General features: G+C 37.6%; 3 protein-coding genes and 1 non-coding gene across 5 annotated transcripts; 3 read left to right on the top strand and 1 right to left on the bottom strand.

Annotated features, from left to right (window-relative positions):
• Positions 1-34629: 34629 nt before the first annotated feature.
• On the bottom strand, positions 34630-111169 carry MINDY2 (MINDY lysine 48 deubiquitinase 2). 2 transcript variants are annotated; one of them, XM_005889901.3, is made up of 9 exons: positions 110165-111163; positions 92406-92463; positions 81353-81417; positions 74673-74831; positions 64367-64469; positions 57946-58088; positions 46027-46200; positions 42746-42946; positions 34630-41196 (listed from the first exon to the last, which is right to left on the bottom strand). In XM_005889901.3, exons 1-9 carry the CDS (start codon positions 111005-111007, stop codon positions 41068-41070), a joined length of 1875 nt encoding a protein of 624 aa, XP_005889963.2. In that variant the 5' UTR covers positions 111008-111163; the 3' UTR covers positions 34630-41067. The 2 variants fall into 2 exon arrangements, with proteins under 2 accessions (XP_005889963.2, XP_070234092.1); XM_070377991.1 differs by lacking the exons at positions 57946-58088; positions 64367-64469 and having other exon boundaries at positions 110165-111169.
• LOC138989672 (U6 spliceosomal RNA) lies at positions 45517-45623 on the top strand. The gene has a single exon (XR_011465917.1). It is a non-coding gene; the product is annotated as a U6 spliceosomal RNA (small nuclear RNA).
• Positions 111170-131808: 20639 nt separating the features above from the next.
• On the top strand, positions 131809-132689 carry LOC102285691 (iron-sulfur cluster assembly enzyme ISCU). The gene has a single exon (XM_005889912.3). The coding sequence runs from the start codon at positions 131816-131818 to the stop codon at positions 132317-132319; it is 504 nt and encodes a 167-aa protein (XP_005889974.2). The 5' UTR covers positions 131809-131815; the 3' UTR covers positions 132320-132689.
• A 5296-nt stretch (positions 132690-137985) lies between these two features.
• On the top strand, positions 137986-281390 carry ADAM10 (ADAM metallopeptidase domain 10). Its single transcript, XM_070377989.1, has 16 exons — positions 137986-138297; positions 176081-176231; positions 201670-201788; positions 204158-204316; positions 225828-225928; positions 236278-236427; positions 240247-240339; positions 243121-243304; positions 250868-251031; positions 254546-254729; positions 261991-262141; positions 264181-264364; positions 265048-265156; positions 265609-265829; positions 277172-277298; positions 279140-281390. Exons 1-16 carry the CDS (start codon positions 138243-138245, stop codon positions 279232-279234), a joined length of 2247 nt encoding a protein of 748 aa, XP_070234090.1. The 5' UTR covers positions 137986-138242; the 3' UTR covers positions 279235-281390.
• The last annotated feature ends 2118 nt before the right edge of the window (positions 281391-283508 follow it).

The following is a 283508-nucleotide window of genomic DNA, read 5'->3' as shown; positions in this document are numbered from 1 at the left end:
GAGTATGTCAAGGCTGTATATTGTCACCCTGCTTATTTAACTTCTATGCAGAGTACATCATGAGAAACACTGGGCTGGAAGAAACACAAGCTGGAATCAAGACTGCCAGGAGAAATATCAATCACCTCAGATATGCAGATGACACCACCCTTATGGCAGAAAGTGAAGAAGATCTAAAGAGCCTCTTGATGAAAGTGAAAGGGGAGAGTGAAAAAGTTGGCTTCAAGCTCAACATTCAGAAAACGAAGATCATGGCATCTGGTCCCATCCCTTCATGGCAAATAGATGGGCAAACAGTGGAAACAATGTCAGACTTTATTTGGGCTCCAAAATCACTGAAGATGGTGATTGCAGCCATGAAATTAAGAGATGCTTACTCCTTGAAAGGAAAGTTATAACCAATCTAGATAGCATATTCAAAAGCAGAGACATTCCTTTGCCAACAAAGGTCCGTCTAGTCAAGGCTATGGTTTTTCCAGTGGTCATGTATGGATGTGAGAGTTTGACTGTGAAGAAAGCTGAGCGTCAAAGAATTGATGCTTTTGAACTGTGGTGTTGAGAAGACTCTTGAGAGTCCCTTGGACTGCAAGGAGGTCCAACAAGTCCATCCTAAAGGAGATCAGTCCTGGGTGTTCATTGGAAGGACTGATGCTAAAGCTGAAACTCCAATACTTTGGCCACCTCATGCGGAGAGCTGACTCATTGGAAAAGACCCTGATGCTGGGAGGGATTGGGGGCAGGAGGAGAAGGGGATGACAGAGGATGAGATGGCTGGATGGCATCACCGACTTGATGCACAAGAGTTTGAGTGAACTCCGGGAGCTGGTGATGGACAGGGAGGCCTGGCATGCTGCGATTCATGGGGTCACAAAGAGTTGGACATGACTGAGTGACTGAACTGAACTGAACTGAATAATAACACCTTAGAATTAAGGAAATCCCTTATTTTCCTGTTTTATATGTTAAAATAATGGATTTTTTATATGTTTTGAGTAAATTGTAATTGACTTATTTTTATTGCTAATAACTTCCCTTCATGTGTTGGCTAATTCTCTCAAATATTATGTTTTGCTTCTGAATTTGTTGTTCCCTATCCATCTTATAAGGGTTTTTAAAGTAATTATAATTAGGGCACAACCAGCAGGGAAGCATAAAATATTGGAAGATTCTTCATAATAGTGTTAACTTAGGAGATGTCATCTTTGTCTTAACTTAGGTAATTGCTAGTGTACATAGAAGGGCAAAGGCAGCTTGGATTGTGTTGAAATACCAAACAACTGAGCTTTAACATGATACTACTCACTAGAAAGTGAAATCTGGAATAAAGGAAAATTTATCTAAAGAACTTATGGACAGAAGCTCTAGAACAATTCTATAATTAAACTGATTCATCCCAAACTCACTTCAGTGACAAAGGGAGTCCTTGTAGAAAATTCCATTGCAAGGACTTCCCTGGTAGTCCAGTGGTTAAGAATCTGCCCTGCCAGTGGAGACACAGAGAATAGATTTATGGACACTGGGGCCAGCGGGGAGGTGGAGAGTGACGAGTAGGGAGGAGAGGGTGGCACAAATGGAGAAAGTAGCATAGCAACATATACACTAACACATGTCAAATAGATAGCCAGTGGGAATTTGCTGTGTGACTCAGGGAACTCAAATTGGGGCTCTCTGATAACCTAGGGGGGTGGGATGTGGTGGGAGGTGGGAGGGATGCTCAAGAATGAGGGGACATATATATACCTATGGCTGACTCATGTTGAATGTATGGCAGAAACCAATACAATATTGTAATTATCCTTCAATTAAAAATAAAGAAATAAAATAAACAAACAGAATCTACCCTGCAGTAGAGGAGACACAGGTTCAATCCCTGGTCAGGGAACTAAGATCTCATGTGCTAGGAAGCACCTGAGCCCACACACTACAACTACTGAGCCTGGGTGCCACAACTAGAGAGTTCGTGCACCACAACAAAAAAATCCAGCATGACGCAGTGAAGATCCCACAAGCCACAGCTAAGACCTGATGCAGCCCGATAAATAAATGAATCAGTTAGGTTCAGTCTCTCAGTCATGTCTGACTCTGCGGCCTCATGGACTGCAGCACGCCAGGCCTCCCTGTCCACCAGTTCCCAGAGCTTGCTCAAACTCCTGTCCATCGAGTCGGTGATGCCATCCAACCATCTCATCCTCTGCCAGCCCTTTCTCCTCCTGCGTTCAATCTTTCCCAGCATCAGGGTCTTTTCCAATGAGTCAGTTCTTCACATCAGGTGGCCAAAGTATTGGAGTTTCAGCTTCAGCATCAGTCCTTCCAATAAATATTCAGGACTGATTTCCTTTAGGATGGACTGATCTCCTTGCAGTCCAAGGGACTCTCAAGAGTCTTCTCCAATCAGTCAGAATGGCTGGATCCAAAAGTCTACAAATAATAAATGCTGGAGAGGGTGTGGAGAAAAGGGAACCCTCTTACACTGTTGGTGGGAATGCAAACTAGTACAGCCACTATGGAGAACAGTGTGGAGATTCCTTAAAAAACTGGAAATAGAACTGCCTTATGATCCAGCAACCCCACTGCTGGGCATACACACTGAGGAAACCAGAAGGGAAAGAGACACGTGTACCCCAATGTTCATCACAGCACTGTTTATAATAGCCAAGACATGGAAGCAACCTAGATGTCCATCAGCAGATGAATGGATAAGAAAGCTGTGGTACATATACACAATGGAGTATTACTCAGCCATTAAAAAGAATACATTTGAATCAGTTCTAATGAGGTGGATGAAACTGGAGCCTATTATACAGAGTGAAGTAAGCCAGAAGGAAAAACATAAATACAGTATACTAACGCTATATGGAATTTAGAAAGATGGTAACAATAACCCGATGTAAAGAGACAGCAAAAGAGACACTGATGTATAGAACAGTCTTATGGACTCTGTGGGAGAGGGAGAGGGTGGGAAGATTTGGGAGAATGGCAATGAAACATGTAAAATATCATGTAGGAAACGAGTTGCCAGTCCAGGTTCGATGCATGATGCTGGATGCTTGGGGCTGGTGCACTGGGACGGCCCAGAGGGATGGTATGGGGAGGGAGGAGGGAGGAGGGTTCTCACATGTATACCTGTATGGATTCATTTTGATATTTGGCAAAACTAATACAATTATGTAAAGTTTAAAAATAAAATAAAATTGGAAGAATAAAAAAAAAAAAAAAAAAAAAAAAAAAAAAAAAAAATAATAAATGAATGGATCTCATACTTAAAAATATATGCATAATATATGGAATTCAGAATAAAAAAAAAAAAAAAGAGTCTTCTCCAATACCACAGTTCAGAAGCATCAATTCTTCGGCACTCAGCTTTCTTTATGATCCAACTCTCACATCCCTACATAACTACTGGAAAAACCATAGCTTTGACTAGACAGACCTTTGTTGGCAAAGTACTGTCTCTGCTTTTTAATATGCTGTATAGGTTGCCCAGAGCTTTTCTTCCAACGAGCAAACATCTTTAAATTTCATGGCTGCAGTCACAATCTGCAGTGATTTTAGAGCCCAAGAAAATCAAGTCTCTCACTGTTTCCATTGTTTCCCCATCTATTTGCCATGAAGTGATGGGACCGGATGCCATGATCTTCGTTTTTTGAATGTCCAGTTTTAAGCCAGCTTTTTCACTCTTCTCTTTCACCTTCATCAAGAGGCTCTTTAGTTCCTCTTTGCTTTCTGCCATAAGGGTGGTGTCATCTGCATATCTGAGGTTATTGGTATTTCTCCTGGCAATCTTGATTCCAGCTTGTGCTTCATCCAGCCTGGCATTTCACATGATGTACTCTGCATAGAAGTTAAATAAGCAGGGTGACAATATACAGCACCTTGATGTACTCCTTTCCCATGGGAGGGGGGTTCAGGATGGGAGGACACATGCATATCTATGGCCAATTCATGTTGATGTATGCCAAAAGCCATCACAATATTGTAAGTAATTATCCTCCAATTAAACGAACTTTAAAAAAAATAAAATTTAACAAAGAAAAGTCCATTGCACATTGATTTTGAAAAGGTTTTCCTTAAAGTAATTTTCAGAAAATAGACATATATATATATATGTATATTATACACTGTATAATCTTTAAGCTTTCCTGAAGTTTCATGTCACAATGGTTCAGTTTAGTATAGCTGAGCAAACATGTTTGTTTACTGTGTATTAACCAGTCAGGACAGCACAGTTTAGAAAATGGAACCCCACATAAGCTGACACCCTTGTTTCAGCTTCTGTGTCAAGTAGTACATTACTAGACAGTGATCCTCACAGGTAGGAGAATTAAGAGACAGTTTTCAGTTCTGTTCAACAACAAAAAAGAAATGACAATACCTACTACATAACAATGCACACCACACACATGATATATTATACAGTACCATGCTAAGCCACATTGAAGTGAGGCAAAGAAAAATCAAGACTACCAAAAAATAAAAAATAAAAATCAAGACTACCAATCCTGTAGTTGTTGAAATTTTTGATATTTTGTTCATCACTGATTTTTGGTGTTAATTGTCAATTTTCAAAATATTACATTAAAATTATATTTATCTTCATTACTGAGTGTTTGGGGCACCCCCTTAAATTTCACACTTAAGTGCTTTACCTCACATGGGCCCTATCTAGCTCTGATGCTATAATAGCCAGTGTTTATGTATCAGGCTCTAGGCTAAATGCTTTACCTATAGTATTTTATTTATTCCTTGCAACAATCCATGAATAAAACTGAGACTTAAAGACATTACTAAGTCTTGTCCAAGTCCCAAAGCTGTTTAGCACTAGAAGAACAAATACACAGATAAAGAATATGGAGGCTCTGTTTGCATGTAAGTTTCAAATAATTTATCTGTAGCTCATGGGCAGATAGGAGTCGTGGCTGAAAAGGTAGTTACTGTGTCTGATGTAGAGTATAACTAGAAAGACTCCTGCTGGGATTTGCAATGTTAGGCAGATTTCTAACAGTGGGAATTTCATCATGATAAGATATTTGACAGGGCTTGTAGATCAATAAATTAATTGGCAATAATCTTGATTCATGGGTGGGATTTTCAGAGGTTGGTATTTGATGTTTCTGTATTTGAAATATAATGACAATTTTTCATGTTATTGGCCCTAGTCAGATTTCATGTAAAAATAGTAATAGAGAAAACGAAATAGATACAGTATAAATTTTAAGTACTATTTGTGTGGAATTTGAAGTACTATATGGTGGAATTTGAACCTGGGCACTTCTGATGCCATGGCCTGTTTTTTAACCAGATGATGCTGGATGGCCTTCCGATGACCACATCAGTCTGGGAGGGAACAATGCATCACAAACTTCAGTACATAGAGCGTGTGGAAACATGAATTGTGAATAAATGCTGTTTTTGTTCCCCTTTTCTTCCCCCAAGGATTGCACCTATCAGAGAATATGAAGAGTAACATATAAAAAATTTTATTTGGGGGAGAGCAAATTAATTTTAACACTTGATTTTTTAACACTCTGATTTCTTACCCCTTCACCCAGGTCTACACTGGAAAAGAATGAAGATTTAGTGTCATTTTCCAAATGAACCTGATAAAAGCATCTTTAGTTTGATATACAAAGAACCAAAAGCATTTTGGGATTTGAGCACCTTCTTAAATAATGAAACTGAACCAAGAGCTTTATGAGTGCATGCTTGCTAGCAAAACGTACACAGAGTGATTTTTTAAGTCCTAATTGATAGACAGTACACATTCTGTACTTTAATATTATCTGATTGCTCTTAAAAGAGAAATATCAAGTATAATCCTCTTTGTTTCCTCTCTAGCATTTAGATACTTTGTTTTCATGTACATATAGTAGATTTCCCAAGGTAATATAAATGAGTTTTAGGATTTTCTAGCAGAAGCTGTGGTTCCCCCACCCCACATAGTCATGTAGCAGGTTTTCATCACTACAGACTCAGGAAGCAACTTTTTCTTCCCCTTAGAATCATAAATTGTAAACTTGACACTTTTTTTTTTTTTAGGAGGATTAATGCTGTGAACTTCCTGAACACTATTGGTATGTGTTTAGACTAGTTATTTAACCTCTTTTTGACTCAGTTGCATCATCTGTAAAATGGGGGTAATGCAGTGCTTACTTCATTGGGTTCTAATTGAGAACAAAAGCACTAATTCATGTAAAAAAAATTAGAACATTTAAGTTACTATTTTAATGTTGTTTTTTATAAATATCCGGAGAAGGCAACATTTAAGTACTACTGGAAAATTTTGCAATGGGATCACTGAGTTTATTAACTAACTTACTTTTCATGCATTGGAGAAGGAAATATGTGTTTTGCCTATTAGGGACGGGGAGCCTGGTTTTTCCAAGGTCAGACAGTGACAATCAGAAGACTGGATATCATATATGTTTTATTATTACTATTTTTTCCAAGGCCCCAATCAGAAGAGTGGAAGTCTAATTAATATTGGCTCAACTATTTTATCTTACATATGCAGACAGAAGTTGGTAATTAATCTGGTTGACTCACACCCCACACTGTTTTCTGATGTTGCTTGTCTTGGAACAATTCTAAGTTTTCCTTCTGGTGTCAGCCACATCCCAAACCATCTCTTTCCCTTGCATGAAACTATCAAGTCCTAGTCAGTGGATGTACAGTTCCAACATCCTAGATCATTTTTGGCTGCACCTAATACAAATGCCAAGGTCTCCTCTAAGAACAATGAGTGAGATTGTCACAGTACAGCTTCTGCCTTGTTTATCTGAGTCCTTCCTGTCCCACCTATATGATTCAACCAAATTAAGCACACACCCAGGCCCTTGAAAACGGAAAGAGGCCTATGTATCTGAAAAAGTGTCAATGACATCACTATTTTTCCTCCCTCTGCAAAATCATTCTGCAGATGGACATCTATGACTGCATGCCATGAATTGAAAGACGCAAATTTCTTGGAATTCATTATAAGTTTAAAACACAAGCATACATAGTATCTAATCTTTTTTTTTTTTTTAGTTCTCCCAGTTTATTGCTACCAACCCATCTCCCTCCACCCCCATGCACATGTGTTCAGTCATGTAACCCCATGGACTGCAGCCCACCAGGCTCCTCTGTCCATGGACTTTTCCAGGCAAGAATACTGGAGTGGGTTGCCATTTCCTTCTCAACATATTATCTAATCTTAATATAATAAGTTTGACATTTCTTTTTGCAAAGAAGAGCTTACTCTCTTTCAAGCAATAATAATGAATCTGATGAAAATTTTTCTTTATCAACTGTCCTTTTATTAAATTGAAGACTCTTATAAGTCCCCTTGAAAAAAACTTCAACACAGGCATTTTATGACCAGTATTGGATGACAGGCCAACCAATCAGATATCCCAAAGCAAGCCCTTTAAAGTTGCAGAAATTAAACAAGAAAATGTCTTATAACTGAAAGACATGATCATCTAGATTGAAAAGAGTCACCAAGTCCCTTCAAGGGCTTCCCTTGTGGCTCAGCTAGTAAGGAATCCGCCTTACTAGTTGATCTAGGTTCAATCTGTGGGTTAGGAAAATCCCCTGGAGAAGGAAAGGAGACTCCAGTATTCTGGGATGACAGGACTGTATATAGTCCATGGGATGGATTGGCATAACTGAGCAACTTTCACTTTCACCAAGTCCCTGGGACAGTGAATGAAAAAAGACTCATATCAAGGCAATTCATTTTGAAATATCAGGCCACCAAAGATAAAGAGAAGATCCTAAAATCTTCCAGGCTGTAAGAACCACATACAAAGAATCAGACGTCAGAAGCACATCTTGGTAGTAATATTATCAAGCCCAAGCTCATTCTGCTCACCACACGACAGGCCAATAAACTGAGAGACTCTGTTATTGGAACAAGGAATAACGACTGTAATTAGAAAGCTAGCAGATGGAGAAGATGGCAGACAGCAGCTCAAAAAACCAGTTTCCCTCAGTCTGAATTCAGGCAAATTTTACATACAAGAGGGAAGGGGCGGGGCCCACTATGGCACCAACCAATGACTGAGCAGGACCGCTAATGGCACCAACCAGTTGCTGAGTGCCTCTGCAGGACAAGCAAAAGGTGCAACTCCAGAAAGCGGCTGGTCTGAAGGACCCTGCTGCTGCAGAACGTCCTCATCCACCCTCCGTGTAGAGAGGAATGCAAGCGGCAGAGACCACAGTGGCCATGCAGAGGCAGTGGACATGCTTGTTAACCAGGATCACTGTCTGAGGCTGCGGGCGCCGTGGGATCAGCTCACCAGTGGCCCCAGCAGTCCAGTTGTGCCAGCGAGGAGGCCTGGAAGCTGGTGCCCTGGAGCAGAGCTCCCACCTGCCCGCTTGCCTAGTGGGTGGATGGTGGGAGCAGGTTGGCCTAGTGGGCTAGGTGGAGCCTAGGGTCAGCAGTTCCTGCCTCAACAGAGCACTGAGACTGGCACCAGGGAGGGAGCAGGGAAGGGCCATCACATCTGGGTTCAGGCTGAAGAAGCCACCACTTTAGTAACACTGGAAGCAAGATCAGTACCTGTGAAATTCTGAGAGATGCATATTTCCACTCTAAAATTCTACATCCAGATAAACTATCCATTGAGTCTGAGGGCAAAACAAAGACATTGTCATATATGCTTCTTCCCACAAATGTACCCCATCTGCACACTTCCTAAGGAATTTACTTAGAAATGTAAACCATGTGAGAAGTAAACCAAAAAGTCACACTAAGTATAAAATAGATAAACAACAAGAATTTACTATACAGCACATAGAACTGTATTCAATATTTTATAATAACTTATATGGGAAAGGAATCTAAAATATATATATACATATATACACACACATATATGTATCTGTAACTGAATCCCTTCATTGTACACCTAAAAATTAAATAAATCAAAATAATTTTAAAAGAAAGTGAACCAAAAATAAATAGACATGGGTCCAAGAAGTGGAAAATCCACTCCAAAAGAAAATTTTTGGATTATGACAAAAGTCATCCCAGGACTGATATCCAGCAGGTCTTATGGAGAGCAATTAGTGCAGACAGAAGCAAGAAGTGGAACACCACAGGGAAGATATTCCCAAGAAAATGAAAGAGAGCTAGAGAGAATGTGTGAGAGAAAGACAAAACAGCTTACCTAGTATGTTTGTACCACAGTGAAAGGAGTTCTATCAAAAAGTTTATAGATGAATTAGTGAGAAGTGCAAAAGAACTATCCATGGGATTTTCCAGGCAAGAGTATGGGTGTGGGTGCCATTGCCTTCTCCAGGGGATCTTCCTGAAGGGATCAATTATTAATATGAAGAATAAAAGAACTAAAGCAATGAAAAAAGAAGGCAATAGTTGTTGTAAACCATACATAGCTCAGCTGTGAACAACAGACATAATGTAAATGTTGATTACCAGTTTAATCAAAAGCTGGTACATTGCCAAATTGGGAAGATTGGAGGAAAAGCATATGTGGCAGAAAGTCCATAGGCAACTGTGAAAGACCAAGAAACATAAGCAACTTTTAAAAATTCTTTTTATTGGAGTATAGTTGATTTACAATGTTGTGGTAGTTTCAGGTGTCCAGCAAAGTGAATCAGATGCATCTACATATATCCCCTCTGCTTTAGATTCTTCTCCTGTGTATATCATTATAGAGTATTGAGTAGAGTTCCCTGTGGTGTACAGTAGGTCCTTATTATATATTTATATACAGTAGTGTGTATACACCAATCCCAATCTCCCAGTTTATCCCTCTCTGACACAAGTCTTTCCCTCCTGGTAACATTGGAAAAGATTGTTTTCCTAGAAAATCCCATCTGTGACTCTGTTCTGGGATTCACACGACTAAATAAGTTCATTTGTACCATTTTCTGTTAAAATCCCAGTATTTGTATTTTTAAAGAACCCATTTAATATCATCCAGCCTGACAATCTCTAGGTCCATTTATGTTGCTGAAGCATCTTTGACTTTATAAACTAAGTACATATATTTGTTTGATGCAAAAAGTTAAAGGAAAAAATCCAGAGTTATGAGGAGAAAATTATAGAGTATTTTAAAAATACATGTACCTATTATTTTGAAAATCCTCAGGTTATTTATTTGTCTTATTACCGCCTTTCTTCCTAGGACATAATTTCTGTATTTCTATTTCAGACACTTTCAAAATGTGTGGTTAGCAAACCACAATTCTCCCCTTTGAGAATGGCATTATGAAACCTTTTTCAGAGGACATAAGACACTAATTTAAAAGCCAATTTTGTTCAAAAGAACATAAACCCATTGACTGCATAGTAAATTGTTCCAAATTTGTTTTAATAACTTTCTGACAAATCAGTATATGGCTTTTCCTATCAGTTTTAGCCCATTAAAAATAGGATAGTCAAGATAAGGCCTATTTTATTAACACAAAAACATTTTCCAGATACATAAGAGTATTCATTTAAAGGTGTGTGTGTGTGAATATAATAATGTTTTACATCAAGGAAAAATAAGAAAATTATTTTAGTTAGCTTTTTATAAGCTATACAAATAACAAAAAGGCAGGGGACTTTTTTAGATTACTCAGATAATGAAAATAATTGCATTCTGAATGTATATTACATGCATTATCATGTAATAGAAGGGCCAGAATTCAATGTGAAAGACTTAGGTTCAAATTTTGGCTTCATCTCTTACTCACTCACTGGATGATTTTGTACACATCATTTAATTTTTTTGATTCTTAATTGCTTCATCTGTTGAGAACCTAGACTGTAATAGGCACTATTTTAAGCATGGGGGTACAGTAGTCATGCGTAGTTTATGACCTCATGAAATTCATATTTTAAAAGGGGAAGACACTAAGCAAGCAAAGCAATTTTAGAGTAATGAGGCTCCTGGAGAAAACTAAAAGAGCCATAGGGGAACTTCCCTGGAAGTCCAGTGTCTAAAACTCTGCACTCCCAAAGTAGGTCAGGGAACTAGATCCCACATACCTCAACTGAAAAAAAAAAAGGATTCCACATGCCACAATTAAAAATCCCACATACTGCAACTAAGACCTTGCGCACCCAAATATATAGATATATATTTTTAAAGACCCATAAGATGGTGACCAATGTGGAGCAATGTCGGTCAACTTTAAAAGGAGAGCTAGCATGGACTTCCGGAGGAGGCAATGGCACCCCACTCCAGTACTCTTGCCTGGAAAATCCCATGGATGGAGGAGCCTGGTGAGCTGCAGTCCATGGGGTCGCTGGAGTTGGACATGACTGAGTGATTTCACTTTTCACTTTCATGCATTGGAGAAGGAAATGGCAACCCACTCCAGTGTTCTTGCCTGGAGAATCCCAGGGACGGGGGAGCCTGGTGGGCTGCCGTCTATGGGGTCGCACAGAGTCGGACATGACTGAAGCGACTTAGCAGCAGCAGCATGGACTTCTCTGACAAACTGGCATTTGACACCTGGATGATCCAAAGTCGGCTATGTGAAGATCTAGGGGAAGAGAATTCCAGGCAGAAGGAATAGCCAGTCAAGAAGGGGCTTGGCGTGCTTGGGGCTAAGAGAAAGCTGCTGCTGCTACTGCTGCTAAGTCGCTTCAGTCGTGTCCGATTCTGTGTGACCCCATAGAGGGCAGCCCACCAGCTCCATGTCCCTGGGATTCTCCAGGCAAGAAAAGAGAAAGCTGGTGCGGCTTAAATGCAGAATGGGGGCAGGGACAGGGAGGGCTGTTTACTGAATGAATTCAGAGGGCATTGTGTGCAGGAGCTTGAAAGCCACAGGAAAGAGTTTGAGTTTTATCTGAGAAGAGAAACAAAGGACTGTTTTAAGTAGGGGAATAACCTGATCTGATTTGCTGTGATGGCTGTTCTGAAAATGAATTACAGGAGGGCATAAGAGAAAGCAGAGACTAGTTTTAAGCTGTTGTGTGTATTGTAATGAGGTATGGATGGGTGGATTACAATGGTTGCAGGGGAGATGGATTGTACTGATTTGGAATATAATGTAAAGACAGATTTAAACTTATCAAGAATTTGTTAGGGATGAAGGAAAGAAAAATTCAGTTCAGTCATTCAGTCATGTCCGACTCTTTGCGACCCCATGGACTGCAGCACGCCAGGCCTCCCTGTCCATCACCAACTCCCAGGGCTTGCTCAAATTCATGTCCATCAAGTCAGTGATGCCATCCAACCATCTCATCCTCTGTCGGCCCCTTCTCCTCCTGAATTCAATCTTTCCCAGCATCAGGGTCTTTTCCAATGAGTCAGTTCTTCACATCAGGTGGCCAAAGTATTGGAGTTTCAGCTTCAGCATCAGTCCTCCCAATGAATATTTAGGACTGATTTCCTTTAGGATGGGTCTGGTTCGATCTCCTCGCAGTCCAAGGGACTCTCAAGAGTCTTCTCCAACATCACAGTTCAAAAGCATCAATTCTTCAGTGCTCAGCTTTCTTTATGGTCCAACTCTCACATCCATACATGACATCCATACATGGAAAAACCATAGGTTTTACTAGACAGACCTTTGTTGGCAAAGTAATGTCTCTGCTTTTTAATAGGTTGGTCATAGCTTTTCTTCCAAAGAGCAAGCATCTTTTAATTCTGAAGGAAAAAAAAATTAAGGTTTTTTTTTTTTTTTTCCAAATCTGAGCAGATGGGTAAATTTTGATGCCATTTATAAGATGGATATGTATCTCTGGGAGGATCGAGTTTAGGGGTAGAAATCAAGAGTTCAGTTTTAATCATGTTAAGTATGATGTGCTTATTAGACCTCCAAGAAAGAACTATGCTGGAACTATGAGTTTGAACTCTTGGGGAGAGTTTGAGCAGAAGATATAACTGGATTAGCATTAGCATATGGGAGGTACTTCCAGTCAAGGGACCAGATAAGATCATATAGGGAATACTGACAGGCAGATGAGGAATAGTCTGTGTCCTGGAACCAAGCCCTGAGACAGAGAAAAACAAACTATATGCTGGAATCCACAACCAAGAATCAGAAAGGAGACTGAGAAGGAGGAGCCTGTGTAGATGAAAGAGAGTCAAGGAAGTATGGTGATGCAGAAGGCAAAGAGGAGTTTCAAGGAGGGTGTTGACCCTGCAATCAGCAGGGGCAAAGGCTGCCAAAAAGTTTCAGAAGGCGCCAAAAGAGAATGATGGATTTAGCAACATGGAGGTCAAAGGAGACCTTGATGAGGGCTGTTTCAATGGAGTCGTGGGGATGGAATCTATTTGAGCAGGTTGACGAAAAGATGGGAGATGATTGAAGGAGTGACCACAGACAATCTTTCAAGGAGGCCTGCAGTGAAGAGGAGCAGAAAAACAGGAAAGTAATCAGAATGACTTTTTATTTTGTTTTTTAAAACAGAAGACATTAGAACAAGTTTCCTTTCTGATAGTGGTGAAAAAAAAGATCAAAAAGAAATGATTTTAAAATCCTGACAGGACTTGAATAATTAAATCAATCCCTGGTTGGGGAATTAAGATCCATTAAATTAACCAAAAAAAAAAGTTAAAAAAAAAAAGATTCCTGACAGTTGAATAATTAAATAGAAGTCCATTAAATTATATGAAAAACTTGCAGCAAACTCCCTAACTTTGAATAGTTCTATGAAGATGTCTGGGGCTTCCCTGATGTCTCACTGGGTAAAGAATCCACCTGCAATGCAGGAAACACAGGAAACTCAGGTTTGATCTCTGGATTGGGAAGATCTCCTGGAGGAGGATATGGAAAACCACTCCAGTATTCTTGCCTGAAAATTCCCATGGACAGAAGAGCCTGGAGGGCTATAGTCCAAAAGGGTGGCAAAGAGTCAGACATGACTGAGTAATCACATGCACGCATGATTTCTGGTGTTTTGTTAGCTTTTTCTCATTCCTTGTTTTTAAGCATTTAAACTTGAGTTTACACGTATCTAGTTTTTTTTGCTTTCTGAGAGTTTAACTTTCTTTATAATCCATACTTGTCACAGATAATAAGTCTGTGTCCACATGAGGTATTATTTTGTTGTGATTAAGAGATCTAGTCCTGGAGTCAGATTGGCTTGGATTAAGCCTCAGCTCTGCCACTTGGTAGAAAGAGGAGCCTGCCCGGCTACAGTGCCTTGGGTCACAAAGAGTCGGACACAACTGAGCAACTACGCACCACACAGCACTGCCACTTGGTAGCTGAGTGGCCTTGACATGCGTTAACTAAACTCTGAGCTTCAGGGGTATTTTCTATCGTTCATGAAAATACCTAGTTCATTAGGCTATTCTGAGCTTAAATAAGAAGCTATATGAAAAGTGTCTGGCATGTAGTAGGCATTCCATAAATAACAGCTAATATTATCATTACCATCAAAGCAAATAAAAAACAAAATGAAAAAATATTCATGCAGTTAAAATATTTACAATTTTCAGTTAATAATTTGCCTAATGAATTCAATAAATGACAGAAATTTCTTCTGAATTACCCAAGTAATCTTTACTTTCATACAGCTTTCAAAAGGTAAGTGTTAATTGTTTTGGGGACTAGACAGAGGTGGTTGCACCAGGCATGAGTGTATACTGTACACTTTAATACATGAATCACACACTTGCAAATGCTTGATTTTATTTTCATGAATTTTATCTCAATTTTTTAAAAAGTGTGCAATGAATACCTGCTATGTGCAAAGCACATACTCTGTGCCTCTATCTTATTTTGTTTATGAAAATATAGCCACAATGTGGGCTTCCCTGGTGGTGCCTCAGATGTAAAGAATCTGCCTGCAATGAGGAGACCCAGGTTTGATCCCTGGGTTGGGAGGATCCCCTGGAGAAGCTACAAAGAACTTTCTTTTCCTTTCTTGGTCAAGAACATCAAATTAAAGCAGAGATGGATGATACATAGATGGATGGATGGATGGGATAAGTAGAAGATAGATAGACAAGAGACAGACAAATGATCAGGGTTTCATGGTTTAGGGAGTCTATCCCCAAGGAAAGAGCTTAAAGACATCAATATTTTTTCCCAGGCAGGACCAAAGGCTCCAGATGTTAGCTAGAAATAAACACGAGGGGTAGTCAAGCATCAAAGTCCAAGAAGGGCACATTTGCAAACAAGGATTTAGATTGATGTTTTGGATAAGAGCTAAAATTCAGGAGGGGATCCTGCAAGGAAAGGAGACTTGGGAGAAGTCTCAAGCAGCACCAGGGAGAGCTCCCAGCCAGTAGGCATTTCTGCCTAAAGAACAAGCTACCCATTTTCCTTTGGAAACTCAGGTCATCCTCAGCTTGTTCTGCTTTCAGTACAGGGCTATCCTTAAATGGGAAGGAAATCCACAGAAGAGGGAATATATGTATAAGTATGACTGATTTACTTTGCTGTATAGCAGAAAGTGACACAGCAGTGTAAAACACCTATACTCCCATTTTTTTTTAAATGGCAATTAAAAAAAAAGAAAAAACTGGGCCATCTAAAACTTAAGGACCTTTCTGACCTCCAATCATAGGGACCACATCTTCTTGCACACAAGAAACTTCAGTCAAGCTTTCAAGGACCTGCCTCTCCACAGAGACCTAACTCTATTTAGACATTGCTACCCAAAGTGTGGTCTGTGCACCAGGAGCACCAGCACCATTTCTGTGTTATAATGGAAATCCACAAGCCTGTGAAACTGAATCTGCATCTTAACAATATTTCCCAGTTGACTCACATGTATCTCAAACACTGAGAAGCATTTGTCTGGCAACATGACTCCATCAGAATCAGATTCTTGAAGACCTTTGTTTTTTTCCCTGGATAAGAAACAGTGGTTCAAGAGGCAGGAACCCTGGTCATTGGAACCACTGGAAAAAATCTAGAATTTTGTGTTCAAAAAGAATCCTACTGATGTCTTGACATTTGGAATTTATAAGAAATATCTATTTGATTATATAACAACTCATATAAACAACCAGGAAGACATGTGATTAAAAGGAAGAAACAAATGGGAAAATTCTCTCTAGGCTGATATTCAGCAGGCAAATATGCGACAGATATTCAGTACGAAACATGTTTATTTTTCCATTAAACTCAGCTGTACTAATTTAAGAGACTCTCCAAAAATATCAGTTGCTATTTAGCCTCCCTTGGTTAAGAGTTGTTTAATTTTTCTATAGACAATGGAGTTGATTCTCATCACCACAGAAGGGAGAACAGAGTGTCATAAAGTCACAGAAGGATGTCCCCACTTACACACGGTCACAGTGCTATGACTAGGGGACACTGTGACTAAAGGCATGTTCTGGTCATATAAACTTAGAGGGATATGAAGGGAATTGCCAGAATCAGAATCAGAAGTTGTATAAAGTGATGCGTTTGCTGCTTGTGTTTGCTTTTTGCATTTCAGTTTCCCAGCAGGAGCATTTTTGTCCTGTTTCTTAGATGCCAGTCCCCAAGGAGTGATTCTCCATTTTTATCTTGCAATGGATTTTCTAGGTCATCATTTCAGGGAAATTCTCTGTGAATCAATCAAATATGCACCAGGCACTTGCTCTGAGTCCAGTTCCAGGCTGAGGAGTGTGAAGGGGTGAGGGGAAGGGAATTGGGCAGTGAGACCCAAAGTGTATTTAAGTTCCACGATTCCTAGCCTTGACAGGTTTCTTGTCTTGCTGGCCTGAATTAAAATTAAAAAGATACACACACACACACACACACACAATGACACAAACAACAACAACAAAAAAAACAGAAACCATTGGGAAGAAATGAAAGAGAGTAAAACAGTGCCTCTATCACCAGTCCCATCCACAACTGGGTGTTGTTTTCACTTTGGCTCCATCCCTTCATTCTTTCTGGAGTTATTTCTCCACTGATCTCCAGTAGCATATTGGGCACCTAACGTGGGGAGTTCTTTTTCAGTATGCTATCATTTTGCCTTTTCATACTGTTCATGGGGTTCTCAAGGCAAGAATACTGACGTGGTTTACCATTCCCTTCTCCAGTGGACCACATTCTGTCAGACCTCTCCACCATGACCTGCCCAACATGGCATGGCTTAGTTTCATTGAATTAGACAAAGCTGTGATAGAAGCAAGGTCCGATGCTATAAAGAGCAATATTGCATAGGAACCTGGAATGTTAGGTCCATGAATCAAGGCAAATTGGAAGTGGTCAAACAGGAGATGGCAAGAGTGAACGTCGACATTCTAGGAATCAGAGAACTCAAATGGACTGGAATGGGTGAATTTAACTCAGATGACCATTATATCTACTACTGTGGGCAGGAATCCCTTAGAAGAAATGGAGTAGCCATCATGGCAAACAAAAGAGTCCAAAATGCAGTACTTGGATGCAATCTCAAAAACGACAGAATGATCTCTGTTCGTTTCCAAGGCAAACCATTCAATATCACAGTAATCCAAGTCTATGCCCCAACCAGTAACGCTGAAGACTGAAGTTGAATGGTTCTATGAAGACCTATAAGACCTTTTAGAACTAACACCCAAAAAAGATGTCCTTTTCATTATAGGGGACTGGAATGCAAAAGTAGGAAGTCAAGAAACACCTGGAGTAACAGGCAAATTTGGCCTTGGAATATGGAATGAAGCAGGGCAAAGGCTAATAAGAGTTTTGGCAAGAGAATGCACTGGTCATAGCAAACACCCTCTTCCAACAACACAAGAGAAGACTCTACACATGGACATCACCAGATGGTCAACACCAAAATCAGATTGATTATATTCTTTGCAGCCAAAAATGGAGAATCTCTATACAGTCAGCAAAAACAAGACCAGGGGCTGACTCTGGCTCAGATCATGAATTCCTTATTTCCAAATTCAGACTTAAATTGAAGAAAGTAGGGAAAACCACTAGACCATTCAGGTATGACCTAAATCAAATCCCTTATGATTATACAGTGGAAGTGAGAAATAGATTTAAGGGACTAAATCTGATAGATAGAGTGCCTGATGAACTATTGACAGAGGTTCATGACATTGTACAGGAGACAGGGATCAAGACAATCCCCATGGGAAAAAAATGCAAAAAACCAAATGGCTGGCTGAAGAGGCCTTACAAATAGCTGTGGAAAGAAGAGAAGCGAAAGCAAAGGAGAAAAGGAAAGATATAAGCATCTGAATGCAGAGTTCCAAAGAATAGCAAGAAGAGATAAGAAAGCCTTCCTCAGCGATCAATGCAAAGAAACAGAGAAAAACAACAGAATGGGAAAGACGAGAAATCTGTTCGTGACTTCCCTGGTGGCTCAGATGGGAAAGCGTCTGCCTACAATGAGGGAAACCCGGGTTCAATCCCTGGGTCAGGAAGATCTCCTGGAGAAGGGAATGGCAACTCACTCCAGTATTCTTGCCTGGAAAATCCCATGGACGGAGGAAACTGGTAGGCTACAGTCCATGGGGTCGCCAAGAGTCGGACATGACTGAGCGGCTTCACTTTCAAGAGATCTCTTCAAGAAAATTAGAGATACGAAGGGAACATTTCATGCAAAGATGGCTCAATAAAAGACAGAAATGTTATGGACCTAACAGAAGCAGAAGATGTTAAGAACAGGTGGCAAGAATACACAGAAGAACTGTACAAAGATCTTCATGACCCAGATAATCATGATGGTGTGATCACTCACCTAGAGTCAGACATCCTGGAATGTGAAGTCAAGTGGTCCTTAGAAAGCATCACTACGAACAAAGCTAGTGGAGGTGATGGAATTCCAGTGGAGCTATTTCAAATTCTGAAAGATGATGTTGTGAAAGTGCTGCACTCAATAGTCCAGCAAATTTGGAAAACTCAGCAGTGGCCACAGGACTGGAAAAGGTCAGTTTTCATTCCAATCCCAAAGAAAGGCAATGCCAAAGAATGCTCAAAGTACCACACAATTGCACTCATCTCACACGCTAGTAAAGTAATGCTCAAATGCTCCAAGCCAGGCTTTAGCAATATGTGAACCGTGAACTTCCAGATGTTCAAGCTGGTTTTAGAAAAGGCAGAAGAACCAGAGATCAAATTGCCAACATCCACTGGATCATCAAAAAAGCAAGAGTTCCAGAAAAAACGTCTATTTCTGCTTTATTGACTATGCCAAAGCCTTTGACTGTGTGGATCACCACAAACTGTGGAAAATTCTGAAAGAGATGGGAATACCAGACCACCTGACCTGCCTCTTGAGAAACCTATATGCAGGTCAGGAAGCAACAGTTAGAACTGGACATGGAACAACAGACTGGTTCCAAATAGGAAAAGGAGTGCGTCAAGGCTGTATATTGTCACCCTGCTTATATAACTTATATGCAGAGTACATCATGAGAAATGCTGGGCTGGAAGAAGGACAAACTGGAATCAAGATTGCCGGGAGAAATATCAATCACCTCAGATATGCAGATGACACCACCCTTATGGCAGAAAGTGAAGAGGAACTCAAAAGCCTCTTGATGAAGGTGAAAGAGGAGAGTGAAAAAGTTGTCTTAAAGCTAACATTCAGAAAATGAAGATCATGGCATCTGGTCCCATCACTTCATGGGAAATAGATGGGGAAACAGTGTCAGACTTTATTTTGGGGGGCTTCAAAATCACTGCAGATGGTGATTGCAGCCATGAAATTAAAAGACGCTTACTCCTTGGAAGGAAAGTTATGACCAACCTAGATAGCATATTCAAAAGCAGAGACATTTCTTTGCCAACAAAGGTCCGTCTAGTCAAGGCTATGGTTTTTCCAGTGGTCATGTATGGATGTGAGATTTTGACTGTGAAGAAAGCTGAGCACCGAAGAATTGATGTTTTTGAACTATGGTGTTGGAGAAGACTCTTGAGAGTCCCTTGGACTGCAAGGAGATCCAACCAGTCCATTCTAAAGGAGATCAGTCCTGGATGTTCTTTGGAAGGACTGATGCTAAAGCTGAAACTCCAGTACTTTGGCCACCTCTTGCAAAGAGTTGACTCATTGGAAAAGACTCTGATGTTGGAGGGATTGGGGGCAGGAGGAGAAGGGGACGACAAAGGATGAGATGGCTGGATGGCATCACGGACTGATGGACATGAGTTTGGGTGACCCCCGGGAGTTGGTGATGGATAGGGAGGCCTGGCATGCTGCAATTCATGGGGTCACAGAGTCGGACACCACTGAGCGACTGAACTGAACTGAACTGAATACAGTGCTAAATTATATGGTTCACCCTTTGAGTGCTAGAGAAGGTCAGAAAAGATGGAGTTCTTTTTCTGAAAAGGGGAAAGGAAAGCTTAAAATGGGCTGCATGAATGCATGGCATTTTAGTGTATAGAAGTGGGATTAGAGCACTTAGTTTCTAGAGAGAAAAATGGAAAGTAAAAATGAGCTATTTAATATCTCTCCATGCGCCTTTTCACTTCCCTAAATGGGAAAAAAATTAATAGTATTCGTTTTGATTGATTTGTAGGTTTTTATGTGAATTAAATGAGATTATGCTTATAAATGTTTTACATTCAAATAGTTAATCAAACAGATGAAATGACTTCAGTAACTAAATTGTCAGTAGTGATTTGAAACCAGAATATCAATTTCTCATGACTAACTAAAGAAAAAGTAACCCAAAGACTTGTATCAGTCTTCTACATAAGGTTTTTTCCTGAAGTCAGTCTATCTAGAAATCGAATTACAAATCAAAAGGAGAGTGATGATCCTGATAATACTGACCACCATTTACTGTGCCCCATTGTCCTGGGCTCTTTGTCCTCATGACCTTGCTGATTCTTCACAGCGGTTCTGTGAGGAGGAAGTGTCAGCACTACTCCCGCACTGGCCAAGCTTCACAGCTTGTAAGTGATGGTCCAGTGGTTAAGGCTCTGCACTCCCAAGGCAGGGGGCCTGGGTTCAATTCCTGGTCATTGAACTAGATTCCACGTGCCACAACTAAGAGTTCATATGCCACAACTAAAGCCCGGCACAGCCAAATAAGTAAATAAACTAATTTTGGGAGGAATCATTGCAAGAAATGGGCTTTCCTGGTAGCTCTGCTGGTGAATCCACCTGCAATGTAGGAGACCCTAGATCAATTCCTGGGTCAGGAAGATCCCCTAGAGAAGGGATAGCTACCCACTCAAGTATTCTTGGGCTTCCCTGGTGGCTCAGCTGGTAAAGAATCTGCCTGCAAGGCAGGAGACCTGGATTTGATCCCAGGGTTGGGAAGATCCCCTGGAGAAGGGAACGGTTACTGACTCCAGCATTCTGACCTGGAGAATTCCATGGACTGTTTATTCCATGGGGTCGCAAAGAGCTGGACATAACTGAGTGACTTTCATCATATTTCATAGAGGAAGAAACATTATTTATTAAAGTTTTCCCTACCTTGCCTCTTATTAGCATAAACAACATTTGGAGGGAAAAATAGCTGAAAAAGTGAAGTGGTCCTTACACCAATCTTGAGAAGCACTTTTACAACTTAAGAGCTATCAATCAGACTACATTCTAACACCCTGTTTCAGCTTTCTTAACTCACTCTTGGCAAGACTAGATTCCAGAGAGATCACAGAACTACTGTGCTTATCCCTGTGAAGTAGAGAATATTGTTTTCTAAGAGGAAACATTAAGCTACAGCTCATGAGTTTGATGGATTGTGAAAATCAGTTTGGGTAAGTTACCAAGCACCTTTTTCCTGCATCAGGTAGGTTTTCTGTTGCCACTGTTCACTGCCTCACCTCTGCAACTAGTCCATCAGCCCAGTCTTAGAACTACCTCCCAGCTCGTATTGTATCCTCAATGTACCATGAAGCTTATACTAGAATGTTCATGTGGTTCCCTAGAAGAGAAAGGCTCAATGCCTTCCTGGTAAAGCAGAATGAGTTTTTGGCTTTTTTTTTTCCCCTACAGCTATGTTGATCCCAGAGTAAATCTAACACTTAGAACTTGAGATGATATTTAGAAAACCAAGTAAATATGAAAGGGGAGATGAGAGAATTCCCTAGTGGTCCATCAGTCGGGACTCCAAGCTTCCACTGCAGCAGGCACAGGTGTGGTTCCTGGGTCGGGGGACTAAGAGCCTGCATGCTGCACTGCTTGGCCAAAAAAAAAGTGCAGAGGGAGAAGACAAGTTGAGATGGCAATGGAGCCACTGACTCGGCATCCACAGACTCTGGGGGGTGGGAAACTACTGAATCAAGAAGCTGGAGATCTCAGCATTCATCCGTTTGGAAATGCAGAGAGCTCCACCTATGTTTTTAACCTATAAAGTCTCCAGTTCTGATTTTTCTTTAAGTTATTTCCCAAGATTCTTCAGGGTAATGACAGAAGCTGCTCTAGCTGCTTCACTACACACTCCCCACCCCACGCCCCATCAACTCTTTCAGTAGTTCTGGGCATATCACTCGGGAAGACACACATGCAGAAGTCTAGGACAGTGGTTTACAGACTCTTCAACTGCTTACAAAGGATTTTGAAAAACTACAAACCCCCACATGCATTTTAAAGTTGACATCTCAAAATGTTCACCATAAATTTAAATAGTTGCAAAAGATGTAATTTCTGGCACAATAACATTTTAGAACTGGTATGGACCTAATTAACATGCATTAATTCACTTAGTTTCAGAAACAGGCTTATGAGTTAGATGTCGGTACTAATATTATTCCCATTTTAATGTGTGGAAGCTAAGGAACAGTTTTTCCAAGATAGCAAGTGGTAGAACCAAGATTCAAACATAGGCACGTACTTAAAAGAAGATCAGTTCCAGTTTTTTAAGGAATCTCCACACTGTTCTCCATAGTGGCTGTATTAGTTTGCATTCCCACCAACAGTGTAAGAGGGTTCCCTTTTCTCCACACCCTCTCCAGCATTTATTGCTTGTAGACTTTTGGATCGCAGCCATTCTGACTGGTGTGAAATGGTACCTCACAGTGGTTTTGATTTGCATTTCTCTGATAATGAGTGATGTTGAGCATCTTTTCATGTGTTTGTTAGCCATCTGTATGTCTTCTTTGGAGAAATGTCTATTTAGTTCTTTGGCCCATTTTTTGATTGGGTCATTTATTTTTCTGGAGTTGAGCTGTAGGAGTTGCTTGTATATTTTTGAGATTAGTTGTTTGTCAGTTGCTTCATTTGCTATTATTTTCTCCCATTCTGAAGGCTGTCTTTTCACCTTGCTAATAGTTTCCTTTGATGTGCAGAAGCTTTTAAGGTTAATTAGGTCCCATTTGTTTATTTTTGCTTTTATTTCCAATATTCCGGGAGGTGGGTTATAGAGGATCCTGCTGTGATAGTACAGCCACTATGGAGAACAGTGTGGAGATTCCTTAAAAAACTGGAAATAGAACTGCCTTATGATCCAGCAATCCCACTGCTGGGCATACACACTGAGGAAACCAGAAGGGAAAGAGACACGTGTACCCCAATGTTCATCGCAGCACTGTTTATAATAGCCAGGACATGGAAGCAACCTAGATGTCCATCAGCAGATGAATGGATAATTAAGCTATGGTACGTATACACAATGGAGTATTACTCAGCCATTAAAAATAATACATTTGAATCAGTTCTAATGAGGTGGATGAAACTGGAGCCTATTATACAGAGTGAAGTAAGCCAGAAGGAAAAACACCAATTCAGTATACAAACGCATATATATGGAATTTAGAAAGATGGTAACAATAACCCTGTGTACGAGACAGCAAAAGAGACACTGATGTATAGAACAGTCTTATGGACTCTGTGGGAGAGGGAGAAGGTGGGAAGATTTGGGAGAATGGCATTGAAACATGTAAAATATCATGTATGAAATGAGATGCCAGTCCAGGTTCGATGCACGATACTGGATGCTTGGGGCTAGTGCACTGGGACGACCCAGAGGGATGGTATGGGGAGGGAGGAGGGAGGAGGGTTCAGGATGGGGAACACATGTATACCTGTGGCGGATTCATTTTGATACTTGGCAAAACTAATACAATTATGTAAAGTTTAAAAATAAAAAAAAATAAAAAAAAAAGATCAGTTCAAGTCATTTCATCCATGTAGGGGAGATAAGACTTAATATGTAATATATATGATACCACAAAGCAAATAATTTCTAAACACTTCCTTCTCTGTATGACAAAATTATTCTCTGTAATAAGCATTTCCTTTATTCTTTAGTTTTTAAAGTGATTAAAAATGAATTAATTTATATTACTACAGTTCAATATTTTTTGCAGTAACTAAAATTTGTACTTAAGAAACAAAAATATTACACTTTACAATTCTCACTCTGTGTAACTAACTTTAAAACTTTAAATGTAAAATCTCAAGGTGGACATGGACAAAGACAGAAATGAGGTAACTCAAGGTTATGTTTTCAGTGAATAGGTCTTATACATATTTTGTCAAATTTATATTTAGTATGTTTGATATATTATAAATGGAATTTTAAAATTTCAATATTCAGTCATTTGTTGCTAGTACATAGAAATATTTTTTTTTAATTTTAAAGTAAAATTTAGAAATAATACTATGCATACATTTTAAGTGTACAGTATAATGAGTTTTGACATATTATACACCCAAGTAACCACTACCATGGTCAAGATGCAGAATATTTTCATCACCAAAGGTCTTCCTTGTGCCCTTTTCTGGTCATCACAAGTCACATCTTCAGCCCTACGCAGTCATTGATCTTCCTGTCACCTGGAGATTTTGCTTCCTAGAGTTTCATATAAACAATCACACAATAATGTCTAATTTTGTATCTGGCTCCTTTTGTTCAGTGTAATGTTTCTGCTATTCATCCATGTTGTTTTGTAGTTCCTTATTGTTGCTGTATAGTATTGCACTGTATGGATGTACTATAATTTTTTATGCATCCACCTATTGATGAAAATTTGAGTTGAGATTTTTGCTACTATGAATAAAACTGGTATGAATATTTGTGTACAATTCTCTGTGCACGTTTTCATTTCTCTGGAGTAAATATGTAGAAGTGGAATTGGTGGGAACATATATATTTGTTGTTGTTTGGTCACTAAGTTGTGTCCAATTCTTTTGCAACTCCACAGACTGCAGCCCATGAGGTTCCTCTGTGCATGAGATTTTCAAGGCAAGAAAGCTGGAATGGGATGCCAATTCCTTCTCCAGGGATATAATATTTACACTTTTATTACATAAGGCATGCCTCATTTTATCATGCTTCATAGATACTGCTTTTTTACAGGTTAAAGGTTCGTGGCAACTGTGCATTGAGCAAGTCTGTTGCTGCTATTTTTCCAACAGCATTTGCTTACTTTGTCTCCATCACATTTTGGTAATTCTTACAATATTTCAGACTTTTTCATTATTATATTTGTTATGGTTATCTGTGATGAATGATCTTTGATGTTGCTGTTGCTAAGTCACTTCAGTTGTGTCTGACTCTGTGCGACCCCATAGATGGCAGCCCACCAGGCTCCTCTGTCCCTGGGATTCTCCAGGCAAGAACACTGGAGTGGGTTGCCATTTCCTTCTCCAATGCATGAAAGTGAAAAGTGAAATTGATGTTGCTACTACAACTCAATGAAGGCTCAGATGGTGGTTAGGACTTTGCAGCAGTTAAATATTTTTATTTCTTTGTTTAAAAGATCAGCAGGAACTTAATCATTAAGTAAAGTTTGATATTTAACATGATACAAGGCTTTGAAAAAAATGGACTTTATTACTTTAGTACATAAGACAATAAAACGAAAATAACATCATTTATTGAGTTGGACAGAAAGTTCACTTTTTTCCATTAAGATGGCTCCAGTAGCACTCAGTTGTCTTTAACTTCATTTGAAACAATTTTGTTAGATTGTATTGTGACAGCTGTCATATCTGTGCAGTTTAAAAAGCTTATCAAAATTGGTGATTTTTGTGTAGCCATTTTAATATAGAAGATGGAAGGAAAAAGTAACATTTTGGGCATATTATACTTTATTACTTCAAGAAAGGAAAAAACACAACTGAAATGCAAAAAAAGATTTGCGTGGTGTATGGCAAAGGTGCTGTGACTGATTGCATGTGTCAAAAGTGGTTTGCGAAGTTTCATGCTAGAGATTCCTCGCTGGATGATGCTCCACAGCTGGGTAGACAAGTTGAAGTTGATAGTGATCAAACTGAGACATTAATTGAGAACAATCAACATTATACCACACAAGAGATAGCCACCATACTCAAAATATCCCAATCAAGCATTAAAAGTCATTTGTACCAGCTTGGTTATGTGAATCATTTTGATGTTTGGGTTCCATTTAAGTTAAGCAAAACAAAATAAGCGTTGACTGTATTCCCACATGTAATTCTCCACTGAAATGTTAACAAAAATGTCCCATTTTTAAAACAAACTGTGATAAGTAATGAAGAGTGGATACTGTACAATAATTTCGAACAGAAGACATCATGGGGCAAGTGAAATGAACCAACCACAGCAAAGGCCATTCTTCATCCAAAGAAGGTGATGTGTATATAGAAGGATTGGAATGGAGTCTTCTATTATGAGCCCCTTCTGGAAAACCAAATGATTAATTCCAACAAGTCTTGCTCTCAGTTAGACCAAGTGAAAGCATGAAAAGCGTCTGGAATTAGTCAACAGAAAATGCACAGTCTTCCATCAGGGTAACAGGAGACTGCATGTTTCTTTGATGACCTGGCAAAAACTTATAGCTTGGCTGGGAAGTTCTGATTCCTCCATCATCCTCACCAAACACTGCACCTTTGGATTTCCATTTATTTTAGTCTTTACAAAATTCTCTTAATGTAAAAAAAATTTCAATTCCCTGGAAGACTATAAAAGACACCTGCAATAGTTCTTTGCTCAATAAGACTACAAATGTTTATAAAAATGTGCAGATGGGGCAACTGGCTGACTAGGGCATTTGGTGCTAAGATAACTACCCGCAGTTTGGCCAATTTTGCTGACCCCTGTGTATCATCCTTCATCAAGGACATCTCAGACAAAACAGCAACACTGCCCTGAGCTCCTTCACTTATGATGGTGGCAATGCCGTAAACTCTATGAGCTCCCCTACTGCCCAAATGGCTCCTCAGGGGGTCAAGGGATCTGGAGGGGTCGTGACATCTGGCAAGGAACTAAGAGCAAAGGAGGCCAATTCTCTTTGAGGCAGAACATACCCTTCGGCCCAGGTTTGGCTCCACCCTGCATCAAGGAGGCCTCAGTAGCAGTGCCAGGCTTGTGCCATGCTGCTTCCATAGGCTCAAGGCATAATTGGCAGATGGGTACAGACGGTCACAGGCTTGGGGTCTGTGACAGCCAGTATTTCCAGGATATCCCAGTATGTGACCAGCAATTTCTGCTCTAATGATATATAGCATGGATCTGAGGTTAGTCTGTTGGTAATTTATGGTCATCATAGGTGGTCCAGAGACTCCAGGGTGCATGTAGGGAGCTGTCAAAGCCCCTACAGTAAATGAGTCTCTAAAAGCACTGACGGAAGTGCCCTTGATTTTAGTTTGGACAGATTTTAGGGACTTTTGTTGAAGGGAGCCCCATTTAAGATGGCCTGATTTATAAATAGTGGCATCAGTGAGATTAAGTAAAATTTGTAATTAAGTAATACATTGTCTTTAGAGCTCTCTAAAGGGACTAAAAGATGTTGGACTTGTGTGTCCTTAATGAATCTATCAAGTGAAACTCCTGAAAGGAGGACCTCATCAATGTGTTTAATACTGATGCTCCTGGGGAAAGGTGAATGCAGTTAAGATGTTGTTTGAAAAGATTTTGTATGATGGCAAAGATGTTGAGAGACCTCATGGGTAGCCTAGTAAAGGTGTATTATGTTTCTTCAAAGGTGAAGGTGAATTGTGGTTGAGAAGCTGTGTAAAAAGGCACCAAATAGAACATGCTAGTCAAATCTTTAGTAGCTAAATTACCAGTCTCTGGATGGCTGCTATTGCTACTGCTGCTAAGTCGCTTCAGTCATGTCTGACTGTGCGACCCCATAGACGGCAGCCCATCAGGCTCCCCCGTCCCTGGGACTGTCCAGGCAAGAACACTGGAGTGGGTTGCCATTTCCTTCTCCAAAGCATGAAAGTGAAAAGTGAAAGTGAAGTTGCTCAGTCGTGTCCGACTCTTAGTGACCCCATGGACTGCAGCCTACCAGGCTTCACCCATGGGATTTTCCAGGCAAGAGTACTGGAGTGTGTTGCCATTGCCTTCTCACTCTGGATGGCATTAGTAATTTAAGTAATATTCGGTACTGGGTATGCAGGCCTTAATGGATGGGATCACAAGAATTAAGACTGCTGTAAGCCACTCTGAGACATCATGATTTTTTCTAGGTTTAAGAACAAGGAAAAACTGGGCTGTCAAATGGAGAATCAGTGGGAATAAAAACTCATTCATCACTTAGGTCTAATAAGACCAAATTAGACTTTTATTTAGCTTTTTTTACTCAGCATACTTAGAGATTCATTCACATTGTTGCATGGATCAATGGTTCATTCCTTTATGGTGATGAGCAGTGCTTCATTGTATGGATGAATGACATTGTTTATGCATTCAGCTGGTAATGGGCATCTGGGTTTTTAATTTTATGCTCTTTCAAATGAAGTTATTCTGAATATCGGTGTACAAATCTTTATGTGCACATATGCTTTCACTTCTCTTTGTTAAGAGTGAAATAGGTAGGTTGCATGGTAGGTATATTTTTAATGTTTTAAGAAACTGCCGAACTTTTTTCCAATGTGATACCGTTTTATATTCATACAAGCAGTCTAAGAGTTCTAATTGTTTCACATCTTTATGAACACTTGGTATTATCAGTCTATTTAATTTGACCCATTCTAGTGGGTGTGTAGTTGTATCTCATTATGATTTAACTTGAAATTTCTTATGACTAAAGATGTTGAGTCTCTTTATGTACTTACTTGCCATCTGTTTATTTTCTTTTGTGAAGTGTCTATTCAAACTTTTGCCAACGTAAAAAATTTTTTTGCCTTCTCTTGAGTTGTAGAAGTTTATGTATTAATCCAAGTCTTTGACAGTATATCTTTGAAAATATTTTCTTTCAGTATTTCACTTGCTTTTTCTTAAGTAACCCTAGCAAACGTTTTAAATTTTGATGAAGTCTAATTTATTTACAATGATGTCTACAGACTAAGAGATTAAATATTAAGATGTCACTGCTTCAGAAATTATTCTATGGATTCAATACAATACAAATAAAAATTCTATAGAGCTTTTTTTTGTAGAAATTGGCAGATTGATTTTAAATGATTTTTAAAATTATATAAAAATGCAACTATATACAATCTATAAAGGTCAGAACAACCTGAAAATGGCAGAGAAAAATTCAATTACACCTGCTACCTGATTTCAAGACTTTTTGTATAGCCAAATCAAGATGTTATGATATTTAAATAAAGATAGAATAATAGATTAATGGGATCAATAAAATAAAACTTCAAACATTCATGGTTAATGATTTTGACAAAGGTACCGATACAAGAAAATGGGGAAAGGATAATCTTTTCCACAAGAAAGGCTGAAATAACGGAATGGTTGTATGCAAAAAATAACTTGATTTTTACTTCACACCACATAGAAAAATTAACTTGAGGGAAGTCAGCCTCATGGCAGTGTGAGTTGTTCCCTTTTTCCTTCCCTTTTGAAGTGAAGTTGCTCAGTCGTGTGTGATTTCTACAATCCCATGGACTATAGCTTATCAGGCTCCTCCGTCCATGGAATTTTCCAGGCAAGAGTACTGCAGTGGGTTGCCATTTCCTTCTCCAGGGGATCCTCCTGACTCAAGGATTAAACCCAAGTCTCCCACACAGCAGGCAGACGCTTTACCCTCTAAACCACAAATTGGATATCCATGAAAAAAAACCACTGCATAGCAGGACATCTGAGAGATCCATCCATGTGTGTGCATGAAAGTGAGTGGACTGGAATAGAGGGGAGGCCGCAGAGTGAGGGAAGTGGTGGTGGAGCCAGCAGTGGCAGAGGTGGTTATGGCAGAGAAGGTAGAAGTTGGTTCACTGGGGACCAGAGGAGGAGGAGGTTGAAGGCAGTGAGTGGGTGAGTGGCTCTAGTGACTAGCTGCTCTCACCAAAGAGAGATCACAGCAAAAAAGAAAAAAAAGAGAAATCACAGTGACTAGAGGGAGTGGGTATGGGAGGGAACTGCACTGGTAATTTAATAGGGATTACACTGAATCTATAGATTGTCTTGAGTAGTATATTCATTTGACAATACTGATTCTTCCAATCCAAGAACTTGGTATATCTTTCCATCTCTTTGTGTTATCTTTGATTTCTTTCATCAGTGTCTTACAGTTTTCAGAGTACAGGTCTTTAGCCTCCTTAGGTAGGTTATTTTTACTATTTTTGATGCAATGGAAAATGGGATTGTTGCCTTAATTTCTGTTTCTGATCTTTTATTGTTAGTGAATAGAAATGGAAGGAATTTCTGTGTATTAATTTTGTATCCTGCAACTTTACTGAACTCATTGATGAGCTCTAGTACTTTTCTGGTAGTGTCTTTAAGATTTCCTAAAAACAGTTAGTTTTACTTCTTTTTTCGGTTTGGATTCCTTTTATTTCTTTTTCTTCTCTGAATGTTGTGGCTAGGACTTCCAAAACTATGTTGGGTAAAAGTAGAGAGAGGACATCCTTGCCTTGTTTCTGATTTTAGAGGAAATGCTTTGAGCTTTTTACCATTGAATATGTTAGCTGTTGGTTTGTCATATATGTCCGTTATTGTGTTAAGGTAGGTTACACTTTCCAGTGAGTTTTTATTATAAATGATAGTGAATTTTATCAAAAGCTTTATCTGTACCTATTGAGCTTGAGCTTTTTCTGGTGAAAAATCAGCTGATAACCTTATCAAGAGTCCCTTTGATGTTATTTGTTGCTTTTCTATTGTTGCTTTTAATATTTTAAAAAAATTTTTGTCAATTTGATTGATATGTATCTCAGCATATAAATAAAATCTCAGAGCTAGAGTGATAATGTAACTATATACTAAGCAACTAAATTATAAATGGCATTAAAATTTACCCTGAAGTTGGAAATTCAGATTATCATTAGCAAATACAGATTATCATTAGCAGAAAAGTTTGACTGCACAGAGACCATAATAAATGAACTGGTTGCAGACTCATATCAAAATCCTATCAGAAAGTGACAAGTGACAATTAAATTATATCTGGTAGGCAGGCTTTATAGTGGCAACTGAGTTGATGTACTTCAACTGTACAGCTGCATCTGGTGACAGGCAGATGATGATCCTGACTTGAAATCAGATCCAACAATTATTTTAGTCCATGCATGGCCCTCCCATTATTCTGTTTGCCACTTCAGCCTGTGCCTCTTTCCTGCACTGCATACTTGTCTCAGCCACAGTATTGCTATGTCCAAAAGCTGTGCGAGTGTGTTAGTCACTCAGTCGTCTCTGACTCTTTGCAACCCCATGGATTGTAGCCCACCAGGCTCCTCTGTCCATGGAATTCTCCAGGCAACGATACTGGAGTAGGTTGCCATGACCTTCCCAACCCAGGGAGCAAACCCAGGTCCTCCGTACTGCAGGCAGATTCTTTACCATTTGAGCTACCTGGGAAATCGAAGCCCACAAGCTAACCCTAGCCAAAATGAATGAAAAACTAATGTTGCTGAAGAGCTTCTTTGAAAAGGTGGAAAGACCCAATGATGAGACAGCAGAAGACTCTAAGACTGCCAACAAAAAGAAAGCTACATTTAAAAGAAAATACTAAGAGTCCTACTTAAATTATGGGCTCACTGCAACAGGTGATTCACTTCTCCAAGTCTGCTTTGTATAATCTGTGGTGACCAGCTATTGAACAAAGCCATGAAACCTTTAAAACTGCTTCACCACATGGAGACCAAGCACTCTCCATCAAAAGACAAGCCCTTGGAGTTTTCCAAAAGAAAAAAAACTGTGAACACAAAGAATGGAAGCAATTATTGAAGGCCACCACTTCATCAAATGTGTCTGCCAAAAGCATCCTTCTTAGTGGCTAACCGCATTGGTAAAGCTAAGAAGCCCTTTACTATTGAAGAGTTGATCCTGCCTGCTGCTAAGGACATTTGTTATGAATTTTTAGAAGAGGTTGCAGTTGAAACGGTGGCACATGTTCCTCTTTTGGCCAGCACAGTAACTAGACAAACTGATAAAACAGCAGAGGATATTGAGGCACAATAGTTAGAAAGACTAATGAGTCACTGTGGTGTGCAATCCAGGTTGATGAGTGTCTCAATGTTGACAAGGAGGCAACAAGGCTGGTTTTTGTGTGATCTATTTTCAGAAGGATGTGCATGAGAATAGGTGTGTGCACTTCTGTTGCCAACCAACATCACAGTTGTAGAACTATTCTAGTCTTTGAATGACTACATATCAGGAAAATTGAATTGGTCATTTTGTATCGGTATATGCACAGATGGAGCGGCTGCCATGACTGGATGGCTTTCTGGTTTCACTACTTCAGAATGTGAATCTACACACTGTGTCATCCACAGAGAAATGCTAGCAAGCTGAAAAATGTCACCTGAACGTAACAGTGTTTTTCAGGATGTGATTAAAATTGTCAACCATATGAAAGTACATGCCTTTAACCCATGTCTGTTTGCACAGCTCTAAAAGGAGATGGACACATATATCTCTTATACACAGCAGTGAGATGGCTTTCTAAAGGTAGATCACTGGCCAGAGTTTTTGAGTTACGAGAGCCTCTCCAGAGATTTCTTCTAGAAAACCAGTTACCACTGACAGCACATTTCAGTGACATATAATAGGTCACAAAACCTGCTTACTTGTATGACATATTCAACCTGCTCAACAAACTCAATCTGTCACTTTAGGGGAGAGCAACAACTTTTTTCAAGGTACATTCAAAGCCAAACTGGTACTGTGGAGGAGACAAATGAACATTGGAATTTTTGACATTTCAAACATTACCAGAGATTTAGAAAGAGACTGAGCCAGGGCCTTCTTTCTCCCAGCTGGTGCATGATCACCCATCTCAGCTTTCAAAAGAGTTTGAGCATTACTTTCCAACTACAAAAGACCCCCAAACTGGGAAAGACTGGATCTGTGGCCCATTTTTTATTAAGCCAGGTGAATCAACTTTGTGCTAGAAGAGGATCCACTGCTTGAGAATGCAAATGACCGTGGCCTTAAAATTACATTTGTGACAACTTCAGCTCTCCATACATTTTGGATTAAAGTCAAGGCGGAATATCCTGATATTGCCACAAAAGCACTGAAAATCCTTCCATTTCCGCACATCCCATCTTTATAAAGCAGGGTTTTCTGTAGTGACAGTGACCAAATGAGATTACAGAGTAGACTGGACATAAGCAATATAATTTAGGTGTCACTGTCTCCCATCACTCCCACAGGGAACTGTCTAGTTGCAGAAAAACAAGCTCAGGGCTCCCATTGATTCTGCATTATGGTGATTTGTATAATTATTTCATTGTATATCACAGTGTAATAATAGAAATAAAGTACACAATAAATGTAATGTGCTTTCATCATCTGGCAACCATCCTCCCCCACACTGGACCATGAAAAAGCCTGTATTCCATGAAACTGGTCCCTGGTGCCAAAAAGATTTAGGACCTCTGTAACACATGACACCAATAAAATGAAAGGTAAAAATCACCTGCTCATCTCAATAGATGCAGAAAAAGCATTTGATAAAAGCATTTTTATCATTTTATGATACTGCATACTGGATATAGAAGGAACATGCCTCAACATAATAAAGGCCATATACAACAAACCCACAGCTAATATTATACAGAATGGAGAGAAAGTGAAAATGTTTCCCTAAGATCAGGAATAAGCCAAAGATGCCCAGTTTCATCACACCTTTTCAATACAGTTCTGGAAATCCTCACTAGAGCAACTAGTCAAGATAAAGAAATAAAAGGCATCCAAATCAGAAAGAAAGAAGTTAAAATGTCATATAGGATTATGATCCTATATATAGAAAATCTCAAGAATTCAAAATTCCCAACTAATTAAAAAATCTTGGAATTAGTCAATAATTTCAGTAAAGTGGCAGGATATATAAATCAATATACAGTGCAGCACTGGTATATAGTAATGAGCATGGCTGCCTTGCTATGCTAAATATCAACATACAAAATCAATGAAGTATTTGAGGAAGAAATGAACTTATCTCATTTAAAATGGCATCAAAACCAGTAAAGTACTTAGGAATAAATTTAACCAAGTAAGTGAAATATCTGTATAATGAAAACTATAAAACTTCACAGAAAAAAAAAAACAAAACTTCACAGAAATTGAAGAAGACAAACAAATGAAATGATAACCCATGCTTACAGATTGGAAGAATTAATACTGTTAAAATGGCCATACTACCCAAAGCCATTCACAGATTCAATGCATTACCCACCAATATGCCAATGACATTCTTCACAGAAACAGGAAAACAATCCTAACACCCTGATTAACCAAAGCAATCCAGAGAAAAAAGAACAAGGTGGAGGTATTCCCCTTCCAGATTTCAAACTATACTACAAAACCATAGTAAGCAACACAGTATGGTACTGGCACAAAAAGAGACACATTGGAAAAGATTTTAAAAAAAAAGTTTAAAAAAAAGAGTTGGTCCAAGTATGTTAAGAGGTAACAATCCTAGGTAAATGTGAATTAATGTTAATTCCCCATTTTCCCACTTATTTTAAGTTTATAAGAAGTAGCTTAATGAGATGAATATACATAGCAGAAATACTTTTGGGTCTAAATATCAAAGTTTATTGAAATAAAATATAATCTATAATAAAAAATACTAATAGTGTTACCACTGGTTACAGATTTAAGTGTATTAACAAAAATCTAGCATTTTAATCCAAAAATGACACTATCTTTGTGGTACAATAACAAACATGAAATTAAAAGTTGAATAATACTGAATAATTCCTTCAGAAATATTTTATACTTTCTCATCTTTGTTCAATATGCCCCTTATAGGAGTATCCTCCAAAAGTGAAACTTCTGAAACTTAAGACTTAGTTTTTAAATTCAAATAGTTTTAGCATAATTAGCATATAAAACAATAATTTTCTTAAAAGTTCAGTTCAACCCTAAGCTGGGGAGATGCTTTTAGGTGTTTTCATTCAAAAACTGTATTTCAATGCTCTTTTCTATCAACCTCTAGGGCTGCTATTATTCTACAAATGGAATTCAAGCTGGTCATAAAGTAAAACTGATAAATTATTTCAGAAGCAGAAAGGGCATTAAGATAGTAAAGGAAAGAAGGAGAAAAAAATAGGCACTCATACACAGTCTATGTATTTAAACTTTTTGAGAACTCTATTTCAGTTGGCCAGTCTTGGCCTGGTACAGAGATCTATCATAGCAACCTCCAGACCCAAATAGCTGGACAATAAAGTGGAAGAAGAAGAAAACCTTTTTTCTTGTTGTATTTCAAGATCACTTTCTCTGTGGTCGTTACACCATTTCACTTGCTAGGCCCCCAAATACGTGCGACATTCCAATTATTCTGCACAATTCAAGGAAAAAAGACACACGCACTAACTTTAGGAAATGACTTTCAGGGTACCTCTGAAGTTTCACAAGTGATGATTATCCCTTTTGCTGATTGTTGGGTAGCAAGCACACATCAATCTCCGATCATATTATCCTATTTGTAATGTGCAGATCTGTGAAAATAATAGTTATCATTTTATTAAGAAAATAGCATTTTAACAAAAACCACTGGAAGCTTTTCAAATTCTCATCTTTAAAAATCTGCAAAGCTCTAGGATATCCTATATACCCTGGAAAAAAATGGCTATTTCATTCAACTACCATGTAAAAAACAACAAAAACAGACAAAATTGAGAAACATATAGGACAGATTAAATGCCAATCTTAGTCTTAAAACGCATTTCATTAGTTAGAACTGTTCTGCAGGGTATTTCAGTTATAATGCTCATTCGGACAGGTCTTTGATTTGAGAATTTAAATAGGTATTTCAGTTTCCTGAATTCTTATTTAAAGCTATAAGTACATTAGCGCTGAAGAAGCCAGGATCACCTTCAGAAAAATTTTGCTTTGTCTACCATCTAATCTAGGAGGTGCCTCTGCCTGTCAGGATATTGCAGTGAGGATAGATACAAAATCCTTAAAGTTAATTGTGACAAATTATTAAGTGGTTTGAAGGAATTCTTAGAATTAATATCAGACTAAGTAGAGACATTGTAACATAGTACTACAACTTTTTGATCTTTAAATCTACAGTGGTTTAAAGCTTAGGTTTTATGTTTCTGCCATGGTATTTTAACACCTTTTCTGGGACAGTACTATGCTGTAAAAAAATTTTTATAGGTAGACAAGTCTAAATCTCACTCTTTCTCAGGTCAACAGTATAAAGCTAAGCTTGAGGGAACAGTTGAACACTTTTGCCCTGCATTATGAGTTGAATTTTTTTTTTTGAGATCAGAAAAGGAAAGTTAGACATTAGAATCCATCATGTAAAATACATATATGCATATCACAATTTACTAAACTCTAATTTCTAACAGTAGAAACAATGGGATTAAGAAAGAGACATGCATGAGCTAAAATTTAGATAAATCTTCAAAATAAATTAACAGGGTCCTGCAATTTGTCCCTTTAGACTGCATTATCTCTGTATTACAGTATATTTTAATCAAGAAGCCTTTGATTATAATTTTAGTTTTAAAGTGTCACTCCAAAAGAGTAACCACAATTTTTCATGTTTTCTCAAGAGTGTCGGACATCTGTAAAAATGACACTCAATAACTAGAGGACCTAAGAACTGAACTCTGGTTCCAGTTAGTTCTTTTACTATTTTTGGTTACTTTCTAATAGAAATTTAACTGTATATTATCAAATAACATTTTATAGTTAAAAAAAAATAAATAATCCTAAAAAGGACAGCACATAAGAGATCTAAATGAATTTCATCCAGCAAAAAAGTTTACATATATGTATCAGTAATCTGATCCCACTGTACTTTATTCCATGAAGGAACAGAATCTAAATATTTAGATATATTAAAGATACTGGAAAAAATAGATTTTCAATCCTTTTATACTCCTAAGTACTCTTGGTTTTGATTCTGTAGCCCTACAGAACACAAAAGCAACTGTAAAATTCTACATTTGTGGAAGAGGGAATTCCCTGGCATCCAGTGGTTAAGATTCAGCACTTGCACTGCAGGGGGCACGGGTGTGATCCCTGGTTTGGGAATTAAGATCCCACATACTGTGCAGTGCAGCAAAACAATACACACACTTGGGGAGGAGATGATACCATACTTAAACACAAGACGACTCTCCACACTTTAACAGCATTCAGAAAAAGACTGGCTGTAGAAATATTGCCATTGGGGAAAAAAATCTACATATTCAAGAGCAAAAGATGTGTAATATTTATAATTATTTCAATAATACCCTGTGCTTATACTATGCCCTATATTCGAAGGTGCAAAGCACTAAAAACGAGCACTCTTTAGATACTTAAACTGAGGCACAGTAAATTTGCTGAAGGCAGGATAAAAGCCAGGTTTTCAGACAAAATGCTTCAGAATTTCACATTTCCCATTCCTTAAAATACAAATTATATGCTATCTTTAATGCCATCTTATTTTAATCAAATTTTAGTAAATTTATTATTAGGGTTTAAGTTGTATGTCCAAATATTTTGTGATAGGTAAAAGCCTTTCCATCATGTTTTACTATAACTTCATTTAATAGGAAAGTTAAATGAAATGCCATCAATTTGCTTTTTTAAAAAAAACAAATGATTTGTTTTAAGACAGCTCTAGAAATTCTTGCCTTGATTTTTGTCCAGTAGAATTTTATAAGTATCTGCTTGAAAGGCCAACATTAATATAGTTCTCTTCTTAAATATATATTTGACTTCTAGTCCTCTTTCCTCTTGAGATGTTTTGCTCAGTGAACTGAGCTGGTTATTCATTGAAAACAAAATGTTACGGTTTTGTGAAAGTATAAAATGGTTAATGTTGGATTCAATCAATCTGATAGTAAACTGCTTGTTAATTAAGCTAAGATCAAGAAGTATGGGGAAGAATTCAAAACATAATGTGGGATAAGTAGTCAAATACTAGAGACGTAAGACAGAAAATATATTCCAAAGCCTAATTCTAATACTTAAATCTATGTCTCATTCAACTACTTACTGGACACCTTGAAACATGAAGTAAGTTACTTTACCTATGCACACTGAACTAGCATTTTACAGGAAGCAGCCAAATCCCAGTTTTAACTGTCTCAAATAGCTTGGTATGTGTATGCTTACAATGATGATTCTTAAATTTGAGGAACGTTCCCAGATTCCCTTGAGAATCTATTAGAAGTCATAGATCCTCGCTTCAGAAACACACACACACACATACACACACAAAACAATTTTTAAGTGTTGATAACACTGTAAATCACAGCACTGTTGATTCAATGGGATTGGTATGAGAACATTTTTGATTCAATGGGATTGGCATGAGAAAATTTTCATACTGTTAATAAAGACTAATCACTAACATTAAGGAATAGTCTTTGAAAGTACGAGAAAGTTCAATGACCATATCCATTCATTCATCTGCCTCTTTTGCTAGCTCTAATGGTGACTGGTTGATGCAAATGTGCCTCTAATCTAGCCTATAAATCTTAAAAACAAAAATGTTTAAGTTCTAATTTCTGCTAGTCTTATACATGTAACAATTTTCAAGCATTACAAAATACTGTGAAGGAAAGACTAATACACCACTATCAAATTCCAATATACCCAAACCAACAATGAAACGTCTGAATATGTAATTTGTTGACTTGAGCAAAATAAAAACATAATTGCTCTAAATTCTTTTTTACTTTCAAGGATGCAAAACCAGATCTCTAAGAAATTTTTTTAACAGAACATTTAATTTTCCCCCACAGTATTCAAAGTAAACATTTTATCATTATTACTCTTGGTATACCAAACTGAATTCCAGGAATGTAAGAAAGCCCAACTGGGAAATATTACATAGAAAAAGGCTGAATTAACAAACACATTATATTTCTTACTTATTTCTTATAAGTATACATTGACATTTACTTATCTGATAGCAGTACTGCTGGTTTTGAGTAAATTTTTTTTCCTTCAATGGGAATGCAGAATGGCAGTGTTGTCTTTGGAATAAATTAAGAAGACAGTAACAACTAACAGAGGAATAACTTCTACACATATGTTTTTCAAGGGCAATGAATAGTTAAGAATATAATTATGGAAAAGTATGCCTCAAATACATTTTTAAAAATTTCTCAGGATTTATTGTTTTGTTTCCTAATAAAATATAATGCACCGACACTGTGTTTCCTCCTTTAACCAACAGAGTGATATGAAGAATAAACTTGGCCTAAAACTCAACTTGTTTGAGCTAACAGAGAACTGTGTAGCACATCTTATATCTGATTACTTGAGCAATATTTGCATATTTTGGGTAACGTTCAAGAGGCTCACCAAATATTTTGTATGAAAGTTTTATAAGCCAAATAGGTTCTCTGATGACTTATCATGCTAGCATGTGAAATTTGAAGGAATAACAAATGGTATAACATAAAGAAACATGCGATACAGGCAGACACAAAAGATACAGCTTGACCCTGAATATTTCTTAGAATAACTTCATCCATAAATAAGACTTTACTTTTTATATATAGATTTATCCTACAACTGGTCTTGGATCACAGAGAATGTGAAGGACATAGCTTAAGAAATCAAGACGACGGGTTTTTTTGTAGTCTTTCGTCCCCCCAGACCACAAAAAGCATTCTCTAAGTGGATGCTCAGGTTAAATTAAGATGCTCTTGAACAGACAAATTTACTGAGGCTTAGAATGTAAATCATGTAACTACTTACAGCAGCAATAGTCTTTTCAAAAATGACTAAAACAAACTTTTAAATATAAAGCATATAAAAAGGACTATCAAGGATAGTTTTCCAAACTATAGAAATACAGGAAAATATGTGTTGCCTCATAATAAAGTTCAATAAATATTCTTTCTGAATCCTAGAAACACTATAAGATGTTATAGGTTATTTGGTTCTTATAAGTTAGAAAAATCTGATTGTTTCTACACAAATTCCTCCAAATTCTTATCTATCATCAAACAGATTTTTAATAATGCTTTTCTACTAGACTCAGAGATTATCTCTGTCTAACATCCCTTCAGAAATGTGCTTTTTTTTGATTTAATAAGTATACTTAATTTTCTACAAAATAAACATGATTTAAATTTTAAGGTTCAAGGTAATTATAGAAAAAGGTAGACACTGAACTATCTCTTTTTGTACATCCCTATATTTACAAGGGCTAGCATCCACTGTGGTTTCCTCTTTATACTCATTTGTCACACTGAATAAATAGTAACTGTGGTCCAAGTAACCTATATTAAAGATTTTAAAACTCCTCAAAATTTTACAACACTACAAAGTTATTAAGATCTGATTTTGATGAGTATTAGTGTTACATAATTTTGCTACTGGAAAAGAAATGCAAATCTTTATTTTTTTTCCTATCTAAATTAAATCCAAGTTCCATTATCAGTTTCTCAAGGTATATCTAAAATGTACATACCTAAACAAAGGTAAAGCTGTTCAAGGGCTGAACTAGTCCAATATACAACTGAGGGTTATTTATTCTTATTACTTTTGTCTTTTTTTTTCTTTTTAAATCTATATTAAACCCCTGGTTTCTCATGGATCAGATCATAATTTAACATTGTAAAAATTAATTTCAGAAACTATTGTGCTAATATTTAGATTTGAGGAAGGAATCAGACAAAATCAATTATCTCTATTCATTGTTAGAACAGAAGATGAAATAGCTTACTAACTGATATGAGTTATGAATGTCACTATGACACAAAATTTGCTGTTATTTACTTATTTGGCTACAAGTGCATTATTTTTCATGAATAACAACACAGCATTTCCAACTTGTAACATGAAACTCCAGCTCATAAAGAGTGTACTCTGTGATTTTTAAAAGTCTGATTGTAATTAAGTAACAACCTTTCCCCTGATAAACATGAACAAAATCCATTGGTAAATCAGGCACAGACGGTATTTATCGGTTTTTCTTCCTTTCCTCCTATGGTTGTTTTTGAAGACATACAGATGGCTCCAACAGAACCCACACTTGTTATAAAATGACACAACTATTTTTCTCCTTTTCCTTTTCTTTATCTTTTTCTCGTGGTTCCTTTCGTTTACGTTCACTGTTTCCAGATTGTCTGCCACTTGATGGAGAAGCTTGCACTGGCTGGCTTTGCTTTAAGGAAAATAAACAGGAAGAAATTATCACAATTTTTCTAAGATGCTTAAGCAGAGTTACCTAAAAAGAAAAACCATGAGAGTGAAAGGAATCATTAATGGAAAAATGACTGCTGCTGCTAAGTCGCTTCAGTCATGTCCAACTCTGTGCAACCCCATAGACGGCAGCCCACCAGGCTCCCCTGTCCCTGGGATTCTCCACACAAGAATACTGGAGTGGGTTGCCATTTCCTCCTCCAATGTATGAAAGTGAAAAGTGAAAGTGAGGTCGCTCAGTTGTGTCCGACTCTTAGCGACCCTATGGACTACAGCCCACCAGGCTCCTCCGTCCATGGGATTTTCCAGGCAAGAGTACTGGAGTGGGGTGCCATTGCCTTCTCCAGGAAAAAAGGCTACTGGTATATAAATTTTTAATGTTATATGGTACCTGCATAATTGCCTCTATCATTCAGAATAGATATAATTAATGTATCCATTATTGTAAGTAAATAAACAATAAATAACATGTAGCATTATACTGCCTGAAGACTCAAATTGAAGACAATTTATGTTAAAGTTTGGGAAAGTTAAAGAAAGTGACACCTTTTAGGCAAACTATAGTAGTTATCCAAGATTTTATTACACATACTATAACAAACAGATTTTAAAAGGAGGGAAAAAGAACCTGAGGACTCGGTGTGAAATGTGTATTCTGTGAAATGAGAGAACTTCAGTGAAAAGCTAACCATAACATGGTAGGTTTCAACTTTTAAGCTTGGAGTTATCAACATTTGAGCTAGAAATAGAAATGTTATACCTATGTTAATAGAGACCTCTATATTTAAAGTTTCATCATAACTTAAAAGACATCATGCTTCCTAGTACACCTAAATCAAAGGAACAGTTATAACATGGTACTGTTAAACATAAAAGAAGGAGAATATTTTTCTCATTTAATGAGATTTAACTAATAGAAACACTCTAGTCACATTTCCAGTGCTTACAACATTTAACTGGGAAAAGGGAAAAGTGGGAAGGTGCTAATAACCTTTGTTGAATACTCAGCACATGTTAGACACTGGATTAAGTGCTAACATTATTTGCTGTTAACCACAAACCTAAGAGTTAGGTATTATCTTCTACTTTACAAATAGGGAAAACGAGGCTAAGAGAGGTAGAGGACTTTGTCCATGGTGTACCTAGTAAGGGGAGACAGAAGCAGAAAATGCAAATCCACATTTATCTGGCTCCAAAGTCCACATTCTTTCCAGCAGTACCTCATACTGCCTTCTAATTGATAGGAAAGATTTGTTCAAATTGGTTTATATTGTATGAAGCTATTAAGAATTTAATTTAGAAAATCTTGCCATCAAAACCTCAGAAAAAAATAAATTTAACTAAATTAGAAATATATTAAGATAATCACAAACTTAGGACTGTGTCATAAAACCCATGGATGCTAAAATGCTAACAGAGTCAATACCTAACTTAAAAGTTTTAATCTCAGCACACATTTCTTTATTGCTAAAATGATCCGTATATTTAAGAGTCAGAACACTAGTCTTTACCGGGGCCTGTGTAGAAGCAGAAGCAGAAGCAGCAGCTGCTGCAGCTTGTTCCTGTTCCTGGTAATATTGAGAAGCTCGTCGATCCTCTTCTTCTTGGAGTTTCTTTGCTAGTTCCAAATCACTGATTCCTTCAGGTATTTGTTCCCAATTGATCTCTTGGCTCTGCTGTTCTTGTTGTAAAGATAAAGCCATAAGATAGTCCTAAGAAATTAAATGACAACCATCTTTAGCTGTGAGATTTTACCCAAGAACTAATGTGTATAAATACAGAGATTATATCTACAAATCTATGAAAACGGATTTTTAAAAACATACTAGATGTTAAATATAAAAATAAAAGTTTACTATTTCTGTTTGAGAAATAGTGTAATTTCAGCAATACTGCCATTGTTACCAATATTTTAAAAATTCATTCAAAATTCTCTCTAGCAGCAGTATATAAGGCATTCAAGAAAGTTTATAAAAGAGAGAAGCACATGTCTATAGAAAATTGATACAAAATAAAAAAGCATAAATAGGAAAGTTAAGATTACCATATCATCATCACAGAGTCAACTACTGTTAACAATTAATATATAATTCATCTTGGTTTTCTCTATATTCACATACGGATTCAAACACATCTTCCAATTCCTGAAACTATCATAATCTGTTTTCTTTTCTATTTAATGTCATAAGAGTCTTCTGTTTTAAAAAAATCATAAACACAGACCCAAATTATTAAATAGTCTTCCAAAGACAATTTTTAAAGCCAACGTAGCTATCCATCAAACAATCATATTCAATTACTTAATCATGCTCTTCCTCCTCCTATACACATACTCAGATTATTTCCTATGAGATAAAGTGATGCATCTTTGGTCAAAAGTTATCAGATCAGATCAGTCACTGAGTCGTGTCCGACTCTTTGCGACCCCATGAATCGCAGCACGCCAGGCCTCCCCGTCCATCACCAACTCCCAGAGTTCACTGAGACTCACGTCCATCGAGTCAGTGATGCCATCCAGCCATCTCATCCTCTGTCGTCCCCTTCTCCTCTTGCCCCCAATCCCTCCCAGCATCAGAGTCTTTTCCAATGAGTCAACTCTTCGCATGAGGTGGCCAAAGTACTGGAGTTTCAGCTTTAGCATCATTCCTTCCAAAGAAATCCCAGGGCTGATTTCCTTCAGAATGGACTGGTTGGATCTCCTTGCAGTCCAAGGGACTCTCAAGAGTCTTCTCCAACACCACAGTTCAAAACCATCAATTCTTCGGCGCTCAGCCTTCTTCACAGTCCAACTCTCACATCCATACATGACCACAGGAAAAACATAGCCTTGACTAAACAAACCTTTGTTGGCAAAGTAATGTCTCTGCTTTTGAATATGCTATCTAGGTTGGTCATAACTTTCCTTCCAAGGAGTAAGCGTCTTTTAATTTCAAAAGTTATCCACTTTTATTACAAATTAGTGCTGAATGAAACTTGACTATTCTGTGCACCTCCCCCAGCACACTCTCAAGGTAAGAGAATTATAAATAATCACAGAAGGTATGTAAAAGGTTGTTGCCTGTGAACACCTTATACTATCGATCATCTTAGAGGCATCAAGAAATTGTCCTTCAAATTTTTCTCCTCGATTCTTCAAAGTCCACTCTTTGCCAAGTCTTTGATACTTTAAAAATTATTCACTTATTTGGCTGCACTGGGTCCTAGTTGTGGCAAGGGAGATCTTTAGTTGACGCACATGGGATCTTTGATCTGACATGCAGGATCATTTTTCAGTTGTGGCATGTGAACTCTTAGTAGCAGCATGTGTGATCTAGTCCCCTAAGCAGGGATTGAACCTGGGCCCCCTGCCTTGGGACCGTGAAATCTTAGCCACTGGACCATCAGCAAAGACTCCCTTCTTTGTTACTTTGCAAACAATATCATACGTATATTCTCAAGATCTTATGACTAGATTACTGTGGCAATCTACTGCTTTACTACAATCCTTCTGTGCCAATATTTTTTATATACAGTGGTTTAAAAATCTTGTATATTTCTCTTAAATGCCCCTGTATACCTTCTGGAGGAAAATGAGTATGGATTACTATGGCTGTCAAAGCAAAGTTGAGAGTCCTAGAAAGATTAGCATTTGTTTGAATCAAGTATTCTTTTGTCCATTCACAGCTTGCTATTCAAACGGCCATTACAGAACTTATATATTAGTTGGTAAAACACCTGCCTCCCCAACTGACTGCCAAATCTCTGAGAACAGGACAGAATGATTTATCTTTGTGTCCCCAGGACCTAGTTACAGTGTTCAATACAACTGCTCAGTGAATACTGGCTAAATGAACACAGTCTCTATGCACTTAAATTGTTATCAGCAAAACATGTGCCAACTGTTTAACATAATCATATTTCCGCCTAAGTTAAAGAAAATGTCACATCACTCTTAGACTTCTAGTAATAAACACAATTGTGGCTCTAAGCCTACCCACCAACAAGCAAAAATTTCACCTATCTCAGTTCTAAATAAGAATTCTACCAGCAGTGCAGCTCCCGCTGTAAAAGTGTCTGTCCTCCTTACCTTGGATTCTAAGGCTTAGAACAGCCCCTACTCTTTACCCAGCGCATGGAATCTTGAAGACTCCCTCTGTTCTTTTTTCTGACTAACCAAAATAGATCTCAAATATGTACTCATCTCTTCATCTCTACCACTAAAGCTAAGCAAATTGCTACTTTGCTTATACCAGTGTCCTTCCTATGCATTTGCCACATAGCAGGTTTTTAAAAAGGTAAAGGAGTACTTCCTTCGGCAGCATATATACTAAAATTGGAATGACACAGAGAAGAATAACATGGCCCCTATGCAAGGATGACATATAAATTTGTGAAGCATTCCATATTTTTTACAGAAGTAGAAATCTACTGTTGTACATATGAAACATATAATGTTATAAACTAATGTTACCTCACTTTAAAAAAAGATAAAGTAAAAAAAAATAATAATAAAAAAAGATAAAGTAGATCATGTCACTTCCATGTTTAATATCTGGCATATCTTCCTCCTACAATTAGAATAATATTCAAACTCTTTACCATGACCTTCACAGTTAAATATAATCAGACCTTCTGAACCAAAGTGTACAATTAATGTAGAATAATCATTTCCCTATTTAGGAAGTAATAGAATTTCACAAGTATTGATATATTAATTAACAAATCTTTAGTTCAAAATTCTGAATAACTAAATTCATATTTGAAAGGAATGAGCATTTATCAATAAAACTATATGAAGATAAAACATATTTACCTGATCTATCTGATCTTGTTGTCCTCTGTATACAGTTTCAGGATCTGAAGGAGGCCGCAGATGAAATTCTGAGTCACAGAAATTTCCATCACCATCAACATTGTGTAGGCTTTCCCAAACAACTTTTTCTTCAGTGAGAAATCCTTGGTCTGTTACCAACAAATATAGTAGACCCTTAATAAGAAATAAGAAAAAGGACTGTTGATTAAAACTAGTTTAAAAAATTTATAATTTAAAAGAAATTCTATAATCTGTTTAAAATATAATTATTCCTACTAATTTCCTGTTATGTCATCCTACTGTATGACATAATAAATAGTAGACCAAGTAGATAACTTTCTCACTGAGTTATATCCACTTGACTTTGAATATAGTTTGTAATTGCTACACCATAGTATAATGAGAATTAGGAGCTCTTGGCGTCTCAACTAATTCATAACTTATAAACAGCCCCTTGGGGTTTTTTAATCTCCTTTCACAAAATACAAAAATACTAGACAATAAGTCCGTAAAAAATACATCAAATAACAAGACATAGTACAAAAAATTATATAATATTGCGTATTTCTTAAAAAAAATTAAGCCTATATCACTAATCCAATCCATATCAATTTGCTGCTCTTAATTTATACACCAATGGTATTTTGTACTTTTCTTATTGTAGCACCGAATCATGCTATGCAATGATTATGTTTTCCTCCTTGTTCTCCAGACTATATAGTCTATCTCTTGGCCTACTGTAGGCTGTATCATAAAGCTGGAGTCTAATATTTATTGAATCAATGTATTCATAATGTATTTATAGTCATTATCATAGAATTTAGCATTGATCTCTAACTGTTCATATGCATCAGTTCTAATTCCAATCATATGTAAAGGGTCCCTAGTATAATGCTTGTAAGCAATTTTTTCTTCAGATTTGCCAAGGACAAGACTTTCAATTACTTAGAATTCCCACTGGTTAATATAGTGTTTATAATTGCACAAGAATCATACTTTTCAAGTTTTCACTTATACACAATCTTAATAATTAATAATAAGAAATTCCTTTAAAGACTTGTGGTACAAGTAGCAAAATTACTGAATAAATTCTGAAGCTTTAAAAAAAAACTAAATAGTTACTCTTGAACATTTACTATGTGTCCAGCACTGTGAGACACAGCTCTTCCTAGAGTACAGTCTTTCCTATTGTCTAGTAGCAGTTACATTCAAGAATCAGCTGTAGACATTGATTAATTTATAAGGTCACTGAAATGTCTACAGCAACATGAAAAGTATTTATAAAGAAAAGCATTTTGGTATAAAGTTTAAAGATAGATACTATTTTAAGCAAAAATTAAGTCCAGGATCATTTTTTTAAAAATCAGGTATGTTCCAATTTATCAAATACTAGTGCCTGCTATATACTCAGCACTATGCTAAGTGATTGAGGATTCATATCATGGATAGTAATGATCCCACCTTACTCTGGTATTAGCTTCTCCTTTTCTGTGATTCCACAGAATTCTGGACTTAACACTATTACAGCACATCATACACTGAATTATCATTGTCTGTTTACTTACTTATCTCTACTAATACATTTCAAGCTTGACCTAACATATTTTTAATACCCAGTTGGGGTCTACCTTGTTCTAGGAAAATTTAAGAGCAAAAACTTAATTTTCCACGGAACAAGTCTGACCTTTTGTTTAATACTTATCACAATGCATTTCAACATATTATACAATATATAAGTTTTACAATTTATTCTATGTAGGTCGTATACTATTAGATTGGCTGTTTGTTGGGAAGGAACTATAATCTTATCAATAATTTTTCTCCAAATGACTCTTTAGGAAAGGTAAATTCTAGGAGGGTTTTTATGAAAGCTATTACTATCCATAGCACATGAATATTTAAAAGTTTTAATTAAAAGGGTAGTCATTTCTTGCATATCTAACCTATCTTCTTATGGACACCAGCCTCAATTTCTTCCTCTTTTAGATGTTGACATTTATCAAAAAAGTCTATAATTGGTCCACTGACAATAATGCTGGTTATTACTTAACAGTTCCTTGACATAACTGCAGTGTAAAATAGCAAAGCATGTGTCCATGCTGTACTGAATACTTTAGGTTCATTTGTTCCTGACAGTCTACAATTAGATCACCACTAAGAATATTTCTTGGGAATTCCCTGGCCGTCCAGTGGTTAGGAAGCAATGTTTCACTATTGTGGCCTGAGTTCAATCCCTGGTTTGGGAACTAAGATCCTGCAAACCATGTGCTGTGGCTAAAAAGGAAAAAAAAATTTCTTGCTTTTGTATTCCAGCACTGCTGTTATATTGTCTAGCCAAAGTTTGCTTCCCTAACCTTAAATCTTTTTCCTAATCTCACTCACCAGTCTCTAAAATATTAAATTCATCAAAAATACAAAATACATATATTATTAAATTCATAGATTAATATATAAAATGTACATTTTATTATGTGAAAATATATTATTTTTTTAATGGGCAATTTTAACTATTAAAGACTCAACAAAAATCTATTCTATGTAAAATACTCTAATAATTTCATACAGAGTATATATTATTTGTATTAACAATATACATAAAGCCATCACATTTTGTAAATTGGCAAAACAGAAGAAAATCTAATAATACTGTAATACAAAAGTTAAGTAATTCCAGCCTTTAAAGTACAGAGGAAAGCACTGCTAGTCCTGGTTAACTAGGTTGGATTTGAATTACTTAAAGCCTGGTCTCTCAGATGTAAAGTGGGAATAATAATATCCACTCCTCACAGGGGAGTTGTGAAAATTAAATGAGATAATGATATGGGTACCAGAAAACATAAAAATCTTTTCTACAAATCACAGTAAAAATAAGCCCCATTAATGGAATAATACACTTACAGATACTTTTGACTGACTACCAATTTATTATAGACTGGTAGTTTATTATTATTATAGGTCCCTAGTTATAGATACCATTTATCTACACAGTGTTGAGAAAATATTCTATCCAGATATTAAATTTATTTTTTGTTGAAAGTATATCTAGAATTCCATGGAGTGAACTGTGTTTCTACTCTAGGTGTTCTAAAGAGTTTACAGAAGCAGGAAGATACAAAATAAAGTGATCATTAAATACAAATGCAAATGGCCCTAAAAATCTCAGGGTCCTTCAAACGTGAAATGTTAGAAACCTTCCTTTTCCTATTCAGTAAATGATCTTGCCTTCCACGTTATAGAAAATAGAAGTAACTTTGAAACAGTAACTTCCTCTATTTCCTGCCATCAAATCTATAAACCTACCTATAGCCATTGTTGTTATTTGTTGTTCAGTCGCTCAGTCGTATCTGACTCTTTGCAAACCCATGAACTACAGCACCATAGACTTCCCTGTCCTTCACTATCTCCCAGAGTTCACTCAAACTCAAGTGCATTAAGTTGGTGATGCCATCCAGCCATCTCATCCTCTGTCGCCCCCTTCTCTTCCTGCCTTCAATTTTTCCCAGCTTCAGGGTCTTTTCCAATGCATCAGCTCTTCGCATTCAGGTGGCCAAATATTGGAGCTTCAACTTCAGCATCAGTGCTTCCAATGAATATTCAGGGTTGATTTCCTTTAGGATTGACTGATTTGATCTTGTAGTCTAAGGGACTCTCAAAAGTCTTCTCCAGCACCATAGGATCAATTCTTCAGTGTGCAGCCTTCTTTACAGTTCAACTCTCACATGTATATGTGACTACTTTGACTATATGGACCTTTGTAGGCAAAGCGATGTCACTGCTTTTCTTCCAAGGAGCAAGTCTTTTAATTTCACGGCTGCAGTCACCATCCACAGTGAAACTGGAGCCCAGGAAAATAAAATGTCACTGTTTCCACTGTTTCCCCATCTACTTGCCATGAAGTGATGGGACTGGATGCCATGATCTTAAGTTTTCTGAATGTTGAGTTTTAACCCAGCTTTTTCACTCTCATCTTTCACCCTCATCAAGAGGCTTTTTAGCTCTTCGCTTTCTGTCACTAGGGTGGTAACACCTGCATATCTGATGTTGTTGATATTTCTTCCAGCAATCTTGATTCCAGCTTATGAGTCAACCAGCCTGACATTTTGCATGATGTACTTTGTATATAAGTTAAATAAGCAGGGTGACAATATACAACCTTGACATACTTCTTTTCCAGTTTTGGACAGTTGTTCCATGTAAGGTTCTAACTGTTGCTTTCTGTCCTGCATACAGGTTCTCAGGAGACAGGTAAGATGGTCTGGTATTCCCACCTCTTTAAGAATTTTTCATTTTTTTGTGTGATCCACACAGTCAAAGGCTTTAGTATAGTCAATGAAGCAGAAGTAGATGTATTTTTGGAATTCCTTTGCTTTCTCTATGATCCAATGAATGCTGGCACTTTGATCCCTCAAAGAATGTCCAAACTACCATACAACTGCACTCATGTCATATGCTAGCAAGGCAATGCTCAAAATCCTTCAAGCTAGGCTTTAGCAGTATATGAACCGAGAACTTCCAAATATACAAGCTGGATTTAGAAAAGGCAGAGGAACCTATAGTCATACTCATAGTCTATTCTTTCCCTTCTTTATGATGAAGAGGTCTCTTTTTAAATCAGAAGTCAATCCCTTTCACCTATGAAAATGTCTATCCTTTCTCATCTTCCTTATCTATTTATCTGTTGATGTACACTTACGCTGCTTCATGTCTTGGCTATTATAAATAGTGCTGCTTTGAACACAGGGGTGCATGTACCTTTTTCAACTAGGGTTTTCGTCTTTTCTGGATACACACCCAGGAGTGGAATTGTTGGATCATATGGTAATTCTATTCTTAGTTTTTTGAGGGATCTTCATACTGTTTTCCATAGTAGCTACACCAATTTACTTTCCCACCCACAGTTTACCCTTTTCTCCACACCCTCTCTAGCATTTATTATTTGTAAACTTTTTGATGATGGCCATTCTGACCAGTGTGAGTAATATCTCATTGTGGTTTTCATTTGCACTTCCCTAATAATTAGCAGTTTTGAGCATCTTTTCATATGCCTGTTGGCCATGTCTTTGTGGAGAAATGTCTATTTAGGTCTTCTGCTAATTTTTGATTGGGCTATTTTTTTTTAATTGAGTTGTATGAGTTCTCTGTATATTTTGGAAATTAACCCCTTATATGACACAACATCTGCAAATGTTTTCTCGCATTCAGTGGGTTGCCTTTTAGTTGTTGACTTCCTACACTGTGCAAAAGCTTTTAAATTTGATTAGGTTCCATTTGTTTATCTTTGCTTTTATTTCTTTTGTCTTGGGAGACTGATCTAAGAAAATACTGCTGTGATATATCACAGAATGTTTTGCCTATGTGTTCTTCTAGGTAATGGCCTCGTAGAATGAATTTGGTAATGTTCCCTCCTCTTCAGTCTTCTGGAATAGTTTGAGAAAGATTAAGTTCTTGGTATGTTTGGTGGAATTCTTCAGTAAAACTATCTAGTCTGGGCTTCTGGGGAGTTTTTTGGTGTTGTCATTGTTTAAAAAAAAATTTTTTTTTTTTAACAGATTCTGTTTTACTTCTAGTGATCAGTCTGTTCAAAATATGTTTCTTCTTACTCAGTTTTAGCAAGCAGTAGGTTTATAAAAACTTGTCCATTTTTTCAAGGTTGTCCCAATTTGGTGGCGACATGTCTAACATTTAAGTCTTTAAGTCATTTTGAGTTTATTTTTGTATATGGTATGAGGGAATGTTCTAACTTCATTGATTTACATGCCATCTGTCCGACCTTCCCAACACTGCTTCCTAAAAAAACTGCCTTTTCTCCATTGTCTATTCTTTTTTCCTTTGTTGAAGATTAATTGGCCATAGGTGTGTAAGTTTATTCGTGGGTTCTTTATCTTGTCCATATCTGGATCCATATATCTGTTTTTGTGCCATAGGTGTGTGAGTTTATTCGTGGGTTCTTTATCTTGTCCATATCTGGATCCATATATCTGTTTTTGTGCCAATTCGATGCTTCCCCCCGCCCCCCATGCTTTTTGATGACTGTAGCTTTGTGGTATTCTAAAGTCTGGGAGGATTATGCCTACAGTTCTTCTTTTTCTTCAGTGTTGCTTTGGCAATTCTGAGTCTTTTGTGGTCCTAAAGAAATTTTAGGAATGTTTGTTCTAATTCTGCAGAAAATGTCATGGGTTATTTGAAAGGGATTGCATTAAATCTGTAGATTGCCTTGGGTAGTATGTCCATTTCAATAATATGAATTCTTCCATCCAAGAGCACAGGATATCTTTCCATTTCTTTGAATTGGCTTCAATTTGCTTTACCAATGTTTTATAGTTCTCAGTATACAGGTCTTTCACTTTGTTGGTTAGGTTTATTTCTAGGTTTGTTTGTTTGGAGGGGTTTCTCCATAAAATTTTGAACAGGACTTTTAAAAAAATATTTCTGATACTTGTTGGTTTAAAGAAATTCAACACATTTCTGTATATTAATATGGTATCCTACTACCTTACTGAACTTATTTATTAGATCTAATAGTTTTTGTGTGGAGGCTTCAGGGTTTTCTGTATAAAGAATCATGTCATCTGCATAGGATGACAGTTTTACCTCTTTCCTTCCAATTTGGATACCATTTATTTACTTTTCTTATCTGTTTGCTGTGGCTAGAACTTCCAATACTATGTTGAATGGAAGTGATGAGAGCAGGCAGCCTTGCTTTGTTCCTGAATTCAGCAGGAAGGTTTTCAGCTTTTCACCATTGAGTACTATATTGGCTATGGGTTTGTCAAAAATGGCTTTTATCATGTTGAGATATGTTTCCTCTATACTCACTTTGTTGAGATTTAAAAAAAAATAATTTATTTATTTTTGGCTGTGCTAGATCTTTGTTGCTACGCAGGTTTTTCTCCAGCTGTGGCAAGCAGGGGCTACTGTTTGCTACAGTGCATGGGCTTCTCTTGTGGTGCACAGGCTCTAGCGCACACCGGCTCAGTAGCTGTGGTATGTGGGCTTGGCAGTTGTGGTTCCCAGGTTCTAGAGGACAGGCTCAACAGTTCTGTTGCTTGGGCTTAGCTGTTCCACAGCAAGTGGGATCTTCCCAGATCAGGGATCGAACCTATATTTCCTACATAGGCAGGCAGATTTTTTTACCACTGAGCCACCAGGTAAGCTCCTAGTGATAGTTTTTATCATAAATGTGTGTTGAATTTTATCAAATGCTTTCTCTGCACCTATTTAGATGATCAGGTGGCTGTCATCTCGATTGATTTGCATATCTTGAACCATCCTTGCAATTCTGGAATGAATACAACTTGATCATGGTATATGATCCTTTTTATGTATAGTTGGATACAGTTTGCTAATATTTCATTGAGAATTTCTGCAACTATATTCATCAAAAATACTGGCCTGTAATTTTCTTTTTTTGTGGTATCTTCGTCTGGTTTTGCTATCAGGGGTGGTTTCACAATATGACTTTGGTAGTGTTTCTTCCTCTTCAATATTTTGGAATACTTTGAGAGGGATAAGTTTTTCTTTGTATGTTTGGTAGAATTCTCCAGTAAAGCCATCTGGTCCTGGACTTTTGTTTGCCAGTTTTTGGTTTGGGGGTTTGTTTGTTTATTTGATTATAGATTCTATTTCATTTCTAGTGATCATTCTTTTCAAATTACCTGTTTCATTTTGACTCAGTTTTGACAAACTTGTTTACAGAAACTTATCCATTTTTTTTCCTTGGAGAAGGCAATGGCACCCCACTCCAGTACTCTTGCCTGGGAAATCCCACGGACGGAGGAGCCTGGTAGGCTGCAGTCCATGGGGTCATGAAGAGTCAGACACAACTGAGCGACTTCACTTTCACTTTTCACTTTCCTGCATTGGAGAAGGAAATGGCAACCCACTCCAGTGTTCCTGCCTGGAGAACCCCAGGGATGGGGGAGCCTAGTGGCTGCCGTCTATGGGGTCACACAGAGTTGGACACGACTGAAGTGACTTAGCAGCAACAGCAGCATCCATTTTTTTCTAGGTTTGCTGGCATATATTCACAGAATTTATGAGTTTTTAAAATTTCTACAATATTGGATGTTATTTTTCCTCCTTCATTTCTTATTTTATTTTGGTCCTCTCTCTTTTCTTCTTGGTGAGCCTGGCTAGAGGTGTCAATTTTGCTGTTTATACTTTCAAACAATCAGCTCTTGGTTTCACTGATTTTTTTTCTATTTTTTAAAATTTCTGTTTTATTTCCTCTTTGATCACTATTATTTTATTCCTTCTGCTGACTTCAGATTTTATTTGTTCTTCTTTTTCTTCTCTTAGGTGGAAGGTTCAGTAGTCTGATATTTTTCTTGTTTTTGAGGAAGCCTGTATTACTATAAAATTCCTTCTTAGAACTGCTTTTGCTGCATCCCATAGATTTTGTAAGTTGTTTTCATTGTCATTTGTCTCAAGGTGTTTTGTAATTTCCTTTTTGATTTCATTGTTACTCACTGGTTTTTTAGTAGCGTATTGTTTAGCCTCCATGTAATTTTTTCCCCTCATTTTTCTTCCTTTGGCTGATTTTTAGTTTCATACCATTGTGGTCAGAAAAAATGCTTGAAATAATTTCTATCCATCTTAATCACTAAATCTGGTTGACTATATCTCCTAAATGTCTATGGAATCTGTCTACTCTCTATTTCTTTACAATCTTAGTTTAAGTTATTACAATCTCTTACTTGCCTTCCTACAATAGTCTCCTAACTAAATAACATGTCCACTCTTGCCTTGAAGTCCAAAGCATCTCAACACATTATTGACCAGGGGATTTTTGCAGAAACTAATGCCTATGGCATTAATAGGTTTTCAGTCAATAATGTGTTAATGTTATATAAGGGGCAGGTGTATCACCACTTCTGATATACTGTTCAGCCATGAAATAAGGTTCACTGAGAAAACTTAGAAGTAGAGAAATAGCAGGATGCACACATTCCCTCAGCTACCATTATCTCACAGAAATGCATACTCAATCCAGAAACAGACCTAATGTACAATGAGTTCTAGGAGAGGGACACTTTCTCCAACCACATAGGAAAACTGCAAATACCTAGATGACATTTAAAGGACCTATAGGTCGGGGGTATGGCCTTGATTAAAAAAAAAAAAAAAGGTAACATCTAAAGTTCAATTTTGGGAAGTTGTAAAACAATCACCAACAACACCAGAGACCTTGTTTTCTCAACTGAACTATCTCACCCCTGCTAATAAGCAAAAGGAAAAAAGAGAGAGAGAAAAAACAAAAGGAATCATTAGGCCATTAGGAGACCAAGGTCTACTTCTCCTTTTCTTTTTGGATGGCATCACCGACTTGATGGACATGAGTTTGAGCAAGCTCTGGGAGTTGGTGATGGACAAGGAAGCCTAGTGAGCTGCAGTCCATGGCGTCGGCAAAGAGTCAGACATGACTGAGCAAGTGAACTGAACTGTGGCTTATAGGATCTTAGTTCCCCAACCAGGGATTGAATCCAGGCCCTGGCAGTGAAAGTGCCAAGTCCCAACCACTGGACCACCAGGGAATTCCCTATTTTTCCTTTTAACTGAGAACTCTATAAGATCTGGTATCTATTTCTTGAGCCTTACATCATGCCTCCTATTTTCTATGCTTTAGTCTTTGGCATAGGCCTTCTTTGAATTCCTTACAAAGTTAGGTTATTTCCCTCCTCAGGGCATTGCACACATGCTCTACCTGCTTAGTTAACTGCAACCCCCCTTTTTCCTGACATTCTCAAATAGGTTATAAGTCTAATAAAAGTACTCACAGCATGTCGTATGCAGCCTTTACAGAGTAAATCTCAGTAGAAATGATAACTACTTGTGCAATTATTTAACGTGCTTCCCTTGCCAAATCAGGAGCTGCCTTGCTCAGGCTGCAGTCCTGGCACTTAGCTGAGCACTCAGTCATAATCATGCCTAATAGATATTTGATTAAATGAATTAACAAAATGTGGACTTGAAGAGATAAGGTAAAATAAAGCAAGATGACCTAGCAGTATTTATTATGTAGCAATAATTCTGATTTTGTAGTTCTTTGGCCTTGGATTTCTGAGGAATATGGATAAATCTGGGTCCATACCTATCACATATCTAGCTTAAATAAGACAATAATACAAATAAACCCTTGCTATAACAAACAGCAGAGTAAGAAAGCTAGGACTATACAAGCTATTCCTATATAAGCAAACAAATAATTATTTTACACTGCTTTTTACAGTTCACTGATTAATGTGTTGAAGGAAACATGAAGTCAGATTCTTGACTTCAATAAGCCTGCATGCCTCAACTACTGAGGCTGCATGCCACAACTACTGAGCCCATGCACTACAACTACTGAAGCCTGAGCACCTAGAGCTTATGGTCTGCAACAAGAGAAACCACTGCAATGAGAAGCCCATGACCACAAGGAAGAGTAGCCACCACTCGCTACAACTAAAGAAAGCCCATGGGCAGCAATGAAGACCCAGCACAACCAAAAATAAACTTTTAAAACTTAAAAAAAAAATCACCTGGAAAGCATTTTTAAAAATACTCAACCATCTATGGGGTCGCACAGAGTCGGACATGACTGAAGCGACTTAGCAGCAGCTGCAGCACCAAGTCCCACCTCTACAGATTCTGATTTAATTGAGATCATGCTGGGATCTGGGCATTGGGACTTTTTTAAGAGTTCCCTTAAAACTGTATGCTAGGCAGTTCTAGTATACAATCTGGGTTGAGAACCACTGGTTTAAGGAGAAAAGAAGTAGCTTACCGAAGAGTTAGTATTTGAAATGCTTCTTAAACAATAGGTGAAAACTGGATAGGCAAAAACGGGTGAGAATGGGGGCTTCCTTGGTGGTTCAGTTGTAAAGAATCAACCTGTAAATGCAGGGCCATGTATTTGATCCGTGGTTTGGGAAGATCCTACATGCTGTGGAGCAACTTAAGCCCATGCACCACAACTACTGAGATGGCGCTCTGGAGCCTGTGCTCAGCAGCAAGAGAAGGCACTGCCATGAGAAGCCTGAGCACCACAACCAGAGAGTAGCCCCTGCTCGCTGTAACTAAAGAAGGCCCATGTGCAGCAACAAAGACTCAGGACAGCTAAAATAGAAATAAACAAAGTATTGAATCTTTAAAAAATCAATAAATCTTCTAAAGAAAAGAGGGGTGAGAATGTAAACAAAGGGATTAACGAGTAAGAAATGGCAATAAAAGTGCATAAATGGGAAAACATAAAGTGTATAAGGGGATGAAGGGTTATTAATGAGTAGACAGATCATTATGGCTGAAGCAAAGTGTTGGCACAAGGGGACAGTAGAAAATATCTTGCATTTTTATCCTCTAGGAACTGTGTTCTACTGAACATTTTTGCTATATTATTGACATGATCAGAGCAATATTCTGCACAGAAGTCTAGAGATAAGTTGATAAACTCCTGAATTAAGTGGCAGCTCTAAAAATGGAACAGCTGAAGAGATAACAAGAGGGATGAATCAGTAAGTTTTTTTTGGCAAAGCCATAAATGGCACAATAAAAAGAATTTAAAGTCACACTGATAACTATAATAATAGAAAACACTATCATGCAAACAAATCTTGATTCTTTCCTCTAAAGTCCTTTAGATATCAAATGTAAATATCCATCATCAGCAGTCATCCTAGTTCTATCTCTAGGGTTTATCTTCTTTTTCCTTAGAAAGAAAATACATACATTTTAATGCAATAATCTGTGCAAAGGGAATTGAGACCTACATAAATACAAAAAACTGATTTCCACTCTAAAGAATTAATAATTACCTTGTAATTTGATGGTTAAAGAATATCATGCTAATTTTTTTTTTTTTTTATTTTGAAGCAGATCATAAGACACCTCTAAATCAAGCTCCTTTAGTTCAGAATAACAATAGCTATTTCTATATCATACCTTGTATTTGGTCATGGTGCTAAAATGATTATTCCGAAAGAAAACACAAAGTTCTCCTTCCTGAACCGTTGAAGTTAGTTCACATAATCCATGGTATGTCAGTTGAGTGGCTGTGTTATTTAGAAACTGCTCAGCTACAAAGCCTAGGAACCAATGCATAATATTAAATGGAAGAATAATTTCAAAATTTTAAAGTTTTTCTATTTACACTGTGTTCCAAGTATGAAGAAAGGCCAATGAAAATAAGACTTTTCTATTATAACATGATGGTGCCAAACTGGAGATTCTTCTTTCTTATTCTGCTATGGAAGATGTATCTGACATTTCCAGGCTAAAGAAATAATTATCTGAAATTCTTTTTATTAATAAATGCATTTACTTATACCACACCTACTTTTGCAAAGAATTTCAATAAAAGAAAGAGACACAATAAAATTAAAACCCAATATAACAAATGAGAAGGCAAGGGTTAGCAATTTAAAAAGTGGGTAGGAGCAAAAGTTGTGTGTTAACAGCCACTTCCCCAAAGGACAGGTGTTTAGAAATTAAAAGCAGCTTCAAGAAATTGAGTTGCTTAAGATTTTGACAAAGATTTCAGATAATTTTCAATTCACAAACTGTTCAATTCTTGCCTTAAAACTAAAAGTAGGCATAAAACCTAACAGAAAACAGTGGGGTAACCAATGACATTTTTATCCTATTCTTCAACATATGCCACTCATTATATAGATATATTAAGATCAGAAATAGAAATAATCTCTTTTCTTTTCAAACATAATGAAATACAAAGAAGCTTTCTGGGGTTTAATTTAAAAGATATGTATGTACAGTTGATCCTCATTATTCACATGGGTTCGTATCTGCAAATTTGTCTATCTAAAATTTATAACTCCAAAAATAAATACTTATTGCATCCCTAAGTATGTACAAAATATCAAAAAAATTGAGTTACCCAATATGCACATTCCCCACTGAAGACAAAATAAGCAACACTATGCCTTCTTGTTTCAGCTCTCATACTGTGAAGAAGTGTCATTTTCATGTTCTATTTAATGCCACACTTTTCACATTTTGTGAAATTTTTGTGCTTTTTGGGGTGATTTTTAATGTGTAAAATGGTTCCTAAGTATAATGTTGAAGTTAGTGTTCCTAAGCACACAAAGGTTGTGATGTGCCTTATGAAGACAATACATATTTTTTACAGCTTCGGTCAGGCAAGAGTTACAAGGCTGTTGGCTATGAGTTTAATGTTTATGAGTCAACAGAGGTGTCTCTAAACAGAAACACACACAAAAAACAAGGTTATCTCTTGACAAGCTGATGAAAATGTGACCAGAAGCTCACAGCTACCTAATCTTCTGTTTTGTTTGAGAGTAGTGGTTTGGTATTGGCTAATTCAGTGTTCACAGCAACTTTACAGGACATAACTTTCAGTAATAATGAAAGTCAATTGTATAAATATTTTAAAAGCCTGTATTTCTCTCTTTCCTTCTTTTTCTTCCTTTCTTCTTTGCTCCCTTTCTTTAAAAAGGAATGGAGGGGAAGAGAATGCTCTAAAAAGTTTTATAAGTGAGCAGGGAAGTGCAGATACTGGGAGTAAAGATGAATCTGTGTTAAGAAACTGACACCTCAACAAAAAATTGAAAAAAAAGTTGGTAGAAACTTGGTAGGGCCAGAGGCAGCTGTATAATATAGGTTTATTCCACTCTCTTATCATCCATTACTTTTATTTACTTTTTAGAATTTTGAGTTAAGTTTTATTTGGGGCAAAATGAGGACTGCAGCCCAAGAGACAGCACCTCAGATAGCTCTGAGTGACTGGTCCAAAGAGCTAGTGGAGGAAGGTAATAAGATTTTGGTGAAGGGAGAGTTCAATGCAATCAAGCACTCATTTTACAAAAGGTTTTCTGCTAGTCACAAGGAGCTGATGTCACCATGAAGGGATTTAGTGCTTTTCTAGATATGAGGAGATGCAAAGATTGGGATCATGAAATCATTCCTGAAAATATCTTACTATCTAAAGACCTGTTACACCAGTTTCCCTGGAGCACAGAGTGCCTCACTCTCCACACTGAATTCCCTTCAGGGAGTGTCAAAGGTCAGCAGCTGCAGCAGCACAGACAGATGGCAAATGCCCTTGTTGTTGTTCTTCACTTGCTGGCAAATGCTCTCAGCAAGTGCCAATTTGTAGTTGACAGGCAAGTGTCAATTTATAGTTGACAGGGCCCGTCCCTCATTTTCAGCGTCAAACCATAGCACTTCCAGCTACAAACCGGTTGTAAAAAGTAATCAATATACCATGCTATTCCAAGGAATTGGTAAGGTAGGAGGGGAAGTGCAAAAAGTTATACAGAAAGCCACAGCCAAAGGAAACTTATAGCACATCTGCAACTTCTTGGGTTTTATACATTTAGAAATAAGATTCCCCTTAATTATTATCATTACTTTGCTAAGTACTAAGTTACTGAGTGAAACGTATTAGTCATATACTAAAGCACTTACTATTATCTAACATTTATAATGTAAGTATTATATCTCTGAGAAGTACCATTGCTGTTAGAATATCCATGTAATTAAACACTTCTTTCAGAAAGATGTTTCTAAATGTCCCTTCCATTACCACACTCACACAACATCCTCTCTATAAAACCGTTTCAAAAAGATACAAAAATTCAGTGGAGCTATAGCACAACATTACTTTCATATATGAAATTCTAAAATTTAACCCTAGAATAGTCTTTCTCAGCTATTTGTTTCTAGCGATCAGGACATGGATTCAGAGAGAAGAAGCAATTTGCTTAAGGACATAAAACTAGTTATGGCAAGGTGAAGACTGGAACTTAACTGGTATTAAGTTAAAAAATTTACTGCATTATAAATGCAAATTTATTGCATTATAAATGTAAACTGAACTTTATTTCTCCCTGAACCACAGAGCATAGCTTAATTTAGATTTAGATAAATGTTTCCTAATTCTTCTACCAACTTATAAACAGTGACATATTCAAAAGCTTAATCTAGTTTTAACTTTTCATAGCTAAACAAATTATGGAGTTTCAAAGCATAATATCAGCGATTATTTATTAATTACAAATGGCAAAGGGCATCTTTTCAATAAAAAAATCTGGTAAATATCACCTTAATTAAATTTGAACATCACCAACAATGGGATAGTCAGACATGATGTGCCACTCGATTTGAGGCACTAGGAAAGACACAATGTCACCTATGTGGTAACCCCACTGAAAATATTTAACACAAGTCTACTTAGGAGGAAACAATCAAATGAATCAAAATTGAGGACTATTTTATAAAACAATTAGGCTGGATTATAAAGAAAATTAAATACCACAAAAGACCAAAAAGAAAAATAGATAGAGATCTGTTCTAAATTACAGGAGACTAAGTTGGTATGATAATTAAATGATACCTGATTGAAGCCTATATTGAAAAATCTTAAAAGTTATAAGGGGCATTATTGGGATAACTGGGGAATTTTGAAAATAAATAGTAAGTTAGATACTGGTAGTGTATCAATGCTAAATTTCCTGAGATAACTGTATTGTGATTACAGAGGAACATTCTCTGTTCTTAGAAGACAAATACTGGGGAGCTAATGGATAGTTTTATAATATTTGCAATTAATTATTACATGATTTAGGAAAGAAATTGTGTGTGTGTGTGAATACAGAAAGAAAGTAAAACTTGAATATATTAGTAATTTGTGAATTTAGATGAAACATATATATGTATGTACATACGCACATATTCATTGTGCTCTTCCAACTTCATGGGTTGGAGTTTTTTCAAAATGAAAGAGAAAGAAAAACAAAAGGAAATCAATATTATTTAATCAAAAATAATATGAACTCAAACTATAACCTTCAGTGTTTATGGCACATAATAAGGGCTCAATAGGTACTTGGCTAAGTGAATATGCTAGAAAAATTTCCTTTAAGCTTTTTTTTTTTTAATCTAGAAACAGTTGTTAAAGAAATTATTCCTGAGAGAGCACCTGGAATTAATGACAAACTCTGTGGAGTTTGGCAGCTAGTACTGAGTTAGTTTTTTCCTTGCTGATTTTTGCTGCCATGCTACAACCCATCATTATAACTTGAATCAAAAAAATATTAACATCCAAAAGAGGCAGCAAATAACAAATATTCTATGTACACGAAAAGTTCTGAACTTTTACTTACGAGATACTGCCATCAGAAGAAAACAAATATTTTCCAAAAGAAGTTGAAAGAATGTCTAATTCTATTTGACCAATCACTAAATAATATTTCTTTTTCATCAAAAAAGAATGATAGTAAAAGCATTTCTTGTATTCTGCATCTTATGGAAATGAAACTTTTGAATTAAAAAAAAATATGCAGTTACCATCTAAGGCCAAAGTTCAATAATTTTTAATACAGAATTAGAAATAATAAAACATTTTGGGATAATTTATGATTCAGAAGGAAAGTTACAGTTGTAAGGCTAAATAGAAAAAGAAAGCAGACTTCTTCAGCTGAATAACATACCCAAGAAAATATGGTGAAGAAAATGGAAAAAAGCTAACTGCTACATTAAATAAGTAAAAAGGTCCATCGTGGTCTTTCATTTCATTACTGATGTTATAGTGCCTTTATACATGCAGCCATTGAGACTGAATACTTATTTCAATCAGACTACATATTTGTAATTTCTTATAAACAAAAACCTAGTTGAGCTTTTTAATTGTACTGAATCCCATATACAATTTTTCTTTGAAATGGAAATCTGATAAGCACAATTTCACCATTACAAAATTTATATATCAAGGAATTAATCAGGTTGGTATATATTACCTGGAAATTCTGTACTGCTAAAGAGGAAGATTCCTTCTTATTTTTACCAAGATGTTCTTCTCAAGTTATCAATATTATACAAATTAGCTACCTTTTTCAATATCCCAGAAATCAATGCTAGAGAAATAATAATATTGAATAGTTGTAAAACCACTTTAGTGATGAAGGACTGTTTTTCAGTTGCTGTTCATTCTGCAAGTGTAATAAGTGGTACCCATGTTACAATGCAGCCTCACTTGGTGAAAATGCCATTAATAGTGTTTCCTATAGTTTCTTACCTCATAAATATATTCGTCCAAATATCACTTATTGGCTATCATTGTATCTGTTAACACTTTCTAGATCCAATTGTTCTCTCAATTATTATTGAATAACATACTGAAAGTTACTGAGAAAGTAGGAATCCACAGAGAGATAATTTCTTTGTAGCCTGCTTTCTAAGAATATTTACAGAGCATGGATAAAGAATGGAATCTTCTAGTGAGTGGAATTTTGTTAACTAAGGGAAGACATTTTTTGTGACAACTTTTCTTGCTCCTCTCTCTCCTAAAATTTAAACTTTGCTGCCTTAGGCTGTAGTGAAAGAGGTGTCACACAAATCAATCATCAATATCCCTGAATATTTATGCCTAGATAATTTAGCAATAATTAGTTGGGTTCTTATTAACCAATATAGTTTGAGATTCACTTGCATATCTTCTTTCATATGTTGTTAGGTACTCTTGTAGTCACTTGGCTTTAATTTTTTAACATGTAGTGATTATAATAGATTTTTATTATACTTCATGTGAAAGAACTGTGTCTGAGACAGAAAGATGAAGCTTATCACCTACTTTTCACTATTTCTCTTTCTTCTCTTTCTTCTGTTAATCCTTCAACCCGAGAATAGGAGACTTAGTATATTTCATAAATATACATTTATGAAAAACTGAAGTGGGTGTTGGGGAAATTATACCAAATGCTATGGTTCCTGACAGCATTTTGGTTTCAAATCTGCTCTTCCCTTCACTGACTGGAACACAGTTTTTAAAAAAGAAAAAAGAAATCATTTCTATATTGATGAATTTAACAATACTTACTTTTAGTTAAGAATTAGGAAAACCGATGATCAAAAGTGTACTCTGATCCAGAACAGAACTTTAACATACTATATTGTACTGAAATATAAGGCAGAGCTCTACCAAAATGAACATGAGTACCATAACACACATCTCACTCAGTCAACTAAAGTGTTCAGGATGAATTATAAAGTTCCCTCAGTACTCCCAAATATTAACCCTTTTTTAAAAGAGCAATTATCAGTAACCCCTGGTAATTGGCCATATCAAAGATAGCCAAGTCTAATAAAAGACTTTTATTAGAATCCAGGCCTGATTTTACAAGGCAAGTAAAAAGCGTTCTAGAAAAAACCTTTCACTGGCACCTTTATGAATAATTACTTCTCTTTTTTAAATAATTACTTCTTTTAATTCCCACAGGTAGCATCACTTTTATTTTTAGAAGTTGTATTTAAGACATTTAAAAGATATTAAATTATAAGACAAGTTATTCTGCCAAGAATAAATCAGGTATTAGCAGCACTCACCCACCTTCACTAACCAGCTCACTATTTTCTGACTGCTTACAAGAGATGATCTTCTCCACTAGCTGGTTGTAGCTGCAGTTACCAACAGCTTTTACAATGTCATCAATCTAGAAAACAAATGACTGTCTCACTAATCATGATAAAGTTATTATAAAAACAGTTACAAAAAAACTTACATCACTCTTGAGAGTTTTATTCTAATACAATACTAAATTAAAAAATATTACTGATGAAAAAAAATCATCACTAAAATCAACACCCAACAGTTTTCAAATTTGTTTATAGCTCACTATAGCATAGTATGAAAAATACTGCTTAGCTATATTTCAATTATGCAAAAAATTATAAAATGGAATTATTATATACAACTTTATTTCTAAAGATTGTAAAGATGTATTTAAGTGATTAAAATTTTAAAAGTAATCTATTTCAGGAAGAGAATTAAGAAAATCTCATTTTTTTTAATTGAAAAAACAAATGTTTTGTATTTAAAGCAAGGCAAATCTAAAAGATGTTAATTTATGGGTTAATAAGGCTTTCCCATTTTATTACTTAGTTCCTAGCAAAGTATACTGGAGATACAAGTAAACATAACTAATGTTACTTCCTTAAAGGAAAGTTAATACATTCTTAAGGGAAAATATTTGCCTCATGATTCTTATTTTGTCTGTGAAGGTACAGCAGAAAAATAAATTCAAAGTTTTAAAGTACAGAACAATAAAACTGGGCATTGCTACTCTCCTTCCATTATACTTTGCTCTATTGAAGAAAAACAGATTTCTGCTGTCTAAACAACTTACTTTGATTTCACTCCCATTCCTAAAATATATTTGTAAGTTATTTACATGTACTTAATTAATATATTAACATAAATTTATATAATGAAATAAAAAATAACAGCAATATTTTCTTTCCATATCCAAATGATCTTCTTGAATATCACCAAGAACCGACAGATTTGCACAAGTAACAGTAAGAATAGTGGTTTTTAAACAGAGAGTGTTTTAAAAAGTTAAAAGATTTCGAGACTCAAGTTGTTTTTCAAGTATCTAAGTTTTCATTCCACTGCTGTATCTAAATTTTCATTCCTTTGCTGTATAGCAAAGTTTGAGAACAACTTCTTTAGGCTATAATTTATTTCCTCTATTTCTGCAAAATTTAAGGGTGGTAAAAGCCTCTTAATCATGCAAGTGTACTAATGGTTGGCTGAAGATAAGTTAATTGAATAAGTTAAAGCAGAGAACTGTGGAAAATGTTATATACATATCTTAAACATTTCACGTTAACTTAAAACACAACTGTATTCACTTGTCAACCTTCTGACGCAGAGCCAAAATAAGGCTGTTTCTTTGAAAGTGGATCTTTTGGCTATGATTCTACATAAATAACACAAGAATATGCCTTCCAGTTTTAATTTATTTAAAATGAAAACCTAGGCCCTTAAGAAGCAGTTTGAGAGTATAATCTCTTTAGATTTTCATTATTTTTTGGAACATCTTTACTAATTACAGCAAATATCTTTAGTATTCAACTTCATTAAGTCTTTCCAAAGTACTGAATTTTCAATCCTAAGAAATCCACAAAAATACACCTAGAATAATACATGATCAATATATAAAAATCAGTTGTACTTCTATAGACTAGTGATGAACAATACAAAGATTTCAACTTTTCATAGGCAGAATCTCTACATTAATTAGTATTTTATCAATTAACTCATTTGGATGTCTTTTATGTACTACTATGTACCAGGTGCTATTAGAGAAACTGAAGACTAAGCAGTGAATAAAATAGATGGTTTAGCAAATATATAATATACTAAGTAATCGTATATAGTGATAAGAAGCTGTTCTTTGTTTTCATTGTACTATAGCATTCCATAGTATGAATATAACAGTTATTCATTCATCTTTTGATGGATATTCAAGTTGCTTTCAGTTTGGGGTGATGACAAATAACACTGCTATGAACGTTCTTTGTACATTTATCCTGTTTCACAAATCTAGATTTTCTCTAGCAAATTTGCGTTGTCAAATTCCCGAGTCTTATCCTCAACTTTACTAGATAACTCCCAACTGCTTTCCAAAGGAGGTAGTCAGTTTATATTATCATTAGCATGCAATGAAAATTCTCTATATTGCATATCTTCTCCAACATTTAGTATTGTCAGACTTCTAAATGTTAGTCATTCTGATGTGTGTATTTTGATTTTAATTTGCATTTCCCTGATGACTAGTTCATATGTTCACTGGTCATTTGGGTATCCATTTTTTGAAGTGTTTCTTCAAGCCTGTTTTGAAGAATTTTAGCTTTGCTAGTCTTCTTTATTATATATTTTCTATTTTAATACTTTTGCTCTTAAGATAGATATATAGCTCATTAATTTTCAGTCTTTTACTATTCCTTAATATATGACTTTTAGGGCTTTAAAAACTGTTTTAGCTAAATCTCACAAATTCTGATAAAGATTTAGCTGCTGTGTAGTTTAAAATACACTTTGTTTCATTATGAGTTTTTGACTCAAACAGTCTCTACTGATTTTCTCTACTGATTTCTAGATTAATTACATTGTGGTCAGAGACTATTTTACATTTTGTTTATTTTAAATCCTTATAAATTTGTTGAAACTTGGCTTTATAACAGCATTAGGTCAAGTTTTATAAATTTCATTAGTACATAAAAAGAATGGATAGTCAGGTTCATAGAAAACAAGGAAAGGCTGAGAAAGCAGCATAGACAAGGGGAGACTATGAAGATACAATGATTAAAATGCAATATAATACCCTGGATTGGATTCTGGAACATAAAAAAAATTAGTGAAAAAATTAGTGAAATGTAAGAACTGTAATATAGTTAATAGTAATGTATCAACATTAAATCTCTACGTTTTGACACATGTATTATGGTCATGTAAGAGTAGGAGAAATTGGGTGAAGAATGTATGGGAATTCTGATTACTATCTTTTCAACTTTCCTGTAAACCTAGAATTAGTCAAAAATAAAAAGTTCGTTAATTCTTTGAAAAGAATATATGTTTATTAGGTTATCTTTTCTGCTTCTATCAATTACAGTAAAAAGTATTGTAAAAGCTTCCAGTATGACAAATTTATTTCTTCTTATTAAATTCTGCTTTATGTACTTGGAGCTTATGTTATTAGTTGCATACAAATTCTGTTTTCCATTGTTAAAAACTGACCTTTACTCTCTGTGGCGATTCCCACTGAGTTCAAGGAATAGTCAATCAGAGTATTTATTTTCTAGGTGTCTCCAGACACATACACATTTGAAATGATTATATCTTCTTAGCAAATTAAACATTCTGTCAATAGTAATACTTTTTGACTCAAAAGTCTATTCTTTCTGATATTACTATCGGTACATCAGTTTTCTTTAGATTAGCAATGTATGGCATCTCTTTTATCTCTTTTTTATTTGCAATTATTCTGTGTAATTTCAGACTATTTTATATATGTCTCTTGTAACAGCAAATATATATATTTTAATCTGACCTCAGAATCATTGACTTTTAACTAGAGCATTTAGTCCTATTGATATTACAATTATTCATATATTTGAATATATTAAATCTACCGTTCTCTCTTTTCCATCAGCTCTACATTTCTTTACCTCTCCTTTCTTCTTTTGGGATTAAACTTCCCCCTTTTACTAATCCAGAAGTTACGTACTATGTTTTCTATTCTTTTCATGGTTACTCTAAAGGAGTATTATCCATCAGCACATGCTGTAATAATGGAAATATTCTAAATCTTTGTTGCCCAGTAAGAAATCCACTAGTCACAGGTGGCTACTGAGCAATTTAAAGTGTGTCTAGTGAAACTTAGGAAGTAAATATTTAATTAAATTTAACTAGCCATATTTGGCTACCATATTGGACAGAGAAGTTATAAGAACTATAAATATCGACCCTTATCATATCAAACTTAGAACTTAATATTCTCTTCTTGATCAATTAATTCTAGACCTTTAGAAAACTTTACCCTTCTCCCAGCTTATATTATTATTTTTGCATATGCTAATGTTTTTAAACTGTAAAAGATGATATTATTTAATATAATCAACAATGATTTTAATTTATCATGTTATTTTCTCTCCACTCACTCTTCCATCTGGGATAACTTTCTCTCTTTTCAAAATCCTTGTTCAGAATTTCCATAAATAATGGTCTACTGGCAGGAAACTATCTTAATTCAATTAATCTAAAAATGACTTTAGGGACTTCCCGGGTGGTTCAGTGGCTAAGAATGCAACTCAACACAAGGGAGCCCAGGTTAGATCCCTGGTCAGGGAACTAGATCCCATGTGCTGCAATTAAGAGTTCGCATGATGCAACTAAAGATCCCACATCTAAGACTTGGCATAGACAAATAAATAAATAATTTTTTTAAAAAAGATGAAGCCAATCTTAAGAATGATTTTATTTCTCTCCATTCTTGAGAGATAATTTTTCTGGGAACAGGAAATAGGCTAGCATTTGCCTTCTTTCAGCACACTGAATGTATGGTTTTCACTATCATCTGGCTTCCAATGTTGCATTTAAAGAATTAATTATCAGTAATGGAGAAATACCTTCTCAGTGGCTGAATTAGTGTCCATCTGGGGCAGTGACCGAGAGCGCCAAGCTGCGACTGCACAGGAGCAACTGAGACAAGCTACCCCACGCCCAAGGTCAGGGGCAGCGGCTGAGAGGAGATACCCCTTGTCCAAGGTGAGGAGCAGCAGCTGCACTTTGCTGGAGCAGCCGTGAAGAGATACCCCACATCCAAGGTAAGAAAAACCCAAGTAAGAGGTTAGGTGTTGCGAGAGGGCATTAGAGGGCAGACACTGAAACCATAATTACAGACAACTAGCCAATCTGATCACACGGACCACAGCCTGTCTAACTCAATGAAACTAAGCCATGCCGTGTGGGGCCACCCAAGACAGTCGGGTCATGGTGGAGAGGTCTGACATAATGTGGTCCACTGGAGAAGGGAATGGCAAACCACTTCAGTATTCTTGCCTTGAGAACCCCATGAACAGTATGAGAAGGCAGAAAGATAGGACACTGAAAGATGAACTCCCCAGGTTGGCAGGTGTCAATATGCTACTGGAGATCAATGGAGAAATAACTCCAGAAAGAAGGAAGGGATGGAGCCAAAGCAAAAACAATACCCAGCTGTGGCTGTGACTGGTGACAGAAGCAAGGTCCGATGCTGTAAAGAGCAATATTGCATAGGGACCTAGAATGTTAGGTCCATGAACCAAGGCAAATTGCAAGTGGTCAAACAGGAAACAGCAAGAGTGAACATCGACATTCTAGGAATCAGGGGACTAAAATGGACTGGAATGGGTGAATTTAACTCAGATGACCATTATATCTACTATCGTGGGCAGGAATCCCTTAGAAGAAATAGAGTAGCCATCATGGTCAACAAAAGAGTCTGAAATGCAGTACCTGGATGCAATCTCAAAAACAACAGAACGATCTCTTTTCGTTTCCAAGGCAAACCATTAATATCACAGTGATCCAAGCCTATGCCCCAACCAGTAACGCTGAAGAAGCTGCACAGTTCTATGAAGACCTACAAGACCTTTTAGAACTAACACCCAAAAAAGATGTCCTTTTCATTACAAGGGACTGGAATGCAAAAGTAGGAAGTCAAGAAACACCTGGAGTAAAAGGCAAATTTGGCCTTGGAGTACGGAATGAAGCAGGGCAAACAAAGGCTAATAGAGTTTTGCCAAGAGAATGCACTGGTCATAGCAAACACCCTCTTCCAACAACACAAGAGAAGATTCTACACATAGACATCACCAGATGGTCAACACCAAAATCAGACTGATTATATTCTTTGCAGCCAAAGATGGAGAAGCTCTATACAGTCAACAAAAACAAGACCAGGAGCTGACTGTGGCTCAGATCATGAACTCCTTATTGCCAAACTCAGACTGAAATTGAAGAAAATGGAGAAAACCACTAGACCAGTCAGGTATGACCTAAATCAAATCCCTTATGATTATACAGTGGAAGTGAGAAATAGATTTAAGGGACTAGATCTGATAGACAGAGTGCCTGATGAACTATGGACGAAGGTTCATGACATTGTACAGGAGACAGGGATCAAGACCATCCCCATGGAAAAGAAATGCAAAAAAGCAAAATGGCTGTCTGAGGAGGCCTTGCAAATAGCTGTGAAAAGAAGAGAAGCGAAAAGCAAAGGAGAAAAGGAAAGATATTTCCATTCGAATGCAGAGTTCCAAAGAATAGCAAGGAGAGATAAGAAAGCCTTCCTCAGCGATCAATGCAAAGAAATAGAGGAAAACAACAGAATGGGAAAGACTAGAGATCTCTTCAAGAAAATTAAATATACCAAGGGAACATTTCATGCAAAGATGGGATCGATAAAGGACAGAAATGGTATGGACCTAACAAGCAGAAGATATTAAGAACAGGTGGCAAGAATACACAGAAGAACTGTACAAAAAAGAGCTTCATGACCCAGATAATCATGATGGTGTGATCACTCACCTAGAGCCAGACATCCTGGAATGTGAAGTCAAGTGGGCCTTAGGAAGCATCACCACGAACAAAGCTAGTGGAGGTGATGGAATTTCAGTTGAGCTATTTCAAATCCTGAAAGATGATGCTGTGAAAGTGATGCACTCAATATGCCAGCAAATTTGGAAAACTCAGCAGTGGCCACAGGACTGGAAAAGGTCAGTTTTCATTCCAATCCCAAAGAAAGGCAATGCCAAAGAATGCTCAAACTACTGCACAATTGCACTCATCTCACACGCTAGTAAAGTAGTGCTCAAAATTCTCCAAGCCAGGCTTCAGCAATACGTGAACCGTGAACTTCCAGATGTTCAAGCTGTTTTCAGAAAAGGCAGAGGAACCAGAGATGAAATTGCCAACATCCGCTGGATCATGGAAAAAGCCAGAGAGTTCCAGAAAAACATCTATTTCTGCTTTATTGACTATGCCAAAGCCTTTGACTGTGTGGATCACAAGAAACTGTGGAAAATTCTGAAAGAGATGGGAATACCAGACCACCTGACCTCCTGACAGGAAGCACCAGTTAGAACTGGACATGGAACAACAGACTGGTTCCAAATAGGAAAAGGAGTACATCAAGGCTGTATACTGTCACCCTGCTTATTTAACTTATATGCAGAGTACATCATGAGAAATGCTGGGCTGGAGGAAACACAAGCTGGAATCAAGATTTCCAGGAGAAATATCAATAACCTCAGATATGCACATGACACCACCCTTATGGCAGAAAGTGAAGAGGAACTCAAAAGCCTCTTGATGCAAGTGAAAGTGGAGAGTGAAAAAGTTGGCTTAAAGCTCAACATTCAGAAAACTAAGATCATGGCATCTGGTCCCAACACTCCATGGGAAATAGACGGGGAAACAGTGAAAGACTGTTTTGGGGGGCTTCAAAATCACTGCAGATGGTGATTACAGCCATGAAATTAAAAGACGCTTACTCCTTGGAAGGAGGGTTATGACCAACCAAAAAACAGAGACATTACTTTGCCAACAAAGGTCCATCTAGTCAAGGCTATGGTTCTTCAGTGGTCATGTATGGATGTGAGAATTGGACTGTGAAGAAAGCTGAATGCCGAAGAATTGATGCTTTTGAACTGTGGTGTTGGAGAAGACTCTTGAGAGTCCCTTGGACTGCAAGGAGGTCCAACCAGTCCATCCTAAAGGAGATCGGTCCTGGATGTTCTTTGGAAGGCCTGATGCTAAAGCTGAAACTCCAGTACTTTGGCTACCTCATGCAAAGAGTTGACTCATTGGAAAAGACCCTGATGCTGGGAGGGATTGGGGGCAGGAGGAGAAGGGGACGACAGAGGACGAGTAGGCTGGATGGCATCACCAACTCGATGCAGATGAGTTTGGGTAAACTCCGGGAGCTGGTGATGGACAGGGAAGCCTGGCGTGCTCAATTTATGCGGTCAAAAAGAGTCGGACACGGCTGAGCGACTGAACTGAACCATTCAGAGAATCACATTTATTGCAAGATAATTATTTGCAGTACACATATTCAAAGAATAGAAAGAATCAGCCAGTGCGAAGAGATATTTCACAGAAGCCTATGGATTTTACGCTTTTACCTTGTTCTTTTTTCTTTCTCAGCATTAGAATCCTTCAGTCATGAAACAAGTAAGTAAAAATAGATAAAAAGCACAGCTTTGTGCAGACCAGAAAAATCTGATGAACAATTTGTATCCTACATTAGAGTATACTTTTCTTTAAGCATATGAATTCAACTGTTTGCCAGACAATATGCAGCTATACAGTCAGAGGGATGATTTGAATCCAGTTGATTAAGTTCCTTAGGCCACAAGTTCATTTTTGTCAAGAATCTAGGCTACCTGGCACTGCCATTTGCCAGGACACAACATGATTTACCTTGGAGGAGTCAGATGCTGGACATGTTTAGACTTTTCAGTGATGTTCTCAAGAGTCAGAGTGCCAAAATAAATAAACAGATGTCTGCTTACAGCAAGCCTTTCACTACTCAGAAATACCAGTTATCTTTACCAAAGGACAGGGATGAAGAAACACTACCAAATCTTTGCTATATGATCTCTCTGTCTCTGTAGGTAGTACAAGCATGAATGTTTCATCAGTTAATATTTACTGAGAATCTACTATGTGCCAGGCACTGTTCTTAACAATAAGAGCCTAGCCTTCACAAAACATACACTCTACTGGGAGATGACAGTCAATCAAGTAAATAAACAGTTCTAGATAATGACTTGGGAAAAGGAGGGTGACTAACTTCAACAAGGGAAGGCCTCTCTAACAAGATGATATTTGATCTAAGACCTGGATAATGAGACCAGAAATGGAAAGATCTGGGAGAACAATGTGTTAGGGCAGGAAAACAGTGTTCCACAGTGGGCAATCAGCTAGTACAAAAACCTGAGCTAGAAACGACTCTGTATATCTCAAAAATAGCAAGGCAGCTGGTGTTGTTGGAGGCCAGTAAAGAGGTGAGAGAATTATATAAGAGGCGAAGTTGGACATGAGGCAGAGTTTAGATTATGCAGTGTATCATAAAAATTCTAATAAAGATTTTATATCTTATTATAAAGAATGAAATAATGCCATCTGCAGTAACATGGATGAACCCAGAGATTGCCATATTAAGTGAAGTAAGTCAGATAGAGAAAGATATATGATATCACTTATACATGGAATCTAAAAAAAATGGTGCAAATTGACTTATTTACAAAACAGAAAGAGAGTCACAGATGTAGGAAACAAACTCATGATTACCAGGGCTGGAAGGGGAAGGAGGGATAAATTGGGAGACTGAGAGACTGACATATGTACACTACTTTATATAAATAAATTAGTAATAAGGGCCTGCTGTATAGTATAAAGAACTCTATTCAGTACTCTATAATGGCCTATATGGGAAAAGAATCTAACAAGGAGCAGATATATGTATAACTGACTACACGTCCCTGTAAACCTGAAACTAACACAAGACTGTAAATCAACTATACTCTAATAAAAATTGAAAAAAAAAAGATTTTGTATCTTATTCTAGTTACAATGGAGGCTTCTGATGAAAGGAGTAGGGTGCAGGGATAAAGGGGAGGGTTTATTTCACAAAGATCATTCTGAGTGCCAAGACAATTCACTGTGGGGAAGAATAATCTTTTCAACAAATGAGACTGAGACAACTGAACATCCACATGCAAAAGAATAATGTTGGATTCCTTCCCCAAACCACATACACAAATCAACTCAAAATGTATCAAACTCCTAAATGTAAGCACTAAAAGTATATACTTTATACTTACATACTTTATATATTATAAATACAGAAAAAACTCTTAGAACCCAGTAACAAAAAGACAAATAGCCCAATTAAAAATGGCCAAGAGACTTGCAGATATTTCTCTGAAGATATACAAATGGCTAATAAGCACATGGAAAGATAATCAACAACATTAATCATTAGAGAAATGCAAACAAATCCACAAGTGAGATACAATTTACACCTACTAGGATGGCTATAATCAAAAACATAGACAATAACAGGTGTTGCTGAGGATGTGCACTCAGCTCTGTAGCTGGCCTCTAATTCCATGAAATTATAGTCAGAAGTCTTGAGCAGATTTAGCAGTCTAGAGGACTGTGCTCTTAACCTCACAATGTGGCTAATTTCATGTAAAAACACAAAAATATAAATATCAGAAAATGTAAACCTAGATTCCTTTGCCAAATTAATAAATTTTTACTATATTTGTGTTCATATAATTTAAGATTTTGTACTTACCTGAGGGTCCACTAACCATCCATGATACAAAGGAATATCAAGAAGATCAAATACTATGCATTCTGGTGTATATTCAAAGACTCGAACACCAGTGAATTTTACATTTACATCCAAGCCTGTCTGTAGTTTGTGCAACACTGCCATAGCATCACTCATATTCTGAAAACAGAAAGGGGAAGAGAAAAAAATGAGAAAAACAATGACAAAAAAAGATATTTAAATACAGGCACATTTATTTTCCACTTTATCCAATTTATTCATCTTTTCCATTTTTATTATGAAGTACCTACTATGTTTAAGGGGCTTCCCTGGTGGCTCAGATGGTAAAGAGTCTGCCCACAGTGTGGGAGACCCAGGTTTGATTCCTGGTTTGACTATGCCAAAGCCTTTGACTGTGGATCACAACAAACTGTGAAAATTTCTTAGAGAGATGAGAATACCAGACCACCTTACCTGCCTCCTGAGAAACCTGTATGCAGGTCAAGAAGAAACAGTTAGACATGGACATGGAATAACAGATTGATTCCAAATTGGCAAAGGAATACGTCAAGGATGTATACTGCCATCCTGTTTAACTCACATGCAGAGTACATCATGTGAAATGCAGGGCTGGATGAAGCACAAGCTGGAATCAAGATTGCCAGGAGAAATATCAATAACCTCAAATATGCAGATGACACCACCCTCATGGCAGAAAGTGAAGAAGAACTAGCCTCTTGACGAAAGTGAAAGAGGAGAGGGAAAAAGTTGGCTTAAAACTCAACATTCAAAAAACTAAGATTATGAGTTCACGGCAAATAGATGGGAAACAATGGCAACAGTGAGAGTCTTTATTTCCTTGGGCTTCAAAATCACTGCAGATGGTGACTGCAGCCATGAAATTAAAAGACGCTTGCTCCTTGGAAGAAAAGCTACGACCAACCCAGACAGCATATTAAAAAGCAGAGACATTGCTTTGCCGACAAAGGTCTGTGTAGCCAAAGCTATGGTTTTTCCAGTAGTCATGTATGGATGTGAGAGTTGGACTATAAAGAAAATTTGAGAGCTGAAGAATTGATGCTTTTGAACTGTGGTGTTGGAGAAGACTCTTGAGAGTCCCTTGGACTGCAAGGAGATCAAACCTGTCCATCCTAAAGGAAATCAGTCCTGAATATTCATTGGAAGGACTGATGCTGAAGCTGAAACTCCAATACTTTGGTCCCCTGATGTGAAGAGCTGACTCATTTGAAAAGCCCCTAATTCTGGGAAAGATTGAAGGCAGGAGGAGAAGAGGACAACAGAGGAGGAGATGGTTGGATAGTATCACCAACTGGATGGACATGAGTTTGAGTAAGCTCCAGAAGTTGGTGATGGACAGGGAAGCCTGGCATGCTGCAGTCCGTGGGTTGCAAAGAGTTGGACAGGACTGAGCGATTGCACTGAACTATGTTACAGGCATTAAATATGAGTTCTAAAGACAAAACAGTGGATAAAACAAAGTTCTTAATCTCATGGAACTAACAGTCTACTACTGAGAGAAAAATACATAAATTATAATATAAAGTTAAGTATTAGTAAGAAGAATTGGATAGGATAAAGATATACAGAGTGAGAGGGGAGAGGGATCTACGTTTAGACCAGGAAGTTCAAAGACAAAAGTTTCTAGTCAAAGAGAAAGGCCTCTCCTATTTCCAGGTATATTCCTAAAAGAATCAAAAGCATCATCTTAAAAAGATAGGTGTACACCTATATTCACTGCAGCAGTATTCACAAAAGTCAAGAGGTGCATGTAGCTCAAATGTCCATTAGGCAGAAAAATGGATAAAGGAAACATGTTTTATTTATACACACACACACACACACACACACACACAATGGAATAAAGAAGCAAATTTTATTACATGTTACAACATGGATGAAACTTGAGGACATTATGCTGAGTGAAATAAGCCACTGAAAAGAACAAATATTATGTGACTCCACTTAGATGAGATATCTAGAGTAGTCAAAATTATGGAAATAGAAATTTCCATAGTTGTCAGGGGCTGGAGGGAGATCTGGGGAATTGTTCAATTATTATAGAATTTTAGTTTTACAAGATGAAACTATTTTAGAGATCTGTTACACAAGAATATAAATACAGTTAACATTACACTTAATGGTTAAGAGAAAAAAAATGGTTAAGAGAGTAAATTTTATGTTTTTTTAACCACAATTTAAACAAAAGAAAGAAAAAGAAATCAGCTATCAAGCCATGAACAGACATGGAAAAAATTTAAATGTACATTACAAAGTGAAAGAAGCCAATATGAAATGTATTGTATGATTCCACATGACACAAAACAATGGGAAAAGGCAAAACGATGGAGACAGTAAAAAGATCAGTGGAAGAGGGAGGGATGTAGTGGCAAAGCACTGAGGATTTTTAGGGCAGAGAAACTATTCTGTATGATACTATAATGGTGATACACGTCATTATATATTTGTCAAAACCCAAAGAATGTATGGGAAGATCCCCTGGAGAACGGAACAGCTACCCACTCCAGTATTCTGGCCTGGAGAATTCCATGGACTATATAGTCCACTGGGGATGTAAAGAGTCGGACATGACTGAGACACTTTCAAAGAATGTATAAACACCAAGAGTGAACCCTAATGTAAACTATGGACTTTGGGTAATAATTCTGTATCAGTGTAAACGGTGGGAGGTGAAGTCTGTGAAAAAAAGGCTCAATCACAAAGGCTTATTGGTCAAATCAGAGTCATTCTGTCCACACCAGGTTTCTCATTAAACATGGTCATGTAAGTGTGTAATGAAGACTATTTTAAAACATGTTTTTCTTTTGAACTGTGGTGTTGGAGAAGACTCTTGATGGTCCCTTGGACTGCAAGGAGATCCAACCAGTCCATTCTGAAGGAGATCAGCCCTGGGATTTCTTTGGAAGGAAAGATGCTAAGGCTGAAACTCCAGTACTTTGGCCACTTCATGTGAAGAGTTGCTGCTACTGCTGCTAAGTCGCTTCAGTCGTTTCTGACTCTGTGCGACCCCATAGACGGCAGCCCACAAGGCTTCCCCGTCCCTGGGATTCTCCAGGCAAGAACACTGGAGTGGGTTGCCATTTCCTTCTCCAATGCAGGAAAGTGAAAAGTGAAAGTGAAGTTGCTGAGTCTTGTCCGACTCTTAGCGACCCCACGGACTGCGGCCCACCAGGCTCCTCCATCCATGGGATTTTCCAGGCAAGAGTGCTGGAGCGGGGTGCCATCATTGGAAAAGACTCTGATGCTGGAAGGGATTGGGGGCAGGAGGAGAAGGGGACAACAGAGGATGAGATGGCTGGATGGCATCACCGACTCGATGGACGTGAGTCTGGGTGAACTCCAGGAGCTGGTGATGGACAAGGAGGCCTGGTGTGCTGTGATTCATGGGGTCACAAAGAGTCGGACACGACTGAGCGGCTGAACTGAACTGAACTGAACTGAAACATTTTAATATATTAAATATGGACAGAAGTATAGAGGGTATATTTGATGGAACAAATAAAATTCAATATAGAAAATTTGATAAAATTTTATTAGATCTATACTGTTAATCAGATACTGTGCTACATACTAAAGATATAAAATAGGCTATAGACTATAGCCTACTGGAGGGCTTATAGTAGAATGGCTGAACATGAAATAAACCCTTTTATATTACAATTAGGGACTCTGAAATCTGGAAAGGACAAATTTAGGTCATAAGAAAAGTTTTACCAGTTAACTTACAAAATTCTATCATAAGAGACAACACAGACTAAAAACAGAAATTAATCAAATGTTTTAAATTTATGAGTGAGGAATTTACAACAGGATAGCACTATCATAGAGTTTTTGGGTTTTTTCTAACAATTGTAATACCCTGAAACACTTATTTTCTCAGTCTTCCCTAAAGTTGAACCTTTGAAAACAATCAACTCACATTTTTTTCCTTTCTGTGTTTTAAAATTTTGCCTAAAGCCATAACAATGATGAATGTGGGAAAATATGAATGAATATGAGCCACTGTAGGACTGCAGTTTTACTACTACTGATTTTTTCTGCTATTTGTTAAATTCTTGGTTGCCAATCACCCAATTTTCTTCAAGGGGGAGTATAATTTCAAGTTTACACCTATATATATCTTCTACATTTAAAATAGATTATATAATATTAAAATCACTAAATTAATATAACTAATAATCTCCATAAAGAATAAAACTGATATAAATAAATCTATAAACAAAGAGTTTGAAAGAGTATTTTGCCATTTTGTTCCTAAATTCATATTATGATAATTAACATAAAATATAAATTAGGGAAGGGTGCTGATAAAAGGATCACTACTTCTTTAAAGCCAATAGTTCAACTGCTTCTTAGAATTTTTCTTAAACGTACTGTTAATGTGGTGAAATTTTAAATTTAAACATAAGATATATTTAAAAAATATATTTGCAGTCATATAAAAATCTGTCATAAACACACAGTATTTTGTTTATATTGTAACTTCTGGTAAGGATTTTAAATCAGGAAGACTGAAGTTCTGCACTGGTCTTTTAAAATTTAGGCTTGAACATTTCTGCTCACACAAAATATACAAAAAGATTATTGTTACATCATACCTGTGGAGCTTTAAATACCAGCTTAGACTCAATTTTATCAGCTTGGCACTAACCCTGATGCTGGGAAAGATTGAGGGCGGGAGGAAAAGGGGACGACAGAGGATAAGATGGTTGGATGGCATCACTGACTCAATGGACATGGGTTTAGGTGGACTCCGGGAGGTGGCGATGGACAGGGAGGCCTGGTGTGCTGTGGTTCACGGAGTCGCAAAGAGTTGGACACGACTGAGCGACTGAACTGAACTGAACTGAACATACTATTCTCAAAATGAATGGTAATTCAATCACAATACCTTATAGTTTTAGAACTTATTTTAAACACGGTACTTTTTGTCTGACATGTTGATAAGAAATCCAAGTGGCTGTCAGTGTTTGTTTCAACTTTGAAACAAAACTTCCAGTCATTTTTCAAGAGTCCAGATCATCTCAATGGAAGCACATCCTGAGACTGCAAGACAAGACTTGAAACAAAGTGCTGGTATTATTTGCAAATACTTTGCACTCAAGATTTTCTCAAGTCTGTGCAACAGAAATGAACTAAATTTTGAGGTTGATATGAAACTGCAACTATGATCTGTAATTTCTAATTTCAAGTTTTTGTATTAATTACAATAGCCTTACCGATTTCAATAAGAACTGATACAAACTTGATAAATGATACAAGTTTAACCATATCACTTTACACTTATAAAATATTCACTGGCTTTATAAATTGAAGGTTAACATAAGATTTCATTTGAAAACAAGTTTCTACTGTGAAAAATGTTTGGAAATCCTTGCTTTAAGTAACGAATTCCAATAGAACTGAAATGACTTAGTATACCTATTTGGCTTTAACTACAGATTTCCTGGAGGAGAGCATGGCACCCCACCCCAGTAATCTTGCCTGGAGAATCCCATGGGCAGAGAAGCCTGGCAGGTTATAGTCCATGGGGTTGCACAGAGTAGGATACAACTGAGGCGACTTAACACACACACAGATTTCCTACCTTACACAGTGATTCAATGTAACATACTAGCTTTTCGATCTTATTAGAACTAGATTATCTAACATTCAAATTCAAGAAATTTTGCAATATTGAAATGAGTTTTCTTTTTGCTATCTGGACACTGGTGAAAGTATGTAATAAGGGTTACTTTGAAAGTAAACTTATATAAAGGTTCCAGTGATATGTTTCTTCCCTAGCTGATACGTCTTCCACTGTAAGAACCTGTGTTCTTCTTGCCTTCTACTGTCAAACAAAGGAAGCATACTGAAGAAAATGAAGCTCTGCTTGCTTACTTCCAGCTCCAGTAATTTTGAGCCTAGTGGTCCCCTCATGTATTACAGAATAGTATCTCCAAAGAACATGCCAAACAACTTAAACACAGTTAAACAAAAGTTCCAATGATATGTTTCTTCCCTGGCTGATACTTCTTCCACTGCAAGAACCTGTGCTCTTCTTGCCTTCTTTTGTCAAACAAAGGAAGAATACTGAAGAAAATGAAGCTCTTCTTGCTTTCTTCCAGCTCCAATAATTTTGAGCCCAGTGGTCCCCACCTATATTACAGAACAGTATCTCAAAAGAATGTGCCAAACAATGTAAACACACTGAAACTATGAAATAGAAGATTTAGTCCTAATGGCATACTCTAGACATCATTTGCTGAATGATTTCCAAAATATAACTTAATTGTAAAATATAAACAAATGAGGGAAGATGCATCAATAACAAATTCACTTGAAAGTCAATTTTTTCAAGGAAAATACTAGGTCATGATTCTTCATAGGTGTGTAGAATGGTGTCCATATTTCTTTCTTCATGTTATATGGTTTAGTCACCAAGTCGTGTTCAACTTTTGTGACCCCATGGACTGTATATAGGTTCATATAAAAGAGAGATCAGCAAAGTATGACCTGTGGGTCAAATATGGCTATGGGCTGAAAATGGTTTTTACATTTTTAAAAGTGCGTAAAAAAAAAAGAAAACAAAGAATATGCCTGAAAAGCCATTGATAGTGACCAATGAATATATGCATAAGGGAAAATTACCTATTTTAATATAACAAAAATTGGGTTGTTACCTGCTCATAGTTTAAACGCTGAATTTCTGAAATTTCTTTTGGCTTTGTATCAAGCATGTAATCTCCTGTAAGAAGAAATTGTAAAGTTGCCTTTTAAAAATATCACTTTTTTTCTAATTATAAAGGTAATGTATTTAAATTATAAACTGTAACAATAAGTAACATAAAAAAGAGCCCCCACCCAATTCTATTCAGAGAAAATTATCAGAGAAAATCAATGTTAACTGTTAGCTAAGATCTTATATTTTTCTCAGTGTACATCCTATGTTTTGAATTTATTTTTCTTCCTTCATGAGCATCTTTCCACATCACTACAATAAAACTCTAAAAGGCTTTACAAAGTTTCACGGATATCAGCAATATAATTGTTACCCCAATACCTTTCCAAGAATGGGTGTTATCAGTCTTCTGAATGTTGTTTTTCTTAGAAGTAAACAAAAACTTTTTTGCATTTAAGAAATTGATATATTAGTGATTACTAGTAGGTAGAGGGAAAGGAGAAAGGCAAGAAAGTGGTATGGAATTGAGATACAAAGTACTATGTATAAAATAGATAAGCAACAAGGATATATTGTATAGCACAGGGAATTATAGCCACTATTGTATAATTTTAAGTGGAGTATAATCTGTAAAGATACCAAATCACTAGGCTGTACATCTGAAACTGTTGTAAACCAACTATTCACCCCTCCAAATTGATATCTTTTTATATATGTATTTTTATTTGGTATCACCTTTTTAATATATAAATGACTTTTAGTATACGTGACACTTTTTAAATATATGTAGCATCATTTTAATATACGCAGTACCTTTTGATCTATGTTTTGCTTTTTAAAATATATATTAGTTATATATACTTTTCTTCAAATTGCCTGCCTATACACCAAAATCACTGTAGATGGTGCAGCCATGAAATTAAAAGACGCTTACTCCTTGGAAGGAAAGTTATGACCAACCTAGATAGCATATTCAAAAGCAGAGACATTACTTTGCCAACAAAGGTCTGTCTAGTCAAGGCTATGGTTTTTCCAGTAGTCATGTATGGATGTGAGAGTTGGACTGTGAAGAAAGCTGAGCGCCAAAAAGTTGATGCTTTTGAACTGTGGTGTTGGAGAAGACTCTTGAGAGTCCCTTGGACTGCAAGGAGATCCAACCAGTCCATTCTGAAGGAGATCAGCCCTGGGATTTCTTTGGAAGGAATGATGCTAAAGCTGAAACTCCAGTACTTTGGCCACCTCATGTGAAGAGTTGACTCATTGGAAAAGACTCTGATGCTGGGAAGGATTGGGGGCAGGAGGAGAAGGGGACGACAGAGGATGAGATGGCTGGATGGCATCACCAACTCGATGGACGTGAGTCCAGTGAACTCTGGGAGTTGGTGATGGACAGGGAGGCCTGGTGTGCTGCAATTCATGGGGCTGCAAAGAGTCGGACATGACTAAGCGACCGAACTGAACTGAACTGTTGAATTATAAAAGCTCTTTTTCAATTAGAGAAATGAGAACATTTCCTGTTAAATGTGTGGTACATTATTTTTTTCCCCATATTGGCTTCTGACTTTATGATGGTGCTTTTTTGCCTATTTTTCACTGCATAGAAATATTTAATTTTAATATAGTCACAGTCTTCTATTACAGCTTCTGAGCTTGACGTTATGTTTAGAAAGATTTTCACCTCTTCAGAGTATACGAACATTCACATATACTTTCTTCATGTAATTTTATGTGGTTTTTTTTTTATGTTTAAGTCTTTACGTTATCTGGAATTAATTTTTATATAAACAGTGATATAACCAGCTTCTCAGCCTCCCAAACCACTAACAAGTTGATAAATTGCTTTTATATAACTTTTATTTTCAAATTCAAAATAAACTTACAAAGACTGTAGCCAGTACTCTTTCAATCTCTCCAATTTTGATAATCAAAGAATTCCTATAAACATCAATATATTATTATCTGTGGGTTTATTTAAAATTTTAAGACAGCAAAATCTAATAACAATTTTATTCCACCATAGGTAAAGGAACTCCAAAAATACTAAATTCATTCATTCACAGAAATATATAAGCAAGTATATTTAACAAATATTTTTGAAACCTTACTATAACTGGCACACTGTATATTTACATGTTGAAATTTTAATATAGCACTTAACTGAAAACTACATTGAGTAAATTTTATACATTATTTACGCAAATAATTGAGACCATATTTGCTATACTTTGATCCTGTATTTCATGTAAGTTCTGTAATTATCCTGATAAAACACTGTAGTATGTGTTTTTCTAACATTTTAGCAGGGTCAGGATGCAGAATATTATATAATTCAATACTAAATGACCCTAGGTATGCTATCATAGATTAAAGCTTATGTGTAGTATAATAATTATTGGGAAAGACTCAGATAAGCAACTTCTCTTTTCCTGAGGTCAGAAAAGATTTTGACAAGAAAAGAATGGCCTCACTAAGGGAGGCAGCCTCTTTGATGGACCCTACTGCCTGGTATTCATACCTCTGTATAATCCCCTTCCCTTGACTGTGGACTGGACTCACTTCCAGTGAATAAAATACAACAGAATTAATGAAATGTCACTTACAAAATTAGAAAAGAAAATACTGTGTCTTTCATTATGGTGCTCTCTCACTTGCTCACTCTGAAAAATGCCACGTGTCATGTTCTGAGCTGCCTTATGGGAGAGGCCATGGCAAGCAACTGAAGGAGGCCTCTGGCCACAGTCAGTGAGAAACTGAGGACCTCAGTCCAACGACCTGTGAGGAACTGAATCCTGTCAACAACCAAGTAAGTAAGCTTAGAAGGAGATCCTCCTCAGCTGGGCCTGGAGATAAGACTGCAGCCCCAACTGACACACTGACTGCAACTGTGTAAGAGACCTTAAATGAGAGTCACTCAGCCACAGTCAGATTCCTGACCCACAGGTCAAAATTCCCATTCCCCATGGTTCCTCATCTGGGTACAGGAAAGTCTTCAATGTTTTCTTTTATTATATTTCTACTAGTGCTTGCTTATTAATGCAAAATGTCTCTGGTTCCTCCAGAGAACTTCAGTCATCTCAAGAGAACAAAATCCAAATAGCTTAGAAAACTAAACAGTTAGTTCTGGCAGAAATGGCCTTGAATAAATTTTATTTTTGGCAAGGCAGAGTTTCCAGAAGCTCTCGTCTCACATCACTCTTGCTCACTTCTCCCCCACCTCCCATTAGGATCATATTACTTTCATGCTATTCCTAGTAGATGAGTACCCTCACCCAGCCTCACCCAGGACTTCCAAACCTCTTCACCTACCCCAGATCTAAACATTTCTTCATCAATTTTTCTTTTCCCTATAATTTAAAAAAATCTCTATGTCCTGCTTCTTTAGGACTTTTTAAAACATAGCAGTTGGATAAATTTAAAATACCAAGATGTACTAATTATTTTCTTTCCAAGAAAAATACCATGTTAACATTTTCTCAGTGGAGTACATTTGTGCAGTTACACTGACTGTATTGTTGACAACTCCAAACAATGTGTCCATAGTACGTGATCAGTAAATATTTGCTGGGTAAGAAAAAAGAAAAAGGAAGATAGAGACAAGTACTACAAATTTAAAATACACACCTGAGTGGTAGAAAGGGAGAAGAGATACACTTTTGAGAATACTAGCCTTTCAGCATTTAAAAAATAATACTAGAAGGTGCCCAGGTAGAGAGCACATATTATTTAACCTTTCTGAGCTTTGGTTACCTCATCTATAAAATCCAGAGGTACTATAATTTATGATGCTTTTATTGCTACTTCAGTCTTATCTTTTCCTACATCCATTCATATGCCTTCTGCTTCTGCTCACGGGTCTCTGCCATTACAACTGCATTCTTTAGCTACGGGAACCAACAGCAAAAGAGCTTATTTTGTCCCAGAAGACAGAATAGAAAAAGGCAAGTAGACTGATGGTAATAACAGCAGGAACAGGTTAGGTAAACAATATCAGTCTATCGTAGCACAGAGAGCAGAGCCAGGATGAAATAAGAAGCTGTGGAGACGTATCACAGTTTAGGTTAGCACTGTCCAATAGAAATATAATGTAAGCCATATGCAACCTCAAATTTTTAGTAGCCATATTTTTAAAAAGTAAAAAGAAATAGGTAAAAAATTTTTTAAAATATTTATTTGGCTGTGCCGGGTTTTAGTTGTAGCACTTGAGATCTTTGATCTTTGTTGTGGCATACAGGATCTTTAGTTGTGACATGTGGGATCTAATTCCCTGACCAGGAATCGAACCATGGCCCCCTACATTGGGAGTGCAGAGTCTTAGTCAGTGAGCCACCAGGATAAATTAAGTAATTTTAATAATATATTTAGTGCAGTATATTAAAAATATTATCATTTAAACACATAATCATTATAAAAATTACTGATATGTTATATTCTTTTTTGAGCTAAATCTTTGAAATCCAGTATATATTTTACACTTACAGAAAATCTCAGTTCACTCTGGCAATATTTCAAGTGCTCAAAAGCCACCTGTGGCCAGTGGCTACTATGCCAGGTGGTGTAGGTTTAGGTGATTCTAGTCATGATATGAGAACAAAGAAAGTAGGACGGATAGTGGTTGGATATGGAAGAAATGGATAGGAAACTGGGCTCAAAAATACATGTTTTCTATATATATTAGGCATTCAAAAATCTATTGATATTTGACCACATCTGATTTGCTATTACTATTTCCTAATCGGTCTCAACCAGACAATCCTAAAAACTACACTTAACATGTTGTTTACTCCTCTTGAACTAAAATACATGAAGCAGCCTACCATAGTAAACTTCTCTGCCTGGCTTCCAAAACTCCTCAGTTTAGCTGTAGCCTACTAATCCAATCTCCAATCCAACTTTCTGTAACATGCAGAGTTACCAACCACAGTCAAATTGTACTCAAATCACCCTTCTTCCAAATATGTCTTACAGGGGTTTCCCTGGTGGCTCAGTGGTAAAGAATTTGCCTGCCAATGTGGGAGACAGGGGTTCGAGCCTTGATTTGGGAAGTTGCCATGCCTCAAAACTACTAAGCCTGTGCTACTGAGCCCATGTGCCACAACTACTGAAGCCTGCATGCCCCAGAGCTTATGCCCCACAAGAGAAGCCACTGCAATGAGAAGCCCACTCACCACAGCTAGAGAATAGCTTCCACTCACCACAACTAGAGAAAACCCTGCACAGCAACAAAGACACACACAGCCCCACCCCAAAAAATAAATAAAATTAAGGGAAAAAAATGCCTTACATTTTTTTACCTTGAGCTTGAGCTTAAAATAGTTTATACCTAGCCCTAAAACGATCTTCCTCCTTTTTCACAAGGGATCTAAGTATACCACCTTCTTTACAAGGATTCTAAGTATACCACAAAACCAAGATAAGTCACATGTTCTCTACTAAACCTTTTCCTACTTTTCACCTACTTCTCATACCCATCCATAGACAAACTTCTCAGAAGTTATCTGCATTTGAGTCTTCACTTACTTATCTCTTAGATGCTCCTCAACTCACTATTTCATTTCCATCCCGTCACTCTATTGACATTGTTTCTGTGAAGGTTACAATAACTTCCATGTTGCCAAATTATGTAGAGAATATTCTCCAGTATTCAATACTCTCTTATTCTCCCTCCTAGCACTCTTCTCTTCTTGGCTTCACTGAATCACCCTCTTCTGGCTTTTCTCCTTTCTTAGTGGCTACTTCTTCCCTTACCATTCTGTCCTCTAACCTATATATTTCAGTAGGGGTGATGCTGCCCCCACAAGAGGGCAAAAACTGATTCTGGGAGGGTAGGGGCAAAAATATCTTAGATATTATAAGCGCTTGTGGCCTTCAAAGGGCCATAGAGCACGAAGAGACACACAGTATGTCTGTGGTATTAAAATTTCCTGCAGTGATTAGGACAAAGATGTCTTCAAAGGCTTATGGGGACAATACTGAAAAAAAAGGTTGAGAAACACTGTTCTACCCAATTTGGGCATGCTGGGAAACTTCAGGAGACAATCCTGCATCCACTTCTCTCTTTATTCTTTCTCTCTTAATGATCTCATGTTTCCACAGATTTAAATATAATCTTTAGACTTGTGTGTGCTCATTCACTCAGTTATGTCCAACACTTTGCGACCCCATGGACTGTAGCCTACTAGGCTCTGTCATGAAATCTTCCAGGCAATAATACTGGAGTGGGTTGCCATTTCCTCCTCCAGGGGATCTTCCCATCCATGACTTCTAAATTCCTATTTTGAATTTCAACGTCTTCTGGAACTCATGGTCTCTCAACAAAGCTACTAAATGTTTTTTCTTAATGTTTCCTTCGCCTTCTGCCTAAATGAAATTTGGCTCTGCCTTGATGACACTGCAGTCCTTTTAAGTGATATCTCCTTTCTCGCTTATACTTCTTTACCAGTGAGTCTGCTGGTAGCAGATATCTACTTGTTCCTTACGATCATTCTTTCCCCCCATCCTCCCTAAAACTGTTTTAAAACCTATGCCATGATATACTACTACCCATTATTCACCCACCTGGTTATAGTTCTCTACAAACTTTTAGGTCAATCTCTCTCATTCCTAGCTCACTATCTCTCTCTGATACAAATTCTGCTGTAATTTTTGATAATTTTAATGCTCATAGAGATGACCCACCTAATATTCTGGCCTTTCTGTTCCTTGACCTCTTTTCCAACAAAAATCATATATTCCACCTTATGTCAGAAACTCATTCCCTATGATCATACAATTTTGTTACTACCAGGTTCCAAAAATTCTTTGATTGTATTAGGGCCTACAATACACTAAATCCTGTCACATTTTTCTTCAATGTATTTATATCCGCATCTCCTCTTCATGTAACTTAAATATTATGGCTCATTATTATATCACAGGTATATCTACACATAACTTCAATTCCCTAGACTCTCTTCAACATACTCACTTGGCAAAAACCCAGCTCTGGTTAAACCCTGCTCCTCCACTATTCAGGCCTATACTCATGCAGCAGAATGTGACTACAGAAATCATACCACCAATGCTGGCTGGTCTCACTAACCCCAGGGTAAAACTCAGGAATCATATTGCATCTCCTCATTCACTCTCCCACTTATCTAAGCAACTATTTTATACCTTCCTTCTCATCTTCAATAACTCCTCCTTCATTCTCACTCTCAGCTGATGACCTGATTTCCCATTTATTGAGAAAATAAAAGTACTTAAAAGACCTTCTACAAGCTACCATACCCACATCTACCCATCTACCTGTATCTTTAAAAAAAATTTTGTATTTATTTATTTTTGGCTGCGCTGAGTCTTTGCTGCTGCCTGTGGGCTTTCTTTAGTTGCAGTAAGCGAGGGCTACTCTCCAGTTGCAGTGTGTGGGCTTCGCATTGTGATGGCTTTTCTTGTTGTAGAGCTCAGGCCCTAGAGCATTCAGGCTTCAGTAGCTGTGGTGTAGGAAGGTCAATAGTTGTGGCACACATGCTCTGTGGCATGTGGGATCCTCCCAGGCCATGGAACAAACCCATGTCCCCTGCATTGGCAGGCATATTCTTAACCACTAGACCACTAAGGAATTCCAACCTGCACCTATTTTTAACAGTCTATCTTCTCTTCTATTGCTAAGGATGAACTACCTGTATACCTAAGACTAATTCTTCATTTATCTAAAGTGTATTTTTCAATTCCTTTCCTCCAACTTTCTCGTTAAAACCAGCTTTATTGAAACATAACTCACATACCATAAAATTAACCCATTTAATGTGTACAGTTCAATGTTTTTGAACTATATTAACAGGATTGTGAAATTATCATCATGATCTAATTTTGGAACATTTTGGCTCCCCCAAAAGAAGTTCTATACCCTTTAGCAGTCAATCTCTATTTCCCCCCTATATTCCCCAGTCCTAAGCAACCATGAAGCCTACTTTCTGTCTCTAAATTTGTCTATTCTGAACATTTCATATAAATGGAATCACATAATAAGTGGTCTTTCATGACTTGGCTTCTTTGACTTAGCACAACATCTTTAAGGTTTATATTACAGAATACATCAGTACATTTCCTTTTATGGCTGAATAATGTTTCATTATATAGATATACCATAGTTGGTTTATTCATCAGTTGATGGCTATCTGGATTGTTTCCAATTTTTTGGCATATATGAGTAATGCTGCTATGAATGTTCCTATACAAGTTTTTGTATGGACATATGTCTTTACTCCTCTTGGGGGAAGCTATAGGGTTATATGGTAATTCTATATTAGCTATTTAAGGAACTAACAAACTGTTTTCCACAGTGGCTGCATTATGTTCCATTCCTATTGGTTATGTCTTAGGACTTCTGATTTTCTCTTGTGCCTACTCCAGTCAGGTTTTCATCCTGTGGACTTACTGAAGTTACCAAGTACCTCTGTATGGCTTCAATCAGTGGTTAATTTTTAGTCTTAATCCTGCAAGGCCTATTAGCAACATTTGACTCAGATAGTCTCTCATTCTTTACTGAAACTCTTCATTTAGATTCTAGGAAATCAGTCTCCAGTTTTTCTTCTACATAGCTGAGTTTCTATCTATTCTTCCTCTTCTCCAGCTTCTAATCACTGGCATGTCCCACATTCAGTCCACTGATGTCTTCTCTGTCTACGGTTATATTATTTGTGACTCAGTGTAATGATCCTTTATATGATAGTTACTGTTCCCAAATGGGTATTTACAGGCTAGATATGCACTGTCCAACACAACAGCCAGTAGTGACATGTGGCTACATTAATTTAAATTAAAATTAAATATTCAATTTTCCTACAATTTAAAATGTAGCTGAATATTCGCTACATCAAGAGCCATATGTGGTTAGTGGCTAAGAAAATGGACAGCACAGATAAAGAACATTTCCATCAACACACAAAGGTTCACTGTACAGTGCTGATCTAGACCTGTCTTCTAGGCTCTAGATTTATATATCCCACTGCCTCCCTGATATCTCCACTGGAAAGTCAATCAGATCAGATCAGATCAGTCGCTCAGTCATGTCCAACTCTTTGCGACCCCATGAATTGCAGCATGCCAGGCCTCCCTGTCCATCACCAACTCCCAGAGTTCACTGAGACTCACGTCCATCGAGTCGGTGATGCCATCCAGCCATCTCATCCTCTGTCGTCCCCTTCTCCTCCTGCCCCCAATCCCTCCCAGCATCAGAGTCTTTTCCAATGAGTCAACTCTTCGCATGAGGTGGCCAAAGTACTGGAGTTTCAGCTTTAGCATCATTCCTCCCAAAGAAATCCCAGGGCTGATCTCCTTCAGAATGGACTGGTTGGATCTCCTTGCAGTCCAAGGGACTCTCAAGAGTCTTCTCCAACACCACAGTTCAAAAGCATCAGTTCTTCGGCGCTCAGCCTTCTTCACAGTCCAACTCTCACATCCATACATGACCACTGGAAAAACCATAGCCTTGACTAGACGAACCTTTGTTGGCAAAGTAATGTCTCTGCTTTTGAATATGCTATCTAGGTTGGTCATAACTTTCCTTCCAAGGAGTAATAAACATCCCCAAACCAAAATCCTGATATTCTTCCGTAAACATATTCCTTCCATTTGTTCCCGTTTCAGTTGATGTTAATGCCATCCTTCCAGTTGTTCAAGCCAAAAATCACTGGGTAACTCCTGACTTCACTCTAACTCCACATTCAACTAATCAGCAAATTCTGTCTGCTCTATACTCAGAATCTGACCATATTTTATAATCTCACTTCTGTTACTCTGTTTGAAGCCAGAGAATTCTTGTTAAAGAATCTTAAAGTCAGATTATGTCAGTCCTCGGTTCAAAATCCTTTAATGGCTTCTCAGATCACCCACAGCAAAAGTCAAAGTTGCTATAAAGGCCTAGGATACTCCATATGATATGATTCCATTGTCTCTAACCTCATCTCCTGACACTTTCCCTTTGCAGTCCTGGGCAGTCCTTCTGGCTGTTCCTCAAAAACACTAAGCATATTTCAGCCTTTTTCTATGAAATATAATTTAGAAATCACAAAGTTTAAGAATCACCAAGCTAGAGTAAAAAGAGGTATAAACAGAAACTTTATTTTCAGATATCTAGATAGTGAAGTAATCTACACTTAATGATGAGGTTCCCTAGCCAGTGAATAAGATTAAATTATATTAATTATATAAGTAAAAAGGTCTTCCAAAAGCTGTAATCTCAATTATTTCACTAAACTTACATCTCACAAAAAAATCAGTTAGCTAGTTGTCTGGAAGAGCACAGACAAACTAATCAGCTAATAAGATCTTTTTAATAGAAATTTAATCACTAAAAATAAGAATATGGATTAAGATTTCTCATTTGGTAACAGTGCAAATATATAACTTCTTATTTGTTAAGTTGTAAAAGACCTCAGTGTAATAAATAACTACCTGCTCTGTAAACAAGTTCTACTGAATGCAGCTGATCTGCAAACTGTGTATTACGCTCTGTTTTAAAAGAAGAAGCTTGCATAAGAATGCAACTCAATATGCTGCTTCCTTCATCAAGAAAAACTCGCTATAAAAATATTTCAGATGGACTAAACAGTGTGCTTCCTAAAGTAAATGTTTTATACGCTAGTACAACCCTCTATTTCACTGCAGACTGGTCTAACATTTTATTGACTGGCATAGGTTCGTGAACCATATTTTGGGTAGCACTGCTCTAAATCACTTCCTGGATTTTAATTCAAGTCTATTCAATATTTTTAAACACTCTCTACATGCAGTGTTAAGAGTTTCTGTGCCATTTCCCATTCTGTAATTTATTGGAATTAATATATACCTTGTTGTTTTCTAGATGTCACTAGTCTCTTTATTTACATTAAAAAATTTTAACGCTGGTTAGAAAGAAGTCTGTAACATCCAAGAACAGAAACACACTAATAAAATTATTTAGTTACGAGATTAAAAATAGCTTCAAAAAGGTGAAATTTGGTAATAATATTAGCTTTGAAAACTTTGTTTTATCTTGAAAGAGATATAAAAATCATTCACTTTTCAACACTAACCTAAATATTCCATCAGCTGTTCAGCAGTTATGATTTCCATCATCGGTGGAAGTTTCACCTGAAAAACAAAGTATTTTTTCTATAAAATCAAATGTTTTAGGTAATTAAAGTGTTTCTTCAGTCAGAAACACAAGTATGTATCTATATTATATGTATCTACTATATGTATACCATACTCACTTTAACTAATCTTTAATACAACAATAGCTTTGTTGTATTAAAGATTAGTTTAACACAATCCTATCACCATAAAATTCAAGATCTCACAGAGTCACTGAGAAATCTGTTTTCAAAAACAAGCACTATGCCTTTCATCACCCATCCTGATTGTCATTAGGCACATGCAACAGTGTCCTGCGTGACAGAAAATGTGGTTAAAGGGCAGGAAGTGGCACCAAACATGTTTTCACAGATCACCCATGAAGCAATTTTTCTGAAGACAGGCTGGAACACAGCTCAATATCCCATCACTTCAGTCTACCTTGACCATTTTTTATTGTTGTCGTTGAATAGCTAAAATGAATACAGTATAAAGGATTGGTCATAAACTGAAGTATTCATACTACATGAGCCCATCTGTAAAATTTTAAAAAACAGGCAAAACAAACTACACTATTTAGAGCTGCACATGTACTAAAAAAAGAAAATGGATACTATAAAAATCAGGACTGTAGTTAACCCTAGGAATAAGGGAAGGGGTTATAGTTAGAATGAGACATACAAGAGGCTTCTGGGGTGCTGGCAATGCTTTATATTTTGACTTGCATGGTAGTTCCACTGTTTGGTTTATAATTAGTCTGTTAAACTGGACATCTCTGTTTTATGTATTTTCTGTGCTACATGTCACGATAAAAAGTTTAAAAGTAGATATATATGTTATAGTCACATTTAAGTTTCAAAAGTTAATTCAGCTGCAACAAAGTCTAAATTTTTCAAATGAATTATCAGCTGAGTTATACAGATATTACAGCCAATGATTGTAAATATTTTAGCTGATTTACTAAAAAGGATACTCCTTGGTATATTTATAGAAGAAAAATAAATACTATAGGATGCAAACTCAAAGTAATTAACATATCAATGATAGAATAGCAGCATAATTCAAAAATCTTCAAGAATTAATATTTTAGCAATTATTTTCTGTTCAACCAAGGAAATCATTTAAATCAGCAATTCCTCCAACAAGTGTTGAGGAAAGTGCTCTGAGTATTTATGTTATCAAATGTAGTAACAGTATGTGACACCTCTACCTCTTTGTTTGCGTTTAAGTCTTAAAAAAATCCTTGTAAAACAGGATGTTTTTAGACCCTCTGAAAGCATACCTGACAGTTGAAACGGATGAGTTAGTCACCCGGGGGCTTTATCACTCAGTGAAAACCAACAGATGTCATGGAGGTTTTGATCATTCTAAATAATTTTTATTTTCTAGGACATTTAGAAAAATTGTAATAAACTTTTTTTTTTTTGGCTGCACCATGTGGCATGTGGGATCTTAGTTCTCTGACCAGGGATTGAACCAATGCCCCCTATAGAGGAAGTACAGAGTCTTAACCACTGGACTGCCAAGGAAGTCCCAGAAACTGTAATAGACTTTTTTTGGAGCAGTTTTAGGTTTACAGAAAAGCTGAGCAGAAAGTACTGAGAGTTCCCATAAATATTATTTTTTAAGTTGAAATTCATTGGCAAGTTAAAGTCCCCTGCTTTTCTAAATAAAGTTTTATTGGGTGTCACTCTCATTTGTTTATGTACTGTCTCTGGCTGCTTTGCACTATAATAGCAAAGTTGAATCTTTGCAGCAGAGACCAGGTACAGCCCATAAAGCCTAAAAATATTTACTATTTGGTCCTTTACAGGAGGCCTTCCCAGGTGGCACTAGTGGTAGAGAACTGGCCTGCCAATACAGCAGATGTAAGAGACGTGGTTCCGATCCCTGAGTCAGGAAAATCCCCTGGAGGAGGGCATGGCAGCCCACTCCAGTATTCTTGCTGGAGAATCCCATGGACAGAGGAGCCTGGCAAGCTACAGTCCATAGGGTCGCACAGAAGTTGGACACAACTGAAGCAACTTAGCACGCACGTACCTTTACAGGAAAAGTATACAGAATACTGCTTTAGATGATTTTAACTGCTTTTAGGTAATATTTCATCAAGGTGTTTCAGTACCACTTTGAAGGTCTGATATTTAAACTAGTAGTTTACATACACTGTGAATATTTACATTCTGAATAATTGTCAGACCAATCTGAAAGTCCCATTTACACCTAACAATGCTTTTTGAAAAAAATAAGACCTATACATTCTTTTATTCCAGACAAATCCAGTACAGAAACAGATTCACTAGAGGGCTTCCCTGGTGGTCCAGTGGTGAAGAGTCTACCTGCCAATGCAAGGGACATGGCGGGTTCAATCCCTGGTCTGGAAAGATCCCATATGCTGTGGAGCACACAGGCCTGTGAGCCACAACTATTGAGCCTGTGCTCCAGAGCCTGCAAACCACAACTACTGAAGCCCACACACTACAGAGCCTGTGCTCTGCAGTAAGAGAAGCCACCATAATGAGAAGACTGTGTACCACAACTAGAGAATGCCCCTGCAGAGCAACAAAGACCCAGAATAGCCAAAAGTAAAATAAATATATATATTTTACTAGAAAATCCCATAAACAAACAGCTTATCCTCTTTTGGTCAATGTAGTGATCTTACTATAAAATTGTCAAAATAAAAAAGCAAAGTACTAACAAGTGTATGTATTTGGGAAATACATTCTATAATCCTAGATTTCTGCAAATAGATGATTTCAGGTTTTAGTCTTGCAATTTCCAAATAATAACAACCACCTACCACATCTTGCTTCAAGTATTTGAAACAGGAAATGACAATCTTTATATAGATTTTAGACGTGCGACAACAAATATGTAAATATTTTAACTGACTATTCCCAAGTATACTCAGTAGTATATTCAGTTCCTGAATCTTAGCCAGCTAAAAATCCTGGATGTTCACTAAAGCTAGAGATTAAAGAGTACAACAGTGAAGAAATACTTGCTTCCCACCAATACTTAGGAACCATCAACAGATTTTAATTTTTTTTAACCACAAAAGGATCTTCCTGCAAGCTCCTTCTCTTTTTGCTTCCCTCTACCACCATCACCACAAAAGCAAATGCCAAAGATTTTGTTAATGATCCTAAGACTTTCTTTCCATTGTCTCTTTAGAGTTTATTAAAGGGAAAAAAAAACACACACAAAAACATGTTATGGGAAAGCTAGCCAAGAATACAGGGGGGGGAAAAAATCAATGAAACTAAGAGCTAGTTCTTTGAGAAGATATAACAAAACTGATAAACCTTTAGCCAGACTCATCAAGAAAAAAAGAGAGGTGGCCCAAATCAATAAAAATAAAAATGAAAAAGAAGGTACAATTATCACCACAGAAATACAAAGGATCATAAGAGAGTACCACCAACAATTATGCTTCTGAGGTGGCACTAGCGGTAAAGAACCTGCCTGCCCATGCAGGAGACACAAGAGACACAAGTTCAATCCCTGGGTCAGGAAGATCCCCTGGAGGAGGAAATGGCAACCCACTACAGTATTCTTGCCTGGAAAATTCCATGGACAGAGGAGACTGGTGGGCTGTAGTCCATAGGGTCACAAACAGTCAGCCACGACTGAAGTGACTAAGCACACACCAACAATTATACTCCAATAAAACAGACAACCTTAGAAGAAATGCACAAATTTCTGGAAATGTATAATGTCTCAAGACTGAACCAGGAAAAAAAATAAAATATGAACAGATTAATTACCTGTAATGAAACTGAATCAGTAATTTAAAAAACTCCCAACAAATAAAAGTCCAAGATCAGGCTCCCTAGTAGCTCAGTGGTCAAGAATCTGCCTGCAAATGCAGGAGACACAGGTTCTGTCCTTGATCCAGGAAGATCCCACATGTCACAGAGCAGTTATGCCCGTGTGCCTCAATTATTGAGCCTAAGCTGTAGAGCCTGGGAGCCACAACTACTGAGCCTACATGACATAACTATTGTGAGCCCAAGCGCTCACAGTTGTGAGCCTGTGCTTCACAAGAAAAGCCACTCCAATGAGAAGTCAGCACACTGCAACTAGAAAGTAGCCCTCGCTCTCCAAAACTGGAGAAAAGCCCACACAGCAGCGAAGACCCAACAAAACAAAACAAAAAAAACCTATTGATTAGGTAGGACATTGGTCAACCATGCATCGGTAGCAAACAATTGTGTGTGTGTTGTCTGTTGTTTTACAGCTTTGTTTCCAAGCCTATTGATGTTTAGTACAATAATAATTATTAAAAAAAATAGGATGAATTCTAACAAACATTTATAAAAGAGTTAATACCTATTCTTTTCAAACTATTTCAAATATCGCACACAAAAAAATGCTTCTGAACTCATTCTACGAGGCAAGTTATCACTTTGATACCAAAACCAAAGATATCACACAAAAATGAAAATTATAGGTCAATATCACTGATGAACATAGATGCAAAAATCCTTAGCAAAATATCAGCAAACCGAATTCAACAATACATAAAAAGGATTACACACCATGATCAAGTGGAATTTATCCCAGGGATGCAAGGATGGCTCAGTTCAATATCTGCAAATCAATCAATGTGATACATCACATTAACAAACTGATGAATAAAAATTGTATGTTCATCTCAACAGATGCACAAAAAACTTTTGACAAAATTCAGTATTAATTTATGATAAAAGTTCTCAACAAATTGGGTATAGAGAAAACACACCTCAACATAATAAAGACCACTTATGACAAGTCCACAGCTAACATCATCTCAGTGGTGAAAAGCACTTCACCATTTCATCTCAGATCAGGAAGAAGACAAGGATGCTCCCTCACACATTTTTTTTTGGCTGCACCATGTGGCTCTGGGACCTTAGTTTCCCAGCCAGGGATTGAACCTGTGTCCCCTACAGTGGAAGTACAAAGTTCTAACCTCTGGACCTCCAGGGAATTTCCGTCACTTTTATTCAACATAGTATTGGAGGTCCTAATCATAGCAACCATGCCAGAAAAAGAAATAAAAGGAATCCAAATTGGAAAAGAGGAAGTAAAACTATCAATGTTTGCAGATGACATGCTATACACAGAAAATCCTAAAAACACCAAGAAACCACCAGAACTCATCAATGAGTTTGATAAAATTGCAGGATACAAAATTAATATACAGACTTCCAAAAACAGTAACACTTTCAATGAAGTTTTATATAAAACATCATCTGAAATATATTTTAAATGAAGAATTGACAGAACTTTATGACCAATGAAAAGTGGAGGATAATGGGAAAAGAAAAATTAACTCTAAAGTTGACTCTAAGGTTTAGGAAACTCCAAAAATTAAGATCCCTACACCTATTGAAAACAAAAAATTTGGTAAGTTTGTATAAGAAATGATATCTGCTTCATAACTGTGAAATTTAGTTTGACATTCAAACAGAAAGTTGAGATGGAACTCAGGAGACAAAGATTTTTAATTTGTCCATGAATTATTTGATTCCTATGCTGCAGTCTATTTTTCATTACTTATGGTAAAATGGATCACTAAATAATACATAAATAATACAATTTCTTGGAAATTCCCTGGTGATCCAGTGGTGAGGGCGCCACACTTCAAGGACAGGGAGGCACAGGTCAGATCCCTGGTTGGGAGACTAAGATCCTGCAAGCCATGCAGCGTGGCTAAAAAAAACAAAATTTTTTTTTTTAGTTCAAGTTTCACTGATTTTGAATATGCAGTAAATCATATAGTATTGATGAGTTTTTAAGTTCAAATTGTAAAATAATTATACTGTAAGTACTGTTAACTGGAATCAAAGAGAAGAATGTAGGTTTTTTTCAAAATAAGAGCTAAAAAACTTAAGGATCCTTTCAACATGCTTTTAATTCTGGCTCCAGCAAATAAACATGTATTACAAGCTACTGTAAATCATGTTTTACATTCTAATTTCTTATAGGTAATATTCATTTATTATTAAAAATAATTACTGTACTTAAAAATACTAAATATTTAAATTTCTACTTGCCATCAGTATTTCAAATCAGGAACTTTTAATAAGAGACAAGCTTCAACTTCTAGCAATTTGCAACACTTTTACCACAGATGTTTATCATAACTCAAACCCCACAACATCAAGGCCTATTTAAAAATGCTTAACATCAGAAATTATAGATGCATCCATATGTATTAGATTTTCAAGAATGTCCTATTTAATATGCAATTCAAAGGATTATAAAACAGTGAAGAATGTTGTTCCAGAGAATTTTCCCAGTAAAAGATTCATGAGTAAAAGAAGACATCTTTAGTTCAAATTTCACTGGACTTATACTTAAGCAGCTCAGCAAGCTTACCAATGCTGAAAAACCTACTAAAGAAAAAGTAACAGTGAAATTTTTATATTAATTGTTTGCAAGATAGATGAGAATAGGATAAGGTAAGAGACCAGTTAGAAGGTACAGAAGATGGAAAGTAGCTTGAATTAGGAGAGTAGCAGGACAGAGAAAACTTACTAATTTTTGAAAATATTAAAGAATACAGTCAATAAACTTTCATGGTTAAGGCAAGCTCACTCACCACAGAACTCAAGAAAGGCTCTGAAATTGGAAGTGACAGAGAATTCACAGGACATGGGATAAAACATATGGGGCTGAAAACAGAACAAATCTGTGCAAAGAGTAGATCCCTAGGATTTGTTCTAAGGAATCATGATTCATGATGTCTGTTTCTGCTTCTCTGACTTTATCACTAGCTCTTCTTCCACCCTGGTTTGTTCCAGGCCTATTGTCCACCAGGTGTTATCTTTAACTTTCCAACCAAATAGCTGAACTAAGAGCTCAGGTTCTGGAGTGGGTATCAACTTACCTTGGGTGAGTTATTTGAACTTTATGTACCTCAATTTTCTATGTATGTAAAACAGGAACAATAACTACACAAGGATCTTATGATGTGGTTGAGAAAATTAAAACAGAAAATGCATACAATACATATAAAATACTTAGCAGAGTATCTGGACATAAAAATAATTGCGTACTTAGGGTTATTATGATACTACCTGTGTGCAAATGCTACCTGGGACTCAACATCAACAAGGACGGAAGGAAAATGGGGAAGTTTTCCACTGAAGGACTACTCATAGCAAAGGGACAAGAAAAAATGAGGACATCGCTAACAGGACAACCACCAAAGGGAGTATTCATAATATCATCTGCCCATTTCCACTTTATTTCACAAATCCAGAGATATTACACCAACCCTAATTTTTAGGACTGACTGGAAATGAAAACTTCAGAAGTGCTGCTTGCATCTTTTGTGTAAACAAACTCCACCACTGTGTGAAGTTTTTATCTCTCCTTAAAGGATCTATATTTAAGAACAAATAGGGTGGGCAGAGGCTAAAATGGAATCTTTGGCTCACCATCTGTTTTTCCATTTTTATAAGTAATAACTTGGCCAAGAGGAGCTACCCCAAGTCCGAGGTCAGGGGCAGCAGCCAGGAGGAGCTACCCACGCCCAAGGTCAGGGGCAGCAGCCGGGAGGAGCTACCCAACATCCAAGGTAAGAGAAACCCAAGTAAGAGGCAGGCACTGAGAGAGGGCATCAGAGGGCAGACAGACTGAAACCACAATCACAGACAACTAGCCAATCTGATCACATGGACCATAGCCTTGTCTAACACAATGAAACTAAGCCATACTGTGTGGGGCCACTCAGGACAGACGGGTCATGGTGGAGAGGTCTGACAGAATGTGGTCCACTGAAGAAGGGAATGGTAAACCACTTCAGTATTCTTGCCTTGAGAACCCCATGAACAGTATAAAAGGCAAAAAGATAGGACACTGAAAGATGAACTCCCCAGGTTGGTAGGTGCCCAATATACCACTGGACATCAGTGGAGAAATAACTCCAGAAAGAAGGAAGGGATGGAGCCAAAGCAAAAACAACACCCAGCTGTGGATGGGACTGGTGATAGAAGCAAGGTTCAGTATTGCATAGGAACCTGGAATGTGAGGTCCATGAATCAAGGCAAACTGGAAGTGGTCAAATAGGAGATGACAAGAGTGAACATCAATATTCTAGGAATCAGCAAACTAAGATGGACTGGAATGGGTGAATTTAACTCAGATGACCATTATATTTACTACTGTGGGCAGGACAGAGAAGGCAACGGCACCCCACTCCAGTACTCTTGCCTGGAAAATCCCATGGACAGAGGAGCCTGGTAGGCTGCAGTCCATGGGGTCGCTAAGAGTCGGACATGACTGAGCGACTTCACTTTCACTTTTCACTTTCTTGCACTGGAGAAGGAAATGGCAACCCACTCCAGTATTCTTGCCTGGAGAATCCCAGGGACAGAGGAGCCTGGTGGGCTGCCGTCTATGGGGTCGCACAGAGTTGGACACGACTGAAGTGACTTAGCAGCAGCAGCACCAGTGGGCAGGAATCTCTTAGAAGAAATGGAGTAGCCATGATAGTCAACAAGAGAGTCCGAAATGCAGTACTTGGATGCAACCTCAAAAAACGACAGAATGATCTCTGTTTGTTTTCAAGGCAAACCATTCAATATAATAGTAATCCAAGTCCATGCCCCAACCAGTAACACTGAAGAAGCTGAAGTTGAACAGTTCTATGAAGACCTACAAGACCTTTTAGAACTAACACCCAAAAAAGATGTCCTTTCATTACAGGGGACTGGAATGCAAAAGTAGGAAGTCAAGAAACACCTGGAGTAACAGGCAAATTTGGCCATGGAGTAAGAATGAAGCAGGGCAAAGGCTAATAGAGTTCTGCCAAGAGAACACACTGATCATAGCAAACACCCTCTTCCAATAACACAAGAGAAGACTCTACATACGGACACCACCAGATAGTCAACACCAAAATCAGATTGACTATATTCTTTGCAGCCAAAGATAGAGAAGCTCTATACAGTCAGCTAAAACAAGACCAGGAGCCGACTGTGGCTCAGATCATGAACTCCTTATTGCCAAATTCAGACTGAAATTGAAGAAAATGGAGAAAACCACTAGACCATTCAGGTATGACCTAAATCAAATCCCTTATGACTATACAGTGGAAGTGAGAAATAGATTTAAGGGACTAGATCTGATAGACAGAGTGCCTGATGAACTATGGACGGAAGTTTGTGACATTGTACATGAGACAGGAATCAAGACCATCCCCAAGAAAAAGAAATGCAAAAAAGCAAAATGGCTGTCTGAGGAGGCCTTTCAAATAGCTGTGAAAAGAAGGGAAGCGAAAAGCAAAGGGGAAAAGGAAAGATATACCTATTTGAATGCGGAGTTCCAAAGAATAGCAAGGAGAGACAAGAAGGCCTTCCTCAGCGATCAATGCAAAGAAATAGAGGAAGACAATAGAATGGGAAAGACTAGAGATCTCTTCAAGAAAATTAGAGATACCAAGGGAACATTTCATGCAAAGATGGCTCAATAAAGGACAGAAATAGTATGGACTTAACAGAAGCAGAAGATATTAAGAAGAGGTGGCAAGAATACACAGAACTGTACAAAAACATCTTCACGACCCAGATAATCATGATGGTGCGATCACTCACCTAGAGCCAGACATTCTGGAATGTGAAGTCAAGTGGGCCTTAGGAAGCATGACTATGAGAAAAGCTAGTGGAGGTGATGGAATTCTAGATGAGCTATTTCAAATCCTGAAAGATGATGTTGTGAAAGTACTGCACTCAATAAGCCAGCAAATTTGGAAAACTCAGCAGTGGCCATAGGACTGGAAAAGGTCAGTTTTCATTCCAATCCCAAAGAATCCTCAAACTACCGCACAATTGCACTCATCTCACATGCTAGTAATGCTTAAAATTCTCCAAGCCAGGCTTCAGCCATATGTGAACCATGAACTTATAGATGTTCAAGCCAGTTTCAGAAAAGGCAGAGGAACCAGAGATCAAATTGCCAACATCTGCTGGATCATGGAAAAAGCAAGAGAGTTTCAGAAAAACATCTATTTCTGCTTTACTGACTATGCCAAAGTCTTTGACTCTGTGGATCACAATAAACTGTGGAAAATTCTGAAAGAGACTGGAATACCAGACTACCTGACCTGCCTCCTGAGAAATCTGTATGCAGGTCAGAAAGCAAGTACTGGACATGGAACAACAGACTGGTTCCAAATAGGAAAAGGAGTACGTCAAGGCTGTATATTGTCACCCTACTTATTTTACTTATATGCAGAGTACATTATGAGAAACTCTGGGCTGGATGAAGCACAAGCTGGCATCAAGATTGCCAGGAGAAATATCAATAACCTCAGATATGCAGATGACACCACTCTTATGGCAGAAAGTGAAGAACTAAAGAGCCTCTTGATGAAAGTGAAAGAGGAGAGGGGAAAAGTTGGCTTAAAGCTCAACATTCAGAAAACTAAGATTATGGCATCTGGTCCCATCACTTCATGGCAAATAGATGGGGAAAGAGTGGAAACAGTGGCTGACTTCATTTTTCTGGGCTCCAAAATCACTGCAGATGGTTACTGCAGCATGAAATTAAAAGATGCTTACCCCTTGGAAGAAAAGTTATGACCAACCTAGACAGCATATTAAAAAGCAGAGACATTACTTTGCCAACAAAGGTCCGTCTAGTCAAGGCTATGGTTTTTTTTTTTTTTTTTTTTTTTTTTACCAACCTAAATATAAAAACATGGTAATTATAACAAGAATACTTTGACAGTTTTTACTGGGAGGGTATTTATATCTTTTTTTTTTTTTTTTTAGGTAGTCTTTATTTTTTTTATTTTTTTTTTATTTTTTAAAGGCTATGGTTTTTCCAGTAGTCATGTATGGATGTGAGAGTTGGACTATAAAGAAAGCTAAGTCCGAAGAATTGATGCTTTTGAACTGTGGTGTTGGAGAAGACTCTTGAGAGTCCCTTGGACTGCGAGGAACTCCAACCAGTCCTTCCTAAAGGAGATCAGTCCTGGGTGTTCATTTGAAGGACTGATGTTGAAGCTGAAACTCCAATAATTTGGCCACCTGATGCAAAGAGCTGACTCATTGGAAAAGACCCTGATGTTGGGAAAGATTGACAGCAGGAAGAGAAGGGGACGACAGAGGATGAGATGACTGGATGGCATCATGGACTCAATGGACATGGGTTTGGGTGGACTCCGGGAATTGGTGATGGACAGGGAGGCCTGGCGTGCTGCAGTTCATGGGGTGGCAAAGAGTTGGACACGACTGAGCGACTCAACTGAACTGAACTGAACACTTGGAAATTCTCAAAAGAGCTTTGTACCTTCTTTAGGAAAAGTGGAATATGAGAATATTTGTGTGGCTACAATATTCCTATAAGTCAGGAAGTAATAAAGAGAAAATAAAACCTAGTCAAAAGCAAGAAAAGGGTCCAAGAAAAGAAAAGTCACCAGGAGAGAAGGAGAACTAGAGCAAAAGCTTTCTGGGAAGAAGCACAGCCTCTGCAGGTGATAATGAGACAGAGGATATGTCCATTTGAACTTCACTGAATTTTCTGCCAATGGCCTTCTGCTCATTTTGCTATTGCGTTGCTCATCTTTTTCTTTCTAATTTATTTATTTTTGAATATTTATTTATTTGGCAGATTGTGGGATCTAGTTCCCTGACCAGGGATGTAACCTGTACCCACTGCATTGAAAGCATGGAGTGTTAGTTACTGGGGCACCAAGGAAGTTCCTTTTCTAATTTATGGGTTCTTTGTAAACTGAGAAATTAGCCCTTAGACACATACAGTAGTCTCGCAGATAATTCCCTCAGTTTGTAGTGTGTGTTTTGAATTAGTTCCTGGTGAAGTTTTTTGGGCGAAGGGGTATATTTTTGTCTATTTTTTAACCTTAAGCTCTTTTCTTTTTTTACTGAATCAAATACATCAATTCTTCTTTTACAGTTTCTAGATTTAATGTCTAAACCTAGAAGCAACCCGCCTAATATAAACAAACTTAAGAATCCTGGTGTTCCTCCCTTGATGTGGAGTGGGAGATCACTTCAGCTCCTGCTAAGCAAAAAGAAAAGAATTTTACACCCAAAAGGGCTAGGCAGGAGAGAATATGTGCACATCTTAAATACAAGATACTGAAGCACATCTTAAATCAGAATAGTGCATTTAGTCTTCACTAACATGTTACATACCAATTAGGTATTACAATACTATCTGTCCTCTACTACAAGTACAGTATAAGTTACATATACATATATGTCTATATGGACTTCCCTTGTGGCTCAGCTGGTAAAGAATCCACCTGTAATGCAGGAGACCTGGGTTTGATCCCTGGGTTGGGAAGATTCTCTGGAGACGGGAAAGGCTATCCACTCCAGTATTCTGGCATGGAGAATTCCATGGACAGTATAGTCCATGGGGTTGCAAAGAGTCAGACACGACTGAGTGATTTTCACTTCACTTATGTCTATATATATATATATATACACACACATACATATATATTTGAGTATGTGGGCCTTAAACCTATATTCTTTCTATAAAAAAACAAAAGTGTGACAAAGGAGGGACTCCCTCTGTTATTAAACATGTCTCATGATATAAAAATATTAATGCAGAAGCTTTTAAAAATGTTTTATAATGCAAAAGTTAAATCATATGCAAAAGTAGAAAAAAATAACAGCATAATGACAAATACCCATCACTCAGATTCAACATTTATAGTATAGGCCAGTATCATAAGAAAGTAAATTTTACATTTCTTCTGACTTGTTGATTTTTATAAACATAACTGATTCATTGGGTCATAGTCCTCAAGTAAACCTATAAATGGCATTGTTTTTGATAGATAAAATGAAAGACTAAAGAAAAATTATTTAAAAACAACCAAAACCAGTCTCTTTTAAAGAAGCAAATGAAAATATTTGTTCTAAGACATAAATTTGAGTCAATTTACCTGGTGTCAGTTAAGAGAATTAGAAAATTTGAGCTCAAATTAATGAACAGATTTCCTTCTTTCCTGATTTACTGGATTATCAAAGCTCAACTATTTTACAGATTATTAATGATCATCTATTTTCCATCAGTCCTAAACCAACACGTCTAATTAAAACTCCAACATTTCCAAATCAGTACTTATCATGTTTGATAATTTTACCTGTCATCTCTCACTCAGAAACATGGTACTTCCTTCCTCTGAATCACTCAAATCCTCCTAATGTATTCAGTTTATTGATTTCTTTCTTTCTTTTTTTTAAAGTTTCCCAACCAGGGACAGAACCTGTGCCCTCTGCAGTGGAAGTGAAGAGCCCTAACCACTGGACTGCTAGAGAATTCCCTAGCAGAAAAATTAAAAAATTGATTTTTCTCATTGCTTCATTCTCCCCCCAAAAAGATGATCAACTCTTTTACTTTCAACCCTTAACTCCACTGACTCACAATGAATCAACCCTTGAAAAACCCAATACTTGATAATCCTAAACAGCCATTCTTCCCCCTCTTGTTTCCAGAGATAAGAGAACTAATGGGGGGAGGAGCAAAACTGACATACTAGAAGTTTTCAGAGTACGCCAATTTAGCCAGGGCCACTTACAACTTTCTACTTATGCCTCAATTCCTAGGCATAATTTCCAATGAGATGAGAACTTCTTTAAAATACAACATAATATTCTCACAAAATCACACTTTGAAGCTTTGCAACCTCTCCTCTTAATTACTGGCAAGTTCAATAGTTACTACTGATGAGATCAACTGTTACTTTGCCAAAACTGAGAATGAGGCCTCAATTTTCACTTTTCTCTCCATTTTAATTAACATAACCTTGCCTTTGTATCTTCTTTCCATTACTTCAGGGCAAAAAAAAAAAAAAAAAAAAAAATTGTTGTTCTTTTCCTCTGAAGAGAATTTTACCACCTCTGAGGATTCCACAATATCCTAACTTTGTAATGCCCTATTCTCAAACCTGTCCTTTTTGGCAACAATCTTTCCTACTTCACCAGTTCCTTAACGCTGTTGCATTTGACAATAAGTCACTTAAAAAAAAAAAAAATTAAGAGTCTCTCTCCCAGACAACTGTTATGACATTGTCCCATTTCTAGTTCTCATCTACATCTCAAATTGGGCCTATACTGGTTTCTTTTATACTCTTTCATCTTTACTGCTTACATTCCCTTCTCCCCACCGCCTTTATTTATTTATTTGTCTGTGCTGGGTCTTCACTGAGGCATGCAGGACCTTTAGTTGCAGCATGCAGTATGTTTAGTTGCGACATTCAAACTCTTAGTTGCAGCATGTGGGATCTAATTCTCTGACCGGTGATGGAACTCGGGCTCCTCTGCACTGGGAGTGCAGAGTCTTAGACACTGGACAACCAGGGAAGTCCCTCCCCGAATAGCTGAGAACTACTGTTCACCATTTACTATGGAGAATTAATTTATTCTCATAGATACCATACTTAAATCTATGCAATAATTCTCCAACTCAATTTTTCCCATAATTTTGACCTCTTTTCTGAGGCCCATTCTATTCTTCTGAAGGTATAATAAACATTTATATTTTTATGACTGTTAGTAAGACAATTCCAATCTGACACAACCAAACGTTGCATCAACTTTCCCATCAAAAGCACATTCTCTATCTTTTGAATGATCCAAGCAATTCTCTATTACTCAAATTGGAAAAAGTATCACATCCTTAATTTCCTATATCCAGTTAGTAGTCAATTCATCATTTAGGCTGTGTGGCACTATCCTCTTAAAAGAAAAGGGGTAAAGAATTCCCCATCCAAAAGAGTTAATCTCATCAATTCCTGTTGCTACACTCACTACAGTCTGACTTCTAGTTTAATCTCAAATGAAAAGATCTCTTTCATTATGTCATTCCTTTATCCAATAATTTATAATAGCTTCCTATTATCAACTATATATAAAGTCTAAACAAGCCTAGTGATGGGTCCTCTGAAATCTGACAATTACCTTCATACACTGAAAGAAAGTTAAGTCACTCAGTCATGCCCGACTCTTTGTGACCAAGGACTCTAGCCCACCAGGCTCCTCTGTCCATGGAATTCTCCAGGCAAGAATACTGGAGTGGATTGCCATTTCCTTCTCCAGGGGATCTTCCCAACCCAGGGATGGAACCCAGATCTCCCGCATAGCAGGCAGACTCTTTACTGACTGAGCCACCAGGGAAAACTTTCATACTCTAATTACTATTTTTCTCTACAACTGCATTTCTCAAACTTTTTGGTCTCAAGACCCTCTTCAGTCCTAAAAAATCACTGAGGATCCTAAGAAGCTCTAGTTTAAATGGATTCTATCAACATTTACTATACTAAAAATAAAAATTGAGAAAAATTTTAAACACAAGAATGCAGAGCACACATTCCATTAACCGTCAGGGCAAGGATGTCATCACACATCATACAGCTTGGAAAATTCTATTAACACTGAAAGAATGATAGTGTAAAAGGCAAAAAACAACTAAGTACTATTCTGAACAGTACTGACCTCAGAAACCCTGGCTCACTTTTAGGACACTGCTCTATCCAACCTTGCTTCTCTTAATACATCTCCTTATCACTGATGATTACTAAGTAATTTTTGTGTGCATCAATAACCTTAAGGTAGAAAGAAAAAAAAGGTAAGAACCAAAGACTTATAAAATAATCTTAACGCTCTTTAACATGCTTTCTCATTCAGAGTCTGACCTAACATCAATTTTATTTCCTGCTACTGCCATTTCCTTCTCCTCCTCCGCCGCAGTCCAACCAAGGTTAGAATCCCCAAATAGAACAAACCTTTTTCTGCTTCAGCATCTTTGAACATACTACTCCCTCGGCCTGAAAGGAATTTCGTTTACTCACCCATCAGACCCAGTACATAGGTTACCTCTTCTATGAAGCTCTCCCTTGACACATTCCACTCTCACTTACACTTTTCTCTGTAATTCCATAGCATAATTCCACACTGCACTGGGGTTATGGTTTATATGTCTGTCTCTGAATCAATACTAAGCTACATGAGGGCACTCTTGCATCTTACTCATCTCTGTATTCTATTATCTCACACAAAGTGGGAACCCAAACGTTACGGTCATTCACTTGAAGCTGTCTTTCAAAGACCAATCCAATGCTCATCTATCCTCAAATATGTGAGACCACAGCACTTGCTCTTTCCTTTGAGCTTCTGCAGGACTATGCAGAAACTAGGAAGTGAGAAAAGCCTAAAGGAAACAGTTACTCCTTCAGACAGATTGGAGACTTTGGCTTATAGGATGAAATCTAACTTCTTAGTCTAGCATTCAAGGTCCTTCATCAAGTGGCTCTTCACCTTTTCAATCTTATTTTCTATTATCTTGCAATATGAACTTTCCACTCCTGTCATCCAAAACACATACACACATGTATTATTCATTCTGTTTTCATTCGTTTTTGTTTATATCCTTCCCTCTCTCAGGATTCCCATTTTTCTGTTATTTTAAATCCTACTTTTTCCTTAAAAGCTTCCTTCAAGATATAAAAATTTCATGAAGCTCTCTGGAACTACACCAGACTAAAGGAAAATTTCCCCTCTTGGGATGTCTAATGCATTTCAATCTGCTTCCTATAACCTAGTATTTACAGTATATTGTCTTGCATTGTTCTTTAGTAATTTCAAGGAGTCAATGCTGCAGTTCCAAATAGCTCAACAGCTCTTCAAGAGCAAGCAATCTCCACTAAAAACATTTGAGTGCCATTATGCACTTGATAGTGGTAAGATTTCTAATATTATTTCTTTTGCATTATCCCTTGCTAGACAGGAAGATGAGGGAATTTCATAAACACTATTCCCTTTACTTGATTTTCTTTCTAACTGGTCACAATAATCCAGGTTATTTTTTTCTAGGGAACATTTTATCTATAGATACAGCTCTCAATTTGACAGTAAAATATGTGCTCTAAAATGCATCTTCTCAGCACTCTAAAACTGCAAGCTTAAATAAGACACTTCATGTACAGGTAACTCACTCCTGAGTCCTCAGTACAGTTACTTTTGAAGGGTCTTTTCCTCTTTTGCTCCTTTATCTTGAATATATCTTTTCTTATTTGTTATTATAATTTTAGCTCTCTTAACACATTCTGTGTGGTTATGGGTAATAATGCTAGACTATTTAACAAGAGTCAAAGAAATGAGGCAAATAAAAACCATCCATAAAATAAAAACAATCTTTGAAAACCAAGAAGTTATGGTAATTAGGTCTCAGACCATTACTTTTCCATAAATGGAATTTGTCTAAGGGGCCACATCTTCCCTATTACCACGTCCTTAAGTATCCACACCCAAATGGAGCATAAACATAACCATCAAAACTTGCTCCCTGATATAATGGATTGATGATAACTTCTGAAGATGATTTTGTCCAGTTCTTCACGCTTTTGCATATAGGATAAAGTCAGTAAGAAGGAATAACAGAAAAATATAGTTAAAAAATAATCAAAAGATTTAGGATGCTCTAAGACCTGGCTGTTTTCAAGTGCATCAGGCACAGCTGTTGAAAGCGACAAGAGAGATCTTAGGTTGCCGGCAGTTCTTTCTGACATACACATGAGAATATTCCTTAAACAAGACAATCTCAGACTGAGTTTCGTGTAGGAAGAAACGGGGATTATTGATGAATGAGGAAAGAAAGGAAGAAGATATCAGCTGACAATGCAGCAACTCTCTCACCCCTCTTTTACCCCTCCCCAAAAGCTGTAGGAAATAGAAGCTGCGGAATGTACCTTCCAGGCCAGAAGCAAAACATTGAGGATGGCCAGTAAAGGGCAGGGGCCATTCTCATTCTGGGTGATGATAGGTGTGTTCTCTTCCTTCCACTGGATCCACTTGATATGATAGACAGACTGTCCCGGGAAGCGTTCCTTGGAGGCCGCCAGCACCTGGGCTTCCTCCTCCTCCACCTCCTCCTCTCCACACAGGGGCACAGCCCCGGGCAACACCGCCGCGCCCTCCTCCTCCTCGGGGACCCTGTTCTCAGCTCCTTCCTCACTATTAAACTCGGAGCTACTGGGGAAAGAATGTAGGTTAGAGAACGACTCCAGGGAGTCCAGGCTCGGCGATTCCCCAGGAGGGCTCGGGTCGCTGCAACTGCTGCTGAGGCCGCCGCCGCTGCTGGGCTCCGAAGAGCCCGCGGCCGCCGACTCTTCCTGGCAGGTGCCGGCGGGAACCGGCCGGGCGCCCCCATCTCCCGCTGGACCCAGCCCATGGTCAGCTCCGGCCTCGGCTGTCTCCGGGGAGGCGGTCACCTTGTGCTGTCCTCTTACAGGCTCCTTCTGGGCAGCAGGACTCTCCAAATCGCTCTCCTTCAAGTCCAAGCTCGGAAGCGAGCTGCAGGGTACCAGAACCTGAGGAGAGCCGGCGGGAGAAGCCGAGTCCGAGAGGCTCCTCCCGCCGGCCGCCGCCCCCTGCCCCTTCCCGCCGCTGCTCTCCGCCGCCCATACTCCAGGACCATCCCCAGCGGCGAGCCTGGTCTCTTGTTGCCCTTCCCGCGGAGAACCTGTCCCTGGCGCTGGCCCGGCGGCCACTCCGTGTTCTAGCGGTTGCAGGCTCTCGGGGCCGCTCTCCATACCCAGCCGCCCGCCCCTCGCTCTAAAGAGACCACGGCGGGATCTCCTCAGACAGCGCCTCAGACGCCATGACAGCGGCACTGGCAGCTACAGCGCCCTTGCGCGGCCTCGGCCAGGCACGTCACAGGGGAGGGCTCCGGGAGCGCGCGCGCGCGCCGCCGCGCTGTCCGTGGGCCCTGGGCGTGCCTGCGCGTGCCTGCGCGCCGCCGGGTGAAAGGGACACTCACAGCGACCGCCCACGGGGCTCCGCCTCGCCGGCGCGCCCGCGCGCTCTGGCCAGCGCGGGGCGTGGAGGGCGTGGCTAGGAGGGCGTGGCCAGGAGAAAAACATCCTCTCATTTTGTGGCCGGAAGTTGAACTCCGGGGCAGCTAGACCGCGCGCGGCTTCTTTAAAGGCCAGCGGGGAGGCGGTCAGCTCGGGTGTGACCATTTAGACCTGAGTCGTGTGTGGTTCAGCCTGGGGCTGACAGATGGGGAATTGGCAGCAGTTGTAGTATTTGGAAAAGAACTCGTCCCTGAAAAGCTCAGATTTGTTTCCCCAGCTTGTAATATGGAAAATTGAAGGAATTTCTTACGAAATGTAAATTTTAAAGGCTGGGATCCACTCAAGGTGCACTACACTGCACAATTTCCAGTCTTTCTCGGTTTTGGCTGAGAAACACCCTCCTCCTCATCAGCTACTGGGGAAAACGTTCGCTCTACATGAGGCGTCAGTGAGGTTGTGGATATTGGCCTGCGCGGCAAAAAAAAAAAAAAAGTGGGTGATTTGGGCCAATCATAATAAATTAACTTGTGCTTGCATTAGCCAAGTCTTTGCGGTTTTAACTTGGCCTCATTTTGCATGGAGTGGGAAGTGCCTGTGTCAGAAAAAGTCAATTTTCTATTGAGTCTACTCCTCTTAAGGACATCAGTTTTCAGAGAGGGGAAAGTAGGCTGGTGCTACTCTGATCTGTGATCTGTTCCTGACAGGGGCTTTTTTCTTTTTTTGCCTTTCAACATTCTTTAGGTAATGGGGATCCGAAAACGTCAAGACATATCTTCCTTCCTAGTCAGATGTATCAGTTCCTGGTATCTAACAGAATGTGGTCTTTCTGTATCTCTTGATTAGAGAGGATAGACAAAGTTACTAAGCAGTGTTTCATTCACTCATTTAGCATATTTCAGTACCCATTACATTGCTGAATTCTGTGGCACTAGGGATGCCTGGTAAATAAGAAGAAGGGCTCACATCTTCTTGCTGTTTACTATCTAATGTTTTTTCTTATTGCTACGTTTTTGATATTTGCTTGGGAAATACTATTTCCTGCAGAAATGATGTTCCTTCCACCTTTTTTATAGTGGCATAATATTATGATACTTATCCAACTCTTGCCAAAGAGGAAAATTAGAAGAGATAATAGAAAGCCCATTACTTCATGGGAAATAGATGGGGAAACAGTGGAAACAGTGTCAGACTTTATTTTGGGGGGCTCCAAAATCACTGCAGATGGTGATTGCAGCCATGAAATTAAAAGACGCTTACTCCTTGGAAGGAAAGTTATGACCAACCTAGATAGCATATTAAAAAGCAGAGACATTACTTTGCCAACAAAGGTCCGTCTAGTCAAGACTATGGTTTTTCCAGTCATGTATGGATGTGAGAGTTGGATTGTGAAAAAAGCTGAGCACCGAAGAATTGATGCTTTTAAACTGTGGTGTTGGAGAAGACTCCTGAGAGTCCCTTGGACTGCAAGGAGATCCAGCCAGTCCATTCTAAAGGAGATCAGTCCTGGGTGTTCTTTGGAAGGACTGATGCTAAAGCTGAAACTCCAGTACTTTGGCCACCTCATGCGAAGAGTTGACTCATTGGAAAAGACTCTGATGCTGGGAGGGATTGGGGGCAGGAGGAGGAGGGAACGACAGAAGGTGAGATGGCATCACCGACTCGATGGACGTGAGGTTGAGTGAACTTTGGGAGTTGGTAATGGACAGGGAGGCCTGGCGTGCTGCAATTCATGGGGTCGCAAAAAGTCGGACATGACTGAGCGACTGAACTGAACTGAATAGAAAGCTTCTTTAGAATGTTGAATTTAGGAGTTTTTGTGTGTTTTTGGTCTCCATGTCAGTCCATAAGCAATAAATACTATCGTTTAAATTAGAATCTTTCCCTGAAAAAGAATTGCAAATGTTAACAGATTAAGATATATGTTGCTGGATTAAGCACTTTACAGTATTTAAGATCATTAAGTACAAGTGAGAATATTACAGATTTCGGGAAATTCAGAAGTTAGCATGCTGCCTTGATTATAAAAAGGATATTTATAAAAGTGTATTACATGAAAAAATTAAATGGATGAATCATTTTTACAGGCCAGAAACCACAGTAGAGCTAAAAATCTTGAAAGTGCATCTCAAATAATGACCATTCACCATTTTTCAAAAATGCTACTTAAACCTTCTTGCTCTTGTAGTTTTTATTAGTATATGTTTCAAATGTTCACATGCATAGTTTAATAGCTTATCTATAATAAAAACAGAATCAGTTTTTATTCATAGCAATTATATAAATCAAGATGACCAAATATATATATTTATTTAAGTTTGTGAAAATGTGCATAGTATTTTCTAAGAGAGGTGGCGAGTAGCATCTAGGGAGAATTGTCAGAAGATACTAAACTGGAAAATATCCCATTCTTTTTTGCTTATTTGCATCTCTAGTTAAAATAGATCATTTAAAAAACAAACTGGTTATTAATCCATAATTTTTAATTTTTTTTTCAGGGTTACAGATGTAATAGCCTTAAAAGTCAAATGTTGTTGTTATTTAGTTATTTTAGTCTTTAAGTCCTGTCCCACATTTTATGACCCCATGGGCTGTTTTATAGCCCACCAGGTTCCTCTGTCCATGGTATTTCCCAGCAAGAATACTGGTGGTGTCATTTCCTTCTGTAGAGGATCCTCCCAACTCAGGGGTGGAACCCACATCTCCTACATTGGTGGGCAGGTTCTTTATCATTGAGCCACCAGGGAAACCCAAAAGTCAGATAGTTTATGTAAAAAATCAGTTACTGCTCTATCCCTCCACACTGATGGAGTCCCGTTCAACTCCTAGATGTCTTTAGCTCCTTATCCCCATATTTCTGAGTAACATGATTACACTCTGATGTCTTCATTTAAAAGTTGTAGATATTGTTTATTGATTTAGTCCTATAAAGATGAGGATTTAGGTTTTTTTTTTCATACCATTTTTTCCTCCTTTTGCTCCAACCTCCCAATTTTTTTCAAAACTTTGATCAAAGTACTCAAAATGTAAAGCATTAGATTTATTCACCGCAAAATCAGGTATTTTACTGTGACTCTACTTTTTTTGCTAAAGTTTTGTTTTCCCTGGAATTAACAATTGCCTTATCATTTTGTTGCTTGGCTTTAAAACTCTTCAGTTCAGTTCAGTTCAGTTCAGTCACTCAGTCGTGTCCAACTCTTTGCGACCCCATGAATCGCAGCACGCCAGGCCTCCCTGTCCATCACCAACTCCGGAGTTCACTCAGACTCACGTCCATCGAGTCAGTGATGCCATCCAGCCATCTCATCCTCTGTCATCCCCTTCTCCTCCTGCCCCCAATCCCTCCCAGCATCAGAGTCTTTTCCAGTGAGTCAACTCTTATCTCCAGTAGCATATTGGGCACCTAATGTCCTGGGGAGTTCCTCTTTCAGTATCCTATCATTTTGCCTTTTCATACTGTTCATGGGATTCTCAAGGCAAGAATACTGAAATGGTTTGCCATTCCCTCCTCCAGTGGACCACATTCTGTCAGATCTCTCCACCATGACCCGCCCGTCTTGGGTTGCCCCACGGGCATGGCTTAGTTTCATTGAGTTAGACAAAGCTGTGGTCCTAGTGTGATTAGATTGACTAGTTTTCTGTGATTATGGTTTCAGTGTGTCTGCCCTCTGATGCCCTCTTGCAACACCTACTGTCTTACTTGGGCTTACCACTAACTCAGCCAGACTTACCAGTACTGTCAACCATATCATGTTATTTCTCAGACCCATTTTAATCTTGTGTACATCTCTCCTGAACACTCACTTCTGCTCTGATCTGGACTTGTTGTTTTATAGGCCTGCTGAGCAGCTGTCATCCTGGGATTTCTTTTTTCTGTTGTTTTAGGAATTGCTTCTTCCTCTCTTCTATGTTGAGTCCTTTCTTTCTTGGATCTCCTGTCTTCCTGTTTCCTTGATTTGGTGGAATATATTCTCAGTTTCCTGAGAAAGAGTGCATAAGAAGCATATTTTTGTAGGTCATATTTGTCTGAAAATAGCTAGACCTTTATTCTACCTTTATATCATATAGTTTGGCTGGAATATAAAACTCAGCATTGGAGATACTTTTTATTCATTTTAGTTGTTGAGAAACTGTCTTCTAGCTTCCAGGTGATTATAGAGTAGTCTGATACTATTAGATTCTGAAACCTCTGTATATAATCTATTTCTTCTCTCTGACGTTTATTTGATCTCTTTCTTCTTGGTGTTCCACCATTTCAGTATTTGATATACCTCTGGGTGGGTCTTGCTTTATTCATTGCACTGGGTATTTGGTGATCACATTCAATGTAGAGACACATCCTTTAGGTCTGGGAAATGTCTTTTTCCTTTTTTTTATAAATCTTATCTTTTCTCTAATTGTATTTATCTTTTTGTTCTGCTTTCTAAGAGATTTACTCAAATTTATCTTTCAATTCTTTTTGATCCATTACTTATTGACACTATTGTATATTTAATGTCTAAGAGCTCCTTCTAGTTCATGTCTTAGAATACTGATCATAATTTTTAATATATCCTTTATATTTTTCAAAGGATGTTTGAACCATATGCTATAAAATAGTATCATTTAGTTAGTATGGAGTTATTGGTAGTGCCAGAGAGTGTGAGATATAGGGATATAGTGCCAGAGAGTGTGAGATATAGTGTAAAACATTGGTTTTATTCTTTAGGAGAGCAAAATCTACTTTGAGAAGTAAGACATTCACGTGAATTGGTCATTAAGAATACAAGTTAATTAATAGTTAATACTGAAGGAGTGGTATAAGCAGTAACTTAAAAAGATTCAGATAAGAAAAAACATCTTGTAGTGTGAGATAATGAAGGAGTAATTAAACTACACTCTCCTGATTAAAATCACAGGCTGATTATTACTTCAGCCTTAAGAAATCTAAAAAATATATCTCTTACTCTCAAAATAATAGTTTTTTTCCTTTTTAAATTAATTTTCATTGGAGTATAATTGCTTTACAATGTTGTGTTAATATCTGCTATACAGCAAAGTGAATCAGCTATACATATACATATATCCTGTCTTTTTTGGATTTCCTTCCCTATTAAGTCACCACAGAGCACTGAGTAGAGTTTCCCTGTGCTATGCAGTAGTTTCTTATTATTTATCTATTTTATACATAGTAGTATAAATATATCAATCTCAATCTCCCAATTAATCTCACCTCTCTTCCTTTCCCCCTTGGTATCCATATGTTTGTTCTCCACGTCTGTGTCTTTATTCCTGTTTGGGAAATAAATTCATCTTTATCATCAGAATGATAATTCTTTTAAAATTATCTGTTTTTCATAGTTAGATCATGGCTTTTCTAGCTACCATAACAGAAAAAATTGATGCTATATCTGGCTTTTACCCACATTTATTTACTATTATTTCATCTGTCAAGTCTTGCTGATATTGTATACCCCTTTACTAGTTCATTTATGTATAGCCACTTTCTTACTGAGTCCTTATCGTTTTTCTACTAGAATCTAGCAGCATTTTAGTTATTCCCCAGTCTATGATTCTGTCTTCCTCACCTTATCCTGCATAAACCTATCAGAGCTATAGTTTAAACATCTTGGTTTTATTTTGTGGATTCTACTAAAAATAATGCAGTGGTTCTTTATTGTTAGTTGAGTCAAAATTGGCTCTGATTACTGCACAGGTACAAGACATGTATACCTTTGCTCCTCTTAGCATTTTACACAAGACAGAGTGATAAAATTCTGAGTTAAATTCAAGGGTTTCCATGTAATTCAAATTGCCCTGGCTCTGGCCCTCAAGTGACTATGCAGAAATTCCAGCCTCCTGTAAAGTACATCCCCTATTTAATTATTTCTGAGAGCCCCCATGAGGAGTCCCACACCTGTTCAGAAACAAATCCAATCCTATGATATTCTACCAGGTGCTGCTTCTACTACATGCTGTTTCACCAGATGCTAGTCTGTTCTGGTGGTGTTAAAGATGCATGATGGTGACCGGAGGGAAGTGACCTTCTTTTCCCTTTTATTGTAGCTCTAATGTGCTACAGCATTAATAAAACTTCTCTCAATTTTACTTATGTAGACTTTTTAAAAAGTGGGACCTAAATGTGAGTCCAGATAGGTTTCACCAGGAGTGAATTAAAAGAATATAGTCCATCACCTTCAATTCAGAATCCTTGTTCCCTTGGTATTACACCAGATCTTAAGGTTTGTTTTTGTTTTTTTTTTAATTCCCTACACACCAGCTCCTTCTTGGTGTACAATTCTAGCCCAGTTCCCTTGCCTAGTGCACCTTGTTCCTCTGTGATCAAAACTCTTCTGTCTCATGAGAAAGGGGCTTTGGAAGTGGCTCTGTTCATCTAGTTCATTTTTTTAAAATTGAATCAAGTCTATCTCCTGGTCTCCCTGATGGCTCAGCAGTAAAGAACCTGTCTGCAATGCAGGAGATACAGAAGACACAGGTTGGATCCCAGGGTTCCAGAGCCCCTGGAAAAGAAAATGGCAACCCACTCCAGTATTCTTGCCTGGGAAATCCCTTGAACAGAGGAGTTGGGCAGGTACAGCCCATAGGGTTGCAGAGTCCGACATGACTGAGCGACTGAGCATGCATGCACACATATCTCATGCCTTAGGACTTCTCTCCTCAAACTTCTACCCTGTCAACCCAACAATTTACTTGATCTCTCTCAATTCTAATATGATTGTTCCCAAAATCTGGTTTGGGGATTAGCAGTATCACAACATCACTTGGATTCCTGTTCAGTCCAGTTCAGTCACTCAGTCGTACCCGACTCTTTGCAACCCCATGAATCGCAGCACGCCAGGCCTCCCTACAATCACCAACTCCTGGAGTTCACGCAAACCCATGTCCATTGAGTCAGTGATGCGATCCAACCATCGCATCCTCTCTCGTCCCCTTCTCCTCCTGCCCCTAATCTTTCCCAGCATCAGGGTCTTTTGCAATGAGTCAGCTCTTCACATCAGGTGGCCAAAATATTGGAGTTTCAGCTTCAACATCAGTCCTGCCAATGAACGCCCAGGGCTGATCTGCTTTAGGATGGAGTGGTTCGATCTCCTTGCAGTCCAAGGGACTCTCAAGAGTCTTCTCCAACACCACAGTTCAAAAGCATCCACTCTTTGGCGCTCAGTTTTCTTTATACTCCAACTATAGTCCAAAAACCATAGCCTTGGCTATGGTCCAAAAACCATAGCCTTTGGCTATAGTTCAAAAACCATAGCCTTGACTAGACAGACATTTGTTGACAAAGTAATGTCTCTGCTTTTCAATAAGCTGTCCAACTTGGTCATAACATTCCTTCCAAGGAGTAAGTGTCTCTTAATTTCATGGCTGCAGTAACCATTTGCAGTGATTTTGGAGCCCACACAAAAATAAAGTCAGCCACTGTTTCCATTGATTCCCCATCTATTTGCCATGAAGTGATGGGACCAGATGCCATAATCTTAGTTTTCTGAATATTGAGCCTTAAGCCAACTTTTTCACTCTCCTCTTTCACTTTCATCAAGAGGCTTTTTAGTTCTTCACTTTCTGCCGTAAGGGTGGTATCATCTGCGTATCTGAGTTTATTGATATTTCTCCCGGCAATCTTGATTCCAGCTTGTGCTTCATCTAGCCCAGCGTTTCTCATGATGTACTCTGAATATAAGTTAAATAATCAGGGTGACAATATACAGCCTTGATGTACGCCTTTTCCTATTTGGAACCAGTCTGTTGTTCCATGTCCAGTTCTAACTGTTGCTTCCTGACCTGCATACAGGTTTCTCAAGAGGCAGGTCAGGTGGTCTGGTATTCCCATCTCTTTCAGAATTTTCCACAGTTTATTGTGATCCACACAGTCAAAGGCTTTGGCATAGTCAATAAAGCAGAAATAGATGTTTTTCTGGAACTTTCTTGCTTTTTCCATGATCCAGCGGATGTTGGCAATTTGATCTCTGTCTAAAAACAGCTTGAACATCTGGAAGTTCACAGTTCACTTATTGCTGAAGCCTGGCTTGGAGAATTTTAAGCATTACTTTACTAGTGTGTGAGATGAGTGCAATTGTGCGGTAGTTTGAGCATTCTTTGGCATTGCCTTTCTTTGGGATTGGAATGAAAACTGACCTTTTCCAGTCCTGTGGCCACTGCTGAGTTTTCCAAATTTGCTGGCATATTGAGTGCAGCACTTTCACAGCATCATCTTTCAGGATTTGGAATAGCTCAACTGGAATTCCGTCACCTCTACTAGCTTTGTTTGTAGTGATGCTTTCTAAGGCCCACTTGACTTCACATTCCAGGATGTCTGGCTCTAGGTGAGTGATCACACCATCATGATTATCTGGGTCGTGAAGATCTTTTTTGTACAGTTCTTCTGTGTATTCTTGCTAACTCTTCTTAATATCTTCTGCTTCTGTTAGGTCCCTACCGTTTCTGTCCTTTATTGTGCCCATCTTTGCATAAAATGTTCCCTTGGTATCTCTAATTTTCTTGAAGAGATCTCTAGTCTTTCCCATTCTATTGTTTTCCTCTATTTCTTTGCATTGATCGCTGAGGAAGACTTTCTTATCTCTGCTTGGTATTCTTTGGAACTCTGCATTCAAATGGGTATATCTTTCCTTTTCCCCTTTGCTTTTTGCTTCCCTTCTTTTCACAGCTATTTGTAATGCCTCCCCAGACAGCCATTTTGCTTTTTTGCATTTCTCTTTCTTGGGGATGGTCTTGATCCCTGTCTCCTGTACAATGTCACGAACTTCCATCCATAGTTCATCAGGCACTCTATCAGATCTAGTCCCTTAAGTCTATTTTTCACTTCCACTGTATAGTCATAAGGGATTTGATTTAGGTCATACCTGAATGGTCTAGTGGTTTTCTCCACTTTCTTCAATTTCAGTCTGAATTTGGCAATAAGGAGTTCATGATCTGAGCTACAGTCAGCTCCTGATCTTGTTTTTGCTGGTATAGAGCTTCTTGCTAAAAATGCAAATTCTCAGACTTCCTGGTGGTTCAGTGGTTAAGAAGCTACCTGCCAATACAGGGGACATGGTTTCCATCCCTGGCGGTCTGGGAAGAGTCCACATGCCATGGAGCAACTAAGCCCATGTGCTGCGACTGCTGAGCCCGTGCCCTGGAGCCTATGCTCCACAACAGGAGAAGCCACCACAGTGAGAAGCCTGTGCCACTGCAAACTAGAGAGTAGCCCCTGCACTCCACACCTACAGAAAAGTCTGCATGCAGCAACAAGGACTCAGCACAGCCAAAAATAAGAAATAAAAAAATTTTTAAATAAATTCTCTATTTCCCCCCAGATTATAGAATCAAGGTGTAGACACCAGCAACAAGAGGTCAGTTTTAACAAGATCTCCAGGTGATTCTGGTACATGATAAAGTTTGAGAATTACTGTTGTAGCATTAGTGGGAGCCTCCCCTCCTCCTCCCTACTGCTAATAAATAAATCTCAGCAAAACAAAAATTTTCTAAGTTCATCTTCTACAGCCAGTGTTATTTTTTATTATTCTCCCAGAACTCCACACTGCTCTAAAGTTAATTTTTTGGCCATTTTTCTATATACTCTCCCTTGAGATATGTATGTAATCCCAGTTTCAAAATGCTCTTTTGCTCTTGTCTTTCCTCCATTTTTCATGTTAGTATCAGTCTGTTACCCAGGCTTAAAACATTCAAATAGTTTTGTTTTAGTTTTCTCATGATCAAGTCCTATTTTTTTTTTAACATAAATGCTTAAAGAAATAATTAACTCTGCTTTTTTTCTTTAGTACAAACCCAAAGCATATTCATTTTCCAAAAATTAGAAAACAAGCAAAAAGAGGAAAATAAAAAACACCCTTCATTGAATTATGTGGAATGAAATGTTAGAAATAACACTAGTGATACTTTATTGTACATCTATTCTTCCCAAACTTTTCTAGGAGTCTGAACACGTACATATTTTTGTAAACAAGAATTAGACTATTCTAGGCCAGGGGTGGCGGCCAGGAGGAGCAACCCCACGCCCGAGGCCAGGAGCAGCAGCCGGGAGGACCAACCCCACGTCCAAGGAGCAGTGGCTGTGCGGGCACAGGAGGGCCTAGAGGAGCTAGCCCACGTTGAAGGTCAGGAAGGGTGGCGGTGAGGAGATACCCCTTGTCCAAGGTAAGGAGCAGGGGCGCGCTTTGCTGGAGCAGCCGTGAAGAGATATCCCATGCCCAAGGTAAGAGAAACCAAAGTAAGACGGTAGGTGTTGCAAGAGGGCATCAGAGGGCAGACATACTGAAACCATACTCACAGAAAACTAGTCAATCTAATCACACTAGGATCACAGCCTTGTCTAACTCAATGAAACTAAGCCATGCCCATGGGGCAACCCAAGACGGGCGGGTCATGGTGGAGAGATCTGACAGAATGTGGTCCATGGGAGAAGAAAATGGCAAACCACTTCAGTATTCTTGCCTTGAGAATCCCATGAACAGTATGAAAAGGCAAAATGATAGGATACTGAAAGAGGAACTCCCCAGGTCAGTAGGTGCCCAATATGCTATGGAGATCAGTGGAGAAATAACTCCAGAGAGAATGAAGGGATGGAGCCAAAGCAAAAAAAATACCAACTGTGGATGTGACTGGTGATAGAAGCAAGGTCCAATGCTGTAAAGAACAATATTGCATAGGAACCTGGAATGTTAGGTCCATGAATCAAGGCAAATTGGTCAAACAAGAGATGGCAAGAGTGAATGTCAACATACTAGGAATCAGCAAACTAAAATGGACTGGAATGGGTGAATTTAACTCAGATGACCATTATATCTACTACTGCGGGCAGCAATCCCTCAGAAGAAATAGAGTAGCCATCATGGTCAACAAAAGAGTCCAAAATGAAGTACTTGGATGCAATCTCAAAAACGACAGAATGATCTCTGTTTGTTTCCAAGGCAAAGCATTCAATATCACGGTAATCCAAGTCTATGCCCCAACCAGTAACGCTGAAGAAGCTGAAGTTGAACGGTTCTACGAAGACCTACAAGACCTTTTAGAACTAACACCCATAAAAGATGTCCTTTTCATTATAGGGGACTGGAATGCAAAAGTAGGAAGTCAAGAAACACCTGGAGTAACAGGCAAATTTGGCCTTGGAATACGGAATGAAGCAGGGCAAAGACTAATAGAGTTTTGCCAAGAAAATGCACTGGTCATAACAAACACCCTCTTCCAACAACACAAAAGAACACTCTTCACATGGACATCACCAGATGGCCAACACCGAAATCAGATTGATTATATTCTTTGCAGCCAAAGATGGAGAAGCTCTATACAGTCAACAAAAACAAGACCAGAGGCTGACTGTGGCTCAGATCATGAACTCCTTATTGCCAAATTCAGACTGAAATTGAAGAAAGTAAGGAAAACCATTAGACCATTCAGGTATGACCTAAATCAAATCCCTTATGATTATACAGTGGGAGTGAGAAATAGATTTAAGGGCCTAGATCTGATAGATAGAGTGCCTGATGAACTATGGACTGAGGTTTATGACATTGTACAGGAGACAGGGATTAAGACCATCCCCAAGAAAAAGAAATGCAAAAAAGCTAAATGGCTGTCTGGGGAGGCCTTACAAATAGCTGTGAAAAGAAGAGAAGCGAAAAGCAAAGAAGAAAAGGAAAGATATAAGCATCTGAATGAAGAGTTCCAAAGAATAGCAAGAAGAGATAAGAAAGCCTTCCTCAGCGATCAATGCAAAGAAATAGAGGAAAACAACAGAATGGGAAAGACTAGAGATCTCTTGGAGAAGGCAATGGCACTCCACTCCAGTACTCTTGCCTGGAAAATCCCATGGACGGAGGAGCCTGGTAGGCTGCAGTCCATGGGGTCGCTAAGAGTTGGGCACGACTTCACTTTCACTTTCACTTTTCACTTTTATGCATTGGAGAAGGAAATGGCAACCCACTCCTGTATTCTTGCCTGGAGAATCCCAGGGACAGAGGAGCCTAGTGGGCTGCTATCTATGGGGTCGCACAGAGTCAGACACGACTGAAACGACTTAGCAGCAGCAGCAGCAGAGATCTCATCAAGAAAATTAGAGATACCAAGAGAACATTTCATGCAAAGATGGGCTCGATAAAGGACAGAAATGATATGGACCTAACAGAAGCAAAAGATATTAAGAACAGGTGGCAAGAAAACACAGAAGAACTGTACAAAAAAGATCTTCACAACCCAGATAATCACGATGGTGTGATCACTGACCTAGAGCCAGACATCCTGGAATGTGAAGTCAAGTGGGCCTTAGAAAGCATCACTACAAACAAAGCTAGTGGAGTAGATGGAATTCCAGTTGAGCTATTTCAAATCCTGAAAGATGATGCTGTGAAAGTACTGCACTCAATATGCCAGCCAATTTGGAAACTCAGCAGTGGCCACAGGACTGGAAAAGGTCAGTTTTCATTCCAATCCCAAAGAAAGGCAATGCCAAAGAATGCTCAAACTACTGCACAATTGCACTCATCTCACATGCTAGTAAGGTAATGCTCAAAATTGTCCAAGCCTGGCTTCAGCAATACGTGAACTGTGAACTTCCAGATGTTCAAGCTGGTTTTGGAAAAGGCAGAGGAACCAGAGATGAAATTGCCAACATCCGCTGGATCATGGAAAAAGCAAGAGAGTTCCAGAAAAACATCTACTTCTGCTTTACTGACTATGCCAAAGCCTTTGACTGTGTGGATCACAAGAAACTGTGGAAAATTCTGAAAGAGATGGGAATACCAGACTACCTTATTGCCTCTTGAGAAATCTGTATGCAGGTCAGGAAGCAAGAGTTAGAACTGGACATGGAACAACAGACTGGTTCCAAATAGGAAAAGGAGTACGTCAAGGCTGTATATTGTCACCCTGCTTATCTAACTTATATGCAGAGTACATCATGAGAAATGCTGGGCTGGAAGAAACACAAGCTGGAATCAAGATTTCCAGGAGAAATATCAATCACCTCAGATATGCAGATGACACCACTGTTATGGGAGAAAGTGAAGAGGAACTCATAAGCCTCTTGATGAAAGTGAAAGTGGAGAGTGAAAAAGTTGGCTTAAGGCTCAATATTCAGAAAACTAAGATTATGGCATCTGGTCCCATCACTTCATGGGAAATAGATGGAGAAACAGTGGAAACAGTGTCAGACTTTATTTTTTGGGGCTCCAAAATCACTGCAGATGGTGACTACAGCCATGAAATTAAAAGACGCTTACTCCTTGGAAGGAAAGTTATGACCAACCTAGACAGCATATTCAAAAGCAGAGACATTACTTTGCCAACAAAGGTCTGTCTAGTCAAGGCTATGGTTTTTCCAGTGGTCATGTATGGATGTGAGAGTTGGACTGTGAAGAAGGCTGAGCACCGAAGAATTGATGCTTTTGAACTGTGGTGTTGGAGAAGACTCTTGAGAGTCCCTTGGACTGCAAGGAGATCCAACCAGTCCATTCTGAAGGAGATCAGCCCTGGGATTTCTTTGGAAGGAATGATGCTAAAGCTGAAACTCCAGTACTTTGGCCACCTCATGTGAAGAGTTGACTCACTGGAAAAGACCCTGATGCTGGGGGATTGGGGGCAGGAGGAGAAGTGGATGACAGAGGATGAGATGGCTGGATGGCATCAGTGACTCGATGGATGTGAGTCTGAATGAACTCTGGGAGTTGGTGATGGACAGGGAGGCCTGGTGTGCTGTGATTCATGGGGTCGCAAAGAGTCAGACATGACTGAGCGACTGAACTGAACTGAACTGAAGTGAAACATTTGTTTCAGTTATCAATATATCGTAAACCTCTTTATGCATTAATATCCAGTCATCAACAACATTCCTAGTGACTTAATAATATCCTAATATATGGCTGAACAATACCTGTTTCTTAGATATTTAGATCATTTTCATTGTTTATTATGAACTTCACTGCGATCAATGTCCTTGGAATTGAATCTCTATAACTGTACATATAATTAAATCCATCAGATAAATTGCTAGAAGTGGAAGTCAAGTCAGGATATGACTGTTTCTTCAGTGTTTTATTCAAGCTTTGCTTTCCATTCTCTCTGCTGTCCTAGGTTACTGAGTGTGTTGGAATAAACTTGCTAACTGATTTCACTATGATTTCTTTTCTTTGAGTACATTATGTATATTGCTAGATAAGCAGTGCTTTTGTTATTTCCTCCTACTGCTGAAAAACTTTTAAAGGCACTTTCTTAACTACTAAATATCATGAGTTGGCCTGATAGTAAAAGCTTTCCTTAATCTGTCCTCATTCTTTTTAACCACCATTATCAGGTTTCCAAGAGAACCTCGTATTTTACATTCACCCTATCCCTCATTATATTTATTTGGAACAGTGATTGTCAAAGGTCAGTGTGATTAACTCTTAGGTGAAAAGCCTATTGAAATGTGTGTTTCTGGGCTCCACCCCTAGAAGTTTCATTCAACAGAACTGGAGAAAACTTAGGAATCTGCAATTTTGACAGGCAGTCTAGGTGACTCTAATGCTGTTGTGCCACTGGTCATATATTGAGACATGCTCATCTGAAACAATATCAGATAATAACCATTTGCATTATTGAGATGTATAGTTAATACGTTAACAAACAAATAGTAAGAATTAAGACTCATTTGCTTATAATTACAAACAAAACCTGTGATTATTTATTCAATATTTACAATCTGGCATTGTGGGGCACAGAAGAGATATTAAGCATGAGCACGCAGAAGCAGCCTTATGTGATGAACAGTGTGATGTTCAGAGAAAGTGTGATGAGCAGACTGCAAGAACTGGGACAAGAACCTGATTTTACCGTTGACTAATTTTATAAACTTGGGTAGGTCAATTTACTTCTCCTAACTTCAGTTTTCACCTTTTGTAAAAGAAAAAAATAAAAGCATGTGATAAATAATAGCATGAATGATTTTGCTAGATGCTTTTGTAAACAAAATGGGAACAGAGAGTAAAGCTCTTCAAAGATATTATTGCTGTTATTGCCCTCAAACTGGTTACAATCTGCTTAGGAAGACAAAGCATAAGCATCTACAAAGCGAAATAGAAATGGGACACCTAAGGCAGTGCATAAGGGCTACTATAAGGTATTTCCCAGAAAGATGAGAATTAAAAAACCAAATAAGTATAAAATAAATCAGTTTAGCTATTTGTCATAGTTCCCTTAGAAAAAGGAATACTTTCCAAGTTGTAAAGAAGCAAAAGTAAGCTCTGGAAATTAAATCTGAATAGGTGTAAAAAGTTGTAGCCTAATCAGTTACAACTGAAGAAAGCAACTAGTAATAACAGAAAGGGAGATGGTAGTCTTTATGGAATCTAGAGAAGATCCCCAAACATAAGGGTTTGCCACGATAGGCTTTAATCACCGTCTAAGGAGACGGGGTGGGGAGAGGGCATGGTGTGTGTGGGAGGCACCTGAATAGGTGCATGGCCTGGTACTGGTCTAGTACCTTGATAGATTCTTATGTAGCACAGTCAGTTGGATAGTTGGATGAACAAATCAGTAAAATCATTCTATTAATTTCTTCTGTACTGATACCTTGTTTACTAGGACTTAGCCTCTGAAGCTTTGAAGATTACAAAAGAGAATGTATTATTGATTTAACATGAACATCTATGTTGTAAAAACAATAAGGTGACATTTTGATCAAGATGTAAGTCCCTTGAAGTTTAGTTCCTATGAATTAGTCTTTGTTGGCTGATCAATTCAGAGTGCAGTGAGAAAAATCAAGCTTCTTCAACTTCAAAGCTAAGAAGTAGATCTGGATCATGGCAGTGATAATAAGAATGAATTCATCCAGTAATTCAAAAGACTAGACTACAAGATTTGGAGTCAAACATACTTGATTTAGAACCCTGGTCTGCCCCTGCTTCCTCGTTTATAAAATGGGATATTACCTACTTCACAGCATTGTTGGAAAGAGTAAATGGGATCGTGTTTGGGAATTGCTTACCTTGGTGCCTGGCACTACATCAAGAATATTGTCTGGGTGGTCTGGAATTCCCCAAAGCAGGAACAGAACAAATTTTGGTTGCATGAATAACCTATAATTATCATTGTTATCCTGTAAAGTTTTCTGAGTGCCCTCTGCTCTGCCTCAAAGCCTCTTCATCAATAAAGTAATACATGATTAATTGCAGATGAAGGATATAAGTAATAGGTGTTTTGTATTAAATGTGATTGAGATCAGGGGCCCCAAGATTCTAGGAAAACACTTCAGAACTATTTGGAACTTGGTGTAATTTTTAAAACAAGTATCAGAAGGTAAAATACTGAAAGGGATAATACAGACTACAGGCACATTAGGCCAGCCCCGTCCAAGGAGGGCTGCCTCTACTCAGTCTCAGCCAACTGATGCTTTGCAGGAACTTCAGTCTGCTTAACCTTTCAGCTTTCACAGAAAATCTGGCGTCTAGGCTTTAACATGAACATTCCTAACTGTTGAAGAATGACATATAATTAAGAAAAAAAGTATTTTCAACTACAAATCAAACTGAACTTGTCTGTGAGTCTAATTTGGTTTATGAGCTACCAGGTTGTCATCAGCACTTTAAAGCCTATGTATGAAATACATGTTAAAATGTGACCTGAGGCATATTAAACATTTTAAGAATTTATTTGAACAAAAATTGATTTGAATCAGGAAGCATTCAATCTAGCAGATAGAAAGGTACTGTAAAAAATGAAAGACTTTTATAGGCAGAAGGGAGTGAAAACAAGGAAGTTATATTAGGCAAAAGAGCGTGTTATTATCGCAAAGCTACTTTCCTTTAGGGGACAATAAGAGACAGACCCAATATACAGTTAGGTATATTACCTATCAGGTGCTGATCAGGTGATTCCTGATTGACTGGTTTAAGTTTCTGTGTCTGAGAGAACTGAAACTATTAAATCTTAGTTTGGTGACAAGAGGCCTAGTATAAGTAACTCCATTTTGGGCCCATTGCCTTTCTTTCTTTTTTAAATATACTGTAGGGGCAGGGAGGAAACAAGAGACGGAAAATGTAGAAGGGAGAAGGTTGCCGATATTGTGGCATTCCCACATGCAGCTTGACAGGGTGGAGTAGAAGCTGTATTGTAAGGAGACGAGAGAAAAGTTTGGACAATTGAGTTTTTTGGAGCATCTTGAATGTTAGAATAAGATACCATGATTTTAGACAGTGAGGGGAGTAATCACTCCTAGGTTTTGAACATATTAGTGAAATTGATTCTATTCTGGCATTAAGAGTCAATAAACATTTGTTGGATATATATTTGCTTAACTCTCTGAGGTTCTGTTTTCAAAACCCCTATAACATGTGATTCATTACTATCCTTAGGAATTAAGGAAGATTTAAAATAAATAAACAAATACAGTACCATTTGATACAAATACATTAGAATTATGGACATGGTATACTTAATTTTTTTTTTTTTTTTAGCCCCTTGACTCTCCCTGTATGTTTTCTCAGCATGCTGTGCGTGGAGCAGGTTGGGTTTGAATGTCATGGTTATTGAGCAAATGATTTTAAATTTTCTCTAGTGGTAAAGTTAGTGAAAATGTTACAAAGGAGAAACCTGAGCTATATGTTTAACAATATTTACTCCTTTACATTTGAAAGGAAAGTGATATTTATAACACTCTTCTAAATGCCTTAAGTTGTAAATACCATTTTCCACTGTTCTCTTTTCCTCAAAAGTGGATTTTCATTTTTATTTTATTATTTTTATTTGACTTTGCCAGATCTTAGTCAGAGCATGTGGCATCTAGTTCCCCAACCAGGGATCAAACCCGGGCCCTTTGCATTGGGAGCTCAGAGTTTTAGCCACTGGACCACCAAGGAAGTCCCCAAATGGATTTTACAAGTGTTTTTCTTCTCTGACCCATCTTTTATACAGAAAGCAAAATCCTGACCCAAAAAAGTGTCATAAAATGAATTATTGAAATTCCTTATGGAGGAAATAAAAATGTGCAAAGATACTGAAGAGGGAAGTGATATGTGTGTCTGAGAAGACAACTGCAGTTGAACAGCAGCGTATTGTAGTGATTAGAGCACATGCTTTGGAGTCAGATTTAACTTTGGGTGCTGACTCTGCCAGGTACCAGCATTGAGATTTTGGTGATTTAAGTTCTTTGAGCTTCCATTTCCTTACTAATAACGAGCTACTGCACTTAGTCGCTCAGTAGTGTCTGACTCTTTGCGACCCCATTACCCGTAGCCTGCCAAGCTCCTCTGTCCATGGGTATTCTCCAGACAAGAATACTGGAGTGGGTTGCCATGCCCTCCTCCAGGGGGTCTTTCCAACCCAGGGATTGCACCCTGGTCTCCCACATTGCAGGCGGATTCTTTACCATCTGAGCCACCAGGGAAGCCCAACAACCAGCTACTACTATTACTCTGATTTTTGTCCTTGCTACTTTTAGAAGATAAAGTAGGAAATGAGCCATGAAAGATGAATCTGTCACGGAAAGCAATGGCTAGATCATAAAGGCCTTGCATTTTATCCTGGAGATAAAAGGATATATTTTCAAAAAGGTCACTCTGGCAGCAGTGGTGTCAAAAAGTCAGGGAATAGGTGATATGAACTGGGGAGACCAGAGCTTGGGCTGTGGGAGTAGAAATAGGTGGAAGGGGTGGAATTTCAATACAGTGGAGAATAGAGATGACTTGATTGTCTGCTGGAATGGAAGAGAAGTTTAGGTAATTGCATGGATGATGTTGCCTTAATCCAAATAGGGAATTTAGAAGGAAAAAAAAAAAACAAACAGTTTGGGTAGGTTGATGTAGGGGTTTGTTCACTTTGGGACATGCTGAATTTGGTGTGGCCATGTAACGTCAGGAAGGAATTGGCTAGTACATGTTAGATATGTAAAAAACACTTAAGATTTTACAATGCTTGCTCTAATGCCTTGCAATATTCTCAATGGCTTACCTCTATTAATTTATTTAACTCCCTACCTTCAAAGGTAGGTATTACTACTCCTACTATTCCTAATGTAAACATTAGGAAATTAGGGTACAGATGCCTCAACTTATTCAAGGTTGCCGTACTGGCGAACGATGTAACTAGGTTACATCGGGCTGGTACATAGGGCTGGTGCTTGGGGCACAGGTGTAGGAAAAGTGCTGACTATGTGCTAGGTTGGAGAAGGCTTGGCACCCCACTCCAGCACTCTTGCCTGGAAAATCCCATGGACAGAGGAGCCTGGTGGGCCGCAGTCCATAGGGTCGCTAAGAGTCGGACACGACTGAACGACTTCCCTTTCACTTTTCACTTTCGTGCATTGGAGAAGGAAATGGCAACCCACTCCAGTGTTTTTGCCTGAAGAATGCCAGGGACGGGAGAGCCTCGTGGGCTGCCGTCTATGGGGTCACACAGAGTCGGACATGACTGAAGCGACTTAGCTTAGCATGTGCTAGGTAGTGGGATAGGATTCAGAACAATACAGATCCAGGCTTTGTTTTCATGGAGTTTACAGCCTAGTGAGTCATAGACATTGGAGGTAGTAAAAAATAGTCATGCACATGAAGAATGAGAAAATATGAAAGCCAAAGATAAAATCCTGAGGAACATCAATATAATATCTAAAGGATAAAGAGAAGAAGAAACCCTAGGGAAGATATGCAGAAAAGTGAAAGGGAAAGTGTTAGTTGCTCATTTGTGTCCAACTCTTTGCAACCTCATGGACTGTAGCCCACAAGGCTCCTCTGTTCATGGAATTCTCCAGGAAAGAGTACTGGAGTGGGTAGCCATTCCCTTTTCTGGATAGCCATTCTTTTCTCCAAGGGATCTTCCTGACCCAGGGATCAAACCTGGGTCTCCTGCATTGCAGGCAGATTCTTTACTGTCTGAGCCACCAGGGAAGCCAAGAGATGCAGAAGTCACAGTTAAAAGTAAGGAGGAAAATCAGGGGTGAGCACGGCCTTGGGAAACATTGGAAGGGGGAATTTTGAGGAGAGAATGTTAATTGACCAAAAAGCCTAGTTAGATGAGTTAAAGTGTGTAGTGGCATTGGTAACTAACAGATCTTTGATGGCCCCAGCAAGGGTAGCTTCCTGGGGCTGATGGGGATGGAAGCAAACTGTAGTGGATTGAGGTGAGATTTGAAAGCAGGACCAGAAGTGAGAGAGACTGGAGTGAGATGGGTTAAAAGTCCAGTAAGCAAGAGAAAATGTGTGAATTGGAGTGACAATAGTAGGTAGGGAAGGATTTAAGGTACAAGAAAAACATTTTTAGGGACGAATTAATAGTTGAATTAATAGAATTAATAGCCTGGTGGGCTGCCGTCTATGGGGTCACACAGAGTCGGACACAACCGAAGCGACTTAGCAGCAGCAATAGATGGTGACTGGTTATGAGTAGACAAGGGAAGAAGAGTCAGATAATTTCATTCCCCATCCCAGGTTACTGAGAGTGTTGGTGCCATTATCAGAGATAAGTTAAACATACTTAGTTTGTCATGACAGTGAGACATGCAGCATGCATGTCTTTAGTTGGAGTTGGAAAATTTTAAATGTAATTGTTGGGCAAGCCCGCAAGATGGCGGAGGCTGGAGCGGGCCGTCTGAGGCGGGCGGCGTCGGCCCTGTTGCTCCGGGCCCCGCGCCTGCCCGCCCGGGAGTTCTCAGCTCCCGCTCGGCTCTGTCACAAAAAGGTTGTTGATAACTATGAAAATCCCCGAAACGTGGGGTCCCTTGACAAGACATCTAAAAATGTTGGGACTGGATTGGTGGGGGCTCCAGCGTGTGGTGGTGTCATGAAATTACAGATTCAAGTGGATGAAAAGGGGAAGATCGTGGACGCCAGGTTTAAAACATTTGGCTGTGGTTCTGCCAACGCCTCCAGCTCGTTAGCCACCGAATGGGTAAAGGGGAAGACGGTGGAGGAAGCCTTGACCATCAAAAACACAGACATCGCCAAGGAGCTGTGCCTCCCGCCTGTGAAACTGCACTGCTCCATGCTGGCTGAAGACGCCATCAAGGCCGCCCTGGCTGATTACAAACTGAAACAAGAACCCAAAACAGGAGAGGCCGAGAAGAAATGAGCGCCTGGTGATGGATGCCTCAAAGGGCCCACAGGCCGCCAGCGCCCCCACCCACGCAGTCACATGGGTGTTCAGAAGCCCTCGCACTACAATAGAAGCGCTCTGAGATCACACAACCTTTGCTGCTCACGTTGCGAATCTAACTCAAGCAAAATACACAGTCTAGTTGTTCTGAACCCTGGGGTTTCCTGCAGCTCACTTTCATCGCCTTAACCTCGTGTGTCTATACCTCGCGTGTGTCTATTTCGATTTATGTGTATGACCCCAAAACTGAAATTAGTAGCGAAGTCTCAGGTTTGGGTAGTCGTGAAGTGCACAATATCTAATTCTACCTGAATCTTTTGGGGGAAGATTACCAATAGAAAGCCTTGGTAAGATTATTTGGTAGGACCAAATAAAGTACACGTATTGTACATAAAACAGATTTTGCATCTATATAATAAAGCAATGTTGTAAGACGGAAAAAAAAATGTAATTGTTGAAATGTTTGCTAGGATTGGCTTTAAGTTGTGCAAGCAGCATTTTCCGGCGGTATTACTTATGTAATATACTGTGTACAGCCATGTACTTCCTAGCTGAATTCCTCATTATTAAAATTTGGGATAACTTTCATTTATACTGATAGTATCAAAGCTGGATGTTGTCATTAAGGAAATAATACTGTTAATCACTGCTTTTGAATGGAAGAACCATGATACTTATTTTTATTTAAACACTTACGTAGTAATAGCCAGACACTATTATAATCACTTTACAAATGTTAAATAATTTAAACTTAATCATTCTCATAAAAAAAAAGAAAAGTTGAGGTTAGAAAAGGTAGTAAGTTAAATGTCAAATAAAACAGTGGTTCAAACTTGTAACATTGAATCCCTTTCATTATGATACTGATCAATTTGTTTTTAAGTGAAAAGAAATACAATCTTAAACATAATTCTTGATGATCACCTTGATAATACAAAACGTATTTTTACCCAGTTGAAATTAAAAAGAAAACACCATTTACCTCTACCACTGAAATTAACTATAAAAGTTGCTGCACAACTAAACATGCCACAAGATAGTATAACAGCTAAAAAAATCAAAACATTTGCAGACAGCACCACCAGAAGAAAATACAAGCACAGGTATATGCAATGTAATATTTCCATGTAACTCATCTTTCCTAAGATTGGATCTTTTAAGAAAAAGAAAAAAAAATCATGAGATTCTGCCATTCTTCCAGACATCTCATTGTAAATGGGCACTATTGATGATATTAGAACTTCTGACCGTATTTTTGAGCTTATTGATGTTGGAGCAAAACTAGAGTAATTCATTTTTCAAAATGAGAATTAAAAAAGCATGTGGTAATAAGTCGAAAAAACCTACAGTAAAAAGTAGGAATTCCAAATTATTATTAGTATTAATATCTGTCTTTTCTAATTCAGCCTACTGAAGCAGGATGCGAAAGATGAGGACTAATTTGTTGCTTAATCCATAGTCCTGTCTGACTCTTTGTGACCCCACAGACAACAGGCTCCTCTGTCCAAGGATTTCTCAGGCAAGTGGGTTGCCATTTCTTCCTCTAGGGGATCTTCCTGACCCAGGATTGAACCCATGTCTCCTGCTTGGCAGGATTCTTTACCACTGAGTCATCCAGGAAGCCTGAAGACTTCAGTTCAGTTCAGATGCTGAGTCATGTCCGATTCTTTGCGACCCCATGGACTGCAGCACGCCAGCATGCTGCTGATGCCATGATGCCATCTAACCATCTTATCCTCTGTCACCCCTTCTCCTTCCGCCTTCAATCTTTCCCAGCATCAGGTGGCCAAAGTATTGGAGTTTCAGCTTCAGCATCAGTCCTTCCAATGAACATTCAGGACTGATTTCCTTTATGAATGAGTGGCTTGATCTCCTTGCAGTCCAAGGGTCTCTCAAGAGTCTTCTCCAACACCACAGTTCAAAAGCATCAATTCTTCAGTGCTCAGCTTTTTTTATAGTCCAACTCTCCAAATATGACTACTGGAAAAACCATAGCTTTGGCTACACAGACCTTTGTTAGCAAAGTAATGTCTCTGCTTTTCAATATGCTGTCTAGGTTGGTCATAATTTTTCTTCCAAGGAGCAAGGGTCTTTTAATTTCATGGTTGCAGTCACCATCTGCAGTGATTTTGGAGGCCCCCCAAAATAAAATCTCTCCCTGTTTCCATTGTTTCCCCATCTATTTGCCATAAAGTGATGGGACTAGATGCCATGATCTTAGTTTTCTGAATGTTGAGTTTTAAGCCAACTTTTTCACTCTCCTCTTTCACTTTCATCAAGAGGCTTTTTAGTTCTTCTTCACTTTCTACCCTAAGGGTGGGGTCATCTGCATATCTGAGGTGATTGATATTTCTCCCGGAAATCTTGATTCCAGCTTGTGCTTAATCCAGCCCGGCATTTCACATGATGTACTTTCCATATAAGTTAAATTAGCCGGATGACAATATACAGCCTTGACCTACTCCTTTCTCAATTTGCAACCAGTCTGTTGTTCCATGTCCAGTTCTAACTGTTGCCTCTTGACCTGCATACAGATTTCTCAAGAGGCAGGTCAGGTGGTCTGGTATTCCCATATCATTCAGAATTTTCCAGTTTGTGGTGCTCTACACAGTCAAAGGTTTTGGTGCAGTCAATAAAGCAGAAGTAGATATTTTCCTGGAACTCTCTTACTTTTTCTATGATCCAATAGATTTTGGCAATTTGATCTCTGGTTCCTCTGCCTTTTCTAAATCCAGCTTGAATATCTGGAAGTTCACGGTTCACGTACTGTTGAAACCTGGCTTGGAGAATTTTGAGCATTACTTTGCTAGCGTGTGAGATGAGTGCAACTGTGTGGTAGTTTGAGCATTCTTTGGCATTGCCTTTCTTTGGGATTGGAATGAAAACTGACCTTTTCCAGTCTTGTGGCCACTGCTGAGTTTTCCAAATTTGCTGGCATATTGAGTGCAGCACTTTTGGAGCATCATCTTTTAAGATTTGAAATAGCTCAACTGGAATTCCATCACCTCCACATGCTTTGTTTGTAGTGATGCTTCCTAAGGCCCATTTGATTACGCATTCCAGGCTGGCTATAGGTGAGTGATCACACCATCGTGATTATCTGGGTTATGAAGATCTTTTTTGTATAGTTCTTCTGTGTATTCTCACCACCTTTTCCTAATATCTTCTGCTTTTGTTAGGTCCAAACCATTTCTGTCCTTTATTGAGCCCATCTTTGCATGAAATGTTCCCTTGGTGTCTCTAACTTTCTTGAAGAGATCTCTAGTCTTTCCCATTTTATTGTTTTCCTGTTATTTCTTTGCATTGATAACTGAGGAAGGCTTTCTTATCTCTCCTTGCTATTCTTTGGAACTCTGCATTCAAATGGATATATCTTCGGATAACCAACATACCACATGTAAACTGTATGCATGTTTTTCATGTAATAACACATGATTTGATACACTTAAGTACTGCAAAATGATTACCAGTATTAGATTCCCAGCACTTATTCATCTTATAACTGAAGTTCGTACCCTTTGACCAATATCTCCAGATTTCCCCCACCTCCCAGACCCTGGTAACCACCATTTTACTCTCTGCTTCTTTTAGTTTGGGTTTTTTAGATTCCACATATAAATAAGACCACACCGTATTTGTCTTTCTGTTTGATTTATTTCACTTAGCATAATGCCTTCCAGATTAATCCCCGATGGCAAGATTTCCTTCTTTCTCATTGCTGAATTAATATGCCATTTTATCTATATACCACATTGTGTTTAGCCATTCATCCATACAGGGACACTATTGTGAATAATGTTGTAATGAATATGTGAGTGTAGATTTCTCTTCAAGACCTTGATTTCACTTCCTTTGGTTTTATACCCCAAAGTGGGTGTTGCTGGGCCCTATGGTAGTTCTATTTTTAATTTTTTGAGGAACATCTGTGCTGTTTTCTGTAATACTTACACCAATTTACATTCCAACCAAAAATGCACAAGAGTTTCCCTATTTCCATATCCTTGCCAACAAGTTTGTCTTGTCTTTCTATATATATATATGTATATATATATGTATATATTTATTTATTTATTTTTGGCTGTGCTGTGTCTTCACTGCTTTCTGCAGGCTTTCTCTTGTGGTGTGCAGGGGCTACTCCTCCTTGCCATGCACTGGCTTCAATAGTTGGAGCACGAGGGCTCAGTAGTTGTGATGTGGGGACTCCATGGGCTTCAGTAGTTGTAGCACACAGGTTCATTAGTTCTAGCTCCTGGGCCCTAGAGTGCTCAGTAGCTGTGGCGCAGGGGTTTAGTTGCTCCGGGGCATGTGGAATCTTCCCAGATGCGGGACTGAACCTGTGACCTCTGCATAGGCAGGCAGATTCTTATCCACCGAAGTCCACATATCTCTTATCTTTTTGAGGATAACCATTCTAACAGTGTGGGCCTTATTTCACCATGGTTTTGATTTGCATTTCCCTGATGATTAGTGGCATTGAGCATCTTTTCAAGCACCTATTGGTCATTTGGATGTTTTCTTTGAAAAAGCACTAAATTCCTCTGCACATTTTTAAATTGGATTGTCTGCTTTGTAGCCTCTGAGTTGTAAGAGTTCCTTGTATATTTTAATTATTAACCCCTTGTAAGAGAAACAATTTGAAGTGTTTTCTCTCATTCCAAACACTGCCTTTTCATTTTGATTCTTCTGCCAAGGGTTTTTAGTTTGATGTGGGCCCACTTATTTACTTTTGTTTCTGTTGTTTGTGCTTTGGCATCACATCCAAAAAAATCATTTCCAAGACCAACATCAAGTTTTCCCTGTTTCCTTCTAGGTCTTACGGTTTCAGGTTTTATGTTTAAGTCTTTAGTCCATGGAATACAAGTTTAAAAAATCAAAGTGAGTTACTGTGAGCTCAAATAGGAGCTTCAAAGAAGTTGGGGTGAAGGAGACTCCAGAGTTCTCTTCAGAGAATGAACAGAAAGTGGTAACTAGGACATTTTTCAGGCTAGATTCGGTACCTGTGGTTGAGGCTGCACGCTTTTAGAATGGCCAAGGCCTGGTCTGTGACAGTTTTACAGAATTCAGAAAAATAGGACTTAGGCTGTATGTTTCTGCTGCTTGAAGGGCTTTACATTGAGGTTCTGAGCTTTGTCGGCTGTCTCCAAAGTAATAACTGTTTATTGGGACTTCGCTTCTTTTGCAGGGTGGGGGAGGCTTTGCTTTTGTTTACTTGGTAGAAGTTGTGCACCCAGGGAGGCAAAAAAAGAAGTAACGAAAATCCCCATTCCCTGTGAAGTTAAAACGAGGACAGCGGCCCCTTAACATCCCTCACCTTGCCTCTTCTGCTCAAGACACAGGTCTGAGCAGCACCAAGAGCAAACCCTGTACGGTCCACAGAGTTGCGCTCCAGTCCGGGGGCGGAACCCCAGGAAACCCCGCCTCTCAAGCCCAATCCCAGCTCTCCGCCGGCGGACAGGAAGCGGCGGCGGGCCTAGCAGCCCGGGAACCGGCCCCAGTGCGCATGCGCGCGCCCCTGGGGCGCCTGGGGGAGGGGGAGGGGCGGGAGGAAGGGGTGCGGCTCCGCCTGCCCGTTGGGCGCCGGCTGGTCACGTGGTAAGGAAGGAGGCGGAGGTCCCGGGCTCGGGGGAGGGAGGTAGAGAAGAGGGAAGGAGCGAGGGAAGGAAAGCGGGGAAGGGAGGAAGGAAACGAACGAGGGGGAGGGAGGTCCCTGTTTTGGAGGTGCTGGAAGCTTTGCCGGCTCTTGAAGTGGGGCGAGAGGGAGGTGCTTCGCCGTTTCTCCTGCCCGGGGAGGTCCCGGCTTCCCGTGGAGGCTCCGGACCAAGCCCCTTCAGCTTCTCCCTCCGGTTCGATGTGCTGCTGTTAACCCGTGAGGAGGCGGCGGCGGCGGCGGCAGCGGAAGATGGTGTTGCTGAGAGTGTTAATTCTGCTCCTCTCCTGGGTTGCGGGGCTGGGAGGTGAGGCACGACCCCCAGTGCCGGGGGCGCCGTGAGCTCAGCGGACCGCGCGGCGGCCGGGCCGAGCGGAGCCCAGTCGCGCCGTGCGGCGGGTGCCTCAGTCAGCCCGGCCGGCCGGCGGCGCCACTCGGGCGCGCAGTGCTCCCCACTCCCTATTGTCCCCCGCGCCCCGACCGCGTTCCCTTCCGTGGCGGGCCGAGGACGCTCTGAATCTCCGGCGAGGCCTTTCCCGCCCCCTGCCGCCCCAGCAGCAGGGGAGGCTGGGGTCGCCTGCCAGAGAAGCAAAGTCGGGAGATCCGGTGGCCAAGCGAGAGCCGTGGAGCTCAGGCCGGTTGGCACCATCACTCCAGCGGGCTCGCCGGGCGCCGGGGCGGGCAGCTGCCGCGGGGCCGGTGATCACCCTCCTTACCCTTTTGCCCCAGCCCCTTGCCCGTGGCGAATTCCGGAGTCCCCTCCGCCGCGAAGAACCACCGCGGAGGCTCGTGGGAAGTTGCGATTGTATTGTTCCTTTACCGGGCGCGGCGATCCAGACCGACCCGGTTCTGCGGAGAGGCCGCCCGAGGAGGGGTAACAGTGGTCTCCTGCTGGTGTGAGCCGGGCGGCTTTGGCTCTCCAAAGTGCCCCGCCTCTGTCCGACTGTTCCGAGATTAGCAGGAGGGTGTGTTTCTGTTCTGTGAAAACATTCTGTTGCCCTGGGGAAAGGGTTTCGTGGAGAGAAAGCTAAGTCGTTTCGGGATGTTCTTTGATCTGTAGGCTGCTTTGCGTCTTTTAGAGAGACGGTCCCTCGGTGACCTAACTTGAAGAGTTTTCTTAAACTCTCAGGTGGAATAGACATATAGTGTAATTAATGGATTGTCAAAACAGTGGCAATCCTCCACCTCCCCTCCCCACGTTGGAGTTAAAGTGTGCTAAAGCGTATAATTTCTTGATGACTCCGGTTTTGAAGACGTTTTTTGTTTCCAGTTTATCCGAGGACCAACTGCATCATTTTATTCTTGTGTGAAGTGCTTTATTTTTGGTTAACTTTTTCACTTCCCACCGGAGTATACATCAAGACTTTAAAGTATGTTTGAAAGAATTGGATTGAAATTTTTTCCGGAATGTTTTGGATGAGTATAGACTCATTTGATAATTTAGAAAATGTCTGAATGTTTCATGTAGTGGATTGTTTTTGTTCTTTTCTCTGACTTAGGACTGCATAGCCTAGCATATTTTTGTTCCGTCTTCTACTTAGTCTGAAGATACTTTGTAGGTAGATTTCTGTTGCAGTTTGTAGTGTTCATTTGCGAGAGAAACATTTTAGATTAGGAGCTTCTGGTAGATGTTTAGTTTGAAATATCTGTGCTGGATAACCTCTAAAAGGGCCTTTGTTTTTACATTTGTATTTATGTTCTGAATGTGACTTCCAGCAAATTTCTGTTTTCACTTTTTGTTACATGCTGATTTCTTTGAGGTAGTAAAAAGTAAGGCATCCACGTGAGGCAGATTAAACTACTGATTAGTAGTATGTAAAATGTCCTTTGTTTTTAAAGAGTGAAACAGTAAGAGTAGACACTGGTCTCTTCTGATGGTTGAAGAAAAAGTATAAATTGACAGCGTAATCTTTGCGGGCTAAGACCTTTTTTAAACAAAGATTTTCCAAATTCAGAACTCTGGAGTCGTTTTTAAAGTATCATTTTGCATTAAACATTGGTTAAAAGGCTGCTTAATTTTTGATGTTTGTTTTAAGCAGAATTTTTTCAGAAAACCACTAAGAAATCTTTCATTTTAAAATTAACATCATGATTGTAGTTATGGGGTACCTGGAGATATTTGTAATGTATTTTTATCCACACATCTGCGCTGTTTATGGTCGTTTGTAAGAAGTTTATGTAAGGATGATATGAGAATAGAATGCATTCAGACTCTCCTATGAGATAATGAATATTTTGTGTAGATTAGGACAAGCTATAGTGGAAATATGAATTTAACTTTAAAGTATAAGTCGTTTTAGATACTTAATAATCGTTTTTAGTTGCTTCCCCTGTGATTTGTCAATCCTGTTTTGCATTAGTTTTTTTCTTGCTCTTAGTGTGATGGTTGGGAAGCTAGAAAAGAGAATGTGTTTAGAATCTTGAAACTAAACTTTCCCAATGCTGTACATTTCTCACAATGTCCACCTGTGTTCTGTTTGTAGGAAGATACCATGAATTTTCTAGAGCTTAGTATCTATATAGACATGTACTCAAATATATGAATAAAATGCTTTATTATATGCAACCGCATTAGAAATTTATTAGAACTATTCTGATTATATATAGCCCAAAGAACTTTTATGTATATGTGAATTGTACTTTTTAACACAAATATGTTGGTGCGTTGATTTTTTTTTTTCTCTTTAAAAAAATTGGTGTGTTTGAGAGGTCCAAAGGTATTTCAGCTGTACCAGTAAATTCAATCCCCTGTTTTTGTTTAATGAAATCATACTTTAAATGAACTCTTAGAGTATGACTTTTTTTTTTTTTTTTTTTTTTGACTGTGGTGTCTGGGCTGGTGGGTATTGTAGTTTCCCAACCAGGGATCAAAACCAAGCTGAGAACAAAATTCCTGGCATGTTTCTTATATTAAAAAGTCTGGTGTAAATGCTTTGCTTTGTAGCATGCTTCTTAAAGAAATAAATTTTATGGAAGTTTGGCCAAAAGTATAAAAGTTTAAGCTTAAATTATTTCTCACTTCTACCAGCAAGTCAGGGTCTATGAAGTTAATAAAATGGACAGACTTTTGGTCTTTATCTTTAAGGAGCTGTGACTCTTTATCTTTTTAATGTTGGTATTGATAATCCAGCTAGCTGTACCATCTTGAGAAGACCCATTTCAGGCCATTAGTTAGCAGTATCTTTTCTGTGTGTATAAGGACCTCTTTGAGTAGCAAAGAACTGGGCATGGCAAGCACCCCTCTCTTTTCTGATCTCATTTTTATAACTTGTTTAACATCTTCCAGGGTGTTTATTACCTAATATCTTTTAAATTATCTTACAGACTTGCAGGGTGGAGCAGGGAGAGTAAGGGACATTTTTGTAATGTCTTCTGTATTTCTGATACTGTGTTAAAAGTTTCACTTTCCAACTTGTATGAGAGAGTGGTGACATTCTACATTTAAAGAAACAGACTTGAAGAAATATTTTTTCTGACATTGTCCACCTGCTCAGTGGTGAATTAGACCGTCAAACCCAAGCCGGTTTGACCTAAACCTGGACTTTTTACCTATTGCCCCCTCATGCCTTTTTGAAAGCAGTTTTCACATGTTAGTTCAAAGGTGTTCTCTGGACTGAATCACCTTAGAGATGTGTTTTGTTTGATTTGCAGTGTCTTCAAGTTTCAACTACTGATGGGCTTTGAAAAATTAGGAAACTTATTAAAAATTTTTTTTCTTCGTTTTGGTTAAAATTTACTGACTGTGCTGGGTCTTAATTGCAGCGTGTGGGATCCATAGTTGCAGCATATGGGATCTAGTTCCCTGAGTAGGGATCAAACCCAGGCCTCCTGCACTGGGACATGGAGTCTTAGCCACTGGACCACCAGGGAAGTCCCAGATTGGGAAATTTCTGAGTGAAGTTTATGGATTTCTGTATTTTGGGAGGAAGACTTGAAAATCCTGTTAACTGTTCAGAAATATTCCTATTGTCTGGAGCAGAGCAGTAGCCATTCCCCTCTTTAAACTGGACTTGGGAATCAGCGTGGTTCCCCTCAATCTGGCTGGCTGTATGTACACTTAGCCTGCTGCACTCATTTTTGTTACTTGCGTCAGTCCTTGTAGATATGTTATTTGCGTCTTTGCCTCAGTTTCATCTTGCAAACATGACAGCACCATTTATTTATTTGGTTGTGCTGTGTGAAATGTGGGATCTTAGTTCCCCAACTAGGGATCAAACCCATGCCGCTTGCAGTCCCGACAGCAACCATAAAATTATTTTTTTTGAATTGGGACCTCTTATTCAATTTTTATTATATTGCTTATAATATTAACTTTTCTATGGTCCTAGAAATTTGTTAATAAACACTGTGGCATACACAATACTTTTTATCTGGCATTAGGGTATTAGATATTTTAAAAAATTCTTGTGTGCATAATAGTAACAATTGGAAAGTCTTAAATAATGATAGTTACAATTTTTCCACATCTCTTTATCTCAGTGAGGAAATAAGAAACCACATCTTTTTATGCTGGGATAAGGCTCAGAAAAAAATCGTTTGAGAGTTCTGTAGATAACTTAGATGTTTTTTCTTTTAATAATTGGTTATAAACATAAACTCTGTTTTTGAAATTGAGAAAATGAAACTGAGTAATAAATTCAAGAATAAACTCCATTTTTTCTTTTTTTTTAAATTTGTTGAGAGATCACAAGTTTGGCCTTGAGACTATTTCCTGAATGACAAGTTTCTGGGACCAGACTTTTTAAATATTTTGTGCTTTTGATGAAAGTTTTTATAAAATGATAAAGTTTTATAAAGTTGTTATAAAACATATTTACTGTGCCCCTTTTAAAGGGGCTGAATTTAATCTTAAATGATTGAGATTTAGTATAGGAACAGCTTACTGTTTTGGGCTAAACTTAGTTTGGCTGTCAATTATTTTACAAGGGGAAGGGGGCAACGTTAAGGAGAAAAATACCATTTAGAGTTGTGAAGGTAGTAACACTGCCATGTAGCAGTGTGAAGGCTTTGCCTTAGGACTAGTTGGGACGGTTCTGTCCTAGCTAGGTTGCAGAAACAGCAGTACTGAGAACAGTTCTCAGGAAGTGTAGACTCCCTTTGATACTGGGTGATTCCATTCTGAAGCTACTATAGTTCCAACTAAACAATGTGAGAACATGTACAGTAAGAACATTGTTGTTTTAGTCATCAGTGTTTATTGTGTGTCTGTGGCTAGTAGGAGTCATGAAGGCACAGTCTTGAGAGAGAAAAGAGGTAAAAAGTATTGAGCTTGCCAGAGTAGACATAAATGTCAAGATATAAAAATAAGAGTTCCAATTATGTATTGTAGTTGAAATGAGGATTTATTAAGCTGGAGGGACATCAACCAGTTGAAGAGAGCTTTTTGAGATAGAAGAAAATACCGTAAGGTGTAGTAAGATACATGTAGGTTTACTTGCCTGGAATGGAGAGTTTACGGTAGGAAATAAGGAGAAATGCTAACTGGGCTATGATGACTAGAACTCTCATTTTTCATATAATAGGCCATGGTAACTATGGGGTATTGTGGAATTTTGGTTGGTTGAGCCAACAAAGGTCCGTCTAGTCAAAGCTATGGTTTTTCCAGTAGTCATGTATGGATGTGAGAGTTGGACTATAAAGAATGCTGAGAGCCAGAGAATTGATGGTTTTGAACTGTGGTATTGGAGAAGACTCTTGAGAGTCCCTTGGACTTCAAGGAGATCCAACCAGTCAATTATAAAGGAAATCAGTCTTGAATGTTCATTGGAAGGACTGACGCTGAAGCTGAAACTCCAATACTTTGGCCACCTGATAGGAAAAACTGACTCACTGGAAAAGACCCGAGGCTGGGAAAGATTGAAGGCAGGAGGAGAAGGGGACGACAGAGGATGAGATGGTTGGATGGTATCACTGACTTGATGGACATGAGTTTGTGTAAGCTCTGGGAGTTGGTGATGGACAGAGAAGCCTGGTGTGCTGCAGTCCATGGGGTCGCAAAGAGTCGGACACGACTGAACAACTGAACTGAACTGAGCAGTTGGGATATGATACAGTAAGGAATAAATTAGCTGCTTGGTGATTGAGTCCTGGATTGGGGTAGTGATTGTAGAAATAAAGAAGAGTACATGAGAAATCTTATGGAAGAATAACTGGTAAAACTTGGCAGATGTTTAATGTAAAGATACCACAGTTTATTGAGGGCTCACTCTGTGTTGAATTTGGACCTTAGAGGCTATTGTATTGGAGAGTGTAGTTTTATAAAGCTTTGAGGACCTCAGACTTTGTAGTTCAAAGTGTCTAAGATTTTGAATCTAGATTGAAGGTTCAAAGTTGGAATGTGTGTTAGAGTTGAATTTTGTCTGACTTGTATGCTAATATTTTTGTTGCTAAGTCACTTCAGTTGTATCTGACTCTTTGAGACCCCGTGGACTGTAGCCCACCAGCCTCCTCTGTCCACGGGATTCTCCAGGCAGGAATAGTGGCATGTGTTGCCATTTCCTTCTCCAGGGGATCTTCCCAGCCCAAGGATGGAATCTGTGTCTTTTGCTGCTCCTGCATTGCAGGTGGATTCTTTACTACTGAGCTGCCAGGGAAGCAATACTTTTGTTGAATGTTAGCTAAAACTTTGCACAGTCCTTCAACAATTTGTGGCTAGTCACTTAGGAAGCAGGCTTCCCTGGTGGCACCGTGGTAAAGAATCTTCCTGCAGTGTAGGAGATTTGGGCTTGATCCCTGGGTCAGGAAGATCCCCTGGAGAGGGAAATGGCATTCCTTCTCCGCATTCATTGCAGTATTCTGGTCTGAGAAATCCTATGGCCAGAGGAGCCTGGCGGGCTACAGTCCTTGGGGTCACATGAGTAGGACATGACTTAGCAATTAAAAACAAAAACTTAGGAAGCATTGTTCCTGATAGTTGAGAGATAGAAGTTTGGTGAATTTGAGGTAGACGGATAAGTTAGATTTAAAGATACATAAATTGGAATTAGACTCTTCAGTTCAAGAATATGCTTGATACTTTTGATTATATGTGAATTGTGAAATTCCTATTTCAGACACAAATTGGGGAAAATAATGTGATTTCTGTACTTGAGCCAAATGTACAAATATGATTTATGGAGCAGAATTTTCTTTCCATTTATCTTTGTTTGCATTAATGATTGAAAGGGATATACACATAGACACACACATATATGTATTTAACAGCTTTGAACTTTGGATTTAGTTTTCAAAAGAATACAGGTAGAACCCTATACTTTTTAATTGGGTGGAATATAATTTGCTTCTTTTCCTAAGAATTGAGTGGGATAAATTTGTAAAATTGCTGAAGAGATTGTAAAGTGCTGTGCAGATATTATTAAAAATATGTTGTTTCCAAGCCTAATTTCATTTGGAATCTATTAGTTACAGAATATAATTAAATAAATGTATTTATAGAAGTTGAAATACTAGAACATCATTACCACACATTAGGAAATAGAATTTAAGAAATCCTTAATTTCCTCTTGAACACGATTCTGTCACTTAATCATTGAATCTTTTAAAATGTCTGTTGTGAATTTACATCATAGTATTTATGTGGTATTGTAGCTTTGAAAAATTAATGTGTAGTTAAAATGTACCTGCAAAGCAGACACCAAAATATCTGTAAGTCTAGAGATAGTTTTGGTTGTTGCAACTTGAGGGATGCTTACTAGTAACTAGTGGGTAGAGGCCAGAGATACTGTGAAACATCTTAACAATTCATAGGATGCCGGCACCCCCCTCCCCCCGCCCCGCCCCTGTCCTACACGGAATTATCTGGCCAAAATGTCAGAAGGGCTGAGGTTGAGAAACCCTGCTCTGTCTAGCACAAGTTTTCCACTATTGTCATCATCCTTTTTTGTTGTTATTTCTGATAGCTTGCTATCTTAATTGATTACAAGTCACTTCAGTTCAGTTCAGTCCCTCAGTTGTGTCCGACTCTTTGCGACTCCATGAATAGCAGCACGCCAGGCCTCCCTGTCCATCACCAACTCCCGGAGTTCACTCAGACTCACGTCCATCGAGTCACTGATGCCATCCAGCCATCACATCCTCTGTTGTCCCCTTCTCCTGCCCCCAATCCCTCCCAGCATCAGAGTCTTTTCCAATAAGTCAACTCTCCGCATGAGGTGGCCAAAGTACTGGAGTTTCAGCTTTAGCGTCATTCCTTCCAAAGAAATCCCAGGGCTGATCTCCTTCAGAATGGACTGGTTGGATCTCCTTGCAGTCCAAGGGACTCTCAAGAGTCTTCTCCAACACCACAGTTCAAAAGAATCAATTCTTCAGTGCTCAGTTTGCTTCACAGTCCAACTCTCACATCCATACATGACCACAGGAAAAACCATAGCCTTGACTAGACAAACCTTTGTTGGCAAAGTAATGTCTCTGCTTTTGAATATGCTATCTAGGTTGGTCATAACTTTCCTTCCAAGGAGTAAGCGTCTTTTAATTTTATGGCTGCAGTCACCATCTGCAGTGATTTTGGAGCCCAAAAGAATAAAGTCTGACACTGTTTCCCCATCTATTTCCCATGAAGTGATGGGACCAGATGCCATGATCTTCGTTTTCTGAATGTTGAGCTTTAAGCCAACTTTTTCACTCTCCACTTTCACTTTCATCAAGAGGCTTAATGAGTTCCTCTTCACTTTCTGCCATAAGGGTGGTGTCATCTGCATATCTGAGGTTATTGATCTTTCTCCTGGCAATCTTGATTCCAGCTTGTGTTTCTTCCAGTCCAGTGTTTCTCATGATGTACTCTGCATATAAGTTAAATAAGCAGGGTGACAATATACAGCCTTGACGAACTCCTTTTCCTATTTGGAACCAGTCTGTTGTTCCATGTCCAGTTCTACCTGTTGCTTCCTGACCTACATACACATTTCTCAAGAGGCAGGTCAGGTGGTCTGGTATTTCCATCTCTTTTAGAATTTTCCACAGTTTATTGTGATCCACACAGTCAAAGGCTTTGGCATAGTCAGTAAAGCAGAAGTAGATGTTTTTCTGGAACTCTCTTGCTTTTTCCATGATCCAGCGGATGTTGGCAATCACTTAAGCATCCCATATTCTTATCCTATTGAAGCCTTCCTCTTGGAGTGCTCTATGCACTGCAGTTAGAAAAAAATTTTTCCCAGTATTGCCCATTCTTCCTTCAGCTTTGAGTTTATATTTGATTGTTAATTTATAAGAGTGATTAAATGACTGATACCCCATAAAGATTATCTAAAAACCAAACCAATTTCTTGTTAACCTAGAAAAGCCATGGATTAGCTGGGTTTAGTTTCTGTGGCGAAAGATACTTTGACCAGCAGTTTACTCTGCAAATCTCTCTTCAGAATTAGTTCTACTCAGCTTTAACTTTTCACAATTTATTTTCTTCAGAATTTTAACTCATAGTAAGTCCTCAAAAACCTTTATGTCTTTTTCATAACTCCATCCTTCCCTACCATTATTGTCATTGGTAACATCTTTGGCTGAATTGTTTTATTTACACATCAGATTTCCTGGAAGGAGGCAGAGGCAGATGGTTTGGGGTATAATATGGGGGAAGAGCGAGGTAATGAGAGTAGGTTTAGGATAACGTGTGAAGTGTGGGGTAGATGTGTATCAACTTGGGGTGGTAGCTGAAGCCATTTTGTGTGTGTGTGGTGGGCTGAAAGTCATTTGTGTGTGTGTGTGTGTGTGTGTGTGTGTGTGTGTTGGGCCAAAAGTCATAGTCTCTTGTCTGTACTTATGTTTGCATTTACTTAATATGGTATAAAGGTGTTTCAAATCACCATAGAAATCTAAATTATGTACACGTTTCCATTTTTGAAATTTTAAGTTGTATTTCATAAGTGGTTGAAATTTAATACATTTGTTAGGTTTTAGCTATTGATATTTTATATTTTGTGGTTGATTTACTTTAAAATTTATAGTTTATGATTTCACTTTGAGCCATCTAGCTTTACTATTTTTAATTCTTAGAGACTAGCCTATCTGAAAAAGTGGGTATATTGTAATATGCTTACAATTCAGACATACTCTCCTGTCTTGAGCTTTCACTTGTAACTCTTAGGTGTGGATATTTGTAGAAAATGATTTGAGTGGTTTCTAATGAAGATTAAACAGGTACTGTGGCTTAAGTTTGAAGTCACATTGTAGAAGTAATTTTTCTAAGACTGTAGTAAAGAAACGTAAGTATATTTCTGAAATACAGGACCTTATAGTTCTTGAAGTCTACCTTTGTCATACAAGAGAACAGCTTGTTAATGGTATTTAGTGCTTCAAGATGAGAGTGACTATATCAAGTGTTAAGAAGCATTGGTCAACATAGTGTGATGCCTAAGACACAGCTGATGACTCAAGTTCCTTAGGAAGGAAGTACACTTGATAGTTGGGGAAAAGTGCTCTTGGTGCCTAATTTTAAAATTACACAAATGAAAAGTCTGTAGAAAACAACTTGATTACAAGTAATTTTTCTGATGAACGGAAGTGTGCCAGCCTTAGCTTATTCTTACACATCCTCTCATTTATTGTAATTGAGTTTTTCTGTAAATAAATAAAGGGAGATGTGTAATGTCAAAAGATTTTTGCCGATTTTCTTCCTCCATTCTTAGCATGTCAACTTTGTTTGATAAAGGTAGGAAAAAAATTAAAGTCTGTTTCCTTATATAATATTGCTATCCCACACAAAGATGATACCCACCATCAGTAAGATATACTCTGATTATTTTTTCCTTCTGACATTATTGAAATTTTCATTCTGTTTTTTTTTCCCCTCTGTTCTCATATTTAATTTGATTAGAACAGAAGATTGTAGGTTTTGGACTCAGGAGTTGGGAAGGAAGCTTTTGTTTGCAACCATTCCTGCCTACCTGTGGAATAAGGAAAATAATCATAGTGGTTAGCATTTATGGCATACTTATTTTATTCCAGGTATGATTTTAGGGAATTTTTTGTATTAACTCAGTCTTCACAACATTGACATAAGATTCTGTTGTTCTTATTTCATAAAAGAGGGAACAGGATCAGGGAGGGTAATTTATTCAAGGTCACAAAGCCCTATAGCTACTAATTGTGGAAGCCAGGACTTGAATATAGTCAGTCTGGCTCCAGAATTCATACTCTTAAAAACTTTACTGCCTCTAAAAAACACATGCTTTAAAAAGTATAATGAGGTTGTCAGATTTTGCCTTTGTACGAAGATTGGATTATTTTACCATCGGCGTGTAACTTAGGCTCTTTATGTTTAGTATTTGAGTCATTTGACTTTTGGTCAGTCAAGTTCTTTAAAAGTTTTTTTTTTTTTTTGCCATTAGAAAATATTTACAATTAAGATGAGAGAAGCACCTCAGAGAACATTTTATGCACAGTACCATTTCAGTTTGTCACAGATAAATTTATATATGTATTCCTGTTTTAAGAGGTTGAGGACAGATATTAAATCTCTGGATGATGAGATATAGGTTATATCTTTTTTTATTTTTAACTTTTTTGGACATGTACACCCTACTATATTTCTTTTTATTTATTTAGTTTTGGTTGCTCTGGGTCCTTGTTGCTGTATGTGGGCTTTCTCTAGTTACGGGAGCAGGGGACTACTCTCTGGTTGGGTTGGCACTGGCTTATTGCGGCGGCTTCTCTGTTGCAGAGCACATGCTCAAGGTGCCTGGGCTTCAGGAGTTGCAGCATGCAGGCTCAGGAGTTGCGCCTTGCTGGCTCTTGGGTACCCGGGCGTCCCTAGTTGTGGGACAGGGGCTCATTAACCTTGGCTCGTGGGCCCTAGAATGCAGACTTGGTAGTTGTGATGCATGGACTAGTTGCTCTGAGGCATGTGAAATCTCCCTGGACCAGTGATTGAACCTGTGTGCCCTGCATTGGCAGGCAGACTCTTACCTACTGCACCACCAGGGAAGTCCCCATCTTTTACAGAAGTATCTATTACAAAACTTTTCTGATACAGAGAAAAACGTTTTTTAAAGTCGAATTACCTTTAGTAAATACCAGAATCCTGGTGACTTTGAGAACACTTATAGGAAATAAAATACTGTTTTCTGTAAAAAGGAAGTGAGGTCCTTGAGCTTTCCACTGTGGTGAGGAGACCAAGTTACATTTTTTCTACTTTGATCCTGCTGGTCATTTTTTCTGCCATTCGTGTATGTAGGTAGTTTTTTGGTGTTGCTTTTTACTTTTTACCCAGTTTTTCTTAAAACTTAGTTATATGTTTTGTTTGTCTTATAGGTCCAGTCCCATTATTCTTCCACCAGTTTTACACAGAGGCATTTGCTTGATATACTGCTAATTTCCCCCTAACTTTTAGTCTTAAAAACATGTATGTTTTCTGAAGGATTGGAAGTATTTATAGGCCAGCTAACATTAAGATTACTAATGATTATCTTTTGCCACATTGCTGTACCACTCTTAATATATACATTCTTTTTTTTTTTTTTGTTCTGAACCCCTAAAATAAGTTGGTGCCCTTAAATACTTCAGTATGCATCTAATAAGGTTGAGGACATTACCTTTAAATAACTGAGAAAATTGTTTTCTATTTTTTAAGTGTTCAAATTTTCCGTGGAGGTTGTAGGTACTAGGTACCAAGGAAATGTAGTATATGCTTTGTGAAGGCCAGATTTCTGGCAACCACAGCTAAGGACTAGAAAGTAAAACAGTGTTAGTCTGCTTTTCTATTTAGTTAAAAAAAAAAAAAAAAAAGGTTAACAGTAGAGATAGAAGACAGAATAACTGCACTTCAGGATGGGGCTATTATGTAGAAACAATGGTACAATAACATAATAGCCTAGAGGTTATCACATTGTTATGACTTCTTAGGCTGAAGATGTTAATAAGGAGGAACCTGGCTCAAGAACATGTTAGAGGCAGAAAAGAAAAATCAGTACTGATTCAAAAGGAAAGGTATTTGGCACCTAGGTAAACTTCAGTTGTTTAGGAATTTTCCTCAGTGGAACCTTTCATTTTCATTTGATGTTAGATTACAAACATCTTACTGTACTCTAGGTTTGATGTCTGGTAACAGATTTGTTTCTCCATTGTTAAGGACTTTACATGATGAGAGCATCTTCAGTGAGTATTCCATTTATCTGAAGGGAGAACAGGAGTTAAAGATTGCCATCTGTTGAGTCCTTCCTTTTACCTTTACTCATTCACGTTGCCCCGCTTGGGTAATATTTCAGAGTGATAAAAGAACGTCTAGTTCCGTATTCATGGACAACTGAACATTAGTATTTTTTTTCATTGTTCATCGTTGTTTTGTTTTTTTTTTTTTTACTCCTAGACTTTGTAGGCTATGATTTCTTTTGTACAGATCTATTTCATGTGAATAAAGGATTTAAATTAGAGGAAGAATAATAGTCTTTTATGGGCCACAAATCACATATTAATTTAAATGGCAGTAGACCTTTGGAAGAAGTAGTTTCTGTGTTGGTACTTACTGGTTGTGGTTAAATAACCCCTGCAGGAGGGAAATGGCAACCCGGTCCAGTATTGTCTGAAAAACCCCATGGACAGAGAAGCTTGGTGGGCTACAATCCATGGGGTCACAGAGAGTCAGACATGACTGAGCAACTAAGCACAGCAGCACACAGCATGATGGTGACCCCATATTTGTGTCTCTAGCCCAGGACTCTCCCTTGAATTCTGGACTCCATTATCCCAGCTATGTCTCCAGTTAGATGTCTGGTGGGCATCTGGAGTTAAACATGTCTGTCTGATTCCTCTTACCCAGTCTTTTTTCCTGTAGAATTTCCCATCTCAGTAGATGGGAGCGCTGTTCTTCAGTTGCTCAAGCCAAAAACTGAGTTATCCTTGATGCATTGTTTTCTGTTATACCCTGCTTGCAAGTCCTGTCAGTTCCTCCTTTAAAGAATATGCAGATTTTGACAACTTCTCATTAGCTCCACTGCTGCTGCCCTGATTGATACAAGTAAACATCCATTTCACTTTAATTACTGTAAAACCTGCTAACTCTTCTTCCTGTTCTCTTGTTCTCTCAGCATAGCAGTCATTGTGATCCTGTTCAGAAGCTGCTTTGGCCAAAATCATCCATTGGTACTTTGTATACTTTAAAATGGTTAAATGGTGAGTTTTATGTTATGTGAATTGTACCTCAACAAAAAAATAGCAAGATAAATAAAAAATAAAAAACTCCATTCAGTGGCTTACTATTTTAAGTAAAAGCCAGTGTCCTTTTAGTGGCTCTTAAGGCCCCACATCGTGTACATGTATGCTTATCCTGCCCGCACCCCACCTCCCCAAGTGCTTCCCCATTGTTTATTTTTGCTCCTACCACACAGAGCTCTTAAAAAAAATGCCAAGCTTGCTCCTGTCTCAGGGATTTTGTATTTGCCAGTCCTTTTACATGGACCAGTTTTCCCCCTAGATTGCTATAGTGTCAACCCTGTTTCTTTTTTATTTTTTTAAAAACTTATTTATTTTTAATTGAAGGATAATTACTTTACAACATTGTATTGGTTTCTGCCATATGTCAGCACAAATCAGCTGGAGGTATACATATGTCCCCTTTTTATTTTTTAAGTGAAAAAAAGTTACATGGTGGTGAAATACACATAAAATTTACCAGCTTAACCATTTTTAACTGTTCAGTAGTGTTAAGTACATTCACATTGTTATGCTTTGCTCTCTTTCTGTTGTGTTTGCTTAGATATTATGAAGTCTTTTGATTATCTCATATTAAAAAAAAACCCTTACTTGGCATTCTCTATCCACTCACCCTGTGGTAACAGTCTTAGAGCCATCTGATGTTACTTACTTGTTCACAGGGAACTCTCTTGATATCCCGTGACAAACCATAATGGAAAATAACATGAAAAGATATATATATAACTGAGCCATTTTGCTGTACAGAACAAATTAACACAACATTGTAAATCAAATATACTTCAATAAAATGAGAAAAATTTATAAACCAAAAAAATTAAATTATTACTTGTTATACTGTCTGCTGTCCTTCTCTAGAATAAAGATTCATAAGGTCGATAACTTTGTTTTGTTCACTTCTGTTTTCCCAGCATCTAAAAACAATGCCCTTAGAGTATATAGTGCAGATAGTAAGTGCCCTATACATGTGTTGAGTGAATAAATGAATGTTTACTGAACTAAATAATTTCATTTTTTTAATGAACTACATGAGAATTCCAAGTTTTCTAAGAGTATGTCTGGAAAAAAAAAAAACCAAACCTTCCAAAGCTTATAATTAATCTTTTTATTTTAATTGACTTTTAAATGGAATGAAAATACCATTTTTGTTATTGTATTGGTTTTGCTCATTATTTTTATATCCCCAGTTAATTAAAGAAATTAGTAGGTTGAATGGGTTATATTTTCCTTCTAAAAACCAAATTGCTTTTTCTCAACTACTTTGTGTTTCTGTTAATATTTAAAAATATTTATTAAAACACTTGGCACTTGTCATTCACTGCAAAAATTATCCTAAAAGGGGAAATGTAGAATCTCTTCATGGTTATCTGATTTTACTCAATAAAACTTGTAAACTTTGTTATGTTACTAAGATGAAACTTTAAAAAAACCCTTTTCATTTTAGGGTAAGTTTAGGAGTCACAGAATATTAGAGCAAGACGGAAGTTTTGTAGTCTTGGGTTGCTTACTTAACCTCTTTGTGCCTCATTTTAAGATTAATTATACTTACCCTACAAAGTTGTTATTAAGGTGAAATGAGGTAATACATGCTCATTAATTTAGCCATTATTTACTGAATTCTTACCTATTACGTACTGTACATTATTCTAAATCTTGTTATATATATTAGATAATTGAATCCATATAACAACACTATTAGCTACAGGTATTATTACTATTTCATCTATTTTACAGGCAAGGGAAATGAGGCACAGAGTTAGGTAACTTGTCCAAGATCACTCAACTAATAAGTGGCATAGTTGGGATTTTAACTCATGGTATTTAGTTATAAATAAAGATAATGTTTGCTGAACTGTTGAAATATGAAGTAAGATGTTGACCGTGTACGTCTGTGGTTATTGATAAACTTAGTTGCAAAAAGGAATACTGTGTGAAAGTTTGTAAAGTCATGCAAAATAGAGGTGAAAGCTGCATGGATAGTTGCAGAGACAAATATCTGAAATGTACTCATAGCGTCAATAGAAGATTTGAAAAAAAAAACTCTTTGTGACTCCATGGAATTGAACAGGCCAGAATACTGGAGTGGGTAGCCTTTCCCTTCTCCAGGGGATCTTCCCAACCTAGGGATCAAACCCAGGTCTCCCACACTTCAGGTGGATTTTTTACCAGCTGAGCCACAAGGGAAGCCCAAGAATACTGGAGTGGGAAGCCTATCCCTTCTCCAGGGGATCTTCCCGGCAGGAATCGAACCGGGTCTTTTACATTGCAGGCGGATTCTTTACCAACTGAGCTATCGGGAGCCCATGAATAATTTTTGCTAAACTGTGCTAAACTTTTGAAACATGGAGTAAGATATGTTGACCACATACTTCTATGGTTATTGATAAACTTAGTTGCAAAAAGGAATGCTGTGTGACAGTTTATAAAGTCATGCAAAATACTGATGAAAGCTGCATGGATGATTGCAGAAACAAATACATGAAATGCACCCATAGCGTTGATAGAAGATTTGAAAAAACACTTAACTAATGAATAGATTTATAATAATTTTATTTTTTAACCGATAGCACTTTGCAAATACTCAACCTGTTAGAAATTCTGATACTTCTTGGTTGAGTATCATAGGGTCACATTTTCTGTTGGTTGATTTATGGCGCTCTCAGCAGCAAAATACCGGCTGCTTTTTTGATAAATACAAGTGAAAGTGGAAATTTCTGTGAAACATTGAGTGTATCCATTAATTCTTACAGCAAACATTTACTGAGCGCCTATTTTCTTCCTTACTCTGATCTAGATAATGAGGGTACATCATTGAACAGATCAGAGTTCTTGTTCTCATGGAACTTCTGGTGGTAGAGGGATATGTCAGTACAAAATAATATCAGGAAAGATAGAACAGGATATTAGAATGAGTATGATTGGGACTTATGCTTTTAGATAGGGTAATCAGAGAAAGCTTCTGAAGAAATTGTGTGGATACCTGAATGAAGTGTGGTAGCCAAGATACTGGCTGTGGGGGAAGATATTCCAGGCAGAGGGACGATCAGGAGACGAATGTGACTATAGCTCACAGAGAAAGGGGAGAGTGGTAGAAGATAAGTCTGATACGGAAGTGGAGTAGGGGAATACTGCTCCTTATGAGATCATAGTCAACCTTGTGAGCCATGGTTAGGACTTTTTAAATTTTTAAATTATAAATTGAGATGAAGGCCATGGAGGGGGAACCAAGGGTGAGGTGTGGAAGATTTTGAGCAGAAGTGTGATATGATGCAACTTTACTTGAACATTGTTACTCTGACTGCTGTGTGAAAGATAGACTGTAGTGGGTCAGGAGTGGAAGCTAAGGGGCCAGGTATTTGTTATGATTTCTGTCTAGAACCTTTTGAACCTCGCCACATTTTCAGCCTTACGAGTTCCACCTCCCTAATTTAGATTCCCCAGCCTTTCATTTGCAACTAGGACACAGACATGTAAACTAGTCTTCTGAACTAGGCTCTTCTGGTCAGAAGCATCACTGGAGACCTGGATTCTGAACTGAGCAGACAGATATGCCTGCAAAGTTTTGCCAGTAATGTGCATCTCTCAGACGATATGACAGATTTTTCCTTAGTTGTTTTAAGGTTGTGTTTCTGGTACAGACCTGGCATTGGAGTGGCAGGGCAGTATTGGTGTTTTTCACAAGATACTTTTGGAGTAATTATGGTGTGTACTGCTGCTGTTGGGGATACCTGGGTAGTTCTGAGGAAGATAAAAATGGGGAAGGGTTCCAGTATTACTGTCAAGTAGAATATTGCTTCGGGTAATGGAATACTGTATGAGAAGTATGGGAATTGATTAAGATCACAATAGGAAATGTGTTCTCGGTCAGGTTTCCTGTGTAGTATTTGCAGGGAACACAGAATCTTGGATTCTTATTTGTGTCTGATGTCTCTTGATTCATGATTTCTCTTGGTTCACACTTGGTATTAGAGAAGCAATGATTTTTTTTTCTTTTAAATTAATTAATTTTAATTGGAGGCTAATTACAATATTGTGGTTTTTGCCATACATCAACATGAATCAGCCACAGGTTTACATGTATCCCCCCATCTTGAACCCTTCTCCCACCTCCCTCCCCACCTCATCCCTCTGGGTTGTCCCAGAGCCCGGCTTTGAGTGCCCTGCTTCGTGCATCAGACGTGCACTGGTCATTTATTTTACATATGGTAATATACATGTTTCAATGCTCTTCTCTCAAATCATCCTGCCCTTTCCTTCTCTCACAGAGCTCAAAAGTTTGTTCTTTACATCTTGTGTCTCTTTCGCTGTCTTGCATATAGGGTCATCATTGCTGCTGCTAAGTCGCTCATTTCAGAATCCAGGTCTCCAGTGATGCTTCTGACCAGAAGAGCCTAGTTCAGAAGACTAGTTTACATGTCTGTGTCCTAGTTGCAAATGAAAGGCTGGGAATCAGACCCCATAGACGGCAGCCCACTAGGCTCCTCTGTCCCTGGGAGGGTCATCATTATGTCTTTCTAAATTCCATATGTATGTGTTAATATACTGTATGGTGTTTCTCTTTCTGACTTACTTAACTCTGTATAATAGGCTCCAGTTTCATCCACCTCATTGGAACTGAACTCAAATGTGTTCTTTTTTATAGCTGAGTAATATTCCATTGTGTATATGTAGCATAGCTTCCTTATCCATTCATCTGCCAATGGACATCTAGGTTGCTTCCATGTCCTAGCTATTGTGAACAGTGCTATGATGAACAGTGGGGTACATGTGTCTCTTTCAATTCTGGTTTCCTTGGTGTGTATGCCCAGCAGTGGGATTATTGGGTCTCTCAGCTGAAAGAACCTGGCTGCAATGTGGGAGACCTTGGTTTGATCCCTGGGTTGGGAAGTTCCCCTGGAGAAGGAAAAGACTACCCACTCCAGTATTCTTGACTGGAGAATTCCATGGACTGTATAGTCCATGGGGTCACAAAGAATCAGACATAACTGAGTGACTTTCACTTCCACTTTTCACTTTTTTATGGCAGTTCTATTTCCAGTTTTTTAACTGTTCTCCATAGTGTTCTCCACACTGTTCTCCATAGTGGCTGTATTAGTTTGCATCCCCATGAACAGTGTAAGAGGGTTCCCTTTTCTCCACACGCTCTCCAGTATTTATTGTTTGTAGACTTTTTGATAGCAGCCATTCTGACTGGGTGTGAGATGGTACCTCATTGTGATTTTGATTTGCATTTCTCTGATAATGAGTGATGTTGAGCATCTTTTCATGTGTTTATTAACCATCTGTATGTCTTCTTTGGAGAAATGTCTGTCTGGTTCTTTGGCCCACTTTTTGATTGGGTCATTTATTTTTCTGGTATTGATCTGCATGAGCTGCTTGTGTATTTTGGAGATTAATTCTTGTCAGTTGTTTCATTTGCGCTTATTTCCTCCCATTATGAAGGCTGCCTTTTCACCTTGCTTATAGTTTCCTTTGTTGTGCAAAAGCTTTTAAGTTTAATTAGGTCCCATTTGTTTATTTTTATTTCCGTTACTCTGGGAGGTGGGTCACAGAGGATCTTGCTGTGATTTATGTCAGAGAGTGTTCTGCCTGTGTTTTCCTCTAAGAGTTTTATAGTTTCTGGTCTTGAATTTAGTTCTTTAGCCCATTTTGAGTTTAGTTTTGTGTGTGGTATTAGAAAGTGTTCTAGTTTCATTCTTTTACAGGTGGTTGACCAGTTTTCCCAGGATCACTTGTTAAAGAGATTGTCTTTTTTCCATTATATATTTTTGCCTCCTTTTGTCAAAAATAAGATGTCCATAGGTGTGTGGATTTATCTCTGCTCTTTCTGTTTTGTTCCATTGACCTATATTTCTGTCTTTTGCCAGTACCATACTGTCTTGATGACTGTAGCTTTGTAGTATAGTCTGAAGTCAGGCAGGTTGATTCCTCCAGTTCCATTCTTCTTTCTCAAGATTGAAGCAGTGATTTTTAAATATATATTTATTTATTTGGCTGCGTTGAGTCTTAGTTGCAGCCAGCAGGATCTTTTATCTTCATTGCAGGATCTCTGGTTACAGCATGTGGCATCTGGTTCCCTGACCAGGGATTGAACCCGGGCTCCCTGCATTGGGAGCACTGAGTGTTAGCCACTGGACCACCAGGGAAGTCCTTAGAAGCAATGATTTTTAGTATTAGGGCATTTATATTTATAGGTTCCTGGAACCTGGGAGAGTCTAGCATGTAACAAGGATAAGGAATAGAGTAGCTGATGAGGAATTGTAGTAGACAAGTAGGCAGCTTGGAACTAGGGAATCAGGAAAATCTGTAACAAAGGGAAGATGAGATACGATGATGAGTAGGTCAGAAGCCCGGGTCTGTTCAGATACAGTTGAGGAGATGGGTGATTATTTAAGTGCATCAGTAAGATTTAGTGATAGAGTTGCATTCTGTTCCTACTTCTTGAATTTTTTGACTGGTTGTTAAAGTATAAGAACAAATCTCAGTTGAGTAGGTTGAGACTCTGCATGTGGAAACAGGCAATTTTGTGGTGTCTGACTGAGCTAAGTAGTGCAAGGGTAGGAGATTGGCATGGGCTCCTGTGGAGTAAATTGTGCCAATTTCAATCACTAGCTGTGGAAATCAAGGGTATACATACATATATATATATATTTTTTTTTGTCTATAAAAAGCACATTCTTTTCTGATATTTCATTACTCATTTTTGTGCATCTTAGAGGTAGGTATCAGTTTAGGTTTTTAAAGTTCCCTGCCATGTACTGTTATTTTGGTAATTTTTTTTCTTTTCAGTTTTTTGTAGTCCCATCAGAAATGTGAATGGTAACTTACCTTGTTTATGATGAGAGTAATACAATTATTGTAGAATGTTATGAAGTCATTGAAACCAAACTGACATTAGATTTGTTACATAGCTCTCAGACCTCTGTTTTCTTTAAAATGGGCTAGTAGGTCCGTGTGTAGGTTTGTGTTTAATCTCTCAGTCATGTCTGACTCTTTGCAACCCCATGGACTGTAGTCCGCCAGACTCCTTTGTCTGTTGGAATTCTCTAGGCAAGAATACTGGAGTGGGTTGCCATGCCCTTCTCCAGGGGATCTCTCCAATCCCAGGATCGAACCTAGGCCTTCCGCATTGCAGGCAGATTCTTTACTGTCTGAGCCACCAGGGAAATCCCGTGGGTCTGTTGGGTGTATTAAATGAAAAGCTGTAGAGCAACTACTAGACTTGGCAAGATAGCAAGTGCTTGATAGCAAGATAGGAAGTTTTAGTTATCATTACATCTAATTTATAAACATTGTTTAATCAACTTAAGCTTATCTAGTCAGGATATATGTGAGTGTGTATATATATATATATATTTGTACGTAGTAAACTATCAGTGTCCATTTAAAAAATTGAATACTTTCTACAAATAAAATAGGTATATATATGCCCCTTGCTTCCAACTAAAGCATGGTTCCCCCGCACTGCCCGCACCTCTGCCCATCCGTACTGCACACGCCCCATGCTCACTTAGGAACCAGGCTGTTGCCCCCTTCTGTGCTTGGCTGCCCCCTCAAGCCAGATGTTCCCTGGGTTCTACAACTTCTGTCCAGCTGACCAGCCTTCATGGAGACACTAGGGAGCGGGAGGAGGAGAGGGAGCCCTTGCAGGTGTCCTGGGAGGGACAGATCTGCCCTCACCCTGTCCCCCCAGTTCACCCCACAGGACCAGCCTCATGCCGCATCCTCCTGTGCTGGCAGTCCTGGTTACCCAGCAGGAGATTCCCGCACCTGGACAAGGGTGGCCTCCTCTCCCCAAGCTGAGCCCCCAACCCTTTGCAGGAGCCATCTCTGTCTGAGGGTTTGTGGGGTGGGTGGGCTCTGGCAGGACCCTCACCATGAGGTGGACCAAGGACACTGCTGCGGGATGGCTGCTGGGAGATGGCCCGAGACTGACCTGGCACAGAGCGGGAGGGTCTACTCAGCAGTGACCACTTCCACTGCTCCAGAGGGTCCCGGCTGTGTGCGGGGCCGTGCACACTCCACCACCTGGGGCTGGGTGTGGCCAGGAAGTGCTGCTCAGAGCCAGGGCACCGGCTGCTCCTCTGGTCCTGCTCTCCCTTCACCTCCAAGCCACCACCTTTCCTCTTCCCTCCAACACGATGGAGACTCCGAAGCATTCTTCTCTCTGCTGTGCCAAAGCTGGTCAGAGAGGGAGAGGAGGGACAGGAGTGAGGGGCAGTACAAGGCCAAGGGGCCAGCTCACCTGACCCGTCACAGGGACAAATCTGATTTATTTATTTTGGTTAAAAAAAGTAACAAGGACAACTTTGCATTGCATTTGGCTTGACCCATAAAAACTGAGTTCTCTTTGGAAAAAAAAAAAAAACGGTTTTTTGGATTTATAAACAAAAGTTTATAGTTTTGGATTTTTTAATTTTTTCATTTAAAACTGAAAATGTGAAGCTTTTTTTTTTTTAAAGCAATGTCTTTTAGCCTAGTTTTCATGTGAATTTTAAAATACTGCATTTCTAAAATAGGAATGGGAAGAAACAATCTTAGCATAGTATTATGAATGTATTATATAATGAAAAGTAAAGGCTAAAGTCAGGAACAAAGTAAAAATGCTCTCACTGTTATTCAGTGTGGTTTCATAGTCTTAGCTAGTGTAGTAAGTTTAATAAAAAAGAATTATAAATAGATGAATAAAAAATTTAAATATGAAAAGCAGAAGCAAAGTACCAACTATAAACATACATATATACCATATATATAAACACATGCCTTTATTCATATTTGCATGTAAATATTAACGAGGGGGGGCCAGTGCTCATGAATCCCCTAGGGAGGCACATGGATCTCAGGGTTAGAAATCCTATTGTAGAGGAGGGGAAAAGATGATTATAACCAATCACAGTAATAAAGCTGAGTGCTTAAGTAACTTTCTGTAGATTTGGTACCTGTTTTGCAGTGCTCTACTTGTTCAGCTCTGCCATTGAAAAGCAGTGATAGAAAATACATAAATGAATGAACATAGAGCTATTTTGAGAAAACAGGTGACCAGTTCAAATTGACCTTTGGGCTTATAGTTTGTCTACCCCTGTATTATATTATTTGGGAGCTTTTTCTAATCAGTACATTACCTGTCACATCAGGTAAAGTATTTCTTGCTTAAATGATAGAACCGGTTGTACCTGGCCCTAATGATATACTGTTAAGGCTTAGGTTAAAGCAAGCACATAGAAAAAGAAGGATATAGCTGCTGGTAGAAGTTAGGGTATTTCTGTATAGAGAAAAGCTGCAGAGCTTCTCAAACTTCCATATGCATACAGATCATTCTGGGGATCAGGTACATCTGGGTAGAACCCGAGTCACTTGGGGATCAGTAGATCTGAGACAAGCCCAAGATTTTGTATTGCTAACAGTTCCCTAGGAGATAACCCAGGCAGCTGATTCCTGAATCACAGTATGAATAGCAAGGTATTATGTGTGACAAAAATGCAAAATACTGTACACAGAAGAAGATTTAGTTCTGTAAGGACAAACATTCACAAACACAAATTTCCAATCTCAGTGGTAACAGTCTGATGAGTAGTAGGCTTCCAGGTTTTCTTTTAGCTTGTTAGCTTAAATGTTTAATTGGACCTTTTGTACTGCCAAGAAATTCTTCAAAATGGTCTAGTAGCTACTTCTCGGCTGATACTTTTCCTTGATATTTGGCTTCCCCCAGTGTTCTTTTCGTACTTGGGATCACCGATTGTCATTTAATCTTTTATTTCCCCCATCTTTTACTACTTATGTCTGTCATATTAACAAAAATATAGTTACTTGTGAATAATGAGTCATTGTAGGATGCTTCATAGCTTCTTGAAGGTCAGTAGAATGTTCACTGTATTTTTTTCTCAAAGGGGAGGATTAATAAGTTGGACTATTTTGAATTGTTTTAGATTCTGGATTTTTTTTTTTTTTTAAAGTTTCTAACCTTGGGAAAAAGTAAAAGAAAGGCCAAATACCCAACATGCCTGTCACTTCGACTCACTGTTTTTCTTTTAAAAAATTGTAATTAGCTTGATTTTATATTTTATGAGGTATAATTTCCATAAATAAAATTCAGCAATTAATTTTGAGAAAGGTATATAGTGGTATATAACCACTGCCATAATAATAATTTAGAACTTTTACATCAACCAATAAGGTTCCCTTGTGTTCTTTGCAGTCAATTCAAAATGTTTCTCATTTCCCTTTTGATTTCTTCTTTGATCCATGGGCTATTTAGAAATGTGTTAAGTTCCCAATATTGGGGACTTTTTCCAAATATTATCTGCTACTGATTTAATTGTACCAGGGTATGTTTTCTAGAAGTTTTACTTTCGTTTTAGGTTTGAAGAGTTCATTAACAAAAGAAACCACTCGTTACACATATAAACAATTTCAGTTTTTTTCTAGAAGATTATTTAACTTAATTTCTACTTTCAGTCATTAAGAGAAAAGAAATGGGCTTCCCTGGTGGCTCAGATGGTAAAGAATCTGGCTGCAATGCAGGAGACCTGGGTTTGATCCCTGGGTCGGGAAGATCCCTTGGAGAAGGGAATGGCTACCCACTCCAGTATTCTTGCCTGGAGAATTCCATGGTCAGAGGCTACAGTCCATGGGGTCACAAAGAGTCAGACATGACTGAGCAAATAACACTTTCACTTTTTCCAAAAGAAAAGGAAAAGAAACAATAGAAGTAATAGTATATACATCACCAAAATGGATCCTCATTCAGACTTGAATAATGCTGGGAAGTCCCTCATTAAAAGCAATGTGAAGTCCCAATTGGGAAGGGGTCCTGGGCTGTATGCTCACCCCATGGGTGAGGCTTCAAATTGCTGTTTCAGTGGCTCCTTATAATCACAAGCCGCAAACTGCTTTCATTAATGGTTTGCGCGCAAAAATCCTTCTCTGGTTTTTACTTTACCCTTTTTACAATGATGTTTACTTCACCTTGTGAGTCATAGGCTTTCTTTAGACCCAAGGGGGTTGGCCAGACCTCCAGGGGCTCAAGAATTCTAAGACCTACTCTTTTTCTTATCTAAAGTGCTACCTGACTTGCTGTGCTTGCAGACTGGGATGGTATCTGGGCAATGTCCAGGCAGGTTAAAAGCAAGTCAGAGGCCTGTTCTCTTGCTTCTGAAGCCTGAACAAGACTTCCTTCATTTTAATTTCACTAACAGAGTCAGAAAACATGATCTATGATCTCAGCCTTTAAAAATTTATGGAAATACACTTCATGGCCTAGAATTGAGGTCTGTTTTGGTAAATACACCATGTGCCTGTGAAAATACATACTCTATGATTGGGTGGACTATTTTATAAAATGTTAATTGAGTCAAATTGCTTGATAGTGTTCAGTCCTTATTTTTGTCTACTTGTTCAGCGAGGAGTGTTGTGATTTCCAGGTATAATTACAAATTTGTCTTTCAGTTCTGTTAGCTTTTTGTTCACATAGGTTTAAGCTATTATGTGAAGCAGATTTAGAACTGAAATGTCTTTTTTTAATCCGTTTCTCTCCTTTTTTGGGTTTGTTTTGAAGTTTACTTTGACAGTGCTATAGCCACTCTAGCTTTCTTGGATTAGGGTTTGGATGGTATAATTTTCCCATTTTTTAGTTAACTCATCTGTACCTTTCTTGAAAAATAAGAAAGTGACTTTCTATCTTTTAATTTTGTTTAAATCGTTAACTTTTAATGTAATTATTGATATGATTGAGTTTAAAACTACCATCTTACTGTTTGTTTTCTGTTCCATTTGTTCATAAGCCCTTTTTTTAGCCCTTCGTTGTCTATGTTTTTTGGGATTAATTTGCTTTAAAAAATGATTTAATCTTAACTCTGTTATTGGCTTATGTAATGTACCTGCTTAGTTATGTATTTTTAGAGGTTGTTCCTAGGGTGTACAGTATACACCTGTAACTTGTCATTGTGTACCTTTGGATAAAATACCACTTCTTTTACAGTGTTCTTTCATTTTTCCTCTCCTCCATTGTGCTGTATTATCATACATTTTAATTCTATGTGTGTCATAACTGCCATAGCACATTGTGTGTTTTTTAAACACAATCATTTAACTTTGAAAGAGGTTAAAGAATGAGAAAAGAAATCTTTTTTATTTTCTCATATAGTTATTGTTCTTGGCACTCTTCTTTGTGTCAACACAGGTTTCCAGCTGGTATATTCCTTCTGCCTGAAAACTTCCTTTGACATATCTTGCAATGCAGGTCTACTGGCAGTAAATTTTCAGCTTTGATGTCTGAAAAAGGGTTCATTTCACCTTTTCCCCCTTCATCTTCATTTATGAGATATGTTTCACTGGGTATGGAATCTTAGGTTGAGAATTTTATTTTGGTAGTATTTCAGACATGCCGGTGAGTCACCTTCTGAGTTATGTAGTCATGCTATCATTTGTACATTCTTTCTTCTATATGTAGGGTGTCTCTTTCTCTAGTTCCTTTTGTCCTAACCCACCAGCTGATTTTAAGGTTTCTTTTGTCTTTAGTTTTTAACTATTAGCCCATGATAACTGTTTCAATTTCTTTGTATGTTAATTCTGTCATCATTATAGTTTCTGTTGCTAATGTCTGACTTCTTCATCCAACAGTATGAGAAAAAGGTGTTTTCCTGAGTCTTACTGGATGCAGTTCATTTTTGATTTTTACTTTTTTTGTGTTTGATTTTGTCTTGCCTTTAAACATGGTCAGATTTTGTTGTTATACAGTTAAACTACTTGGAATCAGTTGAGTTCTTTGGAGGAAGTGCTTTAAACTTTGTTAGGGTGGATCCCAAACAGCCTTTAGTCTATGGCTAATTTTGCCCTGTGAATAAGATGATGTTTTCCTGAGGGCTGTACCCAGTGCTCCGTATATTACAGGTCTTTGTTCTCTGGATGGTGGGAATATGAACACTTCCCAGCCCTAACTATATAAACTTTCAAGATTGTTCTGCTTACTTTTTTTGTGGTTTATTTTTCTGGTCTCGGATAGTTGATTCTCACATGATCAGATACAAATTTGCCAAACATGTTAGGGGAACCCTTCTTTAGATCTCTGAGCTCCCTTTCTGTTAGCTTCCTCTTTGGCACTCTGGCCCACGAATTCTAAATGCCTGGCCTCTCTATCAGCATGTTCTGTTTGGTTCCTGTACTCTGCATATTGACTTTAAACTGCTTCCAGGTAGTTAAGTTGGGCCAATTGTAGATCTTACCTCATTTGTTTATCCTCCCATGTATTTCATCAGGTTTTCTGAATGTTTATGGTGGTAGGTTAGATTTAGTTCTTCTTCATGATAGTCAGAAGTGGAAACTGATAGCAATTTACATCCTTTTTCTGTCTCATTGGGAATCACTTCAGTGAAAATTATGCATGTCATTTTACTCCTAAGTACTTCAAAATACATCTCCCCAAATTCAGATTATTTTCCTACTATATAACCACAGTGTTTTTGTATTGAAGAAAATTAACAAGAATTCCTTAATATCATGTAAGTCTGGTTGATTCTGGTTTGTTCCAGATTGTTTCCAGATGTTTTTGTTTCCTTCTCAATTGGGTTTTTTCTCTTTTGCTTTTTCTGTTTTTATTGTTGTTGTTTTTTTTTTTTTTTTTTTTTTCATACGTTTTGCCATGTTTGTGGTTGTGAGGCTCTTCTTTGTTCTTTTGTTTTTCCTATGATATAATGTGGGTAAGTTATTTTTTCTTTGTCTCTGAGACCAGTGTATTTTTTTTCTTTAAGTCATAGTTTGAGGGGCTCATTATTTTCTGTTTTACCTGCTTTTCTGCAGATCAGGAATCATGATCATATACAATCTGACAATTCCAGGGTTCTGTTCTCTTGAAATTTTTCAGTATCTTAATAATTGAGATAAAACATAATTTCACAGCGTTTAATTGGGAAAGTTAAAAATGCTACCCAGGTACATACAATTCTGATTTGCAGAAAAGTAGGTAAAACAGAAGAGAGAATTTCTTTAAAAAGTGAATTTTGCAGCTAGGGTCAGCATTAGGAGTTCAGTGTGCTGTGCTTTTCCACTTTCTCATTAAGAGTATTCTGTTTATTTCCTTGGCTGCTTGTTTGAAAGATTATACCATTAGGTTATATACCCTGTGTTCTATTAGTTCACTGACTCTCTTGATAATAGGAAAAAAAAACAATAAAGCCTCTGATTTGCAGCATTTCTAACTTCAGTAGTATAAGTACGAGCCACCAACATGTCATTGAACAGAGTTGGGAGGAGAATTGAGCCTATATCAGTCAGCTTTAACACACACTTGATTATATCCTTTTCGTATTTGGTTTTAGTTCTTGAGGATTTTTTCTTAGTGTGGGAGGGCTGCTTTTATATATATATATATATATACACACATATATATATATGTATGTTTTCCCCCATGGTTCCCCCATTTTCATTAAGTATTAGAAGGAGAAATAAGATAATACAGTTTCATTCAATACGTTCCTTTGTTAACTATGCCTAAATACCATTATTTATGTGGGATCTTAGTTCTCCAACCAGAGATTGAACCCAGGCCTTGGCAGTGAAAGTGTCAGAGTCCTAACCCCTGGCATGCCAGGGAATTCTCTCATTTAGTACATTGTTTTCAATAACTTAAAGTATTACCATGATCATATCATAAATACTGATAGTTAGGCATAGTTAACAAAGGAACATAGGTCTGATAATGAAGTGGACTTGTTAACTGTATGTACCTGGGTAGCATTTTTAACTTTCCCAATTAAATGCTGTGAAATCGTATTTTATCTCAGTTATAAAGATTCTGAAAATCATTACTTAGGTCCTTTTCAAGCGCAAGTAAACATTATGTTGCTTTATAAAATTCCTGTGTGTGTGGGATAGAGAAAAGATGACTTCCTTTAATGTCTCCCTGAAGTGTTCTATTCATGCAAATAATTGAGCCGTTATGACATGTGCTTCCCTAGAACAGCCACAGTTACTGTTTTAAGTTATTAAAAGTGGCAAAATACTTTTATCTGCACTGTGATCTAAAAAGTCAACTTTTTGGTGCTAAGAAAGGAGTGGGAGAAGTAACTTTACAAAGCTAAGATTGTACTGTGGCTAGTCAGTCCACTTAAAAGAAATATAACTTAGTGATCCTCCTTTGATTTTTTGAAAAATATAATTTATTTTTTGTTGCACTGGGTCTTCGTTGCTGTACATGGGCTTTTCTCTAGTTGTGGTGAGCAGGTACTACTCTTAGTTGTGGTACACAGGCTACTCGTTGGCAGTGGCTTCTCTTGTAATTGTGGCATATGGGCTTAGTTACTCGGGGGCATGTGGAATCATCCTGGCCCAGAGATCGAACCTCTGTCCCCTGCATTGGCAGGCAGATTCTTACTGTACCACCAGGGACGTTCCCCTACTTTGATTTTTAAAACGGAAGAAACTACCCTAAAGTTCTCGTAGTAAAACTTCCCCATTGTTGATTTTTTTCTTGATGTTTTCTCTTATGTGGGTTGTTTTTAAAAATCCGTGTATAAATGTAAAGATATTTTTTAGGAATATGGAACATACATTGATACAATGTATGATTCTGTTATTTAGTCCTGATTTTTAAAAGTTCCATACCAGGAGGCTTATTTTCTCTTATACCTTGGCTTCATTATATTTTCTTTGCTAGTTGTAAGGTAGCTTTGAATTCTAGTTTTGGACTACATTTCGGTCACCTCTCTTGAGAACAGTGCATTCTAAAGTATGGTGAAGTGACTCAGTAGTTTAAACTGAGTGGTCTTTTCATGCTACCCTTTCTGCTAAGCAGTTTACTTGCATTTAAGGTATTCACTGTTGCCTTTATTTTACAGATTAAAACAAAACAAAAAAACTCCCTGGGGTTTAAAAAAGTTAAATAGTTACTGGATCATGTAGTCATGGTGAGGAAATGTCAGAATTCAAACCTAGTTCTGTCTTTATTCCTGAATCTGTGGCCTCAATTTGTGTAAATAGGTCTCAAAGACAAGTGTGAAAGGAGGAGGAAATGGAAGGGGAGCAGAGGGAAGAGATGGTGATAACTGTGAATAATTTATTGAGCCTTTATTGTATGGTAGGGACTTTGCTCGGAGAAGGCAATGGCATCCCACTCCAGTACTCTTGCCTGGAAAATCCCATGGATGGAGGAGCCTGGTAGGCTGCAGTCCATGGGGTCGCTAGAGTCGGACATGACTGAGCGACTTCACTGTCACTTTTCACTTTCATACATTGGAGAAGGAAATGGCAACCCACTCCAGTGTTCTTGCCTGGAGAATCCCAGGGACGGGGGAGCCGGTGGGCTGCCATCTCAGGGGTCTCACAGAGTCAGACACGACTGAAGAGACTTAGCAGGGACTTTGCTAATTGCCACATATGGCTTAAATCATTTGATCATTGTAACAGCCTTAAAAGCAAGGTATTCTGCTGCTGCTAAGTCGCTTCAGTCGTGTCTGACTCTGTGCAACCCCATAGATGGCAGCCCACCAGGCTCCCCCGTCCCTGGGACTCTCCAGGCAAGAATACTAGAGTTGGTTGCCATTTCCTTCTCCAATGCAGGAAAGTGAAAAGTGAGAGGGAAGTCGTTTAGTCGTATCCGACTCTTAGCGACCCCATGGACTGCAGCCTACTAGGCTCCTCCGTCCATGGGATTTTCCAAGTAAGAGTACTGGAGTGGGGTGCCATTGCCTTCTCCACAAGGTATTCTACTTCTCTCTATTTTAAGGATGGGAAAATGAAGCTGAGTTTTCCATTTGATCAGGAAAACAAGCTAATAAATGAAAGTAATGGGATTCAAACCCAGGTAATTTTTTTATCCTAACAAAGTATTATGTACCATAAAATTTATAATCTTAAGCATTTCTAGTGTACGGTTCAGTAGTATTAAGTATAGTTACCTTGTTATGCCGTCTCCAGAACTTAAACCCAGATGATTTAAGAGCTTGTATCTTTAGCCATGAAGTGACTAGCAGCTGATTGTGTAAGCAGAAAATTTAGTGATGAAACATTTAGGCTTTATGCAATCCATTAGGTGAGAAACAATCGTTTTTAAGACACTGATCTCCAGGTGGTGAATGACATGATCCCCAAGAGAGGGGAAACAAATGAAGCGAGACCTTTGATTGTTTCAGCTTTCTGCATGGAATGAATTTCCATCTATAAGAGGGAACCTAGGTGGAGACCAGCAAACTTAGAGTTGTGGAGATGGAATTGGACCAAAGCAGCTTGTTTGCAGACAGAATATCACAATGAAGGGTGCTGCATAGGGAGAGAATCCTTGAGATCTGCAGAGGGTTCCTCTGGAGTGTTTGGTAGAGTATATTTGATCAGTGTATATATGTGGGGAAACTGCCTGAGGCCAGGGAAAGAAACCGTGCCCCATGCTCACATAGTGCCGGAAATAGTGCTTGTTCGTACCCGCCAAACTGGAAAAATGCATGATCTGTGGAGCATTGGATAGAGTACTCAAATATGTCTTGCCCCAGTAGTAGGGGAAATTAGCCCTACATTGAACACTGCTGCAGACTCATGTAACGAATCATAAAGGGAAGACCCAAAAGGATCAAACTGTTTCCAAATACCTTTTAATTTGTCCTATTAACAAAGCCTAAGAATATTTATAAGAATACAAAAAGTGTTCCAGCCACTGCAAGGGGAAATTCACAGCATCTACCATCCATTCAGTGCAAGATTATGAGACATGCAATGAAGCAGGGAAACACATTCTCTAACGAAAAGAATAAGCAATCAATTGGAACCAACCCATAACTGTCGTGGGCATTAAAATTAGCAGACAAGAACATTAAGAGACTTGTTATAACTGTATTTCATATGTTAAAAAAGTTAAGTAGAGACATAAAAGATATAAAACAGATGCAAATCTAACTTGTACAGATGAAAACTAACAATGTTTTAGATGGAAAGCATACCGGATGGCATTAACAACAGATTAGACATAGAGAATATTACTGAACTGAAAGACAGCACTAGAAGCTGTTCAAAATGAAACAGAAGAATTTTTGATAAATATGAGAATACCCATCAATGGGCTCTGGGAAGAATTTGGTGACCTTAATATACTAATAATTGGATTCCTTGGGCATGTGGGGGTGGGGAGAGTGAAAAAAATTTTGAAGAAATAGTAGTTGAAAAATTATAAACCTACAGGTCCAAGAAGTTTACTGAAACTAAAGCTTAGTAAGTATGAAGAAACCAGAGCACATCATAATTAAATTGTTCAAAACCAGTGTTGAAGAGGAACATCTTAAAAGCACTAGGGAGGGAAAAAACATTACCTTCAGAGGAGCAATGGTAAGGATGACAGATTTCTTATCAGAAGGAATACAGGTGAAAAGATAGTGGAGCAACATTCAAAAAATACATTAAAAAAACCCAAACCTGTCAGCCTGAAATTCTATGTCCAGTAAAAATATCTTTCAAAAATAAAGACGAAATAAAGACTTTGAGACATCCAATATCTGGAAAAGCTTCACCAGCAGAAGAAATGTTAGAGGGAGTTATCCAGGTAGAAGAAAAATGATACCAGATGAAAATACGGATTCACACCAAGGAATGAAGAACCCTGGAAATGAGAAGTAGAGATTTTTTTCTTGTTATTTAAATCTCTTCAAAAGATAATTGTCTCTTTAAACCAAAACATTAACAGTGTATTGTGGACTTCATCAGATATAAGTAAATAAAGTATGTGATGACAGTAGGAGGAGAGGAATGAAAATACAGTAATGTCAGGTTTTTATACCTGAAGTGCTATAAGATCATTTGAAGGTAGAGTAAGTTAAAGATGTTTACTTAAAGCAACCACTAAAATAACCAGAGAGTTTTGGTAATAAGCTAGTGAAGAAATAAAAAGAGAATCATAAAAAAATAATTAATCCTGAGAAAGGAGAAGGAAGCAAAGAACAGATGGGACAAACATAAATAGCAATATGATAGACTTAAACTTAACCACATTAGTAACTACTTTAAATGTAAATGATCTAAACACCCTAATTAAAAGATTGGACAAAAAAGCAAGACCCAACTCTATGCTGCCTACAGTGAACTTGCGTTAAATACATAGGCACAAATAGGCTAAAAGGAAAAGAATGGAAGAGAAAGAGACCATGCTAATCAAACAACAAAAAGTACTGGGAGTGGCTATATTAATACCAGACAAAGTAGATTTTAGAACATAGACTATTACAAAGAATAAAGAAGATCATCTGAAAATGATAAAGGAGTGAATTAATCCAGAAGGCACAAAATCATTAACATTTATGTACATAATAAAGTGAAAGTGATGTTGCTCAGTCGTGTCCGACTCTTTGCGACACCATGGACACCAGGCTCCTCCGTCCGTGGGATTTTTCTAGGCAAGAGTACTGGAGTGGGTTGCCATTTCCTTCTCCAGGGAATCTTTCTGACCCAGGGATCGAACCCAGGTCTCCCGCATTGTAGACAGACACTCTACTGTCTGAGGCACCAGGGAAGTCCTATGCACATAATAATAGAACTTCAAAAATCAATTAAGCAAAGAACTGCCAGGAGAAATAGAAAAAGCCGTAATCATAGATTTCAGTGCCTTTCTGTTAGTAATAGAACAGGTAGGTAGAAAATCATTAAGGATATAGAAGATTAAACAACACTGTAAACCAACTGACCTGGTTGTTGTTTATGTAACACTGTACTCAATATGTGCAGAGGTTGACGTTTCTGGAATACTCATCCGTTAACAGTAGAATATACATTCTTTTCAGCTGTGCATGAAACATGTGCAAGGAGAGACCCACATTCTTGGTCATAAAATAAATCTCTGTATTTAAAAGGATTGTCATACAAAGTATGTTCTCTGGGTAGAGTAGAATTAAATTAGAGGTCAGTAACAGAAAGATAACTGAAAAATTCCTCATATTTATTAATAGAATCTAAATAACAGGCTTCTAAATAGCATATGAATTGTAGAAGAAATTAAAAAGGAAACAAAGTATATTGAAGAGAATGAAAATGGTAACACAGCATAACAGAATCTGTGGGATGCTGCTAAACAGTATTAAGGGGACACTTACAGCACCTGGGTAGTAAGTAGAATAACTGAATACAGAAGTCTTAAATCATTGTTGTTCAGTTGCTCGGTCATGTCCGGCTCTTTGAGACCTCATGGACTGCAGCACACCAGGCTTCCCTGTCCTTCACTATCTCCTGGAGCTTGCTCAAACTCATGTCCATTGAGTCGGTGATGCCATCCAACCATCTTGTCCTCTGTCGTCCCCTTCTCCTCCTGCGTTCAGTCTTTTCCAGCATCAGGGTCTTTTCTCATGAGTCAACTCTTCCCATCAGGTGGCCAAAGAACTGGAGCTTCAGCTTGAGAATCAGTCCTTCCAATGAATGAATATTCAGGACTGATTTCCTTTAAGATGAACTGGTTTGACCTCTTTGCAGTCCAGTGGACTCTCAAGAGTCTTCTCTAACACTACAGCTCAAAAGCATCAATTGTTTGGCACTCAGCCTTCTTTATGGTCCAACTCTCACATCCATACATGACTACCGGAAAAACCATAACTTTGACTCGACAGACCTTTGTTGGCATAGTAATGTCTCTGCTTTTTAATACGCTGTCTAGGTTTGTCATAGCTTTTCTTTCAAAGAGCAAGCGTCTTTTAATTTCATGGTTGCAGTCACCATCTGCAGTGATTTTGGAGCCCCCAAAAATAAAGTCTGTCACTGTTTGCATTGTTTCCCCATCTATTTGCCATGACGTGATAGGACCAGATGCCATGATCTTCGTTTTTTGAATGTTGAGTTTTAAGCCAGCTTTTTCACTCTCTCTCACTTTCATCAAGAGGCTCTTTAGTTCCTCTTTGCTTTCTGCCATAAGGGTGGTGTCATCTGCATATCTGAGGTTATTGATGTTTCTCTCTGCAATCTTTATTCCAGCCTGTGCTTCATCCAGCCCGGCATTTCGCATGATGTACTCTGCATGTAAGTTAAATAAGCAGGGTGACAGTATAGGGTCTTGACATATTCCTTTCCCAATTTGGAACCAGTCTGTTGTTCCATGCCCAGTTCTAACTGTTGTTACTTCTTGACCTGCATACAGTTTTCGCAGGAGGCAAGTCAGGTGGTATGGTATTCCCATCTCTTGAAGAATTTTCCACAGTGTTGTGATCCCCACAGTCAAAGGCTTTAGCATAGTGCATGAAACAGAAGTAGATGTTTTTCTGGAATTCTTTTGTGTTTTCAATGATCCAGCAGATGTTAGCAATTTGATCTCTGGTTCCTCTGCCTTTTCGAAATCCAGTTTGAACATCTGGAAGTTCTCGGTTCACATGCTGTTGAAGACTAGCTTGAAGAATTTTGAGCATTGCTTTGCTAGTGTGTGAGATGAGTGTAACTGTGAAGTAGTTTGAACATTCTTTGGCATTGCCTTTCTTTGGGATGGGAGTGAAAACTTAAATCAATGGTCTTCACTAAAAAAAACAGAGCGATTTTACTTAAAGTAAGTGGAAGGAAAGAAATAGAGATCAAGTTGAAAATTAAAAAATAGGAAGCAGAAAAATAATGAAGGAAAATAAAAGGAAATAAAAGTTGGTTCTTGAGAAGATCAGTCAAATCAATAATTCTCTAGCTATCTTGATTAGGACCCAAAGAGAGAAGATATAGATTACTGATATCTGGAATGAGGGAGGTAACATTACTATAGATTCAGAAGATATTAAAAAGCATAATAAGGGAATATTATGAACAGCTTTATTTCCATAACTTAAAAACTTAGGTGAAATGGACAAATTCTTAGCAAAGGGTCAGTCAAGGAATGGATAACCAGAATAGCTGTTTATGTATAAAGTTGATGTCATTAATAACCTTTCACAAAGAAAACTCCAGGCTAAGATGGCTTCACTGGTGAATTCTATCAAACATTTAAGGAGGAAATAATACCAGTTCCACATAAATTTGTCCAGAAAATTGAAGAAGAGGTAATATTTTCAAAATGTTTTTTTATATTGATACTAATACTTGACAAAGTCCAAGAAAACTACAGACTAGTGTCTCTCATGAACATACATAATAAAAATTCTAAACAAAATTTATCAAATCTAACAATATTATAAAACACAATATACTGTAGTCAAATTGGATTTATTTTGGTAATGCAAGGGTGGTTTAACATTAGAAAATCAACAGTTTTTTAAAAAATTGAAGTATAACTGATTTACAATGTTTTGTTAATTATAGCTGTACAGCATAGTGATTCAATTATACATATATATATGCAGTCTTTTTAAAAAATTATTTCCCATGTTTATCATAGGATATTGAGTAGAGTTCCTTATACTATACAGCAGGACCTTGTTTATCTCAGTATATAATGGTTGGCCTCTGCTCCCCTCAGCGCCCACTTAATCCTTTCCCTTCCCTCCCCACCCTTGCAGTCTCAAGTCTGTTCTCTGTGTCTGTGAGTTTGTCCACATGTAAGTGGTATCATATGGTATTTGTCTTTCTTTTTCTGACTTAACTTCACCTACTATGATATTCTATAGTTCTATCCATGTTGCTCCAAATGGCATTATTTTACTCTCTTTTATAGCTAAGTCACATTCCATTGTATATACGTACCACAGCTTTATTCATTTATCTGTTGAGGGACGTTTAAGTTGTTTCCATGTCCGTGTTCACTGTTGTGAATAGTGCTGCTGTGAATATAGGTGCACATGTATATTCCTGAATTATAGTTTTGAACAGATATATGTCCAGGAGTAAGATTGCTGGATCATATGGAAATTCTAGTTTTAGTTTTTGAGGAATCTCCATACTATTCTCCGTATCTGCTGCATCAACTAACATTCCTACTGACAGTGTAGGCGAGTTCCCTCTTCTTTAGCATTTGTTATTTGTAGACCTTAAAATTTTTTTTGTATATTATTTGTTTTTGGTTTCACTTGGTATTCTCTGCCTCATGTGGGTTTTTTCTAGTGGTGGGAAAGTGGGGGCTGCCCTTTGTTGTGATACCAGGGCTTCTCATTGCTGTGACTTGTCTTGTTAGCACAGGCTCAAAGATATGCGGGCTCAGTAGCTGTGTTACACAGGCTCAGGGGCCCTAGACACAGGCTCAGTAGTTGTGTTACACAGGCTTAGTTGCTCTGCAGCACGTGGAGTCTTCCCAGACCGAGGATCAAAGTTGTGTCCCCTGCATTGGCAGGCAGATTCTTCACCTGCTGAGCCATCAGGGAAGTCCCAATAATTAGTGATGTTGAACATCTTTCCATGTGTCTGTTGGCCATCTGTACGTCTTTGGAGCAATGTCTGTTTAGTTCTTCTGCCCATGAGAATAAGTCAGTTTGATTTCACATATTAATAAACTAAAAAGAAAAAAACAGTCATCTTTTAAAAAAATTATTTACTTATTTTTATTGCAATATAGTTGATTTACAAGGTTGTGTTAGTTTCAGGTGTATGTCAAAGTGATTCATTTATTCATAAATATATGTATATATATTTCAAATTCTTTTCCCATATAGGAATAGTTCCTAGTGCTATAGAGTAGGTCTTTATTGATTATCTATTGTAAGCATCTTAATAGATGTAGACAAAGATCAACATCTCTTCCTGAGTATAAAACTTCCTCAGCTTGATTAAGGACATCCTAGACAAACCTATGGCTAACATCAAACCTTGTGTGTGGTTAAAATTCCCATTATAATAAGCTTTTAGGGACTTTTCTGGTGATCCAGTGGTTAAGACTCTGCTTCCACTTGCAGGAAGCACGGGGTTGATCCCTGGTCAGGAAACTAGGATCCCATATGCTGTATGATGTGACCACAAACAAACAAAAATTAACAACTGTTTATGAAAATAAAGTATTAAGATTGGTGAAACAGTTGTTTAACACAGAATAATTGTGAAATCATTTTAGAATTAGAATAAACCATAAGAAGATATTAATTCAAACTGTTTATTTTTTGTAGGTCAGTATGGAAATCCTTTAAATAAATACATTAGACATTATGAAGGATTATCATATGATGTGGATTCATTACACCAAAAACACCAGCGTGCCAAAAGAGCAGTATCACATGAGGACCAGTTTTTACGGCTAGATTTTCATGCTCATGGAAGGTAAGTAAATTTATTGCTGATTATGTCTGAAGTTCCAGTGTATTCAATGTATGTTAAGAGAGGAAATTTATACCTTTCATTTTCCTTCTCTAATGGAAAGGTCCCCATTTGTAAATTCAACCTACACTGGAATTTGGTGTGTACATTAGAAACGGTTTTCTTTTAAAACAAATTGGCCTTTTATATTGTTAAGGAAACAATCAACATTTAAGTGTTTTTAAGTTCATGAATCAGATCCTCAGTTGTATTATTAGAGGATATGTCTTTAAAGAAGAGTCTGTGTTTGTGATTTCCAACTATTTTTTATGTGTTTTATGGCCTATATGTCTATTCCGTGGTGCCAACAGTGAAGGTAGCTGGTTGTAGGCCATTGAATGTCATTTAATTTCTCATTAACTCAATTTTATCAGCTCTAAAATGACAACTTGTAGACAGATGACCTACTGTACTGCTTAATTCTCAGTATCGTTAAGGAATAAAGAGCAAGGGAGCCAAGGGAGAGAGGTAAAAATCACAATTATTTAGTGCTGTTGTGTTCCACGTACAAGGACATAGATGCTTTATATGTATTTTCTTATTTACTCTCTCAACATCCAAACAAGGTAAATCGTTTTATATCCAAGGAAACTTAAGACTCAGAGAAAATAGCTTCTTTAAAGTTATGTAGGACAGGGAGGTCTGTGCTGTGATTCACAGGGTTGCAAAGAGTCGGACATGACTGAGCAACTGAACTGAACTGAACTGAACTGAAAGTTATGTAGCACAGGGACTTCCCTGGTCCAGCAACTACAATCCCGTGTGCCGTATAGTGTGGCCAAAAAACAAGTTAATAGCACAGATTTGACCCAGACCTGGCTGACTCAAAACCCTGTATTTTTTTCTTTGACTGCTCAGTCGTGTCCCACTCTGTGCGATCCCATGAACCGCAGCACGCCAGGCCTCCCTGTCCATCACCAACTCCCGGAGTTTACCCAAACTCATGTCCATCAAGTCAGTGATGCTATCTAACCATCTCATCCTCTCATCCCTTCTCCTCCTGCCTTCAATCTTTCCCAACATCAGGGTCTTTTAAATGAGTCCACTCTTCGCATCAGGTGGCCAAAATATTGGAGTATCAGTTTCAACATCAGTCCTTCCAATGAACACCCAGCACTGATCTCCTTCAGAATGGACTGGTTGGATCTCCTTGCAGTGCAAGGGACTCTCAAGAGTCTTCTCCAACACCACATTTCAAATGCATCAATTCTTCGGTGCTCAGCTTTCCTTATAGTCCAACTCTCACATCCATACATGACGACTGGAAAAACCATAGCCTTGACTAGACGGACCTTTGTTGGCAAAGTAATGTCTCTGCTTTTTAATATGCTGTCTATATTGGTCATAACTTTCCTTCCAAGGAGTAATCGTCTTTTAATTTCATGGCTGCAGTCACCATCTGTAGTGATTTTGGAGCCCCCCCAAAATAAAGTCTGAAACTGTTTGCACTGTTGCCCCATGTATTTGCCATGAAGTGATGGGACCGGATGCCATAATCTCAGTTTTCTGAGTATTGAGCCTTAAGCCAACTTTTTCACTCTCCTCTTTCGCTTTCATTAACAGGCTCTTTAGTTCTTCATCACTTTCTGCCATAAGGGTGGTGTCATCTGCATATCTGAGGTGATTGATATTTCTCCCGGCAATCTTGATTGCAGCTTGTGCTTCTTCCAGCCCAGTGTTTCTACTGATGTATTCTGCATATAAGTTAAATAAGCAGGGTGACAGTATACAGCCTTGACAGGAGTACCTAAGTACTTTTTGTATCTAAATACAAAATCTTAAAGTATTCTTTGGTAGACACTCTGCTTTGCCCGCTATAATGAATAAACCTGTCCTTTTGTACTTTTTCTACAGGTGTGACCCTGATTTATTATTCACCTCCTAATAGGTTTCCCAGCTTCCATTTCATTTATCCTTAAAACTATTCTAAGTACTGCTACAAGATGACTTTTCCTTAAATGCTTCCTTTTTCATGTCAACTCACTGCTCTAGAGTCTTTAATTAATGATTGTTAGCCAGATTTCCTAGCTTGGTTATCAAGATTCTTTGTTCAGTTCACTTCAGTTTAGTTTAGTCACTCAGTTGTGTCCGACTCTTCGTGACCTCATGGACTACATGTGAGCACTACAGCACTCCAGGCTTCCCTGTCCATCACCAACTCCTGGAGTTTAACCGGTCTCATCTCCACTGAGTTGGTGATGGCATCCAGCCATCTCATCCTCTGTTATCCCCTTCTCCTCCTGCCTTCAGTCTTTCCCATCATCAGGGTCTTTTCAAATGAGTCTGCTCTTCGCATCAGGTGGCCAAAGTATTGGAGTTTCAGGTGCAACATCAATCCTTCCAATGAGCACTAAGGACTGATCTCCTTCAGAATGGACTGGTTGGATCTCCTTGCAGTCCCAGGAACTCTCAAGGGTCTTTTCCAACACCACAGTTCAAAAGCATCAATTCTTCAGCGTTCAGCTTTCTTTATAGTTCAACTCTCACATCCATACATGACTACTGGAAAAACAACCAATAGCCTTGACGAGACAGACCTTAGTTAGCAAAGTAATGTCTCTGCTTTTTAATATGCTGTCTAGGTTGGTCATAACTTTCCTTCCTAAAGGAAGGAAACTAAACTAAACTAAACTGAAGTGAACTGAACAAAGAATCTTGATAACCAAGCTAGGAAATCTGGCTAACAATCATTAATTAAAGACTCTAGAGCAGTGAGCTGACATGAAAAAGGAAGCATTTAAGGAAAAGTCATCTTGTAGTAGTACTTAGAATAGTTTTGAGGATAAATGAAATGGAAGCTGGGAAACCTATTAGGAAGTGAATAATAAATCACAGTCACACCTGTAGAAGGAGTAAGTGTCTTTGAATTTCATGGCTGCAGTCACCATTGCAGTGATTTTGGAGCCTCCCAAAATAAAGTCTTCACTGTTTTCATGGTTTCCCCCTGCATATGCCATGCAGTGATGGCACTGGATGCCATGATCTTAAGTTTTCTGAATGTTCAGCTTTAAGCCAACTTTTTCACTCTCCTCTTTCACTTTCATTGAGCGGCTCCTTAGTTCTTCTTCACTTTCTGCCATAAGGGTGGTGTCATCTGCATATCTGAGGTGATTGATATTTCTCACGGCAATCTTGATTCCAGCTTGTGCTTCTTCCAGCCCAGCGTTTCTCATGATGTATAATCTGCATATAAGTTAAATAAGCAGGGTGACAATATACAGCCTTGACATACTCCTTCTCCTTTTGAAACCAGTCTGTTGTTCCATGTCCAGTTCTAACTCTTGCTTCCTGACCAGCATAGAGGTTCCTCAAGAGGCAGGTCAGGTGGTCTGGTATGCCCATCTCTTTCAGAATTTTCCACAGTTTATTGTGATCCACACAGTCAAAGGCTTTGGCATAGTCAATAAAGCAGAAATAGATGTTTTTCTGGAACTCTCTTGCTTTTTCCATGATCCAGCGGATGTTGGCAATTTGGTCTCTGGTTCCTCTGCCTTTTCTAAACCCAGCTTGAACATCTGGAAATTCATGGTTCATGTATTGCTGAAGCCTGGCTTGGGGAATTTTGAGCATTACTTTACTTGCGTGTGAGATGAGTGCAATTGTGCGGTAGTTTGAGCATTCTTTGGCATTGCCATTCTTTGGGATTGGAATGAAAACTGACCTTTTCCAGTCCTTTGGCCACTGCTGAGTTTTCCAGATTTGCTGGCATATTGAGTGCACACTTTGACAGCACCACCTTTCAGGATTTGAAATAGCTCATTTGGAATTCCATCACCTCCACATGCTTTGTTCGCAGTGATGCTTTCTCAGGCCCACTTGACTTCACATTCCAGGATGTCTGGCTCTAGGTGAGTGATCACACCACCGTGATTATCTGGGTCATTAAGATCTTTTTTGTACAGTTCTGTATATTCTTGCCACCTCTTCTCTTAATATCTTCTGCTTGTGTTCAGTCCATACTATTTCTATACTTTATTGAGCCCATCTTTGCATGAAATGTTCCCTTGGTATCTCTGATTTTCTTGAAGAGATCTCTGGTCTTTGCCATTTTATTGTTTTCCTGTACTTCTTTGCACTGATCACTGAGGAAGGCTTTCTTATCTCTCCTTGCTGTTCTTTGGAACTCTGCATTCAGATGGGTGTATCTTGGTATATCTTTCCTTTTCTCCTTCGCTTTTCGATTCTCTTATTTTTATAGCTATTTGTAAGGCCTCCTCAGACAGCCATTTTGCCTTTTTGCATTTCTTTTTCTTGTGGGGTGGTCTTGATCCCTGTCTCCTGTATAACGTCACAAACCTCTGTCCATAGTTTATCAGGCACTGTGTCTATTAGATCTGTTCCCTTAAATCTATTTCTCACTTCCACTGTATAATAGTAAGGGATTTGATTTTGGTCATACCTGAATGGTCTAGTGGTTTTCCCTACTTTCTTCAATTTAAGTCTGAATTTGGCAATAAGAAGTTCATGATCTGAGCCACAGTCAACTCCCGGTCTTGTTTTCACTGACTGTATAGAGCTTCTCCATCTTTGGCTGCAAAGAATATAATCAGTCTGATTTTGGTGTTGACCATCTGATGATATCCATGTGTAGAGTCTTCTCTTGTGTTGTCGGAAGAGGGTGCTTGGTATGACCATTGCGTTCTGTTGGCAAAACTCTATTAGCCTTTGCCCCGCTTCATTCTGGGGCCAAATTTGCCTGTTACTCCAGGTGTTTCTTGACTTCCTACTTTTGCATTCCAGTCCCCTGTAATGAAAAGGACTTTTTTTGGGGGTGTTAGTTCTAAAAGGTCTTATAGGTCTTCATAGAACTTTTCAACTTCAGCTTCTTCAGCAGTACTGGTCAGGGCATAGACTTGGATTACCGTAATACTGAATGGTTTGCCTTGAAAACGAACAGAGATCATTCTGTCGTTTCGGAGAGTGCGTCCAAGTTCTGCATTTTGGACTCTTTTGTTGACTATGAAGGCTACTCCATTTCATCGAAGGGATTCTTGTCCACAGTAGTAGATATGATGGTCATCCGAGTTAAATTCACCCATTCCAGTCCATTTTAGTTTGCTGATTCCTACAATGTTGATGTTCTCTCTTGCCATCTCCTGTTTGACTGCTTCCAATTTGCCTTGATTCATGGACCTGACATTCCAGGTTCCTATGCAGTGTTGCTCTTTATAGCATCGGACCTTGTTTTCTATCCCCAGTCACATCCACGACTGGGTGTTGTTTTTGCTTTGGCTCTGTCGCTTCATTCTTTCTGGAGTTATTTCTCCACTGATATCCAGTAGCATATTGGGCACCTACCAACCTGGGGAGTTCATCTTTCAGTGTGCTTTTTCATACTGTTCATGGAGCTCTCAATGCAAGAATTCTGAAGTGGTTTGCCATTCTCTTCTCCAGTGGACCACATTTGTCAGACCTCTCCACCAAGACCCGTCTGTCTTTGTAAATTAATGCAATGATTCTTTGTAAAGTAATTCAACTCAATTCTAAACTTATTTTGTTCTACTTCCCAAAATCAAGTGTCTGTTTCATTCAGAGTGAGCTTCTCATTGCTGAGTATATCATGTATAGGTTTGTTCCCTGTGTTATTTATCTTAAATAAATTCTGATCATCTTTTAATGCACAATTCCAGTTCTGCTTCTCTCAAGCTTTATTTACACCTTACTCTGAACTTCTAAATTACTTATCTGTTCCATTCGCATTTGATTTGGTATCTCTTCATGTGTTTATTTTTCTGTAACTGTTTTCTTCCTCACAGGCAAGATACCTGCTACTATTTAGTATGTCCACTATTTGCCCTTATATTACAGGTACTCAAGAAAGATTTTAATGGATAGAAAAATAAGATTATAAGAAATGCTGTGATACTTAAAGTATTTTACAAATGGTAATAAATGGTTTACTTAATTTCCATATTACAAAGCAATGATCATTATAGAAAAAAGGACTTTCAAGTTACATGTCTACTTTGATTTCAAGGAGAAAAAAGTTCATTTTAGGATCTGAGCTTCGAAATAAAAATTTTGATTATGGCAATTCATATAAATTTTTATGAGCCTTAACCTCGGAGAAAATTTTAATTACCCATTCTTATTGGTATCATGAAATAGTAAGTGGTCATTAATCCTTCCTGTTTTTAGTGGCTATCTCAAAATAAATTTAATGCTATATTGGAAATATGTTGTGACTGCCAAAAGGAAAAGTAGAGATTCTAGGTGCCTTTGGTTTGGATGTCACAGTTCTATTACATTGCTAGATTTTTATTAGCTCCATGATATATTTCATATTGATATTTGCAAAACCAAATCTTAGATCCTTCTGTTTTTTTTTTAATTTGTGTTAGAGTAACTGAGAGGGAGCGTGCACGTACATGCTGTTATTTAGTTATCCTAATAGAAGCTGCAAGATGAACGTCAGTCATTGCATAAGAATAAAAGTGACACGGTGCTTTACAGATAGAATGCTGTTAGTGTTCACAGAAGAGGGAACTGACTGAGGAGGTCATAAAGAGCCTGGATCCAAGGAACCTCATTGTGTGTATAAGTGGTTATCTTAGGTGCTTTCAACAGACATCTAGTTGATTATATACATGAACTGTATTTTCTACAATAGATACAAATTGAGAAATTTGATTTTTTTGTCTGAATTATTATACTTGTATAGTCACAGTGTCTCAGAGCTTGTGCCCTTAAACATGGTTATTGCTACTACCTTCTAACATACTTTAGTTAAAAATGTGATGACCTGATAGTTTTCTCTTTTTCCTTGAAATAGACCTGTAAAAATGACCTCGATTAGTATACTTACAGATTTTCTACTAAGTCTCTTCTCCTACCCTACCATATGCAGAATGTTAGTTTGGGGTATAAGCAGAGCTTCTTAGGAGTGTGGGTATGTGAGTATGTGTGCATATGTTTCAGTATTTAAGTTATTTTTTGTTCTGTTTGTTTTCATGCCTAGGCACATGAACATACTTCTTTCAACCTGTCTTCCAAGTTTCCTCAAAAAGAAAGGGTGTACCCATGGCTAATTCATGTCAATGTATGGCAAAAACCACTGCAATATTGTAAAGTAATTAGCCTCCAATTAAAATAAATTAATTAAAAAATAAAAAAGAAACTTGTTCAATGATAAAAAAAAAAAAGGGTGTACCAAACCCCAGGTTTACAAATATCACTGAAGAAATGTCAAGGTTCTTTAAGCCTAAAGGCCATTTTTGACAATTCTATGAAAAAGCTTTTCCCTTTTCTTCCCCCTTGCAGTTTTATTGAGATTTAATTGACATGGGGGCTTCTCTGGTGGCTCAGTGAGAATTTGCTTGCAGTACAGGAGATGTGGGTTTGATCCCTGGGTCAGGAAGATACCCTGGAGGAAGGCATAGCAATCCACTACAGGATTCTTGCCTGGAGAATCAGAGGAGCTTGGTGGGCTATGGTCCACAGGGTTGCAGAGTTGGACATGACTGAAGTGACTGAGCACACACACACGCACTGTATAAATTTAAGGTGTATAGCATAATAGTTTGACTCATATACATCATGAAATTTCAGTTTTTCTTGTGTGTGTGTGTGTATGTATTTTTTGTACTAGATAGAGAAAGGAGGATTGTGGTAATTTGGAGACTGATTGGTGTTCCCCTGTCACCTGACATGTGTTGTCTAGTGATTTCTTTTGAGCCTTAGTTTGCTCATTAGTAAAACCTTGATGTTTGGATGAGATAATGTTTAAGGCTTCTTCTGCTTTAAAATTCTACAAAATATATTAGTAACACCAAAGTAATGAATTAAAAAAAAACAAAAAGCTCAAACACTATCTAGTCTGTAATAATTGCACTCATCTCACACGCTAGTAAAGTAATGCTCAAAATTCTCTAAGCCAGGCTTTAGCAATACGTGAACCATGAACTTCCAGATGTTCAAGCTGGGTTTAGAAAAGGCAGAGGAACCAGAGATCAAATTGCCAACATCCAGTGAATCATCAAAAAAGCAAGAGAGTTCCAGAAAAACATCTATTTCTGCTTTATTGACTGTGCCAAAGCCTTTGACTGTGTGGATCACAAGAAACTGTGGAAAATTCTGAAAGAGATGGGAATACCAGACCACCAGACCTGCCTCTTGAGAAATCTGTATCCTGGTCAGGAGGCAAGAGTTAGAACTGGACATGGAACAACAGACTGGTTCCAAACAGGAAAAGGAGTATGTCAAGGCTGTATATTGTCACCCTGCTTATTTAACTTATATGCAGATTATACATCATGAGAAATGCTGGGCTGGAAGAAGCACAAGCTGGAATCAAGATTACCAGGAAAACTATGAATCACCTCAGATGTGCAGATGACATCTCCCTTATGGCAGAAAGTGAAGAAGAACTAAAGAGCCTCTTGATGAAAGTGAAAGAGGAGAGTGAAAAAGCTGGCTTAAAGCTCAACATTCAGAAAAATAAGATTATGGCATCCGGTCCCATCACTTCATGGCAAATACTTGGGGAAACTGTGGAAACAGTGTCAGACTTTATTATTTTGGGCTCCAAAATCATTGCAGATAGTGATTGCAGCCATGAAATTGAAAGATGCTTACTCCTTGGAAGGAAAGTTATGACCAACCTAGACAGCATATTAAAAAGCAGAGACATTACTTTGCCAACAAAGGTCTGTCTAGTCAAGGCTATGGTTTTTTCTGGTAGTCATGTATGGATGTGAGAATTGGACTATCAAGAAAGCTGAGCGCTGAAGAATTGATGCTTTTGAACTGTGGTATTGGAGAAGAATCTTGAGAGTCCTTTGGATTGCAAGGAGATCCACCCAGTCCATCCTAAAGGAGATCAGTCCTTAGTGTTCATTGGAAGGATTGATGTTGAAGCTGAAAGTCCAAATCTTTGGCCACCTGATGCGAGAACTAACTCGTTTGAAAAGACCCTGGTGTTGGGAAAGATTGAAGGCAGGAGGACAAGGGGACGACAGAGGATGAGATGGCTGGATGGCATCACCTACTCAATGGAGATGAGTCTGGTTAAACTCCAGGAGTTGGTGATGGACAGGGAGGCCTGGTCTGCTGCAGTCCATGGGCTTGCAAAGAGCCAGACACGATTGAGCGACTGAACTGAACTGAGTCTGTAATAAACTATTTTTTGGCTCTTTGTTAAATTTTTTAGGTATGTAATCAATAAATCAAAACTTGTTTCTATCTAATATACATTTTGCATATAATATAAAAGATATCAAAATTTTATCTAATTGTGGTGAACCGTGAACTTCCTGATGTTCAAGCTGGTTTTAGAAAAGGCAGAGGAACCAGAGATCAAATTGCCAAAATCTGCTGGATCATAGAAAAAGCAAGAGAGTTCCAGAAAAACATCTATTTCTGCTTTATTGACTATGCCAAAGCCTTTGACTGTGTGGATCACAATAAACTGTGGAAAATTCTGAAAGAGATGGGAATACCAGACCATTTGATCTGCCTCTTGAGAAATGTGTATGTAGGTCAGGAAGCAACAGGTAGAACTGGACATGGAACAACAGACTGGTTCCAAATAGGAAAAGGAGTTCGTCAAGGCTGTATATTGTCACCCTGCTTATTTAACTTATATGCAGAGTACATCATGAAAAACGCTGGACTGGAAGAAACACAAGCTGGAATTAAGATTGCTGGGAGAAATATCAATAACCTCAGATATGCATATGACACCACCCTTATGGCAGAAAGTGAAGAGGAACTCAAAAGCCTCTTGATGAAAGTGAAAGTGGAGAGTGAAAAAGTTGGCTTAAAGCTCACCATTCAGAAAATGAAGATCATGGCATCCGGTCTCACCACTTCATGGGAAGTAGATGGGGAAACATTGTCAGACTTTATTTTTCTGGGCTCCAAAATCACTACAGACGGTGACTGCAGCCATGAAATTAAAGGACACTTACTCCTTGGAAGGAAAGTTATGACCAACCTAGATAGCATATTCAAAAGCAGAGACATTCCTTTGCCAGCAAAGGTTCGTCTAGTCAAGGCTATGGTTTTTCCTGTGGTCATGTATGGATGTGAGAGTTGGACTGTGAAGAAGGCTGAGCGCCGAAGAATGGATGCTTTTGAACTGTGGTGTTGGAGAAGACTCTTGAGAGTCCCTTGGACTGCAAGGAGTCCAGGGGAATCCAACCAGTCCAGTCTGAAGGAGATCAGTGCTGGGTGTTCTTTGGAAGGAATGATGCTAAAGCTGAAACTCCGGTACTTTGGCCACCTCATGCGAAGAGTTGACTCATTGGAAAAGACGCTGATGCTGGGAAGGATTGGGGGCAGGAGGAGAAGGGGACGACAGAGGATGAGATGGCTGGATGGCATCACTGACTCGATGGACATGAGTCTGAGTGAACTTTGGGAGTTGGTGATGGACAGGGTGGCCTGGTGTGCTGTGATTCATGGGGTTGCAAAGAGTCGGACATGACTGAGCGACTGATCTGATCTGATCTGAGTATAATATTTTAGAGTACTTATATAGTCTAAAACCAATAGTTTAAAAAAATAAAAAATAAAACCAATAGTTTTTTCTGGTTTTGACAATATAATTATTCCTGTAGCCTAAATTGTACATTTCCAAGCTGCTAAAAATAAACGGTCTGATACTTCTTGTGAAATTTTCTTTGGAGTTTGGGACTTAGGTTCTCACAACCTCTGATATATAAGGATGTCAAGAATGTGGTCCAGGTAACTTGTAAAAGGCATAGATATTCTTCATGACTGGAGTTGGGTTAGTCAGGTAGCATCTTAGACTTGATCTTTGACATATCATGAGTAGGGTAATAGAAACCCACGACCCTTTTAACTCTGTAGACAAACCAGCACACTTGAAGAGATAAGAATCTAGACAGTAGAAATGGATGCCAACTCATGAGAAACAGGATAAATTTGAGTTATGTAAAAATGCTGTTGTTATGGATATGGAAAAACAGAATTTTGAAAGGTTTTAAATTTAATCTATTAAAATCTATTCCACTTAAATCTCTTCCAGCAAAATTTGAGCAAGTTAGAGCAAAAGTTTTGAAGGGAAAATGGTACTTCTTTGGACCTACTTTACATCAGGTGCAGTGCCTTTTGGCACAGACTTCATTTCATACCACTGTGTCTCCGCAGTGGATTTTCTAAGATATCCTATTCTTTATGCTTACACAGATAGTAAAAGCTTAACAAATATATATTTTTAAAATTGTGAAGGCTACACTGGCTACTTGAGTTACTTACTAAAATAAGAGTAGGAAGAGCTTAGTTGTGTTCATGTAATTTTGTGTTGAAGAAGTTAAATTGAGAGCTGATGATTGCTCTGAACTTAGCTTCTTAGATAAGATTTTAACATGAAGCATTTTTATTTTACATGTTTTTAAGCACTAAGTAGGATTTATATAAAAGAGAAGATGAATTTTTTAAAAAACTTAAACTGAGCTTCCTTTCTTTTTGAAAAAGGAATGGAAATAAGAGTGTAAAAGTGTTTTTCTGACTATTTTCAATTCTTTGGAAAGTTGATCTAAAACAGGCTTGTATCTGATAGCATATTGAATGTCAGAGTTTCTAGAGTAGGTGACCTAGACACGTAAATGTCAGAAATTAAGTATATGCCTAGTAGGAAAGTCCATCCATCATTCTTCAATTACAATCCTCAGTTGTAAGTTATATTTCACACTAGAATTTTGGATTTGCAGTGTGCTCTTTTTGTGAAATAAGCTCCCCAACTCAGACTAAATTCAGATTCATAGGCAGCTTTGTTTTTTTCTGTTCTTTAAGTGACTAAGCCCTCTCTAAGTTGTTGTGCTGTCTCTTAAAAGTATAGCAAGGATTTTGTATGACTAATGTTTATCCGATTTCACTATACCTGATTAATATAACCGTGTTGAATGGATATGTTTAGTTTATTGGTAATATTATGCCTGCTTGGTTGTTTTATTAAGCATCAGTGAAATCTTGTAAGTAATGTAATATTTTAAAACATTAAATAGGTTTTAAAAATCTTTGATAATCACATATACACTTCCTATTTGAAGTAGCTTCTGGACACCAAGATTCCTCACTTGGTTGTATTATAACCTCTTCAACTTTTTTTCTGCTTTTTAGATGGACATGTATTTCTGATACTTGTTCGTAGGGATAAACTTGAATTGTTGTGTGCATCTCTGAAATTTTCTCAAGTCCTAGTCACTTTGTACTGCTAAGTCACTTCAGTCGTGTCCGAGTCTGTGTGACCCCATAGACGGCAGCCCACCAGGCTCCCCCATCCCTGGGATTCTCCAGGCAAGAACACTGGAGTGGGTTGCCATTTCCTTCTCCAATGCATGAAAGTGAAAAGTGAAAGGGAAGTTGTTCAGTCATATCTGAGTCTTAGTGACCCCATGAACTGCAGCCTACCAGGCTCCTCCATCCATGGGATATTCCAGGCAAGAGTAGTGGAGTGGGGTGCCATTGCCTTCTCCAGTCACTTTGTACTAGTTAGGTTCTAAAATAGTCTGTACTGGGAGAATAATGCTGAAACAACAAATCAAATATAAACACAAAGTCTAGCATATCAGGAATCTTAAATCTTAGACAAATAATTGTGTTATGTGTAGTAGTACTTGTCTTTTTCTTTTTTTAAAACCTAAATCACAAATTCTGTTAAATGGAATTTTGATTCTTGGATTGAATGAACAAATGTATATTTCCTTTATTTTTATTTAAGCTACAAGAGATGTTTCTCTAGTTTTTGTATGCCATGATTTACTAAGTCCACTTGTATGTTTTATTTCAATCCTTGCATTGTTTGACGCATTTATTAAGCATCCAGTGTATTTCAGGTGCTTTTGTTTACTTGTACTTTAGTTTTGGTTGTGCTGCACGGCTTGCAGGAACTTAGTTCCCCAGCCAGAGGTTGAACCTGAGCCCCTGGCAGTGGAATTGTGGAGTTCTCACCACTAGATTGCCAGGGAATTCCCTTTCAGGCACTTTTAGTAGCTGCTAGGAATGGAGAAGCTGAACAAGAGAAGTTCTTACTGTTCAGGATTTTATGGACTCAAGAAAAATAGAGGTATTATATTAGGAATAATAGCTGTGGTAAATGTTAAGAATGTTTTAAAAGATTGCTGTGGGAGCATAGGGGAATACCATCTTGTCTGGGGGTCAGGGAAGGCCACTGGTCTTAGAAAATGACTTTAAATGGATCCGGGAAAGATGACAAAGAAGGAGGTGATTAGACAGAGGATATTTCCTCTATTGCATGTGTGAAGATACTGAGATGAAGGAATTTCAGTATGGCTGGTTCCTAAGATGTGAGGGAGAATGGTTTCTAATTAGGCTGACGTAAGCAGGAGCCAGATCTTTGAGAGTGTATGTAAGTCATGGTGATAGTTTTTTTACTTAACCGTGGAACATTTTTAATGGTAAGTAACTTTATGAGGTAAAAAAAGTCTGGTCTGGCTGCAGATGAAGAATAGTTTGGAAAGGAGTAACGTTAAAGGGATTAAGACATCCTCATGAGAAGTGGTCATGTATGGATGTGAGAGTTGGATTGTGAAGAAAGGTGAGTGCTGAAGAATTGATGCTTTTGAACTGTGGTGTCGGAGAAGACTCTTGAGAGTCCCTTGGACTGCAAGGAGATCCAACTAGCCCATCCTAAAAGAGATCAGTCCTGGGTGTTCATTGGAAGGACTGATCTGAAGCTGAAACTCCAATACTTTGGCCACCTCATGCGAAGAGTTGACTTATTGGAAAAGACCCTGATGCTGGGAGGGATTGGGGGCAGGAGGAGAAGGGGACGACAGAGAATGAGATGGCTGGATGGCATCACCGACTCGATGGACATGAGTTTGAGTAAGCTCCGGGAGTTGGTAATGGACAGAGAGTTCATCGTTCATGGGATCGTAAAGAGTCGGACACGACTGAGCGACTGAACTGAACATGAGAAGTGGTATCCTGGATTAGGATGGTACTAGAGATGATGAAGGAGAGTGGATAAATGTGAGAGATATTTTGAAGGTAGAATTTATTGGGCATAATTCATACATAGTGAGGTCCTAAGAGGAGTCGAGGATGACTTTTTCTAGTTTGAGCAAATGAGTGATTGCTGGAGCCATTTACTGAGATAGGATACGGGAACAGCTATAAGTTTTGAGGAGAAGTCAGAAGTTCAGTTTTGAACATGTTATGTGACGTTTATGAAGAGGGCCCAGTTGCTGAAGTGCTGCTGAATGCCAGTATTTTAAGTTGTAAGTGGAGGAGGGGGTGCAAAAACTGAAGAGTGGTAAGAAAAGTAGGAAACCTGAGAGCATAATACCTAGAAGCCAGGGAAAAGCGTTCAGAGGAAGGGAGTGGTTAATTGCTGCTTTTTGCTTTTGTCTTGCTAAACATTACCAGTATTCCTAGTCCACGTTAATAATCCTTTGAATTTCTCTAGTTTTGTTTGATCTCGCTGATCTAGTTATACAAAGTAATTCAAATTTGGGGACTTCATAGTCATGTATAAGGGTAAAGAAGTAACATTTTTTTGTTTGAATTTCTAATAATTTATGATAATAACCAGGGTATCTTTGGGCATTTTGGTTAAAAGAGCATATTGGGCCAGTATCTTTGAAAAACCATCTCTACTAATTCTGTGGTGATTGAATGCAAGGACCTGGTTAGTTTTTGAGTATAGCTTGGCTAGTTTTTCCCCAAATGTAAGAAATACAAACACATTTTAATTGTCCATAATAAAATTGTTCTGACACGACTCCTCCAGTTTTTTAATGTTTTGCTTTCAGCAGTAGCTTGCTCATATTTATTATTAAACTCAGTGAGCCTTTCACATTGTTTATCTTAGAGACTTCAGAGGTTGCTCTCTCCAACTTGGATGACATTTTGGAGACATGGTCAGTCATTCAGCTTCACTTGTATATATATTTAAGTCCCCAAATAGGAGATTTTAGTCATACTCTCTGTTAATGTTTAAAAATCTGTTTTTTTAAATCCTTTGCTACAAACATACATCTAGTCAAAGCTATGGTTCTTCCAGTAGTCATGTATGAATGTGAGAGTTGGACCATAGAAAAAGCTGAGCGCCAAAGAATTAATGCTTTTGAACTGTGATGGAGAAGATTCTTGAGAGTCCTTTGGACTGCAAGGAGATCCAACCAGTCCATCCTAAAGGAGATCAGTCCTTAGTGTTCTTTGAAAGGATTGATGTTGAAGCTGAAACTCCAATACTTTGGCCACTGGATGAGAAGAACTGACTCCTTGGAAAAGACCCTGATGTTGGGAAAGATTGAAGGCGGAGGAGAAGGAGATGTCAGAGGATGAGATGGCTGGATGGCATCACTGACTAGATGGACGTCAGTTTCAGCAAGCTCCTGGAGTTGGTGATGGACAGGGAGGCCTGGTGTGCTGCAGTCCATGGGGTCACAGAGTCGGACACGAGCATGAGTGGCTGAACTTAGAACTTACTTTCTCTCTTAGGCTTATTCTTATTTCTTGTTTTAACAAACTCCATGATGATAAGATGATGGTGTTGTCTTCTTAAGTTCTTGCTACTTCATCATCAACCAGTTATTCACAGTATATCAGTATTAAATCTCGAGTAGAAGTTCTCATCATTTTCTTTTGGAGGTTGATACTATCAGTAATGCAAAATCAAAAAGTTGTTAAACAGTTTGCTATTGCAGAATGGCAGTAGCTCTTTTTCATCAGAAACTTTATCTTAAGTGGGAGGAGGCTGAGGATAAGAATTCAGTGTAGAACCCACTTACCCAAATAAAAGGAGACCTGAACTGCTTGCATGGTTGCAGTTGAATGAGAAGAGCCCACGAGTGGGGCTTGGAGGAGGGGTTTGAATCTTCAGGCCACCCTGGATGTGGAAAGGTAACAAAGGCAGAAAAATGTGTATGGGAGTAGACTCCTTGAGGAGCATGGGGGAGGAGACGGCAAATTTTATCTTTTAAAAGGAGAGATTTGAGATAATGAGAATGTGCAGCAGGACGACAAGTCCCCTTCCTTCCTCTCACTTCCCACAACGGGCACAGGGAATATTGTAGTTTGAAGAAATATATTCATGGAGATGTTTTAGACAGCGTTTGTCACATAAAGAATTAACTTGCTGGCTGCCCAGGTCTTCATTAATTGAACAAAGATGTTCTGTGTGCTATATTCTATTTTCTTACCATATCTCCTCCCCTCCCCGCTCTATATACCACTTCAGCCCAAGTGATTTTTCTCTAACACGCAGTGTGTGTAGTTCTGCTGCTCACAGCTCTTTCCCACCTCCACTCCATAGCCACATGGCTCTTGAGCCTCCATTTCATTCAAATCTCTGCTCAAATGTCATCCATTCAGAGAAATCTTGCCTAGCACCGTTTGTAAAGTAGCACTTTCTTTCCTTCTTCCATTCTGTCCTTTTATCCTGCTTTGTTTTTCATCATAGCACTTACCACTACAAACTTCAGTTTTAGTTTCACGTTTATCTTCCTTGGTAATTCTTAAGGAATCTTATATGTTTATTTTTGCTTATTTGGGGCAATCTGTCTACCTCAGGACCATTAGTAAAGCCTGGAACTGTGTTTTTCAAACTATAGAGCCCTAGAATTTCTGTGGAGGATGCCTCAGGTTTGGCCCAATGGCGTACACCTGGGCTAACTGTTCTTTCCCTTTCTATCAACCTCTTATGTTTTATGCTTTTTCAGGGGGGTGGCTTCTTTAAGATAATTTGAAAAAGGACTTTTCTGTTTCAAAAAGTGTACTGTTTGACTTATAATAATATTTGCTATTAATACTGGCAGCATGTCTTACAAAAATAATTTGGATGCAGACTCTGTCAAGCATCTTTATGAAGAAGAAGGTGAATGTTACAGGGATAGAATACCTAGAAACGTCTATTTTCTAAGGAAGGCCTGTTAAGTCCTGTTTTATTTCTAGGAGTCATTCTCCAGGCCTGTGACAAACCTGTCCTGTTTAGACACAGTAGACCTCTCTGGGACTGCCACATCACTCTGGCATACTTGGAAGCAAAGCTTTTGCTCTCAGGTTTCTTTCCCCAGTTAACAAGGTACTTCATTAGCTGAGGCTTTTTTGTCCTATTAGGTTGGTACAAAAGTAATTGCGGTTTTGGACCATGACTTTTAAATCATTGTAACTAGGTTCAAACACATTTTTATTAATCAAAATAAGAACCATTACAATCAACACATTTTTGCCAACGAGAAGTAAGTTTGTTTATTCCTGTAGCGTGAAAATCCACGTCTTGGGATTTGACAATCTCTTGGAAAGCATTTTCTGCTTTCTGCTGTTTGTGGAAGCGTTTTCCCTGCAAAAGTTGTCAAGATGCTTGAAGAAGTGGTAGTGGATTGGTGAGAGATCAGGTGAATATGGTGGATGAGGCAAAACTTTGTAGCCCAATTTGTTCAACTTTTGAGATGTTGGTTGTGTGACGTGTTGGTCGGGCATTGTGGAGAAGAATTGGGCCCTTTCTGCTGACCAGTGCCGGCTGCAGGTGTTGCAGTTTTTGGTGTATCTCATCGATTTGCTGAGCATATTTCTCAGATGTGATGGTTTCATCAGGATTCAGAAAGCTGTAGTGGATCAGACTGGCAGCAGACCACCAGAGACCATGACCTTTTTTTCGTGCAAGTTTAGCTTTTAGAAGTGCTTTGGAGCTTTTGCTTGGTCCAGCTACTGAGCTGGTCATCACTGGTTGTTGTAAACAGTCTACTTTTTGTTGCACATCACAGTCTAATCAAGAAATGGTTTGTCGTTATTGTGTAGAATAAAAAAAGACAACACTTCAAAACTTTTTTGAGTTGCAGTCAGCTCATGTTGGAGAAGGAAATTGCTACCCACTCCAATATTCTTGCCTGGAAAATCCCATGGACAGAGGAGCCTGGTAGGCTAGTGGGGTTGCAAAGAGTCGGACACGACTGAGCAACTTCACTTTACTCATGAGGCACCCAGTGACCTAGCCTTTTCACCTTTCCAATTTGCTTCAAATGCCAAATGACCATAGGATGGTTGATGTTGAGTTCTTCGGCAGTTTCTCATGTAGCTGTAAGAGGATCATCTTCAGTGATGGCTCTCAGTTGGTGCTTGTCAGTTTCTGATGGCTGGCCACTATGTGCTTCATATTTGAGGCTCTAGTCTTCTTTGCAAAACTTCTTGAATCATCACTGCACTGTACGTTCATTAGCAGTTCCTGGGCCAAACGCTTGCTGATATTGCATGAGTTGTCTCTGCTGTTTTACGACCCATTTTGTACTGGATTTAAAAAATCGCTTGAATTTGCTTTTTGTCTAACATTTCTGTAATCTAAAATAAACATAAACAGCAAACAGTGAGTCATTAGCAGAAAAACATGAAGTGAGAAATGCCATTAAAATGATGTATAACATAACCACATTTATTTAAGAATGTATTCCAATATCAAACAGCAAAGTTTCACAGTAATGCAAAATCACAATTTTGCACCAGCCCTAATCCTATGACCAGTTCGAGGGATGCATCTTTAACTATTGCTGGTTTCTTCTGAGAGTCAGAGCCATATACTGTCTATAGCCTATAATCATGTGAGGGAAAAGACAACTTCTTTTTACTCTATAATCTTAACTGTTCTAATCTATAGAATGGTACCTCATTAGTATAGAAGGTATATGATCTAGAAACTAACAGAATCATACACTAACATAATTAATTTTGTTGTCCATACTGAAGGTGGTTCTCCTACTTCTAGTACTACTTAGATTCAGAGTGCTTTTTAAAGCCTCAGAGGGGAAAACCAGCTTTTATTATCACATGGTACAACTGCATTTTCAAAGCATGAAATTTTCAAAGCCAGAGATTTGGAAAATCCGTTTCATGTATTTTTTCAAATGACTGTCATTTGTTAGCTGATTTTGCCTGCCTATAATTTCACTCCATTCTTTATAACTTTACTATATGGCACTGTAGAAAGAATGATAATAGAACTACTGTAATCAGGATGAGATACAAAATACTATTGATCCATACAGTGAACACAGTGGTTAAATCTAAGAGTAGGAAAACATCCCCAGTGCAAATAGTGTTCCTTACACAGAGCATCTTCCACCTCAAAGGAAATCTAAAATTTATCTTTGGTGGCAGTGCAGTATATTATAATAACAAAAAAAGAACTAAACTTACTGAAAGAAGCATAGTAAAAGGGGACAGAGTTTAGCCTTGGTCTTAAGAGTGTCTCAGGCATTAATAATCAAAGGGTACTTTGTATGGTGGTGTACAGTAAAATTTTCAGTAAAATTCAGATAAGGTTATATCTTACTTGGATTTGTTCAGATTTTAAAAGGTAACTTGTTGGTGAAGATTTCTAATATCACATACATTAAGACCACTACAGCACTCAGCAAATATTAACTTGACTGCTTCTATCACATACTTGAGAGGCATTTGTGATACGGTCAAAAGGAAGATGCAGCAACCAAATACTAGACCTCTAGTCCTAATTCTAGTCTTGTGACCTGAGTCTCATAAAAACATTCATCATGCTTCCCTTGCAAGGTTACTGTGAGGATGAGGTGCAGTAATATGTGTGAAAGTGCTCTGAAACTACTTTATTTTTGTTGTTTAATCACGAAGTTGTGTCTTATTCTTTGTGACCCCATGGACTGTAGCCTGCCAAACTCTTCTGTCCATGGGATTTTCCAAGGCATGAATACTTGAGTGGGTTGCCATTTCTTTGTCCAGGGAATTTTCCCAACCCAGGAATCGAACCCATGTCTTCTGCATTGACAGTTGGATTCTTTACCATTGAGCCACCAAGGAAACCCTGAAACCTACATCAATTTGAGAACAATGTTATAATCTCATCATTATCACAATACTGCTATCTCAACCAGTAGTATCTCAACCAATATTCCAGGGGCTTTTACTACTGGGATGGGTATCTTTGCCCACACAATTTTATTTTATCCCTTAGTTTTTGGGAATACATGATTTTTGAAATTTTATTTTATGTTGGCAAAATAACATGTAACTTAAACGATTTTAACCATTTTTAATGGTTACAATTCAGTGGCGTTAGGTACATTCAAAGTGTTGTCAAACTATCACTGCTGTTCATTTCCAGAGCTTTTTGATTATACCAAACAGAAACTGTGTACCCATTAAACAATAGCTCTGTATTCTGACCTACCAGCCCTTGGTAACCTCTGTTCTACTTTCTGTCCCTAGGAAGTTGCCTATTCTACGTACCTCATAACTGGGGTCATATGATACATGACCTTCTGCATCTGGCTCATTTCACCTAGCATAGTGTTTCCAAGGTTCATCCGTGTTGTATCATGTATCAGAATTCCATTCCTTTTTAAAGCTAAATAATCCACTATATGTTTATTCTACTCATACATACATCTTGAAATCCATATGTTGGTGGACATTAGGGTTGTTTCCATCTTTTGGCTATTACGAATAATGCCATAAACATTGGTGTACATGAGTCCCTGATTTCCGGTCCTTAGGGTGTATACCTAGAAGTAGAATTTCTGGATAATACAGTAGTTCTCTGTTTAACTTTTTGAGGAACCACCAAACTGTTTTCCCAAAATGCAGTGAATTTTTTTTTTAAGGCAGTGTTCACTGTAATTTTTCTTACCCTTGAGTCAAAAGTTTAAGCTCCTGCTTATAATGGTTTTAAGGTATAACAGTTTTGCTAAATAATAAACAAATCCTGAATGACAAACAGATTAAGCTCATGGACTTTTACTGTTTAGTCTGTTTAACGAAGATGCTCTTTTAGAAGTGCTATTTATATAGTAAATTAAAAGTACATAAATGAATATAAATGAATGATTTTCAAATCATTATGATCCTTTAAAAAACAGTGTGTATATTTATACTTGTATATATGATCAAGGATTTCCTGTCTGTTAGTTGATGAAAGCAACTTTATGAAAAGGATGTGGAATAAGAATTCAGGCAGGATTCCTATTTGTTTAGGATTGTTTTTTTAACTGTGGAATTCCCATTTAGAAGATCTTTGGCTTTGTTGATTGCTTGCTACAATGGATTAGAACCTTAAGGTTCTAAGGATATCTTTCCTAGCCTACAGTCATTGTCACAGTACTTGGGAAGCCCTAGGAGATATTTTGTGAGAGTTTTAGGCAAATAGAAGTGAGTGCAGCCACAAAATAAAAGATTGCCAATATTGACGGGAAATTAAGGAAAAAGGATTATAGTGTTCAAAAACGGTGACATTATTATGAAGCTAATGGATAAAACCCAACTGTTGACCCCTATTCACTTGAAAAATGATTTGATTTTTTTCTTTAAAATCGTCTTTATTGAAGTATAATTTATATTATGTTCATTTCAAGTGTATAGTTTCAGTTCAGTTCAGTCGATCAGTTGTGTGTGACTCTTTGCGACCACATGGACTGCAGCACACTAGGTTCCCTGTCCAGCACCAACTCCCGTAGCTTGCTCAGACTCATGTCCATGGAGTTGGTGATGCCATCCAACCATCTCATCCTGTGTCTTCCCCTTCTCCTCCTGCTTGCAGTCTTTCCCAGCATCAGGGCCTTTTCCAGTGAGTCAGTTCTTCCCATCAGGTGGCCAAAGTATTGGAGTTTCAGCTTCAGCATCAGTCCTTCCAGTGAATATTCAGGACTGATCTCCTTTAGGATGGACTGGTTGGATATCCTTGCAGTCCAAGGGGTCTCAAGAGTCTTCTCCAAAAACCACAACTCAAAAGCATCAATTCTTCGGCGCTCAGCTTTCTTTATCGTTCAGTTCTCGCATCCATACATGACTAGACTGACCTTTGTCGGCAAAGTAATGTCACTGTTTTTCAATATGCTGTCTAGGTTGGTCATAGCTTTTTTGCCAAGGAGAAAGTGTCTTTTAATTTCACGACGGCAGTCACCATGGCTGCAGTGATTTTGGAGCCCCCCCCAAAAGAAGTCTCTCACTATTTTCACCGTTTCCCCATCTGTTTGCCATGAGTGATGTGACCGGATGCCATAATCTTTGTTTTTTGAATGTTGAGTTTTATGCCAGCTTTTTCACTCTCCTCATTCACTTTCATCAAGAGGCTCTTTAGTTCCTCTTTGCTTTCTGCCATTAGGGTTGTGTCATCTGCATATCTGAGGTATTGATATTTCTCCTGGCAATCTTGATTCCAGCTTGTGCTTCATCCAGCCCAGCGTTTCACATGATGTACTCTGCATATAAGTTAAATAAGCAGGGTGAAAATATACAGCCTTGACATACTCCTTTCCCAATTTTGAACCAGTCCGATGTTCCATGTCTGGTTCTATTGTTGCTTCTTGACCTGCATACAGAATTCTCAGGAGGCAGGTAAGATGGTCTGGTATTCCCATTTCTTTAAGAATTTTCCACAGTTTGTTGTGATCTACACAGTCAAAAGCTTTAGCGTAGTCTGTGAAGCAGATGTTTTTCTGAAATTCTCTTGCTTTTTCTGTGATCCAGTGGATATTGGCAATTTGATCTTGGGTTCCCCTGCCTTTTCTGAATCCAGCTTGAACATTTGGAAGTTTTCGGTTCACATACTGTTGAAGCCTAGCTTGGAGAATTTTGAGCATTACTTTGCTAGAGTGTGAGATGAGTGTAATTGTGCGGTAGTTTGAGCATTCTTTGGCATTGCCTTTCTTTGGGATTGGAATGAAAACTGACCTTTTCCAGTCCTGTGGCCACTGCTGAGTTTTCCAAATAGGCTGGCATATTGAGTGCAGCACTTTCACAGCATCATCTTTTAGGATTTGAAATAGCTCAACTGGAATTCCATCACCTCCACTAGCTTTGTTTGTAGTGATGCTTCCTAAGGCCCACTTGACTTAGCATTCCAGGATGTCTGGCCTTAGGTGAATGATCACACCATTGTGATTATCTGGGTCATTAAGATCGTTTTTGTATAGTTGCTCTGTGTATTCTTGCCACCTCTTAATATCTTCTGCTTCTGTTAGGCCCATGCTGTCTCTGTCCTTTATTGTATAGTTTTATCATTTCAAGTATATAGTTTAAGTTTTGATTAATGTATGTACTTGTGAACCACCATTCAAACCAAGGTGTAGAACATTTCCATCAGAGCAAAAAAGTTCCTTCATTCCCATTTGCTCTTAGTCTCTCTCCATCCCAGGTAATCACTGATCTGCTTTCTGACACTATAGATTTTCCCTGTTAAATTACATGTATATGGAATTATACTATGTGCAGTCTTTTGTGTTATAAAAGTACCTATTTTTAGGAATTTAATCATTTTATTAAATATATAATGTTGATATGCAGGTGACACAACCTTGTATATCTCAGATATGCAGATGACACCAGCCTTATGGCAGAAAGTAAATAAGAATTAAAGAACCTGTTGATGAAAGTGAAAGATGAGAGTGAAAAAGTTGGCTTAAAGCTCAACATTCAAGAAATGAAGATCATGGCATCCAGTCCCGTCACTTCATGGCAAATAGATGGGGACACAATGGAAACAGTGACAGACTTTATTTTTGGGGGCTCCAAAATGACTGCAGATGGTGACTGCAGCCATGAAATTAAAAGACGCTTCCTCCTTGGAAGCAAATCTATCACCAACCTAGACAGCATATTAAAAAGCAGAGACATTGCTGACAAAGGTCTGTGTAGTTCAAAGCTATGGTTTTTCCAGCAGTCGTGTTTGGATGTGAGAGTTTGGACCATAAAGAAAGCTGAGTGCTGAAGAATTGATGCTTTTGAAATGTGTTGTTGGAGAAGACTCTTGAGAGTCCCTTGGACCGCAAGGAGATCCAACCAGTTTCTTCGTAAAGGGAATCAGTCTTGAATATTCATTGGAAGGACTGATGCTGAAGCTGAAACTCCAATATTTTGGCCACCTGATGGGAAGAACTGACTCACTGGAAAAAGACCTGATGCTAGGAAAGATTGAAGGCAGGAGAAGGGAATGACAGAGGATGAGATGGTTGGATGGCATCACCAACTCGATGGACATGGGTCTGAGGAAGCTCCAGGAGTTGATGATGGACAGGGAAGCCTGGTGTGCTGCAGTCCATGGGGTTGCAGAGAGTCAGACATGACTAAACAACTGAACTGAACTGACTCATTTTATTGTTGAATAGTTTGCTACTATATGAATAAGCCACAACCTTTTCTCTCTCTACTTGCTGATTGACATTAAGGTTATTTCCAGGTTTTGGCTATTTTGAATAAAACTGCTTTGGACATTTGTGTCCAGTTGTTTGTGTGGACATATATTTTATATTTTCATTTCTCTTGGTGTAGAATTCTGGGTCATAGGGTTTTTGCATGTTTAACTTTATAAATAACAGCCAATTTTCCAAATTGTTCCATTTTTTACCTTCAGCAGCAGTGTGTCACAGTTCAAATTATTTCTTGTCCTATAACATTTGAAGGTTGGCTAATTAAAAACTTTGGTTCATATTCATTAAGTAGAAATTATGTTATATGCACACTTTTATGGCAGTTGTGAAAATTGATTAGTTAGTTGATTATGAAAGTTATGGCAGTTGATTTAGTTCTAAGAGTTTACTAGTGATAGCTAATATGTTATCCTTTACATCTCCTTTGTGCCAAGTACCGTGTTAATGAGTTTATTTTTTCATAGATTATAATCCCTAGTCCTTAAAATGGTTCCAGAGAACAGAATGTGTTATCTTTATTTAGTGGATAGAAATACTGGACTAGTAAATTTAGGCTTAAGATTTTGATTCTGAATTTGATTCTAAAACCTGAGATTTCTTTACTTAATTTTATTTTAGTATTTTGGTCTTTTCTTTTATAGAGGACAGTTAGAATGAGTATGATTTCAGCTATCATGGTTCTTTGTGTTGGAGTCTCCAAACTGAACTGAGAAACGTCTAAAAAGAACTAAAAGAAGTTGCCCCAGGGAAAAATAAAGGATTTGAAACGTTTTCTGTGTGTGTGTGTATGTATGTGTGTGTGTCTCTTTCTGTATGTGTCTGTAGGAAAGAGCATGCATACTTAACTTTTCTGAGAGGAGATGTTAAATATCTAATTAGATGACACTTTCGTATGTATTATCTGAATTGTGGATAAGAGGAGAAAATGGCAAAGCTGTGGAATTACTAGAGAGGAAAGACAGGTAGTGGTGAATAACAGTAATTGAGTCAAGAAGCTTCTTTTTATCTTCAATCATCTTAGCTGCCCTCAGAATGATCTTGTTTCACTATGTAGGAATCAGCCTATAGGCATTTATTTTTTAATATATTCCTAGATGATTACAGATTATTTATTTGTATGTGAGTTTTATCAGTGTTAGGTTAATTTTAGATCAGAATTTTAATAAGAAAATTGGTCAGTTATTTCCCAAATAGACAAGTTTTGTGGAACAGTCCATTTTGCAGATTTTCTTTATTTAAAAAAATAATTGTTTAAATTTGGATCCTTTTAATTTCATTTTTTTCCTTTTCCACCCTCTCTGCAGACATTTCAACCTTCGAATGAAGAGGGATACTTCCCTTTTCAGTGAGGAGTTTAGGGTGGAAACATCAAATGCAGTACTGGATTATGATACTTCTCATATTTACACTGGACATATTTATGGTAAGTTGAACCTTAAAAGAACTCTGATTTTTTTCTACACAAGGAAATTCATGTTGTTTGAAGTGTAGGCAAATATTTCAGAAAGATGGTATAAATCCTGGGCAGATTTGACTGTATCATGAAGAACAGTGGTCTTTGAAGGATGAAGTAATTCTTGGATCAATTTTTACATATGTTTAGTATCGAATTATGTAGTATCTGGCTTTTATTTTATTTTTATTGACAGCAGACATAGTGTATTTATTTTTTTTTTTTATTTTGGTTTTTTTTTTGTAATAAATTTTTTTTTTTTTTAATTTTATTTTTTTTTAACTTTACAATATTGTATTAGTTTTGCCAAATATCGAAATGAATCTGCCACAGGTATACCTGTATTCCCCATCCTGAACCCTCCTCCCTCCCCATACCCTCCCTCTGGGTTGTCCCAGTGCACCAGCCCCAAGCATCCAGTATCGTGAACCTGGACGTGTCTGGCTTTTAAAAGGTATGAAGTTTTGATTCTCTCATTACTTCCAAACTGCTACATATTTTTAAAAATTTTAATGATTTATATAATTTTTCTGATTTTCCAAGAAAGAAATTAACAGTAACTTAACTGTGTTTTATAAGAGAAGAAGTCTACAATGAAACTGTAAAATGATCTTAGCAGCCAAAAATAATGTGCAAAGTCTTTCATAGGAAAGTCCTCTGAAGGCCTTCTGTCCTCAGAATCTATTTGCTTTTTGTTCACAATTCTAACAACTTTCTCTTACTACACCAGATTTAAAAAGATATTAGGGAGATGAGGGCACAGTTACTAGTTCAATGGAAAACTACATTTATCAGCTTAGTAATGAAGGAAGAACAGAACAATTTATGGAAGTTGTAAAAAAGCTAAAAAATCAATGTCTTCTGGGGGAATTATGGACAAAATATCATGGAATTATAACTCTGTACGTTAGTAAATACTCAAGATGATCCTCATTATTAAGAATTATTAAAGTTAACTGAAAGTTAAATTTCATTTCTACACAGTAGAGAGATTTTCCCTCAAATCTTAACTTGAAAAATTAAACACTTTGAGAAAGGTTTCTTTCTTTTTTTTTTTATAAGGGTAAATGAGGTTTTTTTGTACTTAAAATTTCTCATTTGGAGATTGGGCACAGTTAATAACTTTAAAGGTTTTTTTACTGTTATAATTGTGTAATAGAAAAGTAAAGTGTTTTTCCATTGATCAAGATTTCTAATGTTACAGTTTTTTAAATTATTTTCTTGATAGTTTATCTTGCTGGATAAGTAACTTAGTAGTCCCCCCCCCCTCCGCCCACCACCTTTATTTTGCTAGGTGATAGTTGAGAAGCGTATGACAAAATGAGTTTATAGATAAACATCGTATCATTTCAAATGCAAATGTCTTGGACTCAGCTTCAGTCTATGATTAAAGTCAACTAATTAGTGCTAATCTACAGCTTAGAAATTGGGGGAAAAAAAAAACCCTGATGTTGAGAATTTTTTTTTTTTTAGTTGTGTTTGTGTATATTCATAATAACTTTTAATTGTTAGTATCTGAGAAAGTTATAATACATTATGGTGAATAAAAGAGAAAGTCATACAAAGTCAGAAAATAAAAGCTAGACCTCAGCTTTTAGTAAGAAAATTTTAAATGGTAAATTAAACTTTATAGATCCCTCCTACTTCCCACCTCTTATCATTTGATGTTTTGTGACTGTATTAAAAACCAAAACTACTTTTTTTTATTATTTTCTTTCCCTAAAGAAGTATCATTGATGAGACACTCACAAACTTCCAGTATCTTAAAAAGAATTAGTGGTATACTTCTAAAATATTTAACACTCTTCTATTTTGAAAATGTATTTCTAAAACCCAGTTATGCTAAGGAAGCCAAGACGCATTCAGAATACATTAAGTGGGAAAGGACTTTTTTTTTAATGACAATTAGAGCAGAAATTCAAAATATACTTTAATGTCTTTATTTTGAAAGTATGTATTTTATACTTGTAGTTTAAACAAAGAGCTGTTAAATGTATGAATTTTAACAAAGAGCTGCTTGTCTCTTTCAGAGTTTATTTAGCAGCCATTTATTCGATGACTATTGCATACATGCCAGGCTCTGAGCTAGGTGCTGGGAATTTGATTGTAGGCAAGACAGATGTTCCATATTTCATTGTTTATATATATGTATAAAATATATATTTACTAAGTTCTAGTTGTTCACATTTAGGTTGATATATTTCATGTGAAAATTAATTTCTCTGGTAAATTTGTATTTAGGTTTTTTTCAATACATAAGAATGGCTTTTTAAAGGAGAATAAACTTAACATTCATGTGCAATTTGAGTTTGTTAAGAGTTTGTTGCTTTCATTAATAGGTGAAGAAGGAAGTTTTAGCCATGGGTCTGTTATTGATGGAAGATTTGAAGGATTCATTCAGACTCATGGTGGCACATTTTATGTTGAACCAGCAGAGAGATATATTAAAGACCGAACTCTGCCATTTCACTCTGTCATTTATCATGAAGATGATATTAGTAAGTACTTAATTTTGCAAAAGCATATAAATAGTTGAAACTATGTGGAGACAAATGAAATCTGAGCTGTTTTCTTTCCTAAGCTATTAATCAGGATAGAAAATAGGTTCACAACCAAAATCTCAATTAAATGATAGATTTATATAGTGAGACAATATCATTGTCAGTCTGTGCCTCTACTTTGTTGACATGATACAACCAATTGTATTTGAACTATGAGTCAACCAACTCTGATTGAACTGGAAATTCTATATTCTGATGTTATCTAGTCATTTAATGCTGTAACACCTGTATGCGTGTGCGTGTGTATGGCCTACCGAAGCACCATCTTCTTATGTAAATTTCAGTGTGGATATTTGCATAACATTTAAAGAATTAGATGTTTTTGTAATTTCTAAGCCTTTTGAATATTTTTGAGATCTTGAAATGATAACTTGACTTCCACTGGGTAAGACTTCAGATTTATTGTTACAGATTTTATTCTTGACCATAGTCTTTATATGATAGTAATTTGTTGGTAGAGTTCTTTTTCTGTGTTTTAAGAGAGTAGAAAATGTATTTAGACTTGACTTTTTCATTCTAATATTGTCTGTATATCCATAATCATTAAATCATAAGAATGCTGAAATGAAATGACCCAGAAATACATTCCTCTAATTCACATGCCTCTGGAATACTCATATTTTATTTTTGACTGTAATAAGACTAGTATCTCAGTTTTTGCCTATTTCCCTTATTTGTCAGATTCCAAGCTTCATTTTCCTTTATGCATATAGAAATTTGTTGTCAGTAATTTTGTTCTCACCCCTGGTAATGTACGGGAAAGTCTTAATCATGTTGACTTTTTGCTCTATCAGCTTTGACAGTTTCTATACTGAAGTCTGTCATCTCTAATGCTCGATTACTATAGAAATTAAGCACAGTTGCTCTAGATGGAACATATTCATGGTTTTACTACTACCTGATAAATCATAAATTTGTTGTTAATGCTGCTTATCCACTTTTTTGCTCATCCCTATTTGATTTCTGTTCCAATTTCCCTTCTTGATATTTCAGATTCTCCTTAAACTCCAGTCTACAGTCTTCCTTCACAAGCTGGAGTATGGATTCCTTTACCTTCCTTTCTTTTTGCCAAAAGGATCATCATCTACGTGATTTATATGATACTTTGTAATTCCTTAGTAATTTAATTGTTTTGCAGGTTTACTTCCCCTGTCAGGGTATGTAAGTTCTTCAGCTATACTTTCTGTTTTTTTTTTTCCTCCTTTAACATTTCACATGTCGTTTATATCTGGAGCACTTTTCTTCACTGATACTTAATAAAGTCCTGCAACATTTTCCCTAGAAAGTTTTCTCAAAATCAAACAAGACCTTTGGGGAAATAAAAGGAGAGGGAGAGAGTGATTGACACATTTTGAATTCATGGTTTCCTTCTTATCATATTGTAATCAAGCAGTTCTTTGCCTTCTGTTTCCTGTAAGTATCCTCTACCGTGTTTGTTTTGCCTTTTATGTGTGTACTGCTTGTATGTAGCTTAAGCATGTCCTGCTCTTTTTTCAGAATTTTGTTTCTTCTTTATCATATAATTGCATTTTTTCCACTTTGCATCTTTTAGTAATTTTCAGATATCTCCCTTTATTTCAACCTTTCTTTTTCCCCAAAGGTTATGAGTCAGCTTGGAGAATTGGTGGCAGTGGATGCAACTTAGTGTTCAGTTCCTTTTGGCATTTAACTTTACCATTGATTTCAGTGCTTAATTCTCAATTGTCTTAGTAAATATATATCATGGTAAGGCGATCTTTTCACATTCTGGTTATTATTATATACCAGTAGTGGTATTAGAGCTTAAAAATAGTAATATTTAGAGTGATTTTGTTTGTAACTTTCTCTGGTAAATAGAAATGTTGTGATGTGAAGATGACAATATGGGAAGCATTGCCTTAAACAGAATTTTTAATGCTTGCAGATTTAAACTGTTACTTTCAAAAAACTACTTGAAAATCTGTCAAGTTAGCTATGAAAGGAAAGCATACACTTGTTAACTTTTTAGTTAAATAGTTGCTCTAAGTCTAGATTCTAGACCAAGGTCGATAGACTGTAAAAGGTTCAGATATTAAATATTTTGTCTTTATTGGCCATGTTAGTTCTATTCCAATGAATTCTGCCATTGTAGTATGAAAGCAGAGTAGAAAATATGTGAATGAATGAGAATGACTGTGTTCCAATAAAACTTTAGTTATTGACACTTAAATTTGAATTTCATGAAATTTTACATGACACAAAATATTATTCTTTTAATTTTTCCCCATCGTTTGGAAATGTAAACTCCATCTTTAGCTTTCATGCCAAACAAAAGAGCTCATTTATCTAGTAGGCTTTTGTTTGCCTACCCCTGTTCTAGAGGATGGCTAGATAAATTTACTTTTTCTTTAAGTTAAAATATAGTTGACATACAGCATTATATTAGCTTTAGGTATACAACATAATGATTTGATATTTAAATATATTATGAAATGATCACCATGATAAGCTAGTAACATCAGTCACTATACACAATTATTACAGTATTATTGACTATATTCTCTATGCGATGTATTACTTCCTTATGACTTCCTTATTTTATGACTGGACGTTTGAGCCTCTTAATCTCCTTGATCTATTCACCCAATCTCCTACTCCTCTTCCCTCTGACAACCACTAGCTTGTTCTCTGTGTCTATGAGTCTGTTTTTGTTTTGTTTTTTTTCATTCGTTTGTTTTGGTTTTTTTTTAGTTTCCATGTGTAAGTGAAATCACATGATATTTGTCTAGATTAAATTTACTTTTACTTGGCCCTTTAACCTCTCAGTGTAGAATACCTAAGGTTCTAATAGTAGTAGAAGTACAAGTAGTTACTGTTCTTTAATGTATACCCAGCACCATATGAAGTTCTTTGCCTGCTTTATTTTAAATCTTCACAATAACCTGATGAGGTATATAGGCACACATGTTATCTCTACTTTACAGATGAGGAAACCGAGCATAGAAAATTTTATGTTGCTTGATTGTGGATGTTGTGTTCTTATCCCTGTGTCTTCTGCTTCATTCTTGTAAATGAAGCTGTAAATTCTCACTGTCCTTATTCCAAGGATTTCTGGGTCTTTTCTGAAATCTGTAAGCCTCCTTGAAATCACATATTTGCATTTATTGCTGTTTAGAGCCAAATTCAGAGAAGGTGATGGCACCCTACTCCAGTACTCTTGCCTAGAAAATCCCATGGACAGAGGAGCCTGGTGGGCTGCAGTCCATGGGGTCGCTAAGAGTCGGACACGACTGAGCGACTTGACTTTCACTTTTCATTTTCATGCATTGGAGAAGGAAATGGCAACCCACTCCAGTGTTCTTGCCTGGAGAATCCCAGGGACGGGGGAGCCTGGTGGGCTGCCGTCTATGGGGTCATACAGAGTCGGACACGACTGAAGTGACTTGGCAGCAGCAGCAGCAGCAGAGCCAAATTCTTTCCTTATCATATTTAGCAGTGGATGTTTTATTTCACAACTAATTAAAAGGGAGACCATGTCCCTTTATTATTTAATAATAATGTTATTTTCATATAATTTACTTAAGAGCTAGTAGTTTATTTTTACGACTAAAGTACTATGTGATAGGTCATTGTCTATAGGCTTGAGTGAATTTGGTGTCCTTATATGTGTTACTTTCAGCAGAAGCAAATTACAGGGGAGGCATGCCAGCTTTGGATAGGAATCCTGACGAGAATTTGGCTACCTTCCTCTTAACACTGTTCTTGCAGCTCTAGGCCTGAATGTATGAAACTACCATGGAATATAATACTGCTGTTCTGGAGAACCTTAGGGAATGGCTTCTGAGGCCATTCCTGTATATAGGAACACTGAGCCAGTTTTCAGTGAAAGTACTTAATAACTTGTAGATGCTTTGATATAATTTACTTAAGTGCCAATAATTTGACATGAAGGTGATAACTACATATAGTTACCAGCTTAAAATTAGCACTTGTTCAATTCTGTGCTTAGGTGGTTAAAAAGCACTCTTCTAGGACATAGAAGTGTGAACAGTTATGACAGGGTAAGAATACAATTTAGTTCTCTACCTCTTGGACCAGTTTATTTCAAAGAAACTGGAAAAAACATTGTCCCATAAACTATACTATCAGATCAGATCAGATCAGTCGCTCAGTCGTGTCTGACTCATTGTGACCCCATGAATCGCAGCACGCCAGGCCTCCCTGTCCATCACCAACTCCCAGAGTTCACTCAGACTCACGTCCATTGAGTCAGTGATGCCATCCAGCCATCTCATCTTCTGTCGTCCCCTCTCCTCCTGCCCCCAATCCCTCCCAGCATCAGAGTCTTTTCCAATGAGTCAACTCTTCACATGAGGTGGCCAAAGTACTGGAGTTTCAGCTTTAGCATCAGTCCTTCCAAAGAACACCCAGGACTGATCTCCTTCAGAATGAACTGGTTGGATCTCCTTGCAGTCCAAGGGACTCTCAAGAGTCTTCTCAACACCACAGTTCAAAAGCATCAATACTATACCATAAACTATACTGCTAATCTTAATATGAATACTTTTAGGAATGTCTGTATAATTGGTTGGAATTATTTTAAATAATGGTAAATAGTGGATCTTTGTACCCTTTCATGTACTACCTTTCTGGGAGGCAAAGGTCTAAGTAATTTTTCCATGCTGTACTTATAAAGAACTATTTTGCCTCTGAATTAAAGGTATTTTAAGTAAATATTTGACACTGCAGAGTAAGAGTCAAATTCTTTCACTTCAGATTATTGTCATTTGGGTGGAATAGAGAAGCCCAGAGAGCCTGCATTTGCTGTGCCTCATATAGAAGCAGGATGCTTTTACTCTCAGCCTGTGTGCTAGCTGGAACTGTACTAGTAGCTTCATTATCTTGGGTTTCAATGAGAAGACTCCTTATTTCGTGTTCTGAATAATTGAGACTGATAAATTTTACTTAGTCATTTCAAGATGAATGACTCCTTCATGTAGAAGTCTCTATTTGTGAAATGTAAGGATACTGGTTTTAATTAACCTTAAAAAAGCAATTTGTTCCATACTGTGCTTTGGAAGTTGCGGACATAAATGAGTTTTCTCGTAGGCATTAAGACTTTCAACTCTTTTTGTGTTACTGTTAGTGAGAAGAAGGGACAAGGACTAGAAGAAAAAGAGGGAAGGAAGAATTGAATTGGAAAGTATTGATAATGACTAGCGTTTTTCAAATCTGACATTATATATTGATTGATTGTGTTCATCTAGAGGTCACAGGAAATTCTGAGGATTTATCTTGAAATGTTTCTGTCTGTGCTTAAGGTCCAATCTGGAGCTTAGAAATATGCTTATGTGTATTGAAGTTGTGACAGACAGTGGTAGACACTTAGAAAGATTAAGGAATGAAGTGTTCTGATTGATAATTCAGTCGCAGAGTGGCTCAACTGTGATTGGAAGTGCCCATGACTTCAGAACTTCCATAGTCTATACAGGTTTATTGTCAGTCTGTAAACTTGTTTTACTTAGCATTGATCTTAAATATTTAGTTTTATTAAGCACAGTGATAATATTTGAAACAAATATAAAAACTTAGAGGCATTGTTGACTCTTTTTGTTTTTTTCCTGAGTTAATCTCTATGGAAATATAATTTCTTCAAAAAATCCACAGGCACAAATGAAGAAAAGTTGAGAAGACTGTGAGAAATGATAGCTTTTTGAAAAATATTTAATTAGAAATGTGAGATATTTAATCAGGAACACATTTAAGGGGTTTGATTCTCTTTGCAGAATTTGGAGAAAATAAGCCCAGCACTTTCATATTATTCAATCAGTTTATTTTATGTATGTAAATAAGATTCAAGTTAAAGACATTTTAAATCAAGACATTTTATGATTGGTTAGCATGTATATTTGTATATATATTTATTTAAAAACATAAATAGAAAATATGTTAGCTGCATAATGATCATTTCAGAAACATGGATTATTTAAAAATAAAAAAGCTCTTATATTATAAAACAGCTTTAAAACTCACCTTAGAAAGTAAAATTATATTTGGAAATTTTGTTCTTTTTCTTCTGAGAAATATTACCTCATGATTTTGTTTTGCAGTGTTTTGTTATAGTTTTACAAAAAGATTGAATAAAAAATTTAATTCATTGTACACCTGAATATTACGTTAAGGATGCAGTTTGAATATGTTCTCACTATACTGTTAAGTTACAGCTTTTGAGAGTTTGGAAAAAGTTTGTAGATATTTGATAGTAAGAAGAATAAAAGTTTTAAATTAAGACTTCATAAGCATGTGTGTTTAAAAAATCAGGATTTTCTTTTGGGGGACATTGTTTCTTCTTCATACCTCAATCAGCAAGCTGTTCATGAAAAAGAGTTTTTTGGAATAGACTGGAAGATTGATGTATTGATAGTTCTGAATTTAATGGAATTCTGTAATTTTAGTACTGTTGGAAAAAGGCACGAGAATTACTTCTAAACTCTTTAAGTTTGAAGATGATGGAAACTGAAGTCTGTGTGCATGTAGGTGCATGCTCCGGAGAAGGCGATGGCACCCGACTCCAGTACTCTTGCCTGGAAAATCCCATGGACGGAGGAGCCTGGTAGGCTGCAGTCCATGGGGTTGCGAAGAGTCAGACACGACTGAGCGACTTGACTTTCACTTTTCATTTTCATGCATTGGAGAAGGAAATGGCAACCCACTCCAGTGTTCTTGCCTGGAGAATCCCAGGGACGGGGTAGCCTGGTGGGCTGCTGTCTATGGGGTCGCACAGAGTCGGACACGACTGAAGTGACTTAGCAGTAACGGCACTAGGTGCATGCTCAGGTGTGTTTAATCCTTTGTGACCCTGTGGACTGTAGCCCACCAGGCTCCTCTGTTCATGGAATTTTCCAGGCAAGAATATTGGAGTAGGTTGCCATTTCCTTCTCCAGGGGTTCTTCCCAACCCAGGGATCAAACCCACATCTCTTGCTTCTCCTGCATTGGCAGGTGGGTTCTTTACCACTGTGTCACCTTGGAAGCCCAAAACTGAAGCCTAAAGAGTCTTATTAAACAGCTTGGGCAAGATATTTTCATGGCAAGGATCCATGTATCCTGACTTCCTCCAGTACATTATTAGTTACATTGTAAGTTAGGAGAGACTTGTTTAAAGGGGCTAAAGTCAAAGGACTTCGACAGTAAAGACAATTATTGTGAGGATTAAAAAGATTTCAAAAGCAGAGACATTACTTTGCCAACAAAGGTCCATCTAGTCAAGGCTATGGTTTTTCCATTAGTCATGTATGGATGTGAGAGTTGGACTGTGAAGAAAACTGAATGCTGAAGAATTGATGCTTTTGAACTGTGGTGTTGGAGAAGACTCTTGAGAGTCTCTTGGACTGCAAGGAGATCCAACCAGTCCATTCTGAAGGAGATCAGCCCTGGGATTTCTTTGGAAGGAATGATGCTAAAGCTGAAACTCCAGTACTTTGGCCACCTCATGTGAAGAGTTGACTTATTGGAAAAGACTCTGATGCTGGGAGGGATTGAGGGCAGGAGGAGAAGGGGACAACAGAGAGTGAGATGGCTGGATGGCGTCACCAACTCGATGGACGTGAGTTTGAGTGAACTCCAGGAGTTGGTAATGGACAGGGAGGCCTGGTGTACTGCAGTTCATGGGGTCACAAAGAGTCGGACATGACTGAGTGACTGAACTGAACTGAAGGCTTTATTTTTGGTATCATTGATTTTGCAGAATTGTGGCTATGTTTGCTACTGGAAAATAGAGTAAATTTACATTTCAGGTTCAACTTTTATGAGTGATGATTTATAGAAAAACTAATTGAAGTATCATTAAAAGTGTGTATATGTTTATATTTCACATCTCTTCTAGCACAATTCACTGCTTGATGTTTATGTTTAGTGACCTTGTAAGTGTGTCTAAAGACATTGGTCTAAGACTTGGGCCCTGTAAAGAACTTCTTTACATTGTGATATCATATTCATTATAAAATGTAAAAATTCTGTTCATGGTTTAGAAATTTGGAGATTAGATATCTTGGTAAGCAATCTTGTATCTTATATTTATATTCAAATATTAGACTAGGAATTCATTAATGTGGATTTTACTGCTTTCAGCAACTGTAGAGTCTTGGATTTTGTTGGGGAAGAAAAAAATTTCCCTGTGCTCTGTTTATGTTCTTCTAGCTGATGTAAGAATTTTAAAAGAAGAAGAAGAATATCAAATTTAATTATGTACATACAAGGTCTTCATCAGGAAAATGAGACCCCAGAACAACTTAGGCAGTTGAGATTTATATGGCATTTCAGAGGTGAAGAGGCTAAGGGTTTGGTACTTAAAAGGGGAGCAAAAAAAATTACAGGAAGATGGGAGAGCAAATGTTAGGTAAACGGGTGTTTGCTGTGCCACGCAGGGACAGTGGGATCCAGAGAGGACTTTGATCTCTAGGCCCTGCTGAGTTCCTCATGCCATACCTACTCCATATATTCTGTAGATCTCTGTGTTGATAGTGCTCTTCCTAGACCAGGCCCTTTATCTAAATTCTTTCAGGCCATTAAAGGGGAGGTAAAAAGAAAGACTTCTTGAGTATTCCTCTTTCTTAAAAATAATTGGTCTAAAATAATCTGTATGCCAAAGAAAGACATTTTGTAGTATGTTGTAAAACAAATGAACAGGAAATTAACAAGTGATACAGTATTAATAACTAAGTACAGATTCTCTTCAAATTTCACAAAATTTTATGCCAGCGTCCATTATGTGTTTTCATACTTTCTTCAAGACTCTGCATGGTATTTAATTGCATTGATTGGCTTCAGCTGCATGCAACAGATTCTGGTAAATTCTCTTTTCGTTTTTATTCTATAAAAATGCCATACGAACCAGCAATCCCATTGCTGGGCATACACACTGAGGAAATCAGAATTGAAAGAGACATGTGTACCTCTGTTCATCGCAGCCCTGTTTATAATAGCCAGGACATGGAAGCAACCTAGATGTCCAGCAGCAGACGAATGGATAAGAAAGCTGTGGTACATATACACAATGGAGTATTACTCAGCCATTAAAAAGAATACATTTGAATCAGTTCTAATGAGGTGGATGAAACTGGAGCCTATTATACAGACTGAAGTAAGCCAGAAAGAAAAACACCACTACAGTATACTAATGCATATATGTGGAATTTAGAAAGATGGAATGATAACCCTTTATGGGAGACAACAAAAGAGACACAGATGTATGGAACAGTCTTTTGGACTCTATGGGAGAGGGAGAGGGTGGGATGATTTGGGAGAATGGCATTGAAACATGTATAATATCATATAAGAAACGAATCGCCAGTCCAGGTTCGATGAGGATACAGGATTCTTGGGGCTGGTGCATTGGGGTGACCCAGAGGGATGGTACGGGGAGGGAGGTGGGAGGGGGTTCAAGATGGGGAACACGTGTACTCCCGTGGCGGATTCATGTCAATGTATGGCAAAACCAATACAATATTGTAAGGTAATTAGCCTCCAATTAAAATGAATAAATTTATATTAGGATAAAAAAGACAAAAACAAGTATTTTCTAATTTTTCTTGTTATGGCTTCTTAAATACACCCATCATTTAATAGTAGAAATTTAATTTTCAAATACATGGGATTTTGTTTAAAGTATCTTGAATATTAATTTCTCATTTTGATAATAATTTCTCATTTAGATGCTTTCATCTCTGTAGTCACCCTCTGTGTTTTTTTCAGTCTAACTTTATTGAGGCTTTTGATGGCCAAGTTGAAGTGCTTTCTTCATAAATGTCACATGCACTTGAAAATATGTGGGTTATTTTCATATCTTTTGATACTGATTTATAACATAATTCCATAGTGATAAGAGAAAGACTGTGTATGATTTCAATACCTTTAGACCATGAAATTTTTGCACCTTGTTTTATGTCCCTCTGTATGTTCCAGTGTCTTCTAGTTTAAAATTAATGGGAACTTGAATATAATTTGTATCCTACTGTTGTGTGAAAATTGTATAAATCTTAATTACATTGAATCGGTTGACAGCTTTTCAGGTTTACTATATCCTTCTACTTCTCTATATTCATTCTTTTAATTTTTTAGAGTTTGGTATTGAAATTCCAAATGAAAATCTTAGTTTCTGCACTTAAAAAATAATTGTAATATATAGTGAAACTATATGTAACTTTGTTCTGTATTTTCCAAGTCTCCTATAAATATGTTATCATACTTTCATAACTTAAGCAAATAAAAATTAAAGCTAAAAAATACCAATGAAAGACATTTTTGGGTGTCAAATTTTGCTCCCTTACAGAATCATAGATTTAAAGATGACCTTGTAGATCAACAGTTACAATTGTTTTTGAGTTTAATTCATTTACTTTAAATCACAGAAGTTAGTGAGAGACGTGGGAGAAAGCACACAAGTCACTGCGTTAGAGCACCGAGGCATGGCGCGTGTGTGAGAAGGCAGTTTGAGGGGAAAGCAGGACGATGTTGTAGAATAGCTTTGTGACCTTAGGCAGGGAAGGAACCTTCTTTTCCTGGGTCTCATTTTCTTCATGTTATAAAATGAAGGTGTTACATTGTTAACATTCCTTATTTCTTCCAAAATTTGATAATTCCAAACTACTGTTTCTCCAAAGCTGGAAATATTCTTAGCTTTTCTTATTATGCTTCTGCTGCTGCTAAGTCACTTCAGTCATGTCCAACTCTGTGTGACCCCATAGACGGCAGCCCACCAGGCTCCCCCGTCCTGGGATTCTCCAGGCAAGAACACTGGAGTGGGTTGCCATTTCCTTCTCCGATGTATGAAAGTGAAAAGTGAAGGTGAAGTCTCTCAGTTGTGTCCGACTCTTAGTGACCCCATGGACTGCAGCCTGCAAGGCTCCTCTGCCTGTGGGATTCTCCAGGCGAGAGTACTGGAGTGGGTGCCATCGCCCTCTCTGTTCTGATTATGAAATGACTATATAAAATAGACATTTTTGCTTGTGAATTAATTAGAAGATGAAGTGTGTCAATCACCATTAGCATTTTAGTGAATAGCCTTAACCATTTAAAATTTCATTTATATATCTTATATTTGTTTCTATACCAGTAAATACAGCCCTATTTTTTTTGAAGGTGAGGGTAGCCCTACCTTTTTAATGCCTTAATGCCTGCGTAGTATTTAGTTGTTTCATTGATGAATATATTATTTATCAACTCATCAACTAAATGGACAACTAGATTGTTTACTCTTTTTTTATTATTGCAGTGCACATTTTTGTGCATAATTTTTGCCCTCAGCATATTGTATATTGCCAGATGACTTTCTAAGAAAGTTGTACAGATTTATACTTTTCTACCTAGAAACTTAACATTGATGTAATAATGTGCTAATATAGTCTGTAGGCCTATTTCTCTAATTGCTCCACAAAAGTGACATTAAAAAAAACATATATATAGGATGCAGTTGAAGCTTATACGTTGTCTTTGGTTGTCTCGTCTTTCTTTAAACAATTTTATTGAGGAAAAATTGACATAAAATAAACTGTTACTATGTAAAATATACAGTTTGGTAATTTTAAACATATGTATATATCTGTGAAACTGTCACCATAATCAAGAATAGTATACATATTCATTGCCCCCAGTTGCTTCCTTCTCCTCAGCGTAGTCCTTCTTTTCTTCCCATCTCTCTTTCCTCAGGCACCAATCTGTAGGTGAGTTTGCATTGTCTAGAATTTTATGTCGGAGAAGGCAATGGCGCCCCACTCCAGTACTCTTGCCTGGAAAATCCCACGGGCAGAGGAGCCTGGTGGGCTGCAGTCCATGGGGTCGCTAGGAGTCGGACATGACTGAGCGACTTCACTTTCACTTTTCACTTTGATGTATTGGAGAAGGAAATGGCAACCCACTCCAGTGTTCTTGCCTGGAGAATCCCAGGGATGGGGGAGCCTGGGGGGCTGCCGTCTATGGGGTCGCACAGTCGGATACGACTGAAGCGACTTAGCAGCAGCAGCAGCAGAATTTTATGCAATGCAATTATATGTTATATACTCCTTAAAACTGGCTTAACTTAACTCTAAAGAGGGGACATTTTGGAAATTTAAGACAAGCCTTATAGAAACAAAAGAGCAGAACAAATGCTTATGTTACTTATGTATAAATTCTCTCTTGGCCAAACCCACACTCATCCTTCAAAATATAATCCAAGTATAATGTCCTGGAAACCCTTTCTGGCCCCTTAATTCTGGGTATCCTCTCTTTACTTCAATGGATATATTGGTGAGTCCTCTGTATGTTTTGAATTCAGATCATTGGTCATATGATGACCTTTGAGAAGAGGCATGGAAGGAAAATTGCTGTTGGCTGGATGAGTAAATTAAATTCAACCATTATTTAATAAACTGTGGATGATTGCGGAGAGACTTAATGTTTAGCAAGCAGGTAATTAAATGGAATTCTTGTTTACATATCTGACACCCCAGCTAGACTATAAGCTCTTTGATGGTATATATTCTTGTGTCATTTATTCTTGTGTTGCTTATGTTTGATAATAATAATTTTTCCCTCCCATTATTAGTTTTGTAAATGAATTAATAAAATTAGGAATAACACTAACATTTAATTAGGAAATTTATGTGCATACAGGCCCTAATTTTGAATGTGCCCTATTTTATAGTCAATCTGTAAAGTAGTTAGAGATATAGAACATAATGATAGACAGTGCAGGTAGAATGAAGGTTAAAAGGATGTTGTTGGAGCCAACAATTTACGGATCTTTAGTTAATTGATGACCTTTGAAAAGAGGCATGAAAATCAACTGCTGACTGAAAAATTAAATTTAACAAGTGTTTATTGATTTGGGAATATACAGGAACGATTGAGACTTCTTTTTAAACCTTCAGAAATAGTCTCAGTTTATAATTGAGAGTCACAATGTGATAAATTTTGTATCAGAAATGTCCTCAAAGCACTGGTATGCACTGGGGGACCCATAGGAATATGTAGGAAGATTCCCAGTGGAGGTGGCATTTAACTTGAACCTTGAAGATAGGGGTAGACTTTTGACTGCTGGAGATAAGAATCTGTGATAATAGAAAGATAAATATTATTCTGGCTAGGACCATATTTATTTTTAGCTGCTGCAGCTCAGGAACTTCAGAAAAGAAACTAGCGTCTTTGGCCTGGAGTGACCTGTTTTCTGTGTGTAGGTTTATAGTGCCAAATCAAATAAATCGAGTTAATGGTCACTTTAAATCAGTATGATACAAGTTTTCATTCCATTTCAGTTTTAAGATTTATAGGTTTAATGATAGATTAGTTTAATAGTTAATATTGTTTGAGTGTCTAATCTGTACAAGACACTTCTAGATATGTTGGATACAGTGATGAACAAGGCAGAGTTTTTGTCCTAATGCCCTCTAGAGTCTGCTGATCAGAATAGTAGAGCAGCACATTTCCTCTTGACCTGATTCCCATGACTCCCTTGGCCCCCAGCACCAGCCCATCTTAAAAACTATAGGTGGGAAGGGACATGCCTGGACCAGCTCCAAGTTTCTATTTCCTTGGAGATCAGTGTTGTGAGAGCATGTGGAAAAGGGGACTTTAGCTTACTCTCCTTCCCAGGGACATTCATACTATACCTTTCTTTTCCTGGTCTCGCCACCCTCCCCAAACAGAGACTGGTTGTGAGGGATGGGGAAAGAGGGAAAGGACCTCTGTCCACTAGAATTAGAAGGGGGAAGGATATTTGGGGGCTGCCTGACCCATTCTTCCATTCCTTCAAACTCACCATCTCTCCTTGAAAAGGGGGAAAAAAGAAAAAAGCCTCCTCTTCTTTTTACTGTTTCAGTGAATCCTTGCTGGTTTTTGGCAGCTTTGGGAATAAATGGCATTTTCATGGGAAAGGACCTCACCAATCTACCTTTCAGATACTAGCAAAGCAAGTTTTTGTACAGTAACTGTCTGTGGAGCCACTCTCTTTTAAATTCACTGACTAGCATAAAAGTTGGGTTATTTGATTAATTTAGTGATTCATAGTGTATTATTGATAGAGACAGAGTAAAAGGACAAATGATTAGATAGTTGATCCTGCCTAGAGGATTTTAAGTAGAAAAAAGTGAGAGAACCCTATAATTTAATGATTACTCAAGAAAGCAGGTTTGCTTAACGACAAAACCAAGTCAGCTTTCTTAGCAACAAAACCATGCAACAGAAGCATGGGACATGCCCCCAAACAGTAAAACAGTGGTAGGATGAGACCCACATATTGATTGCCCAGTGAGCTCAGTAAGTTAATGGTCCCTGGGACATGCTCTTTGTACACATAAAAAACAATTTGTGGACTTAGCTTGACCATGGAGGGATAAGAAAATTCCCCTGCCCAACCTGGAGGAGAAACTAATGATGGAAAGATGATGTTTACTCAAGAAAGACAAAGTTTTCCACCCCCCTCCACTTTTCCTGACTATGAAACTAGCCCAGTAAGTACTCGGGACGTGGCATTTCTTCCTGCCTGCTTGTAAGCCTCACAAGGGTCCTATTCTAATAAATCACTTCTTATCTATCACTTTGCTCTTACTGAATTCTTCTCTGCACTGAGACATAAAGGACTATGGTATACCAGAGCTCTTCTGAGGCCCTCGAAATGACACTGAACTGTTTCATTATTAGAGAAATTATACCAAGTTTTGATTGTTAGAGTTATCTATAGCTAAGCCTTTGGATTCTGCAGTAAAATTCCTAACCTGGCAGTCACATTGAGGGAGGGATGGCTTGCTGGGAGTAGCGAGGACGTTAAGTCTACTGTAGTTAGTATCTAGGGAGAAGTGGGTGTTTTATGTGTGACTCTGTTGGGGCAGATGATCTGAACTGTAAATATTTCCCCTTCCTGGAGTGGATGATTGAGAGTTAATTAGAGCTATTTCCTGCTTGAGGTGGTATCACAATATATGTATTATTTATATCTGTGCCTCCTACAACAAAGCAAAAGCAAGAGGTTGGCATGCAAAGGAACTGGAAGAAAGGCCTTAGATTTAAAGCTGATCTTTGTTTTAAATAGGCTGAATATTCTACACCAATGACTCATTCTTTGTGAAAGAATATGCTGTTTGGCCTTTTCAGGGGAACTACAGTGCATCCTATGATTTAGCATCTCAATGAGGGCTTATTCATTAGTCGAACAAAGGCTTTTTCTAGAAATGGGGATTATATTGTCAGTAATTTTAGAGGGAAATGTCATTGTCCATTTTCATAGTTTATGTGGTGACCAGGGAAAATAGGCTCTTTTAGAAGTTTTTAAAGTATATGGGAAACATTTTATACTTGTTTCTTGTTTTTTCTATTGAGAGAGTATTGTGCTGACAGATTTTGAAGCATATATAATACTGTTTTGTGACTTTGGAAACTTTTTTTTTAATCCTAAATATCAGGCTTTCCAAAAGAATGTATATTTAAAATTCATGATAAAATACAATTTACAAAGAAATAAAACACTCTAGTTCTTTTAACACTCTAGTTCTAGTTCTAGTTCTTTCCCCATCACTTCATGGGAAATAGATGGGGAAACAGTGGAAACAGTGTCAGACTTTATTTTTTTGGCCTCCAAAATCACTGCAGATTGTGACTGCAGCCATGAAATTAAAAGACGCTTACTCCTTGGAAGGAAAGTTATGACCAACCTAGATAGCATATTCAAAAGCAGAGACATTCCTTTGCCAACAAAGGTTCGTCTAGTCAAGGCTATGGTTTTTCCTGTGGTCATGTATGGATGTGAGAGTTGGACTGTGAAGAAGGCTGAGCGCCGAAGAATTGATGGTTTTGAACTGTGGTGTTGGAGAAGACTCTTGAGAGTCCCTTGGACTGCAAGGAGATCCAACCAGTCCATTCTGAAGGAGATCAGCCCTGGGATTTCTTTGGAAGGAATGATGCTAAAGCTGAAACTCCAGTACTTTGGCCACCTCATGTGAAGAGTTGACTCGTTGGAAAAGACTCTGATGCTGGGAGGGATTGAGGGCAGGAGGAGAAGGGGACGACAGAGGATGAGATGGCTGGATGGCATCACTGACTCGATGGACGTGAGTCTCGGTGAACTCTGGGAGTTGGTGATGGACAGGGAGGCCTGGCGTGCTGCGGTTCATGGGGTTGCAAAGAGTCGGACACAACTCAGCGACTGAACTGAACTGAAGTTCTTTTAAATATACTAACTCTTGATGTTTCTAATGTTTTATATTATGGTGTACTAAATATAAATAGTCTTATTTTTTTTCCCTACACATTTATAAATAATAGAGTTTCAATATTTTGACAAAAATTTTTGAAGGTCATGGAACAGTTGTAATTTCCTCCATTGATTATTAAGATCACTTTGCATAGTTTCAGCTTGCTTGGTCAGTTTTATTGCCTGTACTGATGTGGTAAGAGCCAACTCATTGGAAAAGACCGTGTTGCTGGGAAAGATTGAGGGCAGGAGGAGAAGGGGGTGGCAGAGGATGAGATGGTTGGATGGCATCACTGACTGAATGGACATGAGTTTGAGCAAACTCAAGGAGATAGTGAAGGACTGGGAAGCCTGTTGTGCTGCAGTCCATGGTGTCACAGAGTCGGACACGACTTAGGGACTGAACAACTAATGTGGTAAAGTTAAACAGTGAAATAGGATTGAGAAGGGTCTCTGGAAATGCAATATGATTGCCAGGTGGCATAAAGGAACTGCTTGAAGTTACAGATTATAATTTTTGAATGAGAATAGATATAGTTACCATTTTCTTCTCCAGCTTCATTCAACTGGAGGGGTACAGGTAGAGAGTTGATTTTTTTTTTTTTTTAAAGTAGAGAGTTGAATTTTAACAGGTTTTGTTTGAGAGTTGGGAAGAGGAGGTGGCAAGGGAGTTTAAGGTAAATGAATGGAGTAATTATAATAATGATTGACTCTGGGATTTAAGCTGAATAAAGAGAAAGAGAGTATCCAGTAGTGGACAGGATAGTAGCATTGGTGGATTGAAGGGTTTTCAAGATGTTGAAGGATTGCCTAAGTCTAAGGGGGAATGTTCTGAAAAGATGAGTGGTGGAAAGAAAGTAGGATGAGGAAATTGAGATTAAGAAGAGGTTTCGGTAATTAGTGTTGACAGGTTCACAAGTATGACCATGTAAGTGAGAAATCGAGGTAGGAGAAGACCATTGGAGAAAAGGTAGTGTATTTAAGGATCATCAACCTGAATGTTGAAATCACTAAGAATTATGATGGAGTGGTGTCTGAGAGAGTGATGGTGAATTAGGAGCTAAAAATAAGATAATAGAGGGAAGTGGTGATTTGGAGGCTGCAAATACTTACAGTAAATTGAAGTATTTAGTGGTGTAGTCTCATGACCATAAAAGCTGAGCCCCAGTGAAAATAGTTCTAATGGGCCCAAGGCAGAAAATGATAGACAGTTGTGAGTCTTTAAGGAAGTGGGGCCAGGGGAATGTCTTCCTATGAACAGGGACAGTTCTAGGGTTTCCCTTGGTATTTGCTGGAATCCTCCTGATAGAGGTGAGGAGTGCTGCAGACTGATTCTCTTGACCCCTGTCATGATGGACCAGAGGAAGTGATTTTGTGCAACATTAAGGACTCCCTTGATTCCAGCCAAATGCAGCCTATTAGGGGTGAAATAGGGGCAGAGCAATCTTACTTTTGAATCCAGGCTATCTTTTTACTGGGGAGTGATAGCCTGCTAGATGGATGGTTGTTCTACTGGCTTCCTGTCAACTCCTGCTGATATATTAGCCTATTGATGGTATGGTATTATACCAGTATTTGCCTGACTTCTGATCATGTGGAGGAGTGGTAGGGAAGAGATTGACTCCAATATCACCTGTATTTACAATGTCACAAATACATATGTGTGTATATTTGTATATGTTTACATATGTAAGTCAACTGTGTATTTTATCAAGTACATGAGATACCCATTAGACAGTAGTTACTCGATTACCTTAATCCTAACAGTCACATGCCTAGCACCAGTACTGGTATATTGATGATGCAGAGTGCCGATGTGCTTAGTATTCAACATTATTAATATCCGGAAGATATATTTTATTGGGATACTATATATCCTAATAATAGAGAATGCTGACTATATGTAAATCAGACATAAATATTGTTTGTTGACTTCCCTTATCATTGCGTTAAAAATGATGTTACAGTTGTTTAAGATAGGGATATTTTTGTTCCGTTCCTCAGTTTTGTAAGATGTTTAGTTAAATGCTGCTGCTGCTAAGTCGCTTCGGTCGTGTCCAACTCTTTGTGACCCCATAGATGGCAGCCACCAGGCTCCCCCATCCCTGGGATTCTCCAGGCAAGAACACTGAAGTGGGTTGCCATTTCCTTCTCCAATACAGGAAAGTGAAAAGTGAAAGTGAAGTCGCTCAGTCATGTCCGACTCTTCGCAACCCCATGGACTGCAGCCTACCAGGCTCCTCCATCCATGAGATTTTCCAGGCAAGAGTACTGGAGTGGGGTGCCATTGCCTTCTCCAAGTTAAATGCTATACACATATAATTTGTTCAAGTGTTGGCGAGGAAATTGTCTCTTCCAAAAGTACTTTGTAGCAGCTCTTTTGTGCCTGTGTAGGAAGAGGTTCAAAATGCATTTTATGGTATGCTTTGAATGAAAGGTAAATCCTAATATCTGTCATGATTATGTTATGATATTTGGTATTTCTTAAATTTGAATAAAATCAGGCGTATCAACTGATTTCACTATATTTTGAAGTGTGTTAGTTAAACTGAATTATATATGAAAACAAAAAATGTTGTTTTGACATATTTGTTATGTGGGGGACTTATAACTAGATTCCTAATGAACCTCACAGCTTTTTGGTTTCTAAAACTGAAAATCTTGATTGAGTAAATTCTCTCAAAAAACTGTTTGAAAAGTGATAATAGCACTTATTTCTCTAGACATGCAAAATGTTTATTCTGAGTGTTGTAGAGTCTATGTAGGTATCAGTCTTCAACTTAACCATATGACTGATTTTTTTCGGGGGCAAAAGTTGTATCTTGGGATAAGTGAAAACTAGTTTAAGATGAAAATATTCAGGAAATAGTGGTAAATACGAATACTGCTAAACATTTTCTGATATGCTGGGCCAAGAGTATTTTGATATTGACTGTGACAGGAAAACTTTGCTAAATGCCAGTGCAGCTCAGATACAGAATGAGTTCTTCTATTCTGCTTAACAAAACTTTTTACTGTGTATAAGGTAATGCTGCCTGCAGTACCAGACAGTCCCAAATTAAATGACAAAATGCGCTGAAACCTCTTCTCACTATTGTAACAGTTTAATGTGAATATTCATCATCAGTCAGCTTTTTTTCAAGAAATGACTCAGGAATCTAGGCTACTTTAGTTGGTGCCAATTTTACTCTTGCCGTTCTCAGTTTGTCTGTTTCCAGCCATTCAGATTCGCCTGCAGTGCAGGAGACACAGGTTCGATCCCTGGGTTGGGAACGTCCCCTCGAAAAAGAAATGGCTACCCACTCCAGTATTCTTGTCTGGGAAATCCCATGGATGGAGGAGCCAAGGGGGCTACAGTCTGGGGTCACATGAGTCAGACACAACTTAATGACTAAACCACCACCTATGGGGTGATACTTTCAGGAACTGTGAATATCCTGTTATTGTACATTTTGACCTAATGGCTTTAGTACCCCTTAATGCTAAGTTGCTTCAGTCATGTCCAACTCTTTGCAACCCTATGGACTGTAGCCCACCAGGCTCCTCTGTCCATGGGATTTCCCAGGCAAGAATATGGAGTGGGTTGCCATGCCCTCCTCCAGGGATCAAATCCAGGTCTCCTTCATCTCCTGTATTGGCAGGCAGATTGTTTACCACTGGTGCCACCTGGGAATGGGTGATCCTTGCGTATATCAAGGATCTGATAATGCGTATATCAGCTTATGCATATGGAGTTGTAAAATGGTAAATTTTTAAGTCTGTCATTTCTTCCACATTTATTGGTGGGAATTTTACAGCTGTTGCAGTCTTGACCTCTAGTAAAAACTAAAGTTTAAATCAGAGCTACTATATCAGTGTAGATAGGTTGACCATAACCCCTGCCTCCTACCAGCTAGTTTAGATTTATATTGTAATATTTAATTAGTATTTCTTATGGAATAGGTTACTAGTGTCCACTTTAGGTTCTAGATTTACTCAAGAAAGTGTTTTTAATTATAATTTTGTGTATTATAACTATAGCTACTTATAGATGTTTTAGTGCTTCCCCTCTCACCCATGTCTTGGTATTTTATTTTGACAATTCTCTTAATTATGGGTACTAGATTGAGTTATAAAATATGTTCATGAACTAAGGCGAACCTTATAAGGTTCTCTTAATTATGGGTACTAGATTAATTATGGGTACTATAAAATATGTTCATGAACTAAGGCGAACCTTACAAGGTTCTCTTAATTATGGGTAGTAGATAAATTATGGGTACTATAAAACATGTTCATGAACTAAGGCGAACCTTATAAGGTTCTCTTAATTATGGGTACTAGATTGAGTTATAAAATATGTTCATGAACTAAGACGAACCTAACAAGGGAGAAGTATGTGAACTGAGAGAGTGGAATAAACTTTTAAATGACTACACTAAATTGAACAGCTGTCTGTAAATAGAAACAATTCAGTTAAAGCAAAATTAATCACTTTAATTAGAAAGGGAAAACAAATGATGATAAAATAGTTACTGCTCTGTAAAGCATTCACTTGAATTATACATTGAAGAAGTTTAAACTCAGTCTACTTTTACCACGCCATGGAGCATGTTTCTAGATTACTTTCCTTTAAGGCTAGTTGGTATTCATTGAAGGAATTCAAACAGATAAATATTGTATTAGCCTAACTAGTTCAGATTGAAGTAGTTTTATATATTTGCAGAATAAGAAATTTAATGTGTTTGAAGGGAAAGTTATAAATTACAAAATGAAGTAAATTGCAGTCTTAAAATGCTCTATATATCTGAAGTGGGCAAGGTTTGGAAATTTAAACGCAGAATAAAGAACGGTTATTGTTCTTTTTTAGACCTCACAAATCACTCATATGAAAAAAGCCTAGAGACCAGTGATGTTGAAGGAGAACTTTGGAATCTGCCAGACTTTTTAAAAAAGGAAGTTCATTTATTTGGCTATGCCAGGTCTTAGGTGTGGCATGTGGGATCTTTGGTTGCAGCATGTGAACTCTTAGTTGTGGGTTCTAATTCCCTGACCAGGAATCGAACCTGGACCTCCTGCATTGGGAGCATGGTTTCTTAACCAGTGGACCACCAGGGAAGTCCTCACTTGTCATATTTTAAAATTAGAATACCTAGCATAATGCCTTTCCCATTGGTGCTCAGTAAGCATTTGTGGCTTTCATGAATTATGACAGTTACATTTTTGTTTATAAGATACTTGGTGATATCTTAACATGTGAGAGTAATAGCATTTCTTCTTTGTGTTTTAGAGTATCCCCATAAATATGGTCCACAGGGGGGTTGTGCAGATCATTCAGTGTTTGAAAGAATGAGGAAGTACCAGATGACTGGTGTAGAAGAAGTAACACAGGTAAGATTTTAATACAAGTTTGTGTTTAATAAATGAAAGTGAAGTTGTGCGTGTGTTTCTGCATTTAACATGTATGTTCTAGGATTTCTAAAATATTTATATTATCAGAAAATATTTATATTTCTTAATGCTCAAAGAGGCCAAATAACTTGCTTATAATAAAAAATGTGATGCTGAGGTTTGAATACAGTCTGCATGACCCCAAAATCATAACATGTCCAAAATATTCTCTTACATGATTTATCATAAAATTAAAAGTATTCAATCTGAATATGTGTTTAATATAAATGTCAGTGTTCATATTAGTATGAAAATTAGAGTGACCAACTTCCTCAGGTTTGCCTGGGACATCATTTTACCATTGAAAATCATGGGTCTAAGCAAACTCAGATGGTTAGTTACCCTAATAAAAATCACAGTGCTTTTAACATTTTAATTGTAAGTTTTTCTGCTGTTGACTATTGACCTTTGATTCTTTTTTGATTTTATTTTATTCATAGGTGATAGTTTTGTAGTTATTTAAAACACAAGTTTAAACTTTTTAAAGTTTTGTTTTTATAGTAAAAACATTTATCATGTATTTTAAACATCCTTTCTAAAAGTAGTAGGGTAGATTAACATTTCTTGAGTCACAAATGCAAATTTGTATGTTTTTTAATCTGCAGCATGGCATGAGATTATACCATTTCAAATGGGTCTTTCAAGTCTAAGTGAGATTTTATTCTTATATTCACTGAACAATTTTCTGTTGATCTCCCATATATTAGAATATCTGTGGCAGGTTCTGGAAATATGTGGAAATTAAGATGAAGCAAATTATCCTCACAAAGTTTATGGTTTAACTGGAGACACAGAAAAATTGAAGGTAGTAAGAAATAAAGAATTAAGTGAAGACTTAATGCTTGTGGGTGGTATTATACCCACAAAAAGACTAGTTAACCTAGCCCCAAAAGTGTTTGAGGACAATAATCAGAAACTGAAAGAGTAAGGAGAAGTTAGATTGACCATGAAGAGATGGAAAGAGAAGGAACAGTGTATACAAGGCCAGAGAGATAGCCGTACCAGTAAAGAATTCTTAGCTTCAGGCTAGGGGTGAAAAACTAGAGACTGGGAGACTAATTAGAAGTTGTTGCAATTATTCAGTTGAGAAATGATAGTCACTTGTATGGAGGTGTTGGCAATGTGGATAGATAGGCTGAAACCATAGATTGCTAGGTATAATAGAGTTTATCAGTGGCTAGATATAACATTAATATACAAAAGAAGTTTATGTATTTTTTTATATTAGCAGTAGACCACCAAAAATGTAATTCAAGAATGGACATCATTAAAAATAGTGTCAAGAATATCATGTATCAAAGAGTAAATGTAGCAAAGAAAGACCTATATAAGGAAAATTATGAAACTTTGTAAGAAATGTTACAGGTGACTGATTTTATTATGGAGAGATACACTGTATTAATGGAACTGATAGCTAATAGAAAAACATTAATTTTCCTCATATTGCTTTATTCATTCAATGCAGTTCCATGTAAATTACAGCATGATTATTCATAGCACTTGATGGATCATAGCACTTGATGGATCTAAAATGTTTCAAGAAAAAGTGAAGGCTAAGAAGAAATAAGGCCCATCTAAAGATGGTGAACAAGAAAAAGATTTACCCTGGAAGATATTAAGACTTACTAAAATAACAGAGAGAGTACTTTTAGCATAGGAATGAACAGATTGACCAGAGGGATAAAATTAATTGTCCAGATCCATACAGATATGAAACTTTGTTATGTGGTAGAGATAAAATCTCAAAGGAAAAATAGAGACTGTTGAATACATGGAGCCCCCCAAAAATGTTTATCCATTTGGAGAAAAAATGAAGTTGTATCTTTACCTCATACTATAGTTAAAACAAAACTCGGTAAGTACCACATGTCTGAAACAAAAACTTTGAAACTCTTAGTAGCACAAGTGGGTGGAAATTTCCCTTTCCAGTTATGCCAAAGTGACTGGCATCCAACTAGCCATTCTGCAAAAAACAACTGGAAAACCAAAACAAAACAAAAAAAATAAGCCCCAATTATTTTCAAATATTGGCCAACAGGCAATGCAGGATTGACATCCCTGAGAAAGGAGAAATAAATATCTCTGATTTCTATGACTTTTTGACTGGAGGCAAAATTTCAGGAATGGCACAATGAAGGGCGCTTCAAGAAGAGTTCAAAATGCATAGCACTCTTGCAGAGTTGAAGAGATAGGTTAAGGTTCAGAAAGGCTAAGGTATCTGGATTTATGGACATAGTACCTGGGAGGAAGAGGGAGCTAAGCTGATAAGCTCTAGATATCTGCACAGTGGTCACCTTGAATCTTAGCTGGATTCCAACCTATGCACACACACGGTGAGATTCTATGAGAAAACTACCCGAGAAAGAAAAACTCCTGAGAAATCTATAAACTAAACAACTATCAAAAATTGTACTTGGTAGAAGTCCCAGCCCATGCTTGGAATAAGCTAATCTCACCCCAGTCTAAAGGAGTACTCCAGACCTGTACTGACTAAGCTGAAAAACCAAGCTTCAGAAAGATCAAAGTTCTTTTCAAGTAAATTAGCTGCCTGTCTTCTCACTGGAGAAGGGAATGGCAAACCACTTCAGTATTCTTCCCTTGAAAACCACATGAGCAGTATGAAAAGGCAAAAAGATAGGACACTGAAAGATGAACTCCCCAGGTCGGTAGGTGCCCAATATGCTACTGGAGATCAGTGGAGAAATAACTCCAGAAAGAATGAAGCGATGGAGCCAAAGCAAAAACAACACCCAGTTGTGGATGTGACCGGTGATAGAAGCAAAGTCTGATGCTGTAAAGAGCAGTATTGCATAGGAACCTGGAATGTTAGGTCCATGAATCAAGGCAAATTGGAAGTGGTCAAATAGGAGATGGCAAGAGTGAACATCGACATTTTAGGAATCAGCAAACTCAAATGAACTGGAATGGGTGAATTTAACTCAGATGACCATTATATCTACTACTATGGGCAAGAATCCCTTCGAAGAAATGGAGAAGCCATAATAGTCAACAAGAGAGTCTGAAATGCAGTGCTTGGATCCAGTGTCAAAAATGACAGAATGATCTCTTCATTTCCAAGGCAAACCATTCAGTATCATGGTAATCCAAGTCTGTGCCTCGACCAGTAACGCTGAAGAAGCTGAAGTTGAACGGTTCTATGAAGACCTACAAGACCTTCTAGAACTAACAGCCAAAAAAGATGTCCTTTTCATTATAGGGGACTGGAATGCAAAAGTAGGAAGTCAAGAAACACCTGGAGTAACAGGCAAATTTGGCCTTGGAATACGGAATGAAGCAGGGCAAAGGCTAATAGAGTTTTGCCAAGAGAACACACTGGTCATAGCAAACACCCTCTTCCAATAACACAAGAGAAGACTCTACACATGCACATCACCAGATGGTCAATACCAAAATCAGATTGATTGTATTCTTTGCAGTCAAAGGTGGAGAAATTCTATACAGTCAGCAGAAACAAGACCAAGAGCTGACTGTGGCTCAGATCATGAACACCTTGTTGCCAAATTCAGAGTTAAATTGAAGAAAGTAGGGAAAACCACGAGACCATTCAAGTATGACATAAATCAAATCCCTTACTATTATTCAGTAGAAGTGAGAAATAGATTCAAGGGGTCAGATCTGATAGACAGAGTGGATAGATCTGATAGACAGGTTAGACCTGATAGATAGAAGAACTATGGACAGAGGTTTGTGACATTATACAGGAGACAAGGGAGCAAGACCATCCCCAAGAAAAAGACATGCAAAAAAGTGAAATGGCTGTCTGAGGAGGCCTTAAAAATAGCTGTGAAAAGAAGAGAAGTGAAAAGCAAAGGAGAAAAGGAAAGATACACCCATTTGAATGCGGAGTTCCAAAGAATAGCAAGGAGAGATAAGAAAGCCTTCCTCAGTTATCAGTGCAAAGAAATAGAGGAAAATAATAGAATGGGAAAGACTAGAGATCTCTTCAAGAAAATTAGAGATACCAAGGGAACATTTCATGCAAAGATGGGCTCAATAAAGGACAGAAATGGTATGGACCTAACAGAAGCAGAAGATATTAAGAAGAGGTGGCAAGAATACACAGAAGAACTGTACAAAAAAGAGCCTCACAATAATAAGATCTTCAGATAATCATGATGGTGTGATCACTCAGCTGTGGCCAGACATCATGGAATGTGAAGTCAAGTGGGGCTTAGGATGCATCACTATGAACAAAGCTAGTGGAGGTGATGGAATTCCAGTTGAGCTATTTCAAATCCTAGAAGATGATGCTGTGAAAGTGCTGCATTGTATATGCCAGCAAATCTGGAAAACTCAGCAGTGGCCACAGGACTGGAAAAGGTCAGTTTTCATTCCAATCCCAAAGAAAGGCAATGTCACAGAATGCTCAGACTACCACACAATTGCACTCATCTCACTCGCTAGTAAAGTAATGCTCAAAATTCTCCAAGCCAGACTTCAGCAGTACGTGAAGCGTGAACTTCCAGATGTTCAAGCTGGTTTTAGAAAAGGCAGAGGAACCAGAGATCAAATTGCCAACATCTGCTGGATCATGGAAGAAGCAAGAGAGTTCCAGAAAAACATCTATTTCTGCTTTATTGACTGTGCCAAATTCTTTGACTGTGTGGATCACCACAAACTGTGGAAAATTTTGAAAGAGATGGGAATATCAGACCACCTGACCTGCCTCTTGAGAAATCTGTATGCGGGTCAGGAAGCAACAGTTAGAACTGGGTGGTCATGGAACAACAAACTAGTTCCAAATCGGGAAAGGAGTATGTTAAGGCTGTATGTTGTCACCCTGCTTATTTAACTTATATTGCAGATTACATCATGAGAAATACTGGGCTAGATGAAGCACAAGCTGGAATCAAGATTGCCAGGAGAAATATATATAACTTCAGATATGCAGATGACACCACCCTTTTGGGAGAAAGTGAAGAAGAACTAAAGAGCCTCTTGATGAAAGTGGAAGAGGAGAGTTAGCTCAACATTCAAAAAATGGCATCTGGTCCCATTGGAGACAGTGAGAGACTTCATTTTTTGGGTTCCAAAATCACTGCAGATGGTGACTGCAGCCATGAAATTAAAAGATTCTTACTCCTTGGAAGCAAAGCTGTGACCACCCTAGACAGCATATTAAAAAGCAGAGACATTACTTTGCCAACAGAGGTCTGTGTAGTCAAAGCTATGGTTTTTCCAGTAGTCATATATGGATGTGAGAGTTGGACTATAAAGAAAGCTGAGTGCCAGAGAATTGATGCTTTTGAACTGTGGTGTTGGAGAAGACACTTGAGGGTCCCTTTGATTGCAGGGAGATCGAACCAATCAATCGTAAAGGAAATCAGTCTTGAATGTTCATTGGAAGGACTGATGTTGAAGCTGAAACTCCAATACTTTGGGCATCTGATGCGAAGATTTAACTCATTGGAGAAAACCTAGATGCAGGGAAAGATTGAAGGTGGAAGGAGAAGGGGAATGCAGAGGATGAGATGGTTGGATGGTACCACAGACTCAATGGACATGACTTTGAGTAAACTCTGGGAGTTGGTGATGGACAGGGAGGCCTGGCGTGCTGCAGTCCATGGTGTTGCAAAGCTTCAGACACAACTGAGAGACTGAACTGAATAGAACGATGCTCAATAGTGCTTGTTAAAAAAGGACGCTGAATGTAGATACTTAGTGATGTAACATTTAGAACGTAAGACGTTCAGAAAACATTGCTGGATGACAAGAAGCTCAAGAAGTTGAAATATGTGATCCATGATCAGGACAAAAAAAACAACCAGGTAGAAAAAGACTAGAAATTACAGGCATTACCATACAAGGACTTTAAAATAACTGTTACTAATATATTCAAAAATTACTGAAAACAAAGAGAAGAGAATAGTGATTATAATGAAGGAATCAGGTATAATCCTCCCGTGAGGATTTAGCTAGTAATGAACAAATAGATTTTCAAAGTTATGTGGAAATGTAAAGGACCTAGAACAGGCAAAACAATTTTCAAGAAAGAACAAAAGCCAGAGGACTTATACTACCTTAATTTGAGACTTAACTATAAAGCTGCAGTCATCAAGATGGTATCATCCTGACCTCAGCATAGATTTATTACAGGTTATGGAATGGAATAGAGAGTCCATATCCGAATGGTCTGTTAAATTTCACAAAAGTCCCAAAGTAATTTAAAGGACAGAAGAGTGGTCTCACAAATGAAAGTAAAAGTGAAAGTCACTCAGTTGTATGTGACTCTTTGCAACCCCATGGACTATACAGTCCATGGAATTCTCCAGACAAGAATACTGGAGTGGTAGCCTTTCCCTTCTCCAGGGGATCTTCCCAACCCAGGGATAGAACCCAGGTCCCTGTATTTGCAGGTAGATTTTTTTACCAACTGAGCCACAAAGGAAGCCCAATAATCCTGGAGTGGGTAACCTTTCCCTTCTCCAGCAGATCTTCCTGATCCAGGAATCAAATCGGCGTCCTCTGCATTGCAGGCGGATTCTTTATCTACTGAGCTATCAGGGAAGGTCTGACAAATAGTACTGTAAAAAAAAACAAACAACAACCTCACTTTATACTCTTATGTGCTGTGTACTCAGGCGCTTCAGTTGCGTCTGACTCTTTGTGACCCTATGGACTGTAGGCCACCAGGCTCCTCTGTCCATGGGATTCTCCAGGCAAGAATACTAGAGTTGGTTGCCGTGCCCTTCTTTAGGGGATCTTACCGACCGGGGATTGAATTCACATCTGCCTGTGTCTCCTGCATTGCAGGTGGATTCTTTACCCACTGAGCCACCTGGGAAGCCTGTTTATACCATTATACCTTATACAAAATTGATGATAAATCTGCATAAAGGTAAAACATAAACTTCTAGATTAAAGCGTAGAAATTTTTCCAACTTTGGAATAGAAAACAGTTTCTTAGGACAGAAAAATAGCCTGCCCCCCCCAGCCCAAAATTACAAGTTTGACTCTGTTAAATTAAGAACTTCTCAAAAGATATAGTTAAGAAAATGTAAAAAGAAGCCACAGACTGTGAGCAAAATGTCAACAGTACGTGTATCTAACAGAAGGCCTCTCCAGAATATAATAAGAACTCTTAAAGTGAAAGTGAAAGTCATGTCTGATTCTTTGCAACCACATGGACTATACAATCCATGGAATTCTCCAGGCCAGAATACTGGAGTGGGTCCTTTCCCTTCTCCAAGGGATCTTCCCAACCTAGGGATCCAACCCAGGTCTTTTGCATTGCAGGTGGATTCTTTACCATCTGAGCCTCAGAGGAAGCCCAAGAACTCAATTAAAAAGAAATACATAAACCTCAATTAAAAAATGGGCAAAAGCGTTTGAAAAGACACTTGACAAAAGAAGATATTAAAAAATATTTTGTATTTTGAGATAGAGAAACTCTTTAATAAGGAATGAAATCGTTGACTACTAAAAAATTGGTATATTTCACTATATGAAAATTAAGAGTGAAGGACACCTTACAGTGAAGACTATGAACTCTGAGACTATGTTAACAATACATGACATTGACAAAGAATTGTTTTCAAAAATAGAGAAGTAGTCCTCCTGCTTAGAAAAGCTAATAGAAACCAACCTGACTTCAAAATATGAATATTACAAAAATGTGTTTATATATATTTGTATTTGCATATGTGTGTATTTGTTTCAAGGCATTAGAGAATTAACAGGGCTCTGAAAAAGTGTGGGGACAGATCTTTGGGGGAGAAAAAGGACACTTAGGAAAGTGACCCTGACACTTTGGGCTACTTTTTCTCTAGCTATATCTTCCAGTTCCTGAGTAGAAGTCTCCAGGTTCTTGAGGCTAAAGATAAAAATACTGTTTAGGGACTTTATGTTGAGATCGTGAATGAAGGAAGGGCTGCTCTCTAGAAGTGAAAGTGAATCAGAAAGTGTTCTACCTCCCCTCACAGGGGTTAGAGTTTCTCACCACATCTTAATCTCTGACTGAATTAAGGTAATGGAGGATTACTAACACACCGAGCCTCATTGCTTGCCGGAAGTGAAAATATTAATAGATCTTGAGAAAGATATCATTACTTGAAGCCTCAGATTATGTCTATGATTTTCCATGTACATTGTCCAGCCCTGAGTTCAGAATAATCAGCATATTAACAAATGAGACAACATGGTAGAAGAGAGGGAAAAAATTACTTAACCAAACGTTAGTCATTCAGGATTAAATGACAGGGTCTCTCTTGGTGGTCCAGTGGTTAAGACACTAGAAGGAGGATGGTTTTGATCCCTGGTCAAAGATCCCACATGCCTCATGGTATGGCACGACCGAAAAATAAGAAATAGAAATTTAAAAAGAAAGATAAATGACAGGTGTACACCCTCAAAAAGGTATAGCTGAGGTGTCAGACATGTTAACAACCTAAAGGTATCTGAATAATGAAATGATCAGACATAGATAGACTTTAATATATTCAAGTACATAAAGACAAAATTAAAAATTTCAGCAGAAAATTGGAAGTGAACAGAAGAACCTAATGGAAATTCTAGAACTGAAAAATATAATAACAGAAACTAAGAATTTGGTGAACTTAGACCTGGATAGTATGTCATAAGAAGAAAGAGTAAACCATGGAAACAAATGGGTAGAAAATACAGAAATGAGTTTAAGAGACATAGTGATACATCAGAAAGTTCTAAAGTATGTATAATTGATATCTCAGAAGGAGAAAAAATGAGAGTGAAGTAGAGACAGATAGTGGCTGAGAATTTTCCACATATGACAGAGAAAATCAAACAACAAATTTAGTAAACCCTGTTATTAGTTCAGGAAAAATCTTTCATGAAGAAAATAATACTTTACACAGTATTAGAAAAGTCTAAAGACCAAAAGATACACTCTTAAAAACAACCAGTAAAAAGTCCAGTCACCTTCAAAGAAGCAGCAGTAAAAATGACAGCTCGTTTCTCATTGGAAACAGTTGAAACCAGAAGACAATGGAATGTGCTGAAACAGTAACTGCCATCCTAGAATGATGTACTGAGTGAAAATAGATAAAAGTACAATGAAGACAGTAACTAAGAGAACAAACATGGAGTTGTCAAGGGAGAAGGAAATTATAAAATGTGAGTGTAAATTTGGAATTGTGGCTTAAAATTTAAGTTGAACTCTCAATTACTGTCATTACAGTTCACTTAGCATGGTGCTTTTAGATGTCAGCAAATACTTAAATCTTTAGATTCAACAGCAGTGTTATTTCTTTAAACAAATACTTATTGAGTGTCTGCCATTTGCCTGTGAAGTGTGTGTTGCCAGCTAGCAGTATAGTAAGAAGCAAACACAGAGATAATTTCTTCTTTCCAGAACTCATATTCTAGTGGTTGAAGTCATGGTGGTGGACTGGGGACAGAAGATGAATAACCACATGATTAACTGTGATGGACATGGGTCCATGGTTCTATGAGGTGTAGTATGGGTGATTTAACCTTTGCTAAGTCTGAAGAAAGAAGTGGACTAGATCAGGGAAGGCAGTATCCCCATGTGCAAAATACTGTGAAGGGATACAGATGACGTGTTGCAGGATTGGAAAGAAGTTCTGTTTAGCTGTAGCAGAGAGAGCTAGAGTTGGGTAGTGTTGTAAGGTCTCTGTGAAGTACTGTGGAATGGGACAAAACTGAACAGGTAAACAAAGTCTGTAGTGTTGACTAGGTGGTGCATCTAAAGGGTTTATGATTTTATTCTTAGAGTGATAGGAAGTCATTTGAAATACAGGTGCAGATGGGTAATATTTTCAAAATCGTGTTTTGAAGAGATTGCAGTTTGAAGATCAGCCATGGACAGAGATGGATTCCCATCACTCTTAGTGCAGTACTCTAGGTAGTAAGTGATGGTGGCTTGGGCTAATGTGATGGACTAGAGGTAATGTGGGCAGATGCCCTAAGTACTTAGATGCTAAATTTGGCACAGCTGGGTGATAGATTGGTAGAGGAAGATGTCAAAGTATTATAGACTACTGTAAGACTTGCTTTATGTGTATACACACACACACACATGATTACATATTAAATGGTATGTTTTGAAAATGTTTCAAAGTTAAAGAATTGTTTGAATAAATAAATCATCTATAAAGTAGAACATTACGAGACTGAAAGTGCTGTTTAGGAATTTTTAACAGTGTGAGGAAATAACCTATGGTCTTACATATGAAGTAGAAAATGAAGTTGTTTAAAATGTATATCATTGATTATATAAATTATGATAGTGAAACATGCTAATGATCAGAAATAACTCTTTTGACATATAGACACCTCAAGAAAAACATGCTATTAATGGTCCAGAACTCCTGAGGAAAAAACGTACAACTGTAGCTGAAAAAAATACTTGTCAGCTTTATATTCAGACTGATCATCTGTTCTTTAAATATTACGGAACACGAGAAGCTGTGATTGCCCAGGTATCTATAATTTTGCTACTATTTTAGTTTTGATATTCTCATATTGTTTGATTATACCTGTGTTTTCCTCTAAAAGTTAAAGTTAGTGCATATCTCATTTTGGAAAAGTAAAGAGTATGTATTTTCAGTTGTGATGTGATAAAATATGTAAGATAAGAACACAAATAACTGAAAGACCAGTTAGGATATTTTAGTGTCGTTCAAAAGAGAGATTTAAGACAATGATTTCATGAAGAAGATGATGGCACTGGAGCTTAGCTTTGAAAAGAGGGTCAGATTATCATTTGTGGTCTTAAAGGAGAGAAAGGTAGAAGAATCCTAATAAGAGTATTTAATTTCTATTCTGTATTCTCATTATACTTAACACTCTGTGTGCTGTGTGCTTAGTTGCTCAGTTGTGTCTGAATTTTTACAACCCTGTGGACTGTAGCCCACTAGGCTGCTCTGTCCATGGGGATTCTCCAGGCAAGTATACAGGAGTGGGTTGCCATGCCCTCCTCTGAGGGATCTTCCCCACCCAAGGATAGAACCCAGGTCCTCCTACATTGCAGACAGATTCTTTACTGTCTGAGCCACCAGAGAAGCCCACTCTATAGTTACACTATTATCTGCATTTGTATCTTTTCAACCCTTCAGTTTAGTTCAGTTCAGTCACTCAGTCGTGTCCGACTCTTTGCGACCCCATGGACTGCATGCAGCATGCCAGGCTTCCCTGTCCATCACTAACTCCTGGAATTTACTCAAACTCATGTCCATTGAGTTGTGATGCCATCCAACCATCTCATCCTTTCTCGTCCCCTTCTCCTGCCTTCAATCTTTTCCAGCACCAGGGTCTTTTCAAATGAATCAGCTCTTCACATCAGGTGGCCAAAGTATTGGAGTTTCAGCTTCAGCATCAGTCATTCCAATGAACACCCAGGACTGATTTCCTTTGGGATGGACTGACTGGATCTCCTTGCAGTCCAAGGGACTCTTAACACCACAGTTCAAAAGCATCAATTCTTCGGTGCTCAGCTTTCTTTATAGTCCAACTCTCACATCCATACATGACTACTGGAAAAAGCCTTATTAAAGTATAAATTTTTTGGAGATACTCTTCAAAATACCCTTCATTTTGAAGGTATCCATTGAATTTGATGAATGCATTTTGAGTCTAAGGATTTGAGACTGAGATGGTGGAGGTGTCATTAGTACAAATGGTGAACTTGTTTTGTTGGTGGTAATGAACTTACTTTTAGACATGTTTTAAAAACCCATGTACCTGATTGTCCCTTTAGGGTATTGAAAATATAGAATTGGAGCATGGGAGAGGTTAGCCTTGAGCTTTCTGCATGGAATTTAAGGGTTTAAGAGAGAGTTAAAACAAGGAAAGAGAATGAAAGGGAGAGAATGAAATCAAAAGGGAAGGAACTGGGAGATAAAATCTCTTTATAGTGAATAGGATGAGGAGGAGAAACTATGGGCTAAAATGTAATAGTTAAAGAGGTGGGAGATAAAGTAGGATCAATCAAGGAATAAGAAAAGTTTCAAATTAAACGCATAGCCAGTAGAGTCATATTTGGAGATATCAAAGAGAATGACTTCAGTGTGTTAATTAACTTGATGGGAGGGATCCTTTCCCAATGTGTATGTTTGTCAAATTGTCATGATGTACACTTTAAATATCTTACATTTAATTTGTCGATTATACCTCAGTGAAAAAGACCCTGATGCTGGGAAAGTTTGAAGGCAGGAAGAGAAGGGGACGACAGAAGATGAGATGGTTGGGTGGCATCACTGATTAAATGGACATGAGTTTGAGCAAGCTTCAGGCGATAGTGAAGGGCAGGGAAGCCTGGCATTGGATGGTTGGATGGCATCACCAACTCAATGGACATGAGTTTGAGCAATATCTGGGAGTTGGTAATGGACAGGGAAGCCTGGTGTGCTGTAGTCCATGGGGTAATAAAGAGTTGGATATGCCTGAGCGACTGAACTGCCTGACTGAACTGAATGCTGAAAAAAAGAAAGAATGATTATAAATATTAGTTGACTTAGTTATCAGAAGATTGTTGACGTGCTTTAAGCAAGCTTTCAGTAAAGTTATGCGGGTGAAAACATTGTGAACAATAAGGAATTGGTTGGCAGGAACAGTTAGGGTTTCAAGAGATGTGAAAAACCAGAAATATGGTGGCTTAAGAATAAGGAAATGGCAACCCACTCCAGTACTCTTGCCTGGAAAATCCCATGGATGGAGAAGCCTGGTAGGCTACAGTCCATGGGGCGCAAAGAGTCAGACATGACTGAGCGACTTCACTTCACAAGAATAATATGGAATATTTGAGTGAAAGGGGGACACACGAGAAGTTGGTCAGAAGAGGAACATGATCCAGTGGAGAAGCAGTGTAAGATATGAAAAAGAAAAATTGATGTAAGACAATGTTCTTGAAGATCCAGTAAGGATTGGGGTTAAGAATAAAAGAAAGTTACTCCATAAGGAAGAATTACCATTTGAGGAAGATAGAAATGGATAAAGATAGAAAAGTTTGAAGGTTAAAAGAGCAGGAACTCAAGATGAACTCTCAGTAAACTAAGATATCTAATTAGTCATCTGTGGAGAAGTGTTTGAACCGCCAATGTTTGGGGTGGAGAAAGAACAGAGAGTTGGATAAGGGATCACTAAACCAAGCTGAGTGTAGGTAGTACAGATTTCTAATGGACTTTACCAGCAGTGTTATGATGTTCTTTATCAATGTGTGGCAAACTGGGCTACTTTTTAAATTGGTAATGCTTCTACTTGGCTGTTCTATGTTTATATAATTTCTTTGAAAATAGTTTTGAAACTATATATGCATGCATATTTTCACATAAGTGGTAGCAGGAGTGCTTTTCGTAAATGAAGATGGGAAGGTTCATATATAGTGATTTAGAAGCCAGAGAGTTAAGTTGGGAGTCAGCTAGGTAAAAAGAGGATCTTTCTGTGTTCTGTCACTCTGCTTGTCTCTCTCAGTTTTAGCAAAATCTGAATGTATATTGTTTATATTTATATTACTTCTTTCCCTTTCTCCTCCCTCTAAAGTAAATCTCTATAAATTTATAGGGATCTTCTCAGTTTTGTTTACCACTATACCTCCAGCACCTAATACGGTGTCTTTGTTGTTATTTAGTTGCTAAGTCATCTTCCATGCTTTTTCGACCCCATGGGCTATAGCCTGCCTGGCTCCTCCATCCATGGGATTTCCCAGGCAAGAATACTGGAATGGGTTGCCATTTCCTTCTCCAGGGCATCTTCCCAACCTAGGGACCATCTCTGTCTCCTGCATTGGCAAGTGGGTTCTTTACCACTGAGTCACCAGGGAAGCCCAGTGCCTACTACATAGTAAGTGGTGGACAAAACTTAACAGAATGTGTACCAGTGTAGCAGTGGTAAGACTGAGTCAGAGGATGACTGAGTGCTCTGATACTAACAGGGAGATATTCACAGAATATGTTTGAATTGAGTCTAAGGAGTAAAACCCTAGGTATAAGGCAGCAGCATGTGAAAAGGCATGGAAGTATGACATTGCAGGATGAATTGAGGAAACAAAGTTTTATATGACCGAGGCAAGAGTGCATGTTTGGTTTTGGCCAGAGAAAAGTCGGGAGAGTCATTCTATTTCTCTTCTCAGTTCCAGCTCACTAATCTTTTTCATCCTTTCATCTAGTATATGATATTGACATTTTAAAATTTGAATGTGGTAGAATATGAATAATTCTTGATTTGGAAAATGGAAATTCACAGTCTTTTTCACATTTCAACATTGCCCCTAAAATGTTTTTCTTTTTTAAAAAAATCAATAGATATCCAGTCATGTTAAAGCAATTGACACAATTTACCAGACAACAGACTTCTCTGGAATCCGTAACATCAGTTTCATGGTGAAACGCATAAGAGTAAGTAAGGAATTTCAATAGTTAACATTAAAAAAGAGAAACAATAAGGATCATGTTTACGAAATGAAAATGCTTGCTTTTTATTTCATCTTTTATGCATTAAATAATTTAAATTGTATTTACTAATACAGGTTATCTTTACTCTTGGGTTGTACATGATCACAGAGGGGATACCCGGACTTATGATTTAAGAATGAAATCTATAGAGCTTTAATCTGGACTGTAGAAGAAGTATGGTATAAAGTACTGTTTTCTGTTTGTCTGATTAACATACTACTTATAAAGTGCTCTAGTAACTAGAGATTCGGTACTTGACATTTCCCCCAGTTTCTGTAGTTCTGTAGATTTTCCTTATAAAGTATATTTTAGAATGTGTCCCATTTGATGCTCCAGTGGAGGGAAGGATAGATACAGTGGTTAAGTAAAATTGGAAGTTGGAGAAACACTTAATTCTATTTCCTCTTGAAATTTAACAGTGCACACTAATGTATTCCAGGTTTTGAAAAATCCTTTGGGAAAGAAATCCATACATTTCTAAGCTCATTTAGCCTTTTTTGTATTATCATCTGAGACGCCAAAGAATTGCAGTACACATTTTGAGAAATGCTGATTCTTAGTTTTAATGTTATAAATTGTTAATAAGTAAATACTCAATTATTAACAAAATTGGACTGTTTCAAACATTTTCTAAATATGAATTCTTTCAAAGTATATAGCTTTTAGGAATCTGAGTTTATAAGCTAGATAACCCATGTTTTAAAAGTCATCATTTTACAAAAGTACTTTCCACAGAACTTCTTTATTTTTAATAAAAATTTTAATGGTTTAAAATTTTTTTAAATTATGTATTTATTTATTTTTGGCCTCACTATGCAGCTTGGAGGATTTTAGTTCCCCAACCAGGGATTGAACCCTAGCCCTCTCAGTGAAAGCACCGAGTTTTGACAACTAGATCTCCAGGGACTTTCCCATAGAGAATTCTTTATATTTCTTAAAATATGGTTGACTAGATTATAGTTTTAGAATACATGTGTAATATATTTTTTAAAATAGCTGAAAGTGGTCTTTACTTTTAAAAGTGACATGATTAAATACTACATTGAGTTGTCTTAAGGTGGAATATGGTTTATAGATAGAACTGTAATCAGTTGCTTTCATGTATTTTGAGAGTGATATAAACATTTAAATGAGCAAATAAAAGTGATAAGTGATATAAATATTGCTGTTCAGTAGACAGAGGAATAAAATGCAAAGTAGTGAAAAATAGAGAACACCTTAAGAAGTTTTAGTAAGGTACATTTTTTTGAGTAAAATAATTTGCATTATGAAGAAACACATGTAATATAAAAGGGTAATGTGGCAGTTGGTTGTTTTTCCAGCCTTTAATCAAGATTAAAACTTTAGTTTAAAATCTCATCAGTTGAAGTTTGTGACCCATTAAATAATTTGAAATTTATATTTTATAAGCACATATTTAAATATTCATCATCCCATTTTTAATATAGGTAACTAAAATTTAGATGTAGTTTTTATTTATAGCCGATATTATAGAAATATCAGAATTTCATTTCTGTGTTTTGTGGGGAAAAGCAATATGTAGCATGTCTCTAAGCATGGGCTACTTAACAATACATAGTATTCTTGTTTTGGGATTTGTGCGTGTGTGTGTTATATGACCATAACTGATTGTTTTGATTAATTGTTAATGGATAAACCAGATGTTCTCATATCTGTCCTTGGGCAGTTACCCTCAAGGGATTTCTGCCACCCTGTTTGAAAACCCCTTGGTTTTACTGAAAGATGTGGATCATAAAAAGACCTGTAGTTTTCATTTTATTGACTGTAATAGCCTTACCTTATCACTGATATTTTCAGTAGACTGAGATTTGCCTTCTAAGCAATGTTTATTCTCATATATATTCCTTTTTATTCTCTATCAAAAGTCTTATATGTAGTTCTCTTACTTGGAGAAAATCAAATTGTTCTAGGACTTCAAAAGATAGGCAGAGGTCTCTGAAAAGAAATGACTCATAAATAAAAGCTTTTGTTTGGTGAAGTTTGGTATCAGAATTGATTATTCTTCACATTGTATAAGAGAAACCTGCCCCAAGAGTGTAGTAGATAAAGTGTTGAAGTAAACATTCTGGAGGAACTCAGCTTGAAATAGAGACACAAATGGGCAAAGAAAAAAAATTCTTAAACAGGGAAAAAAATTGAACTTGAAGCTAGTTGGGCTTGACTCATGATTTTCTAGGCAAGTAGAACCAGGAATATGATTTGTCTGCTGAATTGACAGTCTTGGATTTAGTATCTATTTTATGTTCTGCTAATTAGGTGAAATACAGGGTTTTATATCCTTTACTTATCACCATATGTAGGAGATCAACTGATCAAATGATTAAATTTGAGAAACTGTACTTCCTTATTAGAAATTTTGAAAGCAGAACTTGTTTTTTCATCCCAAGTGTTCAGGAAAGGGGTAAAAATTTGCTCAGAAATGTAAGATACTCAGTTTTAATTCCCCTGCCTTGTCTTTCCATTTTTTTTTCTTTTTGGTGTCTATGATCAGCTATGGGGTGGAGGAAGTGGGAATAATTGTAGAAGCATTAATTTAGCCCCAACTTCTTTGGGCTATTGTCCAGCTTGGTCAAATTTTTCTAAATCTTCAGATATCCTCATGGCTACTTAAAAAAAAAAAATTGACCAAGTAGTGGATACTACTTTTGCTAAAACTCTGCTAACATTAGCTGCTTATTAAAATCATTGTTTTGTGGGTTTTAGATCAACACAACTGCTGATGAGAAGGACCCTACAAATCCATTCCGTTTTCCAAATATTGGTGTGGAGAAGTTTCTGGAGCTGAATTCTGAGCAGAATCATGATGACTACTGTTTGGCCTACGTTTTCACAGATCGAGATTTTGATGATGGTGTCCTTGGTCTGGCGTGGGTTGGAGCACCTTCAGGTAGTCTATCTAAATATGTCTTGACTTACTACTTGGAATGAAAAGCAGTTTCATGATGGATTGAATTTTACAAAGTATAGGAGAAAGTAATGCCCGTATAGTATTTTCATTTGTACAGGTCAAGTTAGGTAAAATTCATAAGCATAAATGTAAATGGAAAAATAGATGAAGCAGCTTTTTATTTTGAAATGAATTACATGAGTACTGACAGGGAGATAGCCTGACATTTGGTATTGTACCTTCAGTGGCTGAAATAAATAATTTTATGGGGAAAAGTGGTACTTATCTCTGAAACTAAAAAGCAGAATGCTAATTGTTCCACAAAAGTTAATGTAATTAATTAATGGGATGGGGGTTGGGGAGAGGTTCTTAGAGTCAACAAGGGAAAATTATGTTCTTGCTTTTGTTCTGCAGTGAGATAAAATGCAGAGAAATCCTGCTCAAGAACAGCAGGTGGGAAGAAAAAGAAAGACTACCTTTACTATCATTATTTTATTTCTAGCCTTTATTTTAACAAAAGTCAAAGAGACTGCCTGAAAAGAGATGAGAGTAGGAGACCCCAGGACCCATAGCTCCATTGGTTGACTGCATGGACCCACATTCTGCTGGTGTCTACCTTAGCCATGAAAGCCACTATCATTGAGAAAACTGGAATAGGATAATCTCCTTTCTACTGCAGTCCAGTGGGGGTCTGTCATTTACGGTATAATAGGTTCAGTAGCCTAGTTTAGAGAAATGCAAATTTATTAAGTAGAAAGAATCCCCGACTCTTTGAATATAAATTTGCCATATAGGATTTGATGAGTAGTCCATCATCTTCTGAGCTGTAAACAGCTGTTTCTCCTTTTGATACATCTTTTTAAAAGAATCAACTTCAGCTTTATATGGGGTAAGACAGGCTCTTCTATTCTTAATTTACTCTTTGATTTTTTATGCATATTTTAACATCTTTAGTACTATAGTTTTCCTCTTATATATTTTGCTCTTTTTTTAAAACCAGCAGTGAATATCCTTTTTACAGGTTCCAAAGCTTTTGTTTCTCTGCCACATTTTGAAGTGTACCCAATCCCTGCTGTCATTAAAATACATGTTTATGTCATAGGCTGCATGTATTATATACTACAGCATTTTTGGATATTTGTCCCTTAAAGTGATCTGTGTTGGTTTTGTGTTACTTGCATTGTCAGCAGATTGTATGTCTCGCTCTTTCCTGTGATAATTCACGTATTTTATAACTTGTATATGCTGAAATTTCTTTTTCCCTGCTTGGGAAAAAGATTAGTTGGATAATTTTATCACAATGTTTTTAATCCCTTCTCCTTATTCATCAGTAAGTACTATAGGAACTCAAGGATTCATTTGGTTTGTCTTTATATATTGTGGTTAATATGGTGGTTCTTTAACTGTGCTCCATGGACTAGCAGCATCCATATTACCTCGGAACTTGTTAGGAATGTAAATTTATGGGCCTCACTCAGATCTACTGTATCAGAAATTCCGGGTGGTGTGAAACCCATCAGTCTTTGTCTGAAGAAGCCCTCCAGGTGATTCTGATGCATTCTAAAGTTTGAAAACCAGCATATTAATATGTTTGCTCACAAAATCTCTCCTGGGCAAATGATTAGATGGTCTCAGACTAAAAACTTCATGCCATTTTGTATTTTCAACTCCAGACTGTTGTTCATTAAGAATGTAGTGGTTCTGAGAGAGCTTGGTTAAGTTTTTCTGAATATTCAGATATCTGCATGTCTACTTAAAAAAAAGACTATATATTTAGAACAGTTTTAAATTTATACAAAAATTGAGCAGATAGTATAGAGTGTTATCTCCCCTACCTTTCTGTTTTATAACAGCTTACATTAGTATGATACATTTGTTACACTTAATGAACCAGTATTACATGGTACATTATTGTTAACATTAATTATTACATTAATGTAATAATAGGTACATTATTGTTAACTAAAATCATCCCATAGTTTATTCAGATTTCTTACTCAGATCAGGTCCTTTTCCCATTCCAGGATCCTGTCCAGGATACAACCATACATCTAATTGTCATTTCTCTTTAGTCTCCTCCTAGCTGTGATGATTTTTCAGACTTTTCTTATTTTTTATAACCTTGACAGTTTTGAGGCGTATTGGTCAGGGATATTGTTGGATGCCCCTCTGTCGTAGTGTGTTTGATGTTTTTCTCATGATTGAACTAGGGTTTGGGGGACAGTTAGTTTTTCTGTCTAGTTTGTGATATCTAGACCACTTAATTTATGAAGTACTGTTTATTTTATTGAAGTGACAGTAGATAGTTCTGGTTTGAGAATGCTAGGCCACATTACTTGTATTTTTGTTGTTGTTTTTCATCTGATGCCTTCTTCCTTTAGTCTGTGTTTAAATCCCAACTCCAGCTCTCACGAGCCTTTTTCTAGGAGCTTCTGGGGGAACAGCTAGGCAGGGATGGAAGAATGGGGCCAGAGTGGGAAAGAGAAGGGGTCTTTGTTCCTTTGACACAACTTTTTCTAAAATAGGATACCTGCCCTGATAGCTTTCTTCTTCATTTCCCTTTGTCCTTAGACTACCTGAACTGAGTTTATTTGGTTTGCATTTTGTTTTTATAAGCAACTTTATGTATTTGCTCTTACTAATTAATTCAGTTCCCTTGTGATGTATAGGTGTTATTTCCTCCATTATACAGACGAGAAAAGTTGGATTACAACCCAGTACCACAAAGAACCTAGAATCTGGACCTTTTGGTTCCACGTTTTGTGCATTTGGTAGTTATTTTTCTCGGTATTATTACAATGTAACATCCTACCTTTATCTCTCTAAGACATTTCCAAGAAGCAGTTGAAATGTTTCCTGAATCTAAGTAGAGATGGAATCTGTTTCCTTCTTTCTTAAAAGAGAGGAGTCATGCTCTCATGTATGCCAAGTCGCTTCAGTCGTGTCTGACTAGAATTTAGGCATCGTTTTGGGTAATTGTCATGAGATAAAGAGAAGAGCTCTGCATTGGGAGCTAGTGTACTGGGTCCTTGTCTCTTCTGTCTCTGTAAATTCAGGTAAATCATGTTGTTTCAGCTTGTTTACTTTTCATTGTAATTTCTTCTGTCTTTGCCTTTCCTTTGTGACTTAATATTTCTGCATGCAAATCTTAGTATGCTAGTTTTAGCCTAATTTTTTGCAATAGTATTTTATAGCTGATCTGTTCAGCTTGTGGTCTGTTGCTTTTCTTAACCTTTTTCATTTTTATTTGACCTAATTAATTTCTATGGTATTATTTATTGTATTATTTATTTATTTATTATTGTATTAATTTCATTTAATTCTGCAGCTGTTTTCACTATTCAAATATATAGTAATGAAAAGAATTTTGTTGTGATACTGTTGTGTTAATTTTCACAGGATAGTTACTCAAATTACTAGCTGTAGTCCTCTTTATTGACTGAGTTAAGGTGGAAAAAACAATGAGGGTTGAAACATTCCAATAATGTTTCTTGTGTTTTAGTCTTTTTTTATGCTACTTTTTATTTGTTTTCTTAAAATTTCTTAATGTGGTTGGGTTCTGCCTTCAGTTTCCTTTTAGTGAGAAAAACAGTTCCTCCTGCCCTAACTCCATAATAAGTAGAAACAGCTCGTAAACTGGGCTAACTTGGAGGCTTCCATGTGAAATCATACAGGACCTAGAAGGGAGTGCTAAAAAGGGAGGAGTCTGGTCTCCAAAACAAAGTTAGTCTTGAATAAGAAACTGGAAAGATTAAACTTCTCTTTTTATAAGCAAAGTTTTGTGTTAAGCAGGTAGTAGCCTTTTATTTAGGAGAAGGCAATGGCACCCCACTCCAGTACTCTTGCCTGGAAAATCCCATGGATGGAGGAGCCTGGTGAGCTGTAGTCCATGGGGTCGCAAAGAGTCGGACACGACTGAGCGACTTCATTTTCACTTTTCACTTTCATGCATTGGAGAAGGAAATGGCAACCCACTCCAGTGTTCTTGCCTGGAGAATCCCAGGGATGGGGGAGCCTGGTGGGCTGCCGTCTATGGGGTTGCACAGAGTCAGACACGACTGAAGCAACTTAGCAGCAGCAGCAGCCTTTTATTTAGAGACTGAAATGTCAGTTCCTTCACAAAGTAAATTCTTTATATTAGATAGCCCTTTGTTGTACTTAATTTGCTACACCCTTCTAACATGATTTTTGAGGGGGTCTTTGTTTTATTAAGGCCATATTCTGCTCATCTGTTACCCACCTTACTGTTATCAATTAACCCAGTGAATATAGTCTCAGTTTGCCAGGTCACTGAAGAAGGCGGACTGTGAAATTCATCTGCAGAGCCAATCCTGAACCTTTGAGTATTCCTCTGACCATTTATGAAGAACATTTTGGGGGACATTTCATTTGGTAGAGATCTTCTTTTCTGTTTTTCTAGTTTAGAACCTGTCTGGCAGTATACTAATTTTTGCTTCAGAATTACTGCTCAGATTAATGTTGAATGGTCAGCATGCTACTATTGTTGTAGATGTTTAGGCCTGCTCACATCAAAACTGTATTTATGGATTCTTTCAAGGTATTAAATTAACCCTTGTACGTTTTATAATTTTTTTCTTTTGGGGAATTGTTTTAACAAGTTTAGGACTGATATTCTGTGACTAGCCCTCAGACTATCTTGTAGATAGAAAAATGTTTCTGTTTCTTTGTTGGTCTTTAAGTTATCCATCCATCACTGTTATTCATAATTTGTATTTTTCAGTGATGACTGTATGTAGTAAGCTTTTAAATTTACAATGTAAAGCAGTTACTGAACTTGAGTTATGACTTAGCTGTAGGTATTTATAACATCATTAATTGAGTTTCGGGCATATCAAAAATTGTTGCAGTATTTAAAAAGTTAAATCACAACTAATAAAGTTAGACATAGTATTGTATTTCTTTCTGTATAACTGAATTATTCTGACATATGCTGTTAGTCTATAAAAATAGCAAACTTTCCAGATAAGCAATAGTTATTGAAACCAAAAGCAGTTAAATATATTAAACTAGATATGAATTAAAAAGACTATATTTCAGAAGACTACACTCAAATTTATGCATTATCTTTCCTTAAATTAGATAGACCTTAAAAATATAGGAATTGCATTATTGGAGTTTTTAATATGTGCTGTTTACTTTTTTTTTTAACTGATAAAGATTTGCAGTGTGGAATCTTCTGTGCTTAATTCAAGTCTGACAGTACAGCACTGGACCAATTTGCATATGACACATCTTCGATAAGGCAGGATATTAATTTGCTACTTACTTAAAACTATAATATATAGACTGTAATTATTACATACAGAATGCTTATTTATATATTTTCTAGTTTCTAGAATAGTGATACAGTCCTTCGGACTCCAAAAGTAAAAGTAGATTAAGAGAATATATTAAATATTTGTAAGTCATTTGCTGTTATCTTTCTATTCAGTTTTCTGTGTAGAAAACATAGTAAATATTAAATATAAAGGTTCTCAATCCTTTGCCCTGTAAAATCTGCATATATGACTTAGTCTTTAAGTTTAGTTTTCTGTGAAAGCACATTATCATTTCAGTTTCTTGAATTGTATCATAATAGTCATTAAATTTATGATATGTTTTCCTGTACTTTCTAATATTAAAAGGAACAAGGCAACAGTTGTAGCGTCTTGCTATTCTTGGATATCTTTTTTTTTTTTGAACTTTTGTATTTAGGTATAATCGATTAACAATGTTGTGATAGTTTCAGGTGGACAGCGAAGAGACTCAGCCGTACATATACATGTATCCATTCTCTCCCAAACCCCCCTTCCCATCCAGGCTGCCACATTCAGCCTTCTTATTGGTTATGCATTTGAAATATAGCATATCTTGCACATCTTTTTTTAATTGCTTTCCTATTATATACTTTATCAGAGATTATAAATGTTAGACTTTTAAAAATGTAATTTGGTTGTAACTGTGTGTAGAAAGTTAATTTGAAATAATTAGATCATTTATCAGAATATCCTAATCCATTTGATTGCATTTTAATGAAAAAATGCAAATAATCTCTTAAAATGTGAATGTAAACCGAAGTACTTCTCCCTGAAAGTCTTTATTAGTTATTTAAAATACTGTGATTGTCTCAGTGCAGTATATGTAAAAACAAGGATTTTCTAATTTGCTGATGTTCTTTTTTTTTAATTTCTAAAATTAACTGCATTTAGATGTGAAAACACTTTCATGTTGGTATTAAGCTCTGAAGTTTAGGAACTGTAAATGAACAGATGAACTACAAAATGGTTTCATATGTATCATACAAGTGAAAAATGAAGACTAAAATTTGAAAATATCTTCAAGACATGTTGGGAAATCATAATTGAGTTTTTTGAACCTATTTTGGAAAAAAAATCAAACTTGCCTGAAAGTTGCAAGAGTAGTGTAGTGAACGCCTGATAAATTAATCAGTTAACATGTTGGACACGACTGAGCGACTTCCCTTTGACTTTTCACTTTGACGCATTGGAGAAGGAAATGGCAGCCCACTCCAGTGTTCTTGCCTGGAGAATCCCAGGGACGGGGGAGCCTGGTGGGCTGCCGTCTATGGGGTCGCACAGAGTCAGACACAACTGAAGCGACTTAGCAGCAGCAGCAGCAGCAGCAGCATGTTACCACATTTGCTTTTTCTCCCTTCCCACTTTCTGTCCTTCGTTCCTTTTTTCTTTTACCTACTTGACATTTTTTGAGTGTTATTGAGATATAATTGACAAAATTGTAAGATATTTAAAGTGTACAATGTGATTTGATATCTGTATGCATTGTGAATGCATGATTCCCCCCACCAAGTTTAATACATCCATCACCTCACATATTTACATTTGTGTGTGTGTGTGTGTGAGAGAGAGAGAGAATGTTTAACTTCTGTTCTCTTAGCAAATTTAATTTATATAATACCACATTTTCATCTATAGTCATCATGTGTTACACATTAGATCCTCAGACTTTATTCATCTTACAACTTGAAGTTTGTACCTCTATCAGCCTATTTCCTCCACACCCTAGCCTCCACTACTTTTTTCTTTTTAAAGAGTATATAGTATGTTGTCTTTTAGGACATGAATCACATACTCCTGTCCATCACAATTATTATTTGTAGAAGTTACTTTCTTAGCATCTCCTTGAGAATATTTTGTCAGCTTTCATTTAACTTAAATATAAGTTTTCTTCTTGAAAAATGAAAAAGACCCAGTGTAAATGCTGAAATATTTAAATTTAACAGAATCTTAAATATTTGTTTTGCTAAATTAAGAGGAGTAAAAATTTGGAGACATTTTGGTTATGAAGAGGAACATTTTATAAGGGCTTTGTATTCAATCCTGAGAATTTATTTGTGCCATTAAAATTTTTATTTGCTTGACTTTCTAATCATGGACCAAAGAAACTTTTTAGAACTTGATATATCTATGTACCAAGTTTGGACTCAAAATACATATAAAATGTTTCAAGTTAATATGGCATGTATTAGAGAATTATTTGGAGGGGGGAAGATGCTAATTTCAGCCATTTTTTGTTTTGACTTAGGAAGCTCTGGAGGAATATGTGAAAAAAGTAAGCTCTATTCAGATGGTAAGAAGAAGTCTTTAAACACTGGAATTATTACTGTTCAGAACTATGGGTCTCACGTACCCCCCAAAGTCTCTCACATTACGTTTGCTCATGAAGTTGGACATAACTTTGGATCTCCGGTAAGTATTGCCTAATTATTAGGGTTTTTTTTAAGTTGCTGGTCTTTCATGTTGTGTAATTTTTGTTGATACTGTTTACAGTGAAAACAAGTCCACATGAATGCTTAGTTTTTATATGTCAAAACATAGTAATGTACTTGACCATAGTACTGAAAAGGAGGAAAATAGAATGCTTGTAATTAAAATAAGAAAATAAGCACAACAGTGCCAGAAGTATACAAAGGCAGGAATTTTGTCTCTTTCATTCACTCCTGACCTTGGAACAGTGCCTGGTACCAGATTCATTCAAATATTTATTGAGTGAGAATCACTTTTAATTGTTTAAAATTTTCATTGTTTGAATGTTAGCAAATTGTGGATTTTTTGCTTGGTTTCTATTAAAGCATTATTGGGGTTTACTAGATTTGTCTTTCTCTACTTAGACTGTTATTTAAAAATCTTTCAGTATTAAAACTTGATAACATGCGTAAAAGTAGAGAAAAGTAGTACAGCAATCTTACGCTCATCATACAGGACAGAGGTCAACAAACATTTGGTGTAAAGGGTCTACTAATAAACTAGGTTTATGGGGCAACATTTGCATATTTTTGTGCAATATTTTGCATTTTGCATATTGTGGGGCAACATTTGCATATTTTTCTTTGTTTTGTTATTTTTTACAATCTTTTAAACATGGAAAAACCATTCTTAACTTAGGCCTTATGAAAACAGGCTGTGGGCTGCTATTTGCTGACCTCTGATTCAAATTCAGCGATCATCAAGAGTTTGCCACATTTTTCTGTATTTCCTTTTCTTTCTGAGGTGTTAGAAACAAAGTCATTCACCCTTCCATATTTCAGTGTGCATTTCTTAAAAAAATGAGACATTTTCTTCCATAACCACCACGTGGTTATGATACCTGACAAAATGAGTAATTTTTTGGTATTATTTAATACCCTGGGGCTTCCCTGGTGGTTCAGATGGTAAAGAATCTGCCTGCAATGGGAGAGACCTGGGTTTGATCCCTGGGTCAGAAAGATTCCCTGGAGAAGGGAATGTCTACCCTCTTCAGTATTCTTGCTTGGAGAATTCCATGAGCAGAGGAGCCTGGCGGGCTACAAAGAGTTGGACACGACTGAGAGACTAACACTTTTACTTTCACTTTTTCAACATATAGTCTACTGTATTGATTTTAAAGTGAACTGAAGATTAATATACATGGAACTACAAAATACTGAAAGGTATTCTGTCTTTGTGATTTTGGTGGGGCTTATTAAAATTATAAGTTTGGCAAATTTTCATTTGAAAACTGTATAAATTCACTTTTACTTTATAACTTGTAAAAATGGGAATTTTTGAGTTTAGAAAAAAATTGAATTCTAATAGCTTAAAATTCTCAAGCTCTTACTTAATGTTTCCACAGTTCGTAAAATGTAAGTGTCCTCTCTCTAAGTTGCAAGTCTTTCTTCTTCTAATTCCAATCAGGAATGGATGGATAAAGTATTTAAAATGTGTCTAATCTCTTTACCTCTTGGCTGCTTTTGTGATCTGTTCTTTAAAAAGAGTAATTGAAGTTTTAAAGATGAGCAGGGAACTCTTGCTCATTGTTAACTTGTATTTTCAAGGTCAGTTAAATGTCGTCTACTCTCCCAGTCAACTTCATCCAGGGGAATTTTATTATCTTTCCAACTACTCTTCGGTTTGTTAGTCTAGGACCTCTCAACCTCTCAAAGTCTAATGTGCGTACAGATTACTGAGGATCTTACAGTATAGGTTCCGTTTTAGTGGGCCTTTGATGGGGCCTTAGTGTCTGTGTTTCTAAGACTCCCATGTGATGCTGCTGCTGCTGATCTGTGGATCACACTTGGAGTAGGATATATAGTATATTCTCTTTGCACTTCCCATCTAATTTGTCTTCTAATTGGTTGCCAGAGAGGTGTTTTTTAATACATTGATGTAATATTACTTATTGTTGAATGTATAAATTGGTTCACATTTTTTTTGCTTCCCTTGTTATCTTTTCCTGTCATACTAGACTACTTCTAGTGATTCTGTCATCCTCAAATACACCTCATTCCTTTGTGTATATTGTTCATGATACTATACATAGAGTACACATAATACTATACTGTAGATAGCAGGTGCTTAGTAAATTTGTTTTCAGTAATTTAATATTGAAATCAGCCAGACAATGAACTCCTGAGCCTGTCTTCTTTGACATTTTTGTCTAAAATCTGTCTTTATGTCTTCTGTCATATATCTGTACTATGTCAATGTTACTTTCTGTCTGAGTGGTTCACTGTATTGCATATATTTATTTATGTGAAAGTCGCTTAGTCCTGTCTCTTTGTGACCCCATGGACTGTAACCCTGCAGGCTCCTTTGTCCATGGAATTCTCCAGGTCAGAATACTGTAGTGGGTAGCCGTTGCCTTCTCCAGGAGATCTTTCCAACCTAGGGATTGAACCCAGGTCTTGCTCATTGCAGGCATATTCTTTACGATCTGAACCACCAGGGAAGCTATCCTAAATGTTCACACACCTGTTGTTAACCAGTTTATAAACATTGTTGGTAATGCAATCAAGAGGCGAGTTCCTGTCGCCCAGTATGAAAAGTCTTAATGTATTTACTCTCAGCAGATTAATTTTTGTCTAGGTATGTGCGTGTTAAGTCACTTCAGTTGTGTCTGACTCTTTGCGACCCTATGGACTGTAGCCCACCAGACTTCTCTGTCTATGGGATTTTCCAGGGAAGAATACTGAAGTGAGTTGCCATTTCCTCCTCCAGGGGATCTTCCCAACCCAGGGATCAAACCCATGTCTCTTATGTCTTCTGCATTGGGCACGCAGGTTCTTTACCACTAGCCTACCTGGGAAGCCCTTGTCTAGATATAGTTCTAGTCATTCTGATCATGTCACTTCTGCTTACAACCCTACATCCAATACCTGTTGATGTTGCTAATACAGTTTCCTTAACTTAGTATTTATAGGGTTTTCCATAATTTGGGGCTAAGTATGTTTCCTGTGTTATTTCCTCTTCCCTGTCAAATTAAGTCATTTAAAAAAGTCTACTTCTGCCAGGAAGCCAATTCCTTCCCATCTCTGCCTGTTGAAATCTTGATCCATGTTGCTATATAATGTGAATTAATATGGCCCTTTTGTCAGGCAGTTTGGCAGTATGTATCAACATCTTTAAAGTGTTTGACCTTTTAATGCAGTAACTCTACCTTTGGGAACCCAACTAAAAGAAGTAATTGAAGAATGTGTCAAAGATTCCTGTGAATTAAAAATAAAAAATAAAAAAAGGTATCCATTGCAATTAGACCTTCACTGATTTTTTTCTTCTTTATAAGACAGTGGCCCCTAAAAGAGCAAATTATCTTTCCTTTTCACAGGCTAAAATACCGGTAAGGTCTAGTCTAAAGGAGAGTCCTCAAGTTTCCATTGTTCTTCTGACGAGAAAATTACATCTAATCAGATGACCTGAAAACCCTATTTAACTTCCTGTTTATGTAACTTTATATTCTTTTTGACAGCATGATTCTGGAACAGAGTGCACTCCAGGAGAATCTAAGAATTTAGGACAAAAAGAAAATGGCAACTACATCATGTATGCGAGAGCAACATCTGGGGACAAACTTAACAACAATAAATTCTCACTCTGTAGTATTAGAAATATAAGTCAAGTTCTTGAGAAGAAGAGAAACAACTGTTTTGTTGGTATGTATATTTTCCCAGCATTTTAATATGAGTATTTTCAAACATTCAGAAAACTGGAAAGAATTAAATAGCAAACACCTGTATATCCACCACTACCACCTTTATATTTTACAGTTGTTAGCACTTTAATACATTTGCTTTATCACATAGGGGGCTTCCCTGGTGGCTCAGATGGTAAAGAATCTGTCTGCAATGCAGGAGACCAGGTTTGATCCCTGGGTCGGGAAGATCCCCTAGAGAAGGGAATGGCTACCCACTCCAGTATTCTTGCCTGGAGAATTCCATGTTCAGAGGAGGAGCCAGGCAGGCTATGTAGTCCATGGGGTCGCAAAGAGTTGGACACAACCGAACAACTATTACTTACCACATATGTATCAATCTATTCATCTCTCAATCCATGTTTTATTGTTATTGTAATTTAAAGTGGATTTGGGATATCAGGATACTTCACTCTAAGCCCTTTAGCCTATATTTTTTACATAAGTGAAATACACAAATCAACCCTACCATTTGATGAGCTTTGACAAATACGTCTGTCTGTGTAACCTAAGCACCTGTCAAGATATACAACATTTCTATCACCTGAGAAGGTTCTCTCATATCCTTTCCCCACCAATCTCTGCACCTGTCCCGTAATAAATAGATTTATTTCTCCATAGATAAATTTTGCTTGTTTTCATATAAGTGGAATCATACAGTTTGCATTCTTTTGTGGAAGGCTGCTTTCACCCATCATACTATTTTGAAGTTCATTATTAGTGTTTTGTACCTTTTTTTTTTTTTGGCTGGGTAGAAGTACATTATATGAATTTATCACAGTTTACTTATCCTCTCTCCTGTTGAATGAACCCCTGGGCTTTTCAGGTTTGGGCTATTATGAATAAAGTTGCTATGAATTTTTTTCTTATTGTAAAATATATATAACATAGAGTTTATATTTAAACTAGTTTTAAGTGTACCATTCATTGGCATTAAATACATTTACCATTTGTACAACCATCACTGCTTTTCCATTTTCAAACTTTTAAAATCACCCCAAATAGAAATTCTGTAACCGTTAAGCAATTAACTCCTATTTCTCTCTCTCCCCAGTTCCTAGTAACCTCTATTCTATTTTGTGTCTCTGCGACTTTCCCTATTCTAGGAACCTCATATTAGTGGGATTATGCTTTTTTATCTGATGTATTTCACTTAGCATAGTATTTCCAAGATTCACGCAAGCTATAGCATGTATCACAATGACATTCTAATTTTTATGGCAGAATAATACTCTGTTTTAGGGATATACTACATTTTGTCTATCCATTGATCTGTTTTGCCTCTCTTGGGGCATTTAATATGTTCTAAATACCCCTCCTTGTATTACATTTTTGGGGATCCTTCTCCTCTATTTCATAAGATTTTAAGTTACTTGAGGGTAAACACTGAGGCCTGCTCACATTGCACATAAACAGCACTCTCACAGATATGGCACCAAAGGAGAAAGAACTGAAGAAGTTTTCCAGATAAGCACGGCTTTTTGTTTTTTTAGCTGTATTTTTTGTTTTGACATAAAATTGATACAACACTATGCCCTTTTGTTTTTAATTGAAATTTATATCGACATAATTTAAGTTCCCATGCAGTTGTAAGAAATAATGGAGATTCCATATTCCTTCACTCAGTTTCCTTCAATGGTAACATCTTGCAAAACTGTGTAGTACAGTGTTGCATACGACAAGGATATTGACATTGATAAACAGTCCACAGATCTTGTTTGGATTTCCCCAGTTTTTCATATTGTCATCTCTGTGTTTAGTTCTATACAGTTTTACCATGTGTAGGTTTATGTGTCCATCACCATAGCCATGATTAAGAACAGTTCCATTGGAACTTCCCTGGTGGCTCAGACAGTAAAGAATCTGCCTGCAATGTAGGAGAGCTGGGTTCAATCCCTGGGTCAGGAAGATCCCCTGGAGAAGGGAGTGGCTACCCACCCCAGTAATCTTGCCTGGAGAATTCCATGTTCAGAGGAGCCTGGCAGGCTACAGTCCATGGGGTTACGAAGAGTCAGACATGACTGAGTGACTAACACTTTCACTTTGGCCATCTAGTGATTGGGACCACATGCTTCTAATGCAGGGGGCATGGGTTTGATCCCTGGTCGGGGAACTAGGATCCCATATGCCACATGGTGTGGCATTTAAAAAAAAAAAAAAGCAACCTCCTCCTTCCTGCCTCTTTCACCTGCCCCACTAAATCATTCTCCATTTCTAAAATTTTGTCACTTCAAAAATGTTTGATAAATGGAATCATACAATATGTAACTTTTGGGGATTTTTCACTTAATACGATTGCTTAGAAATTAATCCAAATTTTTACCTGTGTCATTAGTTCGTTCCTTTTTATTGCAGGTAGTATGTGTGTACCTCAATTCATTCAACCATTTTTCTGTTAAAGAATATTTGGGTTAACTTCAGCTTTGGGATGTTATGAATAAAGCAGCTATAAACAGGCTTTTCATATGAATATAGGTTTCAGATGCCTCCAAATTGAACTGATGGATCAATATAGCAGTTGTTTGTTTTTATTTATGTTTTTATGTTTTGGCAGAAACTGCCAAACTATTCAGAAGGCTGTACTATTTTACATTCCCACCAGCAGTGTATGAGTTGTCTAAGTTCTCTCTATCCTTGTCAGCTTTTGGTATTTTTTATTTTATCCACTGTGACATGTGTATAGTGTTAATTCATTGTGGCTTTACTTTGTATTTTTATGATGACTAATGACATTGAATATCATGTGGTTTTTTGCCATCTGTATATCTTCTTTGGTCAAATGTCCATGTTTCTTGGCCACTGAGGGTTTTTTTTTTTTCTGTTGAGTTTTGAGGGTTCTTATTTAGTTCAGCTGCTAGTCACTTATCACATATCGGTCTGCATGTATTTTCTTCCTTTCTGTAGCTTGTCTTTTCATCCTCTTCACAGTCTTTCCCAGAGCAAAACTTAAATTTTAAGAAGATTCAAAGTCAGTTTTTACTTTTATTGATTGACTTTTTCTTATAAAACCTTCATTTTCTTTTGAAAGGGCAGATTAAAATTACATTGATATTATCATTTTTGTTATTATTATTCTCAGTGGTAGAAGTGACATCTAGATTCTTCATTTGTAAACTAGAGTCTTACAATAAGCTTTCTGATTGAAAATGACTTTAAAAATTATGAACATATTTGTCTTTCTCTGTCTGGCTTGACTTAATAAATATGATGATTTCTAGGTCTATCCATGTTGCTGCAAATGGCATTATTTCATTCTTTTTTTATGTCTGAGTAATTTTCCTGTGTGTGTGTGTGTGTGTGTACACCACACATTTTCTTTATCCATTCATCTATTCATGAACATTTAGGTTGCTTCTATGTCTTGGCTGTTGTAAATAGTGCTTCTTTGAACATTGGGGTTGCATATATTTTTTCAAATGAGCATTTTCTCCAGATATATGCCCAGCAGTGGGATCGCAAGATTATGTGGTTTTAGTTTTTTAAGGAAAGTACATACTGTTCTCCAGAGTGGCTGCACCAGTTTACATTTCATCAACAGTGTAGTAAGTTTCTTTTTTCTCCACATCTTCTCCAACATTTAGTATTTGTAGACTTTTAAATAATGACCATTCTGACTGGTGTGAGGTGATACCTCATTGTAGTTTTGATTTGCATTTCTCTAATAATTAGAAATGTGCGTGCATGCTCAGTTGCTTTAATCACGTCTGACTCTTTGTGACCTTAAGAAATGTAAGCCACCAGCCTCCTCTGTCCCTGGGATTCTCCAGACAAGAATACTGGATTGGGTTGCCATGCTTCCTCCAGGGAATCTTCCCCACTCAGGGATCGAACACAAGTCTCCTGCATTTCCCGAATTGAAGGTGGATTCTTTACCCACTGAGCCACCTGGGAAGCCCAATAATTCGCAATATTGAGCATCTTTTCATGTACCTGTTGGCCATCTGTATGTCTTCGCTGGAGAAATGTCTATTTAGGTCTTCTGCTTAGTTTTTGATTTGGTTGTTTGTTTGATACTGAGCTGCATGACCTGTTTGTATATTTTAGAAATTAAACCCTTGTTGGTACCATCATTTGCAAATATTTTCTCCCAGTCTGCAGGTTGTCTTTTCATTTTGTTTATGGTTCCCTTTGCTATGCAAAAGATTTTAAAGTTTAATTAGGTCCATTTGTTTGTTTTTGTTTTTATTTCCATTGCTCCAGGAGATGGATCCAAAAAAAAAAATGCTGCTGTAATTTATGTCAAAGAGTGTTCTGCCAATGTTTTCCTTTAGGAGTTTTATAGTATCTGGTCTTATATTTAGATCTTTAATCCATTTTATTTTTGTATATGTGTTATAGAATGTTCTAATTTCTTTCTTTTACATGTAGATGTTCAGTTTTCCCAGCACCACTTATTGAAGAGACCATCTTTTCTCCATTGTATATTCTTGCCTCCTTTGTCATAGATTAATTGACCATAAGTGCATAGGTTTATTTTTGGGCTTTCTATACTGTTCCATTGATCTGTGTGTCTGTTTTTGTGCCAGCACCCTCCTATTTTGATTACTGTACCTTCCTAGTATGGACAAATGTCAGAGAAAGACCAGTATCATATGCTATTACTTATATGTGGAATCTAAAAAAAGAATACAAATGAACTTATTTATAAGATTGAAATAGACTTACAGACATAGAAAACAAACTTAGAGTTACCAAAAGGGATAGCAAGAACAAGTGGTGAGGGGGAGACAAATTAGAGGCTTGAGATTACCATGTATGTACTATATATAAAATAGGTAAACAGCAAGGATCTCCTGTGTAGCACAGGAAGCTGTACTTAATATCTTGTGTTAACATATAATGGAAAAGATTCTGAAAAATAAATACATACACAGACACACACATATGATCTTCCCTGGTGACTCAGTTGGTAAAGAATCTGCCTGCAACGCAGGAGACTCCAGTACTCTTGCCTGGAGAATTCCACGGACAGAGGAGCCTGGCAGGCTGCAGTCTATGCGGTTACAAAGAGTCCAGCGTGACTGAGCAACTAACACTGTCACTTTTTTTTTTTAACACTGTCACTTTTATACCTATATGTATAACTGAATCATTTTGTTGTACACTTGAAACTAACACAATATTGTAAAATAACTACTTCAATTAAAAAAATACCTGAATAAATAAATAATATTTACCATAAGATAGAAAAAATGAGCATATTGCTTTTTAGTATTATGGGAAAGAAATTTGTTTCTTAAATTACAGTGAAATATGTACCTGCTACAATTTTTGCATTTTGAGCAACATCTTTTCCCCTGTGTTTAAGCCATTAGCAAATAGCTGATTTGAAGTATCGTTTCTGTATGAGACACAAACGAATGTGTAATGAATATTGCATGTGTGGTTTTCTGACTTTTTCAATTTTTCCTTTTCTCCTAAATTACATGTCACATGAATTGTAAGATGATTATTGCTGAACTTTAGAAAAATCATTACTGTTTACTTAATATATATGTGCATGTGCATGCTTCTAGTTTTAGAGAACAAAAGAGATAGTAAAAAGTGAAGGAAAGGAGAAATTCCCTGGCGGTCCAATGGTTAAGACTCAGCGCTTTCACTGCTATGGCCCAGGTTTAGTCCCTGGCTGGGGAGCTAAGATCCCCACATGGCCAAAAAAAAAAGAGAGAGAGAGGGATGGAGCTTCAGTTAGCCCTAAAATTTCCTTTAATGTTTGATGTGGCCAAGGATGAGAATGAAATTTCTGAATATAAAGCTAAGGTCTCTATAGTAACCTTGTTTTGGGTTCCTGTGCTTGAGGTATGTTCCCTTCCGCTTACTCAGCTTTCAGTTTGAAGTCTGTGCTACAACTGTTTCCCACACTGATTTGGTGTAGCAGAAAGAGCACCAGACTTTAGATCTAGGAGACCTTGATTTAGTCTTGTGTTTTGCCCATACTGGGGCATATGGTTTCCAGCAAGTCCCAAACTCTCTAAAAGTTAGTTTTCTTGTCTCTAAAACGAAGACATTTGATTCTTTTCATTTCTCTGCAGATGCTGAAGTTCTGATTTTTATGTTCTTATTAAGAGTAGCATTCTTGTTCCAATTTTAAACTTCACTAACAAAATCAAAGAACTATAAAAAAAGACCCGGAAAGTCTTTCTGAAATGACTCACTATGCTTAGACCAGACAGTCTAACCTTAATGAACCAAGATTTGACCCATTAATGTTAGACTCTGTGGAAATACAAAAGATATAAATAATACATGGTTCTTCCCTTAAGGAATTTTGGTCTAGCTGACAATCAAAACTAATGTACATTAAAAAAATTACTAGTTGACTAGGATACAGTCAGCCAAATAGAATGTAGAAAATTCCATAGGACACAATGACCCAATTTCTTTAACAACTAGTAGTGTAAAAACAAGAGAGGAGGGAATCTGTTATCTATTAAAAGAACTTAAGATGCATAAAAAGCAACTATGAGGAGAGGGGTTGGGGAAAGCGTATGTGAAACTTGGTTCAAATGAACTGATGTAAAGGGGTAGTTGAAGCAAATTGAAAATAGATTGGCTATTAGATACTATTAGTTAGTATCTGTTAGTTTTTTTAGAAGTGATAATGGTATTATGGTTAGATTTAAAAAAGAAAAAAACTCTTTATCTGTTAGATTCATCCTGGTAGATGAATTTGTAAGAGCAGATGAATAGGTTAGATGCAGTTGTTTACAGCATATCATTGATAGTTGTTAAAGCTAAGTGATTGGTTCATAGGAGTTCATTGTACTTACTTTTTTACTACTTCTCTGTATGTTTGAAATTTTCTAACAGAAAAGGTTTAATTTTTTTCTGGTTGATGAAGCACTGACTTACTTTGTAGTTATGTACTATAAATAGTACAGTCATTGTTCAATAAAGCTCAGTGTGGCATGGCCTAAACAGAGTACTGTCACTTCTGGAAGGGACTTTAGAAGGGAGCATTAGGTCAAATTCCCTCACTGCACAAATTGAGAAACTGAAGCACCCGAATGGGAAGTGACTTGCCTAAGGCCACATTGCTAGTTAGTGACTGAGCCACTGTTGCAATTAGATCTCCTAATTTCCAGATTCTTAGTTTATTCTACTTTTCTTAATCTTCAAAGTTTTCCTTTCTCTTTTTAAAATGAGGCTTTAAAGAGTTTGTGAATTTGAAATAAAATAAGTGTTGCATACAGTGCTAACTTTGTCTTATTCATTTTCTTCAGAATCTGGCCAACCTATTTGTGGAAATGGGATGGTAGAACAAGGTGAAGAATGTGATTGTGGTTATAGTGACCAGTGTAAAGACGAGTGCTGCTACGATGCAAATCAGCCGGAGGGGAAAAAATGCAAGCTGAAACCTGGAAAGCAGTGCAGGTACCTTGTTAATTCCAGTAATGTTAATGCTCCTATGAAGTCACTTGAATGTAGTTCATGAAAGTTGCTCAGTCATGTCTGGCTCTTTGCGACCCCATGGACTAAACAGTCCATTCTCTAGGCTAGAATACTGGAGTAGGTAGCTGTTCCCCTTCTCCAGTCGGTCTCCCAACCCAGGGATCGAACCCAGGTCTCCCAAATTGCAGGCGGATTCTTCATCAGCTGAGCCACCAGGGAAACCCAAGAATACTGGAGTGGGTAGCCTATCCCTTCTACAGGGAATCTTCCTGACCCAGGAATTGAAATGGGGTTGCCTACATTGCCAGCTTATTTTTTACCAGCTGAGCTACCAGGGATGCCTGAAAGTAGTTATGTCATATTTAAAACCAGATTAAAAAAGAAGAAACTCTATTAAGAGATGTATGTGGTTTTGGAACTTTGTTATTTGTTTTATTTTTCTGGAATAGGATTATTTAGTGCACCTTTGCTGGCAGATTGAGCTACTTATAATTACAATTTTTGTGGTGGGTGTTAAAGACATGCAAAGGATGCTCAGTTCAGTTCAGTCGCTCAGTCGTGTCCGACTCTTTGCCACCCCATGAACTACAGCACACCAGGCCTCCCTGTCCATCACCAACTCCCAGAGTCCACCCAAACCCATGTCCATTGAGTTGGAGATGCCATCCAGGTATCTCACCCTCTGTTGTCCCCCTCTCCTCTGGCCCTCAATCTTTGCCAGCATCAGGGTCATTTCAAATGAGTCAGCTCTTTGCATCAGGTGCCCAAAGTATTGGAGTTTCAACTTCAAAATCAGTTGAATGATGTTTCATTTCCTTCCAAATAAAATCTAGGACTGATCTCCTTTAGGATGGACTGTTTGGACCTCCTTGCAGTCCAAGGGACTCTCAAGAGTCTTCTCCAACACCACAGTTCAAAAGCATCAATTCTTCAGTGCTCAGCTTTCTTTATAGTCCAACTCTCACATTCATACATGATCACTGGAAAAACCATAGCCTTGACTAGACGGATCTTTGTTGACAAAGTAATGTCTCTGCTTTTTATTATGCTGTTTAGGTTGGTCATAACTTTCCTTCCAAGGAGTAAGCGTCTTTTAATTTCGTGGCTGCAGTCACCATCTGCAGGGATTTTAGAGCCCCCCAAATAAAATCTTTCACTGTTTCCATGGTTTCCCCATCTATTTGCCATGAAGTGATGGGATCGGATGCCATGATCTTAGTTTTCTGAATGTTGAGCTTTTAAGCCAACTTTTTCACTCTCCTCTTTCACTTTCATCAAGAGGCTCTTTAGTTCTTCACTTTCTGCCATAAGGATGGTATCATCTGCATTTCTGAGGTTATTAGTATTTCTCCCAGCAATCTTGATTCCAGCTTGTGCTTCCTTCAGCCCAGCATTTCTCATGATGTACTCTGCATATAAGTTAAATAAGCAGCTCAGTAAAATACATATTATTTAGTTTATAACATTAAAAATGTGACTTTCATAAGTATTTTTAGAATTTTAGTTTTAAATATTTAGGTAATATGGATTCCACACATTCTTGTAACTTGGTGTCATACAATTTATTTCACTTCTCAAATTATTCTGGTAGTGATAAATATAAGCAATAGAATATTATTTGTGCAGTACTTTTTAAATGGATGTTCTGTGTATCCTAATTTGATTTTAATGTGTAAATGTGAGAAAAAATGATAAATTGACTAATGTGTGATATATCTATGAAAAACTGATGACTTGCCTAGTATTTAACCCATTTTCCATTGTAACCTTTTACTAAAGGCAAATAGAATAAGAATGCTGAATATAGTATGCCTTCATTATAAAAACAAGATTCTTCATCATTTTTCTGTGACTATTAGAATGTTAAAATTTAGTAACCTCTTGTTCCAATAAGAGTTGTATAACAGTAACATACTTAACATTTAAAAGATAATATTTATTATTTAAAAATTAAGACTGTATCTATTGTATAGGAAATGTCCTAGTGGGATTTTCTTTACTCAACTCAGTACTTCTTTTAGTCCAAGTCAAGGTCCCTGTTGTACAGCACATTGTGCATTCAAGTCAAAAACTGAAAAGTGTCGGGATGATTCAGACTGTGCAAAAGAAGGAATATGTAATGGCATCACAGCTCTCTGCCCAGCCTCTGATCCTAAACCGAACTTCACAGACTGTAATAGACATACGCAAGTGTGCATTAATGGGGTAAGCATTTGATTTGTTTTTCATTTAATTTTATGAAATCTTTTTCAGAATACTTAAAACCTCACAGTTAAAGTAATTCATCTCAGTCCCAGTTTCAGCATCCGTATCTATTTCCCCACAAAGCTGTGACTGCATTATGTGGCATAAGTGCCTGGTGGCATTCGATTTGTTATTGACTTGTCTTTCAACTTTCTACTGCGTGTGTTTGATACTCTAGAGAAAAATAGTTATGTAACTAGGCATGTAACTTTGTACTGCTTTTAAGTTTTATAAATTAATATTTTAGTACCCTAAATAAAAGGACTCTTGATTATTTCCTCTGCCTTTGAGGCCTTTAAAGCTTTCTTGGCTAAACAATCACTTTCCTCTACATGAGGAGCTTTTGATTTTTCTCTTCTTATAAAGGAGCCATAATAACCAACATAAAGTGGATGTTCATCTAATCACCTCTGTTTGTGTTTTGTCTAGATTTTTGTTACCATTTTTTTAAGATTTACTATCTTATTTGCACTTGCTCTTTTTAAGATGTGTTTATATGGTCCATTTCTGATTCTAATCTGTGCTCCCACCACCTCTTGTATTTTTACTTAATTATTTTAGCATTGGAGGCATCTGTCTGTTACTGGGAATAAGAGGTTTGACTGTATAGGGATTAAATAATTGGTCTTTTATTTTTCTTTCAGCAATGTGCAGGTTCTATCTGTGAGAAACATGGCTTGGAGGAGTGTACCTGTGCCAGTTCTGATGGCAAAGATGATAAGGAATTATGCCATGTCTGCTGTATGAAGAAGAGTAAGGCTTTGAAAATGCACGAGTATAAAATCTGTTTGAAAAACCTTATTTTCTCCTAAATGTTAAGTGTTAAACTTTGGTATACAGTTGGGACAGATAATTTCCAGCTGAACTGATTCTCTTGAGAAATATTTAAATGTAGTATAGCATTGTGTTTCCAGTTTTGTGGTCCCTACAGTGTTTTTAACATGATGAACTAGACGAAACCTGCCAATGTTTTTGCAATAATTAATATATACACTGTTAGAAGGATTTTAAGCCATTGTAGGCTCTAAGTCAAAAGAGTTGCTGGTTGTTTATGTTGTGATATTTAAGTAAGGGTATTATCCAGTCTAACTAATGAAAGCCTATGTAGCATGTCACAATGATGATTTTAGGCAGTTTCTCCCTTTTTCCCAGCTAGCCCAATAGAGAATCTGATCTTCAGCTTATATTGGGCACTTCTTTTACAGTGGAGCCATCAACTTGTGCCAGTACAGGGTCTGTGCAGTGGAACAAGTACTTCCTTGGTCGAACTATCACCCTGCAACCTGGATCCCCATGCAATGATTTTAGAGGCTACTGTGATGTTTTCATGCGGTGCAGATTAGTAGATGCTGATGGTCCTCTAGCGAGGCTTAAAAAAGCAATTTTCAGTCCAGAGCTCTATGAAAACATAGCTGAATGGATTGTGGTAAGTATAGTTTTTATTTCTAAAGAAACCTTATCTTAAAATGATTTGATCATAATTTTACTTGGTTAGAGGTCACCAGTGTTATTAGAAAATACTTATTTCCTGTTTATACTGGAATTATAGTTGACCCTTGAACAACATGGGTTTGAACTGCATGGGTCCACTGACAAGTGGCTATTTTTCACTAGTAAATAGGATGCTAGTACACAATCTGAAGCTGGTTAAATCTGCAGATATGGAGGAACCATGGATATAAAGGAACTATGGATGTGGTGGACCAACTGTGATTAACCTGTCTCCTTCAAGGGTCAGCTGTACTTTATCTGAAGAATGAGTTTTAAAGTTCAAATAGCCCTGAGCTTTAATTTCTTCTAAAGCAGTGAGAAACACACTTACATGTGTATCATTCATAGATTTGGTTGGGAGGTGATGGGAGTCATTCTGTTGTACTCTGCTTCCTGGTTCATGTCTTGGATGCGTTACCTCCACCTTTGGGCCATTTGATTAGAGTGTTGTCGTAAAATTTCTTGAAGTTGATTTTGGAAAGCCCTACTTGCATTTTGTACTTCTCCCTTGTCTCAGTATGACAGATAGCCAGCTTTGGGTTCTGCCTTGCTGAACAGGAGAGATGAAAAATTTTCTGAAGATGTTTTCTGATGTTTCAGTGTAATTTCTGGATCTTCATCTTGTCCATAATAGGAAATGTTGAACAGGGCAAGATCAGATACAGAGCCTTTTGCAGATTTATTAATGACTATGGATGTTCATTCAACTTAAATCTAGTGAACTATGTTATTTTTAAGCCACATTTCCCCCAGTTGTATAAATGTTGAATTACCTGAAATTTTTGAAAAAGATCACTGTGAATGACTATCTTAAGTCGTTTAAGTATTTCTAAGTGTTTACATTTAGGGAACAGTAGGAAATTTGCAAGTGATGTGTTTGAGAGTGTGCTATGCCTGAACTGAATAAGTCTGCTTTGGAAATTGACTCCTCACCCTTCCCAAATTATTTTTTACATTTTTAAAAATGAGGATGGCTTAAAAGCACACACAACAATAGCCCTCTGTCTGGGTTGTCAGTCCTTTTGGGTACTATTGTAGTAAAACTCTACAATAAGACTTTTGGAATTATCTCTAGGATTAAAATGGTGTTTATTATATATAGGAAGAATAATACTTTGCATGTTAGAATATGCAATTTTTAGATGTGTAATGAATGAATAGTGGGAGGACTGTTGAAGTTGGATTTAGGAGACCTAGGTTTTAATCCAGATAATTGGGTCTCCTTAAAACATTGTATGTGACTCATTATTGTACCCCTGTGTTGGGTGTATAGTGTACTCAGAAAGTATCTGTTAAACTAAAGATGCCTTCTGGCTCTGTGCTAAAGTGAACTGAGTATAGGCTTGGGAATTACACAGGATTCAGGTCACCCATCTTACATTTGACAATTCTGTGATTTCAACTAACTTACATTTCTTGGCCCCCTTACTTATTTCCCTGTTTTCAAATCAAATCCAGTTCCTATTTTCTTTTTTTCTGATTATCTCTAATAAGAAAAAGTTGAGATCTGGTATACTTGTCTACAATGGGAAACAGTATGTTCAAAGAAAAAAAAAAATCTGATAATTGGAATCTCAGGGTTATGTTCTGCTGAGTTTATGTTGTGCCATAAACTCAGGCATATTTTAGGTTTTCTAGACGGTAAATCATATCACCTAGAAATATTTTTTTCATTTTTCTCCATTGTATCTAATTTTGACTCATTTAGAATTTCAAAAACTCATTTATTCCTATTTTAAAATGTTTACTAGAAATGATCTTTTTAGTTAAAGTGTTTTTAAGATCTTTTTTTCATATTTTAGTTTTGAGGATTTTGTGAAATGCTTCTTGCAATGGATTCTAGCAATGTGAAGTCTTTTCTTATGCTGTGGAGCTGATTAATCAGGCACTTTTAGGTTTATGCAAGTTTGCCTTAAGTAAGTATAGAATAGCAATGTTGATATCCACATGCCACCCTTTTGAAGAGCGTGGTCCGTAATACCCGAGTACCATTAGGCTGTTGGTGCATTTGTGGGCATTAATCAGGTCAAACAGTAAGATAAACAACAGCCAGTTTCTTATGAATTATTTGCCATATTTGTGTTATTTGTAGAGTTCAGTTGCATGGCAGAGTTTGTTTTGTTATATTAATAGCTGTGCTTTGGTCTTTCATCATGTATAAGGTATGTCCGTCTAGTTAGTAATGTAGGTTATTAGTTTGCTGTGGTGTAAGAAGCAATGAAAGGAATGATGAGTTAGTTTCACTGACTTTCCTTTCCACTGATACCTGGTGGCTTTTTTGTCTCCTTTCCATGGTATCCTGTGGTGGCATTTTCCCTCTTGAAGGTAGAGTGGGAAGAACCATAACAGTTTAATAGTTTAGGGTATGAGTTACCGCCTGCTACTAGCACCAAAGAAATTATGTTAAAAAGACATTTTCTTTTCTGGGGAAAAGTTGTTCTTGATAGTAACGTTTGAATAAAGTAGGCTGAGTGTTTACTGTGTGTCTGGCCAGGAGATAATGATAAACATCCTTTAGATTTATCAGAGAGTTACCTAGTTCATGAAAAGTTGGAGAAAATTCACCAGGAAATCTGTTAAGACCCTGTATCACTGTCTCTTTTTCTTTAAATAGGTGCATTGGTAATTCTTTTTTGTTTTCTTCCATAATTCACATTTTCTGCACCTTTTGTGTTAGATCTGACATAGAAAACCATCTTTGACCTTGATTTTTTTAGTTTTATTGGTGTGTTTCCCCCACACTTTAAGATAATTGCCTGTTGGTGGCTTTTTTCTTTTTAATTTGTTCAGATTTATCAGAAGTTTATCTTTTCATTATTATTTTTGACAAACATCAAATGTGTTTCTCATTTTTGAATTAATTTCTTATTTTTCTGTAATTTTATGAACCTGAGTATTAAGTATATGGTATTCTTTATGAAAGATTTAGAGCAGTGTTTCCATGTGTTTCACGAAACATTATGCGGTTGGTTGTCAAATGAACCTGGAAAATATTGCATATTATGGTTCCCATCTTGGAGATTTGTGATAATATTGTGAGACATCCTGCAGTAAGAAATCTTTTTAACTTCGTTTTCCACACTTACCTGACTTTTATTCATGTTGTACATGAGAATCATCTAACAACGTAGACCAGTTACATCAGAATCTCTTGGAACAGAGCCTAAGTGTTTGGGTCATTTCAAAGCTCCCAGCACTCAATTTTGATGAGTAGCTGGAATTGAGAACCAATCATTCATGTAGAGCAGAGGTTGGCAAACTATGGCTCATGAGCCAAATTCAGCCCACGGCCTATTTTTATATGGCTCACAAAGTAAGAATGGTTTCACATTTTTAAGTAGTTGAAAAAAATGAGAATAATATTCGTTTGAAAATTACATGAAATTCATATTTCAGTGTCCATAAATAATGATTTATCAGAACATGGCCACACTGATTCAGTTACATATTGCTTATGGCAGCTTTTGCACTTAGAGACTGCATGGCATCACAAAGCCTAAAATATTTGTCTGGTCTTTGATAGGAAATGTTTGCTAAGCCTGATCTAGACTAATGGATGTCAAAAGTGTAGTCCCCTGACCAGCAGCATCAGCATCACCTGGGAACTAGATAAAAATGCAAATATGATCAGGTCCCACCTGGACCCGCTGAGTCAGTAGGTGATGATGCATGCTAAAGTTTGGGAACCATTTTTACAGTCTCTGCAATATAATGACTCCTTTTAAAGAGACTTGTAACAGAAATTTTCTACTTTTCAACACAGCAAATCCTGCTGTGTTGAAAGTGGAAGGTGATTGTGGACCTTTAGAGTCCTTCATTGCCTGATAGAACAGGCCTCAGGGACATCACTATTGAAACCTTAACAACAAAGATGCATTGTTGTCACAGGGCTTATTTAGCATATGATAAGCAGTCAGTATGCATTTGCTAGATGAATGAATGTCATGATTTATATGGAATAGAAAAATTGTACATATTATTGTAATTTTAAGTTATAATATTTTCGGATTTCACTCAGTGGTATTTTAACTGCTTGCCCAGGCTGAGTTTAAAATAACAGGAAGATCAGTAGCCAGTTCCCTTCCGCTTGGCAGATTGGTGTGAGGAGTGGTGCATGCGGTTGAAGGATAAAAGAACATTTAGTCAGAGTCTGGACAATGGCATCTTCTGAAGGATAGAAGGGAAGCTTTCTGCTCATGCAGGATGGCATAATCAGTATCATGACAAGGAACTGTGGGCCCCACATGGTCTTATGACCCACAGGAAGTCTAGAGTGAGTTTGCTGTGAGTGAGCGTTGTTAACGCTGGAAATGCACTGAGAGGATTCTGTGATTGACTTTTTCTAGAGATCTTAAAAATCAGTTCAGATTATCTTATGTCTGAAGATACTTAATTGTTTGTCTTGCTGTTTCCCCCTCACAGTTTTTTCGATGAAGCCTGTTTTTTTAATTATTATCCTAGAGGTCCTTTTTGTTTATTTAGATTATTAAATAAAAAACTATCCTAATTAGAATATAATAAATTAGACTGGTAAATTTTGGCCTCTCATTTTGTCATTTTGACTCCATTTCTCTACTTTGTTTTCTTTTGGCCATATAAGTAGATGTATTGAACATCATCTGTCTGTTTCTTTTATAGGATTATTTTCTCAGACTTGATTTAGTACTTTGTTAGCCTCTAAGCTTTTTTTTTTTTTTTTTAACTTTTGGATGTCTTCTCTTTGTCTCTTAAGTTTCACTTAACACCCTTATATCTAGGAAAGACAAGAGCTTGGCTTATAATTTACGCTCATTAAATGCTTATTTAATGAATGACAGTTCTCTTTTATTTTAAACTAACAAGTGGGCAAATCACGATCCCTTTTTTGAAATGAAACACATATTTTGCATTTATTAGCCTCGTTGGTATTCTTTTCCCAGATTTTATAATACCTATAAAATAGAAAACATGTAATTTAACATTTACTACTTTCTGTGAAAGTGCTGCACTCAATATGCCAGCAAATTTGGAAAACTCAGCAGTGGCCACAGGACTGGAAAAGGTCAGTTTTCATTCCAACCCCAAAGAAAGGCAATGCCAAAGAATGCTCAAACTACCGCACAATTGTACTCATCTCACACGCTAGTAAAGTAATGCTCAAAATTCTCCAAGCCAGGCTTCAGCAATATGTGAACCATGAACTTCCAGATGTTCAAGATGGTTTTAGAAAAGGCAGAGGAACCAGAGATCAAATTGCCAACATCCGCTGGATCATTTAAAAAGCAAGAGAGTTCCAGAAAAACATCTATTTCTGCTTTATTGACTATGCCAAAGCCTTTGACTATGTGGATCACAAGAAACTGTGGAAAATTCTGAAAGAGATGGGAATACCAGACCACCTGACTTGCCTCTGGAGAAATCTGTATGCAGGTCAGGAAGCAACAGTTAGAACTGGACATGGAACAACAGACTGGTTCCAAATAGGAAAAGGAGTACGTCAAGGCTGTATATTGTCACCCTGCTTATTTAACTTATATGCAGAGTACATCATGAGAAACTCTGGGCTGGAAGAAGCACAAGCTGGAATCAAGATTGCCAGGAGAAATATCAGTAACTTCCGATATGCAGATGACACCACCCTTATGGCAGAAAGTGAAGAGGAACTAAAAAGCCTCTTGATGAAAGTGAAAGTGGAGAGTGAAAAAGTTGGCTTAGAGCTCAACATTCAGAAAACAAAGATCATGGCATCTGGTCCCATCACTTCATGGGAAATAGATGGGGAAACAGTGGAAACAGTGTCAGACTTTATTTTGGGGGGCTCCAAAATCACTGCAGATGGTGACTGCAGCCATGAAATTAAAGGACACTTACTCCTTGGAAGGAAAGTTATGACCAACCTAGATAGCATATTCAAAAGCAGAGACATGACTTTGCCAACAAAGGTTTGTCTAGTCAAGGCTATGGTTTTTCCAGTGGTCATGTATGGATGTGAGAGTTGGACTGTGAAGAAAGCTGAGCGCCGAAGAATTGATGCTTCTGAACTGTGGTGTTGGAGAAGACTCTTGAGAGTCCCTTGGACTGCAAGGAGATCCAACCAGTCCGTTCTGAAGGAGATCAGCCCTGGGATTTCTTTGGAAGGAATGATGCTAAAGCTGAAACTCCAGTACTTTGGCCACCTCATGCGAAGAGTTGACTCATTGGAAAAGACTCTGATGCTGGGAGGGGTTGGGGGCAGGAAGAGAAGGGGACGACAGAGGATGAGATGGCTGGATGGCATCACTGACTCGATGGATGTGAGTCTGAGTGAACTCTGGGAGTTGGTGATGGACAGGGAGGCCTGGCGTGCTGCAATTCATGGGGTCACAAAGAGTTGGACACGACTGAGTGACTAAACTGAACTGAACTGCTTTCTGATAATTCTGTTTTAAAGGAAGCATTTAAAAAATTCACTTTACCAGAGGTGGCTATATTTATTAACATTCTCAAATGCACTATTGCTTTGTTTTTTTCTTACTATCTTCTATCTATTGCAATATTCAGTTTCTGAAAAGCTACTATTATTTTCATGAAAACATCTCAAGCTTTGGGCTTTGAAGTATGTAGTTACCTGGAAAATTTTATTTTATTTTATTTTATTTTTTTAATTTTTTTCTTTTTTTTTTTTTTTTTTTAATTTTTTATTCCTTTATTTCTCATGTGTTCCCCATCCTGATACCTGGAAGATTTTAGAGGAAGACCAGGAACAATGCTAGAGGGGACTGCAAATACTCAGTGACCTAGGTGCCATATTTTTGCAAATGTCTCAAAAGTCTCAGCTGGGACTTGGTCCTTTTGACCTTTTTTTCTGCCAAGTTATAACCAGTATTAAATTCAAGCTTCCTCTTTCTACTCTGCTTTTCTTACTGCCATACCACTTGCATTTCTATGTAAGACTATGTAGGTACTGAAAAACTGGTATCAGAAGAGGTACTGAACCACAATTTTTTATGTTCTGTGTTGTAAGAGCCTTTTACATTATTTGTATATGTGGGAAATCTAGATACAATAAATGAGCTGGTAGAAGTGTTCTGAAAAGTAAGTATTTGGAGTAATGATTCACATGTTAATACCTAGTCCAATGGATACTTTTTGGTAGAGTAGGTACTGAGTTTATAGAATATAAATTCAAAAAGCTCTCAGTCCAGTTTGGGATAGAGAAGGTAAGCACATAGAAACATATTTTCAGTTCTGCATCATTTTCATAGGAAATAAGAGAACCTATTTGGGGAAGGCTTCTTTATGGAGATGATGCCAAAGCTAAGTTCTAAAGGGCTAGTAGAAGTAGAGGGACAGGTAGATGGTTTATGAATAAGGAGCACCTGAAATAGTAACCAGAGTATGAACTATTTTAAATAATTTTTTTTCACTTTTTACCTTTTGAAAAGTCTGATTATCCTTTTTTTTTTAATTGATAGAGTAATACATTGAAAAGTAAGCCGCCTTTTTACCCTTGTGCCTGGTTTTCTCAAGATGAGTTTCTTATATATTTTTCAGAAGCTTTATTTTTATAGGAAAATATAGTTTTAAAAAACAAGCCGCATTATATGTATATTGGGCTGCAGTTCATTGTATGCATAGGTTTTGTTTTTTTCTGTCTCCCACTTATTTATCTTGGAGATCTTTGGTGGGAAGCTTTTGAAGAAAAGTTTTACATGAGTGACTTAATTCCATGTTTTAAGTAACTGTAACACTGATGACCATGTGGAATGGTTTTCAGCAGCGAAGACTAGAAGGAAGGAAATGTGTTAGAGAATATAATGAATAGCAGGAATGGAAGTTGCGTCTCCTGAAACAGACCTAGCCCACCAGCCTGGAAGTAGTAGGAAGATCCTTGCCTCTTTGTGCTTTGGATTGGATCACATTTAGAAGTGATACTGCCTTTCCAGAGGATATTTGGAAATACACAGTAGTTGTCAGAGCAGCTGGGGGACTCTGATGGCATTTGATGGACGAGAGCCATGTATGCTAGACTTCCTGCATTGCTCAAAATGGTCCTTCCCACAGTGCCCGCATGTCTACACTAAGAAGCACTCATCTGCATGCTGGTCACGGGCATGTTCATTTAAAATGCAGTTGCCTGGGCCCTACACCAGCACATTGAATTGTAAATAATGTTTTCCTGGAACACAACCACACTCACCTGTTTGTTTCTTATCTATGATTGATTTTGTACTACAGTGGCAGATATGAATAGTTTTGACCGAATCATATGGCCCACAAAGCCTAAGTATTTATTGTTTGGCCCTTTATAGAAAAAGTTTGCTGACCCTTGGTAGAGACAGGTAGTTCCCAGTCTTGGCCACATAATGGAATCATGTGGGCAGCTTTAACAAAATTGCTGATGTCAGGATCTACCCCCACCCTATCAGAATCTGGGATTTAGTCTGGGTAACTGAGTTTAAAAGCTTTCCAGGTAATTTAATGGGTAGCCAAGGTTGCGGATCTCTGTTATACCACAGGAAGAGTGCTTATAGCAGTACAAGCTGGTGATTTTGGTTCCTAATGTTTTTTACTAGGTCAGAGTGTCAGAGTTGCAGACAGGAAGGGTCGAAGAATGTCTTACTGCATTAAATGCCACATTTCAAAAGCCTCTGGATGCTTGGAATAGGACAAAAGCTATGTGTATAGTTCTGCATGTGACAGTAGGCAGAAATGAAAAGAGGAATGAGCCTGCACTCGAGTTGAAAGACTTAACAACAGGACTTAAACCCTGCCTTTTGATAAATAGCAGGGCCGTTATTTGAGGATGAATAAAACAGGAAGAACAACTGGATCCAATGGGAGATTTATTTAACAAGGGAAAGGGTATATTATCCTATAGACTCACAGGGAGGAGCAGTCCTCTGAAAATTATTTTCTATAGAAAGCAAAAGAAAAATTTAGGAAACTATGTGGCAATCTCAGGAGGATATTAAAAATGGCTTCTGAAAAGTAGATTGTAAACTCTGGTTCCCAAGCCACATTCGACCCAGCACATGTGTCTTGTATGGTCTACTTGTTGTTTTTAGAAATCTGAATGACTCGTCAGCATTTAAAAACAAATTTCATATAAAAATTCAGATTTGTAGCATCTCTTGAAAGATCAAATCTCTCAGCAGTAAGGCTGAATCTCATCACCCCTTACTCTCTCCTTTTTTGAACACTTCATTCCTAAAGACAATTAGGTGATGCCAAGCAGGCAAGGCATACCTGCCTGGTGAGGGGAGCTATCCTGGCACAGGGCAGGGTGCCCTGTGTGCCCTGTGGAGGGGTGACTGGCTTGGGATGTCAGAGTGTAAGTGTTGAGAGGAAATTTGTCTGCTTAGGAAGGGCAGTTCTAAGAGAAACTGGGGCTCCTTGGAGAAATGGCTGATTCCAGGGCTGGGGCAGGGAAAGAACAAGATGGATCTGGAACTCCTCATGCCAGCTTCAGTGCTCAGAGAATGGTCAGGACAGGCCTAAAAGATATAATAATGATAGTAATGGATTATAACCCATTCAGGAAAATAGGAAACCGAGAGGGAATAAACAAATGAACAAATGAATAAATTGTAAGTTTTATAAGGAATAGAATATTTACATAGTTCTAAATTATGTCTATATGAAATACTCATTGACTGCAAAAGAGTAGAGTATCTTTTTGGTAAAGGTTGGCAGTTTACACCTTGATGAAGTGGTCAAGTAAACCATCTTCAGTAATGAGATCAAAGTCGTGTGTCACATGATCATAAAGCATCATTTCTGAGATACTCTTAACTAAAAGATGTGTGACCTGAATCTAATAATGGAGAAACATCTGAGAAACCCAAATTGAGGGACATTCCATTGCAAAATAACTGATCTGTAATCCTCAAAAGTGTCCAAGTTATATAAACTGGAAAGACTGGATTATTTCCAGATTGCAGGAGACTAAAGAAACACAACTGCTAAAGGCAACATGGGTCTGAATTGGATGGTATTGGGACAAATGGCAAAACTTGAATGAGTCAGTCTGAGGATTTAATGGTACTAATGTAACAATACCAGTTTCCTGATTTTGATGATTATATTGTGATTATCTAGGAAAAACACCCATAGATTGTAGAAACTATGTGTTGAATTGTTCAAGTGTAATAGGACATCATGGAAGCAGCTTACTCTTAGATGGTTCTAGATTTTAAGAACTTCTTTGTATTGTACTTGGAACTTTTCTGTAAGTTTGGGGGTCTTTCAAAATTAATCACATTTATATATATGTATAAATTTATACACATGGCTTTACACACATGGGGAAAGTGGGTGGCTTGGGGTGTTTCGCCACAGCATTCATTTTTCTTTTAGCTTTTATTTCTTTAATTGTGTTGTCACTACTGGATAAAGAAAACAGTCTGGAAGTAGTAGCCTGTTTGTTGTAAGGCCCTAGATCATAGAAACTCTTCTTAAATGTGAGTTTTATTGGCAAAATGAGCAATAACTATGTATGCGTTTTAATAATATAAGGTTCATAGTTTTCTAATTGTTAAACTATTTTGTATGGTGTTTATTATATGCTATCTTAAGACAAAATTTGAATATTTTGAATTGCAAAATAGATTTAGGATTTATTAAGAATGGCAGCATAATTTTTCTATAAATTATGCCAGTAATTTTTGAAGTTTTTTTGTTTGGCAAATTGATCTAATATGATTTAAGTTGGAAGTGAAATTTTAGTACCTTCTCAGAGAGAAACTTTGCCTGCCTCAAGCATGTGTATATACTTCCAGTTTTCATGTTAAAGAAGGCAGTTAACCTTTAAATAAATGAATATATACGTAATATATATATATATATATAATGAAAACTAAGATAGATTGTATAAAAATAATTTAATAATGGTAGTCTGAGACTAGAGTTCCTTATGAAATAGAGAAACAGGAAAGAGGGGCCTCAAAAAGATAGAATTTCAGTCTTAGCTTTGATGATTAGAAAAATTTATAGGTTAAAGAATATTTTTAAAATCTAGTAGAATTTAAAGCAAGCTATATATCTTCTAAGTCACTGGAGAGTAACTGGAATGAAAATAAGACTGAGTGGTTTCCTCTAGGAAGTGAAATTATGGGTGATTTTTCTTTCCTCCTTTGTACTTTTTATATTTAAAGAAATTTTTATATATGTGCTTTTATGTGGTAGCTATCAACTCCCAATGAACAAATGTGGTTTAAAAAAATAAAATGTAATATATCCTATTATATATTTTATATAATACAAAATATTCTAAAATATTTTATAGTTTTTTCATTGGAAAAATCTTTTTATTTCTAGGCTTACTGGTGGGCAGTATTACTTATGGGAATTGCCCTGATCATGTTAATGGCTGGTTTTATTAAGATATGCAGTGTACACACTCCAAGTAGTAATCCAAAGTTGCCTCCTCCTAAACCTCTTCCAGGTAAGACAGTTTGAGCAAGGTATATGTTTTTATTACTCAGAACCATTCAGCAAGTAGAACTGAATTTTAAAGGAGTCTTTAGTAGTTGATTTATAGTACTTTCTCCTTGAGAATGGGATTACTAGATGGATTATTTAGTTGATTTTTAAGTGTTTTTTTTTTTCCCCAATCAATGCAGGCTAGCTTACGGCTGCTGATTTAATGCTAATATATCCTTTTAAAAAAAAAAAATAGTAAAATCTTCCCTTTTTGGTTTTATTATGATAGACCACTTTTAAATGATTGGTCTTTCTAATAGCTATGCTTCAGTTATGGGTTTTGTGTTCATGCTCCTGAAATATATTCTGGCACATAAACTTATTTTCCCAAGGGAAAAATACGGATTTCTCTTGTGGGGACGTACAGATTCCAGTCTGTGGGAGAGTCTTAGGGTAGAGGCTTCAGTTACCAAACAACTGTAGTTATTCTCCATCTCTGAAAACAACTCCTAAGGTTTTGTCTCCATCCTTTAGCTCTCAGGGAGCCAGGGCTGGGAGGAGATGAGAGATGGGAAAGACCTTTATATGAGAGACCCTGGAAAGGGAAAGGCTACCCACTCCAGTATTCTGGCCTGGAGAATTCCATGGACTGTATAGTCCATGGGGTTGCAAAGAGTTGAACATGACTTAGTGACTTTTCATTTCATTTCATGGATTTGGAGAAGGGTAAGAAATCCACTTACCAGATTATTTAGGCCCTGTCTATTTCTCCCTCCCCCTCCCCAGGCTGGGTGTCCCCTTCCACCCTTTCTTCAGGACCCTTGGACTCTGTTCTTGTATGTTCAAGGGCAGGCACCGTCCCAGGATTCCCTCTCCTGCCTCCCACTCACTTCGCCTCTTGAAGCCTCTTGCCTCAGGCCAAATCCACTGCCCTACATAAAAGTTGTTTAAAACTAGGGCTTTCTTATAATTTTCCCTCAGTTGTTCTCCTGTATTTCCCTATCTTAAGGTAAGAGACTTCAGTAGTCATGCTGGGACAGTATCTTGGAGGGAAGCAGAAATTTGATTTTGATGTCATTGCTTTTCAAATTACTGCTTTAGCAGTCAGGAACTTTTGTCAATTTCTTAGGGATTTCCAAGGGCCAGGTGACACTTTTTAACTACACTACCAGTTCATTTTATTGAATGAGACTACATTATTCTCATTCAATGAAAATTCTTTTACTTAATTTCATTTTAAGAAAATGCCAGCTCTTAACTGCTATTTATTGAACCCTCACAAAAGATGTTGAGCACTTTTACATGAATTATCATATAATCCTCACAACAGACTATATGAGTTAGTTAATTGTCTCTGTTGTACAGACTAATCATCTGAGCTTCAGAGAGGTTAAGTCATTTGCTCAAAGATACCCAGCAGTTTGTTCCTCATGCAGTCTGTCCTCAGAATCCATATTAATCTGATAGTTGTAGCTTTTTAGCAATTGTAATGTGGCTAGTCTCAGTTGAGATGTATTGTAAATATTAAATGCCTACCAAACTCTGGCTTCCCTGGTGGCTCAGACGGTTAAGTGTCAAACTCTGAAGAATTAGTATTTTTAAGATGAAATATTTTATTAATAATTATTAATATTTTGGCTATATTGGGTTAATGAAATGAAAATATTATTGAAATTATTTTACCTGTCTCTGTTTTATTTTTTACATTATGCCTACCAGAAAATAGAAAATGATGTATGCGGCTCATACTGTATTTGTTTTGGACAGAGCTGGTCTAGAACCTCTTTTTTTATTGAAATGGCAGCTTTGTCTTTAAAAGATTGAAAAGCTCATGATAAACCTCTTTTGCTTTGTGACCCACAGGCACTTTAAAGAGGAGAAGACCTCCCCAGCCCATTCAACAGCCCCAGCGTCAGAGGCCCCGGGAGAGTTATCAGATGGGACACATGAGACGTTAACTCAGCTTTTGCCTTGGTTCTTCCTAGTGCCTACAATGGGAAAACTTCGCTCCAAAGAGAAACCTATTAAATCATCATCCCCAAATGAAACCCTCACAAATAACAGTAGAAGAAAAAAAATGGCAAGAGATCATTTCCTCAGATCAGGTGGAATTACTTAAATTTTAAAGCCTGAAAATTCCAATTTGGGGGTGGGATGTGAAAAAAAAAGAAACCCCATTTTCTTATAGACAGATATTTTTAACCTAATGGCACAAAGTCTTAGAATATTATTATGTGCCCCGTGTTCCCTGTTCTTCGTTGCTGCATTTTCTTCACTTGCAGGCAAACTTGGCTCTCGATAAACTTTTATCACAAATTTAAATATATATATATTTTTTTCAACTGCCAATCAAGGCTAGGAGGCTCGACCACCTCAACATTGGAGACATCACTTGCCAATGTACATACCTTGTTATATGCAGACATGTTATTTCTTACGTACACTGTACTTCTGTGTGCAATTGTAAACAGAAATTGCAATATGGATGTTTCTTTGTATTATAAAATTTTTTCCGCTCTTAATGAAAAATTACTGTTAATTGACATACTCAGGATAACAGAGAATGGTGGTATTCAGTGGTCCAGGATTCTGTCATGCTTTACATGGGCAGTTATGAGAAGAGAATCAGTTTACCTTTTCCTCATGATGGAGTTGGTTCTGATATTCATTTTGTTTTATCAAACGGCTGCTAAGAGCACAGGATTGACGACGCTGAAGAACACAGTTAAGTGTTGTGAAAACTGGACATATGCAGCATACTACTACTTCAGACTTAGTTCTTTATGTAAATGTCTGATTTCTGCTTACTTATTTTAAACTTTCTAATTCAATTCCATATTTGAATTGATAGGTGAAATTTTTATTCATGTTGGTAGCAGTTAGGTCAATGAAATGATTCTTTTTATTTGCAGCCTCTTATTTGTATGTTAATTATGTTTTGGGTTTTGTCCGATATGGAAAAGAAAAGCTGTGTGTCTGTTTTATCAAGATATTTGAACAGAGTTTTCAGCATATCATGATCATTGGTAACCACTAAAGAGGAGTGATTTGCTCAACTAGTAGTTAAAATTGTAGATAGGCCTTCCGACACTTTTTTTCCCTAAGATATTTTATCAGCAATGAAGGTGAAACAGCACAATGTCCCATTCCAAATTTATTTTTTAAACAGGTGTAAATAATTGGCTTTTTAAAGAAAGAAGTCAAAAGCGTTTAATGTATTAACAGGCTTATTGCTATGCAGGAATGGAAGGGGGCATTACAAAAAAAACTTTAAGCTTGTGACATATTTATTGCTTGTTTTCCAACTACATCATGTTAAATTAGAAGTAAACAGCTATGATTTTCCTGGCTTCACATAGGAGGCAAATTTAGGCAAAGTTGAAATGATTTGTGTTTGGCTTTTTTTTTTTTCCTTTTTTTCTTAAGAGTATAAGGTTTACACAATCATTCTCATAATGTGACGCAAGCCAGCAAGGCCAAAAATGCTAGAGAAAATAATGGGATCTCTTCCTTGTAAACTTGTACAGTATGTGGTGACTTTTTTCAAAATACAGCTTTTTGTACATGATTTAGAGACAAATTTTGTACATGAAACCCCAGATAGACTATAAATAATTCTAAACAAACAAGTAGGTAGATATGTATGTAATTGCTTTTAAATCATTTAAATGCCTTTGTTTTTGGACTGTGCAAAGGTTGGAAGTGGGTTTGCATTTCTAAAATGGTGACTTTTACTCCGCCAGAGTTCTTAGTAACTTCTTGAGTGTGCTAGACTTTGAACATGTACATTTTTTGCTTGAAATGTTATCCTGTGGTAGGGTTTTGGCAGGTGTACAACTGCCCTATTTTATTTTGAGTCTAAGTTAAATGTTTTCTGAAAAGAGATACGTGCACTGAACTCTCTCCACTCCAAATCAAGATGTGGTAAAACAAGAGGATCGAGACAAGTGAGATCTAATACTACTGTCAGTTTAATGTCCACTGTGTTTTATACAGTATCTTTTTGTTCACTTTGGAAATTTTTACTAAAAATTGCAAAAAATAAAGTATTGTGCAAAGATGTAAGGTTTTTTGAAACTTGAAATGCATTAATAAATAGACTTGATGAAATCAACTTGAAGGTTTCATACTCTTTGAACTTTGAGAACTATCAAAAGAAGCGTCCCGCAAGGCAGCCTTTCCTTCCTAAATGAAAGAGATGGTTAAGCAGAAAGGGAATTGCCTCTTCCCACACAAGTATAGATATCTTTATTCTTAGTTAGGACTCTATGTAAAAATTTTTGTGATTAGATCTCTTTCTATACACAGTGAACATTTGAAAAACATTTAACTAATCTCAACTGCTTTGCATTATTTCTAATCAGTATTCAGAGTGCCTAAACGTGTCTTAGTGGAAGAGCTGAGTCATTTTGGAAACTGTGGTCTTATATATTTTTTCCAAAGTTTTGAATGCTAAATACTTCATTTATTTTAAAAGTTGAGTTTGATGTTAAGTGTATTTTAAAAATTTGAGCCATGTTTTCCTGCTTTGTCAAATTCATAGCACGTAAGAAGACTTGACATTTCAGCCTTCCTAGAAAAAGAATTGTAAGCCTGGAATAGTGCCCTGCACAGAATAATCTACCCCAAACACAACTTATTTTTTTAATATATTGAGGCCAGTTTAAATAAGTAGTATTTGTTAAGTGAGTAAAAACATGCAATACTTTTTACTTTAATTCAGAAACCTCAAAATATGTATTATGTTTAATTATGTTTATTAAACTATCAATATTAACTTGGATGATTACAAGTTTACTGTTTTTACTTACAACTGCATATTTAAATTTTGTTTAGATTAAATCAGCAATGGAATAAATTATTACACTTTCTGGACTAGTGCCCTTTATAGTGTCAGAAAATATACAGTTTGGGGAGGGACTTCTTTATGGGAATGGCAGCTTTATCTGATCAGTCTTGTTTTCTGAGGTGTTTTCAGCAGTTTTTGCTTTGGGTACTTTGTTTTTGTTATATTACAGACTAGTGAAAACTGAAGATTTCTCCAAACTGAGCAAACCACTCTCAAGTTCTTATATTTGTCCCTGTGGTCTGTACATTTTAAGACCTAAGGATTATTATTTCTCCAAAGGTGGGATTAGTGTCCATGGCAGCTGTGCAATTACGGGTTCTTGTTCTTGGAAAGGGTTTTAATTTCCTAAGTATTTATAATCGAAAGTATAAGAGGGTCAATTTAGTAAGTCCATTATAAAACTGGACAGCCCGTCTTCAGGGGTTTAGGAAATGATGTTCCTTATCCAGATGGGGAGGGAGGAGGGAGGAGGGTTCAGGATGGGGAGCACACGTATACCTGTGATGGATTCATTTTGATGTTTGGCAAAACTAATACAATTATGTAAAGTTTAAAAATAAAATTAAAAAAAAAAAAATAAAGAGTCAAGGTCTCCCAAAACTAGAGAGCGAGTTGGATTTAGCTTTAAAGCAGCTGCCAAGGACAGTTATTCTTCAGAGAAGTCACTAAAGTTGCAAGAAATTGTAGTTTCCTGAAAAGCACTTTTGACTTCTAAGTAGCAAAAAGGATAATCAGTTTGCCTCACAGAACTCAGCTTCAGTTTCAGCATTTCTGGTTTTATGTTCTCATTTAAAAACAGCTTCCATTCAAATCTTTTTCTGTTTATTACCCGTTTAGTTTTTCCACTCTCATTTCTGTATACAAACCTTTATATTTAGGATACAAGTGAACCTTTGTATTCTGCACTACTGTCTTATTTGTGTATGTTAAATGCAAACATGTATGCACTATTTTCAGTAGAAATTTATGTTTTGTAATTGATAAGCTTTTCAGAGTATTTGATCTCTCCTATGAAAAACAATGCAATGCTAGGTAAAAATGGAGGGTAGAGCAAAATACTTATCAGCCTCTGTTTTTTCCTAAAATTTCTGCTAAAATCACAGTGATTGGGGGAAGAAAAGATCATATCCAACAAGGATAAGGAATACTGGAGATAACAAGAACAGCATTTTATAGACTCTGGAAAGCATCTGGAGAAGTAGTGTCTGACTTGGCAGATCCTGGGAAGCCAAATCCTAAACCAGCATCGGAAACATGAGAATAGCCCAGTTTCTATTGTTAACATTTTGGGATACAGTCTTCAACACTTTTCTATGTAGCTTTCTTATTTAACAATAGATTGATATTGTATCTACATAATTTTAATGACTGTAAATATTTCAT

This window comes from Bos mutus, chromosome 10 (assembly GCF_027580195.1).
Source record: "Bos mutus isolate GX-2022 chromosome 10, NWIPB_WYAK_1.1, whole genome shotgun sequence".
Classification (NCBI taxonomy): domain Eukaryota; kingdom Metazoa; phylum Chordata; class Mammalia; order Artiodactyla; family Bovidae; genus Bos; species Bos mutus.
Note: the sequence above shows the minus strand (reverse complement) of the source record. Positions and strands in the feature narration are given on the sequence as shown.

Excerpts from the sequence above, each read along its gene's own strand:
- MINDY2 (XM_005889901.3), bottom strand. The coding sequence starts at position 111,007 with ATGGAGAGCGGCCCCGAGAGCCTGCAACCGCTAGAACACGGAGTGGCC. Across the intron at positions 74,832-81,352 it reads AGCGTTTAAACTATGAGCAG|AATATGAGTGATGCTATGGC; the intron begins GTAACAACCCAA and ends TTCTGTTTTCAG. Across the intron at positions 41,197-42,745 it reads CTGCTTCTACACAGGCCCCG|CAAAGCCAGCCAGTGCAAGC; the intron begins GTAAAGACTAGT and ends TTTTCCTTAAAG.
- LOC102285691 (XM_005889912.3), top strand. The coding sequence starts at position 131,816 with ATGGCGGAGGCTGGAGCGGGCCGTCTGAGGCGGGCGGCGTCGGCCCTG.
- ADAM10 (XM_070377989.1), top strand. The coding sequence starts at position 138,243 with ATGGTGTTGCTGAGAGTGTTAATTCTGCTCCTCTCCTGGGTTGCGGGG. Across the intron at positions 201,789-204,157 it reads TTACACTGGACATATTTATG|GTGAAGAAGGAAGTTTTAGC; the intron begins GTAAGTTGAACC and ends TTTCATTAATAG. Across the intron at positions 262,142-264,180 it reads AAACCTGGAAAGCAGTGCAG|TCCAAGTCAAGGTCCCTGTT; the intron begins GTACCTTGTTAA and ends TACTTCTTTTAG.